We start from the raw sequence: 288358 nt of genomic DNA on the forward strand, positions 1-288358 counted from the left end.
CAAACTAAAAATATATTAAGACATTATTTTTTATCTACCATAACAGCAAAAATCCAGCTGTTTGCTAACATCTGTGTCATTGAGGTTTTAGGTAAACCTTCTTTCATAAGCAGGTACTGTCATAAATTGTAGGAGGTGTATTGGTACCTTCCACCTATGGACAGCAATATAGCTTTCACAGTTGTAAATGTGTAGAATCTTTGACCCAACAGTGTCGTTCAGGGGAATTTATTCTACAGGTACATATTTACATACATGGGAAATGACATATGCACAAGATTCAGAAACAACCCAATGCCCATTGATAGCAGACTGGTTAATTAAAAGATGGTACATTCATCCAGAGGAATACTAAGCAGCTGCTAAGAAAATGAGAAAATTATCAAGTATTATGGGAAGACTGCCAAGAAATATTAAGTTGAAAAACAAAGTGAAGAAACAGTATGTCTATAATGCCACTCTGGGTAAAAATGAGAAAATAAGGTTTTACATTTGTGCAGGCATATACTGCAGAGATATTGCACGTGTGGTTCCAGGATACTGCAATCAAGTGAGTAAAACAAATTTTTTAGTTTCCCAGTGCATATTAAAGTTATGTTTACACTATACTGTAGGCTTTGAAGTGTGCAGTAGTCTTACGTCTGAACCAATGTACATACCTTACTTAAAATGTGGCACAGAGATACAAAGTGAGAAAGCGCTGTTGGAAAATGGCACTGATAGACTTGCTTGAAGCAAGGTTGTCACAAACCTTCAACTTATCAAAAATACAGTATCTGTGAAGCACAGTAAAGCAAAGCACAGTAAAACAAGATATGCCTGTATTTGCTTGTACATGCCTCAAAAAGCCCATTTGGGATGAGAAACCCAGAACAGTGGTTATGGCAGTAGTGCGAGGCAGGAGGAGGGGTGGTTAGGGTGGGGCAAGGATGGGGGGAAGACTCTGCACTGTATAACTGTTTATATTGTTTAGTTTTTGAACCATGGGAATGTATTACCTAGTCAAAAATTTAAATAAAAATAAGTATATTTAAAAAGTTTTATGACTCAATACAAAAGAGAAGATACTAAAAGTCCTCAATTTTTAGTTGAATGGTAATAGGATAACTTATAAAATTGCACAAATATACCACGTTCTGAGAAAAGGTTTTGGACTTAGACTTCCTGGTTTCAAATTCTAGCTCCACAACATAAAATTTGTGATCATGCACAAGTTATTTAGCTTCTCATCTCCTCCACTGTCTTATTTCTAAAACAGAGAAGTAACAGTAGCTACCTGCTAGTGTGGCTGTGAAGATTAGATGTTGTGTGGATAGCTCCTTTAAAAGTGCTCATAAACACTTGCTGTTATGATTAGAAGAAACAACCTCAGACCTCTTGTGAATATATTTTCTCCCCTCCCACATATTATAAGAAAACCCTCACTTCATAAAAGGAAACAAGAGGGGAGAAAAAGCAAGAAGGAAAAATTTGCAGAAACAATTACTTTAATTCACATTTTCTAGAATCTCGTGGTTGTACAACAGCAAATTTCTGGAATTCCGCTCAGAGTCAAAGCTGCATCTATAAAGATTATTTAAATTGGAGTGCACATGAATTTGTGTTTTGTTTTACCAAACAATTTCCATGATATCATGCACCCACACCTAATCTGTGTATTTTGGTGAATAGCTATGATTTCTGCAGGTACTTCAGTTTGCAAACTGCTGAGGTTTTTTGTGAACTGTTCCCAGATTTCCAGGTGAAGGCAATGCTGATGAAGATCATAATAGCTGTCCTTTCTTAGATACAATGGCACCTAGGCAAAGTTGGAAAATATGTCACAGTGTTTCACATACATACAGAATATTCAGTAATTCACAATGTTAGAATGTCAAAATAAAATGTTCTGACTTATCAGACTTCAAAACTGAAATCTGTTACTCTTCTTTCTGACCCACCTCATAAACTAAGAATCAAAACTGGTGAAACATTCAAAGATTACCAATTTTAATATATAGTTTTTCTAATGTACATACATGCTATTTAAGAAAAAATAAACTCATTATCATTGAAGGAAGGAATATTTTCCTTTCCTTCATTTTCCTTACTACATCAGCTGGTACAATCATTTCTGTCAGTTATATTATCAAGTGTTGGATTTTTAAATTGGTGATGAAAGAAAGACAAAATGCCAAGAGACATTTGCCACCCAAGCATTTCACAATACCATCAGTACTCTGTTTTGCTTTACAAGAAAAGGTATGTGAATTGGAAAAACAGCTTACATCAAAAGGTCCATAAAATATCATCAGGCTCACAAACAAAGATTCCTACAGTGTACACAATCATTTAAGAAATACACAATTTTTCCTTAATTTGAAACAAATCATAGTTATTTTTAAAAAGCAATAAATGGAAATATCCAAGAATTTTCTCGGGTAAATAAGTTTAAATAATAGTCTTTATCTTTAACAGAGGGAAAGGCGAAGTAACCTACCAAAAAGATATTTAAATTTACAGTAATAATAGAAGACAAAGTGCAAAACTTTCACATTTTCTTAAACTGAATGCTAAGGAATAAATCATTACGTTTATCAACAAGATTATATAGCTATTCACTTTTTAGACAAGTTGCCTTAAGGGCCTCCTCCCTACTATACAATATTTGCACCCCTTAAAAAGAAAAAAGTGGGGGAGTCTTCAATCAAGTCAGCCTTTTTATTCAACAGTCAAAAAATACCACCCACACCACCATCAACAAAAACCCGAGTTTATGAAAGTTAGAAATGAGGTGAGAACAGGACTACTGATTCCTTACTCCCCAACCATATCCCAATAAGGGGTGGCTAAATATTTTTTAAAGAGGGATGAACAAACTAAATAGAATTTAAAATAACTTACTCATTAAATAATTAATGAACACTTTCAGACTTTGGCAGGATAAGATATGGGTTTAAGAGCACTTATTATTTACTTTGTAAAAGACTGCAGAGACCTTATTTTGTACCCGCATTATGTCTACACAGATGCAACCTTCCAAATTAATCACATTATATTTATTGACACCTTTAAAAAAATCAGTATTTTAAATATTGTTTAAGGATATTTAAATCCCAGGTTTAGAAAATGAGAGTTTAGTATTCATGAGTCATCTCTTGGTACAAGTCATACAAAGTACTATTTACATACAAGAACTTATAAAAAAAAATGGGGAGAGGAGGTTAAAGGAAACTTGAATTAATCTACCTGCTTAAATATCCTCCCAAAGAAAATAAAATCGAGAGTTAGAAGATTGCATAGATTGTATTTTAAAATAAAATCCTTAAAAATGCTTGCTTACTTTAATTTAAAATAGTGGTTTGTGTATATGTTTTTAATTGGTGTTATAAATCCATATAATAGCATTCAATTTTTTTTTCAAGAAGTAATCTGCTAAATAGGTATTTATGCAACTTTTTTTTGTGTTTGTTTTCTTAAAGTAAATGAAAATTTATAAACTTGGGGCAGGGTCAAAGAAAGGCAAAATCAAAAGAAACTGATTTGTAGGTTGTAAGAGTACTCTTGAGCCAGCACACTACATATACCTAAAATCGGGCTGGGTAGCAAAGGACAGAATACTATTCACCTTTATCAAGACAGATCCTTTACAGCAAAACAAAACAGCAACAACAGCAACTAAAAATCTTAAATAAAAACCAACGAAACTGAAGTCCTGGAGATTCCCGAGGAACTTCTGCAATTATACATTTAAAGGGCCATACATCATATTGACAGTTCCATATTATCTAAGGTGACACACAGAGAGCTAGGCAAGGTTAAAAACACTTTAAAAATCACTGATAAAATTTTATCACAATACCAGTCCTAAGCAACATTTGTTCCCAAGTTCTCCTTTCTCCTTTTCCACAGAAGATTGTTAACATTATTAGGATGGACACAGTCACTTAAAAGTTTGACAAATGGAAATAAAGGACACTAGAATAAGAACAAAGCCAATTCTAAACAAATGGAATAACAGAATGTTCAACAGATGAAATTAAACAGAATTAGTATAATTTACATGTTTTAAAAGTATACTTCATTTATAAATATATCTAATTGATAATCTATTAGGATCATAAATATTCAAGTGAACATTTGAATTTTCTCCAAAAGTTCAGAATTCTTGAAGTCTTAGAAGATTAGTCTCTTTCTGCTGAATGTCCAAGACTAAAAGGCTTCACAAACTTTATGTCTCTAATTAAGCATGTAAAAGCCTGTATTACCTACTGTGCTGTAGTAATACTTTAAAATTCTGTAACTCTTTTATACTTGTAGAAAGCCTGTAAGAGAAAAAAAAGCATATTAGTACATCTAATATGACACATCTTTCAAATTATTGATATTTATACATGGGTTAGAATCTGAAAGCAAAATCTAAATAAAAAGCTATAAGGCAGCATAAAACATTGAAACATCATTTTTAAATGAGTATTGCTGTACTATTTTTATTAAAGACTGACAAAACAGAGCTATGATTCTTCAGTCTTCATTTAGAAAAGGAAAAGGAAGCTAGTCACTTGTCAACAGAGCTGTGATTTTTTTGATCCTGGCTTAGAATGGGCAAAGGAAGCCAGCTACTTCTTATTAGCAATAGTTCTAGATTAATGATGGAAGCAGTGATATGAATAATTTCATAACAATAAATCTCAAATCATTTACATGTGGTCTTATAGATTCATTTTGCACATTCCCCTCCAGATTACCACTCTTTTTTTCTTGCTCCCTAAACACATTTTTTTAAATATTATTAGCTCCAGGAGGTTAAAATTTCAGTTTGTGAATTAGAAAAACAGCTTACATCACAAGGACCTTAAAATATCATCAGGCTCACAAACAAAGATTCCTACAGTGTACACAGTATTTGTGGTGTTCAGTAAATGATTATGGGATGAATAATGACTGCTTCTGAGCCCAGGTCCAGAAGTAAACCACTAGAATGGAAAATTTATACAATTTAGGTTGGAGATAATAAAAATCCAATGTTCCTCTTTCCTATAATTTAGGATGATATGATATGCAGTATTAAATTTTCTTCTCTCTAAGTACTTGAAGTACGAAAAGTTACCATTTACTGAGCACTTAGGATATGTCAGGGAATGTTCTGAACACATCACATAGATTAATCCTACAAGGACTATCCTACGAGGTAGATATAATTAACTCCAATTTTATGTTTTAGGAAAATCAAGTAATTTTTCTGGCAAAATAATAGTTCAACAAAATAGAACAGATAGGACAAGAAACAGACCTTGAAAAATAAGATCTTTATGTACTAAAGGAAGCTTCATGAATCAATATGGATAGATTATTTGCTAGAACTGTGGAAATGACTACAAAAATTCAAGTTAGTTCCTCAGTTAAAAGCATATATTACACACAACATGGAAAAATTCATTTGGATTTAAGTTAAATCTAAACAATATTTTTTAAGGAATAAAAAGTTGAGATGAATAAACTTTAGATGAATAAGGACAAAACATTCCTAGTAATCAAAGATATTGTGATGGTTTGAAGTTGTACGTATCCCAGAAAGATGCTCTTAAATGAAATCCATTCCTGTGGGTGTGGGCCCGCAGCAGGATCTGTCGATGATCTACCTCAGTTAAGGTGTGAATGGGTCTTATTCCTCTTACTGGAGTCCTTTATAAATGGGAGGAAGAGAGAGAGAGAAAGCCACGGACACGAGAAGCTGAAAGTAAAACCCGGAAGAGAAGGGAAAGACTAGCAGATGCTGCCACATGCTTTACCATGTCGCAGAGGAGTCAAGGATCACCGGCAACTCATCTTGGGGAAGAAAGCATCATCTTGATTTGGACATTCTCAGGGCCTCCAATTGTAAGCTAAAAAATTCCCATTGTTAAAAGCCAACCCCATTCACGGTATCTGTTTTGAGCAGCTTAGGTAATAAAATATAAATGAACAATATTAGATGCTGCTTTTCAACTATTCTAATTGGCAAATATTTAAAAAGATGATACTCAGTGATGGTTAGGAATTCTGTAGCAAGGGAATGCCTTTATGGAGCAACACAGGATAAACAAGTATAATTCTGTACCACAGTCCGGCACCCCTTATCAAGAAGATAACAAAACCTTGCAGATGTGGACAATAAAAATCTAGAATCTATCTTAAAAATCAGTCAGATGTTTGGATAAAGATACATGAACAACACTGTGCAACCTAGCATTAAAAATATGCAAAAAATAAGTAACAATAGAAATGTCTAATAACAAGGGAATGGCTAAATCAACTGTGGTATGTCCATATAATAGAATAATGGCAAATACTAAAAATACTCATGAAAAAATTTTATAATATTGGGAATGATTACAATATACTGTTAAGTAATAATGGATAACAGAATATACAAAATGTATGATCTCAACTCTCTCTATACACACACACACAAAAAAAACATGTATTTTTTTTAACTAATTTATATATAGAGAGAGGGAAAATACACATTTAAAAAGACATCAGGGGTACATAGGTTATTCATTGGTAGAAAGCTCCGGACCCAGGTTTGGTTCCTGTCACATGCACCCCCCCCCCAAAAATAAAAACAGTCCAAGCTTTAGAGATTGGGTATTTGTGTTTTTAATTTTATGTTCATATATTTTTCTACATCTTCTACAATGCCTGAAGATCACTTTTATGATTAGAAAAAAAAGAGATGAATATTTTAAAAGAATTTTTAAAAGCAGATGGAAAACTATTTGGTTCTCCCTGGGATAGGAAAATGAAGATTAAATGAAGCTGCTCCCTATTTGTGTAATCATTCAGTTACCCCCCCCCAACTCCACACTGAGAGTCATTACCCTTAAGAAAGTTTTCTCAAACCTAATTAAGTCAGAAAAAAATATAAGGCAATTCTTTAAAGTACTGAAAAATAAGAGTACTAAACAAGAAGAGTACCACACCTCTTGCCCTTATAATTTACGTAGCATATTGTAGTTTAAAAAGGGCTATCATACATACTGGGTCATTTTTTATGTTCATATTAACGCTATCAAAAAGGTTTTCATCACCTTCATTTTACAGAGAGTAAAGAAATAATCTAAGAGAAAGAAGTGATCTATGCTCACATGACTAGTAAATGGCAGAGCCGGGATTCTAGAATTCTAGGACTCCTGAACTTGAGTCCAGTACTGTCCAGAAAACAATAAAAGGCAGTATAAGAAGACTACAGAACTAAGACTAGAAGTGTTACATTTATGAATATTCTTTATGAGACCCAGGGAAATACAGAGGAAGTTAATATTTGCATTTTCTCAATTTAATTTTAAAATAGATTTAAATTGTTTAAATTATTTTTCATATAAATTTCATTCTTAAATAGCTTAAATTTAATCCATTCTTTCCTATTTTATTTTACTATCGGCTTCATGAGTGGGTAGACTGAATTTTTCATGAAATATTAATTAATGTTAGTCATTGTATGGCTATTTTGTTTTTGAAATGTCAACCTACACAGTCATCTTTAAATACATGGGAGCAACAGGTGAAAATTTTGCCTTTAAGGTAAGGAAGGGGAAGTTAATATATCCTTAATTTAACTGCTTCTTTTTAATTTAAAATGTGGGTTAAGAAAGCATAAAGAATCATCTCTGGACCACTTGGATCCACTATTTTTAAAGCAAATTTTTCCCCTGACTTGACACTTTTGTCTTTTTTTCCCTGGGACGACACAACATTTATTTCTCTTATTTTCTATGATTCTTTCCTTCTGTTCTGTTGTATTCCTCAGTTAGTTGGTATTGCATGCTATCTATGTAGGCCTACTCAAATTATCTTTGAACGTTAAGTGTGGTATAAACAAAGAAGAAAACTGTATGTCCAAAAATAGAAAAAACCAAGGTGGAATGAATAAAAGAAAAATTCTTCCTCAGCTTAAGAAATAAAAGAGCAATTGAAGGATTTCATCTTTCTTTTTTCCTACTACTTTTTAAACCAAGCTTTTCTTACTCCTGGTATTTGTACTTGAACATATCATAACGTAGCTAAAGAATATACTATTAGGTTATTTTCCCTACAAAAACTGAGGAAGTAAATTGAGAAATATTCGAGTCTGGAGCTATTAATTTTTCCAGTGACCTGTAGCGAACCTGACTTGTCAACATTAAGGACACTCTAAGTCAAGTGAGTACAGTTATGACAATATATGATATTTTATCTCTTTGTACACAAAACAAAACAAAAATCTAGTTTAGCAGAGAAACTGATCTCTGCAGTTTGTTAACCAACAGCGGAGTCAAAGTCTTCACTGTGAAAATGGTTCTTACCTTCCAAAAGCATTTAAAAGAGCAACTATTTCCTGTCGAGTGAGTTGGAAGCCTTTAGATGGGCTATTCTCTGGAAGCTTTTGAATTTCTTTTTCAGAGAATAGTATCTTCAGGGCAGTTCCTAAACCCTGAGTCTAAAGAAAATAGCAATAAAGTTACAATTAAATTTATATAATTGCTATAACAGTTAAACAATGTCACTGTGGTGACAATCAGAAAATACACACAAGCTGAACTTTTCATCAAAATGTTAAACTATGTAAAATATCCTGTAAAAAGTAAAAGAAAGCTTGAACAGTTCAAATTTAATTGGTTTCTTTTTTTTCTTGCATGGGCAGGCACCAAGAATCGAACCCAGGAATCGGGTCTCTGACATGGAAGGCAAGATTCCATGTCAGAGTGTGGCTCTGCCTGCTGAGCCACTGTGGCCTGCCCCCACCGTGGCCCGCCCCAAATTTAATTTTAAAAATAAAAAGCATGGATTACCAAAGAGGAGTAACTCAGGCATAACAGCTTCTACTTCTCACAGATTACACATATAATAAATTTATCTAAGCTGTTAAGGAAACCTGAATAGTTTAAAACTGCTGGACACATACCATACTATTCCAAATCACCAAAATATATTTTTTTAACACAGAAAATACCCATTAGGATTACAATATTCTTTTTGTAACATTAAAACCATTTTGTATAACTGCCAACAATCAAACTGAGACTATCAGTGATACCTACACTTAATAATGTCTCATATAAAAAGAAAAAAATGTTGTCAGTGTTGCCTCCATTAAAATAACTCTGTCTCTTGACTTTCTATGACCTATTATCATCTTTGTAAGAAAATAAGAGATAAACTATCAAATATTCTTTTTTACACTGAATATACAGGGTAACAGACCTATCTGGCAGAGCTTTCCTTTTTAGTGACTATGTTGCCTTCTTTTGATCATTGAAACAATTTCAACAAGGAAAATTTGATAGTTAAGACTTTTATATAATTATATTTTACCTTTTATCTAAGTATATAAAATATGAATATATTTATAACCACAAACTTTAGAAGTGAATCTGAGATTATACCAATAGAAACGTAGATATGATAAAACCAAAATCATTAACACAAGATAATATGAAAAACATCCTTATACATATGCCATAACATATGGGACTTAATATTTTTTACATTAATAAAATGGAAAAACTACACCTTGGATGTGCCTATTTCTAAACTCTAGTTCAGTGAGCAATGAAGATATGGTAATAAAAACTTTTGGAAAAATTTAAGGTTAGCAATTGTTTTAAAGCAGAAGACAATACACATACCTGTAATTTCCCCCATAACCTGCATTTGTCACATCCAACACAGTCCATTATACGGGAGATATTCTTGAAATGTAACCGGAATTCCTCCTAACATGCAGAAAATATTTTCATTCTAATTAGAGTTTTAAAATTAAACTGCATTTGGCTGAACTATAAGAAATGAAAGTATTGAAGTATATTAATGAATGAGCTGTGTTCTTCTATAATGAATAACAAAATATTTGAATTTGTATAGCATAATGGTATAAAGAACTAACATTAATGGAAATGTATAACATTCATCCCATATATTCAATAAATTTTTTATTGGGAGACTACTCTATACAAAACACCAAGATATGCACCATGGGGGACACAAAAGTAAGTAATGCATGGTCTTTTCTTTTAAGGAACTTAACCTGTGGCATCCATTGATACTTGTATGTAACCAATGGTAAATATATCTTTTTATATTATTTTTGCTGTTTTTGCTTGTGTGAACATATGTCAGAAATCTAGCTCTAGAATAATTATCAATTTTTATATCTATCCTTAGTACCACACTATGTTTTAAATGAGTGCTTAATCAAAATTGATGATCACAAGGCTATATAAGCTGTATGGCCTTAGTTTCCCACGTTTGCTAATGCAGATTCCACTGTGATGCTTAATTGGATCCCTGTATTTTGCTATAATCATTTTCCTGCTTGAGGGAGACTCTTCTGCCTGTGAGCATCTGTGCGTGGTTTCTTATGACTGTCAGGTGAGTCTCCACCTTACCTGAGGATAATACTGGTTAAGACAAAGTTTCCGGTTCTTTTTCACATCATAGAAAACACAGAAAATAAAAATCACTTTACTGCACTGAGGCAAATATTTTATTGCATGAAGCTGGAGGAAAATAGCCTGTAAACTCTGTTTACCATAAGCCCTGCCCACCTACCCAGAGAGTTGATAGGACTTGATGATACCTTTGCTAAAAGAAAGACAAAATAAATGGAACACTAAAACTCCTTTGCTCTCCATTCTTAAATAATTCATGCTTTCTGGAGCAGATGGAAAAATAGACTTAGGTTCTCCTTTATTATATATCCTTGAAAAATAGCAAAAAAAAAAAAAATTTCAGCAATATGTAGTTTGAAGGCAAGTTGTAAGACCTTGGGCCTTTCTCAGTCTCACTTTCCTCATCTATAAAAATATAAATAATTATAGTTGCCCTATCTATTATACAGGGACATTCTGAAGATTCAAAGTATAAAGTTTGTATACATGCTCAGAAGACAGGAAGCATTATAAAAATGGATTAACATTATATTAAATACCATAATAGCATATTGTCTCTAAAACAAATATAAAACAAGAAGCTAAAATATACTTATTTCATTTCAGAAATATCAAGAAACTCAGCAATGTAGCATGTCAGTATTAATTTGTTAGTTCTTATAGTATACCCACATTTGAAACATCATGGGGCCAAATATTTCAGAATTCAGTATTTTTCAGTCTTTAGAAAGAAAATACAGTACATACACTATATATTATAAAATACCCCATCTTTGTGTGCATGTGTGTGGCAATGCCCTTTAATTAATATGTTTCTGCAGCAAAATATAAAAATATTCATACAAGGCAGAATTTTTTTAAAAGTCTATACATATTCTCATATCACAGTGCAAGTCAGATTTTGCTAACAAGTTAATTTGCACCAAGAATTTTAAAAAAAATCAGTTTGGGGAGCTTTTTAGATTTCCACATTATATATAAGATTGTTGACCTGTACTAGAATAGTATTTGCCAGTCAATTTTAAATACTTTTTTAAACGTGTCTCCCTATGTATTTGTATTTCTGTATCTATATATACACACAGTGGCAGATATGCATATCATAGGAAATTTTGTTCACAACCTGAAAATTTTTTTTAATTTTAAATACTTTTATGAACATTTTAAAGTTATAATTTATTCCTTAATGCTAACAAGTTAAAGAACCCTTAATGTGAAGTTTTATAATGTTCCTAAAATATATTGTCCTTTTGATATCATAGGATAACAGGTATTTTGTCTTTTATTTTCATCCATAAGGACAAAGTCATAATAGTCTAAAAAATTTTAACATTATATAATAAAAATTTTAGGAAAATGTACTATTATTGTCCTCTAAGTGGCTAACAGCTGATAATTTTATGAAAGATGCATCAAAGCTACAATAAATACTTTGATTTTAAATCAAACATTTTAGGAAGCTAAAATGCTCTAAGTACTTTCTCACAGGATAATCTGTTACCTTTTAGAAAGACATTTACAAAAGGATCATACTTCCTGGACCTAGTAATGACAGAGGACTCACTGAACAGTTGGACAAACTACAAAGGAGAAAGAAATTCAAAAGGAAGTACAGAGAGGGCTTTTTATTATAGTAAAGTCCATTCAGACCAATTTCAACAAGTTGGGAACTGGAAAAAAAAGAGTTTAGATGAACAAGATTAACACACAATCAATAAACAGCTCTCCACCTTGTTCCCCAATCAAGAACTTTTTACCTTTAATGATTTGGCTCCCTTTTTGTCACCTGCAAACATGGATTTCTCATCAAAGTGCATGGGAAAGGACCTGATAAAATGACAATATTATAATAAGTTATAAATGAAAATTCCAAGGGCTATGTATTAGAGCTCTGGTAGAATTTTCTATTCTACAATCAGTTATTTCATTATTTACTCTTGTGTAGGGTTTAGTAATGAAGGAATGTAACAAACAGTTCACAAATAAACTCCTCAATAAAAGACTAAAGCAACTTACAGATAGCTTTGTAATTCATAAGATTAGTGTTTTAAAGAAATTATATGATAAAAATTTCAAAAATTATTTACTAAAAACAATTTATGTGAAAAATTTGTAACACTCCCTTAACATTCTTTTAAAATTTAAGGAATAACTTATTCCAACTATTCTCCATATTGAAATGTACGTTTTACAGACCACACATTAACAACAATAAAAAGGTTATACTGTAGAGGATAAGAATAATGTTCCTCTCGGTATTTATCCTAATGCTAACATACGTACAATACCATCTGAATTTAAATGACTGGAGGAATACAAAATTAGAAAGAGCAATAAAAATAGATTACATTTTAAAAATAACCTATCCTCAGATGTTAAAGTTTCTGCAGCAAAGCTTTATAGATGCTATTATGTCTCTGCCGAACTTTTAGGGATCAGTTTTGTTTTATGTCTAGAGCTACCTCATTAAAATATAGAGTGAAACATTTCAGATTACTGGTACTCAAATCTTACTTTGTATCTTGAAAGATATTCAGTAGAAGGTTTTTTGTGTCAGCATCTTCTTCTACATTTCCAGTGTAAAGATCAACGATTGAACGCTCAAAATATGGGGCCACCTTTGATAAAGCTCGAAGCTCAATCAAATATAAAAAGTACAGATTCTTTAGCCTTCTTGGACCTTCTCCTTTGGTTTCCACAGGGTCAAAGCGGCGTTTAAATTCTTTAATATTAGGTCCCCAACTAGGTTTACCCCAGGTTTCTAAAGAAAAGAGAAATATTATACATTTTTTTTTTTAGTAAATAGGCATTTTTTTTAATTCTATGGAGACTATGTATTCCCCCACCCTGCCAACAAAAATCAAAATCTCCAATTACCTTCCAAAAGATAATTTGAGCATAGATGTAAATTGATACTAGCGTGAAGTCCTGATATAAGCTTATAGAAGACTCTTTTCTCCAAACACAAACCTATTCAAAAAAATATTGAAAAAGAAATCACACTCATTTAGATAACAGAAATGGTGAATCAAGGAGATTCAATAAACAAGGCTTTATTTTTAAAGTTAAGATTCAAGGGCATTATAAATAAATCAAGGAATAATTTTAAAAAACAACTACATTAAGATTCTCTCACTAGAAGATAAAATAAGATTCTAGCTTCAGAATGAAGTTAACTGAGTAGGATGAGAACTTAATGCAGAATAAGAAAGAAGAGTTGGGCTATTGTAGGTCTAAACACTATGAACAGGAGTTGGCAATTTCCCATGTTGCTCAAAAGGCAGCAGCACAGATTTTTCTTGGTTTAGGCTATAAACTTACTAAAGCAAATGTAATTGTAAAGTCATTGCTTTGGTTTAACGATTTAAAAGTCACTGCCTCTGTCCTTCTCTATGTATGTTCTTTATTTGATCCTACTTAACAGTAGGGGTAGAAGAGCCTGAATTCTGTTTATCTCCTTCCTCTAAATCAGCTCTGAAGTTTCTTAATTCTATTTAACTGCTATGTTTCACTTATAATGAACCAAATTTGAAAGTGTCATGAAGGATTTTCAATTAATAAAAAAAGTAATTTGACTATTATGTGAGTAGACTCTTATCAGATCTAGAGTTCAGAAATATGAAAAATTATTTTACAGAGCTTTCTTAACCCACAGTCTTTGCTAAAAACTTATGACAGAGGGCAGTGTAATACCACTATCCTACCCTATCTCTGATTCCATTTTAAAAGGCTTTCTCTTTTTTATAAAAGTAATACATAATCTTCATAGAAAAACTTTAAACCAAAGAAAAATGCAGAAAAGTAAATTTTAAGAATTCACAAGCTGCAAAGGAAATGAGCTTTTTATCTCCCTCATCATACAACAGTTTTTTGTTTAACACTCTCTACAAAGGGAGAATGAGCCTTTCATGATAGAAAATAAGAAATAATCTCATTTATATGCTGAGAAAATCTAAAAAGTGTAAGAGTACTTATGTGGCTTACTTTGTATCTTTTCAAAATCTTTTAGATCTTCAATTTACTTTATGTCCTACCATAGATGGCCCTGAAGCAACTTACTTCTAATAGGAAAAAAAAAATTATTTTTTAGATCTCATTCCTAATTGAGAATTCTTGTTAAAATATTCTAAATGTCATGGCTGAAGACCAAAAAGTAGAAATTAAATTCTATTTTACAGTTTCCTCCAAAAATTATATGGCCAGTTTTGAATATTATTGATAACAAGGGACACAAAGATAATATAAATAAATTTAACAAAACACTAAGTACTAACTTTTCCCCTACTAAAAGTTTTAATCAGGGCAGGCCATGGTGGCTCAGTAGGTCTGCCATGCCGGAGACCAGGGTTCAATTCGAGGTGCTGCCCAGGCGAAAAAAAAAAAAAAAGACTTTTAATCAAATGTGCTATTAAGTAGCAAAATGATCAAATTTGAAGTTCACTTTCTTTTCCTTCCAATCTATTTCTCTAAGCAGTGCTTATGTCTGCTAAAATAGCTAAAGAAAGACCACAGAAAGGACAAGAGGCAAAGCAAAGCCAATGAAAATTCATATGCTTAAAAATCAGGACCTGAAAACTGGGAGGCAATTCTAATTTGCAAAGCCCACAAAGCCCATTAATTGAAATGGGGATGGGTGGTAAGTGAAAAAGGAGGGGTAAAAATGTACTTCCAACTAGGTAACTTCAGGTAAAATGGTAACAATAAAAGATGTGCAAACTGAATGCAACAACAGGATACACTACATGCTTAGCAGTAAATTGCTGGAGCACTTCTCCCCAACTGCAGTCTGCTGTTAGTGCCTGATGCTGTCTCTGCTTACTGAGGTCCAGGACAAAACCCCTCCCAGCCATAATCTTAAGTAACATCTGCAAAATGTGATGTACAAAGGCCTGATTCACCAACTTGTATTTCTAGTCAAACAGAGCAAAATGAACTACCCAATTCAGAAAGTGGTTCTTCCTTTTCCTCTTTTGGATTTCATTTCACTCAAATTCATTTCAACAAATGAATTATAAAACACTGATATATAATTGTTTTTTCTCATAAAAGGGCTAGATTTAATAGCATTATTTGGCATTTGAATATTGTTTAATAGTTTTCAAAGGACTTTTCAAAAGTATCATCTACATACACAGTGTAGGTAAGTAGGACGACTACTGCCACACGCATACCTCACTGAGGAAACAATCTCAGAAAAGGCTGAATGAGCTGTCTATTAATAGAAGTGCTCTCTAGAACTATGTTATCAATATTCAGGGACTACTGAATATTGGATACCAGGAGAGTGACTGGTACAGAATACCCTAGAATCCAATTATTACCCCTAAAGTTCATTCTCATCCTCCATTATAATATTCTAAATCTCTGACTACCTCTTTTAACCTAACTGCTACTTTTTACATTTTGTATCTTTTAGAGTAGAACTAATTAAACAATCTAAGCATCTTCTTCCCTACAGGCTATTTATCAACATAACTTCTAACAGTATTTGCACATCAATAATGGCCAACATATATACATAATTCATTTAAAAGGAGAAAGTATGTTAAGATACTATGACTGATTAACAAACATTTAAAATATATAATTAAGTACTTAGTTTAACTCTAGATTTCTTATAATGCCATGGCTATGAAATATCAGTTTTCCTATATCATTCAATTTCTTATCTTTCATCAACATATTTTAATTTTTGGTTTCATAAACTAAAGGCAATTTGGTAAAGTTAAAATTTTAAAAGCTTTATAGATCTAGTTATTAACCAAAAAGCATCATATATCTAGTTATTTAACAACGTTGTAAAATCCCAGAATGTTTCAGCCTTCCATTAATAATATTTTATATGTTCAACTCTGGAAAACACGAGAATGCAAAAGAATCTAATACACTGTGATTTACAATTGCTTTATCCTTTAATTAAACAAGCTTAGACTATGGTTAAGTGCAGACATGTTTAAAAACGTCTGAACTCAAATTTACTTTCCCTCAATTTTATATATAATAAAGTACTTCCTACTAAAAGGACTGTATCTACTTTAAACATAGATTTGTATACTATAGACCACTATTGAAAAGTAGTCTGAATAAGTATTACATATAGAATGGAAATAAGACTGGAGAAGACTGATGACAGTATTTGGCCTGTATATTTTTATGAACATTGGGAAGCCAAAACCCAATACTTATCAAAGATCAGTATCTTCAAAATTTTTAAATTTTACTTCCCCCAAATAACCTTAAAACACACATTAGTTTCTTCTAACCATACTGTCAAAATTAGTTGCCTATTTAATGAAATTCCAAAACTTACAAAAATGTAAGTTTTAATAAATTTTAACTACATTAAATTAAAATGTATTTAATACATACATTTTTTAGAAGCTAATAAATTTAAATCAGAGACATTAAGTTTACCTTCTAGCCATGTGTAAAATGATTCTCCTAAAAAACAAAGAAATTGGATTAAAATATTAAAATTGCCATTTATTCATTTATGCCCTAGAATAAATTATGCCTGTAAAATATTTATTAGGACACAATATCTCTAGAAATGTCTACTGCTTTATGTTGAAGTGAAAAATACACACATCGTTCTGGAAAATACAGTAATTCAAGAAACTTTGGAACAACTGTTATAAACGACACTGACTACTGACATTTTTTGGAAGATATTAAATTTCAATCAAAATATTATATAAATCTTATCCATCAAAATGCTTAAATATCCCAAAGCATGGGGGGAAACAGTTTAACAATCTTAAATTTGTTTTTGTTGATGATAACTGTAACATGTTTTGTACAATTCCAGAAAAAAAACTGTGAATTATAATTAATAAAATAAACAATTATTAATGATTCCATTTTTCCTGAGACAATAAAAGTAGGGGTATATTTTCTCAATTATCTAAGACTAAGTTCGGAGACTTGGGTTTGATTCCCGGAGCCTGCCCATGAAAAAAAAAAAAAAAGACTAAGTTAAAAGGACTAATAAAAAATCCCTTAATCATCATGACAATTCTTCAGAAAAGTTCATTAATAAAATTACCGATTCATATCTGTATTAATGTGAAAAGAACAATTCCTGGCCCAACACTGTTCTAAGTTTTTTTTTAAAAAAAACAGGATGGCAGTCAATAAAGGATCAAAATTCCACGTTGTTCCTAAATTACCTATAGATTATCTTTTTTTTTTTTAATTGAGAAAAGCATGAAAATAAAAACCTAACTCAGTTGAGCTGAACAAGGAGTCTAAGGGAATAAATTAGATGATAGAGAATTACTTCACCTCCTGAGAAGTTTCACACTTTACAAAACAACACAAACATCTTCCCAAGGAGTCATTCACTCAACATACACTTTCCCAGGATCATTCATCATTATTTCTGTTTTGCTTAGTCAAAAAACCTCAACTGCCAACGTGATAAATCTAGCTCTTAAGGTCATCAATAATGTGGCCTCTATCTATCTTCTAATCTAAACCACCACTATATAAAGTCTTTCCTACCGCTAAAGGGTCTGCTTAATGTCCTCCCAAACATGTTGACTTTCCCTTTCTCAACTACTCCTAGGTTCATGCTATTTTCTCCAACTGGCACATCCATTTCTGCTGACCTCAATCTGTCCCACTATTCAAAATCCATCTCAAATACTACCTCCTATATTAAGCCTTCCCAGATCATTCCAGTAAGATATTATTTCTTATATAAGAAATATATAAGAACAACATCACCTACTGTTAGAACTAGGTATATAGTACTTTACTCCATTACTGTTATTTATGAAGAGTGGTTATCATTCCTGCTATACACTGTCAGCTCCTAGAGGGTAAGCCTCGTGTTTTATACTACGTTTTCTCTTTCACAATGCTGATCACAGTGCCCTTGATAAATAAACATCATATTTTATGAAATAATTATTTTGGCTCTTTTGGGGACACCTTATGACCCACATTCATTCTGTAACCTGGAATAACCAATTGTTGATAAACTACTATTTATCAGATTAAGTATTATATCGATAACTAAGGTTATAAATTTCAAAGTCCATAAGAAAATAGAGGTCACAGAGAAAATTATCTCGTAAACCTATCTTAACTTCTTTCCATTTCTAAGAACATATCAAGGAGACTGTAGTGACCAGAAAATGGGAGAACCTAGAAGGTGAATCTGGTTTCTATATTAAATATTTACATAAAATGGTCTTTGTATATTTTTCTAACATAGGATAAATTTATATTATAAAAATATTGTCCTTTTTTTAGTTGGCACCATTCATTGGTAGCTATTTTCTGAGAAATTAGGATATACACTTTTGAATTTTGAAAATCAAATTTTGATTGTTAAAAAAATTTCCTCTACATGTGAGGAAATAAACACAAGAGTTTTAACTCACCATCATCTTCTCCTGAAAGAAAAAATAAGAGATAAGATTTTAGAAAATGTCTTATATAGTTCAGATTCCAATTCTACTTATTTTAACATGGAACTAAAATGTACCATTTGTTACATTTTACCATAAACCTACATTGGTATGTAGCCATTCTGCAAATGGGGCTTCTTATTAAAAGCACAGGCCAAAGAGTACAAAATGTTCATGTTTTATACAACAAGAAATAAACCCTGAGCAACCAAAAAGTCATAAAGACCACTAGAGTCAATAGTTAACTGACAAATACACAAAGTCACCCCTTTTAATCATTATTTACACAACCATCTATGAACAGTTCCCATGCTGGAATACTTTTTTTTTTAATTGCTACTTTTTGGTATATATACACCTTAATAAGAGTACTTTCCAAACTGTGATCTGTGAAAACTTTACTATGGTGCTTCAGGACTGCCAAACGGACAGGAAGAAGCCAGAAGGTTAGGCTCTAAGATTCCACAGCAGCTCTGCCTTTCTCAGCTTAATATGTAGGTGTCTATAAAATGCCATTTTTGGGGAAAAAAAAAAACAAATAAAAACCAATCCATTTCTGGTATATTACATCTTGGCAGCATTAGCAAACCGAAAAGTAAACAATCAATGGCTCACAGTATCATCATAGTTTGTGCATTCACCACCACAATCAAATTTAGAACATTTTAATTACTCCAAAAACAGAAATAAAAATTAAAAATAAATAAAAAAGAAACCCCAAAAATTCCATACTCCCTTCCCCCTATTATTATTATTGTTGTTTTCATCTTTATTTTATTACTGATCTACCCATACATTGGATAAAGGGAGTGTCAGTCACAAGGTTTTTACAATTACATGGTCACACGATAAAAGCTATATTGTTATATAATCATCAAAGAGCAAGACTATCTGATTACAGGTCGTTCCTTCTAGTTATTCTAACACACTAGGAACTAAAAAGAAACAATATATAATAAGTCACTAGTCTTAATCATTTGTTAAATCTTAATTTCTCAGTTACAACTCCTCCCTCGTATGCTCTCAATCTTCAGGAAGTATCTCAGCAATAACCATTTTATCTTTTTCATGCTAGAAAGGGGTGTTGACCTTATGGGGTAGAGGAATGAAACTGGGTTGACAGTCTTGGAGAGACCAGTATCTCTGGGTCTCAGGCTTATATGGCACAGAAACAATCTGGAGTCCTTAAGTTTCTAAAAAATAAACTTACTAAGTAAAACATTTATAGACTCTTACATAGAGCCAAGAGTATTCTTTAGGGTTTTCAGGAATACTGCTAGTTGGGACTTGGCATACTTTATGTCTAGCTGTTCTGACTCAGGAATAGTGTAAAAGAAACAGATAAGAAGATTAAGGACTAAATTGACAATTAACAGTTTCAATGGAGACAGCAAGAGCTGTTACATCCTGGACTACTCAAGTATCAGCTAGGACCCATCCTCTCTCCCTTACATGATTTTTGTCTTCTTCTTTCATTTTTCTTTCTTTCTCTTCTTTTCTCCTCTCCCTTCCCTTTATCACTTTCTATATAGGGCTCTCATTAATTGCCTCATCTTTCCAGTAGTGTCAAGTCTCTAGTTTATAATATGGAAGCAAAGTATTTCTTAAGACTTGTTGGTATTATTGAGTTAACAATTGTATTTTCCACTTTAAAAGTAAATGATCATAAATTGTAGGCAAGATGGCTGTTTAGTGAGGTATGATTTTAGTTCATCCTCCAGAATAGCTAGTAAATAGCCAGGAATGGTACCAGAACAACTGCTGGGGAACATCAGTGACTGGACACATAGCTTATACCAGTCTGGACAAGGTGGAACACCTGAGAAACCACCCCCCCCCCACAGAAGTGTAAGTCCCCCAAGCCAAGGAGGCAGGCGTCCCTCCCCCATGGGCACCAAAGGCTGGCTCCCTGAGGGGAAAGAAAACAGACTCTACTAGCAACAAGGGCTTAGCTCAACCAAGCTCCAACTGCAGAATTAATTAACAAATTCAGACTATTGAAAACAGGCCCCGTACAGATAAACCTGGAATAAGCACTAAAGGGTACTAGGAATTTTTGCCCTAGCAGAGAGGGCCACAGCTGCTAGAAAAAAAAAAAAACACCAGAGGCTTTTGAGTCAGACAGGACAAAATACTGGAAAAGGGCTGGACCCCCAAAAAAGGGGCACACACAGCCTGGAGATACACAGAGTCACGTATCAATTTATGCTCCTGACTGACAAATCCAAGGAGCAGGTGCCCGGCTCTGAAAAGGCTTTTTTGGCTTTTTTTCCTACTCCTTAATAGCTCATTAGATAGAACTGGAAACACTCTCAGGCTCTAGCACTGCCTCAGCTGAGGGCGGAATTAAGCTTGTCTGAGAGACAAACTAACTAGTTAAATGAAAGGAGTTAATTCCCTAAAGGGTGTATCTTCCTCAAGAGAAAGGTGCAGCCCAGCTCAAGTGGAATCCCTTCTTCAAGGAATTCAAGGGACTCAAAAACTGAAGCAATTAATGCTAACCTACAACCTCACCTCTGTCTCAAACACGCCCCACAGGGAGAGTCTGTTGAAGATAAAGGCACCACATCACTTTAAACTGGTGGGAAACAATAGGTAGACAAGTGTAACACGCTGGGCAAGGTAGGAAACGCACTGAGTCTAGAGGTGTTCTAGTTTGCTAGCTTCCTCTCCAGGCCTCTTACTTCATGAAGCTCCAGGGTAGGCATTTTCCTCCTTCATCTCCAAAGGTCTGTGGTTCCCTCTTCCTTCTGTCATGGTTCTGTGGCTCTCTCCTTGTTCTCAAAGGGAACTCTCTTCAAAATGTCTCCTCTTTTATAGGATTCCAGTCTACTAATCAATACCCATGTAGAATGGGTGGAGACATGTCTTCATCTAATCAAGTTTAATACCCAAACAACTGATCGAGTCATATCTCTGTGGAGATAACCTAATCAAGTTGCCATCCTATAGTATTGAATAGGGATTAGAAAAAACCATCATTCTCACAAGACTGATTAGTATTAAAACATGGCTTTTCTAGGGTACATAAACCCTTTCAAACTGGCAGAAGGGGCCTCATAGGAAAGTCTGTCAACCTGTTGGGTCTCACCCTCAGGGAAAACTACACGGGCTACTCTGATCCTGAGATGAGGGCCTGTCTGGAAAATCTGACTGGAGTCTAGAATATCTGAGAACCTCCTTAAAAAAAAAAAAGAAGACTCCATATAGGCAGCGCAAGAAACAGAAAAACAGGAACTGAAAAATTCTCATCAGTTAAACAGAACCTATGTAAGAGGTCTAGAATAAGTTGAATTAAATGTGAAAGAAAAGATACAGAACAAAGCCATACAGCAAGAAAAACCTAGGTAAAAGAGTAAAAATAACCTCCAAGATAAACTAATTAAGGAAATCATATGCCTAGACACCAGCAAAAAATAAGTCATACTAGGAAAATTGAAGATATGGCCTAAAGGAACAAACACTTCAAATGAGATACAGGAATTGAAACAACTAATTCAAGATGTTCAAACAGACATGGAAAATCTCATCAAAAATCAAATCAATGAGGTGAGGGAGGATATAAAGAAGACATTGCATGAACAAAAAGAACTCAAAAGTCTGAAAAAACAAATCACAGAACTTATGGGAATGAAAAGCACAATAGAAGAGATTGGAAAAAGAACAACGGAAACCTACAACAATAGATTTGAAGAGACAGAAGAAAGGATTAGTGAACTAGAGGACTGGACATCTGAAATCCAACACAGAGGAAAATATAGGGAAAAGAACAGAAAAATGTGAGCAGGGTCTCAAGGAATTGAATGACAACATGAAGCACAAGAATATACGTGTTGTGGGTGTTGCAGAACAGAAGGGGAAAAGAGGTGTGGAAGATAGGTTCAGGAAATCAACTTGGCCAAGTCATGGTGCCTAGATCTGTTGCTGTGAACTTGAATAGTTAGCATGTGAAACTCATTTATGGCTGATTACATCTGCTGTCAGTAAAGGGACATGCCTTTTCAAAGAGTGATGTTTAATTTAATTAGCAGGAGGCTTTTAAAGAGAGGTTAGAAAGTGCAATGCAGCACAGCCCAAGCAGCTCAGCATACCTCATCTCACACTCGCAGCTCAGCCCAGATTGAAGTTGCAGAAAGGAATCATTTTGGGGAAAGCTGCTGGAACCTAGAAGTTGGGAGAGAAGGCCAACAAACATGGCACTGTGCTTTCATGTAAAAGAGAACCTCAGATGAAAGTTAGCTGCATTTCCTCTGTACAGCTGTAGGTTTTTAACTACATAAATCTCCTTTTATTAAAAGCCAATCTATCCCTCATGTGTTGCATTCCGGCAGTTTTGAAAGAATAAAACAGGAGGAGAAAGACTAATGGAGGAAATGATCACTGAAAATTTCCCATCTTTTATGAAAGACACAAAATTACAGATCCAAGAAGTGCAGCATACTGCAAACAGAACAGATCCAAATAGACATACTCCAAGACACTTACTAATCAGAATGTCAAATGTCAAAGAGAAAGAGAGAATTTTGAAACCAGAAAGAGACAAGCAATCCATCACATAAATAAAGTGAAGCACAATAAAACTATGTGTGGATTTCTCAACAGAAACCATGGAGTGAGAAGGCTGTAGTTTGATTCTAAAAGAGAAAAATTGCCAACCAAGAATTCTATATCGAGCAAAACTGTCCTTCAAAAATGAGAGAGAGATTCAAATATTTTCAGACAAACAATCACTAAGTGAATTTGTGACTAAAAAGACCAGCTCTGCAAGAAATACTTAAGGGGCACTACAGGCAGAGAGTAAGAGGCAGGAGTGAGAGGTTTGGAGAAGCATACAGAAATGAAGACTATCAGTAAAAAAAAAGAAAACAAATTGGTTATGACACATAAAATCCAAAAGACAAAATGGTAGAAGAAAGTACTGCCTTAATAGTAAAAACATTAAATGTTACTGGATTAAACTCCCCAATCAAAAGACAGACTGGCAAAATGGATTAAAAAACAGGATCCATTTTTATGCTGTCTACAGGACTCATCTTAGACCCAAGGATAAAAATAGGTTGAAAGTGAAAGGTTGAGAAAAGATATTTCAGGTAAACAGCAATCATAAAAGAGTACCAGTAGCTATACTAATATCTGACAAATTAGACTTCAAGTGTAAAACAATTAAAAGAGACAAAGGACACTATGTATTTAATAAAAGGAACAATTCATCAAAAAGACACAATCAAATATTTATGCACCAAGCCAGAGTGCTCCAAAGTACATGAGATAAACACTGACAACACTGAAGGGAGAAAGAGAAACCTCTATCATAGGAGTTGGAGATTTCAATTCCCCACTGTCATTGATGGTTAGAACATCTAGACAGAGGGTCAATAAAGACACATGAATTTAAATAAAATGATAAATGAATTAGGCTTAACAGACATTCACATAACATTAAATCCCACAACAGCAGCATATACATTTTTCTCAAGTGCTTATGGATCATTCTCAAGGATCATTCTCAAGACAACATGCTGGGTCATGAAGCAAATCTCAATAAATTTTAAAAGACTGAAATCATACAAAAAACTTTTTCAGATCATAACAGAATGAAGTTGGAAATCTGTAACAGGCAGAGGGCCAGAAAATTCACAAATAAATGGAGGCTAAACAACACACTTTTAAACAACCAGTAGGTCAAGGGAGAAATTACAAGAGAAATCAGTATACAACACGAGGCAAATGAAACTGAAAACACAACATATCAAAACTTATGGGGGAAAAAAAAACTTAGGGGATGCAGCAAAGGCAGTGCTGAGAGGGAAATATAATGCCAATATTAAAAAAGAAGAAAAAGAGCAAAAATCGAGGAACCAACTGTTCACTTGGAAGAATTAGAGGAATAACAGCAAACTAACCCCAATGCAAACAAAAGGGTAGAAATAACAAAGATTAGAGCAGAAAAAAATGAAATAAAGAACATGAAAACAATCGAGAAAATCAAGAAAACCAGAAATTGGTTATTTGAGAAAATCAGTAAAATCAATGTACCCTTAGCTAGGGTGAGAGAGAGAGAGAAAGAGAGAGAGGATGCAAATAAAATCAGAAATTGAAGAAGAGACATAGCCACTGACCCCACAGAAATGAAGGAGGTAATGAGAGGATAGAGGGAGAAGGGCTGGGGCAACATATGAAACCAAAAGGAAAGGTAGAGGATAAAGACTAAGACTGTGTAATTTAGGAATGCCTTAAGTGTACAATGATGGTGATTAAATATAAAAATACAAAACACGTTTTTGCATGAGGGAGAAAAATGAATGTCAACACTGCAGAATGTTGAAAATAGATGGTATACAGAAAAGGTACAATCAACACAAGCTAGAGTCTATAGTCAACAGTAACACTGTAATATTCTTCAACCGAATGTAACAAAGACATTATGCCAAAACTAAATGTCAACTGGTAGTGGCATAGGGGAGGGGCATGGATTATTTGTGGAAGAAAAGGAAATGTCTCCATATACACTTAGGTTGGATTGTATGATGTGGGAATAAAACTGTAAAAAGGAAGAGAGAGAAATAAGTGCTAGACAAAATGTTGAATGAATGTCAGGAACAAAAAGACAAATATTATCAGGCCTCAATCATATGGACTAACTATAATATAAAAACTTGGTGAAGTTGAGAACATGGGTTATCGGGCTGGGGCCTAGTGTAAAGGGTCCTAGATTGTAAGCTCTTACAGCATTCACATATATTCAGGAGTTCTAACTGTTATTTCTAAATTCTGAGATACTGAGCTGTTTGTTTATAACCTGGTCGTTCCCAGTAACTTTGATATTTATGTGCCATCTGAGTTAGAGTTAGAGCGCTGAAGCTATGAAAGTCAGCAGGACCCCATTAAGGAACTGTTTAAAAAGTTGAAAAAGGGACCAGTCTTCGACTAGAGATATGAATGAAGCTGATCAGGATATGACTGGCATAAATCAGAATACAGGATAAAGGATGATATCATCCATATTTTAAAACTTCAACTTCCATGTAAGACCAAAGGAAGAGATGTTTATTTAGTGCAAAACATATTTTGGGTAGTACATTTACTAATAACTTGTATGGTCAGTTAGCTGAACACTGTAAGTACATGGACTCTTGAATAGGGCATGAGACTGTTGGTTTGTCCAGGTTAGTGTCATGCCCCAATATACCCCAGAGTAATTTGAGCACTGAATAAAGAAGTATTTGCAAAGTCCTCTTGGGGGACTGGGGAGAAAGGAAGAAATATTCAACTTCTCCATTTGGAGAATTTCTGAGTTATTGCAAACGGTGGGGACAACCAAATCAACAGGCTGAGCCCTCAATCTTGGAGTTCACCCCTATGAAACTTATCCCTGCAAAGATAGGCTAAGCCTACTTACAATTATGCCTAAGAGCCAGCCGCAGAGAACCTCTTTTGTTGCTCAGATGTGGCTTCTCTAAGTCAACTGGGCAGGGAAACTCACTGCCCTCCCTCTCCTACATGGGACATGACACTCAGGGATGTAAATCTCCCTGGCAACATGGGACAGAAATCCTGGGATGAGCCAGGGCCCAGCATCAAGGGAATGAGAAAGCCTTCTTGACCAAAAGGGAGAAGAAAGAAATGTGACAAAAGTTTCAGTGGCTGAGAGATTTTAAACAAAGTAGAGAGGTTATCCTGGAGGTTATTCTTATGCATTATATAGGTATCCCTTTTTAGTTTATGGTATATTGGAGTGGCTGGAGGGAAGTACCTGAAATTGCTGAGCTGTGTTCCAGCAGCCTTGATTCTTGAAGTTGAATGCACAAAGATATAACTTTTACAATGTGACTGTGTGATTGTGAAAACCCTATGTCTGATGCTCCTTTAATCCAGGGTATGGACAGATATGTAAAAACATATGGATGAAAAATAAATAATAGGGGGAGACAAAGGGTAAAATAAATTGGATAGATAGAAATACTAGCGTCAATGAGAGGTAGGAGTAAGGTGTATGGCATATATGAGTTTTTTCTTTTTATTTCTTTTTCTGGAGTGATGTAACTGTTCTAAAAAATGATCATGGTGATGAATACACAACTATGTGATGATATTCTGAGCCACTGATTGTACACCATGTATGGAATGTATGTATGTGAAGATTTCTCAATAAAAATATTTTTTAAAAATATGGATAAAGAAAATAATAGGGGGGACAAACGATAAAATAAATTGAGTAGATGGAAATACTAGCAGTCAATGAGAGCGAGGAGTAAGGAGTGAGGGGTATGGTATATAAGAGCTTTTTCTTTTTATTTCCTTTTCTGGAGTGATGCAAATCCTCTAAAAAATGATCATGGTGATGCATACACAATATCATACACAATATGATATTGTGAGCCACTGATTGAACACCATGTATGGAATGCATGTGTGTGAAGACTTATCAATAAAAATATTTTTTTAAAAAGTAAATGATCATACATGCTCTCAGGAAGATGGCAGAATAGGATAGGCAGAGTTCACCCTGCTCCAAGGAACAGGCAGAGAAGAGACAGAAAATGACCGGCACAGCAATTTCAGGGTGTAAGTCACCTGAGAGGGTCTTCTGCATCACATAGGGAGGACCTGGTTGCAAAAGTTGAAGAACAGAGACGCAAAGAATCGTAGACCATCCAGCTAGTGCAAATAACCTAAAGTGCCCCTTTCCAAATGGAGGCCTGGAGCACTCAGGAATGCAGGGACAGGGAGATGGGCACTAGGAAGTCAGCAAAACTGTATTCCTTAAACACACCTCAACCATGGATGCTGCCCACCCCACCTGCAACCATGGAAGGATTAACACTTCCTGATTTCAAAGCTTATCATAAAGCCACAGTGGTCAAAACAGCATGGTAGTGGCACAAAGATAGAAGTATTGACCAATGGAATTGAATCACAAGCACAGAAATAGACCACCAAATCTCTGGTCAACTGATCTTTGACAAGGCCCCCAAATCCACTGAACTGGGACAAAATAGTCTTTTCAATAAATAGGCATGGGAGAACTGGATATCAATAGCCAAAAGAATGAAGGAAGATCCTTACCTTAATACCCTATACAAAAATTAAGCCAAAGTCGACCAAATACCTAAATATAAGAACTAGTTCTATAAAACTCCTAGAAGAAAATGTGGAGAAACATCTTCAAGACCTAGTAATAGGAGGTAGCTTCCTAAACTTTACACCCAAAATACAACAAAAGAAAAAACTGATAATGGTAACTCCTCAAAATCAAATGTGCTTGTGCTTCAAAAGAGTTTCTGAAAAAGTTGAAGAGGCAGTTAACTCAATGGGAGAAAATATTTGGAAATCACACACTGGAAAAAGGTTTGATATCCTGTATACATAAAGAAATCATACAACTTAACAACAAAAGAACAACCTAATTATAAATGGGCTGAAGATATAAATAGGTATTTTTCTGAAGAGCAAATACAAATGGCTAAAAAGCACATGAAGAGAGATGCTCATTTTCATCAGCTATAATGGAAATGCAGATCAAGACTACAATGAGATACCACCTCACACCTGTAAGAATGGCTGCTATTAAACAAATGGGAAACTACAAATGTTGGAGAAGATATGGAGAAACTGGAGTACTTATGCACTGCTTGGGAATATATAAGCTACTATGGAAGACAGGTAGTTCCTCAGAAAACTAAATATCAAGTTGCCCTATGACCTGGAAATACCACTACTCAGTATATACCCAGAAGAGCTGAAAGAAGTGACACAAACAGACATTTGCACAGTGATGTTTAGGGCAGTATTCATAATTGCCAAAGATGGAAACAATCCAAGTGCCCATCAACCGACAAGTGGATTAACAAAATGTGATATATATAAAATGGAATATTATGCAGCAGTAATATGAAATGACATCCTGAAGCACATGACCAGATTGAGCCTTGATGACATAATGGTGAGTGAAATAAGCCAGACACAAAAGGACAGATACTGGATGATTTCACTTTTATGACCATGTAAAATCAGAGGCTTATAATGCAGAATATAGGGGACTAGAGATACACTGAAGCTAGAGGTAGACGAACTGTTAGCTAATGACAATGAACTCAAATGAACAGATAGAAGTGAAGGCAGTTCATTAGTGTGTTTATAAGTAATATTGCCATATTGAAGGTGAACATGATTGAAAGGGATTGTATAGACCCATGTGTCACACCAATTAACATTACAAATATAAGTTCTTGCATGAACTACTGCAAAAGTATGAATGTTGTATATAATATCAGGGCATAGGGAGAAAACTGCTATTGCATGCTATGGGCTATGTTTAACAGGAAAACATCAGCAGTACCACAGCAACACCAGGAATGAATAATGGAGGGAGGGACAACAGCTAAGGGAAGGTTTGTATTTTCTATTTAGTGAGGGTATGTTTATCAGTTATTTTTCTCTTGGGAATAATGAATAGTCTAAAACTGAGAGTGTGATGGACTGCTAACTTTGGACATAAGACATGATGCTCAATGGATGGAGGAGGCTGAAGAATGCACTGACTGAGAAGTAGAATGGCAAATGGTGGTGTATACATATGATCAAATATTGTGCTGTTACAGTAAGGAATGAAGCCGTGAGGCATGCAATGTTGTGAATGAAACTGTGGGACATTTGGTGAGGCAAAATAAGCCAGAAACAAAAGAGCAAATATTGTATGGTCTCATTTAGAATACGCTTATAAGAAAACTTGGGCCGAGATTTTAAGTTCTTATAGCAGTCACAATTAGTCTGGAGAGGTAACTGTCATTCCTAGATTTGAGAAGCTGAGCTACATATGAATAACCTGGTATTCAGAGAGAAGAACAAAGACAATCAGGTCAGGATTAAGGTCATTCAAAATACAGGAGTAAGGAAGACATTGCATTTTAGAACTTCACCTACTCTATGAGACAAAAGGAAGAAAGGTTAACTTTGTCCAGAACCTAAATTTTCTGTAGCACATAATCTCACTCAACCTGTCTAGATAGATCATTTAAATAACCCAAACACAGGGAGCCCAGAATAGGAATGAGGGCCTGTAATCCGGTATACCTTAACGTAATACCTGGATACATCCCAGAGTATGTTAAGCAGATAATAAAAAAGTATTGGTAAAGTCCCTTGAGAGATGGGAGAAAAAATATGGAATTATTAAACTTTACCACCAGGGCAACTAAACATTAGGGACTCTCAAGTCATTAGGTCAAGCCCTTGATCTTTTTTTTTTGCCTGGGCAGGCACCAGGTATCGAACCCAGGTCTCCGACATGGCAGGCGAGAACTTTGCCTGCTGAGCCACCATGGCCTGCCCAAAGCCCTTGATCTTGAGGCTTGCTCTTGTGAAGCTTATTTGTGGAGCGGAGAAGCTCAGCTTACCTATAGTTATGCCTAAGAGTTACTTTCAGAGGACCTCTTTTGTTACTCAGATGTGGCCTCTCTCTCTAAGCTCAACCCTCCAAGTAAAATCACTACCCTTCCCTCTATGTGGGACATGATATCCAAGGGTGAAAGTCTCCCAGGCAATGTGGGAGATGACTCCCAGGGATGAGCCTGGCCCTGGCACTGTGTGATCAACAACACCATCCTGACCAAAAAGGGGAAAAGAGGCATAACAAATAAGGTATCAGTAATTGAGAGAGTTCAAACAGAGTCAAGAGGCTACTCTGGAGGCTACTCTTAAGCAAGCTTCAGCTAGACATTGCTACCCATAATAGTTTGCAAAACCCCAACCAAAGCCATTCCTGCCAACCCCAAAGAACACTTTTTATGAGATTCTATAAAGGTTCCATGCATTAAGCTTAATTTCTAGAAACTTAGAAGCTAGAGATGGGTGAACTGTTAGCTAATGATGATGAACTCAAACGTAAGGGAACAGATAGAAGTGAAGGCAGTTCATTAGTGTGCTTATAAGTAACACTGCTGTGCTGGTTTAAAAGGATGTATGCCCCCTAAAAAAGCCATGTTTTAATCCAAATCCCATTTCATAAAGGCAGAATAATCCCTACTCAATACTGTATGTTTGAAACTGTAATCAAATAAGCTCCCTGGAGATATGATTTAATCAAAAGTGGTTGTTAAACCGGATTAGGTGACAACATGTCTCCACCCATTTGGGTGGGTCTTGATAAGTTTCTGGAGTTCTATAAAAGAAGAAACATTTTGGAGAATGAGGAGTTTCAGACAGAGCCAGAGCAGAATGGCATAGCCCATGAGAAGCAGAGTCCACCAGCCAGCGACCTTTGGAGATGAAGAAGGAAAATGTCTCCCGGGGAGCTTCAAGAAACAGGAAGCCAGGAGAAGAAGCTGGCAGATGACGCCTTGTTCACCATGTGCCCTTCCAGATGAGAGAGGAACCTTGACCATGTTCACCATGTGCCTTTCCAGATGAGAGAGAAACTGTGACTATGTTCACCATGTGCCCTTCCAGACGAGAGAGGAACCTTGACCATGTTCACCATGTGCCTTTCCAGATGAGAGAGAAACTGTGACTATGTTCACCATGTGCCCTTCCACTTGAGAGAGAAATCCTGAACTTCATCGGCCTTCTTGAACCAAGGTATCTTTCACTGGATGCCTTTGATTGGGCATTTCTATAGACTTGTTGTAATTGGGACATTTTCTCCGCCTTAGAACTGTAAACTAGCAACTCATTAAATTCCCCTTTTTAAAAGCCATTCCGTTTCTGGTATATTGCATTCTAGCAGCTAGCAAACTAGAACAATTGCCATATTGAAGGTGAACATGATTGAAAGGGATTGTATAGACCCATGTGACCCTAGAACATCAACTAGTTCCATGCCCTATCCCATATTATCAACAGCCCCTTCCAACGTGAAAAAGTTAGAATGGGCATAGCCCAAATAATCCTAATGTGGGAGAAACATCAAAGAAGATGGTGGAGTTATACACAGAAGATAGAGTTTAAGAAATGAGTATGACTGCTGAATCATTATATTGATATTTAATCTCCAGTGTCTTGGAGCAGCTAGTAGTAAAAACCTAATCTTGTGGAATTGTAACCTATACCAAACTCTGAAATCTGTTCTACAACTAATTGTTGTGGTGTGCTTTGAAATATATTGTGGGCGGGCCATGGTGGTTCAGTGGCAGAGTTCTCGCCTGCCATGCTGGAGACTTGAGTTCGATTCTTCGTGCCTACCCAAGAAAAAATAAAATTAAAAAAAAAAAAAGAAATACATTATTTTTTGTATATGTTATTTTTCATAAAAATGAAAAAAAATTGACTGTGATGATGAATGCACAGCCATATGATACTGTGAACCATGGATTGTACACTTTGGGGTTTATATGGTATATGAATACATAATATATAACAATAAAATTGCATTAAAAAGAAGAAACGGTCATAGAAAAGGTCTGGAATACCTTCCAAAGCCCATACTCTAGGAAGAGAAAGCATGTGGAGACAGAGTAGAGAAGGGAGCAAGGGGCTTTCCTTTTTACATTATATAATTTCCTTATTGCTTCCATTTTTATAAAATTTTTTATAATTAAAATATTTAAGTTGAAAATAGATGATCTACATATAGTGAAATGTAGTGACACTACATCTAATATTTCATTAGACAAAAGAGCAGGCTGAAGAACAATATAACCCCATTTATATAAAATACAGTATACACATAAAACATAGACACACACAAATTTGGAAGAGTAAACAATAAACTGCCAACAATGGACTTATCATTATATGCAAACTCTATTTCATTTTTTTAAATAAGAATAATATATTATTTTGAAAACAAAGAGACCTCACAAAGATGAAACTGAACATTTAAATTAGTTTCATTTTTTACTTATCTGTCACATTCCATTTTTTTCCTTTGTGTTAATGGCTCAGTATAGGAAATAAAAGATTTCCTAATACTGTTTTATATGAGGGGAACAACACAGGCTCTCTCTTTTCATAACAGGCTCAACAAAAACATTTATAAGCACAACAAGTTGAGATGAGGATACATGTGAGCAAAGATAAAACTACACGGCAGTTTATCCCAATACACTTCACAATTTGGAACAATCTAAATGTTCAACAATAGGCCTTTGCTTAAAGAAATTATGATACATCCATATGATGGATTATCATAAGGCCACTGAAAAGCATGCTGGGAAGAATATTTTATGACCTGGAAAATGGAAACAAAATATTATATGGTATGAAAAAGATAACAAAAACTTGTGTTTCTATTATTGTAAGAAAAATCTTGTCATTATTTTTTACACACACACATACTCCCACACACCCTCCTGAATGGAACAAGATGATGTCATTGTGATAAGTGAAAAGATGTGCATAAAAATATTCTAAATTTTATTTTTTTTCTTGCAAGAACTTATTTATATTTGTAGTGTTAATCAGTAGGACACATCGGTCTATACAACGCCTTTCAATTAAGGTTCACCTTCAATATGGTAATATTACTAACAGACTCACTAGAGAACCAGCTTCACTTCTATCTATTCCCTTACATTTGAGTGCAACCTCATTAGCTAACTGTTCACCCAGTAAATATGAGATAAAAGTATTAAAAGAGACAAAGGATAAGAAACAATGCACACCTTTTCCAACCATTGGAGAAAGAATATTTTGTGGTATTGTTATAGGTAAGCATCCAAGTCTATTTGGTTCTGGAAAAGGTGTAACGGTATATACATCTACACCTGGACATTAAATGTCTTAAATCAATCCTGCTCTAAGGAAAACACTGGAATAGCAGGTCAATTCCAGGGTTGGTACTAGGGTTTGGTTCCTAACTGAGACTAGAATGAGGATGTGCCCAATCATTTTATAGTGAATAGCCAACAATTATCTACTGCAATGCCACCCAATAGAAATAAATGAGTCACATATGTAATTTCAAATGTTCTAATGGCCACATTTTAAAAAGTAAAAAGTATACACACACTACAATAGTATTATTGTTTAAGTGATGCAAATGTGAGCAGTAAAATGTAGTCCTACCAAAATAATAAAGTTCTGTTTAATGAAAAAAAAGCATTACACTGCTTCATTTTTAAATTTAAATGAAAAAAAATTCAGTTTTACACTAGCCAGATTTCATGTGTTTATTAGGCCCACATGGCACTGTCTATCTATTGGACAGTTCAAGTTTTGAGCAGTACAGTAGGCAATCAACTTTTTGAAATTTCTCCACATGTTCACCACTCCAAGTGTGGTACATGGGTTAGCACCCCGGGCATTGTCTAGGGGCTTGTTAGAAACTTGGGTCCTACCCAAGACCTACAGAATCAGAATCTGTTTTTAAACAAGGTCCTAAGTGATTTATATACATACCGAAGTATGAGGAACACTGCTATAAGCCAGGTGTACTCAAACTGGGCTGCATATTGGAATCATCTGAGGAGTTAAAAAATACTGATGTCTGGGTCCTATCCCCAGAGATCCTAATTTAGTTGGTCCTATTCCCAGAGATCCTGATTTAATTTAATTGGGTTAGGGCCTGGGCATCCAGATTTTTAAGAATGCCCCAGGAAACCTCTTATATATTTGGATTACTCACATATTCTAATTTATTTTACATAAAGCTCCTAGTTTAGGGTCTGGCAAATAGCAGGCACTCAATAAACGATACTAATATAAAATGTTCAGAGATCTTAAGACTTAGCTATGAACTAATCTTATGCTTTTGATAGTTCAAATTAAGCAAAATATAAAATAGTTGAAAAATATTCAAAATGAAATTTAATTAAAAGGCATTCTGTAAACATTTTGAAAACATGAAAAACTCACCTCGGCTGGGTGCCAGAGGATTTAAAGGACGATAAACAGATCGCGGCCTGAAAAACAAAACAAAAACCTGAACACAAAATGGTTTGACTTTTATATGTAATTTTCTACCAGTTGAAAAAAATACTCCCTCTCCCACACCCTCTCCATAGAATTCCACCTCCTTCCCTAAACCCCTTTAGTTACTTGAAACAGTTTTCTTCATAGATGCTATTCCACACTCTCCATGCAGAGGGCCCTTTATATCCAGTGTAACGCTCGGGGTTCAGCAACAGGTCTACATATTGAGCAGCAGGAGATCTCTCATCTAAACAAGAAACAATTCATAAAAACTACCCACATTTCACCATTTATTTAAAATTTAGTATTATTAGATAAACAGGACTATCAAAGATTTTTAAAATAACCTCCAACTTAAATGGTACAGTAGTTGGCACACTTGTGACTTTACTTGATCTAGGAATTATAAAAACTTGGAAAAATTACTTAGGGAAGAGAAAAGAAACTCCTCCTTTTCCTTTGGATACTCAGTTCTCTTTTAATGTAACAATCCTAACCTTAGTAGAGGCATTAATCATGTCCCAAGTTTTAACCACCCAGGATTTAAAGGACCTAAGAGAATCATAACCTGGTTTGATATTTTATACAATTTCTTCTGTAAGTATAAACCTACCTGAACACAAGCTTAGGCACACTTATTTTGTTAACATATATAAAAAATAGATCTTTTCCTGCTATTCTTTACATGAACTAAAATTCACTGACTCAGTAACTTTATGATTCAAATCTGATTCTTCATAGAGCTATACAGTGCTCTATTGTTTTAAAAAACATGTTACTAATTCATTTTATGAATATTAATATACTGAAGTGCTTTCCCCCTCAAGCCAATACACAGTAAGCACAACTTTTAAAAACTTTTAAAAACATTTAAAATTAAATAACCATTTTCCATGTGGAAACCCAAATGAGTATTTATTAGGTCCTGACTATTTGGACAATATGATAATAGAGATCTTTGAGAGAGAACAAGATAAAAGAAAAATGGTCTAAATTATTATAGATCAGGACTATCTATTATCATAAGGAAAAAATACAAACCTGATACATGCCTTCTAATAATTATCTGGTATTTTCATGATGTGGGAAGAGTACAAAGGTAACTATAATTTATTATTAAATGGATTTGTATATAGTTTATCAACAATGGAAACACAATTTTGCAGACTGTAGGAAGAATAGTGGCTCTATTTCCAGCGTCTAATATTTAATGAAGGCACAGAAAACAGTTAATTTACAGACAGACAGAAACTGTCTAAGAAAAGGACAATGGTTGACTTCAGACAAAAATAATAATTTAATTAAAAAATAACAATTGAAATTACCATTGTAAGGAAACAATGGCTTTTAGTAAAAGCCAACAAAAAGTTTTAAAATTCATTGTTTAATTTCTAAGTTACATGTTTTTAATTTATTTGAGCTGTTCCTTCTTGAATAAATTCATTTTCAAAATTGATTCAATTATGTATATAAACTTTACAAATATTATTAAACTCAAATATATATTCACTGACACACTTATGTTTGTACACATGTATAAAGAATTTGTAAGTGTATGTGTAAGTCTACACATATGAACAGTTCTCTATGAATGTACAGACTGGACTAGCAGCAACCTTTTCTTTCAACAAAACCAAGTAACCTACCAATAAAGGGGGAAAAAACTGATTCGGATATTAAATTATAATGATTTAAAATAAATTTTAAGGGAGATGAAAAATCATAAAAGTAAAATCAATTGTATCAATTTTGAATAACTATTTTCTTAAAACCTATACTCTCAATGTTTTAATGTTTATTCCCTTAATTCAATCAAAAGTCTTTTTGTATTTAAAAAATCTTACTATTTTTCTCAATTCATGAAAATTATTGTTTTTTTTACTCTATACAAAGAGTCACTAAACTAAATTTCATGAGCCAAGTCTAGCCCATTACCTGTTTTATTACTAACGTTTTACTGGAATACAGCCATGTTCGTTTGTTTTTGGGCTACTTTCATTCTATAGTGGCAGAGTTGAGTAGTTGTGACAGACACTCTGTGGTCCACAAAGCCGAAATATTTATGATCTGTCCCTTTACAGAAAAAGTCTGTCAATTTCTGACCCATACTACAAGAATTTCAGGACACCCCAAATGAGGAAATACTACTCACAAAAATAGACTGCATTCCTCCTATAAACACACCAGTGGTGGTGCCCATCACTACCCACGTGCCACCTGATACGCAGCCAGGTTTAGAAACTATTGTTCTAGACAACACTGTTATTAATGAATAGATTTTAAGGGAAAAAAAGAGAGTAAAAATCTATTGTACCTTTAAGGGTATTTATGAACCAACCATGTCCAGGCACTGTTCCGAGCACTAGGGATACAGCAGTAAACCATAAAGATAAAGCCCTTGCCCTTAAGGAGCTCACAATCTAGTTGGAGAAGACAGACAATAAAACAGATAAGCCAAAACCACGTCCCACACTATCAGGTAGTGAGGGCTTTGGGCAGGTGGAGCTGAGGAGGAGAGACAGCAGTGCGAAAGGAAGAGTGCTACTGGCTGTTATTATTACACAGGTGAGAGGGAGGGGAGAGCGGGCTTCTCCAAGGATGTGACATTGGAGCAGAAACCTGAAGGAAGGGAAGAAGCAAGCCATGCATAAGGGCAATAACAAAAAATAAAAGAGTGAGGTGGGGAGGACAGCTGAGCTTAAAGAATACTCACAGGTTTACATTATTTAAGAACCTACTATTTGATCTACAGGAACAATATTCCTTTCAAATAAAGACAACACAGCAATGAAACAGAGAAAGCAGGCATATGTGGATATATTCGCTTACAAACCAGGGTGAATATTCTTTAGATTTTTTTTAATCCACCAAATTTAGAAAATAGAAATAGCTAAACAATGACTATAAAGCTATCGTGGCAGTAATAAAAATACATAGGTATAAATCATTGGACATGTATGAACATTACTTAGCAGAGTGATGATAATTGATAGCATGGCTACATGCATATAGGAAGACATGCAATGTATAACTTACTAATTATTTTAATTATATAACCCTAAAAATCCTAAAGGATGGTTTTATATAAATTCTTACAGGACATCTCTTCCATTGTACAATTCATTTCAAAATATTAAAGTAGTTAATAGATGACAGGAAACAGAGCACATCAATTTTCTTTATACCAAGTGATCCCTTACAAATGAGTAATATTCTTTATTAAATACCTATTTACTATGAATAATATACATTCACAGAAATGATTTTTCAATCTGAAAAGTTGTTAAACAGAAGTACTGGAAAATTTTTATTTTAATAAAAGAATAGATTAAATGAGAAGCTGGAAAGAAATGACTGTGTTAAACACTCAAATATAATTAGAATGATAACCAAAAATCAAATTAAAATGTCAGCAATGATTTACTTAGGTACAATGGTTGTCTTTGATATAGCTTTGCCAGTTCCAAATATCATATTGGGAATATTTTATTAACTGAACGTTATTAAATTCAGATACTCAAAGAAACTATACTCAGATTTCTTAAAAATTTCCTTGCTGAAACCATAAAAAACATGGTAATAACACTGTATCTTCTAGCATTCTTTCAATTTACCATACTATAGCTGAAGCTCATTGTAACTTACTCCGCTATAGTCTAGATTAATAGCACAATTCTACATTTAAATCTTAAATGTTTAGAAAGCAATATCACCCTAGATGCTTTAAGAGTTCAAAAGAACTTCTGTGCCTGTTTCCAACCATGTATGCTTGAATCCCAAATTATTTACACCACCAAAAACATAACCCTACTGAACTAAAAGGTGAAGGATTTAAGTCTACTCAGTACAATTCTTTGGGAAGATTCTCCCATAGATAAAAATTTTGAGCCACTGTGAATATCTTCTGTTAAGAGATGTGATAGTTATTCTCCTGAACTGTGCCCTGTCTTTGCATTTTCCTAGGAGACTCTTGGAAAGATAGCAGAGGAAAAGCCAAATTAGAGTCCTCTTCAAAACTGGAAGACATTTTTACATTAGTTCGTTGACTCAGCAAATTCCAGTGAGAACATTTTTTTATGCTATGCTCACAATCCTATAACTGAGTGGCTTGAATTGAAGGTACATAGGAAATGGAGTGTCCATAAAAGTTTTAGATTCAGTCAGATCTGAGATTGAGTCCTAGCTCAGTATCTTAGTACTATGTAATATTGGGCAAGTTATTTAGTCTTTTTGAGATTCAGTTTCTTCAGACTTACAATAATACAAACCTATTAAGGTAGCTCTAAAAATTAGAAACAATGTATTTAAAGTGCCTAGCAAAGAACCTAAAACAAAGGCTCTCAATAAATGCCATTATGAATAATAAGATTCACACAGCAAAATCCATTGTAGTAAAGGTATAAATCAGATTATATTTTCACTAATTAAAGCGCTAAAGTTAAAAATAATTTAATTACAATAGTTTATTTTATTACCATCAAGTTCACAAAAGTGATCCTGTGAATCATCATATCTTGCCCAGTCAATGAAAGCTTCTTTGCTTTGATTACTATGGGAAGGAGGAATAAAAAAGAAAAATGATTAAATTTGGAGTAAAAAATTTTGACATCAATTGTAGTGCCAAAGCTAAAAAGATAATCTGAGGTCACTACTTTATTAATTAGATGGTATTACAAACAATTTTTAGTGAATACATGAAGGAATTGATGACAAGTTATAAGAAAAACATAGAAACAAACTTCTATGAGTGATTTTTCTTAAATACATTAAAATAATTATTCCTAGTTCAATAATAATTACCTTGACCAGAAAATTAGTTTCCAAATACATATAACATATAAATATAAAAATCAAACTGGCCTTCTAAACTGACTTAAAATTTTTAGTAAATATTTTTTTTTTTCTGAAATGGGGATAAAATTTACTTTCAGGCTTATTTTAACTTAAACTGCTTCTATATTTATAGGACCCCCAATACTCAGAACTGCATTTCTATGATCTTCCATCTAAAGTGGTATTCACTGGCCATACCAATGCCACTTTTATTATGGTTTACTTTCAATTTATATACCAATATCTCATATTTAACAAAATATGTGATTAAAATTTTTAACCTGGAGAACTGATAAGGAACAACTACATTTGCTTAAATAAACTTTGACCTGTATCACTTTTACTATCTACACTCAACCTTCTCTGTCTTGAATACATGGTGGCAGCATCTATCATAGAAGTATCATTTTGTTACCCTTCTTTATTCACTAGACCAAAGGAAAAAACAAGGTTAAAAAAAAGATGCTTATGTACCAATTTTTTAAAAAAAAATAACAAACACAAACATTCTTAACTTATGATTATTCCATTCCACATATATAATCAATAATTCACAATATTGTCACATAGTTGCATATTCATCATCATGATCATTTCTTAGAACATTTGCATCAATTCAGAAAAAGAAATAAGACAACAGAGAAAAATTCATACATACCATATCCTTTACCCCTCCCTTTCACTGATCACTAGCATTTCAATCTATATTTATTTTAACATTTGTTCCCCCTATTATTTATTTTTATTCCATATGTTTTACTTGTCTGTTGATAAGGTAGATAAAAGCGGCATCAGACACAAGGTTTTCACAATCACACAGTAACGTTTTGAAAGCTGTATCATTATACAATCATCTTCAAGAAACATGGCGACTGGAACACAGCTCTACATTTTCAGGCAGTTTCGTCTAGCCTCTCCATTACATCTTAACTAACAAGGTGATATCTATTTAATGTGTAAGAATAACATCCCAGATAACCTCTCCACTCTGGAATCTCTCAGCCATTGACACTTTATTTGGTCTCATTTCCCTCTTCCCCCTTTTGGTTGAGAAGGTTTTCTCAAACCCTTCATGCTGAGTCTCAGCTCATTCTAGGACTTCTGTCCCACATTGCCAGGAAGGTCCACACCCCTGGGAGTCATGTCCCACGTAGACAGGGGGAGGGCACTGAGTTTGCTTGTGGTGTTGGCTGGAGAGAGAGGCCACAACTGAGCAACGAAAGAGGTTCTCTTGGGGGTGACTCTTAGGCCTAATTTTAAGTAGGCTTGACCTATCCTTTGTGGGGTTAAGTTTCATATGAACAAACCCCAAGATTGGCAGCTCAGCCTATTGCTTTGGTTGTCCCCACTGATTGTGAGAATATCGAGAATTCCACTTGAGGAAGTTGAATTTTCCCCCTTGATCATTATTCCCCAAAGGGAACTTGCAAATTTTTTTTATTCACTACTCAAATCACTCTGGGATTTATCAGGGCATCACTCTGGACAAACCAACAAAATCTCATGCCCTACTCAAGGTTTCATGTACTTATGGTGTTTAAGCTGTCTACATATTGTATTATATTAGGAAATGCACTAGTTAAAATATAAATTTTGTACCAAATAAACATTTTTTTGCTTTAGTCTTACATATAAGTTAAAATTTTTAAATATTAATTACCATCTATTTTCAACACCCTGCAGTAAAGACATTCTTTTGTTCTTCCTCAAGCAAAAACATTGCTTAAATTTCTACATTGAGTCACTATCATTATACACTCTAGGCATTCCTAGACGATACCATCTTAGTCTTTATCGTCTATTTTTCTTTCTGATTTCATTTATGCCCCCAGCCCTCCTCCCTTTATCATTCTCACATGCAGCTTCATTCAGTGTTTTAACATAATTGTATTACAGTTTGGTAGTATTGTACTATCCATTTCTGAGTTTTTGTATTCAGTCCTGTTGCACAATCTGTATCCCTTCAGCTCCAATTACCCAATATCTTACCCTATTTCTATCTCCTGATGGTCCCTGTGACCAATGAAATTCTCCAAGTTTATTCACTAATGTCAGTTCATATCAGTGAGACCATACAGTATTTGCTCTTTTGTTTCTGGCTAATCTCACTCAGCATAATGTCCTTAAGGTCCATCCATGTTGTTACATACTTCATAACTTTATTCTGTCTTACAGCTGCATAATATTCCATCGTATGCATATACCACAGTTTGTTTAGCCACTCATCTGTTGATGGACATTTTGGCTGTTTCCATCTCAATTGTAAATAATGCTGCTATAAACACTGGTGTGCAAATATCTGTTTGTGTCCTTGCCCTCATGTCCTCTGAGTAGATACCTAACAATGGTATTGCTGGGTCATATGGCAATTTTATATTTAGCTTCCTGAGGAACCGCCAAACTGCCTTCCTCAGCAGTTGTACCATTTGACATTCCCACCGACAGTGGATAAGTGTGCCTCTTTCTCCACCTCCTCTCCAGCACTTGTCTTTTCTGTTTTTTAGGTAATGGCCATTCTGGTGGGTGTGAGATGATAGCTCATTGTGGTTTTGACTGGCATTTCCCTAACAGCCAGGGAGTTGAGCATCTTTTCAAGTGCCTTTTGGCAATTTGTACTTACTCTTCTGAGAAGTGTCTGTTCAAGTCTTTTGCCCATTTTGTAATTGGGTTGTCTGTCTTTTAGTTGTTGAGTTGAACAATCTCTTTATACATTCTGGATACTAGACCTTTATCTGATATATCATTTCCAAATATTGTCTCCAATTGTGTAGGCTGTCTTTTTACTTTCTTGACCAAGTTCTTTGATGCACAAAAGTGTTTAATTTTGAGGAGTTCCTATTTATTTATTTATTTATTCATTCATTCATTCATTCAATGCTCTTGCTTTGGGTGTAAGGTATAGAAAACAGCCTCCTAGTATAAGATTTATAAGATATCTCCCTACATTTTCTTCTAACAGTTTTATAGTCTTAGATCTAATGTTTAGGTCTTTGATCCATTTTGAGTTAATTTTTGAATAGGGTGTGAGATATGGATCCTCTTTCATTCTTTTGCATGTGGATATCCAGTTCTCTAAGCACCATTTATTGAAGAGACTGTTCTGTCCCAGGTGAGTTGGCTTGACAGCCTTATCAAACATCAATTGTCCATAGATGAAAGGGTCTACATCTGAACACTTATTTCATTCCATTGGTCAGTATGTCTGTCTGTATGCCAGTATCATGCTGTTTTGACCACTGTAGATTCATAATATGCCTTAAAGTCAGGTAGTGTGAGATCTCCAACTTCATTTTTTTTTCCTCAGGATACTTTCAGCTATTCGGGGCACTGTGCCCTTCTGGAAAATTTGGTTATTGGTTTTTCTATTTCTGAAAAGTAAGTTTTTGGGATTTTAATTGGTATTGCATTGAATGTGTAAATCAATTTAGGTAGAATTGACATCTTAACTATATTTAGTCTTCCAATCCATGAACATGGTATGCCCTCCCATCTATTTAGGTCTTCTGTGATTTCTTTGAACAATTTCTTGTAGTTTTCTTTGTATAGGTTTTTTGTCTCTTTAGTTAAATTTATTCCTGATTATTGTATTCTTTTGGTTGCAATTGTAAATGAAATTCGTTTCTTGATTTCCCCCTCAGATTGTTCATTCCTAGTGTATAGAAACACTACAGATTTTTGAGTGTTGATCTTATAACCTGCCACTTTGCTGTACTCATTTATTAGCTCTAGTAGTTTTGCTGTGGATTTTTTTGGGCTTTCGACATATATCACCTGCAAACAGTGAGAGTTTTACCTCTTCCTTTCCAATTTTGATGTCCTGTATTTCTTTTTATTGTCTAATTGCTCTGGCTAGAACTTCGAACACAACGTTGAATAACAGTGGTGATAGTGAACATCCTTGTCTTGTTCCTGATCTTAGGGGGAAAGTATTTAGCTTTTTCTCATTGAGGATGATGTTAGCTGTGGGTTTTTCATATATTCCCTTTATCATGTTGAGGAAGTTCCCTTCTATTCCTATCCTTTGAAATGTTTTCAACAGGAAATGTTGAATGTTGTCAAATGCCTTTTATGCATCAATCGAGATGATCATGTGGTTTTTCTGCTTTGGTTTGTTGATGTGGTGTATTACATTAACTGATTTTCTTATGTTGAACCATCCTTGCATACCTGGGATGAATCCTACTTGGTCATGATGTATAATTCTTTTAATGTGCTGCTGGATTCGATTTGCTAGAATTTTGTTGATGATTTTTGCATCTATATTAATTAGAGAGATTGGTCTGCAGTTTTCTTTTTTTTTTTTGTAATATCTTTGTCTGGCTTTGGTATGAGGGTGAAGTTGGCTTCGTAGAAAGAGTTAGGTAGGTTTCACTTCTCTTCAGTATTTTTGAAGAGTTTTAGCAGGATTGGTACTAATTCTTTCTGGAATGTTTGGTAGAATTCACATGTGAAGCCCTGGTTCTGGTCTATTCTTTTGGGGGGCTTCTTAATGACTGACTCAATTTCTTTACTTCTGATTGGTTTGTTGAGGTCATCTATTTCTTCTCGAGTCAAAGTTGGTTGTTCATGCCTTCTAGAAAGTTGACCATTTCATCTACATTGTCAAATTTATTAGCATAAAGTTGTTCATAGTATCCTCTCATTATTTCCTTTATTTCTGTGGTGTCAGTGGTTATGTCTCCTCTTCCATTTCTGATTTTATTTATTTGCAACCCTTCTTCTTCTTTTTGTCCACCTCACTAAGGGTCCATCAATCTTATGATTTTCTCATAGAACCAACGTCAGATTTTGGTGATTTTCTCAATTGCTTTCAAGTTCTCAAATTCAATTTTTTCTGCTCTAATCTTCATTATTTCTTCTTTTTGCTTGCTTTGGGATTAGTTTGCTGTTCTTTCTCTAGTTCTTCCAAGTGGACAGTTAATTCCTTGACTTTGCCCTTTCTTCTTTTTAGATATAGTCATTTAGGGCAATAAATTTCCCTCTTAGCACTGCCTTTGCCACATCACATAAATTTAGATATGTTGTGTTTTCATTTTCATTTGCCTCGAGATACTTATTGATTTCTCTTGTAATTTCTTCCTTGAACCACTGGTTGTTTAAGAGTGTGTTGTTGAGCCTTCACATATTTGTGAATTTTCTGGCACTCTGCCTATTATTGATTCCAACATCATTCCTTTATGATCTGAGAAAGTGTTTTGTATGATTTCAATCTTTCTAAATTTACTGAGACTTGCTTAGTGACCCAGCATATGGTCTATCCTTGAGAATAATCCATGAGCACTTGAGAAAAAGGTGGATCCTGCTTTTGTGGGGTATAATGTTCTATAAATGTCTGTTAAGTCTAGCTCATTTATGGTAGTATTCAAATTCTCTGTTTCTTTATTAATCCTCTGTCTAGATGCTCTGTCCATTGGTGAGAGTGTGGAATTGAAGTCTCCAACTACTATGGTAGATGTGTCTGTATCTCTTTTCAGTATTTTCAGTGTTTGCCTCATGTATTTTGGAGTATTATGGCTTGGTGCATAAATACTTATGACTGTTTGAATTGTTTCTTTTATTAATACATAGTGTCCTTCTTTGTCTCTTTTAACTGTTTTACATTTGAAGTCTAATTTGTTGGATATTAGTATAGCTACTCCTGCTCTTTTCTGATTGTTATTTGCATGAAATATCTTTTCCTCTCACTTTCAACCTGTGTTTATCCTTGGGTCTAAGATGTGTTTCCTGTAGATAGCATATAGATGGATTCTGTTTTTTAATCCATTCTGCTAGTCTATGTCTTTTAATTGGGGAGTTGAATCCATTAACATTTAGTGTTATTACTCTATAGGTAGTACTTTGTTCTACCATTTTGCCTTTGCATTTTATATGTCATATCTAATTTTTCTTCTTTTTACCTTTACTGATAGTCTTCATTTCTACACTATTCTCCACACCTCTCTCTCCTGTCTTTCGGCTCTGCCTCTAGTGCTCCCTTTAGTATTTCTTGCAGAGCCGGTCTCTTAGTCACAAATTCTCTCAGTGATTTTTGTCTGAAAATATTTTAATTTCTCCCCCATTTTTGAAGGACAATTTTACTGGATATAGAATTCTTGGTTGGCAGTTTTTCTCTTTTAGTAATTTAAATATATCATCACATTGTCTTCTCACCTCCATGGTTTCTGCTGAGAAATCTATGCATAGTCTTATTGGGTTTTCCTTGTATGTACTGGATTGCTTTTATCTTGCTGCTTTCAAGATTCTCTCTTTCTCACTGACATCTGACATTCTGATTAGTAAGTGTCTTGGAGTATGTCTATCTGGATCTATTCTGTTTGGGGTAATGTTGCACTTCTTGGATCTGTAATTTTAATTCTTTCATAACAGTTGGGAAATTTTCAGTGATAATTTCCTCCATTATTTTTTCTCCTCCTTTTCCCTTCTTCTCTTCTCCTTCTGGGACACCCAGAATACGTATATTTGTGTGCTTCATGTTGTCATTCAATTCCCTGAGTCCCTGCTCATATTTTTCCATTCTTTTCCCTATATTTCTTTTGCTTGTCTGTCAGATTTCAGATGTTCCGTCCTCCAGTTCATTAATCCTATCATCTGCCTCTCCAAATCTGATATTGTAGGTTCCCATTGTTTTCTTCATCTCTTCTACTGTGCCTTTCATTCCTATAAGTTCTGTGATTTGTTTTTTCAGACTTTCCAGTTCTTCTTTTTGTTCATTCCTTGCCTTCTTTATATCCTCCCTCAATTCACTGATTTGATTTTTGATGAGGTTTTCCATGTCTGTTCAAATATTCTGAATTAATTGCTTCAACTCCTGGATCTCATTTGAATTGTTAGTTTGTTCCTTTGACTGGGCCATATCTTCAATTCTCCTAGTGTGATTCATTATTTTTTGCTGGCATCTAGGCATTTAATTACCTTAATTAGTTTATTCTGGAGATTGTTTCACTTCTTTCACTTAGGATTTTCTTGTTGAATGACTCTGTTGTCTATTTGTTCTTTGATGTCCAGTTCAGCTTATTCTGGACCACTAGGTTAGGTTTTGTTTAACAGAGCAAACTTTTTCAGTTCTTGTTTTCTTGTTTCATGACCTGTCTGCATGGTGCCTTCCCCCCCGCATCCTTAGGAGGGTAAATACTTAGGTATTTATAGACCCCAGTCAGATTTTCCCAGACCAAACTGGCCTTCTCTCAGGAGGAAAGAATTACCTGTGTCAGTTTTCCCTGAGCATGAGACTTAGCAAGTTGCAAGACTTTACTGTGAAGTCTCTGGACTCTGTGTTTTTCCTATTCTGCCCAGTATGTGGTGCTTGTCTGCCTGCAGGTTCCACCAGCATAGAGTGATGTGGTACCTTTGACTTTTGGCAGACTCTCCCTGCTAGGGGCATGGTGGAGACAGAGGAGAGGTTGTAGGCTGGCTTTAATTGCTTCAAATTTCCAAACCCTGGGGTCTGAATTCCATGAGGGAGGGAATCCATCTGGGTTGGGCCCCACCTCTCGCCAGGGGAAGGCACAGGCTCCAGACAGGCTCTCAAACAAGCTTGTTTCTGCCTATGCCTGGAACAGCTGCAGCCTGAGAAGGCCTGCCACTTTATCCAAAGATAGTCAAACCTCTGTAGAAACACAGCCACAAAAATTAAAGAGAAAAATTCTTCTCAGAGCAGGACCCCCATTCCTCGGGTTTGCCAATCAAGAGCACAAGTCGGTATGTTGCTTTGTGTACCTTCAGATCCTATGTGCCCCCTCCTTTCCTTCAGGGCCCAGACCCCTTCAAGTATTATGTGCTATCTGATCCAAACAACCTTTGCTTCTTTTTTTCTTTTCTTTTTTGGTCAGCCCTGCCCCCCTTGGCGCCAGGGCCAAAATCAGCAACCTCCGCTTTGACGAGGTTCAGCTGAGCTGGGGGCCTGTTATAGTAGTCAGAATTTGTGAATTAATTCAACAATTGAAGTTCAGTTGCACTCAGCCCCTGCTGCCAGTAAAGTCCTTTTCCTTTCCCCTCTGGGAAGCAGACTGTGGGGGAGGGCTGCCGGCCACCATGGCTTGGGGAACTTACAGTTCTGGGGGGGTTTGCAGCTGGTCCAGACTGGGGTATGCTGTGTGTCCAGTCACTGACGTGGTCCCAGCAGTTGTTTTGTACTGTTCCTGGCTATTTAGTAGCTGTTCTAGAGGACGAACTAAATCCCACACCTCACTAAGCTGCCATCTTGGCCCCTTCCACTATGTACCAATTTTAAGTCTGTTAATTTCTAAATGTGGTACTGTCACAGCCAGCAATTTGTTTTGTATTTGACAAACTACTATGAAACATTATTATTAGAAGAAGTTTATAATGCTGGTTGTTCTACATCAACTTTATCAATAACCTTTTCCAATTCTATTTACAGTGGGATTGTTTACTCCTGTGGGAACATATAATTAACTCTAAAAAGTTAATGGGCAGGAATTGGGCAACTGATGATTAAGGAGTACAGAATGTTCAATAAGGTTCATTGTAAATGTTCTTAGATTGTAAGCTCTAACAGTAGTTCATTTTTTCCTGAACTATAACTGTTATTTCCAAGTTCTGAGATGCCGTGCTCTTTGTGTGTAATCTGGAAGAGTTTCCTGAAACTTTAGGATATCTGTGAGACTCAGAGTTAAGAGTTCTGCAGCTCTAAAAGTCAGCATTACTCCATACAGCAACCGTTAAAGAAGTTAAAAAAGAGATCAGACTTGCATTAGAGATATGAATGAAGTGGATTGGTTAGGACTAAGGTAAACCAGAATACAGGGTAAAGAATGATATTGTCTATATTTTAAAACTCCAAATTCTGTGTGAGACCAAAGGAAGAGATATTTATTTTGTCCAAACTTTAAATTTTCTGCAGCACAATATCTAATTTAACCTCTCTAGTCACTGTATTTAAACAAGTTAAGTATATGGAACCTAGAATAGGGAATCTTGTTATTCTGTACAGGTTAATATAATTCTCTGATACGTTCCTGAGTCTTCATGGGAAGAAAATAAGAAAGTATTTGCAAAGCCTTCTTGACAGATTGGAGGAGGAAAAAAAAGTTTAACTATTAAACTTTCCCACCAGGGAAATTTCTGTAGCTCTCTCAAGCAACAGGGACTCCAAATTTAATAAGCCAAGCCCTCAGTCTTGTGGTTTGCCTATATGAAACCTATTTCTGCAATGGTGAAGCTAAGCCTTCTTATAATTATGCCTAAGAGTCAACCCCAGAAAATTTCTTTTGTTGCTCAGACACAGCTTCTCTGCTTAAACCAACTCTGCATATAAACTCACTACCTTCCCCACTATGTGGGACATAAATCCCAGGGGTATAAGTCTCCCTGGCAAGTGGAACATGATTCCCAGGGATGAGCATGGCCCTCACATCATGGAATTGAGATTGACTTCTTGACCAAAAGGGGAAAAGATATGAAACAAAATAAAGTTTCAGTGGCCAAGAGATTTCAAATAGAGTTAAATGGTCATTCTGGAAGTTACTTTAATGCAAACTTCAACCAGATATTGCAAATCTGGTATGCCAAGCCCAACAATATTCCTGAAAAACTCCTGGGCTCTAAGACTAAAGTTTTTCTTAGTAAGTTTATTTTTTCAGAAACTTAAGGCCTCCAGATTGTTCCTATAGGAGACAAATCCTGAAACCCAGAGGCACCAGTCTTTATAAGAATATCAATAGAATATTCAATGAGAATATAATTCCTCTATTCCATAAGGTTGACAACCCTTTCCAGCACCAAGAAGATAAAATAGTCATTGCCCAGATATCCCTGAAGACCGAGAGCACAATCAAATGCAAGGGAGGAAGTGTAACTCAGAAATAAGGATTAAAAAATGATTATGACTACTGACTCATTATATAGATATTTCTTTTTAGTTTCTAGTATATCAAAATAGCCAGAAGGAAATACAAGAAATTATTGAACTGTAACCCAGCAGCCTTGACTTCTGAAAATGACTGCATAACTATATAGCTTTTATCATGTGACCATGTGATTGTAGAAATCATGTGACAGACACTCCCTTTACCTAGTGTATGCATAGATAAGTAATAAAGACATGCATGAAAAAGAAAATAGGCCAGGAATATGGGGGGAAATGCCCCTATGTAAACTATGGAAAATAGTTATAGTACTACTTTAATAATCTTTCATCAATTGAAAAAATGTAATACTGTTAAAAAATAGAATTACAAAAAAATGTTATCAACTGTAACAAATTTTCCACACAAAGCAAGTGTAGTTGGTGGGGTGGTTTGCAGGAATCCTGTATCTTATGCATGATTGCTGTATAAACATACAACTTCTTTACTAAAAAATTTTTTAATAGAAAAAGTTTTTTTACATAATTGACTCAGTTTAAATATATGGTGCCACAAAACAAGAATGGTTAAGTTCTAGTTACAGCTAAAATGATAATCATAGTTATATTTAATCAGATAAATCATATTAAAAAAGAGAAGACTAAATAATGACTTAAATATCTATTTTCTTGTTAGCAATATGACTGACTTATAGAAACCTTTCTTTTAGCAGCCCTACTTGATGAGGCTTTGCTGACTGGTTTAATTCCTACCTAAAACCAAGGTAGCTGAAAAGATATCTACTGCTAATTTAAGGCTAATAAAGCTGTCACATTTTGCTTTACAAATGAATTAAGAAGGGACTTTAGAGGTCATCCCAGTCCAGCCTTTTTCAAAAGTCAATTTGAGGATGGATGCCAAGCTACTAACACAAGAAATTTCATGGGGAATGCAGTACTTCCTCTCAAGATGGTGCTGTGAGTTAATAAAACAGCCTTCAAATACAAACTACATAAATACTTTCCAAGAGTATGCAGACACAAAAATTTTAATGGTATCAGTTTCCAGATCCTAAATTTCTATTTGCACTGTTTGATAATATTAAATAGGTTCTCTTTTTCCCCCCTTTCACAAAAGCCTTTCACTCACTTAACAAAAGAAAACAAAACTTTCACCCAACCTGAATCTCACTATGATGAATTGCTCTGGATTTGTAAGAACTTGGCTGGCCATCACAGAAAGCAATAATTTTAGAACTGCTTTGTGGAAGCCTCCTTTACTGCTTAATCTAGGTACCATACATCCTCTTTCAGTCTTTCCCACTCTTACATACACACACACACAGTTTCCTATATTCTTCAATTAGAGGTAAAATATGACTTTAGATATTAATTATTTTGGCCCTTGTTAGAATATTCTGAAATTATATATTACATAGCATAGCTAGTGGATGTGATGACAACTTTAATGGTTTTTAGAAAACAATGTATTTGTCTTCACAAAGATAAATATACATAATGGTAATAACTTTCTTCACATATTTAAATGTGAATGATCCTTTTCAGTTATTCTCAATATTTGGTCTTAGAAAAATAAAAATTACAGAGCGAATGGAAAATCAATTTTAAATATTTCAGCAAGATCCTTAAGGAGAGACATATGTAGTCAAAATGGCCTAGTAACTTCATTTCTTTTACCTTCTCCTTACATGTGATAATTTGTTACTGCTGCAAGAGAAAATACAGGCGCAAGCAGAAAACAGCAAATAATTAAGAAAATTTACAACTGAGAATCCTCACTAAAAGAAGTATAATAATACATAGTCTGGTAAGAAGAAAAGTGAACTCAATTATGAGATGTAAGAAAAAAAGTAAGCTAATAAATTAATAAAATGCCAGCAACTTTATTATATACTGCCTATAAAAACTAAATTTTAAGGTAGAACTAAAATACTGGATTCAATCCAAAAGGTGAGGAAATGTTGAGGCAAGAAAGCATCTAAGTGCAAAAATTCTCAACAAAATACTAGCAAACAGAATCCCACAACACATTAAATGAATTATACACTATGACCAAGTGGGGTTTATACCAGGAACGCAAGGATGGTTCAACATAAGAAAATAAGTTAATAATACACAACACATTAACAAATCAAAAGGGAAAAATCACATGATCATCTCAATTGATGCTGAAAAAGCATCCAACATTCTTTTCTGATAAAAACACTACAAAAGGAAGGAATCAAAGGTAACTTCCTCAGTATAGAAAAGGACATATATGAAAAACCTATAGCCAGTATTATACTCAAAGGAGAGAGACTGAATGCTTTACCACTAAAATCGGGAACAAGACAAGGACGTCCTCTGTCACCACAATTATTCAACACTGTACTAGAAGTTCTAGTAAGAGCAATTAGGCAGAAAAAAGAAATAAAAGACATCCAAATTGGAAAGGAAGAAGTACAATTTTCATTATTTGCAGATGACATAATACCATACTTGGAAAATCCTGAGAAATCTACAACAAAGTTACTTGAGCTAATAAATAAATTCAGCAAGGTGGTGGGATATAAAATTAACATGCAAAAATCAGTAATATTTCTTATCACAAGCAATGACCTAACTGGGGAGTCAGTTAAGGAGAAAATTCCATTCAAAATAGCAACTAAAACAACCAAGTACTTAGGAATGAACTTAACTAGGGATGTAAAAGACCTGTACACAGAAAACTACATAATTGCTAAAAGAAATCAAAGAAGATCTAAATAGGTGGAAAGACATTCTCTGCTCATGGATAGGAAGGCTAATTATGCTTAAGATGTCAATTCTCCCCAAATTGATCTACAGATTCAACACAGTACCAATTAAAATTCCAACAATTGACTTTGAAGATTTGGAAAAGCTAGTTAACAAATTCATTTGGAAGGGAAAGAGACCCCAAATAGCTAAAACATCCTAAAAAAAGAAGAATGTAGTGGGAGGATTAACACTCTCTGACATTAAAACCTATAATAAAGACACAGCGGTCAAAACATGGTACTGGCACAAAGATAAAAGAACTGACCAATGGAATAGAATTGAGAGTGCAGAAACAGACCACCAAATCTATGGTCAACTGATTTTTGACAAGGCCCCCAAATCCTCTGAACTGGGACAAAATAGTCTTTTCAATAAATGGGCCTGGAAGAACTGGATATCAATAGCCAAAAGAATGAAAGAGGACCCCTATCTTACACTCTATACAAAAATTAACTCAAAGTGGATCAAACACCTAAATATAAGGACCAGCACCATAAATCTGTTAAAAGAAATGTAGGGAAACACCTTCAAGATCTAGTAATAGGAGGTAGCTTCCTAAACTTTACACCCAAAGTACAAGCAGCAGAAGAAAACAGATAAATGGAAACGCCTCAAAATCAAATGGTTCTACACCTCAAAAGACTTTGTGAAAAAAGGTGAAGAGGCAGCCAACTCAATAGGAGAAAATATTTGGAAATCACATATCAGATAAAAGTTTGATATCCTGTATAAACAAAGAAATCATACAACTCAACAACAAAAGAACAAATGACCTAATTATAAAATGGGCTAAAGATATGAACAGCCATTTTTCTGAAAAGCAAATACAGATGGCTCCAAAACACATGAAGAGGTGTTCATTTTCACTGGCTATAAGGGAAATGCAGATCAAGACTACAGTGAGATACCACCTCATACCTGCAAGAATGGTTGCAATTAAACAAACAGGAAACTACACATGTCGGAGAGGATGTGGAGAAATTGGGACACTGCTGGTGGGAATATATAATGATGCAGCCACTATGGAAGACTGTTTGGTGGTTGCTTAGGAAATGAAATATCGAATTGCCCTATGACCCAGCAACAGCACTACTTGGTATATACCCAGAAGAGCTGAAAGCAATGACACAAACAGACATCTGCACACTAATGTTCATAGCAGCATTATACACAATCACCAAAAGATGGAAACAAACCAAATGCCCATCAACAGACAAGTGGATCAACAAAATGGGGTATATACATACGATGGAATATTATGCAGTGGTAAGATGAAATGACAAGATGGATGAGCCTTGAGGACACGCTGAGTGAAATAAGTCAGACACAAAAGGAGACACTGTATGATTCCACTTTCACGACCATGGTAAAGGTAAAATGAGCAGCTTATAATACAGAATATAGGAGACTTACAGATGCATAGAAGCTAGAGATGGGTGAACAGATAGCTAATGAGATTGAACTCCAATGTAAGGAAATAGAAGTGACGTTCTCTAGTGCGTCTATAAGTAATATTACCATATTGAAGATGAACAAGGTTGAAAGGGGTTGTATAGACCTACATGTCCCACTGATTAACACTAGTAATATAAATTAGTTCTTGCAAGAACTACTTCAAAGGTATGATTCACGAACAAAAGTGTTTAAGTCCAGGGTACAAGGGGAAAACTGCTCTTGTATGCTATGGGCTATGTTTAAAAGGAAAACATTAACACTACCACAGAAACAACAAAGGTAACTAATGGGGGGAGGGACAAGACTTAAGAGGAGGTTTAGATTTCCTATTTGGCAGGGGTATGTTTACTGCTTTTCTTTCTCTTGGGAACAATGAAATTATCTAAAATTGAGAGTGTTAATGGACTGTGGACTTTGGGAAGTATACATGATCCCTGATATGCAGGTGATTGAAAGATGCACTGACTGAGAAGTAGATTGGTGAACAATGGTGTATACTTATGAACTAACGTTGTGCTGCTACAAAAATGGGATGAAGTTGTGAGGCAAGCAATGATGTGAATGAACATGTGGGACATTTGGTGAGGCTAAATAAGCCAGAAACAAAAGAACAACAACGGTATAGTCTCCTTTAGAAAATGCTTACAAAAAAACAGGGGCCTAGATTGTAAGTTTTTATAGAAGACCAGAATGGTGATTATTATTTCTGGATGTTGTGAGGCTGTTTTATATACATATGTATTCATATTTAGAGATAAGAATGAAGTCGATCAGGTTGGGGGTAAAGTAATTCAGAACACAGGGGTAAGGAAGATAATGTCTATATTTTAGAAACACACATACTCTTTGAGACCAAAGGAAGAAAGGTTTATTTGGTCTGAAAACTAAATTTTCTGTAGCACATAATCTAACTCAACGTGTCTGGATAGTGCATATGAACAATTTAAACACATGGAGCCCAGAATAAGAAAGAGGTCCTTTAATCCTGTACAGCCTAATGTAATGCCTGGATACATCCTAGAGTATACTAAGCAGATAATCAAAAGGTATTGGCAAAGTCCCTTGAGGGATGGGAGAAAAAAAATGCAACTATTAAACTTTACCACCAGGAAATCTCCTGATACTATGTCAAACTTTAGGGACACCCAAATCAGTAGGCCCTTGATCTTGAGGCTTACTCGTGAAGCTTATGTAGGTAGCAGAGAAGTTTAGCCTACCTATATGTATGCCTAACAGTTAGTTCTGGAGGACCTCTTTTGTTGCTCAGATGTGGCCTCACTCTCTCTAAGCCCAATTCTGCAAGTGAAATCATTGCCCTCCCCACTACATGGGACATAACATGCAGGGGTGAAAGTCTCCCTGGTGACAAGGGAGATGACTCCCAGGGATGAATCTGGCCCTGGCACCGTGGGAGCAACGATTCCATACTGACCAAAAGGGGGAAAAGACGTGCAACTAAAAGTATCAGTGGCAGAGAGAGTTCAAACAGTGTAGAGAGGCTACTCTGGAGACTGCTCTTTCACAAGCTTCAGTTAGACACTGCTACCTATCATAACCTGATAAACTCCACCCAGGACCATTCCAGCCAATCCTAAAGAACACCTAGGGCAATGTATAAGATTTCTCAAGGGTTCCATGCACTAGTGTAACTTTCCAGAGGTTTACAACCTCCAGATGGGTCCCTGGACCGGACGGTTCCTGAAACCTAGAAGGCCTAGCCTCTCCAGAATATTGGATAGTTCCATCTTCCTACCCCATATTGGTGACATCCAATACGAGACAATATGAGGAAGTTGGAATGGCCATGGGTCCCTGGACCGGACGGTTCCTGAAACCTAGAAGGCCTAGCCTCTCCAGAATATTGGATAGTTCCATCTTCCTACCCCATATTGGTGACATCCAATACGAGACAATATGAGGAAGTTGGAATGGCCATGGCCCAAACACCCCTATGGAGAGGGATAGAAAGATCAAAGCTGATGGTGGAGTTACACAGAGAAGATAGGATTTAACAAATGAATATGTCTGCTGGATCATTAAATTGATATCTCTTTTAGTCTCCAATGTCTTACAGCAGCTAGAAGTAAAAACCTAAAACTGTGGAATTGTAATCTATGTCAAAGTCTGAAATATATTCGGCAACTAATTGTGGTGCTATGCTTTGAAATTTGTTGCTTTTTTGTACATGTTATTCTTCACAAAAAAGAAAGAAAAAAAGTCCATTGTGGTGATAAAAAAATATTTAAGTCTTCCAGCCTCCTATATTCTGGAGCAGCTAGAAGGAAAAATCTGAGAGGATCGTATGGTAACCTGTGACAAACTCTGGGATCTGTCCTGTAACTACTTGTTGAAGAGTGCTTTGAAAACTACTGCTTTTTTCTTACTTTGCTTTGCATATATGTTATACTACACAATTAAAAAGTTAGAAAAAAAAAAAAAACCAACACCTAGGGCATTATATAAGATTCTGCAAAGGCTTCATGCACTAGGGTAACTTTCCAGGAACTTACAACCTTCAGATGGGTCACTGGACCAGATAAGTCCTGAAATGCAGAGGGCACAGCCTCTCCAGAACATCAACTAGGTCCATCCTCCTATCTCATATTTTAGATAGCCCATTCCAACATGGAAAAGTTAGAATGCACATAGTCCAAATACCCCTAAAGAGTGGGAGAGAAATCAAAGGGGATGGCGGAGTTATACAGAGAAGGTAGGGTTTAAGAAATAAGTATGATTGCTGAATCATTATATTATCTCTTTTAGTCTCCAGTATCTTAGACCAGCTAGAAGTAAAAACCTAAAATGGTGGAATTGTAACTCATACCAAACTCCAAAATCTGTCCTACAATTAATTGTTGTGATATGCTTGAAATTTATTGCTTTTTTGTATACATGTCATTTTTCACAAAAAAGAATAAAAAAGAATTGTGTTTTGTGGGATGTTGGCTTGAACTGATTTCAAGATCTTTCATGGTAACTTATATATGTATGGAATGCACGAATTGTTTTAGTTGAGGAAAAAGAGAGTACTTCTTCCCCTAAAGAAAAAATGATTGTTGCAGAATGAGAAATAGGCATGTGTAGGAAAAATGGATGGATACAGAAAGTTGTAGAAGTCTTGCTGGAAGTGAATTTTATTGGTTGTGGTTAAGGTTGGCTAAGATTTTATAGTTTTATAAGATTTTTAATGGTTGCATTGTAAGATACATCTTCATACAAAAGAAGAATCTGGTTTCTACTCTGTTAAAATGACAATGTTCTTTTGGGATTATTTGCTCTTAGTGAAAAGCTATAAAAGGTTTTTAACCATCTGAGTAATCTGCCTAGATGACAAAAAGTCTATGTTTTATCAGACCAATATACTTATTGGTATGTATGCTGACCATCTCCTTCCTTGTTATTTTAGACAATGCCTCCTCACTGTAAAAAAAAATTGTCTTTTTAAAATCATGTTAATTCCTCTATGTACTTTCAAATTTTTATGTCACCTTGATTAAACAGAGAACCAAAAGAAAAAAAAGAGAGCGAGAGAGCATCTAAGAATGTGAAGACCTGTGTCATGTTGGAAATAATAGAAACAACAACAACAAAATTAAACAACAACAAAAAAACACAAGAACTAAAGACTTCACTAGAACATTTTCTAATTAGAGTTCATATTTAAAATGTAAAGGAAACCAATAAAAGAACAGAAATAAAACATACAGTTTCCAAAACAAAATGTAGGGAGTGAGCAGAAGGAAAGGGAGTGGGGAAATAGGATAATAAGGGAATATTTATTAATGCATCAAAAGATTGAACCAAAAAGTATAGAGGCTCCTCTTCTGGTCAAGATGGAGTAACAGAGACTGGATTTATTCTACTGCCTGATGCAAGAATAGACAAAATATATGGAACAATGATTTGCATGACACAGATATCAAGAAACAATGGACAGCGATCCCTGAGAGATGGGAAATCAATGAGGTGAGCCCTAGGATTGTCCCAGCTTACTCCCTTAGAGAGTTTACAATCCATAGCACAGAGAAGGGGAGCCCAGGCAGAACCAGTTATCTCCCTAAATTTAGAAGACAGAGCTGGGATTAATAAAATCTGTACTATTACTGAAAACTATAAAAGATTGCTGAAAGAAATTAAAGAAAACCTAAGTAAATAGAGATATATACCATGTTAATGGGTTGAAAGTCCATAACATATCCCATAATATAGTTGAGATGTCAGTTCTTCTCAAATGATCTACAGATTCAATCCAATCCCAATCAAACTCTCTACAGGCTTTTTTGTAGAAATTTACAAATTTATACAATAATGCATATGAAAACATCAATATTCTAGAATAGCCAAAGAAAATTCCAAAGAGAAAAACAAAGTTGGAAGAGATACATTACCTGATTCCAAGACTTATTATAAAGCTACAGTAATCAAAATAGTGGTTAATATAATTATTAAGATGTACTATCATCGATTGTAACAAATGTTTCATGCTCATGCAAGGTATTAATAATAGGTATACAGGATTGATTCTGTAAACCCACAACTTCTCTAATAAAGAAAAAAGAAAACTTAAAAAAAAAAAAGGGCCAAGCAATTTAGTGGAGAAAGGATAATCTTTTCAACAAATGGTGCTGCATCAAATGAATATCAATATGAAAAAATAGAAATGATTTGGATGCATACCCTGCACCATGTACAAAAATCAGCTCTAAATGAATCATATATCCATATGTCAAACCTAAAACTATAAAATTTCTGGAAGAAACTATAGAAAAGCTCTGTGAATTCTTAGATATACCAAAAGCACAATCCATTTAAAGCCAAAATGAAAAACTGGATTTCATCAAAATTAAAAATTTATCTTAATTAAGATACTTCTAAGAGAATGAAAAGATAAGCTCCAGATATGGAGAAAATATTTATAAATCATATATGTAAACCAATATACATAGAACTCTCAAAACAGTAATAAGAAAACAAATAACCCAATTTTTTTTAAATGGGCAAAAAATTTTAATAGATATCACCAATGAAAGATACATAGCCAACAAATAAATACATGAAAAGATGTTCAACCTCATTAGTCATTACAGCAATGCAAATTAAAAGCACAATGAAATACCACTATAATTATTAGAACAGATAAAATTGAAGACTGAATATACCAAGCGTTGGCAAAGATGTGGAAAAAGTGGAATTCCTCATACACAGTTAGTGGGACTGTCAAATGGTACAATGAATTTGGAAGACAGTTTGACAATTTCTTATAAGATAATATATACCACATAGAAGTATTAAACCTTACCATCAGGAATCCCCTGATACTGTGTCAAACTTTAGGGATACCCAAATCAATAGGCCATCCCCTTGATTCTGAAGCTTACTCTTAGGAAGCTTATCTAGGTAGTGGAGAAGCTTAGACTACCTATAGGCATGCCAAAGAGTTACTTCTGGAGGAACTCTTTTGTTGCTCAGGTGTGGCCTCACTCTCTCTAAGCCCAACTCTGCAAGTGAAATCATTGCCCTCCCCACTACATGGGACATGACATGCAGGGGTGAAAGTCTCACTGGCAACATGGGAGAGGACTTCCAGGGATGAATACAGCCCTGATACCATGGGATCAACAATTCCATTCTGAGCAAAAGGGGGAAAAGAAGTGTAACTAATAAGGTATCAGTGGCTGACAGAGTTCAAATAGAGTCGATAGGCTACTCTGGAGGTTGCTCTTATGCAAGCTTCAGGTAGACCTCGCTACCTATCATAACCTGCCAACCCCCAACCAGGACCATTCCAGCCAATCCTAAAGAACACCTATGGCAATGTGTAAGATTCCATGCACTAGAGTAACTTTCCAGAAACTACAACCTCGAGATGGGTCCTTGGTCCAGATAAGTCCTGAAACTTAGCCTAGCCTCTCCAGAACAACAGATAGTTCCATCTCCCTACCCCATACTAGTGACAGACCTTTCCAATATGAAAAATTTAGAACTGCCATAGCCCAAACATCCCTAAAGAGAGGGATGATGATGGTGGAGTTATACAGAGAAGATAGGATTTAACAAATGAATATGAATGCTGAATCATTAAATAGATAGATATCTCTTTTAGTCTCCAGCATTTTAGAGCACCTAGAAATAAAAACCTAAAACTGTGGAATTGTAACCCATGCCAAACTCTGAAATATGTTCTACAACTAATTGTGGTGCTGCTCTTTGAAATTTACAACTTTTTTCTAGATATGTTGTTTTTCACACACACACACACACAAAAAAAAAAAAAGAAGGAAAAAAGTAGACTGTGATGATAAAAAAATATTTAAGCCTTTTAGCCTCCTACATTCTGGGGCAGCTAAAAGGAAAAATTTGAGAGGATCATATGAAAGTCCATGAGAAAGTCTGGGGTCTGTCTGTAACTATTTGTTGAAGAGTGCTTTGAAAACTATTGCTTTTTATCTCTTTGCTTTGTATATATGCTATACTATACAATAAAAATAAGTTAAAAAAAAGGGGGGGGGGTATGCCACCTTCCCAGAGAGATCCAAAATACACTCAGGAAATATTTTTCCAGGTTAGCACTCACAGAAAACAACTATGAAAAATTTTAATTATTTGTAGAATTCAAGTTTTGTGTTCCCTTCCTGAGAGTTCAAAAGCTCCATATAATAGTGAAGTGACACACACTGCTTAGCCAAATTCTTTTCCATAAAATATAAGCCTAGAACTCTGTTAGGTAAAAAGTTAAAGTAAGTGTTCAGTATTTTGAATTTTGTGCTTCTATGAAAATAAGATGAGCATATCTGTAATGAATATAAATGTAATTAACAAATAAAATAAGAATGAATTATTAGGATTTAAAAAAAGATAATATATACTCATATGATTCAGTCATTCCAATCACAGAAGAGAAATGTCCATACAAAGACACATACATGAATATTCTTAGCAGCTTTATTTGTATAATAGTCCCAAACTGGAAATAACTCAAATGTCCGTCAATAGTTGAATGGAAAAGAAACTGTGGTATATTTCTTCAATGGAATACTACTTAACTATGAACTACTGATATATGCTACATCATGGATGAATCTCAAAATATCTTATGCAATAACAAGTCAGACAAAAGAAAAAAATTATACTAGAAGATTTCATTTATACAAAATTCTAGAAAATGCAAATTAATCTAAAGTGACAAAAGTTAAAGATCAGTAGTTGCCTGGGGACAGGGGAAGAAAAAACATGGGAAGGATGGAAAAATTGCAAGAGCCTGAGGATGCTTGAGGGGTAACTGATATGATCATCATGTTGATGGCGATGTTAGTTTCACAGGTACACATATATGTCAAAACACCAAATTGTATACTCTAAATATGTGCAGTCTATTGTGTGTCGATTTTACCTCAACAATGTTGTTTTGAAAATTACCATACAAGTTGTTGGTCACAAGCAACTCTCATTCATTGCTACTGACAATGTAATTTGGTACATCTTATTTTGGAAAACGACTTGGAAGTATCTAATTCCATTCCTAGATATATCCCTATTAGAACTGCAAGCATATATCCACCAAAATATTATGTAAAATGGCCCCAAAGTGGAAAACACCCAGCTATCAACAATAGGATGGAAATGGGGCATATTTTTGCTATGGAATACTATATACCAGAGAAAAAGAACTAAATGCTACCATACTCAAGAACAAGAACATGAATGAATCCCACAGACCATAACGTTGAACAAAAGTTGCCACATACAAAAAAATAATTCTGTATTATTATGTTTAAATAAGCAGGCAAAACTAATCTCTGCCAATATAACTCAAAATCAAAGTTAACTTCAAAGAATGGTAAAGACTAGGAGAATACACATAGTAATATTCTTAGTTAAGTGTATGTTCTGGATGGTGATTATACAAATGGGTTCACTTTATAAAATTAAAAATCAATTGATTTGGGGTGCACGAATAGTTCAGTGGTAGAATTTTTGCCTGCCTTGCAGGAGACCCACGTTGAAGTGCGCTGGCCTGCGCACTTCAAAAAAAAAAAAAAATTCAACAAACGGTGCTGCATTAACAGGATACTCACATGGGAAAAGAATGAAATATGATCCCCACCATATAGCACACACAAAAAATCAATTGATCTTTATACTTCGGATTTGTATACTTTACTGTACAAGTATTATCCTTAAATTAAAAAGTTTAAAAATTACTGTTCAACAAAAGAAACTATAAGCAAAATTAAAATACAAGCTCTAATAATCCATACAACCAATAAAGGATTATTATCAGCTTATATAAAGAATACCTACAAACCAATAATAATTAGAAAAGCCAACTCCCCAGTGGAGAAACAATGGAAAAGAATATGAACACACAATTTACCTCTAAACCTTGTAATGACTAAGTCCAGCCTCTGGATCACCTCTCTATATACACTCACTCCTTGGTGATCTCATTCAGATTTATGCTTTTTAAGTACAATCTGTTCACTGACTGACTTCCACATTTTATGTTCTGCCCATATCTCTCCCTTCAGCTTTAGACTTACATATCCAACCACTTACTCATCATCTCCAGTTGGATGTCTTATAAGTAACACAAACTTAAATCCAAAGTTGAACTCCAATTTTCCATCAAACTTATTCCTGCAGGTGTCACTAGCTCAGTAAGTGGCAACTTCATTTTTCTAGTTCCTTAGGCATAAATCCTACAGTCTTCCATAGTTCCTTTCTTTATCATACCCACATCTAATCTTCCAGCAAATCCTGTCAAATCTATCTTCAAAATATATCCAGAATCATATTACTTTTGATCACTTCCACTGATACCAACCTGTTCTAAATCATCATCATGCCTCATTTGGATTACTACAACCACTTAACCAGGTTTCCAGAACTTAATACCAGGCTCCCTCAACATAGTCCCTTACTCCTGTGCTCAAAATCCTCCAGTGACCTTTCATTTCACTCAATTAAAAACAATACTCATGATAATTGGCCTTCAAGACTTAATACAATTTCCACCCACCCCCATCTGCATCTGCAACATCTTTTAACTTTATCTTCTACTGCTTTGCCCTGATCAGTGTACTCCAACTGTACTGACCTAGTTATGGTTTCCTCCAATACTCTAGGCATGCTCCTCTCTCACTAACAGTTACATGTGCCAGGAATACTCATTCCCCAGATAGCCCATATGACTCACAGCTTTATCTCATTCAGCTTTCTGCTCAAAAATCCTATTATCATTGACCACAATGCTGCTACCACCATCACCACTCTGAGCCTTCTCTCTCCCTCTTGTTTTATTTTCCCCCCTAGAGCACATTATCATTTTTCTTATTTCTCATTTACTTTACTCACCTACTGTGTATCTCCCCCAACTAGGAATAAGATACATAAGACAGGAATTTTTATCATGTAAACTGCTATATTCCTGGTACTCTAGAACAGTGCTTGGCATATTGAAAGCATTCATTTGTTGAATGAATATGAAACCCAAATGTCTGATAAACAAATGGAAAAATGCTCAAACTCAGTATTGATCAACAAAATACCAACAAAAGCACAATACTATTTCACAAATATTACTGACTTTTAGCAAGACTATGAAGAGCAAGTACTCTAAGTGCTGGAGGCAGTATACATTCACATGGACACTTTGGAGAGCCATTAGGCGATATCTAGAATAGTTACCGATAGGCAACCCTAAGATCCAGCAATCTTATTTCTAGTATACACTAAAAAACCTATTCAAGGGTTTGGAAAAGTGAAAAATTGCAAACAATCTAAACTAAAGTAGGAGGATAGGTAAAAATATGGTATATTTACATGATGAAAATTTCATCACTAAAAGAATGAGACATCTATGTTTCAACATCGATAGATCTGGAAAGTAAAGTATGTAGTGAAAAAATGAAGTTGTAGAAAACTGACTACAGTGTGATATAATTTATATAATGAAAAAAATAAAATCATGAACACAAAGTAAGACTATATATTGTTTATAAATGTACATATGCAGCAAAAGAGAAAAAAAAACATGGACTGAATACTTGATAGTAGATGTTTCTGGGGAATAAGGGAAGAAAATTGGACTGGGGATTAGACCATGAAGGACTTCATTTTTATCTGTGATAATTCTCATTCATTTCTTAAAAACATGGTAAAAATTTTTAACATTTATTCATTTGGAGGAGAAAGCACATGGGTGTTTATTTTTTTTATGTCATCCTTTGTACTTTTTTTCTACATTAACATTTTTCATCAACAAATAAGACTGCTAACTCTATTATAAACCTTCACCAATTATAATACATAAATACAAACCTAAAACAGGGAAACTGAAAAAAATTTCTGCAGCATTTCTTCTGTTCCCCTCTCTACTGTTCATTCAGTCATTTTGCACTACATAATCTGAGGTCACTTATAAATTACTCATTTTGAGCTTCAAAAGCAGGTTGCTGCTGAGTGAAAGTAAGGAAAAACCACCAACAACAATAATCTATGAAACTTGATTATGTTAATAGACAACTTTTTTCACTCAAAATGAAATATATAGCTTGAACCATAATTTATAAAAGACTTATAGGTCCAAGCCCCTTTTATGGGAAAAAAAGATGAACACATAAATCCTGCTAGCTGAACAACCTTCTAAAGTCTACTTTTCAACAGATTCACTACTGAAAGTACATTCTAGAAATGTAAGGACAAATCAGTCAAGAGGAAACAAATCTATTATGGAATTTAGGATGAAGAATAATAGTTTTCTCTTTAAAAAATTTCATCATTGAAACTTAATGGTTAGTAAAACTGCTAAATCAAAATCATAACAAAAATACATTTTTGATACACATAAACTAAATGAGAGAATATTTTCTTATTACCACTCAAAACTTGCCTTAATGTGCTGTTAATTGCTCCCAGTTTATTAGCTTGTTCACAATCTTCTAATTCTTTAGTATTGTTTGCCACTTTCAAATACTGCAAGGAAGTTCATAATATAAGTAAATTTAGTAATAATAATATTTATTTTGGGTTCTGTTGATAAAATAATCTGTTATTGAGAATATGCTAAATATAAGCACATCCTGTTATCAAAATTCCTAACATATATGAGCAATGCAAATTAAAATGAGGTATAAATTTTCACCTAGTAAATAAGCAAAGACACTAAAAATATAACAATTAGTCTTGGTATGTTGGTAATAACGTAAACTGAGAAAATTCTCATGAGAAACTAGTTTGATATACATTTAAAGCTATAAAACCATAAACCCTTTAACTAGCAACGCCACTACTGAGACTATATCCCAAGGCAGTGATTTTTTTAAAAAGAGGTACAACCATTTTAGAAAGTGAGTGGTATTTTCTCAATGTTGATATGCACACCCTAATGATCCAGCAATCTTACTTCTAGATGCAGACCTAGAGAAACTCTTATAGGTGTGCATAAGGACACAAAAGAAAAGATATCTACACAACGTTATTTGTGATACCAAAAAAATTAGAAACGATTGAAACAGTTATCAATAGAGGGTTGACTAACCCACGATAAAGTCATACAATTCAATAATATACAGCTGTTAAGATGAAAGAACAAGATCTATATATATCAACAGTGATTAAAAATTTAAAAGCACAGCACTGAGTAAAAACACAAACTGAAAAAAATATTTTAACCTGAAGAAGCACAAAAATACACTATCATTTAAATTTTAAAAAGAAACTTTCATGAAATAATATATAGATTATATGTGGGAACACATGCAATAAAAGTTATAAAACCGTAAGATACATATCCACTTCAGAAAAGTGGCTAGATCTGGGGAGGGAGTTAGAATGGGACTGGAAAGGGGTTCTGAAGAGGTTTTAGCTTTCTATATACTGTTTTATTTACTTATTATAAATCTGAAACAAAAACAGAAGAGAGTGAATACAAATAAAAGGCCACACAAGGGAGATAGCAAGAAGAAAATGGAGAAAGGACGTGCAAGGAGGAAGCACAGAGAAAAAGAGAAAATAATGATCTCTATTACATATATATAGTAGTGAAAAAATAGAAGTAAATTGTTAAAAATTAAAAAAATATCCATGGAACTACAAAACACAGTGAACCCTAAATTTAACCATGGACAATTGTAAAAACAAAAACATGAATGGTAAAGTAAATTATGGCACGCTCATTAGAGAAAAAGGGTAATCTTTAATTAAGGAATATTTCAATACCATTTGAAAGTACTCTGCTCAAAATACCCTGATAATTGTTTACTATCTATAGAATATAATCCTGGCTATGACAGGTTGACTCATTAAAACAGAAGACTAAAAATACCTGTGTGACAAAACACCTGTTGAGTAAGTGATCTGACATTGTAATTACACTTTATATTCTTCTAGAGGTTCCAAAACCAAAACTGAGATAATTTCAAAGATGCTATATAATTTAATTATAAGTGAGCAAGAATGTACAACCTCTCTGCTTGTTGCAAGGATTAGGGATTTGGGATTCTGAGGCAAAATGCCTCCATTTCCAACTAACATATTATGGTACTCTATTAAAACCACTGTCAAGTATTATGTAAATGCAAAAATATTGAAGAAAGAAAAGTGACTCACCTTATTAGAACTTCCAGCTTTAATTCCGACTGGGATTTTGCTCTTAAACGAACAACAACAAAAATTTAAGTGATCTTTATATTTTGTTGAGATTTCTTCACAAATTAGTAATGCTACTGTCCAATTCACAAGGCATTTTATTCCATGGAGAGCAAATATACATTCATTCAAATTCGGTTCAACAAAAATTTAAAAGTGATCTTTATAAGATTTCTTCACAAAGTAGTAATGCTACTGCCCAATTCACAAGGCATTTTATTCCATGGAGAGAAAATATACATTCATTCAAATTCGATTTTTATACTCTCTCTTGTTTTTGTAAAAGGTCGAATTATCCCAACTTATACACTTAGAAAGCACAGTACAGACAACTGAATGATGTATAAAAGTTAGGGAGTCAAAATCAGTCTTAACTCTCAATGCAGTATTTAAAAAATAGTTTATATCATTTTTACGTTAAAAAACTGACTAAATCACTTTTTTCCATTAACTTTCTCACCACAGAGAAGGAAGCTTTTAAAAGGTCAAAATTAAAAAAAATATGTTATACTTGATTTTAATTACTGCTCTAAGATGACATGTGAAGTTCAGACAATCTTGGATTAATTTTAGAAGGCGAGAGTCAGTTTTATGGCCCATGCAAAGAAGTAGTTAGGGGTGAAAAATTATCATGTCTGTAACTTACACTTAAATGGTTTAGAAAATAATAATAATATATAAATATACATAGAAATAAAATAATAAAGCAAATATTGCAAACATTAACATTTAGGGAATCTGGATGAAAAGCACATGGGAATTCTTTGTATTATTCTTGTAACATTTCTGTAAGTTTGAAATTATTTCAGAACAAAAAATTTAAAAATATATATATTTTTGCTAATTTATTATTAAAGGAAAATCAAGAACAACTTTTTCTTTTTTTTTTTTATTTCTCTTTAGGAACTTGGTCCAGACTGTCTTTTCCTATCTTTAAGAACAACAAAATAAGACTAACTGAAGAGGAATGAAAATCGAAAGTGAAATAGAAATCATACCCTCTAACTAATTACTGTTGAAGGTGAGGAGTAATAATTACGTCCGACATCAAAGATCAAAGTTTGTGTAGTATTCTCTTGGCAGTAAGTATAAGCCATTTTTTAAAATGTTAACTAGATCAAGTGAAGACCTAATTCCAGACCTGAAATACATTTGAAATTTGGAGTCCTGTATTTTCTTGGTCTATGAAATACAATGCAGATTCAATAAAGCATGAAATAAGAGTTAGCCAACTATAAATCCAGTCCTAGTACAGGCCTCTGATTTTCCATCCATTTAAGAATCAGACCATATTTTTGCATTCAATTACCAAAGACACTGGATATGAGTGTCCTCAAACCATTTCGGTGGGAAATAAAGAACAAATCTTTAATAATCTGGTTTAAAAGGAGAGAATAGAGAGCATGTGAATTTGCTGTGATTTAGACAACTCTAAATTCATCACCCCAAAAAAAGAGTTGATGCTTATCTAACAGTCCCAGAGAAAATAATTTTCACAAAAAACTTGAGCACTTTTTCCTATTATTTTAGTTATTTATTTTACCTCAGGGCAGGGTTCCACATGACAGTCTTTTATTGAACAATGACCATCTTCTGCCCAGAAAGGACATGGTCGCTTCAGATTAACCTTGAGAGACAGAAAAATTAATTAATATTTGTAAACATGTGTTATACTTGTTTATTAATTCCAAGTGCCACTGTGCTAGGAACTAGTGTCCTGATGGTGAATAAAAAGAAAAAGGCTTCCTGTTCTTTTGGAACCTCTATAGTTCAGAATTTAAAATGACTGCAGTTTTTCAGACACCCAAATGTAATGTCATTAAATAAATATGATTTTTAGTACTCTGACATTCTATAAAAGGAATGAAGCTTAAGTACACTTAAAAGTAACTGGCTATATATTCTCCATAGGTATACTTCAGAAAAAGTCAAGTTCTACAGAAAAAGAGAATACAATTTAAAAACCATACCTAAAAACATAAATCCTTCATATTCAAATATGTACATAAAAACATTAATACAGTAAAATTTTATAGCCAGGCTATATTATTCTAGGGCTTTTTAAATAATGAATTTATCTCTTTTTTTTACCTCTAAAAGGCCCTGACAACCATTTTACATTCAAAAAAAGGTCATTTCAGAACCATGTTTAACTTAATCAGAGGCCATTTTCCTGCTAGATGATTGCATAGCTTATCTTAACAACACTGGAAAGCATTTAGGACCCTTTAATGTCTTCCAGCCCCTTAACATTACTCAGTGAACAGGATTCTCTCCTTCATTCACTCATTTAACAAATATATACTGAGCGTCTACTGCATGTCAGACACTGTTAAACTCTAGGGAAAAAGAGGAAAAAAAAAAAGCGCTTTCCTGCATGAAACTTGTATACTGGAGGAAAGAGAAAATTACATATTTGTGCTTACTTAGTTACAAGTTGTAGTAAGTCCTACAAAGGAAAATCCAGGATTTTGTGATGGAAAATAATGGAAATGGTGGATGGAGGGTTCTGAGACTTAATATTTAGACTGAAAAAGAATGGGTGAAATTTGGAGAAAGCAATTTTTTTTTTTTTTTTTTTGGATAAGGCAACAAAGGACTCAGTTCTGGGAACTGAAAAATACCCATTTAGCTGACTGCACCAGTTTGAAAGTATAATGCAACCCAGAAAAGCCATGTTTTAATCCTGATTCAATCTTGTGGGGGCATCTGTTACTTTTAATTCAGATTCAATATTGTAGGTGGAAACTTTTTATTAGATTATCTCCATGGAGATGTGGCATGCTCAATTGTGGGTGTGACCTTTAATTAGATGGAGATGTGACTCCACCCATTCCAGGTGGGCTCTGATTAGTTTACTGGATTCCTTTAAAAAAGGAAACATTTTGGAAGCTCTGATAGAGAGAGCAGATGTAGATGCCTGGAAAACAGTTGCTTCAGAGAACAGAGACATGGATGTTTGGAAATTCTTGAAAGTGCTTGGAGCCCAGCAGACACCACCATGACATGCTAAGCAAGGCAGAACCTAAGAGAGCCAAGGGAAGCCAAGAGATGAAAGCCAGCTCAAGAGAAGCAAAATGAGGAACCCTCACAGGAACAGAGGCTGAAAGCAACAGAGCCCAAGAGCAAGGGACCAGCAGATGACAGTTGATACAGGTGGTTCCAGACCTATCGGTCTTTGTTGAGTGAAGGAAACCTCTTGCTGGTGCCTTAATTTGGACACTTTTACTTCCTTACAACTGTAAACTTATAACTTATTAAATTTCCTTTTCAAAAACCATTTCATTTCTGGTATATTGCATTCTGGCAGCATTTAGCAAACTAATGTACTGATGATTAGTAGGCAAGGGTAGGATGACAGGGAATGAGAGTAGAGGCAGTGCAAAGGACAGATGATATGGGGCATTTTAACTATGGTCAAAAACTCTGGATTTTCATATTCTAAAGATAATAGTAAGTAGGTAATTCAATAGGACTTCTACATGAATTGCCCAAGCCAAAAATCTAGGTTTGTTCTTTTCCATCCTTTACTTCATCCCCTTCAAGCTAGTCACAACCTCCACTATCACCACTTATCTCTTGCCTAGACTATTGCAACAGTCTCCCCGCTTTTCATTCGACCTACTCTCCACATAGCAGAGTTACCTCTTTGAATCATAAATCAAATCACATCAATCCCTGCTTAAAACCTTCCTGTGGCTTCTGTTCTAGTTTGCTAGCTGCCAGAATGCAATATACCTGGAATGGTTTTTAAAAACAGGAATTTAATAAGTTGCAAGTTTACAGTTCTAAGGCCAAGAAAATGTCCCAATTAAAACAAGTCTATAGACATGTCCAACCAAAGGCATCCAGCGAAAGATACCTTGGTTCAAAAAGGCCAATGAAGTTCAGGGTTTCTCTCTCAAGTGGAAGGGCACATGGCGAACACAGTCAGAGTTTCTCTCTCATCTGGAAAGGCACATGATAAACACAGCATCATCTGCCAGCTTCTTCTCCTGGCTTCCTGTTTCATGTAGCTCCCTGGGAGGCATGTTCCCTCTTCAGCTCCAAAGGTCTCTGGCTGGCGGACTCTGCTTCTTGTGGCTATGCCATTCTACTCTGCTTCCTCTGAATCTCTCTCATTCTCCAAAATGTTTCTTCCTCTACAAGACTCCAGAAACTTGTCAAGATCCTCACCCAAATGGGCGGAGACATGTTGTCACCCAATCCAGCTTAACAACCACTCTTGATCAAATCACATTTCCAGGAAGATGATCTGACCACAGTTTCAAACATACAGTACTGAACAGGGATTATTCTGCCCTTATGAAATGGGATTTAGATTAAAACATGGCTTTTCTAGGGGACATACATCCCTTCAAACCAGCACAACTTCCCATCACATTTGCTTGGAGTAAATCCAAACTCCTCAGCAAGCACCACAAGGCCCTCCATAATCTGGCTTTGTGCACACCTCTGACCTCACCTCCTATCACCCTTTACAGCTATGCTGGCCTTGCTGTAAACACACCAAGCCTTTAAACTAACTGTTCTCTCTCTGGCTGTACTATGGTTTCTCCAGATCTTCTTATTGCTTCTTTACATTATTCAGGTCTCTGCTCAATATCACCTCAGTAAGAAGACCTCCCCTGACCACCTCTATAAAGTAGTGCTCAATATACACCCATACTATATATATTCTTTTATAACACTTATCACTACCTGAAATTATTATTTGTTTTTTTATTGTCTGCATCCCCACTGTAAGGATTGGGATTTTGCCTTATTATTTTATTCCCAGTGCCTAGAACAGTGCTTGGGATACATAATAGGCACCTCACTAAATATCTGAGTTAAGTGAACATTACAGAAGAACAGGCAAAAACAGGTAGGCAGACTAGCAATGCTAAGAAGTTAAGAAGACTTCTGCAGTAGTTAGGTTCAGGTGTCAACTTGGCCAGGTGAAGGTACCTAGTTCTATTGCTGTGGACACGAGCCAGTGGCATGTGAACCTCATCTGTTGCAGATTACATCTGCAGTCGGTTAGGAGGTGTACCTGCTGCAATGAATGATGTTTGATTTAATTGGCTGGAAGCTTAAATGAGAGAAGTCAACTAGCACAGCCTAAGCAGCTCAGCATTCCTCATCTCAGCACTCACAGCTCAGCCCAGGCCTTTGGAGATGCAGAAAGGAATCACCCCGGGGAAAGTTGTTGGAACCCAGAGGCCTGGAGAGAAGGCCAGCAGAGATTACCCTGTGCCTTCCTGCGTAAGAAAGGACCTCAGTTGAAAGTTAGCTGTCTATCCTCTGAAGAACTAATGAAATAAATCCCCTTTTATTAAAAGTCAATCCATCTCTGGTGTGCTGCATTCCGGCAGCTAGCAAACTAGAACAACTTCCTTCAGTTAACTTATAAAACTTCTCTAGGAAGAGAAGTTTTCTAGAAAAGAGATTTCTAGGAAGAGAGGTCAGGATGTCTAAAGACACCAAAGTTCAAAAGAGGAAAGTCCATTTGGGGAACTAACTGCAAGTTCTCAGCTGACATTCCCTTGAGCTCCTGACTTGTTTGCACATCCAACCGCCTCCCTGAAATCTCTGTAAGACATTCATAGGCACCACAAACTTAACATATTCAAAACTGTGCTCCTCTTTCTAGTGATCCTTGCTATATCAGCAAATAACTCAATTTAGTTCCTCAGGCCAAAATCTTGGCATCATCCTTGATTCCTCTCTTTCACACCTCAAATGAAATAACTCTGAAAATCTGGTCAGTTCTACAGTCAGCATGTATCCAGAGTTCAATATTTCTCACTACTTTCTTTGTTATCACTGTGGTCCAAGCCGCCATCTTCTCACTCTTGGATCATTACAGCTGCCTTCAAATGGTCTTCTTGCCCAGCCCTTGTATCCATACTGGCTTATTTACAAAATAATAACCATAATGCTCAAAACCCTCCAATCCACTTCACTTGGATTAAAAATCAAAGTCCCTATAATGGCCCGTAATACCTTACATGGTCTGGTCTACTCTCCTCCCTCTGTTGTTCCTCAAATACAAGAGGCGCACTATGGTGTCAGAGATTTTGCTCCTGCTGTTTACCTCTCCCTAGAATGCTTACCCCAGATATCCACATGGCATACTTTCCCACCCCCTTTAGGTCTTTTTCAAATACCACATTCTCAGTTTATGTCCTTGCTCATGTTATCTGATCCTTATACCCTCCCTTTCCTTCCCTTTCATAAGTTGTTGATCCCAAAAGCAGTCCCTAATTAACCTCCTACATATTAACCTTTTAGTAGGATCCTCTTCCAGGGAAATTAACTTGTGGCAACTTGCCTAGTTCCAGAAAAAAAAAATCATTGATAATTTTATTGGGATCACATTAAATTTATATATTAACTTGAGGAGAATTAACATCTTTACGCTACAAAAGACATCTTTCTATTTGTTTAAGCCTATTTTTGTGTCTTTAAGCAGTGTTTTAAAGCTTTTCTCCTTTAGGTTTTGCCCATTTCTTGACACACTTACTTCTATATGTATTTTATTCCATTATACTTTCCAACTGGCTACTGTTTATAAAGATATTTTTGTATATTAAGTTAACAGCCTATCTTAAATTTTAATAGTTTTTGTTCACTTTATTATTTTGAGTTTTCTAGGTATACTCATCTATAAATAAAGACATTTTAACCTATTATTTAAAAGTTTTTATAACACAGGGTGTTTTTTTCTCATTTGACTCCACTGGTTATCTATTACCTCTAACAGGAGTAGAAATAGTGGGTACCTTTGTTTGGGTTTATGACTTAAGTGAGAATTCCTCTAGTGTTTCCTCATAAGTAAGATGCAGGCTATGCTAATGCTAGGATTGTAATCATGGTGTTAAAGAAGTCATTCTTATTTTACTGAATATTTTTAAAAATCAAGAATGGGTGCTAAAATTTTGGAAGAGTCATAAATACATTATGACTAATCGTATTTTATTCCAAGTGTATTTTTATGCTTAATACATAATACATATACATGTATAATTCTTAATACACAATACATATATATGTATAATTCATAATACATAATAAATATATTTTTAGGCATCATCCTTGACTTCACTTCTGCCTTTGTCACATTCAATCCATCAGAAAAGCTCATTTATGTTATCTTTTATATACAACCCTAATTTGATCATTTCTCACCTCTTCTAACTCCACCACCCCATTCCAAATCAGTACCTTCTTTCATCTGGATTACTGCACTAACGTTCTAAATTGTTTCTCTATGTCCTCTCTTGCACCCTCTTACAGTAGTCTAGTTGCACAAAAATCCCATTCAATAGCTTCTTAACCCACTTAGAACAAAATCCAACATCCTTATATGGCGAACAAGGCCATAGTTTTTATCTAGCCCCTACCTAATTCTGCTTTCCCTCTCATTTCATTTTCTCCAGCTATACAGGCCTTCTCCCTACTCTCCAAACACACTAAGCTTATTCCTATGTTAAGACTTTTATACTTGCTGTTCAACTCCCCTTCTCTGGAATGCTCAATACCCAGACATTCTCATGGCTTATTCTTTCCTGTTAGGTAGGTCTTTGATCAAATGTCACATTAGCATAAATACCTTCCCTTCTTGACTACTTTCTCTAAAATAGGGCTACTTACCCCACTCCCTTTTACAAGTTACTCAAAGGACTCCAGAAAACTAATCAAGACCCAGGTAGAATGGGTGGAGTCACAACTCCATCTAATCAAAACGTTACACCCACAATTGGGTATGCCACACCCCACAGTAATCTACTCAAAAGTTTCTCCCATACAGTACTGAATCAGGATTAAAAGAAACTGCTGCCTCCACAGGATTGAATCAGGATTAAAACATGGCTTTTCTGGGGTACATATTATTTTCAAACTGGCACAAAGATGACTCAAAATTTTTTCCTTTTTTTTAAAGTACAGACTACTCTTTGAAATAAGCCCATGGAATTGTTAAAGAATGTATGCATTCTTAAAAAATTCTGTATAAAGGTAAAACATTCACCTTTTTTGGTATTCTTGGCACTGTTGGAAATGGGGGCTGGGTTCCCAAATCTTTAATTTTCTAATATATCTTTCTGCCTGACTTAAAACAACTGAAATACAGGATTTTTTAATCTTCAAGAATATTTTAAGGACTAAGATAGCCTACACAGAATCAGAATGACAAGAAAACCAAGCTCAATTTTTAGAATAAATTAAAAATGAAAATCAAAGAAATTACAAACCCAAGGGTTTGATGGAGTTGCTCTCATACCATCTTTTAATTTTTTTTAATTCAAAATATTGTTGTTTTGAATATTGCCTGTTGAAAAAGAAATGACTGTGGCCACCATTAAGCTATCATTAATTATTTGTAATGCTTTAGAGTAGACTATTATTTAAAAAAACAACTCTATAGTATTACTATGGATGGTGTTCCGCTTACTCAGTCAGCTTTACCAGTCCTCTCAGTGAGCTTACACAATAAATACTTGCTGTTGTGGTACTCTGAACTGCTAACAATGCCAGTGCATAACACAGCACACTCCAAAAGTCTGGGTAGGTGTATCTAGATGGAAGAACCTAAGTTACAATGAAGACTGAAAACTAAGTCCCTGTATTTTTAACTTATATAATGGAAAGAGTCTCAGTGTGAAAGATAAGGAATTCCCCAAACATAGAAAATCGATTCAGATTTCTTACTGTTCAAAACAGACAGGAAGTGGTATGGGAGCCATGGCAAGGTATTAAGCAGAGGGAGAAGTAGGATCTAACTCAGTGTTATAAAAGGATCCCTCTGGACTTTTCTGGTCAATCAATATGGCAGTGTAGGAAACTCCAAAGTGCCATTCCCCCACAGAATCTTTGAACAACTAGCCAAATTTGGCAGAGCTATCTTCCTCAAAATTCCAGAATACAAATTAAAGGGTTGCAATAACTGGGAAGTGCCAAATCAAGAAAACGCAGCTTTAAACACAGCAGGACAAGCATGTAGTGCTCTTCCTGGTCCCTTCCCAGTCCCCTTCTTCACACTCTGAGGAAACATCCTGAGCTCCAGTTGTAGGACCCTGGCCATTTTCTGGAGAGAGCAGCATAACTCCTATGTACATACTGAGGTGCTTGTATACCGGTACCAGTCTATTGTGTGGAAGCATGAATGGGTGAACTACAACACTGATCACTGGATCATATCCTGAGAATCTGCCCTGAAGGCAGAAGGAGCTTGCTGACAGCTAAAGCACTGTAAGAAACATTTAAGACAAAATGGCCTAGGGCCAAATATTAACTTTTTTAAGAATATAATAAAGTACACTGAATGGGGGGGAGTGTATTATGGTTGGGTTCATGTGTCAATTCGGCCAAGTGATGGTGTCCAGTTGTCTGGTCAAGCAAGCACTGGCCTGTTACTGCAAGGACATTTTGTGACTGGTTAACAAATCATAAGGCTGGTTTATTAAATCATCAGTACATTCACTGCAAACATGGCTGATTAGATCTGCCATGAGACAAGGCAGAAAGTAGTGGCATTTCATCTAAACAGCTGAAGGCTTTAAAAAAAAGTGAGAAGAGAAAATTTCTCTCTCTGCTTCAGTTAGCCAGCCTTTCCTATCAGATTCATTGAAGACCTTCATCAGCTTGCAGCCTGCCCTATGGAATTTGGACTTGTGTATCCCCATAGTTGTCTGAGACACTTTTTATAAAATCTCATACTGAAAGATATCTCCTGTTTGTTCTGTTTCTCTAGGGACCCTTGACTAATACAGCTTGGTACCAGGAGTGGTTCTTGAGAAACAAAATCTTAAAAATGAGTTTTTGCAATTGCTTTACTACTCTGATCGAGTCATTTCCAATGATCAAGATGGCACTGACAGTTCATACTGAGTTGGCAATAGAGATATGCAAAATATCATCATTTCATTGTGCTAACTGCATGTTTATTTGAGGCAAGGCTCTGGGTGACAGTGCTTTTGACATCTTAACAGAGTTTTGTGGAGACAGGCACAATGATATTGGCTGGTTGTTCTTAGATATGCTAGATGAAGTTATTGAGAGAAAGAGATAAGATGAAGGCTTCAAATTTGCAACTTAAATGCTGTATAAAAGATATAAAAGTCCTATGTATGCTCTGAAAGAAAATCCTATTTCCTGAGGTCACAGACTTGAGAGCTCAGAAAATCAGACCCAGAGTCTCATTGTCCAAAAAGCAGATTTACAACATAACCTAAAATCTAAACCTTGCAGGGTACGTGCTGTTAAAGTAAGGCATTGATTGGAAAAGAATGGGATCCTGAAACATGAAATGGGGACATGTGGGTTGATAATGATGGCAGGGGGGTTCTTGGAATCCTAGATTCTGTGAAGTCTCTGCTAGATAAACCTCTAATAGTCTATCCTGAGGAAACAGTACCCCCGTTCTAGTTTCCTAGCTGCCAGAATGCAATATACTAGAAATGGAAAATGGCTCTTAAAAAGGGGAATTTAATAACTTGCAAGTTAACAGTTTTCAGACCATGGAAATGTCCCAATTAAAGCAAGTCTCTATAAAAATGTCCAATCCAAGGCATCCAGGGAAAGATACCTTGATTCAAGAAGGCTGATGAAGTTCAGGGTTTCTCTCTTAAATGGAAACACACAGTGAACACGGTCAGCGTTCTCTCTCATCTGGAAAGGCACGTGGCAAATACGGTGCCATCTGCTAGCTTTCTCTCCTGGCTTTCTGTTTCATGAAGCTCCTTGGGAGGTGTTTTCCTTCATCTCCAAAGGTCGCTGGGTGGACTCTCTGCTTCTCGTGGCTATGTTGTTCTGCAATGTTCTGCAGTCCTTCTCTACTCTCTCTCAATCTCTCTCATTCACCAAAATATTTCCTCTTTTGTAGGATTCCAGTAAACTAATCAAGACCCACACGAATGGGTGGAGACACATTTCTACCTAATCCAGCTTAACAACCACTCTTGACTGAGTCACATCTCCAGGGAGATGATCTAATTACAGTTTGAAACATACACTGAATAGAGACTAGAAGAAATGGCTGCCTTTACAAAATGGGATTAGGATTAAAACATGGCTTTTCTAGGGTATGTACATCCATTCAAACCAGCACCTTCCATCCCTCTGGACGCTGAAAAAGACATGTTTTTCCCATATATAAAATATATTAATTCCATCACAGTATCAGAAATCCTTAAACCATTTCAGTAGCAATACAAATGAAATACAAAGTTAAAAACAGTATAAACACCTATTAAAGTTAGTTACAGGCATGGTCTGTTCAAAGACAAAATTTTCTTCAGGCTCTGAACCTGTAAAACTCAAACAAGCTATTTACGACCAATATACGAAGGAGAAAGTCATAGGATACGTATAACCATTTCCATAGGGAGGAAGGAACACAGGGGTCACAGAACCCATATAGTTTCGAACACCCGCAGGGCAAAGTCCATTAGAATTCAAAGTCTGAGAGTCATTTATCTTCGGGGTTTATAGAAAGTGATAGTCTCACCCTTTCCAGGGGCCTATGCTGAGGCCTGTGTCTCTCTGAACACAACCTTGGAGGACATCGGCGAGACCACCTTTTTCTCAGCTCCACCGTCTCCAAGTATCAGGGCTGCATCCGGGCTCTCTGCCATCTCCAGGGCCACATGCTCAATCCCTTCATGTAGTGGCAGCCAGGCTCTCCTCAAACCTCAAAGAACATGCTTCACCCTCTCCAAGGCCTGAGGTGGCATGACTCTTCCACTGCAACGAGGTGGAAGGCCCACACTCTGCCTTCGGGGCAAACCCACCCTTCCACATACTCGGGTAGATCAGCTCTCCTGGCCTGAGGCTTCTTGACTTCAGACCCCAGCCTCACACACACACCCAGCCTGCCGGGAAGAAAGAGGTATCCAATCTCCAGCCTGCCCTGAGGGGACAAACACAACCTCAAGCCTGCCTTGAGGAAACAGGTTCCAGACCTCAAGCCTGCCCTGAAGAGTCTGTCATTCAATCTATATGTAAAGAGATTAGCCTTTCAGTTCCTGCTAACCTTATAACCACCTCCCCTGGGGAAATAATTGTCACTCCTCTGTCTGGAGAGATTACTCCTGTTTCACCAGATGAAACTGCAATGGAATGCCCTCAGGTAATTGACTTGAGGGATATTTCTAATTCTTTTCATGAGGCACCCTAACTACCCCTCTTTTCTTCAAGAACTATAACTAAAGTCCTAACAGGCCCTAAAAGGTGAAATATAAAGCATGACCCATGAGTAAGTACGCTATACTCCAAAAAAAAAGCATGAGTTTTCTAGTTTACATAGACAGAAGTCAGGGGAATATGTGTGGTAATGGATATTAAGGGTGTAGGATAATGGTGGAAGGAATATAAAACTGGATCAGGGTGAATTTACTGAGATCAGCCCACTAACTAGAGACTCTCAATTCACTCTCCATGTTCCAGCTCGAGGGGTTAGAAAGGCATCAATAGTTTGTTTGGGTGGTTTTCTGAAACATCAATCAAAAGATGGCTGACATTGCCTGAAGTCTAAATGCCAGAACTACCCTGGTAAAATGTACATGAGGGGATCCAAATGCTTAGAGAAACTGGAACATTACAGCGGATTTATCATGGAAGACCTATTCACAAAGCCCAGGAATGTTTAGAGGAAACACTGTTTACCAAGACTGTAAGGAATAAATTTGTGAGACGAGCACAATCATCCTGAAGAGCTTTGCAGTTGCCCTCCTCTGCAGGCCAGATATTACTGTGGGAACTGCTGTCACTGAGCTGAAATCCTTCAACACACTGGGGATGATCAAATCAAAGTTGGCAGAAGCCACGTGGCAGCACTTAAATCACCACAGACAAGGTAGGCGTGGCTACCATAATGGACAGCAGGCTCAAAACAGCAGTCAAAATAATCTGACTCACAGAGATTCTGGCACAGAGATCATGGGATTAAGGGTATAAAATAATGGTGGAAGGAATATAACATAGAAAAATAGATGGGATATCTACTAAATTCTTTTTTGAGCTGTATAAGCAGAAGAGTTCAAGGTCAAGTGAACAAAAGCCTAACTTGAATTACAAAAAAACAAAAACAAAAACGGAGAGTTACGGGCCCTTAATCAGTTGTCAGACTTGAGACAGTTTACAGACCCAGAGCCGCTTGAATGGGGAAGGCCAAGACCAAGGACGCTGCCACACTGCCAAAAATTAATACTGTTAATGTTCCTCCCAGCCTTCCCCAAGGAGACCTATGGACTTTTACCGGGGTAACTATGCATCGGGAAAAAGCAAATGATCAGATAGTTCAGGGATTATTAGACACTGGCTCAAAAGACATTATTTCCACAAGACCCAAAATGTCATTCTGGTCCACCAGTCAGAGTGTAGGCTTGTGGAGGTCAGGTGATTGATGGAGTTTAATCTCAGGTCTGTCTCACAATGGGTCCAGTGGGCCCCTGGGCCCATTCTGTAGTTATCTCCCCAGTTCTGGAATGCGTAATTGGAATAGACACACTCAGCAACTAGCGGAATCCATACATTGGCTCCTAGACTCATGGAGTGAGGGCTATTATGGTAAGAAAAGCTAAGTAGAAGTCAAAATAGTAAATTCACTATCTTAGCAAAATAGTAAATCAGAAGCAATGCTGGATTCCTGGATGGACTGCAGAGACTATTACCACTCTTAAAGACTTGAAGGATACAGGGGTGGTTATTTACACCACACCCCCATTCAACTCTCTCATTTGTCCTGTGAAGAAAACAGATGGGTCTTGGAGGATGACAGTAGATTATTGTAAACTTAACCAGGTGTTGATTTGAATTGCAGCTGCTGTTCCAGATGTAGCACCACCGCTTGAGCAAATCAGCACATTGCCTGGGACCTGGTATGCAGCTATTGATCTGACAAATACTTTTATCTCAATAGCTGTTAGAAGGGACTGCAGAAACAGTTTGCTTTCAGCTAGCAAGGCCAGCAGTATAAGTTCACTTTCATACTACAGGAGTATATCAATTCTCCAGCCCTATGTCATAATCTTGTCTGCAGAGACCTGGATCATTTCTTCCTCCCACAAGATATCACACTGGTCCATTTTATTGATATATCATGTTGACTGGACCTAGTGAGCAAGAGTTGCAACTACTCTAGACTTATTGGTAAGGCATTTGTGTATCAGAAGATGGGAGATAAATCCAACAAAATACAGGGGCCTTCCACCTCAGGGAAATTTCTAGGTGACCACTGGCGTGGGCATGTCAAGATATCACTTCCAAAGTGAAGAATAATCTGTTGCATCTGGCCCCTCTGATGACCACAAAGGAGACACAATGCCTAGTTGGCCTCTGGATTTTAGAGACAACATAAACCTGATTTGGGAGTGCTACTTCATCCCATTTACTCAGCAACAAGAAAAGCTTTTAGTTTTGAGTGGGGACCAAAACAAGAGAAGGCTCTTCAACAGGTTCAGGCTGCTGTGCAAGCTGCTCTGCCACTTGGGCCATAAGATCCAGCAGATCCAATGGTGCTGGAAGTGTTAGTCTAAAACACAGATGCCATCTAGAGCCTCGGGCTGGCCCCTATAGGAAAACCACAAAGCAGGCCCAGAGACTGAACGCTTAACCATGGACCACTAAGTTACCATGAGACATGAGCTGGCTTTTGTCTGATCCACCAAGCCATTAAGCCTGGCATGCACAGCACTCCATCATAAAATGGAAATGGCATACAAGAGATAGATCTCGCACAAAATCCTGAAGGCATAAGTCAGTTACATGAGGAAGTGGCCCAAATGCCTGACACTTACCTTCTTTTTCCCCTCCCAGACCTATGGCTTCTTGGGGAGCTGCTACAGTTGACTGAGGAAGAGAAAACTTGGTTCAAGTTTACGGATGTTTCTGCATGATATGCATGTACCATGTGAAAGTGGACAGCTGCAGTGCTGCAGCCACTTTCTGGGATGTTTCCTAAGGACAGTGGTAATAAGCCTCTGAGTGACAGAAACTCAAACGTGCACCTGGTTGTTTATTTTGCTTGGAAGGACAACTGGCAAGAGGTGCATTTGTATACTGACTCATGTGCTATTGCTAATGGTTGGCTGGATAGTCAGCGACTTGGAAGGAACATGATTGGAAAACACGCAACAAAGAGGTGGGAAGAGATATGTCGACAGATCTTTCTATGTGAGTGAAAAACATGAAGATATTTGTGTCCCATGAAAATGGTCACCGGTATGTGATTTTCTCAGAGGAAGGTTTTAATAACCAAATGGATAAGATGTCCCATTCTATGGATACTAGTCAGCCTCTTTCTCCAGCCACTCTTGTCATTGCCTAATAGGCTCATGAACAAAGTGGGCATGGTGGTAGGAATGGAGGTTATGCACAGGCTCAGGAAGATGGACTTCCACTCACCAAGGCCAACATGGCTATGGCCACTGCTGAGTACCCACTGTACTAGCAGCGGAGACCCACACTCAGTCCCCAATATGGCACTATTCCTTGAGGTAATCAGCCTGATACCTGGTGGCAGGTTGATTCCATTGGACCACAACCATCATGGAAGTAGCAGTGATTTGTTCTCCCTGGACTAGACTCGGGATATGGGTTTGCCTTCCCTGCATGCAATGCTTCTGCCAAAACTACCATCTGTGGACTTACAGAATGCCTTACCCAACATCATGGTATTCCACACAGCACTGCTTCTGATTAAGGAACCCAGCTCACAGACAATATGAAGTGCAGGAATGGACACAGGTTCATGGAATTCTCTGATCTTACCATGTTGCCCTTCATCCAGAGGCAGCTGGGTTGATAGAATGTCAAATGGCCTTTTGAAGACTCAGTTATGGAGCCAACTAGGTGGCAATACCTTGTAGGGCTGGGGCAATGCTCTCCAGGAGGCTGTGTATGCTCTGATTCTACATCACCATATAATGCTATTTCTCCCATAGCCAGCATTCACAGATCCAGGAATCAAGGGGTGGAAATAGGAGTGGAACCACTCATTAAGCTGTGCTGGCCTAGTTACGAAAGGAGGAGACACAACAATGAATCCACTGAACTAGAAGTTAAGACTGCCACCTGGCCACACTGGGCTTCTCATGCCTCTGAGTCAACAAGCAAGTAAAGGGATTATTGTACTGGCTGGGGTGAATGATCCTGGCTATCAAGGGTAAATAAGACTGCAACTATATAATGAAGGTAAAAAAGAGTTTGCCAGAATACAGGAGATCCTCCAGGGTGCCTCTTAGTACTTCCATGCCCAGGGATTAAAGTCAACAGAAAACTACAACAACCCAATACAGGCAGGCCTACCAATGGTCCAGAAACTTCAAGAATGAAGGTCTGGGTTACCCTACCAGGGCAAAGAACCATGGCCAGCTGAGGTGCCTGCTGAGGGTAAAGGGAACATGGAACAGGTAGTGGAAGAAGGTAGTGATAAATATGAACTACAGTCACGTGAGTACAGACAAAAGGACTATGGTCGCATGAATATTTCCTCGTTTTGTTATGAGTATGTTTCTACTTGTATGAAAAGCAAATATCTTTGTTTTCTTCTCTATCCTATCCCCTTATCATATGACGTAAGTTGTATTGTTCATGTCACAGTATTTAAGTTATAGAATATCTAGTTTAAGAGTGAATGTTACCCAAGGACTTGGATGTACCCTATCCTGAAGAGATTTAATGTGCTTCCTGTTGTATGCAGGACAGTTCAGTATTGTCAGTAAAAATACATTTGTTATTTTTTTCTACTTAGAGATAAAGAATGTTTAAAGTGCCAAATTGACAGAGGATAGACTGTTATGCTTGGGTTCATGTGTCAACTTAGGCAGGTGATGGTGCCCAGTTGTCTGGTCAAAGAAGCACTGGCTTAAGCCCCAATGTAAGAACATTTCACGGCTGGTTAATAAACCAGTCTAAACCAAAAGACAGGTTTATTAAATTATAAGCACACTAATTGCATTCTTGACTGATCAGATCTGCAGTCAGACAAGGGGAATATCTTCCATAATTAGTGACATTTAATCTAATTAGCTGAAGATTTTAAAGGAAAAGTTGGAACAGAGAATCTCTCTGTTTCAGATAGCCAGCCTCTCCTGAGGATTCACTGAAGATCTTCATCGGAACTGTCAGTTTGTGGCCTGCCCAATGGAATCTGGACTTGTGCATCCCAATAGTTGTGTGAGACACTTTGATAAAATGTCATATATATTTTTTTCTCTGGTTGGCTCTCTTCCCTTAGAGAACCCTGACTGATACAGGGGTAAAGTTTATTTCATAGGGAGTAAACAAGTTATTTGGATTACTGTACCTAAAGCCACAAGTGAGCACAATCTCAAGAGAAGACACAGGCTCAGAAAAGATAAAGTAGACCCTGTACTATACTTTTACCTTTGGCTGACGTGCTTAAAAGGAGGGCTAAACTCTGAAGCAGAGCACCAGCCAACTCACATCCAATTTGCAAAGATTGTGCAATGTGTTTTTTGCTTTAGTTTGCTTTACTTTTGTTAGCCCCGAGCACTCAATGAAATCTCTGTAAAATAATTAGCTGGATAAAAACAAAAGGAACAGACAACTCAGGGACTTAATCCCAAAGTTAACAGTTTACAATATTAAAATGCACAATGTGCAACAAAAGGTTCCAAGACAAACAAAAGAGAAGGAAATGACACCCATCCAAAAAAAAGAAGATAAAAAATCAAGAAATGATCGAAGAAGAAGACCAGACTTAGGATATACTGGAAGAAGATGTATAAAAAATAATCTTCACAACTCTGATAAGATGGTCAACTAGAGTAGCTTGAGATGAGCCCTGCTCGACATAAAAGTTAGAGAAGGGATAGGAGGGCAACTGAGGTGGCAATTCGGGAGTGCGGCTGATGTGGGAGAGCCTTCTGCACAAGATGTGGCTGCAGAGGCTGAGGAACTGAGAGAATGGCGTGGAGGTACGAAGTCACAGAGCCTGCAGGAGTGCATGGACAGAAACATGGGACAAGGAAGTAAGGCAGGCCACGTTTCTTGGGTGCACTACCCTCATCAGCACAGCCCCATGACTGGCTATTTACCCCACACCCCACACACCTGAACCCCATCACCTGCTCCCATTCCCCACACTGCAGGCACCCCCACACCACCAGCCCCCAATGCACTTACTTGGCCCACACACCGATCCCATGTGCAGTCCAACCCACCTCTCCTGTACCCCCACCCCCAAGCACTACTTCCCCCTCCCTGTTCCCTGCAGGCTGCTGCCAGCACATAAAGGTTGCAGGCACTAACCTCCACATGTAAGCTACCCCCGCTCCCTGCCCATAGTGTCGTACAGCCACACCCCGCCCTCCCTGAGCTCAGTACATGGGTTTATGGCACTCCCAGGCCCACGCATGTGTGCAGGCCCCCAATCACATCATTCAGCTCTGGGAACTGCACTTTACAGCAGTTCTAGAACTGCACAGGCACACAGCTCTCAGCCTCACTTCCCATCTCTGAGAAAGTGCCGACCTGTGCGGCCGGGTCACATTTGCCCCCAATCAATGAAGGTGTAACACCAATCTGCCACCACAGCTCTATGTATGCACACAAAGGGCCCTGTGCCTTAGACCACCACCAACCTGGGTTACATCCCCCAGAGACTGGTGCACCCGCACAGCTACATCCTCCCTGGCCGCTGGGCACCCACACTCAAATGCATCAGCGTACCCAACCTATGTCCATACATGCCCTGAAACAAATCACTGTGCTGAGTGCTCCACCCCATGCCCTTCTCCCTGCTGTACAACCATACCATAAACACAAGGCCTTAGACTACTGAAAGAAATCAACTCCCAAAGTAAATCAATCAAGATATTTACATGAGATGAAGACAGCAGAAGATCACAAAGCATATCACAATGCAGACAGATATAGCCCTGCCTAATGACCAAATTAAAACACCAAAGGAGATACAGGGGTTGGAACAACTAATCAAAGATGTTCATACAACTCATACTCAATAAAACAAGTGAGATAGCACATGCCATAAGGAGATCAAGAAGACAATAGAAGAGCACAAAGAGGAATTTAGAAGAATAAACAGAAAAATAGTGGAAATCACAGAGATTAAAGATTCTGTTGACCAAATAAAAAGCATACAAGAGGCACACAACATCAGATTTGAAGAGACAAAGAAAGAATAAATGATGTAGAGGACAGGATAATTGACTTCAAAGACTGAGAACACCAAATGGTAAAAAAGATGGGAAAAATTGAATGGGAACTCAGGGAAATGAAAGGCAAAAGTGTACAAATATGAGAATCATTGGCATCCTGGAAGGAGAACAGAGGAGTAAAGGGCTAGGAAGAGGAGCTGAAGATATAATGGGGAAAAACTTCCCAACCCTCATAAAGGACATAATTATACAAGTCAAAGAAACCAAAAGAACTCCAAACAGAATAAATCCAAATAGGCCTTCCCCAAGGCACATACTAATTAGTCTGTCAAATGTTGAAGAGAAGCAGAAAATCCTGAAAGCAGCAACTCTATTACATACAAGGAAAATTAAATAAGACTGAGTTCAGACTACTCAACTAGCACCCTGGAGGCGAGAAGGCAGTGGTATGATATATTCAAGATCCTGAAAGAGAAAGACTTCCAGCCAAGAATTCTGTACCCAGCCAAACTGTCCTTCAAAATTGAGATTAAATTGAGATTAAAGTTTTCACAGACAAAGAAGTCCTGAAAGAATTTGTCAACAAGAGACTAGCCCTATAAGAAATGCTAAAAGGAGTTCTGATGGTTGAAAAAAAAAAAAAGAGACAGGAGAGGGAGGTCTGGAGGAGGACACAGAATTGAAGAGTACTACTCTTTTAGTTTGCTAGCTGGGAATGCAATATACCAGAAACAGAATGGCTTTTAAAAACGGGAATTTAATAAGTTGCTAGTTAACAGTTCTAAGGCCGAGAAAATGTCCCAATTACAACAAGTCTATAGAAATATCCAATCAAAGGCATCCATCCAGGAAAAGATAACTTGATTCTAGAAGGTTGATGAAGTTCAGGGTTTCTCTCTCAAGTGAGAAGGCACATGGTGAACACAGTAAGGACTTCTCTCTCAGCTGGAAGGGCACATGGCAAACATGGCGTCATCTGCTAGCTTTCGCTCCTGGCTTCCAGTTTCAGGAAGCTCCCGGGAAGCGTTTTCCTTCTTCATCTCCAAAGGTCGCTGGCTCGTGGACTCTCTGCTTTGTCTTGCTGCAGCGTTCTCTGCTCTCTCCAAATCTCTCATTCTCCAAAATGTTTCTTCTTTTATAGGACTCCAGAAACTTACCGAGACCCACCCAAATGGGTGGAGACATGTCGTCACCTAATCCAGTTTAACAACCACTTTTGATTAAATCACATCGCCAGGGAGATGATCTGATTACAGTTTCAAACAACAGTATTGAATAGGGATTATTCTGCCTTTACAAAATGGGATTTTGATTAAAACATGGCTTTTCTAGAGGACATACATCATTTTAAACCAGCACAACCACTAAAGGTAATTAAAAGAATTCAAAGAGAAAGAGGGAAAAGAATATATAGATCTGACAAATAAAATAAAAAAGATAAGATGGTGGAATCAAGAAGGACTATTCAGTAATAACTTTGAATGTTAACGGACTAAATTTACCAATTAAAAGATACAAATTGGCAGAATGGATTAAGAAACATAATCCATCTGTATGATGCTTACAAGAGACTCATTTTAGACACAAGGATACAAATAGATTGAAAGTAAAAGGATGGAAAAAGATTTTCCACGCAAGTTGTATCCAAAAGAAAGCAGGAGTAGCTATAATAATATCGGGCAAAATAGACTTGCACTGTAAAGACAACATAAGAGACAAAGAAGGACACTATATACTAATTATAGGGTTAATTCACCAAGAAGACATAACAATCATAAAGGTTTATGCTTCCAATCAAGGGGATCCATAATACATGAGACAGACATTAGCAAAACAGAAGGGAATGACAGATATTTCAACAATAATAGCAGGAGACTTCAATACACCACTCTCATCTACAGCTAGAACAACCAGACAGAAGATCAACAAGGAAGTAGAGAAGTTAAATAACTTGACAAATGAATTAGACCTAAGAGACACATATAGGTCATTGCACCCCAAAGTACAAGGTTAAACATTCTTCTCTACTGCTCACGGAACATTCTCCAGGATAGATCATATGCTGGGGTACAACACAGGGCTTTATAAATTTAAAAATATTTAAAATATTCAAAGTACTTTCTCTGATCATAATGGATGAAGCTGGATCTCAATAACCACCAAAGAACAAGAACATTCACAAATACATGGAGATTAAATAACATACTCTTAAATTACCAGTGGGTCAAAAAAGAAATTGCTAGAGAAATCAGTAGCTATCTGAAGATGAATGAAAATGAGAATATAACTTATCAGAACGTATGGGATGCGGCAAAGGCAGTGCTGAGAGGGAAATTAGTTGCCCTAATTGCCTATACTAAAAAAACAAGAAAGAGCAAAAATCAGGACTTAACTGCTTACCTGGAGGAACTTGAGAAAAAACAGTAAACTAACCCCAAAGCAAACAAAAGAAGAAAAATAACAGATTAAAGCAGAGTTAAATGAATGTGAGAATAAAAAAAAAAACAATAGAAAGAATCTAGAAACCAAAAGGTGGTTCTTTGAGAAAATCAATAAAATTGATGGGCCAGTAGCAAGACAGACAAAGAAAAAAAAGAGAGAGGATGCAAATAAACAAAATCAGAAATGAGAAGGGGTGTGTTACCACAGACCCTGAAGAAATAAAAGAAATCATAATAGGATACTATGAACAACTAAATACCAACAAACTAGACAACTTAGATGAAATGGACAAATTGCTTGAGACATACAAATAAGGTACACTGACTCAGAAAGAAATAGAAGATCTCAACAAACCAATCACAAGTAAAGAGATTCAATCAGTTATCAAAAATCTTCCTGCAAAGAAAAGCCCAGGCCACATGGCTTCACAAGGGAATTTTATCAAATATTTCAGAAAGAACTAACACCAATCCTGCTCAAACTTTTCCAAAAATTTGAGGAAAAAGGAACTCTACCTAACTCATTTTATGAGGCCAATATCATTTTAATACCAAAACTGGGTAAAGAGGATCTAAGAAAGGAAAACTACAGGTCAAGCTCCCTAATGAACACAGATGCAAATATTCTCAATAAAATATTAGCAAATCGAATCCAACAGCACATTAGAAGAATTACACACCATGACTAAGTAGGGTTTATACCAGGAACACAAGGATGGTTCAACACAACAAAATCAATTAATATAATACAGCATATTAACAAATCAAAAGGGAAAAAATCACATGATCATCTCAATTGTTGCTGAAAAAGCATTCAACAAATTTTCTGATGAAAACACTCCAAAAGATAGGAATCAAAGGTAACTACCTCAATATGATAAGGGGAATATATGAAAAACCGATAGCCAGCATCATACTCAATGGAGAGAGACTGAAAGCCTTCTCCCTAAGATCAGGAACAAAACAAGAATGCCCACTGTCACCACTACTATTCAACATTGTGCTAGAAGTTTTAGTTAGACCTATCAGGCAGGATAAAGAAATAAAAGGTTTCCAACTTGAAAAGGAAGAAGTAAAACTCTCATTATTTGCAGATGATATGATACTATACTTAGAAGATCCCAAAAAATCTACAGCAAAGTTACTTGAGCTAATAAATAAATTCAGCAAAGTGGCAGGTATAAAATTAATGTGCAAAAATCAGAAACATTTCTATACACAAGCAATATATATATACACAATGGAATATATATACACAAAAGGACAGGTACTGTATGATTCCACTTTTATGACCAGCATAAAGGTATTATCAGAGGCTTATAATAAATATGGAATACAGGGGACTTAGAGATACATAGAAGCTAGAGATGGGTTAACCATTAGCTAATGAGGTTGAACTCCAATATAAGGGAATAGATAGGAGTGAAGGTGATTCTCTAGTGGGTCTAGAAGTAATATTACCATATCGAAGATAAACAAAATTGAATGGGGTTGTATAGACCTACGTGTCCCACTGACAACACAATAGAAATTTGAATGAGTTCTCCCAAAAAATCATATCTTTACTGCAAAGATATGATTCTTGTATAAAGAGGGCTTAAGTCCAGGGTATAGGGGGAAAACTGCTGTTGCATGCTATGAGCTGCATTCAAAAGGAAACCATCAGCAGTACCACAGTAACAACAGAGGTAAATAATGGGGTGAAAGACAAGAGTTAAGAGGAGGTTTAGATTTCCTAATTGGTGAGGGTGTATTTATTGGTTTTCCATCTCTTGGGAACAACGAAATCACCTAAAATTGAGAATGTTGATCCACTGTGAACTTTGGGCCTTCTACATGATGCCCGATGAATGCAGTGCTGAAGGATGCACTGACGGAGAAGTAGATTGGCAAACAATGGCGTGTACTTATGAATGAAGGTTGTGTTGCTACAAAAACAAACAATGTTGCGAGGTATGCAACGATGTGAATGAACATGTGGATGAACACGTGGGACATCTGGTGAGACAAAATAAGTCAGAAACAAAACAACTGTAGTATGGTCACTTTTAGAAAATGCTTATAAGAAAACAGGCGCATAGATTGTAAGTTTTTAGAACAGACACATTAAGTCTGGAGTGGTGATTATTATTTCTGGATTATGAGAGGCTGTTTTATATGTATAATCTGATATTTAGAGGAAGAAAGAAGACGAACAGGTTAGGGTTAAAGTAATTCAGAACATAGGGGTAAGGAAGACAGTGTCTATATTTTAGAACCACACATACTCTTTGAGACTAATGGAAGAAAGTTTATTTGATCTGGAACTGAAATTTTCTGTAGTGCATAATCTAATTCAACCTATCTGTATAGGTCACTTTAACAACTGAAATACAGGAAGCACAGAATAAGAAAGAAGCCCTTTAATCCTGTATAGATTATTGTAATGCCTGGAAACATCCTAGAGTACATTAAGCACATAATCAAAAAGTAGTGGCAAAGTCCCCTGAGGGAGGGGAAAAAGACTATGGAACTATTAATTAAACTTTACCATCAGGGAAACCCCTCATACTGTGTCAAACCTTAGGGATACCAAAATCAATAGGCCATGCCCTAGATCATGAGGCTTTCTCTTATGAAGCTTATGTAGGTAGTGGAGAAGCTTAGACTACCTATAGGCATGCCAAAGAGTTATTTCTGGAGGACCTCTGTTGTTGGTCAGATGTGGCCTCAGTTTGTCTAAGCCCAACTCTGCAAGTGTAACCATTGCTCTCCCTTCTACATGGGACATAATATCCAGGGGTGAAAGTCTCCCTGGCAACATGGGAGAGGACTCCCAAGGATGAATCCAGACCTGGTACCGTGGGATCAACAACGACACCCTGACCAAAAGGAGGAAAAAAGTGTAATTAATAAGTATCAGTGGCAGAGAGAGTTCAAATAGAGTCAACCGACTACACTGGAGGTTGCTCCTATGGAAGTTTCAGGTAGACCCTGCTACCTGTCATAATGTACCAACCCCCAACCAGGACCATTTTAGCCAATTCTAAAGAACACCTAGGGCAATATATAAGATTCCACAAGGGTTCCAGGCACTAGAGTAACTTTCCAGAAAGCTACAACATCCAGATGGGTCCCTGGTCCAGAAAAGTCCTGAAACCTAGTCCAGACTCTCTAGAACATCAGATAGTTCCATCTTCCTATCCCATGTCAGTGACAGACCAGTACAAAAAATTTAGAATTGCCATAGCCCAAACAATCCCAAAAAGACATACAAAAAGATCAAAAGTGATGGTGGAATTATACATAGAAGATAGGACAAATAAATATGAATGCTGAATCATTAAATTGATATTTCTTTTAGTCTCCAGTATTTTAGAGCAGCTAAAAGTAAAAACCTAAAATTGTGAAAATGTAATCCATGCCAAACGCTGAAATATGCTCTACAACCAATTGGGGTGCTGTGCTTTGAAATTTATGGCTTTTTGTATATATGTTATTGTTCACAAAAAAAGAAGGAAATAAAAGTCGATTGTGATGATAAAAAAGTATTTAAGTCCTCTAACTTCCTATATCCTGGAGCAGCTAGAAGGAAAATTAGGAGAGGATCTTATGGTAGCCTATGACAAACTCTGGGTTCTATCCTGTAACCATTTTTCGAAGAGTACTTTGAAAATTATTGCTTTTTTAGTTCTTGGCTTTATATGTATGTTATAGTATACAATAAAAAAAGTGAAAAGAAGAAGATCTTCAGTATGCTCAAGGAGATAAAGAAAAACTCAGTAAAATAACTAAAGGTTATCAGGAAAATAATGAATGAGTAATATGAGAATCTCAATAAAGAGAAATTTTAAAAAGAAACGAAGTAGAAATAATGGAGTTGAAGACTACAATAACTAAAACAAAAAATTCCTTAGAGAGATTCAGTAGCAGACTGGAGCTGGCAAAAGAAAAGAATCAGTGATCTCAAAGACAAGACAAAGTGATTCAGACTAAGGAATAGAAAGAAAAACAAATGAACAAATTGAGCAGAGCCTAAGAGTCCTGCAGGATACCACCAAGAGTATCATTATGGCCTAGGAGAAAAGAGAAAGGGGCAAAAGAATATTCAAAGAAAATTTCCCACATTTAGCAAATGATATGAATACACACATTCAAAAAAATAGAATGATCCCCAAATAAGATAAACTCTAAGATAACCATACCCAGACACATAGTAGGCAAACTGCTAAATGGCAAGAAAAAGGACAGAGTTCTGGAATCTGTAAGGGAAAAGTACTGAGTTATGTACAAGGGAATCCCAGTAGGATTAATTTCCGATTTCTCATCAAAAATGAAAGAGGCAAGAAACATTGGGACAAAATATTTAAAGTGCTGATAGAAAGCAATTGCCAATCAAGAGTTTCATATCTAAGCAGACTTTCTTTCAAAAATGAGGGCAAGAATACAACATTTCCATATAAAGTTGAGAGACTTCATCACCATTAGACCTTCCCTACAAGCAGTGATACAGAGAGCTCTTCAAAGTGAAAGAAAAGGATACTAGATAGTGGATCAAAGCAGCATTTAAAAAAAAAAAAGATATCCAGTAAAGGTATCCATATGGGTACTTATAAATGTTAGTACTACTTTATTGTATTTTCAGTATGTAAGTCCACTTTTTACTTACTACCAGTTCTAAAATGCAGATGCATAAAGAAGTAACGCTAAATCTACGGTACTGGACATACAATGTACAGAGATATAATCTCTAGCACAAACCAACAAAAGGTGGGAGCACAGAGAGTACAGGCACAACATATGTGTATGCTATTGAAGTTAAGTTAGTATCAAATCAAACATGTTATAGATTCAGGATGTGAAATTTAAGCCCAATAGTAATCATAAAGAAAATATATAAAGAAACAAATGAGAAAGGATTCAAAATGGTACAATACAAAAAAATTAATAAATATAAAAGTAGGCATTAATAAAAAGTTGAGGGACAAAATGGTATAAGACTTACAAAGACCAATGGCAAATTGGCATAAAAAAAAGTCCTGAATTATCATTAGTGATTTTTAATGTAAAAGGATTAAACTTCCCAGTCAAAAGGACAGACTTACAGGATAGATTAAAAAACATGACCCAACTTATGCCAATTACTAGAGATTCACCTTAAATTCAAAGACAAGTAGGTTGAAAGTAAAAGGATTGGAAAAAAATATGTACCAGGCCATAGTAATCAAAAGAGAGCTGGGGCAGCTAACTAATATCAGATAAAACAAACTTTAAAGTGAAAAATGCTTAAGAGGGATAAAGAAGGTCACTATATACAAATAAATGGGATCTGTTCTAGAAGATGACAAATTATTTTAAATATATATGCACTTAATGGCAGAACCCCAAAATATATGAAACAAATACTGAAAAATCTGAAGGAAAAAATAGACTTTTTTACATTAATACTAGGAGACTTCAATACACTACTTTCAACAATGGATAGAAAATCTAGACTGTAGATCAATCAGGAAAGAGACAAACTGAATGATACTGTTTTAGTTTCCTGGCTGCTAAAACATATACTGAACAAATGGGTTGGCTTAACAACAGGAATTTATTGGCTCACAGTTTCAGAGGTTAGAAGCCATGCTTCCTCCTGGAGTCGATACTTCTGGCTCTCCAGCAATCACTGGGGTTCTTGGTTTTTCTGTCACATGGCAAGGCACATGGTGGCATCATCTCCTTTGTCTTCCAGGTTCCACTGACTTCTAACTTTTCCCACAGCTTCTCTTCTGTGCCCACCTTCTTTTCCTCATAAAGACTTTCACCATATTGGATTAAAGCGAACTCTCAATCTGTATGAGCACATCTTAACTAACAATATCTTCAAACGTCATATTTACAGATGAGTTCACACCCACAGGACCACGGGATGGGAAATGAACATGCCTTTTGTAGAGACATGATTCAATCTCTAAGAGACACTATTAACCAGCTAGCCCTAACAGACATTTGTAGGACACTTCATCCAACAGCAGTAAAATATACATTCCTTTCTAGTGCAAATGAGTCATTCTCCAAGATAGACCATAATTTGGATTACAAAACAAGTCTTGATAAATTTTAAAATATTGAAACCATACAACATATCTTCCCCAATCACCATGGATTGAAGCTAAAATTCAGTAACAGAGGAAGAATTTAAAAACACATTCTTAAATAACCAACTGGTCAAAGAAGAAATTAAAGGGGAAATTAAGAATTATCTTGAGGTGAATTAAAATAAAAATATAATATACCCAAAACTTACTAGATGAGGCAAAGCAGTGTGAACAGGGAAATTTATAGCTCTAAATGCTTATATCAAAAAAGAAAGATCTCAAATCACAGACCTAACCTCACAACTGGAGGATGAAGAAAAAGAAAAGCAAATTAAGCCCAAAGCTATCAGAAAAAAGAAAATAAAAACTACAGCAGATATCAATTATATGGAAAATTAAAAATAAGAGAGAATAAACAAAACCAAAAGCTGGTTCTTCGAAAAAAGAGATCAGTAAGATTGACAAACCTATATATATATATAGCTAGACTGATGAAGACCAAAAAAAAAAAAATGAGGATACAAATAAATAAAATCAGAAATGAAAGGTGGGACATTACAACCAAACCCCCAAATTCAGAAGGATTATAAAAGGATACTGTGAACAACTATACATCAAAAAATTAGAAAACCTAGATTAAATGGGAAAATAACTAGAAACACATCACCTACCTGCATCGACTCAAGAAGAAATAGACAATCTCAAAGTACCAATAACAACAGATTGAATCAGTAATCAAAAACCTCTGAAAAAAGAAAAGCCAAGTGTACGGGTTTGAAAGGATGTATGTCCCCTAGAAAAGCCATGTTTTAATCAAAATCCCATTTCATAAATGTAGAATAATCCCTACTCAATACAGTATGTTTGAAACTGTAATCAGATCATCTCCCTGGATGATGATCATGAGTGGTTGTTAAAGTGGATTAGGTGACGACATGTCTTCACCCATTTGGGTGGGTCTTGATTGGTTTTTTGGAGTCCTATAAAAGAGGAAACGTTTTGGAGAATGGGAGATTCAGAGAGAGCAGAGAATGCTGCAGCACCACAAAGCAGAAAGTCCACCTGCCAGTGCGACCTTTGGAGATGAAGAAGGAAAACGCCTCCTGGGGAGTTCCATGAAACCAGAAGCCAGGAGAGAAAGCTAGCAGATGACGCCTGTTTGCCATGTGCCCTTTCAGCTGAGAGAGAAATACTGACTGTGTTCACCATGTGCCTTCTCATTTGAGAGAGAAACCCTGAACTTCATCGGCCTTCTTGAACCAAGGTATCTTTCCCTGGATGGATGCCTTAGATTGGACATTTCTATAGACTTATTTTAATTGGGACATTTTCTCGGCCTTAGAACTGTAAACTAGAAACATTAAATTCCCACTTTTAAAAGCCATTCCATTTCTAGTATATTGAATTCTGGCAGCTAGCAAACTAGAACAGATTTTGGTACCAGAGAGTGGGGTGCTGCTGCAATTTGCAAATACCAAACATGTTAGAACGGCTTTTTAAGTGGATAAGAGGAAGATTCTGGAGAAGGTGTGAGAAGCTTGAGAGAGAAGGCCTAGAATGTTTTGAAGAGACTGTTGGCAGAAATGTAGACTCTGAAGATACCCCTGACAAGGCCTTAGACAGAAATGAAGCACGTGTTACTGCAAACTGGAAGGAAGGCGATCCTTGTTTTAAAATGGCAATAATCTGGCAAAATTGACTAGTGGCTTTGGCTGGAAGGCAGATTTTAAGAGCCACGAACTTGGCTATATAGCAGAAGAGATATCCAAATCAAATGTCAAAAGTGCAGCCTTGTTTCTCCTCACAGTTCATAGTGAAATGCAACAGGAGAGAGATAAGCTGAAAACTGAACTCTTGAGTACAAAGAAACCAGAAATTGACGTCCTGGAAAATTCTGGACCTCCAGAAATGGAGACCCCAGAGAATAGTGTGCCATGTGAGGCTCTGACCAGATGTGGAACCAGTCAGCCATCTCAGAGAAAGCCAGGATTGGACATGGAGTTATCCAGGAAGGATTTGTGGAAACTCCTTATGTCTGACGGGCATGATCTGAAGCTACTGCATAGAAAGCCAACGAGAGTGCTGTGGGATCTGTATAAATAGAGCTGCTGCCAGTCTGGACTGGGGGGTTCAGAGAAGGGACACTTTGGAGGAAAAATAACTTCAGAGGCAAAACCATGGAGACTGAGATCTGAAGTCAAGAAGCCTCCGGCCAGGAGAGCAGACCCACCAAGCCCGTGGAGAGGGTGAGTTTGCCCCAAAGGCAGAGAACGAGCCTTCCACCTGGTTGCAGTAGAAGCGTCATGCCGCCCCAGGTCTCGGAGAGGGTGAAGCACATTCCTTGGGGTTGGGAGACAGCCTGGCTGCCACCACATGGAGGGGTTGAGCGTGTGCCCCAGAGATGGCAGAGAGCCCAGGTACACCAGCCAGCGACCTTTGGAGATGAAGAAGGAAAATGCTTCCCAGGGAGTTTCATGAAACCGGAAGCCAGGAGAGAAAGCTAGCAGATGACACCGTGTTCGCTATGTGCCCTTCCGGCTGAGAGAGAAGCCCTGACTGTTTCCCACGTGTCTTCTCATTTGAGAGAGAAACGCTGAACTTCATCAGCCTTCTTGAACCAAGGTATCTTTCCCTGGATGGATGCCTTAGATTGGACATTTCTATAGACTTGTTTTAATTGGGACATTTTCTCAGCCTTAGACCTGTAAACCAGCAACTCATTAAATTCCCCCTTTTAAAAGCCATTCCGTTTCTAGTATATTGAATTCTGGCAGCTAGCAAACTAGAACACCAAGAAACAGATGGCTTCACTGGGAATGTTAACAGATATTGCAAGAAACTTGAACACCAATCCTGTCAAATTCTTCCCAAAAAACGGAAGGAGGGAATACTACCTAATTCATTCTATGAGGTCAACATCAGCCTAATATCAAAGCCAGGAAAGATACCACAAGAAAAGAAAATCACAGACAAACACCCCAACAAATACAGATACAAAACTCAACAAAATATTAGCACACTGACTGTGAGAGTACATTAAAGTAATTATACACAATGAGCAAGTGGGATTTATCCTGGGTATGCAAGAGTGGTTCAACGCAAAAAAAAATAAATTAATGCAATAAACCACGTTAACAGAAGAAAGGAAGAAAAGGCACTTGATAACATCAATTAATGCAGAAAAGGCATTTGATGAAATCCAGCACCTCTTCTTGATTAAAACATTTGGAAAACTAGAAAAAAGAAGGAAATCTCTGCATCATGATAAAGAGCATATATGAAAAACTAACAGCTAAAGTCATATTAATAATAAAAGACTAGTTAAAAGCTTTCCATCTAAGATCACAAACAAGACAAGGATGCTGAATGTCACCATTGCTATTCAACATTGTACTGGAAGTTTTAGCCATCAAATAGGCAAGAAAAACAAAAGGCATCCATGTTGGAAAGGAAGAATAAAACTTTCACTATTTGCAGATGATATGGTCCTATATACAGAAAATCATGAAAAACCCACAACAAAGCTTCTAGAACTAACAAATTCAGCAAAGCTTGGGGACAAGATCAAAACACAAATATTGGTGGTGTGTCTATACATTAGTAACAATCAGAAGAAGAAATAAAGAAAAAATTTCAGTTTATTATAGCAACTAAAAAAATCAAGTAACTAAGAATGAATTTAACCAAGTATATACTACTATATGGAAACCAATAAAACATTGCTAAAAGAAGCCAGAGAAGACCTAAATAAAAGGAAAGACATCCCATGCTTGAAATCTGGAAGACTAAATATCACAAGATGTTAATTCTACTAACATGATTTACAGATTCAATAAAATCCAATCAAAATTCTAACATCCTTCTTTATAGAAATAGAAAAACCAATAATCAAATTTATATGGAAGGGGAAAAAATTTATATGGTAGGGTAAAGGTCCCCAAATATGTAAAACCACCTGGAAAAAGTGGGGAGGCTCAAACTTTCCAATCTTAAAACTTATTATAATGCAACAGTAATCAAAACACCATGTGTTCCAGTTTGCTAGCTGCCAGAACGCAATATACCAGAAACAGAATGGCTTTTAAAAGGGGAATTTAAAGTGTTGCTAGTTTACAGTTCTAAGGCCAAGATAATGCCCCAATTACAAGTCTATAGAAATGTCCAATCAAAGGTATCCAGGGAAAGATACCTTGGTTCAAGAAGGCCGATGAAGTTTACAGTCTCTCTCGTATCCGAGAAGGCACACAGTGAACACAGTTATGGTTTCTCTCTCAGCTGGAAGGGCACATGGCGAGCATGACATCATCTGCTACCTTACTCTCCTGGCTTCCTGTTTCATGAGGCTCCCTAGGAGGTGTTTTCCTTTTTCATCTCCAAAGTGCTGGCTAGTATACTCTCTGCTCCGTGGTGCTGCAGCATTCTCTGCTCTCTCTGAATCTCTTTGCTTCTCCAAAATGTTACCTTTTTTTATAGGACTCCAGAAACTTATCAAGACCCACCCAAATGGGTGGAGACCTGTCATCACCCAATCCAGCTTAATGACCACTCTTGATTAAATCACATCTCTAGGGAGATGATCTGATTACAGTTTCAAATATACCGTATTGAATAGGGATTATTCTGCCTTTATGAAATAGGAAATAGATTAAAACATGGCTTTCCTAGGGGACACACATCCCTTCAAACCAGCACAGCATGGTACTAACATAAGAACAGAAATACAGACCAATGGAATCAAACAGAGTTCAGAAAAAACCTCATGTCTATGGATGAGGTTTGAAAGTATTTTGTACTCTAGAGAAGGCATGTTTTAATCCTGATCCAATCTTGTAGGAGCAGCCGTTTCTTTTATACCTGATTCAATAATGTAGCTGGAATCCTTTGATTAATTTATCTCTATGAAAATGTGGCTCACTCAACTATGGGTATTAGCTTTTAATGAGATGGAGATGTGACTCCACTCATTTCTGGTGGATCTAGAGTAGTTTACTGGAATCCTTTAGCAGTGGAAACATTTTGGAGAGAGTCAGAAACAACAGAAGTCTCAGAGCTGACACAGGTGTGGACACATGGAGAACAGAAACACAGATGTTTGGAGATGCTTGGAGCCCAGCAAATGTTGCTATGAGATGTTAAGCAAGCCAGAACCTGGAGAGAGCCAAGGAAAACCAAGAGATGAAAGCCAACAGAAGAGAAGCAAAATGAGGAACTCCCACAGAAACAGAGGCTGAAAATAATAGAGCCCAGGAACAAAAGATGAGCAGATGCCAGCCATGTGACTTCCCAGCTGACAGAGGTGTTCTAGATCCATCGGTTTTAATTGAGCGCAAGTAACCTCTTACTGGTGCCTTAATTTGGACACTTCCACTTCCTTAGAACTGAAAATCTGTAACTTATTAAATTTCCCTTTTTAAAACCTGTTTCAGTTCTGGCGTATCACATTCCGGCAGCTTGCAAACTAACACAATGACCAAATGAATTTTGACAAGAGGGTCTAGTTCATTCAATGAGGAAAGCACAGTCTGCCACAAACGGTGCTTAGAAAACTGGATATCCATTTGCAAAAGAATGAAGGTGGTCACCTATCTCACACCATATACAAAAATCAACTAAAAATGGATCAAAGGCCTAAATATAAGAACCAAAACTATTAAACTCCTAGAAGAAAGCATAGGGAAGTATCTTCAGGACCTCATGTTAAGCAATGGCTGCTTAGACTTTATGCCCAAAGCACAAGCAACAGAAGAAAAAAATTGACAAATGGGATCTCATCAAAATTAAAAATTGGGGGGCATTAAAGTACCTCATCTAGAAAGTAAAAAGGTAACCTACAAATGGTAGAAAATATTTGGAACCACATACCTAATAAGGATTTAATATCCAGAATATATAAGTAACTCATCAAAAGTCAAACAACCCAATGAAAAGATAAACAAAAGACTTAGACATCTCTCCAAAGAAGATAAACAAATGGCCTGAAAACATATGCAAAGATGCTTAATATCATTTGCTGTCAGAGAAACACAAATCAAAACTGCAATGAGGTGCCAAGATGGCGGCTTAGCAAGGTGTGGGATTTAGTTCATCCTCCTGAACAGCTGATAAATAGCCACAAACAGTACAGAACAACTGCTGGGGCCACATCAGTGACCAGATACACAGCGTACACCAGTCTGGCCCAGCCGAACCAGCTGCGAGCCCAACCAGAACTGTGAGTCCCCCAAACCACAGCAGCTGGCACCCCTTTCCCACAGGCTGCTTTCCAAAAGGGAAAGGAAAGAGAGTTTACCAGCAACAAGGGCTGAGCACAACCAAACTCCAATTGTGGAATAATTTAACAAATTCTGACTACTAAAAATAGGCCCCCAGCTCAGCTGAACCTTGAGTAAAAGCAGAGATTGCTGTTTTTTACCCCTGTACAGAGGGGGCAGGGCTGACAGAAAAAGAAAAAAGGTTTCTTTGGATCTGAAAAGGTCTGGGCCCTAAAGGAAAGGAGGGGGCACACAGGGTTTGGAGATACACAGAGCAACGTACCAACTTATGCTCTTGATTGACAAACCCAAGGAATGGGGGTCCTGCTCCGAAAAGGATTTTTCCCTTTCGTTTTTGGTGGCTGTTTCTACAGCTGGACTGCTCTTTGGATATAGCTGCAAGGCTTCTCGGGCTCTACTGCCCCAGGGATAGGCAGAATTAAGCTTGTTTGAGTGTTTGTCTGGAGCCTGTGCCTTCCCCAGGAGAGGGGTGGAGCCCAGCTCAGGTGGAATCCCTCCCTCCAGGAGGGATTTCCAGGGTCTGGAAAAGTGAAGTGATTAAACCTCTCCTCTATCTCCAACACATCCCCAGCAGGGAGCGTCTGCTGAAGTTAAAGGTACCACATCACCCTATGCTGGTGGGACTGCAGGCCAACAAGTGCCACATACTGGGCAGGACAGGAAACATGGAGAGCCCAGAGGCTTCATAGGAAAGCCTTTCAATCTGCTGGGTCTCACCCTCAGGGAAAACTGACGCAGGTGACTCTTTCCTCCTGAGAGGAGGACAGTTCTGCTGGGAAAATCTGGCTGGGGTATATAACACCTAAGAAGACCCTCCTAAGGTGGGGGGTGGGGGAAGGCACCACACAGCAGGGCAAGAAACAAGAACTGAAAAATTCTGATCTGTTAAACAAAACCTTAGCTAGAGGTCCAGAATAAGCTGAACTGAATGTCAAAGAACAGATAGATAACAAAGTCATCCAGCAAGAAAATCCAAGGTAAAAAAAGTGAAAACAATCTCCAGAATAAACTAATTAAGGTAACTAAATGCCTAGACAACAGCAAAAAATAGAGAATCATGCTAGGAAAACTGAAGATATGGCCCAGTCAAAGGAACAAACCAACAAAAATGAAAAACAGGAGTTAATATAATTAATTCAGAATGTTTGAATAGACATGGAAAACCTCATCAAAAATCAAATCAGTGAATTGAGGGAGGATAAAGAAGGCAAGAGATGAACAAAAAGGAATCGAAAGTCTAAGAAAACAAATCACAGAACTCATGGGAATGAAAGGCACAGTAGAAGAGATGAAAAAAACAATGGAAACCTACAATGTTAGATTTCAAGAGGCAGAAGATAGGATTAGTGAACTGGAGGATGGGATATCTGAAATCCAATAAGCAAAAGAAAATATAGGGAAAAGAATATTTTCCCTATTCTTTTCTCTTCAAGGACTCAGGGAACTGCATTATCAAAATGAAGCACGCAAGTTTTGTGTTGTGGGGGTCCCAAAAGGAGAAGAGAAGGAAAAAGGAGGAGAAAAACTAATGGAGGAAATTATCAATGAAAATTTCCCAAATCTTATGAAAGACTTAAAATTACAAACCTAAGAAATGCAGTGTAACCCAAACAGAATAGATCCAAATAGATATACTCCAACACACTTACTAATCAGAATGTCAGAGGTCAAAGACAAAGAGAGAATCTTGAAATCAGAGAGAGAAAGCAATCCACCACATACAAGGGAAGCTCAATAAGACTATGCATAGATTTCTCAGCAGAAAACATGGAGGCAAGAAGACAGTGGGATGATATATTTAAATTACTAAAAGAGAAAAACTGCCAACCAAGAATTCTATATGCAGCAAAACTGTTCTTCAGAAATAAGGGAGAAATTAAAACATTTTCAGACAAAAAATCACTAAGAGAATTTGTGACCAAGAGACCGGCTCTGTAAGAAATACTAAAGGGAGCACTAGAAGCAGATATGAAAAACAGGAGAGAGAGGTGGGGAGAAGAGCATAGAAATGAAGGCTATCAGTAAAGGTAAAAAGAAGAAAAATGAGATATGACATATAAAATCCAAAAGGGAAAATGGTAGAAGAAAGTACTGCCCGTACAGTACTAACACTAAATGTTAATGGATTAAACTCCCCAATCAAAAGACAGACTGGCAGAATGGATTAAAAAACAGGACCCATCTATATACTATCTACAGGAAACACATTTTATACCCAAGGATAAATACAGGTTGAAAGTGAAAGGGTGGGAAAAGATATTCCATGCAAATAACAATTAGAAAACAGCAGGAGTAGCTACACTAATATCCAACAAATTAGACTTCAAATATAAAACAGTTAAAAGAGACAAAGAAGGACACTATGTATTACTAAAAGGAACAATTCAACAAGAAGACATAACAATCATAAATATTTATGCACCAAGCCAGAATGTTCCAAAATACATGGGGCAAACACTGAAAAGAGAAATAGACACATTACCATAATATAGTTGGAGACTTCAATTCCCCACTCTCATCAATGGACAGAACATCTAGACAGAGGATCAGTAAAGAAACAGAGAATTTGAATGATACAATAAATGAGCTAGACTTAACATTTATAGAACATTACACCCCACAGCAGCAGGATATACCTTTTTCTCAAGGTATATCCTTCTTTTGCTCATGGATTATTCTCAAGGATAGACCATATGCTGGGTCACAAAGCAAGTCCCAATAAATTTAAAAAGATGGAAATCATACAAAACACTTTCTCAGATCATAAAGGAATGAAGTTGGAAATCAATAATAGGCAGAGTGACAGAAAATTCACAAATATATAGAGGTTCAACAACACACTTCAAAACAACCAGCGGGTCAAGGAAGAAATTGCAACAGAAATCAGTAAATACTTCAAGGCAAATGAAAATGAAAACACAGCATATCAAAATTTATGGGATGCAGCAAATGCAGTGCTAAGAGGGAAAATTATTGCCCTAAATGACTATATCAAAAAAGAAGAAAGGGCAAAAATCGAGGAATTAACTGTCCACTTGAAAGAACTAGAGAAAGCAAATTAACCCCAAGCAAGTAAAAGGAAAGAAATAATGAAGATTAGAGCAGAAAGAATTGATATTGAGAACATGAAAACAATCAAGAAAATCAACAAAACCAGAAGTTGTTTCTATAAGAAAAATCAATAAGATATGAGGACCCTTAGCGATGTTGACAAAAAAGAAGAGAGAGAATGGAAATAAATAAAATCAGAAATGGAAGAGGAGACATAACCACTGACACCACAAAAATAAAGGAAATAATGAGAGGATACTATGAACAACTTTATGCTAATAAACTCGACAATGTAGATGAAATGGACAACTTCCTAGAAAGGCATGAAAACCCAACATTGACTCGAGAAAAAATAGATGACCTCAACAAACCAATCACAAGTAAAGAAACTGAATTAGTCATAAAGAAGCTCCCCAAAAGAAAAATCAAGGATCAGATGGCTTCACTTGTGAATTTTACCAAACATTCAAGAAAGAATTAGTACCAATCATGCTCAAACTCTTCAAAAAAATTGAAGAGAAGGGAAAGCTACCTAACTCATTCTAAAAAGCCAACATCACCCTCATACCAAAGCCAGACGAAGATATGACAAAAAAGAAAACTACAGACCAATCTCTCTTACAATTATAAATGCAAAAATCCTCCACAAAATTCTTGCAAATCAAATCCAGCAGCACATTAAAAGAATTATACACCATGACCAAGTAGCATTCCTCCCAGATATGCAAGGATGATTCAACATAAGAAAATCAAATAATGTACTACACCATAACAATAAATCAAAGCAGAAAAACCACATAATCATCTCAATTGATGCTTAAAAGGCATTTGACAAAATTCAACATCCTTTCCCGTTGAAAACACTTCAAAGGATAGGAATAGAAGGGAACTTCCTCAGCATGATAAAGGGAATATATGAAAAACCCACAGCTAATATCATCCTCAATGGGGAAAAACTGAAAACTTTACCCCTAAGATCAGGAACAAGACAGGGATATTTACTATCACTACTGTTATTTAATACTGTGTTGGAAGTTCTAGCCAGAGCAATTAGACAAGGAGAAGACATACAAGGTGCTCTAGTTTGCTAGCTGCCGGAATGTAATATACCAGAAACGGAATGGCTTTTAAAAAGCAGAATTTAATAAGTTGCTAGTTGACAGTTCTAAGGCCGAGAAAATGTCCCAGTTAAAACAAGTCTATAGAAATGTCTAATCAAAGGCATCCAGAGAAAGATACCCTGATTCAAGAAGGCAGATAAAGTTCAGGGTTTCTCTCTCAAGTGGAAGGGCACATGGAGAACACAGGCAGAGTTTTTCTCTCATCTGGACAGGCACATGGTGAACACAGTCGGGTTTCTCTCTTGTCTGGAAGGGCACATGGAGAACACGGCATCATCTGCTAGCTTCTTCTCCTGGCTTCCTGTTTCATGAAGCTCCCTGAGAGGCATTTTCCTTCTTCATCTCCAAAGGTCACTGGCTGGTGGACTCCGCTTCTTGTGGCTATGTCGTTCTGCTCTGCTCTCTTTGAATCTCTTTCTCAAAAATATTTCCTCTTTTATAGGACTTCAGAAACTAATCAAGACCCACCAAAATGGGTGGAGACACACCTTTACCTAATCCAACTTTAAAAACCACTCTTGATTAAATCACATCTCCAGGGAGATTATCTAATTACAATTTCAAGCATACAATACTGAATAGGGATTAGAAGAAACGGCTGCCTTTACAAAATGGGATAAGGATTAAAACATGGCTTTTCTAGGGTACATACATCATTTCAAACCAGCACACAAGGCATCAAAATTGGAAAGGAAGAAGTAAAACTCTCACTGTTTGCAGGTGATATGATATTGTATGTCAAAAACCCTGAAAAACTCACAGCAAAACTACTAGAGCTAATAAAGGAGTATAGCAAAGAGGTAGGTTACAAAGTCAATACTTAAAAATCTGTAGTGTTTCTATAAACTAGTAATGAAAAATCTGAGGGGGAAATCATAAAAAAAAATCCATTTACAATTGCAACCAAAAAAAAATATTTAGGAATAAATTTAACTAAAGAGACAAGAGACCTATACAGAGAAAACTATAAGAAATTGCTTAAAGATATCACCGAAGACCTAAATAAATGGAAGGGCATACCACGTTCATGGATTGGAAGACTAAATATAGTTAAGATGTCAATTCTACCTAAATTGATTTATAGATCCAATGTAATACCAATTAAAATTCCAACAACTTACTTTTCAGAAACAGAAAAACCAAACACCAAATTTATCTGGAATGGCAGGGTGCCCCAAATAGCTAAAAGTATCTTGAGAAAGAAAAATGAAGTCAGAGGTCTCACGCTACCTGACTTTAAGGCGTATTATGAAACCACACTGGTCAAAACGGCATGGTACTGGCATAAAGATAGATACACTGACCATGGAATTGAAGAGTGTTCAGATATAGACCCTCTCATCTATGGACAATTGACGTTTGATAAGGCAGTCAAGCCAACTCACCTGGGAGAGAACAGTCTCTTCAATAAATGGTGCCTAGAGAACTGGATATCCATATGCAAAAGAATGAAAGAAGATCCATATCTCACACCCTATGCAAAAATTAACTCAAAATGGATCAAAGACCTAAACATTAGATCTAAGACCATAAAACTATTAGAAGAAAATGTAGGGAAATATCTTATAAATCTTACAATAGGAAGCGGTTTCCTAGACCTTATACCCAAAGCACAAGTACTGAAGAAAGAAATATAACTGGGAACTCCTCAAAATTAAACACTTTTGTGCATCAAAGAACTTCATCAAGAAAGCAAAAAGACAGCCTAAACAATGGGAGACCACATTTGGAAATATATCAGATAAGGGTCTAGTATCCAGAATATATAAAGACATTGTTCAACTCAACAAGAAAAAGACAAGCAACCCAATTACAAAAAGGGCAAAAGACTTGAACAGACGCTTCTCAGAAGAGGAAATACAAATGACCAAAAGGCACATGAAAAGATGCTCAACTTCTCTGGCTATTAGGGAAATGCAAATCAAGACCACAATGAGATATCCTCTCACACCCACCAGAATGGCCATTACCAATAAGACAGAAAATGACAAGTGCTGGAGGGGATGTGGAGAAAGGGCACACTTATCCACTGTTGGTGGGAACGTAAAATGGTACAACTGCTGTGGAAGGCAGTTTTGTGGTTCCTCAGGAAGCTAAGTATAGAATTGCCATATGACCCGGCAATACCATTGCTGGGAATCTACTCAAAGGACATAAGGGCAAAGACACAAACGGACATTTGCACACCAATGTTTATAGCAGCATTATTTACAATTGCCAAGAGATGGAAACAGCCCAAATGTCCATCAATAGATGAGTGGCTAAACAAACTGTGGTATATACACACGATGGAATATTATGTAGCTGTAAGACAGAATAAGATTACGAAGTATGTAACGACATGGATGGACCTTAAGCACATTATGCTGAGAGAGATTAGCCAAACCAAAAGGACAAATACCGTATGGTCTCACAGATATGAACTAACATTAATGAATGAACTTGGATAATTTCAGTTAAGAACAAAGGTCATCAGGAGGTAGAAATAGGGTAGACATTGGGTAATTGCAGCTGAAGGGATACAGATTGTGCAACAGGGACTATGGTAAAAATTCAGAAATGGATAGCACAATACTACCTAACTGTAATACAATAATGTTAGAACACTGAATGAAGCTGAATGTGAGAATGATAGAGGGAGCAGGCCTGAGGGCAAAAATGAAATCAGAAGGAAAGATATATGATAAAGACTGAGATGGTAGCATCTAGGAATGCCTAGAGTGTATAATGAAAGTGACTAAATGTACAAATTTAAAAATGTTTTGCATGATGAAGAACAAAAGAATGTCAATAATGCAGGGTGTTGAAAGCAGATGGTAATTCATATTTTAAAACTTTATGTGTGAGACTAAAGCAAAAAATGTTTATTTGGTACAAAATTTATATTTTAACTACTGCATTTCCTAATATAACTTATGTGGACAGCTTAACTGAACATCATAAGTACATGGAACCTTGAGTAGGGCATGAGATTTTGTAGGTTTGTCCAGAGTGATGCCTCGATAAATCCCAGAAGAGTTTGAACAGTGAACAAAAAAGTATTTGCAACATCCTCTTGGGGGAATGGTGAGAGGGGGGAAAAATTAAACTTCCTCATGTGGAGAATTCTTGATATTCTCAGAAGCAGTGGGGACAACCAAAGCAATACACTGAGCCCCCAATCTTGGGGTGTGTTCACATGAAACTTAACCCTGCAAAGGATAGGCTAAGCCTACCTAAAACTAGACCTAAGAGGCACCCCTAAGAGAACCTCTTTTGTTGCTCAGATGTGGCCTCTCTCTCTCAGCCAACATGACAAGCAAACTCACTGCCCTCCCCCTCTCTACGTGGAACATGACTCCCAGGTGCGTGGACCTTTCTGGCAACATGAGACAGAAATCCTAGAATGAGCTGGGACTTAGCACCAACGGATTGAGAGAACCTTCTCAACCGGAAGGGGGAAGAGGGAAATGAGACAAAATAAAGTGTCAATGGCTGAGAGATTCCAAACAGAGTGGAGAGGTTATCCTAGAAGTTATTCTTATGCATGAAATAGATATCACCTTTTTAGTTAAGGCCTAACAGAGAGGCTGGAGGGAACTGCCTGAAAATGTAGAACCGTGTTCCAGGAGCCATGTTTCTTGAAGATGATTGTATAATGATATAGCTTTCACAATGTGACTGTGTGATTGTGAAAACCTTGTGTCTGATGCTTCTTTTATCTACCTTACGGACAGATGAGTAAAACATATGGATTAAAAATAAATAAATAATACAGGGAACAAATGTTAAAATAAATTAGTAGATTGAAATGCTAGTGATCAATAAAAGGGAGGGGTAAAGGGTATAGTATGTACGAATTTTTTTCTTTTTTTGAATTGATGCAAATGTTCTAAGAAATGATCATGATGATGAATATACTACTATGTGATGAAGTAAAAAAGAATGTTCAAAAAAAAAAAAACCTGCAATGAGTGCTCTTGCGGAAGATGGTGGAATAGGATAGGTCTAGTTCACCCCTGCTTCAGGTAACAGCTAGAAAAGGGATGAGAAGGCAACTGGGACAGCGATTCCAGGATGGAAGTGATCGGAGAGAGTCTTCTACACCACATAGTGAAACCCCAGTTACAAAAGCTGAAGAATTGTGACACAGAGAACCAGAGACTGTCCAACTAGTACAAAGAGCCTAACACACCCCTTTCGAAACAGAAGCCCAGAACCCTCAGGAGTACATGGACAGGGAGACAGGGACTAGAAAATAGGCCAAGCCACATTCCTTGAACACGCTACCCTGACGTGTGTCAACTCTGCCCCATGACTCCACCCCCACCCAACACACCTGAACTCCATCGCCCAGATGCCCCCAACCTATGCATCCCCACCTCATGCAAATGCCTGGCCCAGCCTACCACTCCCACACAAGAGTAGAGTCTCACCCTGCCCCTCCCATGACCCATTCACTGGTGCCCAGACCCTCGACCCGCGCTTCCCCCTTACTGCCCCTTGCAGTCACCTGCACATACAGGCTGCGGGAACTCATCTTTATACCCAGGTCATTCTCGCTCCCAGCTCATACAGGAGTGCAACCCTGCCCCATCCCCTGAGCTCTGTGCATATGTACATCAGTGTAAGGGCCACCCAGATATGTGCACACGCATGCCCCCACCATGCCCCTGGACTCTGGGCATGTGCTGACTTGCACATCTAGGCCACACCCATCTCCTAGCCCATGCAGGCGCAGCCACAGCCCACTGCCTGGGTTCTGCACACGTGCACACCAGGGCTCCATACCACCGACCCACACATGTGCATAGCCACATTCTTTCCACTGGTCACCCATGCATCTGTGCACCGACCCCTTGATCCCTACACCCCAACCCCTGCCCTGCACACATGTACAACTTTGCCCCACCCACACCCAGCATATGAGTCCTGTTCACACACCTGGCAGGTGCTCACATGTGCATCTGTGCTTTACAGTCTCCCCCTGCATACACATGCACCCCAGCTTCAACCAGACCCTGTACCTGTGCGCCCGTGCCAGGGCCCAGGTCAACAGACATCACCCTCCAACCCACGTTTCACAAATCCCACAACCTGTGCCCCACCTCTACACTCATGCATCTGCATCCCTGAACCCCCTGGACCTCTCCTCCATGTGCAAGGACACACCTTGGCCAGCCCTCCCTGTGCCCCAGCCTCTTTGTCCCATGCCCCACACTGATACTCACGACTCCCACGTTCCATGTGTCCACCCACATGCTGCATGTACCACAGCCCCCATGCATCTGCTGAACTCCCCCAAATCTGCCTCCTGCTGCATCCTACCTCTGTGTCACCTACACTGCATTCTGGTCCTGTGCTCCAAGGTCTGAATGAGCTGCACCACACCACCAAAACCCCACACCACACCTCTAAAACCCCACACTCTGCACTTCCAGGCTCACAGGTACCAGCACAGCATCCCTGACCCATGTCTGTACCTGTGCTGCAACCTGTCACTACACTGCTATGCCCTACATCTTGTTTCAAATCCATCCCACAAATACAAAGCTTTAGACTACTGAAAGAAATCAACTTCCAAAGTAACCCTATCAAGATATTTATACGCCTCAAAGGCAAGAGAAGATCACTAAGCATATCAACATGCAGACAGATCTAGACTGGCCTAATGACCAAATGAAAACAGCGGAGGAGACACAGACTTTGGAACAACTTATCAAAGACGTTCATGTAACTCTACTGCATAAAATCAGTGGGAAGGCTAATGACATAAAGGAAATCAAGACACTAGAAGAGCATAATGAGGAATTTGAAAGAATAAGTAGAAAAATAGATAGCACAGTGATTAAAGATGCTGTAGACCAAATAATAATATAACAGAGACAGACAAGAGCAGATCCGAAGAGGTAGAAGAAAGAATAAGAGAATAGAGGACAGGGCAACTGACTTCAAATGCAGAGAAGAGAAAACAGCAAAAAAGATGGAAAAAATTGAACTGGATCTCAAGGAAATGAAAGATAAAACAAAGCACACAAATATAAGACTCATCAATGTTCCAAAAGGAAAAGGGTAAATACTAAAAGGCCTAGGAAGATTAGGTGAGGATATGATGGGAGAAAACATCCCAACCCATATAAAGGACAAAAATGTACAAATCAAAGAAGCCAAACAAACTCCAAATAAAATAAATCCAAATAGGTCTTTGCCAAGAAACATACTAATCAGTCTGTCAGATGCTGAAGAAAAGCAGAAAATCCTGAAAGCAGCAAGAGAAAAACAATCTACTACATACAAGGGAAACCACATAAGACTGAGTTCCAGCTGCTCAATTAAGCACTATAGAGTTGAGAAGGCAGCAGTATGATATATTTAAAATATTCAAAGAGAAAGATTTGCAGCCAAGAATTCTCTACCCAGCCAAACTGCCCTTCAAAACTGAGTGAGAGATTTTCACAGACAAACAAATCCTGAAAGAATATGTCAAGAAGACACTGGCCCTATGAGAAATTCTAAAAGGAGATCTGCTGGCTGGAAAAAACAGACAGGAAAGGGAGGTCTGGAGGAGGGCACGAACTTGAACAGTAGCAGTAAGGGTAATTTAAAGGATAAAAAGAAAAAGAGGAAAAAGAATATATAACCTGACAAACAAAATCCTAAGGATAAGATGGTGGATTCAAACAACACCTTTGCAGTAATAACCTTGAATGTTAATGAGTTAAACTCACCAATTAAAAGATACAGATCAGCAGAATGGGTTAAGGAATATAATATAGCTGTATGATGTTTACAAGAGAACCATCTCAAACACAAGGATAAAAATAGATTGAAAGTGAAAGGATGGAAAAAGAAGTTCCATGCAAGTTGTAATCAAAGAAAGAAAGCAAGAGCAGCTATACTAATATCAGACAAAATGGACTAAATTTAAAGACAGCACAAGAGACAAAGAAGGACACTATATATTCATAAAAGGGACAATTCACCCAGAAGAAATGACAATCATAAATCTTTATGCTCCCAATCAAGGAGCTCCACAGTACATGAGACAAACACTGGCAAAATTTAAGGGAGGGATAGATGTTTCAACAATAATAGGAGACTTCAATACAGCACTCTCCTCTATAGACACAACAACCAGACAAAGGATAAACAAGGAAATAGAGGAGTTAAACAATTTTATAAGTGAATGAGACCTAACAGACATATACAGGTTGTTACACCCAAAACATCAGGATACACATTCTTCTAGTGCACATGGAACATTCTCCAGGATAGTTCATAAGCTGGGACAAAAAACAGGTCTACATGAATTTAAAAGGAATGAAATTATTCAAACCACTTCTCTGATCATAATGGAATGAAGCTGGAAACCAACAGCCACCAAAGAAAGAAAACATTCACAAATATGTAGAGAGTAAATAACATACTCTTAAGCAACCAATGGGTCAAAGAAGAAATTGCTAGAGAAAACAGTAACTATCTGGAGAAGAATGAAAATGAGAATACAAGCTCTCACAACTGATGGGATGTGGCAAAGGCTGTGCTGAGAGGGAAATTTATTGCCCTAAATACCAATATTAAAAAAGAAGAAAGAGCAAACACTGAGGACTTAACTGCTCACCTGGAGGAACCTGAAAAAGAAGAGCAAACTAACCCCAAAGCAAATAGAAGGAGAGAAATAACAAAAACGAAAGCAGAGTTAAATGAATGGGAGAACAAAAGAACAATAGAAAGAACAAAACCAAAAGTTGGTTCTTCAGGAAAATCAATAAAATCGATGGTCCACAAGCAAGTGTGACAAAGAAAAAGAGAGAGAGGATGCAAATAAACAAAATCAGAATTGAGAAAGGGTGCATTACTACAGACCCTGAAAAATACAAAATATTATGAGAGGATACTATGACCAACTATATGACAATAAACTAGAAAACTTAGATGAAATGGACAAATTCCTAGAAACACACGAACAAGCTATACCAACTCAAGACGAAATAGAAGATCTCAACAAACTAATCACAAGTAAAGAGATTCAATCAGTTACCAAAATCTTCCTACAAAGAAAAGCCCAGGGCCACCAGATGGCTTCACTGGGGAATTTTATCAAGCATTCCAAAAATAATGAACACCAATCCTGCTCAAACAGTTCCAAAAATTTGGGGTGAAAGGAACACTACCTAACTCATTTTATGAAGCTATTATCACTTTAATACCAAAACAGGGTAAAGATGTTACAAGAAAGGAAAATTACAGACCAAGCTCCCTGATGAACACAGATGCAAAAATTCTCAACAAAATATTGGCAGATTGAATCCAACAGCACATTAAAAGAAATATTCGCTTTCTCTGCCGGCCCGCCGCGCGGCGCCCACGCCCCGCAGCAGCTGACCCGCCCGCCCTCCTTCTCCCCTCTTCCCCCTCCTGCTCCGGCGGCTCTCCAACCACCACGGTGCCCTCTTCCCCCGTCTTCACCGGCTCCTCCGCCACCAGCCTCAACAGCCTTGCCGCCCTCACCTTTCCTCCTCCAGAACAGCTACTGGGGGAGTGGAGACAATACAGAGCAGCTCCCGGAGCCACGAAGGAGATCAAAGGGACAGCGTACCCCATTCTGGAACGGCTGACTGTCTGGGAGAACCAGCTCCGGTGAGAACACCGAGGGACGCGGGCTTTCCTGGGCGGGACGGCAAGTGGCCGGAATCCCTCCCTTCCTCCTTCCCAGGCCAGCTGGCAGAATTGGGCAGGCAATCCCCTCAGGCCGCGGTGGCTGGCGTCCCCACCACGTGAGGCCCCCCGGGCCAACTGAAAGAGTTGGGTCAGAAATCCCCAGACTGCGGAGAACGGTGACCAGGGGGTCCCTTCCAAACACGTGACTCCCCGGTCCGCCTGGGAACAGTGCACTCTCCCGGGCTGCGACAGCTGGCGCCTTTCCGCCACACTTGGCACCCCGGGCCGACTAGGAAATTTGGCGGCTGGCGACCCTCCCCGCGTTCGGACCCCCGGGCCGGCTGGCACTCTTCCAAGACGCTTCGGCTGCCAAACCTCCCCTACGGCGAGAGTTTTCGAGTTAAAGGACCCACAGCAACTTTTACTGGTGGATCCCGTAGACAAACGTGTGCCACGAGCGCCACCTACTGAGCAGGATAAGAAAAACAGAACCCAAAGATTTCACAGAAAAATCTTACAACCTGTGGGGTCTAACACTCAGGGAAATCTGACTAAAGGCCCAGATGCCAGCAGAAGATAGCAGGTCACGCTCAGAAAATTGAAAATATGGCCCAGTCAAAGGAACAAACCAATAGTTCAAATGAGATATAGGAGCTGAAACAACTAAGGCTGAATATACGAATAGAAATGGAAAACCTCTTCAAAAACGAAATCGATAAATTGAGGGAGGACATGAAGAAGGCATGGGCTGAACATAAAGAAGAAATAGAAAAACTGAAAAAACAAATCACAGAGCTTATGGAAGTGAAGGATAAAGTAGAAAAGATGGAAAAAACAATGGATACCTACAACGATAGATTTAAAGAGAAAGAAGATAGAATTAGTGATTTGGAGGATACAACATCTGAATTCCAAAAAGAAACAGAAACTATCGGGAAAAGAATGGAAAAATTCGAACAGGGTATCAGGGAACTCAAGGACAATATGAACCGCACAAATATACGTGTTGTGGGTGTCCCAGAAGGAGAAGAGAAGGGAAAAGGAGGAGAAAAACTAATGGAAGAAATTATCACTGAAAATTTCCCAACTCTTATGAAAGACCTAAAATTACAGATCCAAGAAGTACAGCGCACCCCAAAGAGATTAGACCCAAATAGACGTTCCCCAAGACACTTATTAGTTAGAATATCAGAGGTCAAAGAGAAAGAGAGGATCTTGAAAGCAGCGAGAGAGAAGCAATCCATCACATACTAGGGAAACCCAATAAGACTATGTGTAGATTTCTCAGCAGAAACCATGGAAGCTAGAAGACAGTGGGATGATATATTTAAGTTACTAAAAGAGAACAACTGCCAACCAAGACTCCTATATCCAGCAAAACTGTCCTTCAAAAATGAGGGAGAAATTAAAACATTCTCAGACAAAAAGTCACTGAGAGAATTTGTGACCAAGAGACCAGCTCTGCAAGAAATACTAAAGGGAGCACTAGAGTCAGATACAAAAAGACAGAAGAGAGAGATATGGAGAAGAGTGTAGAAAGAAGGAAAGTTAGATATGATATATATAATACAAAAGACAAAATGGTAGAGGAAAATATTATCCAAACAGTAATAACTCTAAATGTTAATGGACTGAATTCCCCAATCAAAAGACATAGACTGGCAGAATGGATTAAAAAACAGGATCCTTCTATATGCTGTCTACAGGAAACGCATCTTAGACCCAAAGATAAATATAGGTTTAAAGTGAGAGGTTGGGAAAAGATATTTCATGCAAATAACAACCAGAAAAGAGCAGGAGTGGCTATACTAATATCCAACAAATTAGACTTCAAATGTAAAACAGTTAAAAGAGACAAAGAAGGACACTATATACTAATAAAAGGGACAATTAAACAAGAAGGCATAACAATCATAAATATTTATGGACCGAACCAGAATGCCCCAAAATACATGAGGAATACACTGCAAACACTGAAAAGGGAAATAGACACATATACCATAATAGTTGGAGACTTCAATTCACCACTCTCATCAATGGACAGAACATCTAGACAGAGGATCAATAAAGAAATAGAGAATCTGAATATTATTATAAATGAGCTAGACTTAACAGACATCTATAGGACATTACATCCCACAACAGCAGGATACACCTTTTTTTCAAGTGCTCATGGATCATTCTCAAAGATAGACCATATGCTGGGTCACAAAGCAAGTCTTAAAAAATTTTAAAAGATTGAAATCATACACAACACTTTCTCGGATCATAAAGGAATGAAGTTGGAAATCAATAATAGGCCGAGTGCCAGAAAATTCACAAATACGTGGAGGCTCAACAACACACTCTTAAACAACGAGTGGGTCAAAGAAGAAATTGCAAGAGAAATTAGTAAATACCTCGAGGCGAATGAAAATGAAAACACAACATATCAAAACTTATGGGACGCAGCAAAGGCAGTGCTAAGAGGGAAATTTATTGCCCTAAATGCCTTTATCAGAAAAGAAGAAAAGGCAAAAATTCAGGAATTAACTGTCTACTTGGAAGAACTGGAGAAAGATCAGCAAACTAATCCCAAAGCAAGCAAAATGAAAGAAATAACAAAGATTAGAGCAGAAATAAATGAAATTGAAAACATGAAAACAATAGAGAAAATCAATAAGACCAGAAGTTGGTTCTATGAGAAAATCAATAAGATTGATGGGCCCTTAGCAAGATTGACAAAAAGAAGAAGAGAGAGGATGCAAATAAATAAGATCAGAAATGGAAGAGGAGACATAACTACTGACCTCACAGAAATAAAGGAGGTAATAACAGGATACTATGAACAACTTTACGCTAATAAATACAACAATTTAGAGGAAATGGACGGGTTCCTGGAAAGACATGAACAACCAACTTTGACTCAAGAAGAAATAGATGACCTCAACAAACCAATCACAAGTAAAGAGATTGAATTAGTCATTCAATAGCTTCCTAAAAAGAAAAGTCCAGGACCAGACGGCTTCACATGTGAATTCTATCAAACATTCCAGAAGGAATTAGTACCAACTCTCCTCAAACTCTTCAAAATAATCGAAGTGGAGGGAAAACTACCTAATTCATTCTATGAAGCCAACATCACCCTCATACCAAAACCAGGCAAAGATATTACAAAAAAAGAAAACTACAGACCAATCTCTCTAATGAATATAGATGCAAAAATCCTCAATAAAATTCTCGCAAATTGTATCCAACAACACATTAAAAGAATTATACATCATGACCAAGTAGGATTCATCCCAGGTATGCAAGGATGGTTCAAGATAAGAAAATCAATTAATGTAATACACCACATCAACAAATCAAAGCATAAAAATCACATGATCATCTCAATTGATGCAGAGAAGGCATTTGACAAGATTCAACATCCTTTCCTGTTGAAAACACTTCAAAAGATAGGAATACAAGGGAACTTCCTTAAAATGATAGAGGGAATATATGAAAAACCCACAGCTAATATCATCCTCAATGGGGAAAAATTGAAAACTTTCCCCCTAAGATCAGGAACAAGATAGGATGTCCACTATCACCACTATTATTCAACATTGTGTTAGAAGTTCTAGCCAAAGCAATTAGACAAGAAAAAGAAATACAAGGCATCAAAATTGGAAAGGAAGAAGTAAAACTATCACTGTTTGCAGACGATATGATACTATATGTCGAAAATCCGGAAAAAACCACAACAAAACTACTAGAGCTAATAAATGAGTACAGCAAAGTAGCAGGCTACAAGATCAACATTCAAAAATCTGTAGCTTTTCTATACACTAGTAATGAACAAGCTGAGGGGGAAATCAAGAAACGAATCCCATTTACAATCGCAACTAAAAGAATAAAATACCTAGGAATAAATTTAACTAAAGAGACAAAAAACCTATATAAAGAAAACTACAAAAAACTGCTAAAAGAAATCACAGAAGACCTAAATAGATGGAAGGGCATACCGTGTTCATGGATTGGAAGACTAAATATAATTAAGATGTCAATCCTACCTAAACTGATCTACAGATTCAATGCAATACCAATCAAAATCCCAACAACTTATTTTTCAGAATTAGAAAAACCAATAAGCAAATTTATCCGGAAGGGCAGGGTGCCCCGTATTGCTAAAAACATCTTGAGGAAAAAAAACGAAGCTGGAGTTCCCACGATGCCGGACTTTAAGGCATATTATGAAGCCACAGTGGTCAAAACAGCATGGTATTGGCATAAAGATAGATATATCGACCAATGGAATCGAATAGAGTGCTCAGATATAGACCCTCTCATCTATGGACATTTGATCTTTGATAAGGCAGTCAAGCCAACTCACCTGGGACAGAACAGTCTCTTCAATAAATGGTGCCTAGAGAACTGGATATCCATATGTAAAAGAATGAAAGAAGACCCGCATCTCACACCTTATACAAAAGTTAACTCAAAATGGATCAAAGACCTAAACATTAGGTCTAAGACCATAAAACAGTTAGAGGAAAATGTAGGCAGATATCTTATGAATCTTACAACTGGAGGTGGTTTTATGGACCTTAAACCTAAAGCAAGAGCACTGAAGAAAGAAAGAAATAAATGGGAGCTCCTCAAAATTAAACACTTTTGTGCATCAAAGAACTTCACCAAGAAAGTAGAAAGACAGCCTACACAATGGGAGATAATATTTGGAAATGACATATCAGATAAAGGGCTAGTATCCAGAATATATAAAGAGATTGTTCAACTCAACAACAAAAAGACAGCCAACCCAATTACAAAATGGGAAAAAGACTTGAACAGACACCTACCAGAAGAGGAAATACGGATGGCCAAGAGGCACATGAAGAAATGCTCAATGTCCCTGGCCATTAGAGAAATGCAAATCAAAACCACAATGAGATATCATCTCACACCCACCAAAATGGCCATTATCAACAAAACAGAAAATGACAAGTGCTGGAGAGGATGCGGAGAAAGAGGCACACTTATCCACTGTTGGTGGGAATGTCAAATGGTGCAACCACTGTGGAAGGCAGTTTGGCGGTTCCTCAAAAAGCTGAATATAGAATTGCCATACGACCCAGCAATACCATTGCTAGGTATCTACTCAAAGGACTTAAGGGCAAAGACACAAACGGACATTTGCACACCAATGTTTATAGCAGCGTTATTTACAATTGCAAAGAGATGGAAACAGCCAAAATGTCCATCAACAGACGAGTGGCTAAACAAACTGTGGTATATACATACGATGGAATATTATGCAGCTTTAAGACAAGATAAACTTATGAAACATGTAATAACATGGATGGACCTAGAGAATATTATGCTGAGTGAGTCCAGCCAAAAACTAAAGGACAAATACTGTATGGTCCCACTGATGTGAACGGACATTCGAGAATAAACTTGGAATATGTCATTGGTAACAGAGTCCAGCAGAAGTTAGAAACAGGGTAAGACAATGGGTAATTGAAGCTGAAGGGATACAGACTGTGCAACAGGACTAGATACAAAAACTCAAAAATGGACAGCACAATAATACCTAATTGTAAAATAATCATGTTAAAACACTGAATGAAGCTGCATCTGAGCTATAGGGGTTTTTTTGTTGTTGTTTTTTACTATCATTACTACTTTTATTTCTTTTCTCTATATTAACATTTTATATCTTCTTCTGTTGTGTTGCTAGTTCCTCTAAACCGATGCAAATGTACTAAGAAACGATGATCATGGATCTATGTGATGATGTTAAGAATTACTGAGTGCATATGTAGAACGGTATGATTTCTAAATGTTGTGTTAATTTCTTTTTTTATTTATTTTTCTTTTTTTCTTTCTTTCCGTTAATAAAAAAATTAAAAAATAAACCAAAAAAAAAAAAAAAAAAGAAATATTCACCACAACCAGTGGAGTTTATACCATGAATGCAAGGATGGTTCAACACAAGAAATATCAATAATGTAATACAGCACATTAATAAAACAAAAAAGGGAAAATCACATGATCATCTCAATTGATGGTGAAAAAAGCATTCAACAAAATTCAACATCCTTTTCTGATAAAACACTTCAAAAGTTAAGAATCGAAGGTAACTTTTTCAATATGATAAAGGACATATATGAAAAACCCATAGCCAGCATCGTATTCCATAGACAAAGACTGAACACTTTCCCCCTAAGATAAGGAATGAGAGTCTGTCACCATTATTATTCAACATTGTACTACAAGTTTTAGCAAGAGCACTTAGGCAGTACAAACAAATAAAAGGCATCCAAAGTGGAAAGGAAGAAGTAAAACCTACATTATTTGCAGATGACATGATACTATGCTTGGAAAATTCAGAGAAATCTACCACAAAGTTACTTGAGCTAATGAAAACAAATTCAGCAAGATGGGGGCAAGATATAAATTAATGTGCAAGAATCAGTAATGTTTCTATACACAAGCAATGACCTAACTGAGGAGTCAATTAAGGAACAAATTCCATTCAAAATAGCAACTAAAAGAGTCAAATATCTAGGGATACTTAAATATGGATATAAAGGACTTGTATGCAGAAAACTACATAACATTGCTAAAAGACATCAAAGAAGATCTAAACATATCAAAAGACATTCCCTGCCCATGGATAGCAAGGTTAAATAGTTAAGATGTCAATTCTACCCAAATTGATCTACAGATTCAATGTAGTACCAATAAAAATTCCAGAAACTTAATTTGAAGACTTGGAAAAGCTAGTTACCAAATTCATCTGGAAGGGAATGAGACCCTAAATAGCTAAAAGCATCCTTACAAAGAAGAACAAAGTGGAAGGATTAACACATCCTGATTTTAAAACTTATTATAAAGCCACAGTGGTCAAAACAGCCTGGTACTGGCACAAGGTAGAAGTATTTACTAATGGAATCAAATTGAGAATGCAGAAATAGACCACCAAATCTATGGTCAACTGATCCTCAACAAGGTCCCCAAATCCACTGAACTGGGACAAAATAGTCTTTTCAATAAATGGGCATGGAAAAACTGGATATCAATAGACAAAAGAATGAAAGAGGACCCTTACCTTACATCCTATACAAAAATTAACTCATAGTGGATCAAACACCTAAATATAAGAACCAGTAACATAAAGCTCCTAGAAGAAAATGTACGGAAACATCTCCAAGACCTAGTAATAGGAGGTAGCTTCCTAAATTACACCAAAAACATAGGCAACAAAAGAAAAAAACAGATAAATGGGAACCCCTCAAAATCAAATGCTTCTGCATCTCAAAAGACTTTGTCAAAAAGGTGAAGAGGTAGCCAACTCAATGAGAGAAAATATTTGGAAATCATACATCAGATAAAGGTTTGATATCCTGTATACATAAAGAAATTATACAACTCAACAACCAAAGAAAAAACAATCCAATCATAAAATGGGCTAACGATATGAACAGGCATTTTTCTGAAGAATAAACACAGATGGCTAAAAAGCACATAAAGAGATGTTCATTTTCATTTGCTATAAGGGAAATGCAGATCAAGACTACAATGAGATACCACCTCACACCTATAAGAATGGCTGCTATTAAACAAACAGGAGACTACAAATGCTGGAGAAGATGTGGAGAAATTGGGACACTTATGCACTGCTGGTGGGAATGTACAATGGGATAGCTGCTATGAAAGACAGTTTGGTGGTTCTTTAGGAAACTAAATATCGAGTTGCCTTATGACCCAGCAATACCACTATTTGGTATATAACCAGAAGAGCTGAAAGCAGTGACACAAACAGACATTTGTACACCAAGGTTCACTGCAGCCTTATTCACAATTGCCAAAAGATTCAAACAACCCAAGTGCCCATTAACATATGAGTGGATTAACAAAATGTGGTATATATATACAACAGGATATTATGAAGTAGTAAGATAAAATGATATCCTGAAGGACATGACAAGATGGATAAGCCTTGAGGACATATGTTAAGTGAAATAAGCCAAACACAAAAGTATAGATTCTATATGACTTCACTTTAATGACCATGGTAAAGGTAAAATCAGCAGCTTATAACACAGACTATAGAAGACTCACAGATACATGGAAGCTAGAGAGGGGTGAATGGTTAGCTAATGAGGTTGGACTCAAACAAAAGGGAACAGATCGAAGTTAGTGTTTCACTAGTGGGTCTATAAGTAATATTACCATACTGAAAGTGAACATGATTGAAGGGGATTGCATAGAGCCATGTGTTTCAATGATTAACACTACAAATATAAATAAGTTATTGTATGAACTACTGCAAATGTATGAATCTTTACAAAGAGTGTATAAGTTCAGAGTATAGGGGGAAAACTGCTATTGCATACAGGAACACATCAACAGTACCACAGCAACACCAGGGGTAAATAATGGGGGGAGATTTGGACTTTCTATTTAGTGAGGGTGCATATATTGGTCATCCTTCCCTTGGGAACAATGAAGTTATCTAAAACTGAGAGTGCTCATAGACTGTTGACTTTGGACATTATGCATGGTGCCCAATGAGTGAAGGTAGCTGAAGGATGCACTGAATGAGAAATTCGTGAATGATGGTATACACATATGATCGAATATTGTGCTGCTACAAAAAGGAACGAAGTTGTGAGGCATGCTATATTGTAAATGAACCTGTGGGACATTAGGTGAGGCAAAATAAGCCAAAAAACAGAAGAGAAATTATCACATGGTCTTATTAAGTAAATACTTATAAGAAAACAGGGGCCTAGATTGTAAGTTCTTATAGCAGTCACGTTTAGCCCAGAGCGGTAATTATTATTTCTGGATTTTGAGAGGCTGTTTCATATACGTACAACCTGGTACTTAGAGTTAAGAATGAAGCCAATAATTCAGAAATGAGGGGTAAGAAAAACATTGTCTATATTTTAGAATCTCATCTACTCTTTGAGACAAAAGGAAGATGGGTTTATTATGTCCAGAATCTAAATTTTCTGTAACACATAATCTAACTCAACCTGTCTGGATAGATCATTTAAACAAGCCAAACTCAGGGAGGTCAGAATAAGAATGAAGGCCTTTAATCCTTAATGTAATGCCTGGATATATCCTAGAGTACGTTAAGCAGGTAATCAAAAAGTATTGGCAAAGTTCCTTGAGGGATAGGAGGAAAAATATGGAATATTAAACTTTACCATCAGGGAATCCCCTGATACTGTGTCAAACTTTAGAGACAACTTAATCAATAAGCCAAGCCTTTGATCATGAGATTTATTCTTGTGAAGCTTATGTAAGTAGCAAAGAAGCTTAGCTTACCTATAGATATGTCTAAGAGTTAACTTCTGGAGGACTTCTTTTGTTGCTCGGATGTGGCCTTACTCTCTCTGCAAGTGAAATCATTGCCCTCCCCACTATGTGGGACATGACATTTAGGGGTGAAAGTCTCACTGGCGGGTTGGGGGAGATGACTCCCAGGGATAGGTCTGGCCTTGGCACCGTAGGCTCAACAATTCCATCCTGACCAAAAGGGGGAAAAGAAGTGTAACTAATAAGGTATCAGTGGCTAAGAGAGTTCGAATAGAGTCAAGAGGCTACTCTGCAGGTTGCTCTTACACAAGCTTCAGTTAGATGTTGCTACCTATCATAACTTGCCAAACTTGCAACCAGGACCATTCCAGCTAATACAGAAAAACAGCTAGGGCAATATATAAGATTTCACAACGGTTCCATGCACTTGAGTAGCTTTCCAGAAACCTATAACCTCCAGATGGATCCCTGGACCAGATAAGTCCTGAAACCTAGAGGGCCCAGCCTCTCCAGAACATCAAATAGTTCTATCTCCCTATCCCATATAGTTCCAATACAAAAAAGTTAGAATGGTCATAGCCCAAATACCCCTAAAGAGTGAGAGAAAGTTCAAAGGTGATAGTGGAGTTATACAAAAAAGGTAGGATTTTAAGAAATGAGTATGATTGCTGAATTATTATATTGAAATTTCTTTTAGATTCCAGTACTTTATAGCAGCTAGAAGTAAAAACCTAAAATGGTAGAATTGTAACCCAGAACAAACTCTGAAATCTGTTCTACAATTAATTGTTGCAACGTGCTTTGAAAGTTATTGCTTTTTACTATATATATGTTAGCTTTCACAAAAAAGAAAAAAAAATGATTTCTTTTAGCCTCCAGTGTTTTGGAGCAGTTAGAAGGAAAAATCTGAAATAGTGGAATGGTAACCCATAACATATTGTGAAATCTGTTCTGTATCGACTTACTGAAGTGTTCTTTGAAAATCATTGCTTTTTCTTTTCTTTGTATATATCTTATATTTAACAATAAAAATGTTTTTTTTTAAAAAACAACAATGAAATGCTATTTCACACCCACTAAATAGCTGTGATTTTTAAAATGGGAAATAAGTATTGGTGAGGATGTAGAGAAAGAGGAATACTCACTGCTGGTGACAACGTGAAATGATACAGCTGCTGGTGTTTATAATACAGACTATAGAAGCTAAGTATAGAACTACATGTGACCTGGCAATTCTACTTCTAGGTATATATCCAAAAGATTTGAAAACAGGGACTCAAACAGATAATTGCATATCAATGTTCACAGCAGCATTATTACAAATTGTCAAAGGATGGAAGCAACCTAACTGCCCGTTAACTGGTGAATGGATAATATGGTATATATGTACAATATTATTCAAAATTGCTGTAAAAAGGAATGAAGTCCTGACACATGGAACAACATGGATGCACCTTGAAGAAATCACGTTGACTGATATAAGCCACACACAAAAGAACACGTATTGTATGATCTCACTGATTTGGAATAATTAAAATAAGCAAAGACATAGTATCAAAATCTAGAATATAGGTTACCAGGGGACAAGGTGGAAATAGGGAATGGAAAGTTAAGACTTAAAATGTACAGGGCTCCTATTTGGAATGACGGAAATGTTTTGTTAATGGATGGTGGTGATAGGAGGACAACACTGTAAATGTAATTAACAACACTAAAATATACACCTGAATGTGATTAAAAAGGGAAATGTTGGATTGTATATATGGTAACAGAACAAAAAATTTTTTAAAAAATCCATGAAACTACACTACATAGTGAACCCTAAGTTAAACCATGGACTATAGTTAATGGTAAAATTATAAAAATTGTGTTTTTGTCAATTTTAACAAATGTTCCACATCAATACAAACTGTTAATAATAGGGTGGAATACAGGAATCCTATATTTTAGGCATGATTGCTCTGTAAACCCACAATTTCTCTAATAAAGAAAAATATATATAATCTTACCTTATAATAACGGAAATAGTCTCGCTCCTGCAATCTTTTTATTTTGGGGAAGATTTTGTAGGTGTTGAAGTTATCAATGCTGACAATATCACACAAGCAATCATCTAGGACTCCACTGACCTGGAAAAATATATATATAACTTAAAATATGTAAACCACAGATGTTCCAACCTGAACTACTATATAAAAAGACACCAGATTCATTTAAGTTAGCCAATATTTAATGACTAAGGTACATAATATTAAGGTAGTCATCTTTTTTACTATGGTTAATTAAATAAGAAACAACAGAAAATTATATATAGCCATTCCGAATAACTAAATATTGGCTAGCAGACAAAAAGAAAAATACTGGACACTCCTTTTGCATAAAACATATATAAAATCCAAACAGCTATTCAAATGCTATGGTAATCTCTTACCAGAGTAACACAGATGTCACAGATTGTAAAACCACTGCTGTAGTAACTTATGTCTCTCGTTTAGGCTGCCATTTATTGAATGCTTATGTGACAGGCACTGTGGTAAGAACTTTTTATGTCATCTACCCTTTAACAGCACCCTCTGAAATAGGTATCACTATCCCCATTTTACAGGAAATTAAGGTTTAGCAAATTTAAAATACTTTTCCATTGTAGAAATGAACTTATTCCTAAGCCTATTAGATTTTAAAATCTATGCTCTTATCTGCTACCGAAAGTATTCATCAATCTAAGAAGAGAGATGGATATTTCCAAAGTGAATTCAGGGTCCAAAAATCTCATAAAACATTCTTCTGCTGAATTACAAAATGGAACTCACTGACACACACAACCTGGATGAATCTTCCGGGAATAATGCTGATAAAAAAAAAAGTCAATCCTAAAAGGTTACATATATTACAATTCCATTTATATAAAATTTTGAAATGAAAACATTTTAGAAATGGAGAACAGAATGTTTGCCAAGTTTTAAGGATAGTGGTGGGTGGGTGTGGTTATAAAAGGACAACATGAGTGATACTTGCGGTGATTAAACTATTCAGTCTCTTGACTGTGGTGGTGGATACATAAACCTATTCATGTTATAAAATTGTACAGAATTAAATCACACACACACACACACAAACATAGGCAAATGAAGACAAACAGAACTGGGGAAACCTGAATAAAATCAGCGGATTACACCAATATAACATCCTGGTTATAAAATTGCACTACACGTTTATAAGATGTTACCATTAAAAACTGGTTAAAGAGTAATGGGATTTCTCTGTATTATTTCTTACAACTATATATGTACCTATAATTTAAAATGAAAGCAAAGTGAAGTTTCACCTGTTAAAGGCATTCATAGGAGTAAGTGCAAATAATGATCAGAGAATGGGAACCAATCCTTGCCAACTGTATGCTTCTCATTCTTTCTCCCTAAGAATGTGAATGTGTCCCAAAGTTCCCTAAAACATAAGAGAGTTTAGAGCTATATTATCTTAAGATAAAAAACAAGAGATCCTTATCAAGAATTTTAGCTCTGGAACGCTACAAGCTTCGCCACCCAGCTTACTAGGATCACTAACGCTACTGAATTTCATCCCATTGCTCTAGCTTACAACTTACAAGAGATCAAACCCTAGCTCTCTAAACAACGAGAGAGAAACAAATACAAACCAAGAAACTTCCTAGTTTTTAAAAACATATTATTTGGTGATTATTCTTTCTTATGAACTTTTCTTAAATTGTTGATTTTTATTTTGCCAACCACCATATTTTATTACATTTCTTTGAAATACTTTAATTGTGATAGGGGCTAGGGCAAGGTATACAATATTACCATGTATATACTTTTGTAACTTTTAAAGACTCTAATAAAATAAAACCTTGTGTATCAAAGCTTTAAGAAACAGAAATGGAATATAGCCAGCAGTCTACAAATCCTTCCTTAATTATATTCATGTCCCTTCCCTTACAGGTAAAAATAAATCTTATTTTTGTTGGTAAAAATAAATATTATTTCTGTTACTGATTTCTTTACTTTCCTTTGTAATTTCTTCACATATATCCAATCCTAAACAATACTTAGCTGTTTTTTGTTTTTTTAAACTTTAATATTAATGGATTCTATGTGGAAATTCTTCTGTGCTTCTTTTGTCAACATTTTATTTTGGTGTCTATCTGGGCTGATGAATTTTGTAGTAGCTAGCTCTTTTTCCCTGTTATACGGTGATTCATTATATGAAAATATCACATTTTATTCTATTGCTGATCCACATGGTAGGAAGAATAGCCCCCTAAAGTTGTCTATACTGTAATCCTCAAAACCTGTGAATATACTACTTTATATGGCAAAAGGGACTCTGTAGATGTAATCTCAAGAGTTCTCAGAAGAGGGAAACAGGAGGCATGGGTAAGAAGAGATAGAGTCCAAGATTGAAAGAGGTTACACTGCTGGCTTTGAAGACGGAGGAAGGAGTCACCTGCCAAGGGACACAGTAGTCTCTAGAAGCTGGAAAGGACAAGCAATGAATTCTCCCTTTGAGCCTCCAGAAAAAATACAGCCTTGCTGATACCTTAAATTTTAATCCTGTAAGGCCCATTTTCAAATTTTTGGCACAAAGAACTATAAGGCAATAAACATATAATGTTTTAAGCCACCAAGTTCGCAGTAATTTGTTACGGCAAAATAAGAAATGAATATAATATGTATCTAGGTTGTTTCCAGATCTGGCTAAATAACAATACTACAACAAACATTTTTTACATGCTTCTTGGTACACATGAGCAAGAATTTCTCCAGGTTATATATTCAGGAGTGGAACTGCTATAAGTACATGTTTACTTTATTTCAGAATGGCAGGATGGTTTCCAAAACAGTTATGCCAATTTACACTCCTACCAACAGGTGACAGATGTTACTACTGAGCCATATTGTCATGGTCAGGTTCATGCGTCAACTTGGCCAAGTGATGGTACCTGTTTGTCTGGTTGGGCAAGTGCTGGCCTGTCTGTTGCAATGAGGACATTTCATAGAATTAGATCATGATCACGTCAACTGCATCCACAGCTGATTCTATTTGTAATCAGCCAAAGGGGAGTATCTTCTGTAATGAGTGATGCTTAATCTAATCACGGGAAGCCTTTTAAGGAGGATTCAGAAGAGACAGGCTCTACTCCTGCTTCGGCTGGTGAGCCTCTCCTGCGGAGTTTGTCCAGACCTTCCATCAGAGTCATTGGTTTCACAGCCCGCCCTGCAGATTTTGGACTCTGTTTTCCCACAGTCATGTGAGACACTTTTATAAATTTTATATTTGCAAGTGTTCCTACTGATTCTGTTTCCCTAGAGACCCCTAACTAATACACATACATTCACCAATATTTTATATTAATTTATATTTTAATTTTTGCCAATCTATTAAGCATGAAAGGGTATCTCATTTTTTAAAATTTGCATTAATGAGGTACAATGTTATGTTTTATAACACATTTGTATTTCGCCTTGTATGAAATGTCTCTTCATGTCTTTTGTTCATTTGCCTATAGGGTTGCCTTTTTCATATTGATATGATGGAATCAATACTACTTCTTTTCTATTTTCTCTATTATCTTTTTCTGGAACTCCAATTAGACATGTTAGACCTTCTTATCCTACTCTCCATGTCTTTTAAGCACTCTTTATTATTTACTAACCTACTGTCTCTCTGAGCTTCATTCTAAATAATTTATTTGCATCTATTTTTTATTCATGTTTTCATTCAAGATATTTATTGAGGGACTCACATAAGCTGTGCACTAAGTGCTGGGGATATAAAATTAGAAGTAAAAAAAAAACATGAAAAAAAATCTCTGCCCTCATGAAGCTTATGTTCTCATAGGAGGAGAGAGAGAGAATAAAAATGAATGTGGAATTTGGTTCCTGACACAAGTTTGCAATACTTATTAATTATCTAAGTAGAGATGTTGATCAACAGCTGAGAATCCTTGACTAGAGATTTTAATTTGAGAGTCAGCTGGATAGATGGAATTTAAAGCAAGAGACTGAATGAAATAGCCAAGGTAGAGAGAGGAAAAAGTTCAAGACTTGAATCCTGAGGTCCAAATGATCAGATGTCAGAGGTGGAAGAGGAACAAGCAAACAATACTGTGGAAGACTGGTCAGGGAGATAGGAAAAAAAATAAAAATATATAGTATCCTGGAAACCAAAAGAAGAACATATTTCAAAGAGAGTGAGTGACAAGCGTGAAAAAAATGCTGTATTAGGCAAAGCTGAAGTTTAAGAACTAACCATAGGAACAATGGCAGGGCAAGATGGTGGCACAGGGAGTTGTGGTTAGTCCTCTGGAGCAGCTAGTAAATAGCCAGGAACTGAATGGAACAAGTGTTTGGGGACATCTGCAACCAGACACACATCATACACAAGTCTGGAATGGGTGGAAGGGCCAAGATCTCAGCAGAGAACTTAAGTTAAAGCCCCAACCTGTGAAGACTGACACTCCACCCCATGGGCATTGCAGGCTGTTGGAAAAAGTTCCCTGTGGGAAAAAGAAGCATTCTCTACTAGAACAAGGGATGGTAGCTCAACCAAGCTCCAAGTGCAGTTATAATCAACAAATCTGACTGATAAGTACAAGCTCGGACCACAGATAAACCCAAAGAAAGCAAGAAAGTAACCTCAAGGTCTCTCCCAGCAGAGAGAAGGAACTGACAAAGAAAAACAAAAATTTTTTAAATGGAGGCTTTTTGAGTCAGCTGAGCTTAAAGTAATGGAAAGGGGTTGTACCCCAAGAAAAGGGGCACATAGAGCCAAATATCAACTCTGGCTCTTGACTGTCAAATCTGGGGGGACAGGGACTGGCTCTGAAAGGGATTTTATTTTATTTTATGTTTTCTCTTTCTTTTTTCCTTCTTTTTTTTAGTATTCTAAGTAACTCATTAGAGAAGGCCTCAGACATTTTCAATTGTAAGCACTGACCAAGGAAAGAATGCAGTTAAGATAAATCTGAGAGACAAAATAAGTCAAGCAAAAGAGATAATTTCCTAAAGTGGATACATTCCCCCAAGAGATGGCAGGGCAGGACCCAGCTGAAGTAGCAGTCCTCATTCTGAGACTTTAGACCCAGCTTAAGCTTGCCTTCCACCTCAGCCTCTGTCTCAACCATGCATGTGGCAGCCTGAGAATTCAAGGATCCACACCACTTTACCCAGTAGGGAGCTGTGAGCTGACAAGCACCACCTCCTGGTCAGGATAAGAAAAGCACAGTCTAGAGGCTCCATAGGACCTGCTAGGTCTCATGCTCAGGGAAACTTGATACTGATTACACCCTCCTGAAAACGGGCATGCCTTGTCTAGGAAATCTGATTAGGGTAGAACATAACTGGGGAGACCCTCCTCAAAAAAGGTTTCATATAGGCAGTGAAAGAATCAGAAAATGAAGAGCTAAAAAATTCTGATCAGTTAAACAGAAGCTATACTAGAGGTCTAGAATGAGTTGAACTAAATGCCAAAGAACAAACAGAGAACAAAACTAACCAACAAGAAAACTCTAGGTAAAAGACTAAAAATGACCTCAGAATAAATTAATCACGGAAACCAGATGTCCAGCAAAAAAATCACAATTAAAAAACATAGATATGGCCCACTCAAAGGAACAAACTAGCACTTTAAATGAGATATAGGAGATGAAATAACTAATTAAATATGTTCAAACAAGCCTGCTAAATCAATTTAAAAATCAGATCAATGAATTGAGGAAATATATGGCAAAAAAGATGAAGGGTATAAAGAAGACATTGGGCAACCATAAAGAAGAACCTGAAAGCTTGAAAAGTCAAATGGCAGAACTTATGGGAATGAGAGGGACAACTGAAGAGATGAAAAACACAATAGAAACTTACAACAGCAAATTTGAAGAGGCAGAAGAAAGAATTACTGACTAGAGGATAGGATACCTGAAATCCTGCATGCAAAATTTTGTAAGAGACAGGGAAAACAATGGAAAAAGATGATCAGGGTCTCTGGGAATTGAATGACAACTTGAAGCATGCAAATGTAAGTGTTATGAGTGTCCCAGAAGTAGAAGAGAAGGGAAAAGGGGCAGAAAGACTAATGGAGGAAAAAAATCACCAAAAATCTCCCATCTCTTACTAAAGACATCAAATTACAGATCCAAGAAGCTCAGCATACCCCAAACAGAATAGATTCACATAAACTCATCCCAAGACACTTACTAATCAAATTGTCAAAGACTAAGAATTCAGAAAGTAGCAAGAGAAAAGTGATCCACCACATACAAGAGATGCTCAATACAACTATATGCAGGTTTCTCAGCAGAAACCATGGAGGCAAGAAGGCAGTGGTATGCTGTATTTAAGATACCAAAAAAGAAAAACTGCCAACCAAGAATTCTCTATATGGCAAAACCATCCTTCAAAAATGAGGGAGACCAAGGGCACATAAGTGGTTTGGTGGTAGAATGCTTGCCTTTCATGTTGGAAACCTGGGTTCAATTCCCAGACCATGTACCCCCCAAAAAGGAAGACCAGGAATGAATCTGGCCCTGGTACTATAGGATCAACAAAGCCATCCTGACCAAAAGGGAGAAAAGATGTGTAACTAATAAGGTATCAGTGGCTGACAGAGTTCAAATAGAGTCAAGAGGCTACACTGGAGCCTTACACAAACTTCAGTTAGACATTGCTACCTATCATAACTTGCCAAACCCCAACCAAAACCATTCCAACTGTACTGGTTTGAAAGGAAGTATGCCACCTAAGAAAAACCATGTTTTAATATAAATCCCATTTCATAAAGGTAGAATAATCTCTATTCAATTCTGTATATTTGAAACTGTAATCAGATCATCTCCCTGGATGATGGGATTTAGTCAAGAGTGGCTGTTAAACTGGACTAGGGGACGACATGTCTCCACCCATTTGGGTGGATCTGGATTGGTTTGTTGGAGTCCTATAAAAGAGGAAATATTTTGGAGAATGAGAGATTCAGAGAGAGCAGAACGACATAGCCAAAAGAAGCAGAGTCCACCAGCCAGCAACCTTTGGAGATGAAGAAGGAAAAAATGCCTCCCGGGGAGCTTCATGAAACAGGCAGCCAGGAGAAGACGCTAGCAAATGATGCCGTGTTCGCCATGTGCCCTTCCAGCCGAAAGAGAAGCCCTGACTGTGTTCACCATGTGCCTTCTCACTTGAGAGAGAAACCCTGAACTCCATTGGCCTTCTTGAACCAAGGTATTTTTCCCTGGATGCCTCTGATTGGACATTTCTATAGACTTGTTTTAATTGGGACATTTTCTCGGCCTTAAAACTGTAAACTAGCAACTTATTAAATTCCCCTTTTAAAAAGCCATTCCTTTTCTGGTATATTGCATTCCAGCAGCTAGCAAACTAGAACACCAACCAATCCTAAAAATCAACTAGGGCAGTATATAAGATTCTACAAATGTTCCATGCAGTAGGGTATCTTTCCAGAAACTTATAACCTCCATATGGGTCCCTGGACCAGATAAGTCCTGAAACCTAGAGGGCCCATCCTCTCCAGAACATCAGCTAGTTCCATCCCCCTACCCCATATTATCAACAGCTCCTTTCAACACGAAAAAGTTAGAATGGACATAGCCCAAATACCCCTAAAGACTGGGAGAAAAATCAAAGGTGATGGTGGAGTTATTCAGAGGAGACAGTGTTTAACATATGGTATGACTGCTAAAACATTATATGGATATTTCTTTTAGTCCCCAATATCATATAGCAGCTAGAAGTAAAAACCTAAAATGGTAGAATTGTAACACATACCAAACTCTGAAATCTGTTCTACAACTAATTGTTGCAATGTGCTTGATGATAAAAAAAATATGTATTCCTTCTAGTCTCCAATGTTCTAGAGCAGCTAGAAGGAAAAATATGTAATGACAGTATGGTAGCCCATGACAAACTCTGGGATCTGTCCTATAACTACTTGTTGAAGAATGCTTTGAAAACTAAAAAATAAAAAGGTGCTTTTTTTTCTTTGCTTTGCATATTTGTCACATTATACAATAAAAAAAGTTTTAAGAAATTGAGGGAGAGTTTAAAATATTTTTAGACAGACAGACACTGAGAGAATTTGTGCACAAGAGACCGGCCCTACAAGAAATATTGAAGGGAGCACTACAGGCAGATAGGAAAAGGCAGGAGAGAGAGTCTGGAGAAAAATGCAGAAATGAAGACAATCAGTAAGGGTAAAACAGAAAAAATAAAATATACCAGAATAAAGTCATGATGCATGCAACAAGTGGATGGAACTTGAGGACATTATGTTGAGTGAAATTAGCCAGAAATAAAAGGGCAAATACTGTACAGTCTCAATAAAATAACATTAATAAGCAAACTCTGAGAGTTAAAGTTGAGAACACAGGTTATCAGAAGAAAGACAGAGGGCAGAAAGTGGACATTTGATGCTGAAAAAGTACAGAATGTTCAACAGATTGACTGTAAAGATACAGAAAGGGACAGTACAACAGTACCTAATGGTAGCACAATACTGTAAATACACTGAAAAAAGCTGAGTATAATTGTAAGAGGAAGGGTAGGGCAATGCATGACACAAGAAGGAAAAACAGAAAATAAAGACTGGGAGTGTTTAACCTGGCAAAACATCGAGTGGACAATGATGGTGAGTAAATGCACAAATACAAGAATGTTTTTACATGAGGGAAGACAAATCAATGTCAAAAACACAGGTGTTGAAATGGGATGGGACATGGAAAAAATACAATCAAGGCAAACTGTGGTCTATAGTTAACAGTAACACTGTAATATGCTTCTATTAAACATAACGAAGCTAAACGTCAACAAGAGGGGGATATAAAGGAGGGGCAGGGGATTTTTGGTGTTTGTGCTGGTTTGAAATAGTTATGTGCCCCAAAGTCATGGTTTTTCCTTAATTCAATCTTGTGGGAGCAGACCTATAGTTTAAGGTGGAAATTTTGGTTAAATTGTCTCCATGGAGATGTGGCACACCCAACTGTGGGTGTGACCTTTCAATTAAATTACTTCCATGGAGATGCAACAGTCAATTGTAGGGGTGGCTTTGATTAGTAGTGATGTGACACCACCCACTCAAGGTGTGTCTTAATTTAGTTTATAGGAGTTCCTTAAAAGGGGAGATATTTTGGAGAAAACACAGTTGCTTCAAAGCTGACAGAAACACAGACATTTGAAGATACTTGTCATGCCAACAGAAAGAGCGGATGCCTAGACACAGATGTTTGGAGGTTGAGAGCCCAGTAGACATTGCAATATGCCTTCCCATGAGATGCTAAGCAAGCCAGAACCCAGAGTTGTGTCCCAGAAGAGCCAAGTCAAGGCCTACAGACAAAGAGGAAACCACTGGGATCAGAGGCTGGAAGCAATGGTACTGGGAACAAAGATGCAAGCCACGTGCCTTCCCAGGTGACAGACATTGGCCTTCCAAGAGTCAAAGTATCTTTCTCTGGATACCTCAGTTTGGACATTTTTATGTCCTTAGAACTATAAACTTGTAAGTTAATAAATTCCCTTTGTAAAAGCCATCCCATTTCTGATATATTGCATTCCAGCAGCATTAACAAACCAAAACAGTGTTGTTGCTTTTTTATTTTTATCTCTTATTCATGCTTTTTCCTCTTCTTTATTTGCAGAAGAAATAGAAATATCATAAAGATTGTGGTAGTGAATTCATAACTATGCAATTACACTGGGAACCACTGATTGTTTACTTAGGACAGATTGCATGGTATATGAATAAAACTGTTTTAAAAATAAGCAGAAAAGGGGGTGCAAGGATAGTTCAGTGGCAGAATTCTTGCCTGCCATGAGGGATACCCAGGTTTGATTCCCAGCCCATGAACTTCCCAAACAAACAAAAACCCATTGTGCTGGCTTGAAAGGATGTATGTCCCCTAGAAAAGCCATGTTCTAATCTAAATTCCATTTCATAAAGGCAGAATAATTCCTATTCAACACTGTATGTTTGAAACTGTAATCCGATGTAATCCTGGAGATGTGATTTAATCATGAGTGGCTGTTGAACTGGATTAGGTGATGACATGTCTCCACCCTTTTGGGTGGGTCTTGATAAGTTTCTGGAGTCCTATAAAAGAAGAAACATTCTGGAGAATGAAAGACATTCAGAGAGAGCAGAGCAGAACGACACAGCCATGAAAAGCAGAGTCCACCAGCCAGCAACCTTTGGAGATGAAGAAGGAAAATGCCTCCCGGGGAGCTTCATGAAACAGGAAATCAGGAGAAGAGGCTAGCAGATGATGCTGTGTTCACCATGTGCCCTTCCAGATGAGAGAGGAACCCTGTGTTCACCATGTGCCTTTCCAGATGAGTGAGAATCTATGACTGTGTTTACCATGTGCCCTTCCACTTGAGAGAGAAACCATGAACTTCATCAGCCTTCTTGAACCAAGGTATCTTTCCCTGGATGCCTTACATTTCTGTAGACTTGTTTTAATTGGACATTTTCTCGGCCTTAGAACTGTAAACTAGCAACTCATTAAATTCCTCTTTTTAAAAGCCATTCCGTTTCTGGTATATTGCATTCCGGCAGATAGCAAACTAGAACACCAAACAACAACAAAAAAATTCAACAAATGGTGCTGTAATAATGGGATACTCACATGGAAAAAGAATGAAATGTGACCCCTGCCATACAGCATACAAAAAATAGATAAGCAAACAGAAAGAGAAGGTAATGTGGCAGCAGGAGTGGAAACCATGGGCATTTGTGCCACTTCTTCATGTAACTTACTTGTGCCTTCAGGACCTCCTCTGGCCCTATCTCGTATATACCATTTCCATTTTACAATAGAGTGATGCTGCACATGCCCAACTTTATGGCTTGGTGGGTCAGACAACACCCAACTCATGATAGGCAACTCAGGTCTCATGGTAACTTGGTGGCCCATGGTTAAGCGTTCAGTCTCTACTAAGGCCCAATAGCAGGCCAAAAGCTGTTTCTCAAAAGGAGAGTAGTTATCTGCAGCAGATGGTAAGGCTTTGCTCCAAAATCCTAAGGATCTGCATTGTGATTCTCCTATCGGGGCCTGCCAAAGCCTCCAAACAGCATCTCTGTTTGGAACTGACACTTCCAGCACCATTGGATCTGCTGGATCATACGGCCCAAGTGGCAGAGCAGCTTGTACAGCAGCCTGCAGGGAAAGCAAACCCATATCCAGAGTATGTGTCTGGATACATACTTTCCAGAGTATATGTCTGGATACATACTGTCGTAGAGCCTCCTCTTGTTCAGGTCCCCCTCAAAATTAGCAACTTTTCTGATCACTCAATAAATGGGCTGGAGTAGCACACCCAAATGCGGAATATGTTGTCGCCAAAATCCAAAAAGACCAACTAGGCGTTGTGCCTCTTTTTTGGTTGTGGGAGGGGCCAGATGCAGCAATTTATCCTTCACCTTAGAAGAGATATCTCGACATGCCCCACACCACTGGACACCTAGAAATTTTACTGAGGTGGAAGGCCCCTGTATTTTTGTTGGATTTATCTCCCATCCTCTGACACACAAATGCCTTACCAGTAAGTCTAGAGTAGTTGCTATTTCTTGCTCACTAGGTCCAATCAACATGATATCATCAATATAATGGACCAGTGTGATGTCCTGTGGGAGGCAGAAACGATCAGGGTCTCTGCGAACAAGATTATGACATAGGGCTGGAGAGTTGATATACCCCTGAGGTAGGACAGTGAAAGTATATTGCTGACCTTGCCAGCTGAAAGCAAACTGTTTCTGGTGGTCCTTACCAATAGCTATTGAGAAAAAAGCATTTGCCAGATCAATAGCTGCATACCAGGTACCAGGGGATGTACTGATTTGCTCAAGCAATGATACTACATCTGGAACAGCAGCTGCAATTGGAGTTACCACCTGGTTGAGCTTAGGATAATCCACTGTCATTCTCCAAGACCCATCTGTTTTCTGCACAGGCCAAATAGGAGAGTTGAATGGGGATGTGGTGGGAATCACCACCCCTGCATCTTTCAAGTCCTTAAGAGTGGCAGTTATCTCTGCAATCCCTCCAGGAATATGGTATTGCTTCTGATTTACTATTTTGCTTGGTAGGGGCAGTTCTAGTGGCTTCCACTTGGCCTTTCCCACCATAATAGCCCTCACTGCACGAGTAAGAGAACCAACGTGGGTATTCTGCCAGTTGCTCAGTATGTCTATGCCAATTATACATTCCGGAACTGGGGAAATTACAGGATGGGTCCAAGGGCCCACTGGACCCACTGTGAGATGGACCTGAGCTAAAACTCCATTGATCACCTGGCCTCCATAAGCCCCCACTCTGATTTGTGGTCCAGAGTGATGTTTTGGGTCCCCTGGAATTAATGTCACTTCTGAACCAGTGTCTAATAATCCCCGAAAATCTGATCATTTCCTTTTCCCCAATGCACAGTTACCCTGGTAAAAGGCCATTGGTCTCCTTGGGGAAGACTTAGAGGAAGATTAACAGTATAAATTTGTGGCAGTGTAACAGGTTTCTCCCCCATAGGGACCTGGCCTCCCCTTCATTCAAGGGGCTCAGGGTCTGTAAACTGTTTCAAGTCTGGAAATTGATTAAGGGGCCGTGACTCTGTGTTTTTGTAATTCAGGTTAGACTTCTGTTCCCTTGACCGAGAACTCTTTTGTTTATACAGCTCCAACAAGAATTTAGTAGACTGCCCTTCTATTGTATTTCTAGGCACCCCATGATTTACTAGCCAATGCCACAAATCTCTGCGTGTCATATAATTTTGATGCCTCCTTTGAACTTGTTGTCTATTATAATAGCCGCGTCTACCCTGTCTTTGGTGATTAAGTGCTGCCACCTGGCTTCTGCCAACTCGGGATCCTGTCATCCCCATTGTGTTTAAGGATTCCAGCTCAGTGACAGCAGTTCCTACAGTAATATCTGACCTACAGAGAAGTGCAACCACAGAGCTCTTGAGGGATGATGGTGCTAGTCTCACAAACTTATTTCTCACTGTTCTGGTAAAAGGTGCATCCTCTGGACATTCCTGGGTGTAGGAGCAGGCTTTGCATGATAAATCCATTCTAACATTCCAATTTCTCTAAGCCCCTGGATCCCCTCATCTACATTATACCAGGGCAGTTCTGGCATTTCAACCTCAGGTAATGTTGGCCACCTTTTGATCCAGGTTTCAACCAACCACCCAAACAAGCTGTTAACACCTTTTCTAACCACTCGAGCTATAACACTGAATGCAGAATCTCTGCTTAGTGGGCCCATATCAATAAATTCGGCCTGATCCAGCCTTATATTCCTCCCACCATTATCCCACACTCTTAAAATCCATTGCCACACATATTCCCCTGATTTCTGTCTATATAAATTGGAAAACTCACACAGTTCTTTTGGAGTATAACGTACCTCCTCATGTGTGAGACTTTGTACCTCACCTTTAGGGGCCTGTTGGGACTTTAGTCTAGTTATAGGTCTAGAAGAAATGAGGGGTGGTGGGGGTGAGTCATGAAAAGAATTAGAAATATCTTCCAAGCCATTTGCTTCAGGGCCTTCATATGCAGTTTCATCTGGTGAAACAGGATTAATAACTCTAGGGCTAATCCCTTCAGGAGGAGGTTGGGTGGCCAATTCCTCAAGGCAGGCCGGAGGTGGGGCGGCTATGTCCTCAGGGCAGACTATTACAGGGTTATCTAGAGAAAGCTCACCATGGCCTAGGGTTTCAACCTCACCCCCAACATCATTATCAATCCATATGTCACCATCCCATTTTTCAGGGTCCCACTCCTTTCCAATCAATGCCCTCACTTTAACAGCAGACACCATGCAAGATTGAGATTTCAGTTTACGTTGTAAAGTTGCTACTCTAACAATAAGATTCTGAGTCTGATTTTCAGAGATCTCAAGTCTATGGCTACAGGAAATAAGATTTTCCTTCAGGATACTCATAGAAACATCTACATCTTTCAGACAGTGCTTAAGCTTCTCGTTTGAAGCCTTAAGCCCATCCCTTTCACCCCTTAATGTAGACAGTGTATCTAACAACAACCAACCAACATCTCTGTAACTCTTATTTCTACAAAACTCTGTAAAGGTGTCAAAAACATTATCCCCCAGAGTCTGGCTTCATACAAGCGAAGCATTAGGAGAACCGAATGATGATATTTTGACTATCTCCTTTGCCAACTCAGTCCATGGATTGGGAGTGTCATTCTGATTACGGGAATCAGAGTCCTTAGTGTCTCTGAGCCCAGTCAGAGTAGAAAACCATTCATAAAAACCCATTTTTAAGATTCTGTTCCTTAAGACCCCACTCCTGGTACCAAGATGTATTAGTTAGGGTTCTCTAGAGAAACAGAATCAACAGGGAACACTTGCAAATATAAAATTTATGAAAGTGTCTCATGTGACCGTAGAAATGCAGAGTCCAAAATCCACAGGGCAGGCTGCGAAGCCAATGACTCCAATGGATGGCCTGGATAAACTCCACAGGAGAGGCTCACCAGCCAAAGCAGGAATGCAACCTGTCTCCTCTGAGTCCTCCTTAAAAGGCTTCCCATGATTAGATTTAGCATCACGAATTGCAGAAGACACTCCCCTTTGGCTGATTACAAACGGAATCAGCTGTGGATGCAACTGACGTGCTCATGACCTAATCCTGTGAAATGTCCTCATTGCAACAGACAGGCCAGCGCTTGCCCAATCAGATGAACAGGTACCACAACTTGGCCAAGTTGACACCTGTCCCTAACCATGACAATATCCTTGAGGGGCTGGAGAAAAATGTGGAAATATTAAACTTCCCCATCTGGGGAAGACCTGATATTTTCACTAGCATTAGGGACTACCAATTTATTAGGCCAAGCCCTCAATCTTGGAGTTTGCCCTTATGAAACATTCCTACAAAAGAGAAGCCAAGACTATTTATAATTATGGCTAAGTGTCACCCCCAGAGGACCTCTTCTGCTGCTGAGATGTGGCTTTTTCTTTCTGTAAGCCAACTCTGAAAGTAAACTAACTGCCTTTATCCCCTATATGGGACATGACTCCAAGGGGTGTAAATCCCCCAGGCAATGTGGGACGTGACAGAAACACTTCTTGACCAGAAGAGGGAAGAGAAATGAAACAAAATAAAGTTTGGCTGAGAGATTTCAAATAAAGCTGAGAGGTTATTTTGGAGGTTCTTATGCATTACATAGATATCCGTTTTCAGTTTTTGGTATATTGGAGCAGCTAGAGAGAAATACCTGAAATGGTTGAACTTTAAACCAGTAACTTAAATTCCTGAAGGTGATTGTATAACTATATAGCTTTTATGGTATAACTGTGTGATTGTGAAAATCTTGTGACTGAGACTCCCTTTATCTAGTGTATGGACAAATGAGTGAGAAAATAAAGACAAAAGCTAAATGGGGAAATAGGAGGGTATGCAATGTTCTAGGTGTTCATTTTTACTTTTATTTTTATTATTTTTGTAGTAAAAATGGGTCTGCCTGACATACACAGTAGCCTAGACTTTAACCTACAAGTCACCTACACCTCATTCCACCATTTTCTTACACAGCTTCTGTGACTAAGCATGTAATCAATTTGCCCATGCTCAATAATTAGACCACCTCTAATTACATCATCTGGGGCCACTGTGCTCATTATCCTAAATCCTGCCCATCCTTTTCTCTAATGTTCAAAAATCGATGGTAATGATGAATATGCAACTATATGATGGATGATACTGTGAAACACTGATAGTACACTTCAAATAGTTATATGGTATGTGAATATACTATAACCCAGAAATCAGGATTTAAGGGATAATTTTGATTACATGAGTCATTACATAGATATTCCTTTTTTTCTCGTATATTGGAGTAGACAGAGGGAAAGTCCTGAAATCTGTAAATTATAATCCAGCTGCTCTGGTCTCTGATAATGATTTTATAGCCCTTATCTTCTGCCCCTATGACTGTAAAAACCTTTATTTGTACCTAATTAGCCAGTTTTCAACTTTAGAGTCTGGTAATCACTAAAGACAGCCCCTGATGTTTATTAATGAAGAGTCTTGGGTCAGCCCAGACCTAACTTACCCAGGTCCAAGTTATCTGGACAACCAAAACTGGATCTAACAAAAATGGGTCTGCCTGACATGCACAGTAGCCTAGACTTTAACCGCAAGTCACCTACACATCATTCCATTTTCTTACATAGCTTCTGTGACTAAGCATGTAATGAGCATATGCTCATTATCCTAAATCCTGCCCATTCTTTTCTCTAATAAAAAGATCAGAATTACTATAGTTCTTGGAAACAGATTTTGGGCAGACAGGCTGTCTGCTCTCTTACTACACACCTAGTAATATATTATTATTTTCTCTTTGAAACCCAAGTGTCTCCAGAATTGGTTACTGAGCATGTCAGGGCAAAGAATCCACAGCCTTTGTCAGGTGAATAATTTGGTGACCAGATGGGACAAATGCCTGAGACTCTGGAGCCCCAGCAGAACAGGTAAGCCAAATGACGAAGCCTTTTGTGGCAGCTGGACTGAATCTAGTCTAGAGTCTCAGCAAACGGGATCCTCTCTTCTCCCAGCATTCCAGAGACTTTGGCACCTTAAAAAGCTTCAAAGAGAGAAACCGTTTTCAGTTCCATGTCCAGGATCTGACTAGTGAGTGGGTCATCAGAGTAAAAGTGGATCAGGAAGTAAATACGGTGATTCAAGTCCCCTTGACCTAGGCCTGGGTCACGCTTCTAGAATGATCCCCTTTGCTCTGACCTCTACACCTGCTTTCTGGATACTACGCTGTACGGGGTTTGGAGCCCTGAACTAAATTTGTCTGTTGAACATACTCTTAAAAAAAAAATGAGTAATTCAATAATTGGTATTTAAGGAAATTAAGGAGGCCTGTTTAAGTGCTAGTGGGTGTGTTATAGCAAGAGTTAACGTATAATTGTTAATTGGTGTTAAGCATTTAATGCCTGATTGTTAGTTGGTGTAGTCAATCTAGTTATTAATTGGTAAGTGCTGGGTGGGCCACAGTGGCTCAATGGCAGAGCTCTCGCCTGCCATGCTGGAGAGCTGGGTTCGATTCCTGTGACTGCCCATACAAAAAAAAACACAATTATCCCATTTCAAAAAGAAAAAAAAAGAGCAGGCAACAGTGGCTCGGTGGCAAGAGTTCTTGCCTGCTATGCCGGAGACCTGGGTTTGATTCCAGAGCCTGCCCATTTCAAAAAATAATAATAATAAATAAGTGTTAAGTATCAGTTTAAATTTGTTGAATGGTAGGTTCTTGCATTTGTATTGGTCAACAGTTCCTAACTGGCTAGTGGTTGCGCCAATCCTTTAAGAGAACCTTTGGGCTATACTGAAAACTGGAAAGATTTTAGTTATGAGTTTATAAAAAGGGTTTATTTCTGTAACATAATCTGGCCTCAAAATGATTAAAAATAAAAATACTACCATTACAGTTAAAGATATTACAGTTAAGATTGTCTGGAAAAGGGTAAAAATGGGATAAGATAGTATATTCAATCCTTTATTTGTCCCTGTCAAAAGTATTTCTGTGTTTGTCTTCCCTGTGAAACTAACTTTATAGCTGTGTCTATCTGCCTGTTCAATGTATATGCTCATACCTCCAGACAGTAATAACAAAGTAACAAAAATTATTTTAAAAGCTCTATTAGAATTGCTTAATAGATGGTTTTACATAAATTTTATATAAATTGTTACCTCTGACGTAACAGAGTAAAAAAAGAAAAAACTCTGAACAGCAAGATTCAAAATCTTAGTTTTGTTATTACTGTAAACAAACCTGGACATTATAAAGAAACTGCCCCTGGAAGTCCCCTAAGGCAGCAGAAAACTGCCACAGGGCTGCTTCTGGAAAAAGCAAAGACCTTTTCCAATGGTCCTGTTTACAGCTTTTAGAAAAATAAATCTAATAATTGGAAATAGTAAAAGAAGGGCATAGGAACTCTCAAAATTCCACAAGCCAGGATTCATTTTGTCTGTACAACCTATTCGTGCTCCAAGGCCTAACCATCTAAAGCAGTTATGGGGGGAGGACTAGGCACAGACAAATATGGTGTGGCATGGTCTAGAATTCTTTTTCAACTGGGTCTGGTGATTAGAAGTGGCAAGCATAAGTAAATACTACAGAATAGGCCATGTTTGTTAATATCATTTTTTCCAATAATATCTTTGTAATTGTAAATATACTAATCGATTATTATTAAAATATAAAGAGCCTTGGAATAGGAATAACTGAATATAATTTAATTACCAAATTTCAGTTAGCAAAATGAAATATCTTTGAGAGATATGGAACAGTTTTCCTGGATTTAGGCTTAGAACAAATTAAATAATTGCAGTGTATTTTCAAGAACTTGACAGTCAATCAACTTTTAAAATTGTTTGTAATTTTAAGATATTATGAAGACAGATTTTTTCTAAACTCCAATAAACAGAATTTTAAGATAAATTTTGAATTGAACAAATGCAATTTTATTCTGCTTGGGTATGTTCTTCCTAAATTTATATAAGCTTAATGATAAAATAAGATTAATAAGTTAAGTTACATAAACTGAGCAATGTACCTGGCAATAATACTTACATAAAGTATAATAAAATCCACGGTGGCTCAGCAGGTAAGAGTGCTTGCCTGCCATGCCCGAGGATCCGGGTTCAATTCCCGGTGCCTGCCCATGTAAAAAAAAAGAATATGCTGATGCCTCAAATATAACCTATTTAAGAAATCACTTAAGTTTTATAAGAAATATAAATAGATATTTTTTATAACCTTGATTATCTGGATTTCAAAGCCTCTGGCTTTTTCTTACCTGGTCATTTGCTACCTCAGTATGTGGAAGAATTTAAATTTGTAGTGATTTTCTTAATGTCAATCAGTATATTGTTGTTAGTAAATGCTGTCACAAACAGAGAAGACATAATTTTTAAATTCAGAGAGTTTATATTCTATTTAGAATATTCATGTAGTAGGGCACAGTGTAAAACAGTCGTAATAAAGTAATAAAAATGCTGGAAGAATTTAAAAAGCAGATAGATAAAGAATGACCTAAGATCATCTCATAGAAGAGATGTGACAAAGCAGCATTTAAATAAATAGAGTTCTGAACTAGTTCTTCTTAGATGCCATAACTTAATTTATAAACTAACATTTTTCTGGTATTATTTAGCACTTGGGAATAATGTTGAGAAAACTTTACATCTTTTTCAAGATATAAATTCTTTAAATTGAAAAGCTGATTATATTTCAAACTTGGGACTTTTCTGACCTTTGAAGGTAGTGCTGAATTCAACTGAGAGATTTCAGGCATATTATAAAGTAATCATTTGTGTGTTCTGAGTATAAAATACATAAATGTTTGGCTGTGTTCCAAATCCAAGCATAAATTTCTTCCTTCTTCCATGATTTTGTAGCATTTCTGTCTCTTTCACCCCTTCATAAATAATGCTATTGGAAGGAAAGATGCAGGTTCAAAAGCTTTGCAAATTTATTATCAAATTTATTTCTGATTATGTGCAGTCTGGATAAATAAAAACTATAGGTGGAATGGGTATGGAAGGTAATAGGAAATTCAACGAAATGGAGTTCATTTTAGTCATTGTTGGCTATAAGCTCTGAACAAATGTAGAGTTGTGAAAAAGATGTTTATGAAAGTGAATTCTGTCTGTCATAGTCAGTGTTGACCAAAATTTAATGTCTATCACATATTTCAAAAAAAGAAAGCTTTTGTGTCAAACTGGGTATTCACACAAAACTAAAATTTAGTTTTCTACCTGTTAAAACAACATGGATTGTTAGTCTGCTCTGAATGTAAAGTTTTTAAGTTTTTAAAAAGTTTTTCTTCATCATCTGAGTACTCTGTTTAGAAAACAAAGATTTTATATCAGAATAATATCTTTGCTAACGTTTATGTTGGCATTTTTCATCCTTTATTTCAGAAAATAAGTCTTCTGTTTTCTTCTGGAAAAACTGTTACAAACAATTTTTTCCTCAACCTTGTGTAAGTAAGGTGCTAAAATAGTTTAACCTATTGCATAAGAGGTGTTTAGGAAGTATAGTAGTGGTTAAATGGGATTTTCTATCCCATCGTTGGTTAAATTTGTACAGGTAAAATATTATTCATATATTCAGAGATTATATAAAATTCCTAAAAATTTGACAATGTTCTCACTGTCCATGTTATATCCTGATACTAATCTGTATAATGATAAACAGTGGTATGGTTTTGTTAGTTGTAGTTTTAGTTATTCTTAAAAAGCTATAGATCATAAAAAAAGCCAAACTGTCAGAAGTACTGCTTTGCACTAATAGTTCTCTAAAAATATATGTGGTCAGCTATAGGTCAGAACTCCAACTGTAACAAGAAAAAACTTTAAACGAAGTGCAGGACAAATAAATAAATAATATTTTTATCTGTTAATTAACATAACTCTGATAAATGCATAAAAGTGAAACATAAAATCTCTGCTATGGTTTATTAATATAAAACAACTGTAAAGTTATTTCTAAAAGTAGCTTCATATTAAAAAGTTTATAAAATTATAGCTTAGATTGTAACCTTTAACTGTTATCTTTGAATTCTGAAATGTTTTTTTCTTCTTATAATCTAGCAGTTCCTTGGAACTTTAAGTATCTGTGTGACACATGTCAACTATGTGATGATATTGTGAGCCACTGATTGCACACGAAGTACGGAATGCTCATATGTTAAGAATGTTCGTATTTTATGTTAATTGATTTTATTAATAAAAATTTTAAAGAAAAAAGATTAAGAGATAATTATTAATTGAGAGAGTGGAATTGTAACAGAGAAATCAGGACTTAAGGGATGGTTTTGATTACTGAATCATTATATAGATATTCTTTTTTGCTTTCTGGTATACTGGAGTAGACAGAGGGAAATTCCTGAAATCTCTAAATTATAATCCAGTTGTCTTGATATTCAACAATCTTCTAATGATTGTATAGCTTTTATCTTCCACCCCCGTGACTGTAAAAACCTTGTGACTAACCTTTATTTGTACCTTATTATCCAATTTTTCAACTTTAGCATCTGGTAATCACTAAAGACAGCCACTAATGTTTATTAATAAAGAGTTTTGGGTCAGCCCAGATGTAACCTATCCCAGGTCCAAATTCTCTTGACAACCAAGACTGGATCTAACAAAAATGGGTCTACCTGACATGCACAGGAGTCTGGACTTTTACGTACAAGTCAGCTACACCTCATTCCATAATATTCATGGGAGGTCCCATACGACCTGACTTTAAAGCACATTACAAAGCTACACTGGTCAAAACAACATGGTACTGGCATAAATTCCATACTGACCAATGGAATCGAATAATGTCTTCAGAAATAGACCCTCTCACATATGGACAATTGATCTTTGATAAGATGGTCAAGCCAACCCACCTGAAACAGAGCAGCCTCTTCAATTAATGAATGGTGCTTGGCAAATTGGATATCCATATGCAAAAGAAAGAAGATGCTCAATATCTCACACCCCATAAAAAAATTAGCTCAAAATCGATAAAAGACCTAAACATTAGAGTTAAGACCATAAAACTTTTAGAAGAAAATGTACAGAAATATTTTATAAATTTTGTATTAGGAGGCAGTTTCTTACACCTTACACCCAGAGTACGAGCATTGAAAAAAGAAATTGATAAATGGGAACTCCTCAAAATTAAACACTTTTGTATATCAAAGAACTTTGGTAAGAAAGTAAAAAGGCAGCCTCTGCAATGGGAGTCAAAATGTGGAAACCACATATCAGTAAGGGCTTGGTATGCAGAATATATAAAGAGATTCTTCAACTCAACAACAAAAAGACAAACAACCCAATTAAAAGATGGGCAAAAGACATGAACAGACATACAGAAGAAGAAATACAAATGGCTAAAAGGCATATTGGAAGATGCTGAACATCACTGGCTATTAAGGAAATGCAAATCAAAAACTGCAGTGAGATATCATCTGACACTACTAGAATGGCCATTATCAAAAGAACAGAAAATGACAAGTGCTGCAGAGGATTTGGAGAAAGAGGCATACTCATCCACTGTTGGTGGGAATGTAACATGATACAATCACTCTGGTACACTGCTTGCTGGTTCCTCAGGAAGCTAAGTATAGAACTGCCATATGATCCAGCAATTCCATTACTCGGTATATATTCAGAGGACCTGAGGGCAAGGACACAAAAGACACTTGCACACTATGTTTATAGCAGCATTATTTGTAATTGCCAAGAGACAGAAACAGCCCAAATGTCCATCAATGGATGAGTAGCTAAACAAGCTATGGTACATACATATGATGGAATATTACATAGCTGTAAGACAGAATAAAGTCATGAAGCATGTAACAAAGTGGATGGAACTTGAGGACATTATGCTGAGTGAAATTAGCCACAAACAAAAGGGTAAATATTGTATGGTCTCACTAATATGAACTAATATTAATGAGTGAACTTTGAGAATTGAAGTTAAGAATACAGATAATGAGAAAATAGAAATATTGCAGAGACTGGGCAACTGGTTCTGAAGGAATACAGATTGGGCAACAGGCCTGATTGTAAAAATTCAGAAATGGATAGCATAATGCTACCTGATTATAGCACAATAATATAAGTATCTGAATGAAGTTGAATGTGAGTATGATTGAGGGACAAAGGCTGGGGGCACATATGAAACCAGAAGGAAAGGCAGAGGATAAAGACTGAGACAATAAAATTTAGGAATGCCTAGAGTAGGCAATGATGATGATTAAATGGACAAATAAAATAATGTTTTTACATGAGAGAGAACAAATGAATGTCAACATTGCATGGTGTTAAAAATAAATGGTATACAGAAAAATGTACAACCAATGCAAGCTAGGGTCTATAGTCAACAGTATCACTGTAATATGCTTCCACTGAATGTAACAAAGGCATTATTCCAAAACTATGTCAACAGGTAGGGGGCATGGGAGAGGGGTATGGATTCTTTGTGGAAGAAAAGGAAATGCCTTCATATAGATTATGATGGTGAAGGCAGAAAATATATATTTAATGATGAAAGACAAAAAGCTTTCCCTTTAAGATCAAGAACAAAATAAGGATGCCCACTGTCATCACTGTTATTCAACACTGCACTGGAAGTTCTAGCCAGAGCAATTAGGGAAGAAAAAGAAATAAAAGGCATTCAAATTAGAAAGGAAGAAATAAAACTTTCCCTAATTGCAGATGACATAATCCCATATTCAGAAAATCCTGAAAAATCCACAATACAGCTCCTAGAGTTCAAACTGAGTACAGCAAAGTGGCAGGATACAAGAACACCCAAAACACCAGCAATCTGAAGAAGAAAATTTTTAAAAGTCCATTTACAGCAGCAACATAAGGAAACAAATATCTATGAATAATTCTAACCAAGATGTAAAGTACTTGTACAAGGAAAACTTTAAAACATTGCTTTAAAACAATTAAAGAAAACCTAAATAAATAGAAGGACTTTCTGTATACATGGGTTGGAAGACTAAATTTTATTAAGATATCAATTCTTCCCAAAGCAATATATAGATTCAGTTCAATCCCAATCAAAATTCCAAAAACCTTCTTTGCAGAAAGCAAAAATCCAGTCATTAAATTTAAATGGAAGGGTGTAGATCCCTGAATAGTTAAAGCCATCTTGAAAAAGTCGAATAAAGTTGGAGGAATCATACTTCCCTATCTTAAAAGTGATTACAAAGCTTCAGTAATCAAAAGACAGCATGGTATTGGCACAAAGACAGCTATACAGACAAATGGAATTGAATTCAAAGTTCAGAAAACAACTCTCAGATATGGCCAACTAATTTTTTATAATAGGGAAAAACCCACTCGATTGAGAAACAACAGTCAGGCAACAAATGGTGCTGGGAAAATTGATCTCCATGTGCAAAAGAATGAAGGTGGATTCTGCCCTCACACCCAATGCAAAATCAACTCAGAATGAGTTAAAGATCTAAATATAAGAACTAGAACTATAAAATTCCTAGTAGAAAATGTAGGGAAGCATCTTCAGGACCTTCTATTAAGCAACGGTTTCTTAGACTTTATACCCAAAGCACAAGCAACAAAAGAAAAAAATGGATGAGACCTCATGAAAATTTAAAACTTTTGGGCATTAAGGATTTTATCATGAAAGTAAAAAGACAACCTACACCATTGGGTAAAATCTTTTGAAACTACCTATTCAATAAGGGTATCATATCCATAACAGATAAAGAAATTCTTCAATTCAACCTCAAAAATAGGAACACCACACAAAAAAATTGGGCAAAAGGCTTGAAGAGACATTTCTCCAAAGAAAATATACAAATGGTCAAAAGACACATGATGTTGAATATCATTAGTCATTAGGGAAATGCAAATCAAACCCACTATGAAATATCATTTCAGACCCATTAGAATGGCTACTAATAAAAAAAAAAGGAAAATTATAAATATAGGTAAGACTGGGGAGAAATACAAGCACTCATTCATTGCTGATAGGAATGTAAAATAGTACAGCCACTGTGTGGAAACCGTTTGGTACTTAAAACAATCCCACTTCTGGGTATATATCCCAAAGCACTGAAAGCAGGGACTTGAACAGTTATTCACACACTGATGTTCATAGTGGCTAAGCATAATTGCCAAAAGATGGAAGCAACCCAAGTGCCCATCAATTGATGAACTGATAAACAAAATATGGTACATACTCACAACAGAAATTTTGTTCAGTCATAAAATGGAATTAAGTTCTGATACATAAAATAATGTGGATGAACCTTGAAGAAATCATATTGAGTGAAATAAGCTAGACACAAAAGGACAAACATTGCATGATCTCACTGATTTGAAATAATTAGAATAAGCAAACTTAGAGGGTCAGAATATAGGGTATAGGTTACCATGGATGGAGTGGGAATAGGTGGTATGGAGTTAAGGCTTAAGATATACAGACTTTCTGTTTAGGACAATGGAAAAGTTTTAGTAATGAGTGGTGGTGATGTAACTAACAGCACTGAATTGTCTGTGTGCATGTGGTCAAAGGGGAAAATATTAGGTTACAAGTATGTTACTAGAAAAGAATTTTTTTGAAATCTGTGGAACAGCGCCACACAAACAGTTGAACCCTAAGTGAGACCATGGACTATAATTAATGGTAAAATTATAAAAATCTGCCTTCATCAATTGTAACAAATGTACCAACATAAGGTGTTAATAATAGAGTGGTATATGGAAACCCTGAATTTTATGCATGATCTTTCTGTAAACTGATAACTTCTCTAATGAAAAAAAGGAAATAAAAATACAGTAAATGAAATTCAAAGCTCAATAGATGGATTAAATAACTGATGATACCCAGTAAGACCTGGTTACTGAATTAAGTAACAATTTCATGTATTTTTCTTCCTACTTAATCCTCCAACACCTCCTTTTCCATCCTCACCCTGTCAGCTTCCATACTTCACTAACAAAACTGAGGGCAGCTTCTACAGAGGAATCTAATTTATCCACCCAAAGCTTGTGCTCTTATCAAAGGCCAGTTTCTCCACTTGTCTATGAGGTATCATTCTTCCTCCGCCCCCCCGCCCCGACTCAAGCACATGGCTCTAACAAACTTTCCTTTCTCCCCTTCTCTCTCTCATCAATCTTCCCTTCTCTTTTGGATCTTACTAGCATAACTAGCTATTAGTTCTACTGTCTTAAACTTCTCTCTTGACCCATAAATCCTTTTCTGGTGTCTGCCCCATTTTTCTATTCCTTTCTATACAAACACTCCTCAAGAGCGTTATCCATACTGTATCTCTCCTATTCTCTCTTCAACCCATTCTAATCAGACTTTTGCCTCTACCACTGCTCTGACACTGTTCTTGTTGAGGTCACTAATATCTTCTAAGTTGTTAAAGCCAATGGTTAGTTCTTTTATTTTTATTATTATTAGAGAAGTGGTACATTTACAGAAAAATTGTACACAAAATTCAGTGCTCCCATATGCGCCACAGTAGCCAAGGTTCTCTAGGGAAATCGAACCAAAGGAGATATCTGTAAAAAGTATGAGATTTTATAAAAGTGTCTCACATAACTGTGGGGATGCACAAGTCCAAATTCTGTAAGGAGGCTGCAAACTTGCAATTATAATGGTCTTCAATGAACTCCTCAAGAGAGGCTAACTGGCTGAAGTGGAGAGAGTCTCTCTTCTGACTTCTCCTTTAAAGCCTTCAACTGATTAGATTAAGCATCACTCACTGCAGAGAACACTCCCCTTAGCGGACTGCAGATATAATCAACCACAGATGCAATAAACAAGATGACTTAGGTCCACAAAATGTCCTCACAGCAACAGATAGGCCAGTGCATGCTTGACCAGACAACTGGGCACTACCACCTGGCAAAGGTGACACATGAACCCAACCATAACACTCCATGCCTTGTCTGCTTGGTAGCTATACACATGACCTTAAGCCATACTTTATCTCTAAATAGAAAATAATAATAGACATATTGTTCACATAGCAATACTCAACTGTCATGCATACAACCAGAAACATACTAAATCTTTCCAGAATAGGGTCTAAGTCCTCAGGTAGTATTCACTTTTAAACTTGATTATCTATAACTTAAATACTGTAACATGAACAACACAACTTATGTCATACGATAAAGGAAAAAGAAAGGAAAACAAAGAAATGTGATTTATGTATAAATATAAACACACTCATAACAAAACAAGAATAAAATATTCATACCATTAGACTCCTCATTTCTATAACTGATTACGGGGACATAGTTCATATTAATCACTACCTTCTTACACTACCCATTCAATATTCCCTTTACTCTCGGCAAGCAGCTCAGTTGGCTATGGTTCTTTGCCTAGTGGAGTGACCCAAACCTTCATTCTTGAAGTTTCTGGGCTATCAGTAGTCTTGCCTGAATTGAGTTGTTTTTGCAGTTTTCCACTGACTTGAATCAGGGGGCATGGTAGTACTAAGAGAGGCCCTAGGGGATCTCCTGTATTTCAAGACAACGATTCTTTACCTCCACTGTATAGTTGCAGATCTATTTCTCTTGAGGGTCAAAATTAATTACCCTGCCAGTACAGCAATTCCCTTCTTGGCTTAGTGATTCAGAGACATGATAAACCCAATGGCTGGGTGGCAGTCTTAACTTCTGGCTCAATGGAATCATTGTTTTTTTTCTTGGTGAAAGCACTCCACTTTTGGAAATAAGATCTATAGACCAGCAGAATTTAAAGTTTCAGGGACAGGAAGTAAAAATCTTCCTATTAGATCACTAGGGTCAATAGTGAGTGGGTACCACTCCTATTTTCATGCCTTGATGCCTAGACCCATAAATCCTGGCTATGGGAGAAATAGCAGCATAGAGAAGATGCCAGTTCAGACACACATAGCCTCCTGCAGAAGTTGGTGCCATAAATGGGTCTTCAAAAAGTCATTTCACCATTCTATCAATCAAGCTGCTTCAGGATGATGGGGAACATAAGACTAGAGAATTCCATGAGTGCATGTGTCCATACCAACACTTCATTTGCTGTGAATTGGGTTCTTGATCACAAGCAATGCTGTGTGAAATACCATGACAGTGGATAAGGCATTCTGTAAGTCCACAGATGATAGTTTTGGCTGAAGCACTGCATGCAGAGAAGGGAAACCAATATCCAAACTATGAGTCTACTCCAGTGAGAACAAATCGCTGCTCCTTACATGATAGAAGTGGTCCAATGGAATCAACCTGCCACCAGGTGGCTGATGAACTGGAAGAATGGTACCATATCTATTATTTTAACGCTTCGCTGGTATGAAGCCAGGCTCTGGGGGATAATGTTTTTGACATCTTTACGGAGTTTTGTGGAAATAGGAAGTATAGAGATGTTGTTTGGTTGTTGTTAGACACACTGTATACATTAATGAGTGAAAGGGATGACCTTAAGGCTTCAAATAAGAACCTTAAGTGCCATCTGACAGATGTAGATGTTTCTGTGAGTGTCCTGAAGGAAAATCTTATATCCTGTGGCTGTAGACTTGAGATCTCCGAAAATCAGACTCACAGTCTTATTGTTAGAGTAGCAACTTTACAATGTAAACTGAAATCTTAATCTTAGACGGTGTCTGCCATTAAAGTGAAGGCATTTATTGGAAAGGAGTGGGACCCTGCAAACTGGGATGGCAACATATGGATGGATAATGATGTCAGTGGCAAGGTTGAAATTTTAGGTAACACTGAGTCTTCTCTAGATAACCCTGTAATAGTCTGCCCTGAGGACGTAGCTGCCCCACCTCCAGCCTGCCTTGAGGAGTTGGCCACCTAAACTCCACCTGAAGGGATGAGCCCTAGAGTGATTAATCCTGTTTCACCAGATGAAACTGCAAATGAATGCCCTGAAGCAAATGGCTTGGAAGAGACTTTTAATTCTTTTCATGACCCACCCTTACCACCCCTATAACTAGATAAAAGTCCCAACAGGTCCCTAAAGGTGAGGTACAAAGTATCACACATGAGGAGGTACATTATACTCCAAAAGAACTGTGTGAGTTCTCCAATTTATATAGACAGAAATCGGGGAACATGTGTGGCAATGGGTGTGGGATAATGGTGGGAGGAATATAAATCTGGATCAGGCTGAATTAATTGATATGGGCCCACTAAGCAGAGATTCTGCATTCAATGTTATAGCTCCAGGGGTCAGAAAAGGCATCAACAGTTTGTTTGGTCAGTTGGCTGAAACATGGATCAAAAGGTGGCCAACGTTACCTGAGGTTGAAATGCCAGAACTGCACTGGTATAATGTAGATGAGGGGATCCAGAGGCTTAGAGAAATTGGAATGTTAGAGTGGATTTGTCATGCAAAGCCTGCTCTTACACCCCAGAAATGTCCAGAGGATGCATCTTTTACCAGAACAATGAGAAATAAATTTGTGAGACTAGTGCCATCATCCCTAAAGAGCTCTGTAGTTGCACTTCTCTGTAAGTCAGATATTACTGTGGGAACTGCTGTCACTGAGCTAGAATCCTTAAATATAATGGGGATAACTGGAACCCAAGTTGGCAGAAGCTAGGTGGCAGAACTTAATTGCCAAAGACAGGGTGGACATGGCTCTGATAATAGACAGCAAACTCAAAGCAGAAATCAAAGTAATCTGACTCGCAGAGATTTGTGGCTTGGCTAGTAAATCGTGGGGTACCTAGATATACAACAGATGGGCAGTCTACCAAATTCTTGTTTGAGCTGAATAAACAAAATAGTTCTAGGCCAAGTGAACAGAAGTCAAACTGAATTACAAAAACACAGAGTCACAGCCCTTTAATCAATTTCCAGACTTGAGACAGTTTACAGACCCAGAACCGCCTGAATGAAGGGGAGGCCAGGTCCCATTGGGGAGAACCCTGTTACACGGTCACAATCTATACTGTTAATCTTCCTCCAAGCCTTCCCCAAGGAGACCAACAGCCTTTTATCAGGGTAACTGTGCATTGGGGAAATGAAAATGATCCAATATTTGGGGGATTATTAGACACTGGTTCAGAAGTGACATTAATTCCAAGGGACCCAAAATGTAACTCTGGTCCACCAGTCAGAGTGGGGGATTATGGAGGCCAGGTGATCAAGGAAATTTTAGCTCAGGTCGGTCTCACAGTGGGTTCAGCGGGCCCCCAGACCCATTCTTTAGTTATTTTCCCACGTCCAGAACGTATAATTGAAATAGACATACTGACCAACTGGCAGAATCCCCACACTGGCTCTCTAACTCATGCAGTGAGGGCTATTATGGTAGGAAAGGCCAAATGGAAGGCACTAGAACTGCCCCTACCTAGCAAAATAGTAAATCAGAAGCAATACTGGATTCCTGGAGGGATTGCAGAGATTACTGCCACTCTTAAGGACTTCAAGGATACAGGGGTGGTGATTCCTACCACATCACCATTCAACTTTCCTATTTGGCCTGTGCAGAAAACAGATGGGTCTTGGGGGATGACAGTGGATTATCCTAAGCTCAACCAGGTGGTAACTCCAATTGCAGCTGCTGTTCCGGATGTGGTATCATTGCTTGAGCAAATCAATACATCCCCTAGTACCTGGTATGCAGTTACTGATCTGGCAAGTGCTTTTTTCTCATAGCTATTAGTAAGGACCACCAGAAACAGTTCACTTTCAGCTGGCAAGGTCAGCAATATACTTTCACTGTCCTACCTCAGGGGTATATCAACTCTCCAGCCCTATGTCATAATCTTGTCCAAAGGGACCTTAATCATTTCTCTCTCTCACAAGACATCACACTGGTCCATTATATTGATGATATCATGTTGGCTGGACGTAGTGAGCAAGAAATAGCAACTACTCTAGACTTACTGGTAAGGTATTTGCATGTCAAAGGATGGGAGATAAACCCAATAAAAATACAGGGGTCTTTTACCTCAATGAAATTTCTAGGTGTCCAGCAATGCGGCGCATGTGGAGATATCCCTTCTAAGATGAAGGATAAGTTGCTGCATCTGGCCCCTCCTATGACCTAAAAAGAGGCACAACGCCTAGTTGGACTCTCTGGATTTTGGCAACAACATATTCCTCACTTGAGTGTGCTTACTCCAGCCCATTAATCAAGTTACCTGAAAAGCTGCTAATTTTGAGCGGGGACCTAAACAAGTGGAGGCTCTGCAACAGGTCCAAGCTGCTGTACAGGCTGCTTTGCCACTTGGACCATATGATCCAGCAGATCCAATGGTGCTGGAAGTGTCAGTTGCAAACAGAGATGCTGTTTGGAGTCTTTGGCAGGCGCCAATAGGAGAATCACAATGCAGACCCTTAGGATTTTGGAGCAAAGCCTTACCATCTGCTGCAGATAACTACTCTCCTTTTGAGAAACAGCTTTTGGCCTGCTACTGGGCCTTAATAGGGACTGAATGCTTAACCATGGGCCAACAAGTTACCATGAGACCTGAGGTGTCTATCATGAGCTGGGTGTCATCTGACCCACCAAGTCATAAAATTGGGCATGCGCAGCAGCACCCTATTGTAAAATGGAAATGGTATGAGATAGGGCCAGAGCAGGTCCTGAAGGCACAAGTAAGTTACATGAAGAAGTGGCCCAAATGCCCATGGTCTCCACTCCTGCCACATTACATTCTGTTTCCCAGACAAGAGCTATGGCCTCTTGGGGGAGTTCCTTATGGTGAACTGACTGAGGAAGAGAAAACTTGGGCCTCATCTACAGGTGATTCAGCACGATATGCAGGCACTACCCGAAAGTGGACAGCTACAGCACTATAACCCCTTTCTGGGATGTCCTTGAAGGACAATGGTGAGGGGAAATCCTCCCATTGAATAGAACTTCAAGCAGTGCACCTGGTTGTTCATTTTGCTTGGAAGGAGAACTGGCCAGAGGTGTGTTTGTATACTGATTCATGGGCTGTTGCTAATGGTTCGGCTGGATGGTCAGGGACTCGGAAATACAAAATAAGTGACAAAGAGGTCTGGGGAAGAGGTATGTGGATAGACCTTTCTGAGTTGGCTAAAATCATGAATATATTTGTGTCCTATGTGAATGCGCACCAGAGGGTGACTTCAGCAGAGGAAGGTTTTAATAACCAAGTGGATAAGATGACCCGTTCAGTGGATACCAGTCAGCCTCTTTTCCCAGCAACTCCTGTCATCGCCCAATGGGTTCATGAACAAAGTGGTCATGGTGGTAGGGATGGAGGTTATGCATGGGCTCAAGAACATGGACTTCCATTCACCAAGACTGACCTGGCTACAGCCACTGCTGAGTGCCCAATTTGCCAGCAGCAAAGACCTACACTCAGCCTCCAATAGGGTACCATTCTCCGAGGTGACTAGCCAGCTACATGGTGGCAGGTTGATTACACTGGACCACTCCCTTCATGGAAGGGGCAGTGATTTGTTCTCATTGGAATAGATACATACTCTGGATATGGGTTTGCTTTCCCTGCACCCAATGCTTCTGTCAAAACTACCATCCGTGGGCTTACAGAATGCCTTATCCATCATCATGGTATTCCACATAGCATTGCTTCTGATCAGGGAACACACTTCACAGCAAATGAAGTGTGGGAATGGATGCATGCTCATGGAATTCTCTGGTCTTACCATGTTCCCATTATCTAGAAGCAGCTGGATTGATACAACAGTGGAATGGCCTGTTAAAAACTCAATTATGGTGCCAACTAGGTGGCAATACCTTGAAGGGCTGGGGTAATGTTCTCCAGGAAACTGTGTATGCTCTGAATCAGCATCCACTGTGTGGTGCTGTTTCTCCCATAGCCAGGATCCATGGTGTCCAGGAACCAAGAGGTGGAAATGGGAATGGCACCACTCACTATTACCCCTAGCGATCCACTAGGGGTAATTTTTGCTTCCTGTCCCTGCGACCCTGAGCTCTGCTGGTCTACATGTTTTAATTCCAAAAGGGGGAGTGCTTCCACCAGGAGAAACAACAATGATTCCACTGAACTGGAATCTGACTGCCTCCCGGTCACTTTGGGCTATTCATGCCTCTGGATCAACAAGCCAAGAAGGGGATTACATTACTGGCTGGGGTGCCTGACCTCGACTATCAGGAAGAAGCAGGACTGCAACTACACAGTGGAGGTAAAGAAGAGTTTTCCTGGAACATAGGGGATCCCCTACAGCATCTTTTAGTACTACCATGCCCTGTTATTAAAATCAATGGAAAATTACAACAACCCAATCCTGGCAGGACTACCAAAGGCTCTGAAACTTCAGGAATGAAGGTTTGGGTCACCCGACCAGGCAAAGAACCACGGCCAGCTAAAGTGCCTGCTGAGGGTAAAGGGAACATGGAATGAGTAGTGGAAGAAGGTAGTGATAAATATGAACTATGAACACGTGATCAGTTACAGAAACAAGGACTGTAATGCTGTTTTGTTCATGTTATTCTATTTAAGTTATAAGATATCAAGTTTAAGAATGAATATTACCCAAGGACTTGCACCCTGTTCTGAGAGATTTAATGTGTTCCCAGTTATATGCAGGACAGTTGAGTGTTGTTAGGTGAAAAAAAAAATGTGTCTTATAGTTTTCTATTTAGAAATTAGGTATGGTTTGAGGTGATGAGTATAGCTGCCAAGTTGACAAAGGGTGGACTGCATTGGTCAGGTTCATGTGTCAACTTGGTCAGGTGGTGGTACCTGTTTTGTCTGGCTGGGCAAGTGCTGGCCTCTCTTTTGTTATGAGGACATGTCATAAAATTAAATCATGATCACATAGGCTACATCCATTTGTAATCAGACAAGGGAAGTGTCTTATTTAATGAATGATGCTTAATCTAATCACTGGAAGCCTTTTAATGAGGATTCAGAAGAGACAGGCTTTCTTTTTGCTTCGGCTGGCAAGCCTCTCCTGCGGAGTTTGTCCAGACCCTTCACTGGAATCGTCAGCTTCACAGCCTACCCTACAGATTCTGGACTCTATGTTCCCACGGTTATGTGAGACACTTTTACAAATTTTATGTTTATGACTATTTTCTGTTGATTCTGTTTCTCTAGAGAACCCTAACTAATACACCCAACAAACTCCAAATTAAATAAATCCAAATAGGCCTTCACCAAGACACATACTAATTAGTCTATCAAATGTTGAAGAGAAACAAAAAATCCTAAAGTGAAGAGAGAAAAATAATCTACTGTATGCAAGGGAAACCATATAAGACTGTGTTCAGACTATGAAGGGGAGAAGGCAGTGGTATGATATATTTAAAATTCAGAAAGAGAGAGACCTCCAACCAAGAATCATGTACCCAGCCAAACGGTATTTCAAAACTGAGGGAGAGATTAAAATATTCACAGACAAAACCTGAAACAATTTGTGAACAGACCGGCCCTACAAGAAGTACTAAAGGAAGTTCTGCCAGTTGAGAAAAAAAGACAGGAGAGGGAGGTCTGGAGGAAGACAGGAAATTGAAGAGTACCAGTAAGGGTAACTTAAAGGATGAAAAGAGATAGAGGGAAAAGAATATGCAGATCCGACAAATAAAATCCTAAGGATAAGATGGTGGATTCAAGTAATGCCTTTTTAGTAATAACTTTGAATGTAAATGGACCTAACTCACCAATTAAAAGATACAATGGCAGAATGGATTAAGAAAAATAATCCAAATATATGATGCTTACAAGAGACTTATCTTAGACACAAGGATACAAATTTAAAGTGAAAGGATGGAAAAAGACCTTTCACACAAGTTGTAACCAAAACGAAACAGGAGTAGCTATACTAATATCAGACAAAATAGACTTTAAATGAAAAGACAGCATAAGAGACAAAGAAGAACACTATATATTAATAAGAGGGACAATTCACCAAGAAGAAATAACAGTCATAAATGTTTATGCTTCCAAACAAGGAGTTTCAAAGTACATAAGACAGACATTGCCAAACATGAAAGGAACAATAGAGATTTCAACAACAGTAGTAGGAGACTTCAATCATCACTCTCCTGTATAGATACAGCAACCGAACAGAGGATCAACAAAGAAAGAGAGAAGTTAAACAACTTGATAAATTAATTAGACCTAACTGACATATATAGGCCATTACACCCTAAAACACCAGGATATACATTCTTCTCTAGTGCTCATAGGACATTCTCCAGGATAGCTCATATACTGGGGCACAAAACACGTCTTTATAAATTTAAAAATATCAAAATTACTCAAAGCACTTTCTCTGATGACAATGGAATGAAGCTAGATCTCAATAACCACCAAAAAATGAGGACTTTCATAAATATATGGAGATTATATAACACAGACTCAAACAACCAGTGGGTCAAAAAGAAATTGCTAGAAAAATCAGTAGCTATCTGGAAACAAATGAAAATGAGAATACAATATATCAGAACTTATGAGATGTGGCAAAGGCTGTGCTGAGAGGGAAATATATTGCCCTAAATGCCTATACTAAAAAACAAGAAAGAACAAAAAACAAGGACTTAAGTGCTTACCTGGAGGAACTTGAGAAAGAATACCAAACTAACCCCAAAGCAAACAAAAGAAGAAAAATTACAAAGACTAAAGCAGAGTTAAATGAATGGGAGAATAAAATAACAATAGAAAGAATCCATAAAACCAAAAGTTGGTTCTTTGAGAAAATCAATAAAATTGATGGGCCACTAGGAAGACTGACAAAGAAAAAAAAGAGAAAGGATGCAAATAAACAAAATCAGAAATGAGATGAGGTGCATTACCACACACTTTGAAGAGATAAAAGAATTCATAAGAAGATACTACGAATAAACTAGACAACTTTGATGAAACTGACAAATTGCTTGAGACACACAAACAAGGTACACTGACTCAGAAAGAAACAGAAGATCTCAACAAACCAATTACAAGTAAAGAGGTTCAATCAGTTATCAAAAATCTTCCTACAGAGAAAAGCTCAGGGCCACCAGACGGCTTCAGAGAGAAATTTCATCAAACATTCCAAAAAGAACTAACACCAATCCTGCTCAAACTTTTCCAAAAAAATGAGGAAAAGGAACACTACCTAACTCATTTTATGATGCTAAACTCATTTTAATACCAAAACTGGGTAAAGATACTATAAGAAAGGAAAACCACAGGCCAATCTCCCTAATGAACACAGATGAAAAATTCTCAACAAAATACCAACAAATCAAATCTAACAACACATTGAAAGAATTACACAACACAAATACATGGAGTTTCTACCAAGGATACAAGGATGGTTCAACACAAGGAAATCAATTAATGTAATACAGCACATTAACAAATTGAAAGGGAAAAATGATATGATCATCTTGACTGATGCTGAAAAACCATTTGACAAAATTCAATATCCTTTTCTGATAAAAACACTTCAAAAAGATAGGACTCAAAGGTAACTTCCTCAATATGATAAAGGGCATATATGAAAAATCCATAGCCAGTATCATACTCAATGGAGAAAGACTAAAAGCTTTCCCCCTATGATCAGGAATGATATAAGGATGCCCACTGTCACCACTATTACTTAACATTGTGCTAGAAGTTCTAGCTAGAGCAATCAGGCAGGACACAGAAATAGGCATCCAAATTAGAAAGGAAGAAGTTAAACTTACATTATCTACAGATGACATGATATTATACTCGGAAAAATCTGAGAAATCTACAGCAAACTTATTTGAGCTAATAAGCAAATTTAGCAAGGTGGCAGGATATAAAATTAATGTGCAAAAATCAGTAATGTTTCTACATACAAGCAATGACCTAACTGAAGATTCAGTTAAGGAAAAAGTTCCATTCAAAATAGTACTAAAATAATCAAGTACTTACGAATGAACTTAACTAGGGACGTAAAGGACTTGTACAGAGAAAACTACGTAACATTGTTAAAAGAAATCAGAGAAGATCTAAATAGGTGAAAAGACAAGACATTTCTGCTCATGGACAGCAAGGTTAAATATAGTTAAGATGTTGGACTTCCGGGGAAGATGGCGGCTTAGTAAGACGCATGGGTCTTAGTTCCTCCTCCAGAACAGCTACTAGGGGAGTAGAAACGATACAGAACAGCTCCCGGAGCCACAACAGAGATCAAGAAGACAGCATACCCCATTCTAGAATGGCTGACTGGCTGGGAGAACCCGCTCTGGTGAGATCGCTGAGGGGCGTGGGCTTCCCCGGGCCGGGGTGGCAGGTGGCCGGAGTCCCTCCCTCCCTCCTTCCCGGGCCGGCTGGGAGAATTGGACAGGCAGTCCCCTCAAGCCACGGTGGCTGGGGCCACCCCACACGCAGTCCCCCGGACCAACTGGGAGAACTGGATTGGAGATCTCCAGGCCGCGGAGAACGGTGACTGGGGTCCCTTCCAAACACGTGGCTTCCTGGTCTGGCTGGGAACGGTGCACTCCCCGGGGCCGCGGCGGCTGGTGCCCTCCCACCACGCTTGGCACCCCGGGCCGGCTAGGAGATTTGGACGGGCACTCTTCCGGGCTACGGCGGCTGGCGATCCTCCCCGTGTTCGGATCCCCAGGCCAGCTGGGAGATTCGGATTGGCACTCTTCCAAGCCGCTTCGGCTGGCGAACCTCCCCCATGGTGAGAGGTTTCCAAAGTTAAAGGACCCACAACACCTTTTACTGATGGGAACCACAGACAAATGAGTGCCACAAGCGCCACCTACTGGGCAGGACAAGAAAAGCAGAACTCAGAGATTTCACAGAAAAATCTTTCAACCTCTTGGGTCCAACACCTACGGAAATCTGACCAAATGCCCAGACACCAGCAGAAGATAACGAATCATGCTCAAAAAACTGAATATATGGCCCAGCCAAAGGAACAAACCAATAGTTCAAATGAGATACAGGAGCTGAGACAACTAATGCTGAATATACGAACAGAAATGGAAAACCTCTTCAAAAATGAAATCGATAAATTGAGGGAGGACACGAAGAAGACATGGGCTGAACAAAAAGAAGAAACAGAACAACTGAAAAAATAAATCACAGAACTTATGGAAGTGAAGCACAAAGTAGAAAAGATAGAAAAAACAATGGATACATACAATGATAGATTTAAAGAGACAGAAGATAGAATTAGTGATTTGGACGATGGAACATCTTAATTCCAAAAAGAAACAGAAACCATAGGGAAAAGAATGGAAAAATTTGAACAGGGGATCAGGGAACTCAAGGACAATATGAACTGCACAAATATACGTGTTGTGGGTATCCCAGAAGGAGAAGAGAAGGGAAGAGGAGGAGAAAAACTAATGGAAGAAATTATCACTGAAAATTTCCCAACTCTTATGAAAGACCTAAAATTACAGATCCAAGAAGTGCAGCACACCCCAAAGAGAATAGACCCAAATAGGCGTTCTCCAAGATACATACTAGTTAGAATGTCAGAGGTCAAAGAAAAAGAGAGGATCTTGAAAGCAGCAAGAGAAAAACAATCCATCACCTACTAGGGAAACCCAATAAGACTATGTGTAGATTTCTCAGTAGAAACCATGGAAACTAGAAGACAGTGGGATGATATATTTAAATTACTAAAAGAGAAAAACTGCCAACCAAGACTCCTATATCCAGCAAAATTGTCCTTCAAAAATGAGGGAGAAATTAAAACATTCTCAGACAAAAAGTCACTGAGAGAATGTGTGACCAAGAGACCAGCTCTGCAAGAAATACTAAGGGAGCACTAGAGTCAGATATGAAAAGACAGAAGAGAGAGGTACGGAGAAGAGTGTAGAAAGAAGGAAAGTTAGATATGATATATACAATATAAAAGGCAAAATGGTAGAGGAAAGTATTACCCAAACAGTAATAAGACTAAATATTAATGGATTGAATTCCCCAATCAAAAGACATAGACTGGCAGAATGGATTAAAAAACAGGATCCTTCTATATGCTGTCTACAGGAAACACATCTTAGACCCAAAGATAAACACAGGTTGAAAGTGAAAGGTTGGGAAAAGATATTTCATGCAAATAACAACCAGAAAAGAGCAGGAGTGGCTATACTAATATCCAACAAATTAGACTTCAAATGTAAAACAGTTAAAAGAGACAAAGAAGGACACTATCTACTAATAAAAGGGACAATTAAACAAGAAGACATAACAATCACAAATATTTACGCACCGAACCGGAATGCCCCTAAATATGTGAGGAATACACTGCAAACACTGAAAAGGGAAATAGACACATATACCACAATAGTTGGAGACTCCAATTCACCACTCTCATCAATGGACAGAACATCTAGACAGAGGATCAATAAAGAAATAGAGAATCTGAATATTACTATAAATGAGTTAGACTTAACAGACATTTATAGGACATTACATCCCACAACAGCAGGATACACCTTTTTCTCAAGTGCTCATGGATCATTCTCAAAGATAGGCCATATGCTGGGTCACAAAGCAAGTCTTAACAAATTTAAAAAGATTGAAATCATACACAACACTTTCTCAGATCATAAAGGAATGAAGTTGGAAATCAATAATAGGCGGAGTGCCAGAAAATTCACACATACGTGGAGGCTCAACAACACACTCTTAAACAACGAGTGGGTCAAAGAAGAAATTGCAAGAGAAATTAGTAAATACCTCGAGGCGAATGAAAACGAAAACACAACATATCAAAACTTATGGGACGCAGCAAAGGCAGTGCTAAGAGGGAAATTTATTGCCCTAAATGCCTATATCAGAAAAGAAGAAAAGGCAAAAATTCAGGAATTAACTGTCCACTTGGAAGAACTGGAGAAAGATCAGCAAACTAATCCCAAAGCAAGCAAAATGAAAGAAATCACAAAGATTAGAGCAGAAATAAATGAAATTGAAAACATGAAAACAATAGAGAAAATCAATAAGACCAGAAGTTGGTTCTATGAGAAAATCAATAAGATTGATGGGCCCTTAGCAAGATTGACAAAAAGAAGAAGAGAGAGGATGCAAATAAATAAGATCAGAAATGGAAGAGGAGACATAACTACTGACCTCACAGAAATAAAGGAGGTAATAACAGGATACTATGAACAACTTTACGCTAATAAATACAACAATTTAGATGAAATGGACGGGTTCCTGGAAAGACATGAACAACCAACTTTGACTCAAGAAGAAATAGATGACCTCAACAAACCAATCACAAGTAAAGAAATTGAATTAGTCATTCAAAAGCTTCCTAAAAAGAAAAGTCCAGGACCAGACGGCTTCACATGTGAATTCTATCAAACATTCCAGAAGGAATTAGTACCAACTCTCCTCAAACTCTTCAAAATAATCGAAGTGGAGGGAAAACTACCTAATTCATTCTATGAAGCCAACATCACCCTCATACCAAAACCAGGCAAAGATATTACAAAAAAAGAAAACTACAGACCAATCTCTCTAATGAATATAGATGCAAAAATCCTCAATAAAATTCTCGCAAATTGTATCCAACAACACATTAAAAGAATTATACATCATGACCAAGTAGGATTCATCCCAGGTATGCAAGGATGGTTCAACATAAGAAAATCAATTAATGTAATACACCATATCAACAAATCAAAGCAGAAAAATCACATGATCATCTCAATTGATGCAGAGAAGGCATTTGACAAGATTCAACATCCTTTCCTGTTGAAAACACTTCAAAAGATAGGAATACAAGGGAACTTCCTTAACATGATAGAGGGAATATATGAAAAACCCACAGCTAATATCATCCTCAATGGGGAAAAATTGAAAACTTTCCCCCTAAGATCAGGAACAAGACAAGGATGTCCACTATCACCACTATTATTCAACATTGTGTTGGAGGTTCTAGCCAGAGCAATTAGACAAGAAAAAGAAATACAAGGCATCAAAATTGGAAAGGAAGAAGTAAAACTATCACTGTTTGCAGACGATATGATACTATACGTCGAAAACCCGCAAAAAACCACAACAAAACTACTAGAGCTAATAAATGAGTACAGCAAAGTAGCAGGCTACAAGATCAACATTCAAAAATCTGTAGCATTTCTATACACTAGTAATGAACAAGCTGAGGGGGAAATCAAGAAACGAATCCCATTTACAATCGCAACTAAAAGAATAAAATACCTAGGAATAAATTTAACTAAAGAGACAAAAAACCTATATAAAGAAAACTACAAAAAACTGCTAAAAGAAATCACAGAAGACCTAAATAGATGGAAGGGCATACCGTATTCATGGATTGGAAGACTAAATATAATTAAGATGTCAATCCTACCTAAATTGATCTACAGATTCAATGCAATACCAATGAAAATCCCAACAACTTATTTTTCAGAAATAGAAAAACCAATAAGCAAATCTACCTGGAAGGGGAGTGTGCCCCGAATTGCTAAAAACATCTTGAGGAAAAAAAACGAAGCTGGAGGTCTCGCACTGCCTGACCTTAATAAGGCATATTATGAAGCCACAGTGGTCAAAACAGCATGGTATTGGCATAAAGATAGATATATCGACCAATGGAATCGAATAGAGTGCTCAGATATAGACCCTCTCATCTATGGACATTTGATCTTTGATAAGGCAGTCAAGCCAACTCACCTGGGACAGAACAGTCTCTTCAATAAATGGTGCCTAGAGAACTGGATATCCATATGCAAAAGAATGAAAGAAGACCCATATCTCACACCTTATACAAAAATTAACTCAAAATGGATCAAACATCTAAACATTAGGTCTAAGACCATAAAACAGTTAGAGGAAAATGTAGGGAGATATCTTATGAAACTTACAATTGGAAGCGGTTTTATGGACCTTAAACCTAAAGCAAGAGCACTGAAGACAGAAATAAATAAATGGGAGCTCCTCAAAATTAAACACTTTTGTGCATCAAAGAACTTCATCAAGAAAGTAGAAAGACAGCCTACACAATGGGAGATAATATTTGGAAATGACATATCAGATAAAGGGCTAGTATCCAGAATTTATAAAGAGATTGTCCAACTCAACAACAAAAAGACAGCCAACCCAATTACAAAATGGGAAAAAGACTTGAACAGACACCTCTCAGAAGAGGAAATACAAATGGCCAAAAGGCACATGAAGAGATGCTCAATGTCCCTGGCCATTAGAGAAATGCAAATCAAAACCACAATGAGATATCATCTCACACCCACCAGAATGGCCATTATCAACAAAACAGAAAATGACAAGTGCTGGAGAGGATGCGGAGAAAGAGGCACACTTATCCACTGTTGGTGGGAATGTCAAATGGTGCAACCACTGTGGAAGGCAGTTTGGCGGTTCCTCAAAAAGCTGAATATAGAATTGCCATACGACCCAGCAATACCATTGCTAGGTATCTACTCAAAGGACTTAAGGGCAAAGACACAAACGGACATTTGCACACCAATGTTTATAGCAGCGTTATTTACAATTGCAAAGAGATGGAAACAGCCAAAATGTCCATCAACAGACGAGTGGCTAAACAAACTGTGGTATATACATACAATGGAATATTATGCAGCTTTAAGACAAGATAAACTTATGAAGCATGTAATAACATGGATGGACCTAGAGAACATTATGCTGAGTGAGTCCAGCCAAAAACTAAAGGACAAATACTGTATGGTCCCACTGATGTGAACGGACATTCGAGAACAAACTTGGAATATGTCACTGGTAACAGAGTCCAGCAGGAGTTAGAAACAGGGTAAGATAATGGGTAACTGAAGCTGAAGGGATACAGACTGTGCAACAGGACTAGATACAAAAACTCAAAAATGGACAGCACAATAACACCTAATTGTAAAGTAATCATGTTAAAACACTGAATGAAGCTGCATCTGAGCTATAGGTTTTTTTTGTTTTGTTTTGTTTGTTTGTTTTTTACTATTATTATTTTTATTCTTTTCTCTATATTAACATTCTATATCTGTTTCTGTTGTGTTGCTAGTTCCTCTAAACTGATGCAAATGTACTAAGAAACGATGATCATGCATCTATGTGATGATGTTAAGAATTACTGATTACATATGTAGAATGGTATGATTTCTAAATGTTGGGTTAATTTCTTTTTTCCGTTAATTAATAAAAAAAAAAAAAAACCACATATCAATGGTGGAAAATTCCCACAATATAATGTTAACCTGGGTAAACAAAAACAGGGTAAGATTCAAAGTTTCATGTACAGTTTGATTCCAAGGGTATCAAAATATGGTTCTTCATGAAGAATACAGGAATTAATGAGATTACAGATTATTTTAATTTTCTTTTAAAAAATAAATTTCCAAATTTCTAATGAATGCATTTTTTATTAATTTTTAAGTTTTTTTAAATACCAAAGAACACCAAATGCAAACATTCTTAACTTTTAATCATTCCGTTCTACATATATAATGAGCCATTCACAATATCATCACATAGTTGCATATTCATCATCATGTCTAATGAATGTCTTATATTAGCTTTGCTGTCATGTTTCTAACAGTAAACTATTTAAATGGAAAAAAAAAAGAGACAAAAAACCTATATAAAGAAAACTACAAAAAACTGTTAAAAGAAATCACAGAAGACCTAAATAGATGGAAGAGCATACCGTGTTCATGGATTGGAAGACTAAATATAGTTAAGGTGTCAATCCTACCTAAATTGATTTACAGATTCAATGCAATACCAATGAAAATCCCAACAACTTATTTTTCAGAAATAGAAAAACGAATAAGCAAATCTACCTGGAAGGGCAGGGTGCCCCGAATTGCTAAAAACATCTTGAGGAAAAAAAACGAAGCTGGAGGTCTCGCACTGCCTGACCTTAATAAGGCATATTATGAAGCCACAGTGGTCAAAACAGCATGGTATTGGCATAAAGATAGATATATTGACCAATGGAATCGAATAGAGTGCTCAGATATAGACCCTCTCATCTATGGACATTTGATCTTTGATAAGGCAGTCAAGCCAACTCACCTGGGACAGAACAGTCTCTTCAATAAATGGTGCCTAGAGAACTGGATATCCATATGCAAAAGAATGAAAGAAGACCCATATCTCACACCCTACACAAAAGTTAACTCAAAATGGATCAAACATCTAAACATTAGGTCTAAGACCATAAAACAGTTAGAGGAAAATGTAGGGAGATATCTTATGAAACTTACAATTGGAGGCGGTTTTATGGACCTTAAACCTAAAGCAAGAGCACTGAAGAAGGAAATAAATAAATGGGAGCTCCTCAAAATTAAACACTTTTGTGCATCAAAGAACTTCATCAAGAAAGTAGAAAGACAGCCTACACAATGGGAGACATATTTGGAAATGACATATCTGATAAAGGGCTAGTATCCAGAATTTATAAAGAGATTGTCCAACTCAACAACAAAAAGACAGCCAACCCAATTACAAAATGGGAAAAAGACTTGAACAGACACCTCTCAGAAGAGGAAATACAAATGGCCAAAAGGCACATGAAGAGATGCTCAATGTCCCTGGCCATTAGAGAAATGCAAATCAAAACCACAATGAGATATCATCTCACACCCACCAGAATGGCCATTATCAACAAAACAGAAAATGACAAGTGCTGGAGAGGATGCGGAGAAAGAGGCACACTTATCCACTGTTGGTGGGAATGTCAAATGGTGCAACCACTGTGGAAGGCAGTTTGGCGGTTCCTCAAAAAGCTGAATATAGAATTGCCATACGACCCAGCAATACCATTGCTAGGTATCTACTCAAAGGACTTAAGGGCAAAGACACAAACGGACATTTGCACACCAATGTTTATAGCAGCGTTATTTACAATTGCAAAGAGATGGAAACAGCCAAAATGTCCATCAACAGACGAGTGGCTAAACAAACTGTGGTATATACATACGATGGAATATTATGCAGCTTTAAGACAGAATAAACTTGTGAAGCATGTAATAACATGGATGGACCTAGAGAACATTATGCTGAGTGAGTCTAGCCAAAAACTAAAGGACAAATACTGTATGGTCCCACTGATGTGAACGGACATTCGAGAACAAACTTGGAATATGTCATTGGTAACAGAGTCCAGCAGGAGTTAGAAACAGGGTAAGATAATGGGTAACTGAAGCTGAAGGGATACAGACTGTGCAACAGGACTAGATACAAAAACTCAAAAATGGACAGCACAATAATACCTAATTGTAAAGTAATCATGTTAAAACACTGAATGAAGCTGCATCTGAGGTATAGGTTTTTTTGTCTGTCTGTTTGTTTGTTTGTCTTTTTTTCTTTTCCGTTTTCTTTTTTTTTTAACTATTATTATTATTTTTATTTTTTCTCTATATTAACATTCTATATCTTTTTCTGTTGTTTTGCTAGTTCTTTTCCTAAATCGATGCAAATGTACTAAGAAATGATGATCACGCATCTATGTGATGATGTTAAGAATTACTGATTACATATGTAGAATGGAATGATTTCTAAATGTTGTGTTACTTTCTTTTTTTTCTTTAATTAATAAAAAATATATATATATAGTTATGATGTTGATTCTACCCAAATTGATCTACAGATTCAACACAGTACCAATCAAAATCTCAAGAACCTATTTGAAGACTTGGAAAAGCTAGTTACCAAATTCATATGGAAGGGAAAGAGACACCCAATAGATAAAAGCATCCTAAAATAAGAAGAATGAAGTGGGAGGATCAATAACTCCTGATTTTTAAATTTATTATAAAGCCACAGTGGTCAAAACAGTATGATACTGGCACAAAGATAGAAGTATTGACCAACGGAATTGAACTGAGAGTGCAGACATAGACCATCAAACTATGGTCAACTGATTTTTGACAAGGCCCCCAAATTCACTGAACTGGGACAATAAAACTTTTCAATAAATGGTCATGGGAAAACTGGATATCAATAGCCAAACGAATGAAAGAGGACCTCTATCTTACACCCTATACAAATATTAATTCAAAGTGGATCAAACACCTAAATATAAGAACCAGTACCATAAAGCTCCTAGAAGAAAATGTAGGGAAATATCTTCAAGACCTAGTAATAGGAGGCAGCTCCCTAAACTTTACACCCAAAGTACAAGCAACAAAAGAAAAAAAAACAGATAAATAGGAACCCTTCAAAACCAAATGCTTTTGCGCCTCAAAAGACTTTGTGAAAAAGATGAAGCGACAGTCAACTCAATAGGAGAAAATACTTGGAAATCACATCAGATAAAGGTTTAACATCCTGTATACATAAAGAAATCATACAACTTAACAACCAAAGAACAAAAAGAATCCAATCATAAAATGGGCTAATGATATGAATAGGCATTTTTCTAAGAGGAAACATAAATGGCTAAAAGCATATGAAGAGAGGCTCATTTTCATTTGCAATAAGGGAAATGCAGATCTACAATGAGATACCACCTCACACCTATAAGGTGGTGTTAAACAAACTGAAAACTACAAATGTCAGAGAGGATGTGGAGAAATTGGGACACTTATCCACTGCTGGTGGGAGTATATAATGGTATAGCCGCTACAGAAGACAGTTTGGCAGTTTCTTAGGAAACTAAATATCTAGTTGCCCTATGACCCAGTAACACCACTACTCAGTATATACCTAGAAGAGCTGAAAGCAGTGACACAAACAGACATTTTCAAACCAATGCTCATAGCAGCATTATCCACAATCTTCAAAAGATGGAAACAATCCAAGCACCCATCAACAGACAAAGAGGATTAACAAAATGTGGTATATACATATGATGTAATATTATATAGCAGTAAGACAAAATGATGTCCTGAAGCACGTGAGAAGATAGATAAGCCTTGAGGACAAAATGCTGAGTGAAACAAGCCAGACAACAAAAGTATAGATACTGTACGACTCCACTTTCATAACATGGTAAAGGTAAAATCAGAGGCTTATAATATAGAATATAAGGGATTTAGAGATACATAGAAGCTAGAGACGGGTGAATGGTTAGCTAATAAGGTTGAACACAAATATAAGGGAATAGACAGAAGTGAAGGTGGTTTACTACTGGGTTTATAAGTAATATTACCATACTGAAGGTGAACATGATTGAAAGGGGTGTATAGACCTATGGGTCCCATTGATTAACACTACAAATATAAATAAGTTCTTGCATGAACTACTTCAAAGGTATGATTCTTGTACAAAGAGTATTTAAGTTCAGAGTATAGGGGAAAAGCTGCTATGGCATGCTATGGGATATGTTTAACAGGAAAACATCAGTAGTACCACAGCAACACCCGGGGTAAATAACGGGGCGGGGGGGGGGGGGGGGAAGACAAGAGTTAAGGGGAAATTTAGATTTCCTATTTGGTGAAGGTGTGTTTACTGGTTATCTTTCTCTTAGGAACAATGAAATTATCTAAAATTGAGAGTGTTGATGGACTGTGGACTTTGGACATTATACATGATGCCTAATGAATGCAGGTGGCTAAAGGATGCACTAAGAAGTAGATTGGCAAATGATAGTGTATACATATGATCGAATATTGTGCTGCTACAAAAAGGAACAAAGTTGTGAGGCATGCAACATTGTAAATGAACCTGTGGCATATCTGGTGAGGCAAAATAAGCTAGAAACAAAACTGCAACTATTGTATGGTCTCATTCACAAGAAAACAGAGGCCTAGATTATAAGATCTTTTAGCAGTCACATTTTGTCCAGAGTGATAATTATTATTTCTGGATTTTTAGAGGCTGTTTTACATATGTTTAACCTGGTATTCAGAGATAAAAATGAAGGCCATCAGGTCAGGATTAAGGTAATTCAGAACACAGGAGTAAGAAAGACATTGTATATATTTTAGAACCTCACCTACTCTTCAAGACCAAAGGAAGAAAGGTTTATTTTGTCCAGAACCTAAATTTTCTGTAGCACATACTCTAACTCAACCTGTCTAGATAGCTCATATAAACCATTGAAATACAGGGAGTTCAGAGTAACAATTGAGGGCCTTTAATCCCATATAGCTTAATGTAATGCCTGGATATATCCCAGAATATACTAAGCAGATAATCAAAAAAGTATTGGCAAAGTTCCTTGATGGATGGGAGAAAATATATGGAACTATTAAACTTTACCACCAGGGAAACACCTGATAGTATGTCAAACATTAGGGACATCCAAATCAATAGGCCACGCCCTTGATCTTGAGCTTGCTCTTATGAAGTTTATGCATGTAGTGGGAAAGCTTAGCCTACCTATAGGTATGCCTAAGAGTTACTTCTGGAGGACCTCTTGTATTCTTCAGATGGGGGCTCACTCTCTCTAAGCCCAACTTTGCAAGTGAAAACATTGCCCTCCCCTCTATGTGGAAACTGACATCTGGGGTGAAAGTCTCCCTGGCAGCGTGGGAGATGACACCCAGGGATGTGTCTGGCCCTGGCACCATAGGATCGACAATGCCATCCTGACCAAAACAGGTAAAAGAAGCGTAACAAATAAAGTATCAGTGGCTGAGAGTTCAAATAGAGTTGAGAGGCTACACTGGAGGTTGCTCTTATGTAAACTTCAGTTAGACATTGCCACCTATCATAATTTGCCAACCCCCAACCAAAACCATTCCGGCCAATTCCAAAGAACACCTAGGGCAATATATAAGATTCTACAAAGGTTCCATGCACTAGGGTAACATTCCAGAAACCTACAACCTCCAAAAGGGTCCCTGGAGCAGATAAGCCCTGAAATCTAGAGGGCCAGCCATCCCAAAACATCAGCTAGTTCCATCTCCCTACCCCTTATTATTGACAGCCCCTTATATCCCTCCACAGTGAGAAAGATGAAAGATAATAGTGGAGTTTTACAGAGAAGGTAGGGTTTAACAAATGAGTATGATTGCTGAATCATTAAACTGATATTTCTCTTAGTCTACAGCATCTTAGAGCAGCTAGAAGTAAAAACCTAAAAAGTGCACGGGTGGTTCAGTGGTAGAATGCTTGCCTTTCATGCAGGAGACCCGGGTTCGATTCCCAGACCATGCACCCCCCCCAAAAAAAATAGAAAAAGCTAAAATGGCGGAATTGTAACCCATACCAAATTCTGAAATTTGTTCCACAATTAACTGCTGTTCTGTGCTTTGAAATCTACTGCTTTTCTGTATATATGTTATTTTTCACAAATAAGGGGAAAAAAGTCAATTGTGATGATAAAAAAATATTTATTCCTTTTAGCCTCCAATGTTCTGGAACAGCAAGAAGGAAAAATCTGAGATGACTGTATGGTAGCCATGACAAACTTTGGAATCTATCCTGTAACTACTTGTTGAAAAGTGTTTTGAAAACTATTGTTTCCTTTTTTTTTCTTTGCTTTGTATATATGTTATATTATACAATAAAAAAAGTTGGAAAAGAAAAAAAAAGAGTAGTTATTTATAGAGGATGGCAAGGCCTTACTCTAAAATCCTAAGGGCTTTCATTGTGATTCTCCTACTGCAGCCTACCAAAGGCTCCAAATAGCATCTTTATTTGCTACTGACACTTTCAGCACCTTTGGATTTGCTGGATCATATGACCCAAGAGACAGAGCAGCCTGCACAGCAGCCTGGACCTGTCATAAAGCCTCCTCTTGTTCTGATCCCCACTCAAAACTAGCAGCTTTACTGGTCACTCAGTAAATGGGCCAGAGTAGCACATACAAAACACGTACCAAATGAGGTATGTATTGTTTCCAAAATCCAATGAAGTCAACTAGGTGTTGTGTCTCTTCTTAGCAATAGGAGGGACTAGACACAACAGCTTAACCTTCACCTTAAAAGGGATATCTCAACCTACCCAACACTGCTGGTCACCTAGAAATTTCACTGACACAGACAGCCCCTGTATTTTGTTGAATTTATCTCCCATTCTCTAACACGCAAATGCCTTACCAATATGTCTAGAGTTTTTGCAACTTCTTGCTCACTGGGTTCAGTCAATATAATATCATCAATATAAGGGACCAGTGTGCAGTATCACAGGAGGGAGAAATGATCAAGACCCCTGAGGACAAGATTATAACATAGGGCTGGAAAGTTGATATATCCCTGAAGTAGGACGTTGAAGGTATACTGCTGGCCTTGACAGCTGAAAGCAAACTATTTCTGGTGGTCCTTACTAATAGCTATTGAGATAAAACTATTTGCCAGGTCAACAGCTGCATACCAGGTACCAAGGAATGTGCTGATTTGCTCAAGCAATGGTACCACATCTGCAACAGTAGTTGTAGCTAGATAATCCACTGTTATACTCCAAGACCAATTTGTTTTCTGCACAGGCCAAATAAGAGAGTTGTCTGGAATATGGTGTGACTCACCACCCCAGCATCCTTCAAGTCCTTAAGAGTGGCACTAATCTCTGCAATCCATCTAGGAACCTGGTATTGCTTCTGATTTACTATTTTGCTAGGGAGAGGCAGTTCTAGTGGCTTCTGCTTAGCCTTTCCTACCATAATAGCCCTCATTTCATGAGTTTTGGGAGCCAACATATGGATTCTGCCAGCTGCTCAGCATGTTTATTCCAATTGTGGATTCCAGAACTGGGGAAATAACTACAGAAATGGGTTCAGGGACCCACTGGACCCACTGTAAGACAGACCTGAGCTAAAATTCCATCAATCACTTGACCTCCATAAGAACCCACTCTGACTGGTGACCAGAATGACATTTTGGGTCTTATGGAGTTAATGTCACTTCTGAGCCAATGTCTACCCCCTGAAATATGATCAATTCCTTTTTCCCAGTGCACAGTTACCCTGGTAAAAGCCTGTAGGTCTCCCTGGGGGAGGCGGGGAGGAACATTAACAGTATTAATTTTGGTAGTGTAACAGAGTCCTTCCCCAAAGGGACCTGACCTTCCCCTCATTCCGGAGGCTCTGGGTGTGTAAACTATTTCAAGTCTGAGAACTGATTAAGGGGCCATGACTCTCTGTTTTTGTAATTCAAGTTAGATTTTTCACTCCACCTTGAACTTTTTTGCTTATACAGCTCAAACAAGAATTTAGTATACTGTTCACCTATTTTACTTTGAGGAACCCATATTCTACTTGCCAACACCATAAATCTCTGAGACTATTTTGACTGCTGCTTGGAGTCTGCTGTCCATTATGATAGCCACTCCCACCTTGCCTTTGGTGATTAAGTGCCACCACCTGGCTTCTGTTAACCTGGGATCCAATAACCCCTAGTGTGTTCAAGGATTCTGCTAGTGACAGAAGTTCCCACAGTAATATGGGACTTACAGAGAAGGGCGACTACAGAGCTCTTCAGGGATGATGGAGCTAGTCTCACAAATTTATTCCTCAGTCTTGGTAATGGGTTGGTCCTCTGGACATACCTGGGCCATGTGAGCAGGTCTTCCACTCTAACTTTCCAATCTCTTTAAACCTCTAAATTCCCTCACTTTCATTATACCATGGCATGGACTCTCAACCTCAGGTAATATCAGCCACCTTTTGATCAATGCTTCAGACAACCACCCAAATAAACTGTTAATGCCCTTTCTAACCCCTCGAGCTATAACACTGAATCCAAAATTGTTGCTTAGTGGGCCCATATCAATAAATTCAGTCTGTTCCAGCTTTATATTTCTTCCACCATTATCCTACAATCTTAATATCAGTTCTCACACATATACCCCTGATTTCTGTCTAGATAAACTTGAAACTCATGGAATTCTTTCAGAGTATTGCGTACCTCCTTATGGGTCACACGTTGTACCTCCTCTTTCGGGGCCTAATGAGACTTTAGCCTAGTTATAGGTCTTGAAGAAAAGTGAGGTGGTGGAGGTGGGTCATGAAAAGAATTAGATGTGTACTTCAAGCCAATTACCTCGGGCATTCCATTGCAGTTTCATCTGGTGAAACAGGATTAATCTCTCCAGACAGAGGAGTGGAGGCTATTTTCCCAGAGGAGGTGGTTACAGGGAGCAGGCAGGCACTGAAGGGTTGGTCTTCACAGGTATAGGTTGGATAGCAGACTCTAGCACAGACTGGGGGGTCTGGAACTTGACACCTCACAGCAGGTTGGGCATCCTAGGTAGCTGTCCCCTCAGGGCAAGGTGGAGATTGGGTGGCTGTTTCCTTACAGCAGGCTGGAAATGGAGAGGCTGTTTCCTCAGGGCAGACTATTACAGCTTTATCTAGCAAAAGACTCCACAGAATCTAGGATGTCAATGTCCCCACTGCCATCATTATCAACCATATGTCCCAATTTCAATTTTCAGGACCCCACTCCCTTTCCAATCGATGTCTTCACTTCAACAGTAGACGTCTTGCAAGGTTGAGACTTCAGATTATACTGTAAATCTGCTGCTCGAACAATGGGACTTTGGGTCTGGTTTTCTGAGATCTCAAGTTTGCAGCCACAAGAAATAAGATTTTCTTTCATACAGCACTTAAGCTGCCAATTTGAAGCCTTCAGCTCATCCTTTTCTTTCATAACTCTATCTAGCATATCTAGGAACAACCAGCCAACATTGTTATAACTCCACAAAACTCTGTTAAAAATGTCAAAAATACTGTCACACCAAACCTTCTCTTGTATAAGTATACAATTAGCAAAATTAAATGGTGATAATTTGCATATATTGAAAACCCACCCCACAGACTGTAAGTGCCATCTTGATTACTAGCAACAGAACCAATGTGCCTTTGAGTCTAATCAGAGTAGAAAACCAATTGCAAAAACCCATTTTTAAAATTCTGTTTCTCAGGAGCCATTCCTGGTACCAAAACTGTAGTAGTTAGGGTTCTCTAGAGAAACAGAACCAACAGGAGATCGGCAAATATGAAATTTTAAAGTGCCTCACGCAACTTTGGGGATGCATGAGTCCAAATTCCACAGGGTTGACCACAAACTGCCAACTCTGAGGAAGGTCTTAAATGAATTCACCAGGAGAGTCTGGCTGGCTGAAGTTAAGAGAGAGATTCTCTCTTAAAGCCTTCAATTGATTAGATTAAATATCACTCATTGCCAAAAACACTCCCCTTATCCAACTGCAGATGCAATCAGCCATAGATACAATCAATATGCTGTTGATTCAAGTCCATGAAATGTCTTCCCAGCAACAGAAAGACCAGTGATTGCTTGACCAGACAACTGGGCACCATCACCTGGACACACGAACCTAACCATCTCACCACCTTGTTATTAATATTTTGCATTAGCATGGTACATTTGTTACAATTGATGAAGGAACATGTTTATAATTATACAATTAAGTATAGCCAACCGTTTACAATAAAGTACACTGTATTTTTTCTAGTAACAAACAACCTATAATTTCCCCCTTTAACCACATTCACATAGATAATTCATGTTGCTAATTATATTCTCAATATGGTAGTTAACAATACCACCATTCATTTCCAAAACTTTATGATCAACCCAAATACAATTTAAGCATTAACTCCCTGCTAGTGCCAGTTTGAAAATGTTGTGTACTCCAAAAAAGCTATGTTCTTTAATCCTGATTCAATACTGTAGGGTGGGAGCTCTTAATTAGGCGTGATCTTTTAATTAGATTATTTCCATGGAGATGTGATGCACTCAATTGCAGGTGTGAAAATTTGATTAGATGGAGATATGGTTATGCCCATTCAATGTGGGTCTTGGTTAGTTTACCGAAGTCCTCAAAAGAGCTCATACAGAGAGAGATAAGTCTGAGCCTACAGAGACGCAGAAATTTAGAGGTACTTAGAATTCAACAGTGCTAAGCAAGGACTCACAGAAAGAGCCAGGACCAGAAGAGAAGAAATTTTCAGACTAAGGAGATACTAAACTAAGAGATGAAACCCAGAGTTTTGCTCTGGAGCAGCTAAATCAGGACCCACAGATGCTTAGAGAGGAAGCCATTGGCATCAGAAGCTGGAAGCAACGGAACCTGTTACAAGGACCAGAAGATGCCAGCCACATGCCTTCCCATGTGACAGACATTGGCCTTTCCTGGGAGTCAAGATGTCTTTCTCTGGATGCTTTAATTTGGATATTTTAAGGTCTTATATCTGTAAACTTGAAACTTAATAAACCTTCTTTATAAAAGCCAATCCAGGGGGTGCGAGGGAGTTCAGTGGTAGAATTCTTGCCTACCATGCAGGAGACCCAGGTTCGATTCCTGTCCCATTCACTCCCCAAACAAACAAGCAAAGAAACAAACGAAAAACCACACAAAAATTCAACAAATGGTGCTGCAAACAGGGGATATTCACCTGGAAAAAGAATCAAATGTAAGAGTTTCGGGTCAAGGTGGTGGCTTAACAATGTGCGCATTTTAGTTTGTCCTCCAGAACAACTATTAAATAACCAGAAACAGTACAGAACAGCTCCTGGGGCCACTTCAGTGACCAGACACACAGCATACCCCAGTCTGGACCAGCTAGACCGGCTGTGAACCCCCGCAGAACCGTGAGTTCCCAATGTTGCGGCAGCCGGCACCCCTCCCCCACAGGCAGTTTCCCAGAGGGGAAAGGAAAGGAACTTTACCAGCAGCAGGGACTGAGCACAATCAAATGCCAATTGTGGAATTAATTAACAAATTCTGACTACTAACATAGGTCCCCAGCTTAGGTGAACCTGGTCAAAGCAGAGGTTGCTTAGCACCAAGGGGGCAGGGCTGATGGAAAAAGGGAAAAAAAAAAGAAGGAAACAGAGGTTTTTATGGCTGTGTTTCTACAAAGGCTTGACTGCCTTTTGATATAGTAGCAGGACTTCTCAGGCTGCAACTGCCCCAGGCATAGGCAGAAGCGGGCTCTTTTGGGGGCTTGTCTGGAGCTTGTGCTTTCCCCAGGGGAGGGGTGAAGCCCAACTCAGGTGGAATCCCTCCCTCAAGGAATTCAGACACCAGGACTTGGTAATTTGAAGCCATTAAAACCAGCCTACAACCTCTCTGTCTCCACCATGCCCCCAGCAGGGAGAGTCCACTAAAGTTAAAGGTACCACAGCATTTAACGCTGGTGGGACCTGCAGGCAGATAAGCGCCACATACTGGGCAGGATAAGAAAAACAAAGTCCAGAGACTTCACAGGGAAGTCTTTCAACCTGTTGGGTCTCACCCTCAGGGAAAACTGATGCAGGTGACTCTTTCTTCCTGATAGGAGGCCAATTTGGTCTGGGAAAATCTGGCTGGGGACTATAATACCTAAGTAGACCACCCTAAGGGGGGGGGGGGTGGAGGCACCATACAAGCAGGGCAAGAAACAAGAAAATAAGAGCTGAAAAATTCTCCTCTGTTAAACAAAACTTAAGCTAGAGGTCCAGATAAAGCTGAACTGAATGTCAAAGAACAGATAGACAACAAATTCATCCAGCAAGAAAACCCTAGGTAAAAGAAGTGAAAGCAATCTCAATAATAAACTAATTAAGGTAATTAAATGCCTAGACACCAGCAAAAAATCCAACTAGAAAAACTGAAAATATGGCCCAGTCAAAGGAACAAACCAACAATTCAGATGAGCTACAGGAGCTGAAACAACTAATTCATAATATACGAACAGACATGAAAAACCTCATCAAAAATCAAATCAGTGAATTGAGGGAGGATATAAAGAAGGCAAGGAATGAACAAAAAGAAGAACTGGAAAGGCTGAAAAAACAAATCATAGAACTTATGGGAATGAAAGTCAAGGTAGGAGAGATGAAAAAAATAATGGAAACCTACAATGGTACATTTCGAGAGACAGAACATAGGATTAGTGAACTAGAGGACAGAACATCTGAAATCATGCAAGAAAAAGAAAATATAGGGAAAAAAACAGAAAAACATGAGCAGGGACTCAGGGAATTGAAAGACAATATGAAGCGCACGAATATACGTGTTGTGGGTGTCCCAGAAGGAGAAGTGAAGGGAAGAGGAGGAGAAAAACTAATGGAGGAAATTATCACTGAAAATTTCCCAACTCTTATGAAAGACTTAAATTACAGATCCAATAAGTGCAGTGAACCCCAAAGAGAATAGATCCAAATAGACATACTCCAAGACATTTACTAATCAGAATGTCAGAGGTCAAAGACAAAGAGAGAATCTTGAAAGTAGCAAGAGAAAAGCAATCCATCACATACAAGGGAAGCCCAATAAGATTATGCATAGATCTCTCAGCAGAAACCATGGAGGCAAGAAGACAGAGGGATAATATATTTAAATTACTAAAAGAGAAAAATTGCCAACCAAGAATTCTATATCTAGCAAAATTGTCCTTCAAAAATGAGGGAGAAATTAAAACATTTTCAGACAAAAAAATCACTGAGAGAATTTGTGACCAAGAGACCAGCTCTGCAGGAAATACTAAAGGGAGCACTAGAGTCCGATATGAAAAGACAGAAGAGAGAGGTATGGAGAAGAGTGTAGAAAGGAAGACTATGAATAAAGGTAAAAAGATGAAAAATTAGATATGACATATAAAATCCAGAAGGCAAAGTAGTAGAAGAAAGTACTACCCATGCAGTAATAACAGTGAATGTTAATAGATTAAACTCTCCAATCAACAGTCTGGCAGAATGGATTAAAAAACAGGACCCATCTATATGCTGTCTCTACTCAAAGGACATGAGGGCAAGGACACAAATGGACATTTGCACACCAATGTTTATAGCAGCATTATTTACAATTACCAAGAGATGGAAACAGCCAAAATGTCCATCAACAGACGGGTGGCTAAACAAACTGTGGCATTTACATAAGATGGAATATTATGCAGCTGTAAGACAGAATAAAGTTATGAAGTATGTAACAACATGGATGGACCTTAAGGACATTATGCTGAGTGTGATTAGCCAGAAACAAAAGGTCAAATACTGTATGGTCTCACTGATATGAACTGACATTAGTGAATAAATTTGGAATATTTGTTGGTAACAGAGATCAGGAGATAGAAACAGGGTAAGATACTGGGTAACTGGAGCTGAAGCGATACAGATTGTGCAACAGGACTGAATACAAAAACTCAGAAATGGACAGCACAATGTTACCTAACTGTAATACAATTATGTTAAAACACTGAATGAAGCTGAATGTGAGAATGATAGAGAGAGGGGGGCTGGGGCATAATGAAATCAGAAAGAAAGATAGATGATAAAGATTGAGATGGTATAATCTAGGAATGCCTAGAGTATATAATGATAGTGACTAAATGTACAAATTTAAAAAATGTTTTTGCATGAAGAAGAACAAAAGAATGTCATCACTGCAGTGTGCTGAAAACAGATGGTAATTAATATTTTAAAATTTCAACTTATGTGTGAGACTAAAGCAAAAAATGTTTATTTGGTACAAATTTAAATTCTGACTAGTGCATCTCCTAATATAACTTATAAGGTGTTTAACACCTTATGGTTGAACATGGAACTTTGGGTAGGACATGAGATTTTGTTGGCTTGTCCAGGTGATGCCCTGATGAATCCCAGAGTGATTTGATCAGTGAGTGGAAAAGAATTTGCAAAGTCCCTTTTGGGGAATGGTGAGAACAGGGGAAAACTCAACTTCCCCAAGTTGAATTCTTGATATTCTCACAAGCAGTGTGGGCAACCAAAGCTACAGGCTGAGCCCCCAGCCTTGGGGTTTGCTCATATGAAACTTAATCCCACAGGGGATAGGTCAAGCCTACTTAAAATTAGGCCTAAAAGTCACCCCCAGGAGAACCTCTTTTGTTGTTCACATGTGGCCTCTCTCTCCAGCAAACACAGCAAGCAAATTCACCACTCTCCCCCTGTCTAAGTGGGACATGACTCCCAGGGGTGTGGATCTTCCTGGCAACATGGGACAGAAATCCCAGAATGAGCTGAGATTCAGAACCAAGGGATTGAGAAAAACCCTAGAATAAGCTGAGACCCAACATCAAGGGATTGAGAAAACCTTCTCAACCAAAAGGGGGAAGAGTGAAATGAGACAAAGTGTCAATGGCTGAGAGATTCCAAACAGAGTCGAGAGGTTATCCTGGAGGTTATTCTTACACATGAAGCAGATATCACCTTGTTTTCCAAGATGTAATGGAGAGGCTGGAGGGAACTGCCTCAAAATGTAGAGCTGTGTTCCAGTAGCCATGTTTCTTGATGATGATTGTATAACAATATAGCTTTCACAATGTGACTGTGTGAATGTGAAAACCTTGTGTCTGATGCTCCTTTTATCTACCATATCAACAGATGAGTAGAACATATGGAATAAAAATAAACAATAGGGGGAACAAATGTTAAAATTAAAAAAAAAAGAATGAAATGTGACCCCCACCATACAGTAAACAAAGAGAGAGAGAAAAAAAAAGCCAATCCATTTCTAGTATTTTGCACTCCAGCAGCATTAGCAAACTGCAACACTCCCCATATCCTATCCCCATCCTGTCCCTGGAAACCTGTAAGATTCTGATTCTGAGTTTGCCAATTCTAATTTTTACATTACAGTGAGGTCATACAATATTTGTCCTTTTGTGTTTGGTTTATTTCACACAACATGGTATCATCAAGTTTCATGCATTGTTTTGGTCTGCTACATGCTGCCAGAATGCAAAATACCAGGGATGGAATGGCTTTTAAAAAGGGAATTTATTAAGTTATAAGTTTACAGTTCAAAGGCCATAAAAATGCCCAAAGTAAGGCATCCAGACAAAGATACCTTGACTCAAGAAAGGCCAACATCTGTCACATGGAAGGCAAATAGCTGGCGTCTGCTGGTCCTTGTTCCTGGTTCTATTGCTTCCAGCTTCCGATGCCAGCGGTTTCCTCTCTAAGAATGTGTGGGCCTTCACTTGGCTCCTCTGGGACACAACTCTGGATTCTGACTTGCTTAGCATCTCACAGGAAGGCATAAGGCGACGTCTGACGTGCTCTGTATCTCTAAAGGTCCATATCTAGGCATTTACTCTCTCTGTTGGCACCCTAAGAATCTCCAAATGTCTGTATTTCTGTTGGCTCTCTAACACTGTTCTGCAAGTATCTGAATTTAAGGCTTCTGCAAAATGTTTCCCTTTCTAAAGTACTACATTCACCTTGAATGAGTGGAGGCACATCTCCATTTAATCAAAAGGTCACTACTACAATTGAGTGGGTCAATCTCCATGGAAACAATCTAATCCAAATTTCCATCCTAAACTATAGGTCTGGTCCCACACGATTGGATGAGGAAAAGGATATGGCTTTTCTGGGGTACCTAACAGCCTCAAACTAGCACATCCAGGTTGTCACACGTATCAGTACTTCATTCCTTTTTATGGCTGAATAATATTCCATTGTGTATATACACCACATTTTATTTATCCATTTATCAGTTAATGGATACTTGGATTGTTTCTATCTTCTGGCAATTATGAATAATGCCACTACAAAAATTAATGTGCAAATATCTGTTCAAGTCCGTGCTTTCAAATCTTTTGGGTATATACTAGAAGTAGAATGGCTGGGTCATATAGTTATTCTATACTTAACTTTCTGAGGAACTGCCAACTATAAACATTAATGTGCAAATATCTGTTCAAGTCCCTGTTTTCAAATCCTTTGGGTCTATACTAGAAGTAGAAAGGCTGAGTCATACAGTAATTCTATACTTAACTTTCTGAGGAACTGCAGCTGCACCATTTTACATATACCAACAATGAATGAGTGTTGTTCTTTCTCTGCATCCTCCCCAACACTTGCCTGTTTTTCTAATGGTAGCCATTCTAGTGGGTAAGAAATGGTATTTCACTGTGGTTTTGGTTCCTATTTCCCTAATAACTAGTGATGTTGAACATCTTCATGGGCTTTTTAGCCATTTGTATATCTTCTTTGGAGAAATGTCCCTTCAAATCTTTTGCCCATTTTTTAAATGGTTTGATGTTTATTTTCCAGTTGTAGTATTTCTTAGTATTTTCTGGATATTAAACCCTTATCAGAAGTGTGGTTTCCAAATATTTTATCCTATTGAGTAGGTTGTTTACTTTCATGATTAAGTCCTAATGCACAAGTTTCAATTCTGATGAGGTCCCATTTAACGATTTTTGTTGTTGTTGCTTGTGCTTTGAGTATAGTCTAAGGAACCACTGCCTAACACAAACTTCTGAAGATGCTTCCCTACATTTCCTTATAGAAATTTATAGTTGTTTTTTTATATATAAGTCTTTGATCCATTTTGAGTTGATTTTTGTATTAGGTGTGAGATCAGGATCCAGTTTTCCCTGCACCGTTTGTTGAAAAGACTCTTCTTTGTCATTTAAAGACTCTAATTGGTCTCTAATTGGGAACCTGGTACATACCATTGGTTTTCTCTTGCTGCTTTCAGAATGCTTTCCTTTTCCTTTGCACTTCACAGCATGATCGGTATGTGACAGGGCCTATTTTTCTTCACGTTTATCCTGTCTGGTGTTCTCTGGGCTTCTTAGACGTGCATATTCACTTCTTTAGCTAAGTTTGGGAAGTTTTCAGTCATTGTTTCTTTGAATATTCCTTCTGCCCCTTTCTCCTTTTCGTCTTCTGTGAATCCCATAACATTTATATTGGTATACTTAATGGTGCCCCACAGGTCTCTGAGACTATTTTCACTTTATATAATTTTTTTTTCTTTCTGCTTCTCAGCCTGACTCATTTTAATTTTGTTTTTGAGTTTGCTGATCCTTTCTTCTGCCATCTCCACTGCGCTGTTGAAATTCTCCTATAATTTTTTCATTTCAGTTACTGTGGCCTTCAGTTCAGCAATTCTGTTTAGTTCCTTTTTTTTAATTTCTACCTCTTTACTGAGATTATCATATTGTTCATTCATTGTTTTCCTTATATCTGTTAGTTTTTCCTTTGTATTTTCCTTCACTTTTTAAAAGTCTTTGCCCAGCATGTACACAATCTGATCTTCATGGACGTTACCTGAATTTTCGCTTTTTCTTTTGAATGGGGTAGCATTTCCTGTTTCTCTGTCTTGCAATCCTTTGTTGTACAATTTACAGTTTAATACGTTAAAATGCTATCTTGGAGACTTATTCCCTGAAATGTGTGTTTCTTGAGTTAATAAACAACTGGTGATATCACAGATTTTCTCAAGCATCAAGAGTCAATAACAACAACAAGGAAACATAACCAAAAATCACCTTTCACCATCTTTGCAAACTGGCTTTTCTTTGGCTGGTGCTCTCTGCCTTCTATTAGGAAGGTCAACCCAAGGCAAATGCAAATACCAGGTCATTCCTATCTCTTCTGGGTTTGTGTTTGTCCTGGGCTTGTGTTTGCTAGCCTTAGGAATTTCCCTTTTTACAGGAGTTTGAATTCCCCATTGCTTCCCACAAAACAGACCTTGTTCCTCTGCTGGACTGAAGGCAGGTAAAGCTGCGCCCTAGGCCTCCTGCCTCAACTGTTTCTCACTTTACTTTATTGTCTCAAGCTGCTTTAGCCTGGAGGGCAAACTCTGGGAGGGGAACACACACTGAAGAGTTTCCCAAATCAGTCTCTCTCAGCTGGAACAAGGCCAGGGACTCTCAAAGAGAGTACCAGCCGGCTCCAAACTGCCCAGCGGAGGTGATGAGAAAGGGCCCAAAATGGCACCAGGGCTTCTTCTATGGCTACCTAAAGTTGCACTTTACTGACTCAGCCTCTGCCCAGAAAATGCAGCACTTCAACTCTCCTCTGCCACCTTTGTCTAGGGCAGAGTGGAACAATGGTCAACTCAAAGCGCCGCCTCCCATGATCTGAAGCAGCTAATCAAAAACCATAGCGAGTATATCATCTCACACCCACCAGAATGGCCATTATCAACAAAACAGAAAATGACAAGTGCTGGAGAGGATGTGGAGAAAGAGGCACACTTATCCACTATTGGTGGGAATGTCAAATGGTGCAACCACTGTGGAAGGCAGTTTGGCGGTTCCTCAAAAAGCTGAATATAGAATTGCCATACGACCCAGCAATACCATTGCTAGGTATCTACTCAAAGGACTTAAGGGCAAAGACACAAATGGACATTTGCACACCAATGTTTATAGCAGCGTTATTTACAATTGCAAAGAGATGGAAACAGCCAAAATGTCCATCAACAGACGAGTGGCTAAACAAACTGTGGTATATACATACGATGGAATATTATGCAGCTTTAAGACAAGATAAACTTATGAAACATGTAATAACATGGATGGACCTAGAGAATATTATGCTGAGTGAGTCCAGCCAAAAACTAAAGGACAAATACTGTATGGTCCCACTGATGTGAACTGACATTCGAGAATAAACTTGGAATATGTCATTGGTAACAGAGTCCAGCAGGAGTTAGAAACAGGGTAAGATAATGGGTAACTGAAGCTGAAGGGATACAGACTGTGCAACAGGACTAGATACAAAAACTCAAAAATGGACAGCACAATAATACCTAATTGTAAAGTAATCATGTTAAAACACTGAATGAAGCTGCATCTGAGCTATAGGGTTTTTTTTGCTTTTTGTTTGTTTGTTTGTTTGTTTTTTTACTATTATTACTACTTTTATTTCTTTTCTCTATATTAACATTTTATATCTTTTTCTGTTGTGTTGCTAGTTCCTCTAAACCGATGCAAATGTACTAAGAAACGATGATCATGCATCTATGTGATGATGTTAAGAATTACTGAGTGCATATGTAGAATGGTATGATTTCTAAATGTTGTGTTAATTTCTTTTTTTTTTCTTTCCGTTAATAAAAAAAAAAAGACTTCATGTAAAAACTTTGTAAAACAGGGTATACACAGCAAATAAGACAACATGTAAAAGTTTAATAAATTTGGGTGGTAGGTACATGGGTGTTCATTATACTATTTGTCAGACTTTCCTGTACATACCTGAAATAGTACCTAATAAAAATCTGAGAAATAAACATTTGGGTCTTAAAAAAAAAAAAAAAAAAAAAAAGCCATAGTGAGTAACTCACCCCCTGGATCTTGGGCGGGATTGTTATGTTTCTCTCTGGCATCAGCAATCTACACCACGGGCCAAACCCCTCTTCTGTCTGCCACCAGAGTGAGAGCTGGACAGTGGCAACTTCCATGCAGAGAGAGCAATCTACTGGAATCTACTAGCCTCTTTCTCCTGCTCTTCCCTGGATACTGTACAATGTTCTACTGGTCTGTAGAGTTTTGAAAAAGTTGATTCAGCAGTTCTTGCCAATTTAATAGTCATTCTGGTGGAAGGAATGATTCCTGGAGCTTTCCATTCCAACATCTTCCCATCCATTCCTAATTCATTAATTTAAAACTGGTCATTTTTACATCTCTTACTCCTTTTTCATACTTTGAAGTTTCTCTTTTTTTATTTTAGTACATGAAACATAATTTTAAATTATCGGTCTAATAATTCCAGAACCTAAGGTCATTGCAGATCTGCTTCTGTTATTTGTATTTGTACTGTCTTATTCACAGTGCTTTGTTTCCTTGTATATTTTGTGATTTTTTTTTAATTGTTAGCTCTTTGTTCTTTTTTGGCCCAGGTTGAAAATTTCTCCAGAAGGAATGCTTATTTGCTTTTACCAGTAGCCTTGCCGCATTCAAGCCTGAGACTATAGATTTTCCATCATGGGTAGCATGAATTTGACCTGCAAACATGTGTAAGGGGGGGGCTCATGGTTACATATTCTGAAGGAAGAGTTTTTCCCCCCTCTATCCAGCAAATTTCTTTACTTTCCCCTTGCTCATGGTGGGATTCATTTCTCATTTATGCTTACGCCAAGGATGTAACCCTCTGGGGTTCCAGCTTTACTATGGGCACCCCTACGCTTTATTTCTTCTCTACTTCACTCCATGCAGCTGTTACAGTAAAAGCTCAACATCTCCAGGATTTGGGAGAAGCCCTAAGGGTAATGTACTAAGATGGTACTGTTTGACTCCCAAGGGTCTGGCTTTCCATTTGTTTGGGAGCTCAGTCTATTTCTTGATTTCATGACGCCTCAGAAATGCATTTAAAAGGATTAAACAAATAATAATTTCTTTAACAAAAGATTAACTTGTTATAACACTTGTACTCACTATATTTAGTTCATAATGTCTTGCCATACTTCAAAGCATTAGTTTATAGAAAATGGAGCATGAGATACACAAAAGTATATCATTTTATGTGCTCAAAAATAATTTCCTCCTTTTATTGCAAGAGATATATTTAAAATATCTCAAATGACTTTGGTTTCTTGTGAAAACAGGTATTTTTCAAAACATCAGATTATTTCCTTCATACTTTGTTTTTCCTTCCAATTTACCATATGGAAGAGAAGGCAAAGAGCCTCATTACACGTTCTGATTTTCCTGTTTTCCCTCTGAAGCAAAACAAATGTACTGGAATATACTAATGTAGACTAGAGATAGGTCTGCACTAGGGCTCTAGTTTAATCCCACTCAGTTAAGAAGTGTGATAATAGTCAGATAAATTGTTTGAACTGCAGTTACCTCAGCGGTCCCACTTCTGAGAGATGTATCAAATAAAATGAGATAATGTATATTTAAGAATGTTACAGACTAAAGTACTGTCCAAAATGTGATCAAACACTATATTAGAAAGTACCACTGAAAACAAAAACCAAAATTATTCACTTTTGAAGATGACACAACGCTACTTTCAATATGCACAAATCTTCAACTGTTGAATTTCATATTTATTTGAATATAATAACATTAAAAGTACACGTGCCCTTATAAAACGTTGATATACATAATTAGGGGTATGTGAAGAAACCTAAAATGAAACATCTAGATTGGTGACACAGAATATAATTAGTAAAGTATACAATTAAAATACTCCATATAAAAAAGAGAAAAATCACTCTCTAAATGTAATCTCTACTCAAAACTAACACCAAACTAGTATCTAAAAGTCTAGAAAACAGTTTTGCCAAAGAAACTTGGAAAACATACTTTTCATAAGACTGGTAGGTATGCCAAGATTTCCACTATTTCAGTGTTTCTCCAAGTGTGATCCAAAAGGTTTTTTGTAGGATAATTGTATTAGTTTTCCTGCAAGGCTTGTTTAAAATGCAGATTCCAGGGTCACATCACAGATTCAAAGAATCAGAATGTTTGGAGGTGGAGCAGAGTCTACGTTTTAAACATGCTCCTTAATAGCATAACCTAGTTTTTTCTTTTTTCTGTTTTTACCATTTATTTAAAAAGTACTCAATTATGGACTAACTGAATGTTCAAGCAGTCTCGGATTTAGTGCAGAATATCATAAAACCACGACATAAGTAACTAAATAAAGACAGAAAAACATGTTTACATGGTAACTTTCACAGTTACCTTAGCTTTTTCATAGCAATGAGAATTAATTGCTTCAAATGACATCGCTCCTCATTACTGGGCCACCTGAGACTTTTGTTTTCTCTTAAGCCGTTTTGCCATTTTGCAGCAGGTGCAGACAAGACACAGCAGTACCTGGCAGTCTATTCAAAACCTACTAAATAAAAAAGAAACAAACACCTTCTTAAGCAAAGGGCTAGAACGGCGAAAGGCAAAAGGCTGCGGTCGGCTAACCCTCAGATTTCCAGCATATTGAGAACAACTTTTGTATCACTGGCTTCCACACCGACAAACCCCATACTCGAATTCACAGCCATCCGAAAGAGATGGAGTCGCCATCCACCAGCAACCGACCAGAATCAGACCACCCGGCTAGTGCTTGGGTTTACTTGGGTTTACAGCAGTTTGAGTAAAAAATAAAGCAGCCTTGAGCAAATGAACATGCTTGAGCAAGGGTAAAAACACGAGGGAATCTTTAGTCCAAAAGTTCTAAGTTGTTTTATCCCACTTCAATTCCACCCCCCACCCCCGCCCCGGTTTTTGCACGGCCTCGGGGGTCTGTAATGTACTCTCAACGTCTCCGCCCTCCTAAACTCTTGAAGGGGAGGGCTTTTACCATTTCTATCCGTGCTCTCCTCGCAAAAGGCAGCCAGTGTTTTCATTCCCGTCCCATCTCCCGCCACACTTTTAGCCGCCTAAAAAAATCAGTACAAGAAAAAAGAAAACACCTCAGGGGACCGTCACCGTCTTCCTCTTTTCTACTGCCATTACCCACCCCATAAGCGTCGCCATCCCTGGACACCGCAAGCTCTTGGCAGACGTTTCCTGGACTTGACTATCACGTCTGTTCCCCCTCGGCTTTTCCGCTCACAAGAAATTAACTCGGGGTCCGGCCCCGGCCCTCTGCGCGCCAGAGCCGTGGCGAGTCCGCCGCTGCGGCGAGCGGTCGGTTGAAGGTCCCGCCGCGCCATCCCGGTGCTTACCTGGGCCTCGACGAGGCTCGCGGGGAAGCTCAGGGCGACCAGCAACAGCACTGCGACCGCCACCGCCCCCTGCCCTAAGCTGGCCCGGCTGACCCCCCGGTTCATGCTGAGCGTCCCCCCCGCCGCGGCCGAGCGGCCCCCTCCGGGCGGGGGAACGGCGGGAGGCCCGAGTGACGACCGAAGGAGACGTTTCCCGGAGGCTGACTGACTCCAGGGTCAAGAGATCTGGACACCCGTCGGGTGGCGGGGGACTTTCTCCCGGCGCCCAACAGCCGTAATTGGAGGTTGGCTCGCTGGGCGCCCCCACTTCATCCCCTAGGCGACCCCGCCCCCGGCTTCCTCTCCTTCCTCGGCCACGCCCCCGGCGGAGCGCGTGGCCTTATGGGAGTTGTGGTCTCGCGCGGTTCTCTAGGACGCCTCCGGCCGGAAGGCGGGGCGGGCGGCGGAGCTAACCCGAGAGGAGCAGCAGCTGAGGCCGCTCCGCCTCTACCTGGACCTCTCGCTGCACTGCGGCCAATGAGCCGAGACCACGCGGGCCTCCAAAACAAGAGGAGGTGCTGGCGGCTGGAGCAGAGGGTCCTCCGGTCGGGAATGGGCCTGTCTTCGCGCCTGCTTCATGGCGTTTGCTCCTGTAATAGTCCGAGGAAACGAGACTGGGGGCCTCAGTGCGAGGGTTCCTACAGTCGCCAACCGCGTTGTTCAGTGACACTGCACAGCCGCGAAGCTGCAGGATTCGCCCAACAGGCCGACTTAGGTACGCAGATGAGCCATCTGCGACTTCTAGAGGTAGCTTTGGCACCTCTTTCATTGTGTCGGCCCCACAGGTGATTTTCACCCCCTGCTGGGTACTACCTCCCGCTCTTATATAGAAACATGCGACATAATGCGTGTTAAAGACTTAGGGCAAACCTAAAAGTTTATAGTAAAACATGGGATGAGAATAAAGGCACAAATTTGAGTGGCGTAGACGAGGGTCACACTACAACTCTAAACATACTAGTTAACTTTTGTTATGTTTTAAACAAGTTACTTAGCTCTGCGAGCCTGTTTGTTTCATCTATAAATTGAACACAATACCTACTTCAAATAATGTTTCTAAGATTACGTACAATAATATACAAAAGGAGCTTACTATAGTGCCTAGCACATAGGAAATGCTCAATAAATGATAGCTGCTATTCATTTAAGTAATACCTTTGATTTCTAGGAAGCTAGCAGTACCTCAGGTATTTATGTAGCATGTGTCAGTTTCCTATTGCTGCTGTAACATATTACCAGAAATTTAGTGGCTTAAAACAAAACAAAGTTATCTTAGAAATTTGGAAGTCAGAAGTACAAAATGGGTGGGCAAGGCAGTGTTCCTTCTGGAGGTTCTAGAGGAGAATCTGTAAAAAGGAATGCCCCAACTGTGATTTTTCAGCTCAGAAGCCTGACACACAACTTTTGGGGAAGGATGGTTGTTCTAGTTTGCTAGCTGCCAGAATGCAATATACCAGAAACAGAATGGCTTTTAACAAGGGGAATTTAATGAGTTGCTAGTTTGCAGTTCAAATGCCGAGAAAATGTCCCAATTAAAACAAGTCTATAGAAATGTCCAATCTAAGGCATCCATCCAGGGAAACATACCTTGATTCAAGAAGGCCGATGAAGTTCAGGGTTTCTCTCTCAGGTGAGAAGGCACATGGTGAACACAGTCAGGGCTTCTCTGTCAGCTGGAAGGGCACATGGCGAACACGGCATCATCTGCTAGCTTTCTCTCCTGGCTTCTGGTTTCATGAAGCTCCCTGGGAGTTGTTTTCCTTCTTCATCTCCAAAGGTCACTGGCTCGTGGACTCTCTGCTTTGTGGTGCTGCTCTTTCTGAATCTCCTAAATGTTTCCTCTTTTATAGGACTCCAATAAACCAATCAAGACCCACCCAAACGGGTGGAGACATGTCATCACCTAATCCAGTTTAACAACCACTCTTGACTAAATCACATCATCCAGGGAGATGATCTGATTACAGTTTCAAACATACAGTATTGAACAGGGACTACTCCACCTTTATGAAATGGGATTTTGATCAAAACATGGCTTTTCTAGGGGGCATACATCCTTTTAAACCAGCACAATGGGTGATCGAAATTAGAAATACCAGATATTTGTAAATATACATAGTGTACCAAAATTCATTTACGGCGACAGCTGTTGCAATTTTATTTTACTTAAGAGGGAATAACAATTCCCTTTGTAAACAGGCTTGATCTCCTCTTTATACTCTCACCTAAGCCTCTTTGCTTACCTTTCCTTCCTTAAAATCAAATAAACTGAAAACAGCATTTTGGGAGTTATCAGTGATGCACCCATACTTCTACAGAGTTCCACAGTGATAATCATCCCTAACACTATGGCTGGAAGTTGAATCAGGGGAAAGAAAGCACATACATTAATCCCCTTTGGTTTTATCCCACAGAAATCACCTCTATATAAATTTGTTTTAATGAAAATGATAAAATACATAGAATAGCTTATTATACTGGGATGGTTAGGTTCGGGTGTCAACTTGGCCAGGTGATGGTGCCCAGTTGTCTGGTCAAGCAAGCACTGGCCTAACCATTACTGCAAGGATATTTTGTGACTGGTTGATAAACCAGAAGGCTTGTTTATTATATCTCCAGCCAGTTGATTGCGTCTGTGGCTGATTACATTTAAGATCAACTAAAGGTGTGCCTTCCAGAATGAGAGAATCCAGTAGGTTGGATTTGATCCAATCAGTTGAAGACCTTTAAGGGAAAAGAGAGAATTTTCAATTCTGCATCCAGCCAGCCTCTCCTATAAAGTTCATTAAGAACCTTCATCAGAGTTGTCAGCCTTGTAGCCTGCCCTACGGATTTTGGACCCTTGCAACTCCATGGTTGCGTGAGCCTCTTTTATAAATCTCATATTTAAAGGTACCTCCTGTTGGTTTTGTTTCTCTAGAGAACCCTGACTAATACAAGTACTAAGGAAGATTTCACCACTCAATCCTCTGGAAAGGACAGGCCATCAGTACAGCACCAGGGAAGCTAAGGAGTAGGAACTAATGGGCAGTCTTTTCCAAGGTACTGCCATTAACTCAATTCCAGTTGTTTTCAGTTCCTTGTCCCTACCATCAAAATTCAAATTCCTTCCAGAATTTAGCTTGAGGGAAGGGGCTAATAACTTTGACTGAGAACTCTGCAGGACTACATGGAATGAGTAAAAGGTAGTTGCACAAATGAACAGCAAGTCCTATTACCATTAAAAGGGGGAAGAAATGTGGTTAGACAAAAAGAACAGATGCCCCCTTCAGGAAGTCACATTTTTATAGAGTACTCCATTAGCACTCACTTTCTTTACTTCAGCTTGTATCCATACATTTATTAAAATATCACATATTTCCTGAGATGTTATACCAAAAAAAGTACACAACAGTATGCTGGCCAATTAGAAATAACAACAATATGCCTATTGTTGTTATAGTGTATGTAATTTATGATTTATGAACATCACCTGGATTTGATTAGCCCAATTAACTGGAACTGAAGTGCAGAAAAAATGACCACATTTTTGAGTGGAAGAATTTATGAGACCTCCAGATCTATTAATCTTAGATGGGTCAGGGCCCACTAAGAAGTCAATTAGTACAACTCGAGCACTAGAAGCATTCATAAATTATCATTGATTTTATTGGGACAGATTATGAGAGAGAGTTAACCTAGAGGAACACTCTTGATACAGCTGGTGATTCCACTAGGAACAGCCATAACTACATATCCAAGCACATCAATTATGGATGACCTCAATGTGCATCACCTTTTAAAAGTAGATAGTGTTAAAATATACTTAATCAAGATTAATTAGTCATAGTCATATTTGACAGGTAGTCTCATCGGCACCATTCACATAAAATTATATTTATTGCAGATTCACTCTGTTTTGCTCTCAAATGCAAAAAATTCCCTCCATACCTCTTGCCACTTTGTTTCCCCTCCCTTGCTTTCCTTTCCATGTCCACCTCTTGTCTGGCTGGATTATCTCATCCCTGCAGTCTAAAGTGAGTCACCTGCATTCCCATGGCAGTTTCTACCCCCTCATTCATTCAGCACTAGCAATCTCTTGCTCTGTAATAGCAATTATCTTTACATGTATTTGTACGTAGTGTATTATAGCCTACTTAGTGTGTAAAGTTTTATAAGTGATGCACCCATCAGTTATATACCAAATTCTCTTTCATGGCTAGCTCAATTCTTAAAAATAGTAGCCAAGTAATTGACTGGTTGATGTTCTTTATGATCTCAGCGTACCTTAGAAGACATTGATCTCAGTACCAATCCTGGAAGTGGCGCCCCTGAACGTTACCCATGGAGACTGGAAAGTAGCTTGATCAGAACATTCCTAGAAAAGTCAGTAAGATGAAACTGGCAGTTTTTCATTAAAGCAAGAGATTATAGTCCCTTAAACCTAAGTGTATTGGGGGACTGTCAAAAAGACTGAAGAGTGTCAGAACTGTCAGACTGGTTGAGGCCAATTAGTGGAAATCTATTAGTTTAAGAGGTTTTTCTTAAACACTATTTGAAATGGCTATGGTTAACAGTTTTTGAAGCAAAGTCTTGAGGATCGTCTTGAACAAATTACTGTAATGCTCAAGAGACTTTGGGACTTAATAAAATTGCACAAAGCATTTGTGTTTTCAAGATATCATCAATTGCATTGTTTTTCTTTGATTAATTTATGGGCTGGTTAGCATGTACCTTCTAATGACAGAAGAAATAATTGATGACTGATTCCAAATAAAAGTCAAGGTAATGGGGTGGAAATTTAATAACACCAGTAATTTTTAATGCTGATGGCAAGCTGAACTATGATTAATGAACTTACTGAGTAATGGCAATCTGTTGTATTTAAACAACTGTGTTTGTAGATGGTACTGGTGTGTTAACAATGGGTCGTGTAATTTTTTTTAACGGGATTTCTACCTGTGATTTAATTATAAAGGGAATTTTTGTTTGGTGATAGGATTTATGGATTTTACTGAGGGGATTTCTCCCCTTTTCTTTTGACAAGTGATAGGGATTAAAAGTAATCAAAATGAAAGAATTTGTCTGGCCTATGCATTGTTATTAGTTGTTCCACCTAAAGTATTCAGTGCTTTTCTTTAATATTTACTCAGCTGTGACATTCTCAAGTGTTTTTCACTAAACAGCATTAATGCTGATAAGCTTGAATAGGTTAGAATTATTTTCATTTCTAAAGAAGTTTACACAGTGATATATACAGTTTGGAAAAACCCTCTTTTATATAACAAACATATTAAGGTACTACACTAGAAGTTAATATATGATATGATTAGGGAGGAAGGTCTTTTAAATCCAAATAATTGGGAAAACTAGAATCATAATTCTGCCAATTTAGTTTGCCTACTGATTTCTATAATGCAAAAGAGAATTCACATAGTCACAAAGGTCTACATAACTACCTGCACATTAGGACTACTTTACTAGTATCTACTCCAGTCCACTCTGCATAGGGCCCATGACAAATCACAGTAAGAATTAAGACCTCAAATGTTTTTACAATGTGAAAATGAGCATCAGGGCAGTGGCTAGGGACAAGGTCATGGGAGGTGCTGACTGCAGGTGAAGAAGGTCAAAAGAGGCTGTCTGCACTGCCATGGTGGCCACAGGTAACTAGTAGAGGTGATTCTGTTGAGTTCTTCCAGCCTCCTGTCACTCTGTACCCCAAGTTATTGGAAACCTCAAGTAATTTAGTTTCTTCTACTTCAATTCCATCTTCCTGAGTTCAACCAAGTGGTATATTGATTCCAGTCAGTTGCTTCATCCTTTTTTGTGCTGCTGCTGCTTCTCCAAAGGTCACATTCACTTTCCTCCCTGCTTATTACCCCAACCCCACGTAGAAAGTCTAGTTTTTATTGTGCAGCCCCAGAGTTGGGAAGGATCCTGACCTCCTGTGTGCCATTCTCTACCATCTCCCAACATCTTGACTTGGATTTGGATTCCTTTTGGCTTTAACAGAATCACATACCTGCTGATTTCCATTTTGTATCATTTCCTTTGTTCCATTTTTATCATCTCTCATAGATACAGATTCTTCAAGGGTCGTCCTTCTGCTTGAGAAGGACAACCATTTTCCATTTAGAATGGTACCTAAAAACCTTGTGCTCTTTTCTGGATAAAAAAAATAAGCATAGCACACAATTTATAAAGCATTGAAAGTACCTTTTACCTAATACCTCTTATGGTTGGGATCCCAGTGGAATTTTCATTGTTTGTGAGTGTCCATTATCATCCACAGACAGAAGCAGGATGAGCCATTCATAGTAAACTACATTCTTGGGAATATTCTAGCCCCTCAAGAATGAAAGAGGCTATGTATGCCATTCCTTTGTCCCATGATCTCACGGATTCACTTTCTATTCGTTTATCTAATAAAATCAACTGGCTGTTTTTTAGAAAATTTCACCTTGTTTTTAACAGTCTGCATTGCCATTAGGTTGCAAAACATAGAGAAAATATACAATTATTTCAGAGATTGCTTTACAATTAATTAAGATTCTTTTCTCCCAATTTTCAGGTTCTATTTTAAAAGTATGTTTTAAAGCTTATACTTCTGATCTGTGGTGCTTTTTCAGGCATCCCTGGATTTATAATTCCACTAAATTAGAGTTATTCTTCACTGTACAAAATAATTTACCAAAGTCCTCTTATCAAATGCCTTTCATTGCTGTGCATAAAATTTACTAATTTGCAAATCTACTAATTTACCCAAAATGGTTCCAAGATTTTTTAAATAATTTTTTCTAAGATTTTAATAATGACAAAAAGAGCACTTCAGAAATTATAAGTTGTGCTTATTCAAAAACTTATGTTTATGGAGTGACATCATCAGCATGGTGATGTAAGATATCCTGTGGGAAAAAAATCTCCCTAGGAATTCAGAGTACTAAAGGATAAACGGCAATTGCTTAGAACTCTGAAGATGATAAAGACTGGAGAATGACTCCACAAATGTTCCACAGAATCTAAGAGAGTTCACCAACAAAAGACTAGACCTATAAGAATTATTAAAGGGAGTTCTTTATTAAAGGAGAGAGTGGCTCAGTGTAGTGTGAAGGTAAATACACAACCCGATAGTCCTGTATCCTCAACATACAATTCTACATTTTAAAGTTTTTTATTTTTTTATTATTATTTTTGCAACTCTACTCTTTAATTCCTATAAGAGTCAAAATACAATTGAACAACAGAAAGGCATATTTTCCGATAAAAAATATAGAATGGCAAAATAAAGAATGGCAAAGTGGGACCAAATCAATATAAAGAGGGGAAACAGAGTGATATAGGAGCGGAGAATGTGTATGTTATTGAAGCTAAGTTGGTAATTTTGCAAATTAGTAGATTATAGATGTAGGTTGTATAATATAAACCCCAGGGTATTTTATAAAAATACAGAAACAGAAGTGAGAGGGATCCATTAGCTACATCAGAAAGCAATTTGCAATACAGAAAGGAATTTGCAATAAAGGAAAAGAGAGGCAAAAAATAAAGATATGGCATATAAAAACCAAAGGTCAATATGGCTGAACTATGTACTGCCTTATAGTACTGACTGTTAATGGGCTAAACTCCTCAATCAAAAGACACAGATTTGCAGACTGGATAAAAAAGCACGATCCAACTATATGTTGTTTACAAGACTCAACTTAGATCCAAAGACACAAATAAGTTGAAAGTGAAAGTGAGACAAAATATCAGACAAAAGAGACTTTAAGTTAAAAGTCTCTTTGTGAAGGACACTATTTATTAATAAAAGGGGCAATCCACTAAGAAGAAATAACAGCCATAAATATTTACGCAACTATACATGGTGCCCCAGATACATGAGGCAAACACTGTAAAAACTGTAGGAAGAAATAGATACCTCTACAATAATAGTTGGAGACTTCAATAAACCACTCAATATACAGTCCATCTAGAAAGAAGATCAATAAGGAAATGGAGAACCTGATTAAATATGATAAGTGAGCTAGACCTAACAGACATATGTAGAACATTGCACCCCATAACAGCAGGATATACATTATTCTCAAGTGCTCATGCATCATTCTCCAGGATAGACCACATGTTGAATCACAAAACAGGTCTAGTAAATTTTAAGATATTGAAATTATACAAAGTATCTTCTCTGAGCATAATGGAATGAAGCTAGAAATCAATAACAGGTGAAGGACTGTAGAATTCACAAATACATGGAAGTTAAATAATAAACTCTTCAACAACCAGGGGGTCAAAGAATAAATGTCAAGGGAAACCAGTAAATATCTTGAAAAAAAATGAAAATGAGAACACAACATATCAAAACATATGGGATGCAGTGAAGACAGTATGAGAGGGAAATTTATAGCCTTAAATGCTTACATTAATAAAGAAACAAAAAATACATAATAAAAAACAAATGAACAAAAAATAAGGAAAATAAAAACTACAAATGAAAAAAACAAAAAACAGAAAAAAAAACTAAAAGAAAAAATAAAGAGCTAAAAGTAAAGACCTAACTGCACATCTGAAGGAACTAGGAAAAGGACAGCAACTTAATCCCAAAGCAAGCAGAAGGAAAGAAATAACAAAGATCAGAGCAAAAATAGCAAACTTCAGAATAAAAAGCAATAGAGACAGGGTGCAAGGGTAGTTCAGTGGTAGAATTCTCACTTGCCAAGTAGGAGACCCAGGTTTGATTCCCAGCTCATACACTTCCCAAAACAAATAAAAAATTCAACAAAGGGTGTTGTAATAACAGGATACTCACATGGAAAAAGAATGAAATGTGACCCACCATGCAGCACGCAAATAAATAAATAAAAGCAATAGAATAACACCAAAAAAAAAGTTGGTTCTTTGAGAAGATCAATAAACTTAATGAACCCTTAACTAGACTGACAAAGAAAAAAAGAGAAAAGATGCAAAATAAATGAGCGAGGAATGAGAGAAATGAGAGGGGAGACATTACTACTGACCCCACAGAAATAAGAAGGATCATAACAGGATGCTCAGAAAAACAGTATACCAAAAATCAAACAACCTAGATGAACTGGACAAACTCCTAGAAACACACAAACAACATGCACTAACTCTAGAATAAATAGAAGAACTGAAAACACCAATTACAGGTAAAGAGATTGAATCATTCATCTAAGATCTCCCAACAAAGAAAAGCCCAGGAACAGATAGCTTCAGAAGTGAATTCTACCAGTCATTCCAAGAAGAATTAATGCCAATCTTGTGCAAACTCTTCCAAAAAATTGAAGGAGAGGGAACACTACCAAACTCATTCTAGGAGGCCAACATCACTCTTGTACCAAAGCCAGAGAAAGATACTACAAAAAAAAAAAATTACAGAGCAATTTGTCTTATGAATATAGAAGCAAAAATCTTCACCAAATCCTAGAGCACATTAAAATAATTATACACCATGATCAAGTGGGATTTATCTTGGGTATATGAGGGTGATTCAACATAAGAAAATAAATTCACATAATATACCTCCATTATCAGAACAAAGGAATAATAATGGCATGATCATCTCTATTGATGTAGTAAAAGCATTTGACAAAATTCAGCATCCTTTCTTGATAAAAGCACATAGAAAAATAGGAATAAAAGGAAACTTCCTCAACATGATAAAGGGCTTATATGAAAAATCCACAACCGGGGGTGCAAGGGTAGTTCAGTGGTAGAATTATCACCTGCCATATGGGGGACCCGGTTCAATTCTTGGCATATGCACTTCCCTCCCCCCAAATTTTTTTGTCAACAAACAGTGCTGCAATAACAGGGTATCACATGAAAAAAGAATGAAATGTCCACTATACATCAAACAAAGAAAAAAAAAAAAACCTCAGCTAATGTAGTACACAATGGTGAAAGACTGAAAGCTTTCCCTCTAAAGTCTGGACAAGATAAGGATGCCCACTGTCACCACTGTTATTCAGTATTGTACTGGGAGTTCTAACCAGAGCAGTTAGGCAAGAAAAAGAGATTAAAAAGCATCTAAATCATAAAGGGAGAAGTAAAACTTTCTCTATTTGCAGATGACATTATCCTATATATAGGAAGTCCTAAAAAATCTACAACAAATTTGCTGGAACTAATAGACAAGTTTAGCAAAGTGCAGGGTATAAGATCAACATATAAAAATCAGTAATGTTTTTTCTCCCCTCTCTTTCTCCGCCGGCCCGCCCCGCGGCGCCCACGCCCCGCAGCAGCCGAGCCGCCCGCCCTCCTTCTCCCCTCTCTTTCTCCGCCGGCCCGCCGCGCGGCGCCCACGCCCCGCAGCAGCCGAGCCGCCCGCCCTCCTTCTCCCCTCTCTTTCTCCGCCGGCCCGCCGCGCGGCACCCACGCCCCGCAGCAGCCGAGCCGCCCGCCCTCCTTCTCCCCCCTCCTCCCCCTCCTGCTCCGGCTGCTCTCCAACCACCACGGTGCCCTCTTCCCCCGCCTTCACCGTGCTCCTCCGCCACCAGCCTCGACAGCCTTGCCGCCCTCACCTTTCCTCCTCCAGAACAGCTACTGGGGGAGTGGAGATAATACAGAGCAGCTCCCGGAGCCACGAGGGAGATCAAAGGGACAGCGTACCCCATCCTGGAAAGGCTGACTATCTGGGAGAACCAGCTCCGGTGAGATCACCAAGGGGCACGGGCTTTCCTGGGTGGGACGGCAAGCGACCGGAGTCCCTCCCTTCCACCTTCCCAGGCCAGCTGGTAGAATTGGACAGGCGGTCCCCTTAGGCCGCGGCGGCTGGTGCCCCCACCACACGAGGCCCCCTGGAACAACTGAGATAGTTGGGTCGGAAATCCCCAGACTGCGGAGAACAGTGACCGGGGGATCCCTTCCAAACACGTGACTCCCCCGTCGGCTGGGAACAGTGCACTCTCCCGGGCTGCGACAGCCGGCGCCCTCCCGCCACGCTTGGTGCCCCGGGCCGACTAGCTAATTTGGCCGGACGCTCTCCTGTGCTGCGACGGCCGGTGACCCTCCCCGCATTCGGAACCCCAGGCCGGCTGGCATTCTTCCAAGACGCTTCGGCTGCCGAACCTCCCCTACGGCGAGAATTTTCCAGAGTTAAAGGACCCACAGCAACTTTCACTGGTGGAACCCACAGACAAACGTGTGCCACGAGCGCCACCTACTGGGCAGGATAAGAAAAACAGAACCCAGAGATTGTACAGAAAAATCTTTCAACCTGTGGGGTCGAACACCCGGGGAAATCTGACTAAACGCCCAGACGCCAGCAGAAGATAACGGATCACGCTCAGAAAATTGAACATATGGCCCAGTCAAACGAAGAAACCAATAGTTCAAATGAGATACAGGAGCTGAAACAACTAATGCTGAATATACGAACAGAAATGGAAAACCTCTTCAAAAACGAAATCGATAAATTGAGGGAGGACATGAAGAAGACATGGGCTGAACATAAAGAAGAAATAGAAAAACTGAAAAAACAAATCACAGAACTTATGGAAGTGAAAGATAAAGTAGAAAAGATGTAAAAAACAATGGATACCTACAATGACAGATTTAAAGAAACAGAAGATAGAATTAGTGATTTGGAGGATGAAACATCTGAATTCCAAAAAGAAACAGAAACTATCCGGAAAAGAATGGAAAAATTTGAACAAGGTATCAGGGAACTCAAGGACAATGTGAACCGTACAAATATACGTGTAGTGGGTACCCCAGAAGGAGAAGAGAAGGGAAAAGGAGGAGAAAAACTAATGGAAGAAATTATCACTGAAAATTTCCCAACTCTTATGAAAGACCTAAAATTACAGATCCAAGAAGTGCAGTGCACCCCAAAGAGATTAGACACAAATAGGCGTTCCCCAAGACACTTACTAGTTAGAATGTCAGAGGTCAAAGAGAAAGAGAGGATCTTGAAGGCAGCGAGAGAAAAACAATCCGTCACATACAAGGGAAACCCAATAAGACTATGTGTAGATTTCTCAGCAGAAACCATGGAAGCTAGAAGACAGTGGGATGATATATTTAAGTTACTAAAAGAGAAAAACTGCCAGCCAAGACTCCTATATCCAGCAAAATTGTCCTTCAAAAATGAGGGAGAAATTAAAACACTCTCAGACAAAAACTCACTAAGAGAATTTGTGACCAAGAGACCAGCTCTGCAAGAAATACTAAAGGAAGCACTAGAGTCAGATACAAAAAGACAGAAGAGAGAGACATGGAGAAAAGTGTAGAAAGAAGGAAAGTCAGATATGATATATGTAATACAAAAGGCAAAATGGTAGAGGAAAATATTATCCAAACAGTAATAACTCTAAATGTCAATGGACTGAATTCCCCAATTAAAAGACATAGACTGGCAGAATGGATTAAAAAACAGGATCCTTCTATATGCTGTCTACAGGAAACACATCTTAGACCCAAAGATAAATATAGGTTGAAAGTGAAAGGTTGGGAAAAGATATTTCATGCAAACAACAACCAGAAAAGACCAGGAGTGGCTAAACTAATATCCAACAAATTAGACTTCAAATGTAAAACAGTTAAAAGAGACAAAGAAGGACACTATATACTATTAAAAGGAACAATTAAGCAAGAAGACATAACAATCATAAATATTTACGCACCGAACCAGAATGCCCCAAAATACGTGAGGAATACACTGCAAACACTGAAAAGGGAAATAGACACATATACCATAATAGTTGGAGACTTCAATTCACCACTCTCATCAATGGACAGAACATCTACACAGAGGATCAATAAAGAAATAGAGAACCTGAATATTACTATAAATGAACTTGACTTAACAGACATTTATAGGACATTACATCCCACAACAGCAGGAAACACCTTTTTTTCAAGTGCTCATGGATCATTCTCAAAGATAGACCATATGCTGGGTCACAAAGCAAGTCTTAACAAATTTAAAAATATTGAAATCATACACAACACTTTCTCGGATCATAAAGGAATGAAGTTGGAAATCAATAATAGGCGGAGTGCCAGAAAATTCATAAATACATGGAGGCTCAACAACACACTCTTAAACAACAAGTGGGTCAAAGAAGAAATTGCAAGAGAAATTAGTAAATACCTCGAGGCGAATGAAAACGAAAACACAACATATCAAAACTTATGGGACGCAGCAAAGGCAGTGCTAAGAGGGAAATTTATTGCCCTAAATGCCTTTATCAGAAAAGAAGAAAAGGCAAAAATGCAGGAATTAACTATCCATTTGGAAGAACTGGAGAAAGAACAGCAAACTAATCCCAAAGCAAGCAAAAGGAAAGAAATAACAAAGATTAGAGCAGAAATAAATGAAATTGAAAACATGAAAACAATAGAGAAAATCAATAAGACCAGAAGTTGGTTCTATGAGAAAATCAATAAGATTGATGGGCCCTTAGCAAGATTGACAAAAAGAAGAAGAGAGAGGATGCAAATAAATAAGATTAGAAATGAAAGAGGAGACATAACTACTGACCTCATAGAAATAAAGGAGGTAATAACAGGATACTATGAACAACTTTACGCTAATAAATACAACAATTTAGAAGAAATGGACAGGTTCCTGGAAAGACATGAACAACCAACTTTGACTCAAGAAGAAATAGACGACCTCAACAAACCAATCACAAGTAAAGAGATTGAATTAGTTATTCAAAAGCTCCCTAAAAAGAAAAGTCCAGGACCAGACGGCTTCACATGTGAATTCTATCAAACATTCCAGAAAGAATTAGTACCTACTCTCCTCAAACTCTTCAACATAATCGAAGTGGAGGGAAAACTACCTAATTCATTCTATGGAGCCAACATCACCCTCATACCAAAACCAGGCAAAGATATTACAAAAAAAGAAAACTACAGACCAATCTCTCTAATGAATACAGATGCAAAAATCCTCAATAAAATTCTAGCAAATCGTATCCAACAACACATTAAAAGAATTATACATCATGACCAAGTAGGATTCATCCCAGGTATGCAAGGATGGTTCAACATAAGAAAATCAATTAATGTAATACACCATATCAACAAATCAAAGCAGAAAAATCACATGATCATCTCAATTGATGCAAAGAAGGCATTTGACAAGATTCAACATCCTTTCCTGCTGAAAACACTTCAAAAGATAGGAATACAAGGGAACTTCCTTAAAATGATAGAGGGAATATATGAAAAACCCACAGCTAATATCATCCTCAATGGGGAAAAATTGAAAACTTTCCCCCTAAGATCAGGAACAAGACAAGGATGTCCACTATCACCACTATTATTCAACATTGTGTTGGAAGTTCTAGCCAGAGCAATTAGGCAAGAAAAAGAAATACAAGGCATCAAAATTGGAAAGGAAGAAGTAAAACTATCACTGTTTGCAGACGATATGATACTATATGTAGAAAACCCAGAAAAATCCACAACAAAATTACTAGAGCTAATAAATGAGTACAGCAAAGTAGCAGTTTACAAGATCAACATTCAAAAATCTGTAGCTTTTCTATACACTAGTAATGAACAAGCTGAGGCGGAAATCAAGAAACGAATCCCATTTACAATCACAACTAAAAGAATAAAATACCTAGGAATAAATTTAACCAAAGAGACAAAAAACCTATATAAAGAAAACTACAAAAAACTGCTAAAAGAAATCACAGAAGACCTAAATAGATGGAAGGGCATACCGTGTTCATGGATTGGAAGACTAAATATAGTTAAGATGTCAATCCTACCTAAATTGATTTACAGATTCAATGCAATACCAATCAAAATCCCAACAACTTATTTTTCAGAAATAGAAAAACCAATAAGCAAATCTACCTGGAAGGGCAGGGTGCCCCGAATTGCTAAAAACATCTTGAGGAAAAAAAACGAAGCTGGAGGTCTCGCGCTGCCTGACTTTAAGGCATATTATGAAGCCACAGTGGTCAAAACAGCATGGTATTGGCATAAAGATAGATATATCGACCAATGGAATCGAATAGAGTGCTCAGATATAGACCCTCTCATCTATGGACATTTGATCTTTGATAAGGCAGTCAAGCCAACTCACCTGGGACAGAACAGTCTCTTCAATAAATGGTGCCTAGAGAACTGGATATCCATATGCAAAAGAATGAAAGAAGACCCATCTCTCACACCCTATACAAAAGTTAACTCAAAATGGATCAAAGATCTAAACATTAGGTCTAAGACCATAAAACAGTTAGAGGAAAATGTTGGGAGATATCTTATGGATCTTACAACTGGAGGTGGTTTTATGGACCTTAAACCTAAAGCAAGAACACTGAAGAAGGAAATAAATAAATGGGAGCTCCTCAAAATTAAACACTTTTGTGCATCAGAGAACTTCATCAAGAAAGTAGAAAGACAGCCTACACAATGGGAGACAATATTTGGAAACGACATATCAGATAAAGGTCTAGTATCCAGAATTTATAAAGAGATTGTTCAACTCAACAACAAAAAGACAGCCAACCCAATTACAAAATGGGAAAAAGACTTAAACAGACACCTACCAGAAGAAGAAATACGGATGGCCAAGAGGCACATGAAGAGATGCTCAATGTCCCTGGCCATTAGAGAAATGCAAATCAAAACCACAATGAGATATCATCTCACACCCACCAGAATGGCCATTATCAACAAAACAGAAAATGACAAGTGCTGGAGAGGATGCGGAGAAAGAGGCATACTTATCCACTGTTGGTGGGAATGTCAAAGGGTGCAACCACTGTGGAAGGCAGTTTGGCGGTTCCTCAAAAAGCTGAATATAGAATTGCCATACGACCCAGCAATACCATTGCTAGGTATCTACTCAAAGGACTTAAGGGCAAAGACACAAACGGACATTTGCACACCAATGTTTATAGCAGCGTTATTTACAATTGCAAAGAGATGGAAACAGCCAAAATCTCCATCAACAGAAGAGTGGCTAAACAAACTGTGGTATATACATACGATGGAATATTATGCAGCTTTAAGACAAGATAAACTTATGAACCATGTAATAACATGGATGGACCTAGAGAATATTATGCTGAGCGAATCCAGCCAAAAACTAAAGGACAAATACTGTATGGTCCCACTGATGTGAACGGACATTCGAGAATAAACTTGAAATATGTCATTGGTAACAGAGTTCAGCAGGAGTTAGAAACAGGGTAAGACAATGGGTAATTGAAGCTGAAGGGATACAAACTGTGCAACAGGACTAGATACAAAAACTCAAAAATGGACAGCACAATAATACCTAATTGTAAAGTAATCATGTTAAAATACTGAATGAAGCTGCATCTGAGCTATAGGGTTTTTTTTGTTTTTGTTTGCTTGTTGGTTTGTTTGTTGTTGTTGTTTTTTACTATTACTACTACTTTTATTTCTTTTCTTTATATTAACATTTTATATCTTTTTCTGTTGTGTTGCTAGTTCCTCTAAACCGATGCAAATGTACTAAGAAACAATGATCATGCATCTATGTGATGATGTTAAGAATTACTGAGTGCACATGTAGAGTGGTATGATTTCTAAATGTTGTGTTAATTTCTTTTTTTTCTTTCCGTTAATAAAAAAATAAAAAAATAAAAAAAAATAAAAAATCAGTAATGTTTCTATACACTTGTAACAAACAGCCTGAAGAGGAAATCAAGAAAAAAATTCCATTTACAATAGCAACTAAACAAATCAAATAGCTAAAAATAAATTTAACCAAGGATAGAAAGGAAAACTACAAACGTTACTAAAACAAATCAATGAAGACCTAAACAAACGGAAGGACATTCTGTCTTCATGGATTGGAAGGCTAAATATCATTAAAATGTCAATTCTACCCAAAATATTTATAGATTCAATGCAATCTGAAGCAAAATTCCAACAGCCTAATTCTAGAAAGAGAAAAGCCAATTATAAAATTTCTTTAGAAGGATAAAGGGCCCTGAATAGTCAAAAACATCTTGAAAAAGAAGAACCAAGTGGGAAGGCCCACACTTTCTGACTTTAAACATATTACAAAGTCACAGTGGTCAAGTCAGCATGGTATTGACTTGAGAATAGATATATTGACCAATGGAATTGAATTGAAAGTTCAGAAATAGACCCTCACATATCTGGCCAATTGATTTTTGGAAGACTGCCAAGTCCATTCAATTGAAAAGAATAGTATCTTCAAGAAATGGTTCTATGAGAGCTGGATATCCATGTGCAAAGGAATGAAAAAATACTACTAGTTCACATCATATACAAATATTAAACAAAAATGGATCAAAGGCCTAAATATAAGAACGAGGACTATAAAACTTTGGAAGAAATTGTAGGGAAGCATATCCAGGATCTTGTTAGACAATGGTTGCTTTGATTTTACACCCAAAGCACAAATAGTAAAAGAAAAAATAGAAAAATGGGACCTCCTCAAAACTAAAAACTTTTGTGCATCAAAAGGCCACAAAATTGAAAAGACAACCTATTCAATAGGACAAATATTTGGAAACCACATAGCTGATAAGGGTTTAATATCCAGAATATATAAAGAAATCCTAAAATTCAACAATAAAAGGTTAAAAAAAAAAAAAGAGGCCCAACTAATTTTAAACCACGCAAAAGCCTAAATAGACATTTCTGCAAAGAGGATTTACAGATGACTAAAAGCCCATGCAAAGATGCTCAACATCACCACTAGGTATTAGGGAAATGCAAATTGAAACCATAATGAGATATCATTTCACACACCTCTAGAATGACTACTACTTAAAAAACATAAAACTACAAGTGTTGGAGAGGATGTAGAGAAATAGAAACACTCATGTATTGCTGGTGGGATTATAGAATGGTGCAGCCACTGTGGAAGATAGTTTAGCAGTTCAACAGTTTCTCAGGAAGCAGTATGTAGAAGTACCATATTACCCAGCAATCCTACAACCAGGTATACACCCAGAAGAATTGAAAGCAGGGACTCAAACAGATATTTGCACATCAATGTTCTTAGGAGCATTATAATTGCCAAAAGATGAAAACGACCCAAGTGTCCATTAGCTAATGAATGAATAAACAAAATACGGTATATATATATACAATGGAATATTATTCAATCATACAAAGGAATGAAGTCCTAATGCATGCAACAACATGGATGAACCTTGAGGACACTATGTTGAGTGAAATAAGCCAGACACAAAAGGACAAATATTGTATGATCTCACTAATATGAACTAATTATAGTAAGCAAATTCACAGAGTTAGAATCTGGAATGTAGGTTACCAGAGGATAGACTGAGGTTAGAGAATGGGGAATTGGTACTTAATTTGTACAGAATTTCTATTTAGGTTGATTGTAAATGTTTGGAAACATTGGTGGTGATGGTAGCACATTATTGTGAGTATAATTAAGAACATTGAATTATGTTTGTGGTTAAAAGGGGAAAGTTTAGGTCATATCTCTTACTAGAAAAAAGGATTAAATGATAAAACATAAGACTATATAACAGAGCGAAACTTGTTATGGATGATGGACTATAGTTAATAGTACAAGTATAAGAATGCTCTTTCATGAATTATAACAAATGTACACGTGTGCTGGTTTGAAAGGATTATGCGCCCTAGAAAAGCCATGTTTAATTCTGATCCATCTTGTGGAGGCAGTATTTCTTTTAATCCCTATTCAGCACTGTAGGTTGGAGATTTGATTAGATTATCTCCACGGAGATGTGGCTCGCCCAATTGTGGGTACTAACCTTTGATTAGAGGGAGATGTGACTCCACCCATTCCAGGTGGGTCTTGATTAGTTTACTGGGATCCTTTAAAAGAGGAAACATTTTGGACAGAGCAAGAGAGCCTTGAGAACCATGAGAGCCCACACAGTCAGAGACGTTTGGGGATGAAGAAGGAAAATGCCCCTGGGGGAGCTTCATGAACAAGAAGCCTAGAGAGAAAGCTAGCAGTCATCACCATGTTCACATGTGCCTTTCCATTTGAGAGAGAAACCCTGAACATCATCAGCCTTCTTGAGCCAAGGTATCTTTCCCTGGATGCCTTAGATTGGACATTTCTATAGGCTTGCTTTAATTTGGATATCATCACAGGCTTGGAACTGTAAGATTGCAACTTAATAAATTCCCCCTTTTAAAAGCCATTCTGTTTCTGGTATATCGCATTCTGTCAGCTAGCAAACTGGAACAACATGCTAATACAAGGTGTTAATAATAGGGTGGTATATGGGAAAAATACATCTAATGTAAACTATGGATGATACTTAACAGTACTATTTTAATAATCTTTCATCAATTTTAACAAAGGTAATTACTGTTAAAAACATAGTACAATTTTAAAAAGTGCTATCACCAATTGTAACAAATGTACCACACTAATGCAAGGTGTTGGTGGTGGGATGATATATGGAATCCTGTATTTTATGCATGATTGTTTCGTAAACCCACAACTTTCTAATAAAAAAGTTTTAAAAATTATATTTTAATATATCACAAAAACCTTATATTTATGCCTGAAAGCTTTGTAAGATGATTTTTAAATAAACTTTCCTACCTTGAGGTTTAGGTCACAAATGGAAAAGTTATATCAGCTGGAATTAATTCTAATCATATAGATTAAAACAAATTCATCTATCTGAAATGATTTCTCTCCACTTCTGATTATATACTGATAAGAGGAGAAAGTGATGCATAGTGTGTCCAGCTATCTTATTTACCATTAATGATTTTCTAGTCAATCTTCTGACCAAAATTATGACCAGGAGGATGGTATTTTAAATCTTGCAGCAATTCAGTTACCTTGATCTAAATGAGAGACAAAAAAAAAAAAAAAAAAAAACTGTGTCACACTACAAAGCCTATGGAAGAAAATTAAGCCACAGTGGCCTTCTTTAGGTACCTTTGGGATAGTACACTACAGTTCAGACTTCCCACATCATTCTGGGATCTCACCCATGAGGCAGCTAGTGTCTCAGACCTGAATTACTTGGAATTCTCTGCACCCAAACCTGCTGTACAAGGTATTAATGCCACTTGCATTTCCTTACTTTGTATTTATGTAAAAAGCAGAGCTCTGATCTAATTTTTTGTGGCAATTGAAAAGTCTCTTAACTATCCTCAAACATTAGATACAATTCATAATAGTTTTTTATGGAAACCTACTAATGTGTTACTTGTTTGCTGATTTCTGATATGGAGGTTATTTCATTTTCAAGAAGTATATACAAACCAACGGTGATACAGCTCCCTCCACCACATCTACCAACCTGCCTGCCTCTATGTACACATCCTTTGTCTTTCCTCTTTTTGCCAACTATTCCCTTTGGTCAACTGAAGGGCATTGTGCCAGTAATTTTCTCATCTCTCCTGCATGATTGATTTCCCTCTCTACAGACCCATTCCGTCAGTATATAAAACATTTGTAATCACTTCCATCTTTAAAAAATACTTTCTGGTCAGGCCATAGTGGTTCAGCAGGCAGAGTTCTCGCCTGCCATGACAGAAACCCATGTTCAGTTCCCCGTGCCTGCCCAGGCCAAAAAAAAAAACTTTCTTCATCCTATTTTTCCATGCCTTACTTTTCACAGAATACAACTTGAAATAGTGATATATATATATTTGCTGTATTAAATTCTCCTCCACCTATTCTTTCACTAATCCCCCCCAATTAAGTTTTTGCCCTCACCATTCTACCAAAACTGCTCTTATCAGAGGGTACCACTGACTTCCAGGTTGCTAAATCCAAACGCCAATACTCAGTTTTCATCTACTTGACCTACACAGCATTTAACACAGGTGATCCCTCTCTCCTTGAAACACTTTATTCTTTCGACTTCCAGAATACTACCCATCTAATTTTCCTACTACCTCATAGGTTCTGCCGTTTCAATCTCCTTTGCTGATTCCTTCTCACCTCTGTGACCTCTAAATATGGTCTTCTTTTGCATATTTACTTTCACTCCCTCAGTGATCACATCCATTACGTTTAAATGTCATCTGTATGTTAGTGACTCCCATAAATCTATCTTTAGCCTAGACCTCTCCACTCAACTCTAAACTCACACCCACCTGCCTATTCACTTTGATGGCTAACAAGCATCCCAACATGCTCCTTTTGTTGTCTTTCCCATTTAGGTAAAAGGTAACTCTCTTCTCACAGATGCTCAGGCCAAAGTCTTGGGTATTTTGCTGTCTTTTCTCTTTCTCTCTCACCCCAATCTGATCCAATAGCAAATCCTACTCATTCTTTCTTCAAAAAATCTCCAGAATCTTATCACTTTTCACCATTTCTACTTTTACTACCCTGGTTCATGCCACCACCATCTCCCATTTAGTTTACTGCAACAGCCTGCTTGCTGGTCTTCCTACCTCTCCTTCTCCATTTTTTTTTTTGTTACCTCTATTCAGCCTTTTCTTAATAAAACAACCAGAGTACTCTTGTGAAAACATACATCAGATCCTGCCATGACTCTGATCATCATCCTCTAGTGGCCTCCTTCTCACTCAGAGTAAAAGCCCAAGTTCTTAGAATGCCTTCTAGGCCCTATGCAGTTTCACTCCATCATCTCCCTAACCTTATCTCCACTACTTTCTCCCTGGCTCATTCAACTTCAGTCATATTTGTTCTCTTTTTGTTCTTCAAACACACTGAACAAGATCCCACCCCTGGGCCTTTGCAACCTGTGTTCTCCACCTGGCATCCTCTTCCTCCAAATTTCTACATGGTTCACTCCTTCACCTTCTACATATATTCACTCAAAATTCACCTTCTCAGTCAGGCCTTTCACATCTAAGATGTGACCCCTTTCGTACCAACAGTTCCTCTCTCCTTTCTTTACTTTAGTTTCTCCTTAATACTATTTAAGCACTCTGTGAATTTTATTTATCTTTTGAATTGTTTTTTTCAACTATAATAGAGGCTTCTTGCAAGTGAGGATATTTATCTCATTTGTGCACAGCTATATCCTCAGCACGTAGAATAACACATGACATAGCAGGCACTCAATGACTACTTACTGATGAAAGAATAACAGTGTAGACTTCGTGTCAAGTGCCTTCTTATCCATTATGCATAAATATTCCGCAATACTTCATTGCAAAAATAATCTTATGAGTAGTTAGGATAATACAATTGCTTTGACTGAGGATAAGAACAAGATTCCTGTTTAGATGGGGGTGGAAGAAGGAGTATAGCATGTATGGGGTTTTCTTTTTTCTTTTTATTTCTTTTTCTGGAGTAATGTAAATGTTCTGAGATTGATCAGTCGTGGTGATGAATACACAGCCATGTGATGATACTATGAACCACTGATTGTATACTTTGGATGGATTGTATGTAGTATGAATATATCTCAATAAAATATACACAGTTACTACAAGCCTGGTAGGAAATAAATGAGTGGTGGTTATGACCCATAAGTGCTCGGAGAGCTACAGATGTAGGAACTTGTCAGTTAGAATACCCTTCTGACACTGTGTGAAACAACATATGGGTTTTCCATGAACAAAGAATTCTGTTCTTTCTGCCCTCTCTTGGCAGAAATTCAACTGTATGAAAATTTAAATCTCATCTTTAAATAAAATTTTTAAGTGATAAAAAAAAAAAAGATTCCTGTTTAGAACAGCTGGAACAATGTACCAGAGACGAATAATAATGCAACCCATAGCTGACTTTTCTGGGCTGCAGGGTAGGTATAGCAGGAGTGTGGTGAGGGAAAGAGGTCTCCAAGATATTTATACCATTGCTGGCTCGGACTCAAGAAGTGAAAAATAACGTCATTACATAATTATAATTAACCTGAAGTTGTGTAATTAATTATCTAATAAACAATTAATGATTCCTTATTGCACTGCTCTAGTTTCTGTCAGAATAGGGATGTATTTGGTGGGCATACAAATGGAGAAAGACAAAAAAGGAACACTTGCAAAGGTCACATTGACCCATAAAGTATAGTGACTTTCGCCAAAATTATTAAGCTTACTAATGGCTTTCAGAAAGCCCACAGTTAATCCAGAAAAAAAATGTTTCTAGTTTTAATCATCATTTTAGCCTTTACCAAACAGAAAATTACTTCCTAAAGCATGCTTACTGTACTAGTCAGGGTTCTCTAGCAAAACAGAACCAAAAGGAGATATCTGTAAAAGTATGCGATTTTATAAAAGTATCTTACACAACCGTGGGGATGCACAAGTCCAAATTCCAAAGGGCAGGCTGCAAGGTAGCACACCGATGAAGGTCTTTGATGAATTCCCCAGGGGAGGCCAGCTGACTGAAGTAGAGATGAAAGTTCTCTCTTCTGACTGCTGAAGTCATTACCTCTCCCTTAAAAGCCTTCAACTGATTGGATTAACTTTCTCTCCTTGTGGGAGATGCTCCCCTTAGTTAATTGTAGATATAATCAACCATAGATGCAATCAACTGACTGATGATTTAAGTCCACAAAGTGTCCTCATAGTAACAGATAAGCCAGTGCTTGCTTGACCAGACAACTGGGTACCATCACCTAGCCGAGTTGACACATGAAACCAACCATCACAATCCACCACTTGTCAACTTGACAGCTATACACATCATCTTAAATCATGCTTAATCTCCAAATAAAAAACAATAACAGATATATTTTTCACCTAACAATATTCAACTGTCCTTCATACAACCAGAGTGCACTAAATTTCTCCAGAATAGGGTACAAGTCCTTAGGTAATATTCACTCTTAAGCCTGATACCTATACTTCAACACTATGACATGAACAGTACAATTTATATCATATGATAAAGGGGTAGGATAGAGAAGCAAACAAGGATATTTGCTTTATGTACAAATACAAACATATTCAACACAAGAAAAAATATTGATACCATTACAGTCCTCTTTTCTATAATTGGTCATGTGGTGATAGTTCATATTTATCACTACTTTCTTCCACCACCCATTCCATGTCCCTTTACCCTCCACAACCACCTCAGCTGGCCATGGTTCTTTGCCTGGTGGGATGACCCAAACCTTCATTCCTGAAGTTTGTGGGCCATTGGTAGTCCTGCCTGGATTGGGTTGTTCTCCATTGACTAATCACAGGGCATGGTAGTAATAAGAGATGCCCTAGAGAATCTCCTGTATTCTAGGAAAATTTTTATCTCCATTGTGTAGTTGCAGTCTTATTTCCCTTGATAGGACCAATCATTCCAGCAAATATGGTAATTCCCTTCTTTTCCTATTGATTCAGAGGCATAGGAAACCCAAAGTGGCCAGATGGCAGTCTTAGCCTCCAGTTCAATGGAATCATTGTTGTGTCTCCTGATGGGAGCACTTCTCTCTTTGGAACTAAGACCTAAGGACCAGCAGAGCTTAAGGTTGCAAGGACAGGAAGCAAAAATTTCCTAATGGATCACTAGGGGTAATAGCGAGTGGTGCTACTCCTGTTTCCACCCCATGATGCCTGGACCCATGAATCCTGTCTATGGGAGAAACAGCACCATAGAGTGGACACTGATTCAGAACATACACAGCCTCCTGGAGAACACTGCCCCAGCACTGCAAGGTATTGCCACATAGTTGATGCCAAATTGAGTTTTCAAAAGGCCAATTCACCATTCTATCAGTCCAGCTCCCTCTGGATGATGAGGAACATGATAAGACCAGAGAACTCCACGAGCATGTGCCCATTCCCACACTTCATTTGCTGTGAACTGGGTTCTTGATCAGAAGCAATTCTGGGTAATACCATGATGATGGATAAGACATTCTGAAAGTCCACAGATGGTTGTTTTGGAAGAAGCATTGCATGCAGGGAAGTTAAGCCCATATCTAGAGTATGTATCTATTCCAGTTAGAATAAATCATGACCCCTACCTTGATGGAAATTCCCAATTCACCTCAGGGAATGGTGCCATATAGGGAACTGAGTGTGAATATCTGCCACTGGCAGATTGGGCACTCAGCAGTGGCTATAGCTAAGTCAGCCTTGGTGAGTGAAAGTCCATGTTGCTGAGCCCATCCATAACATCCATCCCTACCACCATGACCACTTTGCTCATGAGTCCTTTGGGCAATGACATGAGTGGCTGAGGAAAGAGGTTGCCTGGTATCCATAGAATGGGTTATCTTATCCACTTGATTATTAAAACCTTCCTCTGCTGAAGTCACCCTCTGGAGTAATACAAATATCTTCATGGTTTTTTGCCCACACAGAAAGGTCTATCCACACATCTCTTCCCCAGACCTCTTTGTCACCAATTTTCCAATCATGTTCCTTCTAACTCCCTGACCATCCAACCAAACCACAGGCAACAGCTCATGAGTCAGTATACAAATGCACCTCCTTCCAGTTCTCCTTCCAAGCAAAATGAACAACTCTCTGCATTGTTTGAAGTTCTACCCAGTGGGAGGATTCTCCCTCACTACTGTCCTTCTGGGACATCCCAGAGAAGGACTGCAGTGTTGCAGCTGTCCACTTTCAGGAGATACTTGCATATCATTCAGAACCATCTGTAAACCAGGCCAGAGTTTTCTCTTCCTTAGTCAATTAGCTGTAAGCAACTCTCCAAGAGCCCAGAGCTCTGGGCTGGGAACGAGAAGATAATGTGTCAGGAGTGGGAGCCATAGGCATTTGGATCACTTCCTCATGTAACTTACTTGTGCCTTCAGGACCTACTTGAGCCCTATCCTATTATACCATTTCCATTTAAAATGGTGTACATGCCCAAATTTATGGCTTGGTATGTAAGACAACACCCAGTTCATGATAGGCAACTCATGTCTCATGGTTACTTGGTGACCCATGGTTAAGCGTTCAGCCTCTACTAAGGCCCAGTAGCAGGCCAAAAGCTGTTTCTCAAAAGGAGAGTAATTATTTGCAGAGAATGACAAGACTTTACACCAGAATCCTAAGGGACTGTATGTGATTCTTCTATAGGGACCTGCCGAAGGCTCCAGACAGCATCTCTATTTGCCACTGACACTTCCAGTACCATTGGATCTGCTGAAGCATATGATCTAAGTGGCACAGCAGCTTGTACAGCAGCCTGGATATGTCATAATGCCTCCTCTTGTTCCAGTCCTGTCAAAACTAGCAGTTTTTCTGGTCACTTGGTAAATGGGCTGGAGCAGCATACCCAAATGAGGAATATGTTGTCTTCAAAACCCAAAGAGGCCAACTAAGTTTTGTCCTTTGTTTTGGTCAAAAGAAGGGTCAGATGCAACATCTTTTCTCCTAAGAAAGTCTGGACAACCTGGAGGAGCTAACTGAGAGTCTGAAAAACTGAGCTTTTTATAGCCTGATGCAGATAATGGAATAAAAATTGCAATCAGTGGCCTGATATAGAGTGGGGAGGCTTGAAAGTCCCCAGGCTTTCAGTTAGACCCCTAAGGAATATATTCTAGGAGAAAGAATAAAGTGAAGGGAGACCAAGCCTGGCAATGACTAAACCCCATATTTGAATGATCGTAATCCATGAAATTGAATTAAAATGATTTAGGAATCATAGTTCCTCTAGGCAGCCACAAAAGCAAATGTACGTATCTCTAAGGGAATATAACATCATTCTAGGCCTCAAATTATTTCTACAAGTGTCCATATACAATATCTGGCACTCAGTCAAAAACAAAACCTGAGTATTTGTGACAGTGTGATCAAACAGACCTAAAAGTAAAACAGACAGTAGGAAAAAAAACAAAGAGAATAGTGTTTCCAGTTACAGATTTTAAACTAACAGCTAATTATGTTCAGAGAAATAAAAGACAAGATTGAGAAATTTCACAGAATAGAGAACCAGAAACTCTTCTCAAAAAGGAAACTCTAAGATAATACAATAACAAAAAATTAAGAACTCAGTGGGTGGAATCAACACAAGTTTAGCTTCTACTGAAGAAATAATGCAATGACCTGGAAGACATGTTAGAAGAAAATAGTAAGAGAAACACAGAGAGCAAAAGAAAACTATTGCAGTTCTTCTCCTTGTACATGTTGTTTAAAAGTAACTATGTCAGAGGCCATAAGGCAAGTCACAATTTTTAAATAATTGGTATCAACATAGACCATATTCTATCACTGCAACACCATTAAATTAGAACTTACAAAATTAATAAGAATAAAGTACAGAAACTTAAAAACATAATTCAAATTCTTCATGGGCAAAGAAAAAAATAGAATTATTTTACAGATTTATTGATACAAAATTATAGTACAATAACCTGAACATATTTAAAGAGTACAATTTCATGAGTTTTAACAAATGCATCCACCTTTGAAACTACCACCACAGTCAAGGTTATGCATTTATTCTTCATTCCCTAATGATTCCACATACCCCTTGATAATCCATCCTCCCTGTTCCCACATTCCCTGACAACCACGGATGTGCTATCATTATAAATTAGTTCGCATTTCTTAGAATTTTATATAAAGGGAGTCATACAGTAGGTTCTCTTTTGACTGACTTCTTTCACTCAATTATTTTTGAATTCATGGGTTTTTGTGGGTTTGTTTGTTTTTGTGTGTGTTTTTTTTTTTTTTTTTTTTTTGACCTGGGCAGGCTCCAGGAATTGAACCCGGGTCTCTGGTGTGGCAGGTAAGAATTCTGCCACCGAGCCACCATTGCACCACCCTGGATTCATGTTTTGTATATCAACAATTTGTTCCCTTTTGTTGGTGAATAGTATTTCATTGTATGGATATTCCACAAATTGTTAATCTATTTACCTGCTGATGAATATTTGCATTATTTCCAGTTTTGGATATTACCAAAAAAAGTTGCTAATAATATTCAAGTGCAAGTCTTTGCATGGACATATGCTTTCATTTTTCTTGGGTAAAAATCTAGGAGTAGAATGGCTAGGTAATATGTAGGTATATGTTTAATTTTTTAAGAAACTGTCAGACTGTTTTCCAAAGTGATTTTAACATTTTACATTTCCATCTGCAGTGAATGAGTGTTCTAGTTGCTCCAAATCCTGCCAAGTTTGATACAGTCAGATTTGTGTGATTTTTTTAAAGAGATCTAATGGTTGTGTAGTGGTATCTCATTCTAGTTTTATTTGCATTTCCCTGATGATTAATAATGTTGATAATCTTTTCAAGTGTTTATTTGTTATTGCATATCTTCTTTAGTAAAGTCTCAGCTCAAATCTTTTGCCCATTTTTTAAAAATGTCTTTTGCCTTTCTTCTTATAGAATTGTAAGCATTCTTTATTTATACTAGGTACAAGCCCTTTGTTGGATATATATATATATATTGCAAATATATTTTGAAAATATTTTGACAAACCTATGGAGAAACAAATCAAGAAAACTATGGAAGATAAATAAATAATCAATATTAGAAATAATAAAAGGGGGCATAACTATATATCCTGGAGCAATTAAAAAGATGAGAGAATACTATGAAAACTTCATATCACTAAACTTGAAAACAGAGATGAAAAGAATAATTCCCTACAAAAATAAATTTTAACTCAAGAAAATCCAACTGGAATTTGGTTTTGGATTGCACTAGATTTATAGATTAATTTGGAGATAATTGATATTTTCTAATATAAAGGTTCCATCTCATGGGTTTTCCTTTCTTTTTTTCTTCAGATCATCTGCTATGTCCTTTATTGGATTTTCAAAGTTTTCTCCATAGAGCTCTTAAATATTCTTGGTAATTCCTAATGGCTTTATTTGCTTGTTTATACATTAATCTATGTGGACTCTCAAGCCTACATATTGTTTAAATATGGAAAGGAACATTGTGCCTTCTCCTGAGGGTAGAGATTATACAAAATAGAAAACTATTAATTGATGAATTTTATTAGAATTAAGGAAATCATTGGCTCTTCAAATCTTATAGGTAGTTAGTAGGCAGCAGTTTGGTTCAAGTCAAAGTAATTGCTAAATAGATTTCTGTTCATTGTTCATTTAGTTCTGGTTATAGGTCCTAGTGACTATTCTTTCTCTATTACTAGGTTACATAGTCCAATAATAAAGGATAAGATGAATGAATCTCCTTATAATTATTTATTTTTGGTCATGTAGTTAAAAGTTCTCTCTCAGGGACTAGATAGACAAAAATACTTAGGATCCTTAAATCAAATATTTCTTTCACCTGAATAGAAAATGGATAATGGGAAAGAGAAAAGAGAAAGGTTACATTTTATAATTCCAGCAAATATGATTCTGGCATTGGTTGTATGATCTGAGCGTGGTCCAAGAGTTCTGGAACTGTAGTACCTACAGCAGTCCTGAGTACAGACATACAGACAGTGAGAATGTTAGGATGGCATGCAAGATTTATTCAACCAAGAATTATGGTAATTTAAATGGTGTGCCAGTTTAAAAGTATTATGTACCCTACAAAAGCCATGTTTAATCCTGATCCAATCTTGTGGGAGTAGCATTTTCTTTTAATCCTGATTCAATAATGTAGATTGGAATCTTTGATTAGATTATATTCATGGAGGTATGATGCATCCAATTGTGGTATTAGCTTTTGATTAGATGGAGATGTAACTCCACCCATTCCTGGTGGGTCTTGATTAGTTTACTGGAATCCTTTAAAAGAGGAAACATTTTGGACAGAGTTAGAGACAACAGAAATGACAGAAGCCTTAGAGCCTAAAGAAATGTCACAGCAGAGTTGACACGGATGCGACAGGTGGACAACAGAGGCACGGATGTTTGGAGATGCTTGGAGCCCAGCAGATGTTATCATGAGATGTTAAGCAAGCCAGAACCTGGAGACAGCCAAGGGAAGCCAAGAGATGAAAGCCAGCCCTGGAAAAGTAAAGTGAGGAACCTCCCCAGGAACAGAGACTGAAAGCAACAGAGCCCAGGTGGGCTGATGCCAGCCACTGACTACCCACTCTGACTACACAGCTGACAGAGGTGCTCCTGATCCATCGGCCTTTCTTGAGTGAAGGTAACCTTATTAAATTTCCCTTTATAAAACCCATTCCTGTTCTGGTATATCACATTCTGGCAGCTTGTAAACTAACACAAATGGGAACACAGTAGGAAAACACTGTTAGTTTGAAGCCTTCTATTCCATCATCATTTACCTTTTTTTTGAAAAACGAGTTTATTTGTAATTTTAGTCAACACACAAAATTGACCTATAAACTTCAATAGAAGAAGATAAGTTTTAAAACCACTTTGAAGGCCACCTCTATGAAAGTGATTTTTTTTTTTTTTTTAAAGGAAAGACAGAGAGAAGGAAGGAAGGATAGAAGGAAGGAAGGAAGGAAGAAAGGGAAACATTTTTAAACATTTTCTTGTTTTTAATGTATTCTGTTTCTCCGTTTTTGTTACATGGGCTGGGGCCGGGAATCGAACCGAGGTCCTCCGGCATAGCAGGCAAGCACTTTGCCCGCTGAGCCACCGCGGCCCGCCCTATGAAAGTGATTTTAGTATAAAAAGTATACTAGATGTAACCTAACCTGACATCTTAATTTGCAAAAATTCAATAAGCTGGAGCTGTGTGCCCTTCTCCCACAGCAAGTTTACTCTAAGGGTTACTATAATACAAACTCCACAAGGAAAAGAACTTCGGTATTGTTTCCTCTTGGTAGAGGAGAAAAACTCAACCTAGCTATGAGACCAACCACAACACAATGAAAAACTGCACTAACTAGTTCAGATTATTAGTAACAGACGATGCTGGTGTGAAAAATTTGTATATTCTAGAGCCCTTATAAATAATAGTTAACATGTGGTAGAATGAGGACTTTTGCAAGGTACAATGTGGCATTGCATTTTCTCCCATGAAATCAAGCACAGTCTCCTTAGAAGAAAACCAACTGGACTCTAAAATTACACACACCTTAATAACAAGCCTCCCCACCACATGTGAATGTAAAGCATTTAATTTAAAAATGTTGATACTACAATATATAAAATAGCTATTATAAATGTGCATAATATATTCTATACCTACAGGTTTACTTTTTTTTTTAAAAGGAAATTGTAATTTACACTGTGGTTAAGTCTTGTATCTTCACCCTTGAAAAAGCTCACATCCTATCACAGTGACATATGGTCAGACTTAAGAGCCCCAATTGTTCAACACTTGGATCAAGTCATAACCAGTCTTATTGCAAAAGGACCCTGTACACATTTATCAATCCTAGTACCTTAATAGCTACACAACAAGTCATTAACATACAGAAACACGCATCATGAGAAGCAAGAAGCATCATCCACCCCTCCTGCCGGACAACAGCACTCACATCACAGAGATCTGTGGACAGTCACCGCACATTCAACGTGCGTGAAAGATGGAATGACTTAAGTACAAATGCAACATATTATAAACAATTTGTTTCCAAAAAAGTCACAAATTAAACCAAAATATTTTACAGAATTTACTACCAAACACCATAAAAACTGCCTTCTCTTAAGCTCTCTCTCTCCCTGTATCCTGCGAGCCAACTGGATGTCTTTGGGCATGATGGTGACTCTCTTGGCATGGATTACACACAGATTGGTGTCTTCAAATAAACCCACCAGGTGTGCTTCAGTAGCCTCCTCAAGTGTGCCAATGGCCGCACTCTGAAACCTCAAGTCAGTTTTGAGATCCTGGGCTATCTCCCTCATCAACATCTGGAAAGAGCTTCCAGATCAGAAGCTCCGTTGATTTCTGGTAGCAAAGAATCTCTTGAAGCACCACAGTCCAGGCCTGTAACGATGGGGCTTTTTCACTCCGCCGGTAGAGGGGGCGCTTTTCCAGGCAGGCCTGGTTGCCAGCTGTTTACAGGGGGCTTTCCCATCAGTGGATTTACGAGCAGTCTGCTTGGTTCGGGCCATTTTCCTCTACCCAAAGCCAAAGTCTTAACATGGCGTCTTTGACCCATGTGCCACTTTGGCTACTCCAATGAAGAGCCGCAGTCAACTAGCAAAGATACTCCAATGATCGACCAAACCGCTCTGCGCTCCATCATCATTTACTTTTGTTTTTCATAAGACCATATCTGAGATTTAGAAATGTTCTATTTGTCTTTTTGCCTAACCAATATTTTCTGAGGATTAACTCTTTTTTTTTTTATTAATTAAAAAAAATTAACTAACACAACATTAGAAATCAATCCATTCTACATATGCAATCAGTAATTCTTAATATCATCACATAGGTGTATGGTCATCATTTCTCAGTACATATGCATCGATTTAGAGAAAGAAATAGCACGACAACAGAAAAAGAAATAAAGTGATAACACAGAGAAAACACAAATAAAAATAAAAAGTACAAAAATATATAAGAGAAAGAAAAAAAAACAAAAAAAACTATAGATCAGATGCAGCTTCATTCAGCGTTTCAACGTAATTACATTACAGTTAGGTAATATTGTGCTGACCATTTTTTTTTTTTTTTTTTTTAGACATCATACCATTCTACATATGCAATCAGTAATTCTTAACATCATCACATAGATGCATGATCATCGTTTCTTAGTACATTTGCATCAGTTTAGAAGAACTAGCAGTATAACAGAAAAAAATATAGAATGTTAATATAGAGAAAAAAAATTAAAGTAATAATAATAAGAACAAAACAAACAAAACAAAACAAAACAAGAACCTATCGCTCGGATGCAGCTTCGTTCAGTATTTTAACATGATTACTTTACAATTAGGTATTATTGTGCTGTCCATTTTTGAGTTTTTGTATCTAGTCCTATTGCACAGTCTGTATTCCATCAGCTCCAATTACCCATTATCTTACCCTGTTTCTAACTCCTGCTGAACTCTGTTACCAATGACATATTCCAAGTTTATTCTCGAGTGTCGATTCACATCATTGGGACCATACAGTATTTGTCTTTTAGTTTTTGGCTAGACTCACTCAGCATAATGTTCTCTAGGTCCATCCATGTTATTACATGCTTCATAAGTTTATCCTGCCTTAAAGCTGCATAATATTCCATCGTATGCATATACCACAGTTTGTTTAGCCACTCGTCTGTTGATGGACATTTTGGCTGTTTCCATCTCTTTGCAATTGTAAATAACGCTGCTATAAACATTGGTGTGCAAATGTCTGTTTGAGTTTTTGCCCTTAATTCCTTTGAGTAGATTCCCAGCAATGGTATTGCTGGGTCGTATGGCAATTCTATATTCAGCTTTTTGAGGAACCGCTAAACTGTTTTCCACAGTGGTTGCACCATTTGGCATTCCCACCAACAGTGGATAAGTGTGCCTCTTTCACCGCATCCTCTCCAGCACTTGTCATTTTCTGTTTTGTTGATAATGGCCATTCTGGTGGGTGTGAGATGATATCTCATTGTGGTTTTGATTTGCATTTCTCTAATGGCCAGGGACATCGAGCATCTCTTCATGTGTCTTTTGGCCATTTGTATTTCCTCCTCTGAGAGGTGTCTATTCAAGTCTTTTTCCCATTTTGTAATTGGGTTGGCTATCTTTTTGTTGTTGAGTTGAACAATCTCATTATAAATTCTGGATACTAGATCTTTATCTGATATGTCGTTTCCAAATATTGATTTCCACTGTGTAGGCTGTCTTTCTACTTTCTTGATGAAGTTCTTTGATGCAAAAAAGTGTTTAATTTTGAGGAGTTCCCATTTATTTATTTCCTTCTTCAGTGCTCTTGCTTTAGGTGTAAGGTCCATAAAACCGCCTCCAATTGTAAGATTCATAAGATATCTCCCGACATTTTCCTCTAACTGTTCTATGGTCTTAGACCTAATGTTTAGATCTTTGATCCATTTTGAGTTAACTTTTGTGTAGGGTGTGAGATATGGGTCTTCTTTCATTCTTTTGCATATGGATATCCAGTTCTCTAGGCACCATTTATTGAAGAGACTGTTCCGTCCCAGGTGAGTTGGCTTGACTGCCTTATAAAAGATCAAATGTCCATAGATGAGAGGGTCTATATCTGAGTACTCTATTCGATTCCATTGGTCGATATATCTATCTTTATGCCAATACCATGCTGTTTTGACCACTGTGGCTTCATAATATGCCTTAAAGTCAGGCAGTGCAAGACCTCCAGCTTCGTTTTTTTCCCTCAAGATGTTTTTAGCAATTCGGGGCACCCTGCCCTTCCAGATAAATTTGCTTATTGGTTTTTCTATTTCTGAAAAATACGTTGTTGGGATTTTGATTGGTATTGCATTGAATCTGTAAATCAATTTAGGTAGGATTGACATCTTAACTATATTTAGTCTTCCAATCCATGAACACGGTATGCCCTTCCATCTGTTTAGGTCTTCTGTGATTTCTTTTAGCAGTTTTTTGTAGTTTTCTTTATATAGGTTTTTTTGTCTCTTTAGTTAAATTTATTCCTAGGTATTTTATTCTTTTAGTTGCAATTGTAAATGGGATTCGTTTCTTGATTTCTCCCTCCGCTTGTTCATTGCTAGTGTATAGAAATGCTACAGATTTTTGAATGTTGATCTTGTAACCTGCTACTTTGCTGTACTCATTTATTAGCTCTAGTAGTTTTGTTGTGGATTTTTCCGGGTTTTCGACATATATTATCATATCATCTGCAAACAGTGATAGTTTTACTTCTTCCTTTCCAATTTTGATGCCTTGTATTTCTTTTTCTTGTCTAATTGCTCTGGCTAGAACCTCCAACACAATGTTGAATAATAGTGGTGATAGTGGACATCCTTGTCTTGTTCCTGATCTTAGGGGGAACGTTTTCAATTTTTCCCCATTAAGGATGATATTAGCTGTGGGTTTTTCATATATTCCCTCTATCATTTTAAGGAAGTTCCCTTGTATTCCTATCCTTTGAAGTGTTTTCAACAGGAAAGGATGTTGAATCTTGTCAAATGCCTTCTCTGCATCAATTGAGATGATCATGTGACTTTTCTGCTTTGATTTGTTGATATGGTGTATTACATTAATTGATTTTCTTATGTTGAACCATCCTTGCATACCTGGGATGAATCCTACTTGGTCATGATGAATAATTCTTTTAATGTGTTGTTGGATACGATTTGCTAGAATTTTATTGAGGATTTTTGCATCTATATTCATTAGAGAGATTGGCCTGTAGTTTTCTTTTCTTGTAATATCTTTGCCTGGTTTTGGTATGAGGGTAATGTTGGCGTCATAGAATGAATTAGGTAGTTTTCCCTCCACTTCGATTTTTTTGAAGAGTTTGAGGAGAGTTGGTACTAATTCTTTCTGGAATGTTTGATAGAATTCACATGTGAAGCCGTCTGGTCCTGGACTTTTCTTTTTAGGAAGCTTTTGAATGACTGCTTCAATTTCTTTACTTGTGATTGGTTTGTTGAGGTCATCTATGTCTTCTTGAGTCAAAGTTGGTTGTTCATGTCTTTCCAGGAACCCGTCCATTTACTCTAAATTGTTGTATTTATTAGCGTAAAGTTGTTCATAGTATCCTGTTATTACCTCCTTTATTTCTGTGAGGTCAGTAGTTATGTCTCCTCTTCCATTTCTGATCTTATTAATTTGCATCCTCTCTCTTCTTCTTTTTGTCAATCTTGCTAAGGGCCCATCAATCTTATTGATTTTCTCATAGAACCAACTTCTGGCCTTATTGATTTTCTCTATTGTTTTCATGTTTTCAATTTCATTTATTTGTGCTCTAATCTTTGTTATTTCTTTCCTTTTGCTTGCTTTGGGGTTAGCTTGCTGTTCTTTCTCCAGTTCTTCCAAATGGATAGTTAATTCCTGAATTTTTGCCTTTTCTTCTTTTCTGATATAGGCATTTAGAGCAATAAATTTCCCTCTTAGCACTGCCTTTGCTGCGTCCCATAAGTTTTGATATGTTGTGTTTTCATTTTCATTCGCCTCGAGGTATTTGCTAATTTCTCTAGCAATTTCTTCTTTGACCCAGTCGTTGTTTAGGAGTGTGTTGTTGAGCCTCCACGTATTTGTGAATTTTCTGGCACTCTGCCTATTATTGATTTCCAACATCATTCCTTTATGGTCCGAGAAAGTGTTGTGTAAGATTTCAATCTTTTTAAATTTGTTAAGACTTGCTTTGTGACCCAGCATATGGTCTATCTTTGAGAATGATCCATGAGCACTTGAGAAAAAGGTGTATCCTGCTGTTGTGGGATGTAATGTCCTATAAATGTCTATTAAGTCTAGTTCATTTATAGTAATATTCAGATTCTCTATTTCTTTGTTGATCCTCTGTCTAGATGTTCTGTCCATTGATGAGAGTGGTGAGTTGAAGTCTCCAACTATTATGGTATATGAGTCTATTTCCCTTTTCAGTGTTTGCAGTATATTCCTCACGTATTTTGGGGCATTCTGATTCGGTGCGTAAATATTTATGATTGTTATGTCTTCTTGTTTAATTGTTCCTTTTATTAATATATAGTGTCCTTCTTTGTCTCTTTTAACTGTTTTACATTTGAAGTCTAATTTGTTGGATATTAGTATAGCCACTCCTGCTCTTTTCTGGTTGTTATTTGCATGAAATATCTTTTCCCAACCTTTCACTTTCAACCTATGTTTATCTTTGGGTCTAAGATGTGTTTCCTGTAGACAGCATATAGAAGGATCCTGTTTTTTAATCCATTCTGCCAATCTATGTCTTTTGATTGGGGAATTCAGTCCATTGACATTAGTGTTATTACTGTTTGGATAATATTTTCCTCTAACATTTTGCCTTTTGTATTATATATATCATATCTGATTTTCCTTCTTTCTACACTCTTTTCCATATCTCTCTCTTCTGTCTTTTTGTATCTGACTCTAGTGCTCCCTTTAGTATTTCTTGCAGAGCTGGTCTCTTGGTCACAAATTCTTTCAGTGACTTTTTGTCTGAGAATGTTTTAATTTCTCCCTCATTTTTGAAGGATAATTTTGCTGGATATAGGAGTCTTGGTTGGCAGTTTTTCTCTTTTAGTATTTTAAATATATCATCCCACTGTCTTCTAGCTTCCATGGTTTCTACTGAGAGATCTACACAAAGTCTTATTGGGTTTCCCTTGTATGTAATGGATTGTTTTTCTCTTGCTGCTTTCAAGATCTTCTCTTTCTCTTTGACCTCTGACATTCTAACTAGTAAGTGTCTTGGAGAACGCCTATTTGGGTCTAATCTCTTTGGGGTGCGCTGCACTTCTTGGATCTGTAATTTTAGGTCTTTCATAAGAGTTGGGAAATTTTCAGTGATAATTTCTTCCATTAGTTTTTCTCCTCCTTTTCCCTTCTCTTCTCCTTCTGGGACACCCACCACACGTATATTTGTGCGGTTCATATTGTCCTTGAGTTCCCTGATACCCTGTTCAAATTTTTCCATTCTTTTCCCTATAGTTTCTGTTTCTTTTTGGAATTCAGATGTTCCATCCTCCAATTCACTAATTCTATCTTCTGTCTCTTTAAATCTATCATTGTAGCTATCCATTATTTTTTCTATGTTTGCTACTTTATCCTTCACTTCCATAAGTTCTGCGATTTGTTTTTTCAGTTTTTCTATTTCTTCTTTATGTTCAGCCCATGTCCTCTTCATGTCCTCCCTCAATTTATCGATTTCATTTTTGAAGAGGTTTTCCATTTCTGTTCGTATATTCAGCATTAGTTGTCTCAGCTCTTTTGTCTCATTTGAGCTATTGGTTTGTTCCTTTGACTGAGCCATATTCTCAATCTTTTGAGCGTGGACAGTTATCTTCTGCTGCTGGCGTCTGGGCGTTTATTCAGATTTCTCTTGGTGTTGGACCCAGCAAGGTTGTAATATTTTTCTGTGAAATCTCTGGGATCTGTTTTTCTTATCTTGCCCAGTATGTGGCGCACGTGGCACACGTTTGTCTCAAGTGTTTGGAATGGGTCTCCCCCAGTCACCGATCTCCGTGGCCTGGGGATTTCGGATCCAATTCTCTCCGTTGGTTCAGGGGCCGCGCGTGGTGGGGGCGTCAGCTGCCGCGGCTTGAGGGGACCCTGTGGCTGGTTGCGGGCCGCAGCGGGCCTGGGGGATTCCCCACCGGACCAGGAAGCCTCCCGTGGGTGGGGGCTACCGCTGCTTGGATAGCCCTCCTATCCGAGACTCGTATCCGCGGACTCGAAGCAGAGACTCGAAGCCGCCCGCAAAAGAGGGGTGCCGCCTGCCTCGGCTTGGGAAACTTGCTTCTCCAATACTCTCAGCCGGCCCGGAAAGGAGGGAGGGAGTAGCTCGGACCACCGCAGCTGCCGCTGATCGGGAAATCACGCGCCACTCGGGGGTCTCACCGCAGCCAAGTCTCGCAGTCAGTCTAGCCAGCCCAGACTTTGGATAGCCCTCTGATCTGAGATTTGTAGCCGCGGACTCAAAGCCGAGACTCGAAGCCGCCCGCAGAAGAAGGGCGCCGCCTGCCTCGGCTTGGGAAACTTGCTTCTCCGATACTCTCAGCCGGCCCGGGAAGGAGGGAGGGATTAGCTCGGACCGCCGCAGCTGCGGCTGCTCGGCAAATCATGTGCTGCTCGGGGGTCTCGCCGCAGCCAAGTCTCGCAATCAGACTTGCCAGCCCAGACTTTGGATAGCCCTCTGATGCGAGACTCGTAGTCGCGGACTCGAAGCCGAGACTCGAAGCCGCCCGCACAAGTGTGGCGCCGGCCGCCTTGGCTGGGTAGCTTGTCTCTCCGCGTCCCTCAGCCAGCCCAGGAAGGAGGGAGGGATTAGCTTGGACCGCCGCAGCTGCGGCTGCTCGGGAAATCGCCCGTCGCTCGGGGATCTCACTCACCGTAGCCGAGTTTCGCAGTCAGACTAACCAGCCCAGACTGGGTTACGCTGTGTGTCCATTCCCTGCTGTAGCCCCGGGAGCTGTTCTGTACTGTTTCTGTTCACCTATTAGTTGATTTGGAGTCGGAGGAACTAAGACACATGTACCTTACTAAGACGCCATCTTGGATCTGAGGATTAACTCTTAATCTACAATGAAGTTCTTTATTAAAGGCATTGGTTCAATTTTTAAAATAATTATAATTCTTGCAGCAGACAAAAACTAATTTGATCACTATATTTGGGCAATACTCTATATTATTTAAGTAGCTGGTGTTAACTTATTTACACAGTTTTGAGAGAATTAGTTTTACCTAAGAATAATGGATCATCATTTTATTGTTGGGTTAAGTAGCATTGTATAGTGCTCAGTCCCTGGCACTACAAAAATATTTTTAATGCTTCAGACTCCAAATAAATAAATCAGATAATGTCACATTTAAAACATTATTTTAGAATGTCCATCTATTTTTATATGGATTACTCAAAATCATATTTACAAACTGTTTATTTTGTTAACAATGCTGGAAATACAATATACAGGAAATGCACTGGCTTTTATAAAGGGAATTTATTATTATAAGTTTGTAGTTCTAAGGTCATAAAAAATGTCCAAACTAAGGCATCCAGATAAAGATACCTTGACTCAAGAAAGGGCCAATGGGCTTTTCTGTGGGCTTGGAAGGTACATGGCAACATCTGCTAGCCTTCTCTCCTGGCTTCTCATTCCAAATGGCTTCTGTGGGGTGTTTCTGCATCTCCAAACATCTCTGTCAGTGTAGACTCTGAAGTTTTTTCCAAAATGGTTGTCTCTTAAAAGACTCCAGTAAGCCACACCACCTTGAATGGGTGGAGACACATCTCCATGGAAACCACCTAATCAAAAGTTGTGGGTCACATTTCCATGGAAATGACTTAATTAAAAAGATCCCACCCAACATTATTGAATCAGTATTAAAGAACGTGGCTTTTTTTTGAACAGTTTCAAACTGGCACACAAACCATCTATACAAGGTGATTTCTTCAGAAGAATTATTAGGCACCCTTGGTATCCCCAGAGAAGAGTCTCACTAATGGGAATACTGAAGAGAAGAGGATAAGAATTTGATATATGAACCTAGTAGAATCCTTCTTCCCATTTTCATACCTGTTTAATAGATGTGGAAATGGAGGTAATAGACACCATTGCAAGTGTCTACCATTGATTAGTGGCAGACTGAAGCAAAGGTAACCTAGCCCTCCAGGTTCTCCCCTTTCCCCTTTGAGCCTGCGGTGGCTAAGGAGGGAGGGTGATCTACTTCTAGGCTGGAGCTGTGCCAGGATTCAAGTTTCTGATACTCTCCTGGATTCTCACTTACCCTCCCCAAGACAATGTGTAAGGTAAGACAAAAGATACTCTATAAAGGGATGCATCTAGAAAGATAAGTCCATGATCTAAAATTATCAAAAACCCAGGGCAAGCTGCTACTATGATGAGAGAAAATAAAAGAAATAAGTTACTTGGGAGAAAACAGAGTTACAGAGCTAACAGATCAGGGTTTTAAATATTTTTAAAATCTCATTAACACCTTCAGAAATTTAGGAGAGAAGTTTTTGAGACGATGGCAGAGTAGGAAGTTCCAAGAATCAGTCCTTCCACAAAAACAACTATTGAACTGGCAGGAATTGTCTGGATCAACTATTTTAGACTTCTAGAGTCTAATGGAACACTTGCAACATCCAGAGAAGTACCAGATGGAGAAGCTGGTAAATTTTGATAAATATTGGTGAATTTCATCTTCCATGTAGCAGCTATCACCCACCCATCTCCCAACCTCATGGCAGGCAGGTGTGGGGACTGCAGTCCATATTCCTGGTGAGGCTTGCTAGTGCCAGAGTGAGAAATAAGGATGTTCAAAAATGAGGAGGGTGTCTGGTTGCTGATTGCTGCTTTTGATCACTGGAGGACTGGCACAGAGGGTGGCTATTGTTTTAATCCCCACAAGCCATGGAGAAGATTTAAAGAGATAGTACCTTTTTCTCCCTTTCCTACTAGGGAGTAAAAATACTTTGGAAAAATCATAAACTGACAGCCACAGCCCTCCATAAACAAAAATCAGCAATTCCTGAGGGGTGGGAGAATTTGGTTTCCAGAGGTACCACAACATAATACTCAGAATATAAGGTTTTCAATAAAAACTACAAAACATACAAAGAAACAGGAAAGTGTGGCCCATTCATAGGAAAAATAGAATTTGACATAAATCATCCCTGAGGAAACACATACATTAGAATTATTAGTCAAAGACATTAAGTCATCTACCTTAGATACATTCAAGGAAAACGTGGGCAAAGAACTAAAGGATTTCAGGAAAACATCATTTGAACAAAATTAAGAGATAGAAATTATAAAAAGGAACCAAACAGAAATTCTGGAACTGAAAGTTCAATAACTGAAATGAAAAACTCACTAGAAGCTTTCAACACAGATTTGAGAAGGCAGAAGGAAGGACCAGCAGAACCTTGAAGACAAAACAATTGAAATTATCCAGTCTGAGGAGCAGAATGAAAACAGAATGAAAAAAGGTGAGGAGAACCTGAGGGACCTGTGGGAGACCATCAAGCCTACCAACAAACACATCATAGGAGTCCCTGAGGGATAGACAGAGAGATAAAGGGACGAAAAAGCATTTGCATAAATAATGGCTGAAAACTTTCTGAATCAGAAGAAAGACGGGAATAAACACACTCAAGAAGCTCAATGAACTCCAAATAGGAGAAACTCAAAGAGATCCATACCAAAACACATTATATTTAATTGTCAAAATCCAAAGACAAAGAGAGAATTTTGACAGCAGCAAGAGAGATGCAACGCCTCATACACAAGGGATCCTCAAAAAGAATAACAGATGGGTGCATGGGTGGTTCAGTGGTAGAATGCTCGCCCTTCATGCCGGAGACCCATGTTCGATTCTCATACCATGCACCACCACCCCCCAAAAAGAAAAGATTTTTCACCAGAAACCATGGAGGCCAGAAGACAGGAGGATGACACATTTAAAGTCCTGAAATAAATTATCAACCAAGAATTCTATATTCGACTAAATTAACCTTCACAAATGAAGGAGAAATTATGACATTTACAGATAACCAAAAACTGAAGGAATTCATTACCAGAGACCTGAACTACAAGAAATGCTAAAGGGAGTCCTCGAAGTTGAACTAATAGGACACAAGACTGTAACCCAAAACCATAAGAAGATAAAAAGAACATTGGCAAAGGTAACTACACAGGTAAATATAAAACCTGTATTATTCTACTTTTGGAATGTAAGTCTTTTTTCTGTATGACTTAAAAGGCAAATGTGTAAAATAAGAATTAAAAATCTACAGGTGAGGGCAGTGCAATGGTGGCTCAGTGGCATAATTCTCACCTGCCATGCCAGAGACCTGGGTTCAATTCCTGGTGCCTGCCCATGCAAAGGAAAGAAAAAAAACCCTACGGGTGTGCAGGTGGTTTAGTGGTAGAATGCTCGTCTTCCACGTAGGGGACCTGGGTTTGATTTCCAGACCATGCATCCCCCCCCCCAAATTTTTTTAAATCTATGTTAATGGGCACACATATATTAAAATGTACTCTGAGGCAATAACATTACAAATGGGCAGGGATGGAGATGTATAGGAATACAGCATTTGTATATTACTGAAACTAAGCTGGTAGGGGTGAGGGGAATGGAGAGTTATTGCTTGATGGGTATCAACTTTAGGTTTGGGATGATGAAAATGTTCTGGAAATAGTGATGAGATTTGTACAATATTGTCAATGTACTTATTTAACTGAATTGTGCACTTGGAAATGGTTTAAGTGGTTTTATCTTTTGTATATTTTACTAAAATAAAAAATTAAGAGAAGGGAACATATACATGAAGGGCTATTATATATTTTTAAACTATTTAGGGATCTTGGAAATGAAATATAGAATTAAAAACTCATTTTGGATTATAAATGAGAATAAAAATAGCAGTTGATAAAGAAATGCACCCAAAATTAAGAAGCATGGTAGATACATCTCAAAGTTTTAATACCATGTTCTAGTTTGCTACCTGCCGGGATGCAACACACCAGAGATAGACTGGCTTTTAATAAAAGGGGATTTATTTCGTTAGTTCTTCAGAGGAAAGGCAGCTAACTTTCAACTGAGGTTCTTTCTTATGTGGAAAGGCACAGGGTGATCTCTACTGGCCTTTTCTCCAGGCCTTTGGCTTCCAACAACTTTCCCCGGGTTGATTCCTTTCTGCATCTCTAAAGGCCTGGGCTGAGCTGTGAGCACCAAGATGAGGTATGCTGAGCTGCCTGGGCTGTGCTATGTTAAACTTTCTCATTTAAGCACCAGCCAATTAAATCAAACATCATTCATTGCAGCAGGCACACCTCCTAGCTGACTGGAGATGTAATCCGCAACAGATGAGGTTCACACGCCATTGGCTCATGTCCACAGCAATAGATCTAGGCACCTTCACCTGGCCAAGTTGACAACTAACCACCACAATATCGGTTTACATACATTTCAGTGTCTTTACTGCTACCATTCCCCACCAACTTCACCAAAGAAATCACTTTAAATGGCTTAGTCCATTGCCAACCACCATAACGGGCCCAGCACTGGCTGCTTTCACCACCTAGACTTCCATCCTGGCCAACAATTTTGTCTACCTGTGCCTCTAGGTGCCTCAGAAAAGAGCCCCAAATAGCCAAGCAGTTCAGAGCATGGCACCCATCTGGAGGCAGATATGTGCACAGCTCATGCTGTCTCTTCTAGAGCACAGATCTCAGAAGATGACAGACTCCAGAATCAACATTTTTATCATTCAAAGGACCAAAAACTTCCTCTTCTGCTTCCAGCACCTCTAAGTAAAGGGTGAAAACCCAGGTGCCTTCCTTTCCTCATCAGTGTGGCCCTGACCTTGCCCTGCCCCTGCCTTCTCAGTCTTACCCCTCCAGAGCTGTGCCTTGTATTATGATAGTTTGTATCTTTTCTTGGCATCTCCAAGGACTCTCCAGCAATGAGAGGAAATGATCCTGGGGAGTAAGCAGAGGGAGTCCTCTCAGCCTCCAGGGGAGCATGTGACTGGGAGCACTCAAAGGGTGGGAACAAAGGGAGCCTCCAAAACAAAAGAAAGATGCAGGCTGAAGGAAACTCTTTGCTTGGGTTTTCTCCCTCAGCCTTCAAAAGAAGTTACAATATGTTAACCCAGATGTGCCCACTCGGTGGATTCATCCATCCACAGAGTCTAACCAGTACACTGAAATAGTCTAACTATTTGCCACCGTTATTGAAGGACTCTTCTTTAGGAAATAGAAGGGTCCCTGAGTGAAACTGTTTCAAGAGAAATTAAACCTAGCAAATCCCTGTAGGCCAGGGATTTTATTAATTTGATCTGATTTGGTGGTGGGGTTTGGGGGTGGGAAATGAACTGGATAGATCCTTCTACGTCAGCCCAATAATACAATGTTTTAATGATTTATTTGTTAAATGCTGCAATGTGGCAGTGCGGTTAAAGTGCCCTATGCTGGTAGTCAATAATCTCAGTGACAGCTAACATTTGAGTATTTGCCATATCCAAGTCTTATGGCAAATGCTTTTCATGGATCACATCCTCAGAACAACTGTGTGAGGCAAGTACTGCTACTTCCCTTATTTTCTAAATGAGGAAATTGAAGCTCAGCCATAGTTCATCATTTCTCAAAATAATAGAGAAAGGGGTAATATAGGATTTGGTTCCATGTGGGCTTATTCCAGCGTCATGATCCTAACCACTGACATATACAGACCTGAAGTCTAGGTTTAATTCTACCACCAACTCAATATGTGACCTTGTACACCTTATTTATAAAGTTTCCTTATCTGTAAATTATCAGTAGGCTTCTTCTGAGCTGTTGTTTTATGACTTATTTGAGCACCTGCTATTTATAAGGCCTTTGCTGATAACAGAAATGTTTAACTATTATAAATGTTTTTTATTGAACTTTTTGGTATAAAATAATTTTTTAGGGGCCCTTTAGTTTAGAAGGCATCTTTTGATCTCTAGGATTTAATGCCTCCTTCACTACTTAACACTGAATTGATTCTACCACACCACAAAACAATCACAAGTGATAACTTTTTTTTTCCTCTCTATTGTACTGGCTTGGAGCTATAGACCCCTCACTCTTAATCCATTCCTGTGGCTGTGAACCTATTGTAAATAGATCCTGTGGATCAGGTTACTTCAGTTAAGATTGGACTAGCTGAATCTAGATGAGTTTTAATACTGTTACTGGAGACCTTAATTAGCAGAATTAAATTCAGACACACAGAGAGAAAGCCACAGGAAGAAGCCAGAAGTCAATGAAACCCAGCAAAGCAAAGCTGGGTTTCTGGGGCTGACTGCTGGTGATCCATGGTCCTTCAATTTCTATGATATGGCAATGCTCATGATGATCAGTTATGCAACCTTCTAAGCTTTCTAAGCTCAATAAAGTGACTAAGTTTACACCAAGCTCTGCTTTGTTAATCTTCCTTTATTACCTTGATCCTGCTTTCTTCTTGAAAGAACTAAATCTTAATCATTTGGGAGTCTATTTGCCTAGAAGTATCTGTATGCGTTCCTATAATATAGTGCATCTGAATGCAACCAGGATTTGCAGAAAAACCTGGTTATGTATAAATCACAAACATTAAAGCAGTTGAACAAAGTGACAAGACTATGACAAAATTTGGAGATGGGAAAAAAGACCAGAATACTATATTTGGGATCAGAGAGACTGGAGCTCAAATCCTAACACTTACTTTTTTTTTCAGCAGTGTGACTTTGGACAAGTCAATTAGCTTCTTTGAGCCCATTTCCTCAAATTTCAAAGATAATATTTTGCCCCATAATAGCAAACACCTAGATGGTGCTTACCATATTCCAGGCATGATTCTAAGTATTAGCTTATTTAATCCTCATAGCAATTTAATGGGTAGGTATTTTATTATCTACATTTCACAGATCGGTTATGCAACTTTCTAAGCTTTCTAAGCTCAAAAAAGTGACCAAGTGGTGTGGTCAGAATTTGAACCCAGGCAGTTGGCTCCGGAGTTCATGCTCTTAATCTTTAATTGGCTTTGTAGTATATATAACACCAAGCCAAATTCCCTGCACTGACTTTCACACTTCAAGTTCCCAGTGATTTGTCATTGAGGAAGTCAAGTACTGATCAGCGTATGGAAGGAAAATGGAGTAAAGATTGAATATTTAATAACTTTTATGCTCTTAAATCCTGGCAGAAGTATCAGCAGCCTCCCTTCTGATTTTATTCATCTCAGAAGATTAACTTGTGACTCCTGGGAAAGGATGGGGCTTCTGTTCGTTCTAAAAATGTTGTTAGAGTTGAGCATTGACTTTGAAATTCATCTTCATAGAGGGAGCTGACCCAGATATCTCTTTGCACAAGAGATATTTCTTGTGCAAAGCTTAATAGTGGATACTCTACAAAGAACATAGGTGATAATTCCTTGTGCTGTTAGCTTTAGGTTCAGCTGAGAAGAAAGTAATTTTCATCCTCCAGAGTCTTCAGTTTCTTTGGGGAAATGTTCTATCCTTAGGGTTTCAAACTGGTGATCTGTGGGTCTCATATAGCCTGAAAATCTATCTTGTTTAGCTTGCAAAGTGTTGACCTACATATTTAAAAAAATTAAATTAGTTATCAATATTTATCAATCAAGAGAGTTCACATTTATATCCAAGTTGCTGGCTTATTGGAAATTCTGAAGGTCTGACGACAATCCCATATGTCAACAATCAGCTGGAGCTTAGCAGATTCTGCTGCCATTGCAGTGGGCATGTGCACCACTTCCCCACAGCCCACTCACACCCTACCTCCACCCCCTGCAGCGGCCCATTTCACTAATGTACACATGTTCTGGACTCCTAATAGCAACTAAAGTGATTGTCCCTATTCTAACTTTTACAGATTTTCCCTAACATCAGCGCCTTTAGGCTGCCCAGCACAGATGCCCAGCACTTCCCTAGTTGGAGGCTGTCTGCTTCAGTTACTTAGTGAAAGCCTATTTCCAAGATAAAAAGAAATCTTAGCCTCCCTAAAATGTAAACATCTTAGAGTCCTGTTTTAGTTTGCTAAGATGCCCAAAGCAGATACCATAAAATGGGTTGGCTTTTATCAATGGGAATGTATTAGCTTATAAACTTACAGTTTTGAGGCTATGCAAATGTCTAAATCAAGGCATCATCGATGTGGTGCTTTCTTCCCGAAGACTGGCTGCTGGTGATCTTGGACTTCTCTGCCACACAACAAGACACGTGGAGGCATCTGATGGTCTCTGTCTCCTTTTCTGGGTTTCACTGCTTTCAACTTTTTGCTTCCGTAGCTTTCTCTCAGTTTCAACTTTATTCTCTTATAAAGAACTCCAGTAAAAGGATTAAGGCTTATCCTCCAAGAGTGGGTCACACCTTAACTTAAGTAGCCTCATCAAAAGATCCTACTTACAATGGGTTCACACCCACAAGAATGGATTCTATTTAAGAACATACTTTTCTGGGGTACATAATCCAAATCACCACAAGGCTATTAACAGACAGGGTGTTAACAGCGATGATTTCAGGCATCCAGAAGACCCATTTTAACAAGCAGCCTTCTGGCAAGGCATGCTTGATAAGAAATTATCTTTTGAGCATAAAATATATGCCCATAAAGACTATAGCTTTTATTAAGTTTTCATTTCACAAATGACCTTTTGAGGAATGAATAAGCCAAATTGCCAGACTCATATAAATAATATGCTCTAAATGTTATGCGTGTAGACAGCTATAATAATGACCAGCTGATAGCTAACTTATCAAGGGACTATTTCTGGAAAACTCTAGAAATAATATTAACATAAATGAAAAAGATAGAACCCTTCAAAGAGAGAATTTTCTTCATAATAATTCTTCATGATAAAATTTTCAAATCTTCAAATTGGAATGTGATCTCAGTTTTGTTTTGTTTTGTTTTCTCTGTTTTGATACTTTCAAAGAGAATAGCTTGCTCTGGAATACTTTTAGATAAACTTCACAGCTCATTTTATTGACAGTAATTAATCCATAATAAATCAAGATCTCTTGAAAGCTCTAGAACTATAGTTTCATACATAGTGAAAGTCCATTCAGAATTGTATGGCTATGAATCAAGATAGAGCAGTGTCACCAAAGCCATAATTGAGAATATTGCCTCTCACATAGGATATAAATAATTAAAGAGCTATGTTACATTTAGTATATTTTAGTGCATGTACAATACAATATAAAAAGTGTCACAATTAATAATTTTTCAATTAGGAATGAAAACCATTACCAACAAGTAGGTATGCTATTTGGAAAGAACAAGTATACATAGTAGTTTGAAGTCTTATATTTTCACTCTGGGTCCTTAATGTTACCACACTTATAAAACAAGTAAAATTATTTTCTCTTCTTTCAAATATTTATGATACAACACATGGTCTTTGCTTACCTATAATTTCACAAAATACTTTAACCACAGTATGTCAGAACAAAAAAAGGGGTAGCCTCTACTTAACTTTATTGTATAGGGCATCCCAAGCTCTCTGCCCACCCAACATCACTACGCTTTTTCAATATCTGAAGTCACAACTGTGGTTTGGAAGGCACCCCACAAAACCTGTCCTCTCTCTCTTATCTTAATATAATTTCAGTTGATAACACCACAAGTCTCCAAGTCTACCTAGATTTGCAATCTCAGTTACCTCTAACTTTTTTCTCCCTAAAAGCATTTATTTATTTTTAAAAATTTGTTTCCTCCCCGTCTTTATCCCCCAATCCCCACCCCACACTCACCTCAGCTAGGATCCATGGAAGTTTACCAGCAAGAGAAAATAACTTTACGTTTTTTTTTTTTAACAAAAGAATATATTGAAATTACACTGAGAAATCCATAAATTCAAAGAAAGTGCTGGACCATAAAATTGTGGAAGGGAATTAAGGAAGCACTATGGTCCTCGGCAGCAGGAACTTCCCTGTGGGGTCCTGTTAATGGGTGACTGCTCCTGACACTAAGTCCTGTGTGTTTAACCACTCCAAATTAAAACTCCCAAGAGTGTATGCTATTGGCCCAACTTAGACTCACTGCCTCGTGGTGAAGGCGGGTAGTTCAGCAGGCTCTCTACCTCATCTTGCAGCCAGTGAGAATGCACCTCTCAGACCTCCACTGCAGGGGGCATAATGGACAGAGACCCTGGCTACTCAGTTCTGAAATCCATTACTATGTGTTCTGGTTTGCTAACTGCTGGAATGCAATACACTAGAGACAGATTGGCTTTTAATAAAAGGGGATTTATTTTCTTGGTTCTTCAGAGGAAAGGCAGCTAACTTTCCACTGAGGTTCTTTCTTGCATGGAAAGCACAGGATGGTCTCTGCTGGCCTTCTCTCCAGGCCTTTGGGTTCCAACAACTTTCCCCAGGGTGACTTCTTTCTGCATCTCCAAAGACCTGGGCTGAGCTGCGAGTGCTGAGATGAGGAATGCTGAGCTGCTTAGGCTGTGCTACGTTGCACTCTCTCATTTAAGCACCAGCCAATTAAGTCAAATGTCACTCACTGCAGTAGACACGCCTCCTAGCCGACTGCAGATGTAATTAGCAACAAATGAGATTCACGTACCATTGGCTCATGTCCACAGCAACAAAACTAGGTATGCTCACCTGGCCAAGTTGACAACTGAATCTAACTAACACACTATGCTAGCACAGAAGCCAGGCTCCTCCACAGGCTGCTCACTGTTTATGACTCAGCTCAGCAAGGACACTAGGCAGGCCCATTTCTGGGAGATATAGACTCCTCCAATGGAAGACTTCAGCTTGAGGACTCCCCAGAGAGACTTGCTGAACATTCCTTATAACTATGCTTCTGGCTAAGACACTTCCACTCCATCTTCCTTCCCATTTTCTCTCTCTTCTTCAGTCAGACTTGCACTGCAGTCTGACAGCTTTTCCGTCCTCTCCTTGCTCCTTCCCCCATTTTCTCTGGCAGCCATTTCCCTAAATAAGTTTCTTGTACCTTTAATCAACCTCATCTTGATATCTGCTTCTCAGAGGACCTGGGCTAATAGCCCAAGAAAACCAAAAGGAGTAGATGAGGACAGTTCTCGAAGTCATGGGTGCTGAGCAGAAAACACAGTTATATTCCAACAGAACTATATTCCAATATTTGACTTCTCAACACACATACACAGGCACAAACACACGTTACAAATCCTTCCTGAGGCCTTCCAAAATTGCTCCTAGCTAAGAGTGTGAAAATTTCCACACATAACTGTAAACATTCTCATCTTCTTGCCAACTGAAGACAAACTAAAGTAACGCCTATCTCTTACATCTAAAAGTAAAGACAGTCTATACTTTCTGTGTTTGTAATCTCCTAATCATGTCTATTGCACCTCTTATTCTACCTCAAAACTTGGTAAAATGAATTTAACTATCATCCAAACACCTGGTAGTAATGGGAGAAGTTAGGAGAAAGAGAAGTGAAAATTTAAAGATAATAATAAATGACAAGCAATTAATGACATGCAAACTGAGGTTAAGGTTGGTCAAAAGGACATATAGCAGCTGGTGCTTATGTCTTCCCTCCTCCATTGCTCCATCAGACCAGCACCTCTATGGTTAGGGATCTATGCTTGACAGTGTGGCTGAAACCTTCATTCCCCAGAGGTGTGAGTCCACAATCCTTCTGCCAATGTAAGGTAAGAACAGTTTTCATGCCCCTTTACTACTGGGAATAATAATTCAGGGAAGAATCTTAGGGTGTTCTGAGATTCTTACCATTCTCTTCTTGGTTCCATTTTTGTCACATTGTATCTCTTTGCGTATTATGGGCCAAAAAAAAAAAAAAAGTAGAAATCCCATTCAAAACCAAATAAAACAAAATGAGCTTTATTATCTCAGAACAGGAAATCCAAAGGTGGCTCAGTTTCCAGGAAGACTTTGATCAGAGCTCTTGCTCAATTTCTCGTCTTCTCTTTGCTCTGCCCTCCTCTGTGGGTCAGCTTGATCGATTCTACCACGTGTGACACAACACCCTGGGAATTTAGGCTGCTGCCTTTCAAAGGCAATGCATGCTTTGACTCAGTGACATATATAGTTTTATTTTTCCCATAGCATAATACACGGATCCAGAAATGAAGAGCAGAGTTGGGAACTGGAGAGAGACGAGGATTCTTCTCACAATTACAACCAATGAACACATTGCCTTTCTTCCCTGGGACCCCTGGCTCCGTAGGTCTGAAGGTTTTATTGAAGTGTCCTTCCCCAGAGACAGAGATAATTTTTTGCTGAAACAGAAGTTGACACTGCTGTCTATGTCTGACTGTGTCTGGCTTTATGTACAACCAGAAAGCCAGAAAGAAGGGGCTTAGGTTACAGTATTAGCAGCTCCAGTTGACCGCAAAGGAAAGAGCTCTGCTGAGCACTGTGGAGGCTCTTCCCTCGGTATCTATTCCTACCTCCCTCCCCATGTGAACCCCAATTTCCACCATTTATCCATTGGCCTCCCTCACAGTTCGAATGATTCAAGAGATGATAATTCCATTCCCAGCCACAGGGCTGGGTCCTGTCAAATATGTGGATATATTTAGTCTAAGTCAAATATGTTGATTCCATTGGCTTTATGAATAATAGTTTCAGAAACCTAAGTTAGAACCAGTCAATACACAACACCACCCTGGCAGCTAGTATTGGTTTAGGGGTGGGAATGTAACCAAAGTTGGTTTAATCGTGCTGATGAGTTGGGGTTTTATTCTATAATTGGGATAGAGGTCAGTGAAGAAGTGTCCTGTCTTACAAGCTACTGGCAGCCATCTTGTGATCTTGAAAGAAGGTCACCAGCAGCTTTGCAACTTTGTTTAAATATTTAATAGGCATTATTAGATCTTTGTCCTGCGTTTAAGCAATTCATTTCTAATGTATTTTAAAAGTACATGGCTCCAAACAGAATTCTTTTTCCAAATTACTAAAAAGAAACTTAAAAATTCCTTTACCTATTACTTAATGCTTCCACTCCTAATTGAACAGATTTTAAGCAATTTAAGATTGTTTGCAATTTCATAACATTCCTCTCTCTATAGGTGACCAAGTTTCAGATAAAAATCAGATGAAATGTTTTTAGCAGCTTTAGAATCTTTTAAAATCTTTTGCTCATTTTTTCTGTGTTTCACTGTGTTTTATAGTTCAAAACTATTTGTATTTCCATTGGTTTACTCTTGATTATTTCCTGTTGCAAAAGAGAATCCACAGATAATGATGCTGGCAGAGGCAGGGCAGACACAGGAAGCAAATCCTAATGCAAAATGTGTGTATTCTGGCGAAGGTCAAATCACTGCCCTTTCCATGAAGAGAGGAGTCCAATGTAACTGGCATCCACCTGGTTGCTGGGCAGGCACCTCAAGTGCCAGATTGGCGGTTCAGTGTCACTCATGGTGGCCAGAAAATTAGGCATATTAGGCACTCAGCAGTGGCAGCTTTGGTGATAGAAAGTACATACAATTGAGCCTTCACATAGCTCTAAGACTTGCCACCAAGGATGATTTATTCATGAGCACACTGAGTTGGCAAGGGAAAAAGGAGACTACCATTTAGACCTTAGGTTGTCTTGTCTAGTTGATTAAAAGCCTCTTCTCCAATGCAATGGGGTATAAATAATCATGTTTGCCCTATCAGGAACATAGTGAGGGAGTGCATCATAGTGGCATACATATGGCACAATTCCAGTATTTCCATCATTTCAAGTTTGGGATTCTTTCCTCTACATCGGAGTTTCTCAACCTTGGCACTATAGTTTTTAGGCAAGGTAGTTCTTGGTTGGTGGGGGGGGGGCTGTCCTGTTCAATGGAGACTGTTTAGCAGCCCCTCAGGTCTCAACCCTCTAGGGGTCTGTCGTGCCCTTCCAGTGGTGACAATCAAAACTGTCTGCTGACATTGCCAAGTTGTCTGAAAGCCACTGTACTGCATTATGCCAAGGATTCATTATCTTCTTATATTTTCTAACCTGGGTAATATCAGGTCCCAATTTACAAAAGCCAATCCAGCAAACTATGACAATTCTAACTGATTATTAGAGTCAGCATATTGAGTGCAGACTATGGTGATTATACTAATAACAATGCTGGATTCAGAATTGTAATCCTCTTCATTAAGTACCTTCAAAATAGTCCCCCAAATTTTGAGAAGTAAATTAGTAAATTTTTGCCGTTTCCTTTTTTTTCCATTCCTACTCTGCAGTTCTACAAACCCTGGCCATTCCAAGGCCATAATGAGATTGAAACTGGCAAGCAATCACTACAACTGCTGTCACTGCAGCTGCTACCAGCACTACCACCTGCCAGGCACTGTTCTTTTTGCTTTGTAGATATTAACATTTAATTCTCTCAACAACCCCATGGAGTTTATATTGAGATACCAAGAAGTTAAGAAAGTTCCCCAAAGTCAATAGCAAATTAGGCAATGCAGTGGGAGGGTGGAGGGGCATCATTAGCTTTCTCTAGTAAGGAAGGCAGAAATTCTGCTAACTCTAGTTAACAGTGAGGGTTGGGGTGTGAGGAGAAGTGTTGTAAGTCTGCTAGAAACCAGGCAGGAAGTCCTCAACTAGGGAGAAACGAGGAGGATTTCAGAGGCATTTGGCTGGGATGGTACAGGCAGAAATTTGTATAATTCTTTCCTGAATTCTTTAACTGGATTATTTTCTTTCTGGAGCCCTATATACTATTAGTTCCAATCCCAACTAATAAAATCATGACTGAAGTCTGAGACTGCAATTCTGTAATTAGCAGTTGTTAATGAAAACGATTATTGACCCCAGCTACTATTAGAAGATAAAATTCCGAGCACAGCTATTATTTAAAAGCTTCTCAACTAGAAGGCTGAGAATTTTATTCAAGACTTGGTGATACTATGATTATCAAACCTAATCCACACTGAAACATAGTCCTCAGTATGGGAGAGGGGGTCAACTTGAAAGCCTGTGGCCTGAAGGAGATTAAGGGTGGGGTGAAGTCCTGGAGTGGGGTGATATCACTAAGACCAGCTTTAGTTTTGCTATGGTTCTGGATTGGGCCAAGAGAATCAACCCTATATGTTTCACCTTTACAAAGGGGTATTGGCGAAATTATGCACAGATCAATGTATTTGAAATAGATTAACATCTAATCCAACCTACTAATGCAGCCTTCAACTTATTGCAGATGTTTGTTTTCCTCTAAAAGTTTTTTCTCCCTGTCCACTTCAATATTTGCTATCCCCTTCTCTCCATTCTTCTCTGATCTTTACCTCCCCCATTCCCTCAAATGCCACCTTCTGCCTGATGTTTGGCCAACTCACTACCAGAGGCCAAAGCAATCTCTTTCCTTTGAAATTCAATGACACTTATGGTCTATACCATTCATTTCACACTCAGCATTAACTGCTCTGAATTATGAGTTGTCTTTCGTGTGTGTATATTTGTATCATGGCCTATCCATATTGTAATATCCTTGAAGGGAAAATTCCTATCTTACACATGTAATGGATTTCTATTTATCATGGAACCTATATACAATTGCCAATAAACATTTTTTTATTGAATAATTGATATTGTTTCAAATTTCCAACTGATCACAGAGACTTTCTCAGATGACTATCCTAGAGTTGGTGCCTCTTGTGGAAAGAGAAAACTATGAACTCCCAACAGTTTGACTAAACCCTCATTAAATTCAAAGTAGAAACCATAGACCACAAGTAGGTGTAGTATTTCTTTGAGAGGATGAAAAGATCAATGATGCAAGCACCTTTGAAAAGGCAACACTCAGCTTGCCATTAACTCTCACAAGAGGAAAAGGAGAAGACTGAAAAATATTTACTTACAGTCACCATAACAACACAAAGAGAAAAGAACATTAGCCAAGTGGGGTAAATGTCTGAAAATATTCTGATCCTTAGAATATGAAGGTAAGTTTCTGGCTGACTTTTGTCTATGAAGGACAAAACAATCTCTTGTAATAATCGACTTTTTTTAAGTCAAAAATTTATTACTATGTCCTGTGGAAATTAATCCTAATTCTTGAGTTTAGAGCTGATTTACCCTAGCTTGGTTTACATATTTGTTATAGAGAAATAGAATTTTTGAATATATATTTGTTGTAGAAATTTAACTTACATAAGCTTTAATGTATATATCATTACTATGATGATTAGTTCGCCATCTATGACCTTAAAACTTTGTCCTATAACTTCACCAGTGTATATGTAGCATGAATTCACTTTCTTGGCAGAAAGCAGTAAAATGTTTTGGCCTGACATTTTTTCTTGGGCCTGTTTATGACTTTTAACAGAGTTATTTCTAAGTAACATGAAACTTGAAATGTGTTTCTTCAATATCCTATTTCCATTTTCTTTTTCTACTTCTTTTAATGACTTAAATGTAGCATTGCTGGAAAAGGCAGCAAAGATGGAAAGCACTCTTTTATTAACACCAAGAAAATTACAACTTCTTCTAAAAGAGAGTCAAAATATCTAAATGGTTTTCATACTTGTTGGAACCAATTAATGGAATTCTGTCAGTTCAAGGTTTTCTCTGACACACTATTTTAAATGGCTAATGGTATGTTTCATAACAAAGATGTCAGAGCTGTTTGTTAGATACTGTGTGAATTAAATTGCACTGAGTATTTGTATTTCCATGACGACAGTGAATGTATTGCCATTCCACCATGACTGTACTTTGGTTGACTTATCATTTTAATGAATGACGAAACAGTTGACGAATAGTTCTATTTTGGTACTCTAAAAGATGAATTGAGGCAATTTAAAAGTTTATTAGATTTTATATTGGCAACAATTTGTAAACTAGGCAGCACCAAACCAAAGGTGGTAAGGAACTCTGATGCTGTGGGAGTGGAAAGGGAAAGCTTATATAGGGGAAACACCAAAGAAAGAAAGGGTATCTTTTGATTGGATATTTAAGCTGCATTGTCTTATTTGGGCTGTTTTCAGTGGAAAGCTGCCATTTTAAGGTCTCTGTTTTTGATTGGCTGTTGTTATATTTTTTGTTTGCTTAGGTTTTTTTTGTTGTTGTTGTTTAATAAAGCCGGCCTTTATGGAAAAGGCAGTCTCTATCAAGTTTTGAGTTTGCTATTTGAGTTTGTTTCGGTCAAGGATGGCCCAAAGCCAGTCACCCCAACCTAATGGCCTCCAGAATTTTATTTAAAGAAATTTATTTTAATATTAAAATATTTCAATAAATAAGTATTGGGGTAATATGTAATAACATAATTTATATTTTAATAACAAGAAGAATCTATATTAATGAATTAGCTATATAGTGATGCTTAAAAATCCTATGTTATATATTCAAGGGTGATTTGCCTTCTGGAATCAGAAATTTATTCATGTAAGTAAATTTTTATGAATGAATTTTTGTTTAACGTTAAGCTTTCTGACCTTTTCTAGGAAATTTTTTTTTCTTTTGAAAAGTATTGGGATAAAAATTAATCAAAGTGGAGGATGCAAGAGTAGTTCAGTGGTAGAATTTTTGCCTACCATGCGAGAGACCTAGGTTCGATTCCTGGCCCATGCATTTCCCAAAACAAACAAGAAAACAAACAAAAATTCAACAGATGGTGCTGTGATAACGGGATACTCACATGGAAAAAGAATGAAATGTGACCTCTCCCATACAACATACGAAACAGAAATAATAACCAAAGTGAAGGAAAACATTTCTCCCCGAAATACTTCTTGAATAACACTTTCTTCCCTCTTCCATATAACCTAGAGAAATGTGTAATTTATTATCTCTCAGTTCTAGAGTTTGGAAGTCCAAAATGGGTCAGGCAGGGCTGCAATCCATCTGGAGGCTCTAGGGGAGAATCTATATTTTTACTTTTCCAGCTTTTATAGACAGCCCATATTCCTTGGCTCAGCCCCCCACTACTTCAAACTCTGTTTTTGTCATCATTTCACCTTCTCTCCTTCTGCTCATATTGTCACATAGCCTCTGACCCACCCAGATAATCCAGGATTATCTCCCCATCTCAAGATCCTTATCTCAATCACACCTGCAAAATTACTTTTGCCATGTAAGGTAACATAGTTAAGACTTCAGAGATTAGAATGTGGACATCTTTGGTAGAGGGTAGGAGTTAGCCTACTCACAGTAAGCTTATTCTCTTGAGAGAATCACCAGCCCATGGCTTAGGGATGGGGAACCCAGGAAGAGACAGCAGATTCCCTGAGTTGAAGAGATGGAGTCCAGAGTGCAGGAAACCAAGTCAGCTAGAATTTGTAGGAAAGAGAAGAGTCTGTCTGCATACAAAGACCTCAGGAGATCTGCACATGGTCCTTCTCACATATTCATTACATAATGCATGAGGAAACTACCCAAGGCCAGGGAAAGAACCACCTAAAGAGATCAGAAGATCAGTACCTGGCATGCACACAGAGGTGGGGGTAGTGCCTGTTCTTGATCGTGATGATGGTTCTAGCAGTGCATACATATGTCAAAATTTAACAAATTGCCAGCATGCCAATTAGCTAAGTCACATTTGTGGTTTCTAGATGTCCAATCCCAAGCCTCAACTCCTTTCTGAGGCATTCTCCCACCTTCTTCTGGCCTACCCTTTTCCATAGGCTCTTGAGAAACCCTTAGATTCTCACCTTTACCAAGTTAACCTATATTCATGAGTCTCTTTCCACATATTTTGATAAATCATCTTCCACATCTGGAATATCTAATCTCTTCCACCCTTTCACATCTTCCCAGTACTTATAAATTCCAAGGCAAAATTCTCTTTATCCAGACTACCTTCCACGAGTATTCCATATCTGTCCCTCTTCCCGTAATACAACACAAAGAGATCCATTGAAACTTCTGGGAGAATACAAATGTCAAATTATTTTAGATTACACATTTCATTTAAATGTATTCTATTATTCAATCTTGATATTCCAGATGTTATCATCTATGCATTTCATTACTCATGAAACTCTAGAGCTTATATTAATTCACCACATAGCATAATTATAATGTAAAGTCCTTGGTCTCTTCTAATAAGTGATCTTAACCTACCACCCAGCATACGCATCTCAAGCAGACTTTATTCTCTTTATCATTTCAGACATGTCTCATGGGGAAAGGTAAGTATTATCATAATATTAAAACTTTTGGGGCCTTGGGATATATTCCTTTTGAGAAATACAGCTTTAACTAGAATCAATATATTTTCTCTGAACAGGACTTCGCTTCTTGAAGAAAAAGGGTAAGTTTATTCAACTGGAACATAACTTAAGATGGATGACACTATATAATGCAGGCAGCTTTACAGTTGCCATGGTCTTAAGCACACATGGTGTTAAAGATAATCTTCTAATCCTAGATACCAGTTCCCGATTAAAATGCCTGTGAGCTAATACAGAACTTCATGGCAATTTTTATAAAAAATAAGTTTTCAAGAGTGTACATTTTGAGGCAATTAATTTTGTGCTCTGCTAATTTTACCATTTTGACAAGACTATTATTGTTATTATTATTATTATTATTATTATTATTATTATTATATGAGAGGGCTTCTAAATCAGACTTCCCAGTTCTCAATTTAAATTGGGACTTGTCTTAAATGGCTCACTTAGTAACTCCTCTCCCCTTGGGGAAATTTTTCCTGTCCCATTTTCCCAAGATATAACCTCAAAGTATATCCCAGGACTGAATGGGTAAGTGTCCACAGCTCTCTCTTCATCCTTCATTTCCTTCCAAAATAAGAACTTTGAAAAAAACATTTCCATTCAACCATTGAGTCAAGTATAGGGCAACCCCCGTCATTTCTCCTATTGCCGGATAAATTGAAAATCTTTTGAAAGAATAAAAGGATGTGTGCTTATATCAACACATAGTTCACTAATAGTTTTACTTTAAATTTTCTCAAATCAAAATTGAACCCTGATTCAAATAGCACAAAGTTTATGTATGTATCGGACAAGGTCTAGGAAGGGACCACAATCAAATAAAAAGTCTGATTCTTTTTAAAGAATACACATAAATTTTAAATCTTTGTTTAGAGTTCAGCTTGAATAATTATATTGTTATTTAGGAGATAAAAATATATAAAATTTAAAGTCCATGTTGATGCTGAAGGTCCATGGGTTATAAAAGAAAGGGAAGCACAGAAAAGGTTCTTGAAGCAGCAACCCCACAAGTCACATGACAACAGGTGCCCTAAGGAACACTGGTTTCAAAATGCTTGAATTCCACTGGGAGAACTAAGCTTCTTTGAATCCTGCAAAGGTTCTCTGGAGGAGAGTGGAAGGGGGATTAGCCACAAATCAGCCAGGATAGTAGATAGCGGTGTGGCTCACCAGTGACCTGGCAGACAGGAAAGAGCCCACACCTCACCTCTGCCCCCTGCAGAACAACTTTTGATTGCCTTTGTAACCTCACTGAAAAATAAGGAGAGTCATTCTTATCCTCCTTATACCTTAGGAGTACAAGGCACATAATAAGTATAAGGGTAAAGAGGTAAGAGACAAACAAGAAAAGTATTGGTTTTCTGATTATAACTGATGACATCTCGGTACCTTTAGCACAAACCCTTTCATGAAAATAATTAGTCCAGGTTTCACATTTTCCAATGGTGCAGAATATAGCACTTTCTGAAAAGAGAGTCGTACTCAGTGTTCTCAGAACTGATGAAGCAGGCTACGTGGGAAAACTGTTCAAATGTTCATGGGCATGGGCTAGTCTCACGGAAAATGAGCGGGTCTGTCTTGATCATAGCTTTATCCCCATCATCTAATACAGTATCTAGCACATAACTAAGGTTCAAAAAAATATTGGTTGCACTAATAAATGCATAAACACAGAGTTGGTTCCTATGATCATTTGAAAGAAGGGAAACCGACATTACGAAAGCTGTCTATGCTTAGGTCTCAAAGTGGTCGTCTTTATCTAATTCCAGAATCTCATGCTGAGGATCTGCTTCCTCGAACCTCTACTGCTATCAAATGCCCCGATTTGTTTTCTCTCGTTAGTAGACCTTGATACAAGGACCCAAGGGCAAGGAGTTTATTTGATAGGTGCTAGAAACACTGACAGAGGAATGTAGGTGTGATACAGGAAACATAAGGTAGGCAGTAAAGGGTGACTCAAGCTTAATGCAATGGGGAATCAGTACAAAACATGTGCCTCAGAGTTATTCCATCTAAGCTTTGAGGGCACTGGGTTAGTTATGCACCAACTCCTATCAGTTACTGGATGAAGACTGCCCCCAGTGGGTGTATATTAATATTCCCAGGCACTTCAGGACCTCGGGACTTACAGTGCATGCAGACAAAGCAGCCCTCCATGCTTCTGGAAAAGGTCCTCAGACCCAGAGCTTTGCATACTGGCAACTGGAAGTCATCTAAGCACAGAGAAATGGCAGGGCCTGAGGGATATGGAGGATGGGGAAAAAAAGAATGTATAAAACATTGTGTATAGAACACTATCTTTTTTGAGAAATAAGAATATGCTTGTAAAGGTCATTAACTGGATCATAATTCCATCACCCAGCAGTGCATGATCTCTACTAGCTCTGCTTCATTCTTCTTAACCCCATAGCTGTCGCTTTCTGGTAATCTTTGATTAGTTTTTTCTGTGCATACACAGCCTATCCCTTGCCAAGGATTTTGCAGAACCCCCAACTCAGATTTCTGCCTGCTAGGATTTTCAGCAAACTCCCTCACAAACTTCTGCCTTTCTTCTCTATGCCATTCCTGGTTTCCTGTCCTGCAGAATTCAACCACTTTTGTAGCCCCTACCTCAAACCTCTTCCTCATCAGCTCAGTGCTAACACCATGTTATGTTTGGGTCCCAGGTCCCTGAACTGCAATCAAAATGTTGGGGAAATTGGAGAACTCCTCTTGTGAATGTCCCTTTTATCAGAGATTGCAGTCTATGTCATTTTTGTCCAGTGCCAGGAAACTACTGCCTCATATATGTTATTGAATTCTAATGAATGTCTTCCTATCTGAAAGAGAAGAGGAAAATGGAAAGCTTTTTAAAAGGAAAATACTGTGTTCTAAAATCTTCATGAACTACGAGCCTGTCATATGCTATCTTAAAATAGGTCCATCACAATCATGGGGATATTATAAAAAAGAAAACATTAATTCATCTGAATTTGCAGTAATATAAACTAAAATTATAATATGCCAACCCTTTAGTCTAAGCTTGTATACACCATTTTCACATAATACTTTTTCATAAGACTAAATCTGAGCTTTGGAGAGCTCTTATGCCTTTAGCTACCTGCCCAGAGACTGCTAAGAAGTCCTACTTGAGAAGTATGGATAGACTGAAGCCAGTATGGCTATGTAAAAAACTTTTATGTGCACCCATTACCCCAGAGATCCAGGGCACTGATAGAATTTAAACTATTAATTGCATTTCACCAGTGTTAAGAGGTTCTTTTTCTTTTAAGGGTCAATGTTACAAAAGCTTTGATAAAATTTTCATTGCTAGTTTAAGCATCAGTTTGGAAATAGGAAGAAAGGATGTTATATGATTATCTGCAGCCTATTCTCATATTTGAAACATGATTTTAAAAAATTAGTCTTTATATATTTGACAAAACAAAGACTCTCTCTTTGCATAATGATTTTTGTAGAAATATTAATGCTTATTGTGTTAGTTTGGAAGCTGCCAGAATGCAATATACCAGAACGGGAACGGCTTTTAAAAAGGGGAATTTAATAAGTTACAAGTTTACAGTTCTAAGAAAGTGAAAGTGTCCAAATTAAGGCATCAGCAAGAGGTTATCTTCACTCAAGAAAGGCTAATGGGTCAGGAACCCCTCTGTCAACTGGGTAGTCACGTGGTGGCTGGCATCTGCTGGTCCCTTGCTCCTGGGCTCCCGTTGCTTTCAGCCTCTGTTCCTGTGGGGGTTCCTCACTTGGCTTCTCCAGGGCTGGCCTTCATCTCTTGGACTCCCTTGGCTCTCTCCAGGTTCCGGTTTGCTTAACATCTCATGGCAATATCTGCTGGGCTCCAAGCATCTCCAAACATCCGTGTCTCTGTTGTCCACGTGTCTGCAACTGTGTCAGCTCTGCTGTGAAGTTTCTGTCGGCTCTGGGGCTTCTGTCGTTTCTCTAGGCTCTGATTCCAGTAAACTAACCAAGACCCACCTGGAATGGGTGGAATCATAGCTCCATCTAATCAAAAGGTAATACCCACAAACTGGGCGTGTCACATCTCCATGGAGATAATCTTATATCAAAAGACTCCAACCTACATTATTGAATCAGTATTTAAAGAGAGGGCTGCTCCCGCAAGAGTAGACCAGGATTAAAACAGCCTATTCTAGTGTACATAATAATACTTTCAAACTGGCACTCTTATATTTTTCATGTTATTCTTTGGTATCCCAGAATATATGTCTGTTTACTTCTAAGATATGAAGGAAAGACAGGAAAAATTTAGTTTTGACATATCACATCATTCTATCATTACCACAATACAAAGATGAGGAAAATGCACCAGGAATGCTTCATGTCCTGTTTTGGGCTAGGCAGCAGCACAAGGAGGATTTGTTCTCAGAAGAGAGCTCATTCTACCCATCCCCTACCCCTAAAGTTATAGAGAGTAAAACAACAAGTTATCAGGGACTCTCAAGCTCAGATTTGTAAATAATTAGCAATTATAGCATTTGAGACAAACCATCATCATGAAAAAGAGAGAACAATCTCAATAAGAGTCTAATAAGAAAGTAGAAAGGGGTTCTAAAATAAATGTAGTTAATACTTTTGAAGGGCTAAGAGACAACACTTGCAGAAAGTAGACCAGATGTTAAGAAAAATACCCACTTAAAGGTCTTCCAAGAAAAAATGTAGTTTTTAACGTTAAATGATTCAACATATCGGCTGAATAGCCAAAATTATTCACTTGAAGAACAAATCAAAGAACTGAAATATCAAGCCAAGGACATCTCTGAGAATGTAACACACAGAGCATGAAAAGACAAGTTAAGAGACATGAAGGACCTAAATTTCCAACATCATTCCCAAAATGTTTTGCTTATGTGGATGCTATCTCCTTTCTACTTTTCTTCCTAATCCAAATTAAGTCAGCTCAGCCAGCCTTTTCCCTTCCCATTTTGAGGCACTGCACAGCCCACTATATAGGGACCAAGGACACAATGGTGGTTGATAAGTTATGACCACATGAATTTCAATACCAGAGGAGGTTTTGGCCTGGGCAGAAAACCATGGCAGCCTGGAGAGTGGACTCTTTTGTGTCCTCTTGATCTGTGGCAGTCCCTCCCCTCTGTGCCATTGTCAGCTGTTCCTCTTTCCTAAGCCAGGCCTGAAACCAAGGTTTGCTCAGAGAGCCTTCCCTGCATGGAGCCTCCACATTTTTCTAAAATTTAAACCATCCTGTGAACCAACACAGCCCATTCATTTGATCCAAACTTCCCAAAAACAGGAGGCAGAAGTGCATCTCCATATTTCTCTCTAACTTCATACCAACTGGGAATTCTTAGAAATTTCACCAGCAACTTCTAGCTCCTATACCATTTTAACTGACAGTCCATTTAGGGGCTTACAATTATCACCACTGTTTACACACACATATCAGCAATTAAATAAAAAAAAAAAAATCAGACAAACCGATGTGCAAGAGCCCTTTAGCAGCAGCACAGGTTTTGAGAAAGACAGAGTTGAAACACCACCAAAATCTGGATTCAGGAACCTGGGACCCTGAATCTTTGACGATTTCCACATTTACAAATACGAATGTGCCAAATTCTGAGTGACAGCATGCTAAATCTGAAAAAAATAAAAATCCATCAGGACTGAAAGAGAAAAAATCATCTCAGAATGAAAAACGAAAAAGCTGCCGTGCTGTTTAATAGGACTAGCAGAGAGAAAAACAGATGCAAAGTGAACAGGAAACACTGTCTCTCGTAAGGTCGTGTAGCAGCTGTAAGATACCTTACTGAGGGCGGGCCGCGGTGGCTCAGCGGGCAAAGTGCTTGCCTGCTATGCCGGAGGACCTCGGTTCGATTCCCGGCCCCAGCCCATGTAACAAAAACGGAGAAACAGAATACAAGAAAAATGTTTAAAGATGTTTCCCTTTCTTCCTTCCTTCCTTCCTTCTCTCTGTCTAAAAAAAAAAAAAAAAAAAAAAAAAAGATACCTTACTGACCCCTTCTTGGAGGGACTTCTGATTTCCTACCAGTGATCACTCCAGAGCAGCTTTGTTATTCCTGCCTATTACTGAGGATATTCAATTGCTAAGCTGCCGCCTCCTCATGACAGCACCCAACTCCTAGTTAATTCCTGCTTCTACTAATATCCCCTCAGAAATATTTTTAACTGTAGCTAACTTTTTAATGTAGCTACTCCTTTAATGGGAAACCAAACCTTGCAAAAAACACTTTCCTTCTCCCTCTTGTTGAGCAGCACCCTGTGGTTCCTGTGGAATGTTCTCCTTCATTGCATTAAATAATAAATCCGATTTTAACAGAACACAGCTTTGTCTATGCTGGTCTTTGGAAGATACGGCTTTAACACCTCTGAGAAAGTTCCCGATAGACTGGTTCATGAAGGATTAAACTATGCAGCTGAAGCCGGTTTTTCTACCTTCTAATCATGGATGCATAACGGAGACAAACCTCCCAGGTACTGACTGCTCACAGTGTTCACTGGCTTAGAAGTGGTTCATGTGATAACTCTGTTTTAATGAGCTCTTGACAAAAGAGCTGATAGGCAGTGGGTACTAAGTGCGCTCATCCATAATCTTAATATTAGTGAACATTTTTGGAGTTCTTATTGTGTTCCAAGCATTGTGGTAAATCACTGATAAGAATTAAAACTCAAAATAACCCTTTAGGGCAAGTACTATTATTCGTCCCATTTCAAGAATTATGTACAGGGTCAGAAAACAAAGCACAGCAAAGGAGAAAAATCAAGATTTGAATCCAGGCCATCTGATCTCAAAATTTATAGGCTTTAAAAAATTATAGCCTTAAATAATAAGTTATATATACCTGGTTCTAGTTTCAACTCTGCTGTTAACTTGCTGCAAAAACACTGGGTAAACTGTTAGTCTCTAAATTTCTACTTCTTTTTCTGCAAATGAGGGCTATTCTGGGACATATAACTCTCTGAGCTCTCCTGTGAACTCCGTACTTGCATACCCAACCACCTAACTGACTTTTTGTCAAGAACCATGAAGGATATGAGATTTTACCCTACCTGCAAATTAACAAGTTAGCCTGCAGCAGTTTCATGGATGCTGGCAGAAAACATGGATACCTAGGTCAGAAACAAAGATCTGTATTACTCATGGCACAGCACGTAGCGTGAGCTATGTGTTCACATCTGCTCCACTGAGTCACTGAGTTCCACGGGGTTACATGGAGCAGCCCAGGTGGATGCTGCACATGCAGTACATTTACATTACAGCTGAGGAGCCCTGAGCGTAGGGAACCCTAAGAGTTTCTAATAGACTGTAACCCTGCCTGGCCTTTCCCCAGGAGACATTTTCTTTATTTTACTGGACAGTAAATAAGCCTGCCCTCTGCTCTGGGAGGAGATATTAGTTCTATATTTCAAGGCTGTTCCTTATACAAATATCCTTTGAAAGATAGTCTGCAATAAAAGCTTTCAGTCCTTCTGCTCTGTATAAATGGAGAAACCTACGGAGAATTACTTCCCGACAACATCCGCTCCTCATTTACACACTGTCTTGGCTTCTAGTGAATTTTACCATAACTGTGCCACTCTGCCAGCCACTCTGACTACTAGGATCAAATCCACTCGTGTTGTCTCATGCAGCATTTAAGGCAACTATCAACAGGAGCCCAAGCAGCAAGATGAAGCCAATTTGAGATATTGACTTCAGCCATACTCTCCAGGTGAATGAATCTCATAAATCATCAGGATCTATCTTACGAAATGAGTTGGTGTTCTTCTAAGAAGGAAAGGTCTTTTAGTGACCTTTCCATTTTGCCTGAGGAAATAAGGTCAGATATAGCAGGTTGTATTCGTGATTGCACAGACTGTGCCTTGGCCCAGAAAGACGAAGTTTAAGGCAATTCTGTTAGCTTATAACGATACTGGCAATTGAACTGAGCCTGACCTGACTGCCTTCCAGGGCCATCATGGGGTCACTGATCATTTCAGCTGAAAACAGGGACAAATTCTATACCACCTTTTCTAAGTGGATGCCTCCCATTATAGGGAAAATTGCCTGCAATATGTGCATAAATAATGAATCAGTTATCCCTTTGGAAAGTTCCCCCAGGTAACCAGAAGTAGTCTAATTTTGGAAATTTTTCTGCAATCAGCTTAGGGCTACATGATCTCCTGGTGGTGTATTAAACACCTGAAGTTTTCTTAGGACCAACCCTCAGGTAAAAGTCACTGTTTTGGGAGGGACCAAATGAAATTCTGGTTTCCACACAAGTTCAGAGGCAGAGGTGCACATGGTAACCCAGGAACAAAAGTGGGACCCACATCAGTTGAAGGGGACAGGCTGACATTACCTCAGTGTAGCTCCCCAGCAGGCTGCTGAGCCTTAGACTCCCCAGTTCAGGTTGAGTAATTGACTCTAGCCTTTGTTTTTTGAGGGACTACTGCAATCAGTCCAGCTTCTCCTGTTCATCCACACCACCAATCGGGCAGCATTTGTCCACCAACCGGGCAGAATGACTGAGTAAACGCCTACAGGAATAGAGGTACAGAAGACACCTACAGCTGTTGACAAATGTTTGGCACGGGAAGTGTGGTTGCTGGGGCCATCCCCAATGTTTCCAGTGACCTTCTCAGTAAGGTTAAGGGAAAAGGCAATCAAACCCTGGTCAGAGCTGACTGGCCGGGGAAGGCAGACCCAGCAGTCAGTTAGTGCTTACCAGAGTTTGTGAGAGCTGCATGAAGGTGTTTTCCTTAGAGAGGAGTAGCAAATCAAGAATAAATTCTTTTGTTTTTTTTTTTCAGTAGTTCTGAAAGCAAAAGTTTATCAATGTCTTTCCTTCCCCGTATTCCCTGGGGTCTAATGTATTAACCCCACCCTCACTCCCAGAAGCCTGGTGTTACTCTTCCTCCACAGCCACAAAATCCGTGAGTCTCATTCCAGTCACCTTCTTTCCAGTCATCCCCTACTCACACCCAGACTTTTGTCTGGAAGTGTCACATGCAAGAGAGACAAGGGTATCACTATATATCATAGCGAGACCTATTATGGCTCACATGGGCTACTTTAGGGGACGCTGCAAGCAGTGCACTTAGCCATTGGGCCATCAACCATTGAAAGGCAGGGATTACAATAGAGCCAGGGACCAAGAAGGCAAAAATTAATAGGATCAGGATCATGGAGAACCAACCCTTTTTTTATCCTGATTTTGAATCCTCAGGTTTCAATTTCCAAAAAGCATGCCTCATTTTTGCACACTTCGGCCAGAAAAATTCTGTAGACATTTCCACCAACACCTCCTGGAATTGTGGTGTAGTACTATCTCAGAGAACGAAAGGGATATTGAATCAGGCAAACCCAACAAACGTCCATTACAGGAAGTCATGTTCCTGTCATAGTTCGCCATCACCACCCTCTTCATTCATCCAGTCTTTTGCAGTCACACATTTCATTAATTCTTTCATCAAATATGCAATGAGTGGCGAGCACTGGAAAAACAGTCTCTGGCAGAGACAGGCAGTGCAACAATTTGCCTTTTTAGGTTTAAAGTACGTGATTCCATGATTGAATCACTGCCACCACTTGACCTAATTAATTGAAATTAAAATGTAGCATAAATACCATCTTTTGAATGGGAGAATGTGTGAAATTACTTAGACTGGTGCTGTCTTCTGTCCAGCACTGTAGCCAGCACCCACATGTGGCTATTGTGCACTTGAAATGAGGCTAGGGCAAACTAAGATGTGCTGTAAGTATAAAATACACACTGACTTTCAAAGACTTAATACAAGTAAAAGAATATAAAATATATTACTGATACTTTTTAGCTTGATTACATGTTGGAATGGTCATTTTTTTAATATACTGAGTTAAATAAAATATATTATTAAAATTAATTTCACCTGCTTCTTTCACTTTTTTTAACGTGACTACTAGAAAACTTAAGATGACCTATTTGGCTTGCATTATATTTCTATCGGATAGTGTTGTTCTAGACTACAGGTGGCAGAAAATAAAGAGACCCAAAAGTCACATAGTACTGCAACTCCAATATTGCAAATATTGCAGATAATACACAACTGATAAGAGTGGGACTGAATATCGGAGTCACCCTGGAAGTCCACGACATCAGAAAAAGCATGGGGATGGAATGGTCAAGTTCATGTGTCAACTTTGCTACATTACAGTGTCCAGTTGTTTAGTCAAGCACACACTGGAATGACTGTTACTGTGAGGTAGAATTTATGGTGTTTATTGTGTCTTCCATTTATTGGGTTGCCCTGTATTTGGTTTCTCTTTTCATATATATATATTTAGTACTATGGAATTAAGGGGACAATCCTTTTCTTATAAATGTTAGTAGACTTATGGATGTTGTCTAGAATTTCAATTTTTTCTTGTAATATATTTCAGGTGGCTCTTTTGGAGGTAGTTCCCCTGAAAATTCCTTGGAGGGCTGGTTCATACCTTTTTGGTTCAGGAATTTTCTTAAAGAGGGCAGTAACATGAAAGGTACCCAAACTGGCAATCTTTCATTAAGAAAAAAGGATTACAATGCCTTAAATATAAGTATGTTTTTCAGCTGTCAAAAAGCCTAAGAAGCTGTCAGACACATTGTGGCAAAATAATAGAAAACTGTGGGTTGAGGGTTATCATCTTGAGCAGTAATGTGGAATTCCTCCAGTTCAAGACTCTCCTTCACAGAAGCTTGAAATGGCCTTAATTCGTTTACTGTAATGGTTGAACAACTGTGAAGATTAACAGAATTTCACTGGCACTTACATTTCCATGATACAATCAAGGACATTATTCTATGAAATTTTTTGTGGGTTCCTGATGAACAATTCTGTATCAGTGTCAGTGTAATGGGATAAAAATGTAATAAATGATTGATTTGTACTTCTGGGAATAAGTTGATTAATGAGCCAGCCAGGCACAGGTAACAACTTTATTTATGGCGTGCAATAGAGCTAATACAAGATGGGTAAAACTTCTGAAGAGGCTGATGATTTATTTATTTATGCCTTGATTTAAGCATAAATTGCAATTTTTGCTTGGTGATAAGATTTCTGTTTTTTACTGACATTTCCTTCTCCTTTCTTTGTCAAGTAAAAGGAACAGAAAGTAACTAGAATGAATCCATCACTCTTATTACTTAGAGAGCTATAAAACTCTCAAGTTTTCTTTAGTATACGGGATCAGACAAATTTGGAACAAAGTTAGAATTATTTGCATTTCTAAAAGAGGTTACAAAATGACAATATCAGTTTGAAGAAAGCTCATTTTTATAACCAACACATTGACTAGGGTAGAGTTAAATAAATGCTGCACTCAGTATGAAAAAAATCAATTCAAACACTGGTAAAGCATTTTTCGTAACTCTTCTCCTTTGCTCCACGGACCATCTTTGGCACAAAATACTTCACAGAATTGCAAAGTGTCAGAAAATAAGTTACAGAACTGGGGTGTTAGTTGCTTTTTACTCCAAACCACTCCTCACTGCATGTCCACCATGCTTGTACCTAACCCCACTCTTGGAATCTGCTCATCCCCCAAGAGTAAGAGAGACCACTTAGAACTTGCTCTTCTTCTATGATCTCACCATTTCAGGCTCACATCCTCTACTCTTACATCAGGCAAAACAACTTAGCCACTGCCAGATAATGACACCAAGTTTCCGCAGTCAGTACCCATCACCAGATTATAAAACAGTCAGAGGACAGAAAAAAAAAAAATAGAAATCTCCTGCCTCTTCTTCCACCACTCAAGTCAACGCCAGCCTTATGAGCTCACTAAGGAGAGCAAAGTCATTTTACAGATCTCACAATTTTAACCCTGAAGGTGTTTGGTGGGGTTACACAATGCCTTGAAAGACAGACTTGGAACAAGGCAATGAAAGAGAAAAAAGATGGTTTTCAGCTTAATGGGAACAGAGTCCATATCTATTTTGCCTCTAAAAACCAGGTTATAGCAAAGTGCCTGGCACAGAGTAAGTTCTCCATAACCGAGAGTTGTTGTTGTTTTTAATCACAATAGTAAATAATAAGTATGTTGGAAGTCATGAAAGAACAACTGAGTACCTTCTACAAAGGCTCCAAGGAACACAGTTGCCCCAGATTTCCCCATGTTCTGCTGCAGCAGGGTCTGTCGGATTTAATGCAATGAGGAATCATTCTGTTAGACCAAGGACTGTGAGACAACTTTACTACACCCAGCATTACAGCCATATTGTATTTTAGGGTTTGTGGGCTCACCAATGACTAGATACTTACTTCTCTTAAAACAGGAGCTCTTCAGTTTTCCAGGTATCAGTCTTCCTCAACAATTTGAACCTATGTTTGTAGTCTAGCACAGGCACTCCATTTATAATCATATCAAATGTATTAATATTACAAAAAACTCTCATCTAAAACAACTTACTTATTTTCCTTGATTAAAAATATAGTGCCTCTAAAAAAAAGTTTTCTCGTGCCCCTTTGTAATACTCTTCTCCCTCCCCCTGCAACCTGTCACTAATAAATTAGCTTATATTTTCTAGAATTTTATGTATATGGAATCATACACTATATATTCTTTGTTTGACTTCTTTTACTTTAGGATCCATCCATGTTGTTGCATGTATCAATAGTGCATTGCTTTTTATTGCTGAGTAGTTTACCGTTATTTGGATGTACACTATTCATTTATCCATTAACCAGTCACTGGACATTGAGATATTTCCAGCTTGGGACCATTATAAATAAAGCTGCTCTGAACATTCACACACAAAAAATATATATAGCCTCCTCCTTCTCACTCTTCATCTCATGCACACACACAAAATCAAAAACTAACAAAACATTCCCTATCTTACCTACTTTATAAAATCATCCTCTGTGTTCCCTCACCACACTCCTCCTATCTCGTCCCTACCACCTTTTATGGTTTCATAAAGACCATCAGTCAAGACTGAACTAGAACCAGAGCTGGAACTTTCTGCTGTACTTCACTCTGCAAATTTGTCATCAGCATGCTCTTCCCCATGCATCTACTCCCAAGGGATTGCTGGACTTCCTTTATGGATTCACTCTTCCATAGAAGTCTCCCACCATTCTACCCTTCTCAAGGAGAAAGGAACAGTAGCTACTTCTCTTCAATGGTTAGTAAACCTTGGCTTAATACAAAAATGACTGCTATGATGTTGTACCTTACATATTTGTGGTAGTTTCTGAACACATTTGGGCTGGTGCTGCCAGGAGACCACAGAACATACCAGGCACAGAAGTAGACATAGATGTATTAGGACTTACTAACCAGAGGGTTGGCGTACCACCAGGGACAAGGCAGGGGTGGTGATGGTGGTACAAGGAGTAATAGATGATTTTAGAACAAAGACGTTCCATATCATATAAGGACATTGGGTCTCTATAATCATTAAAGGGACCTAAAGCCTGATGTTTTACTAAGATTAGTGTTTAAGACTAAAATACAATCAATGTCATTTTTACATTTGTGGTTACATCTTCCCCATCTGGGGAGTTAGTTACTTTCTGGACCTTTGTCTTAGGCTAAAGCAGTTTTGTTATGGGCCATTTAGGAGGGGGCCTGGGCCCTGGGCCAGCACAATCCACCCCCACCCACCCACATAACAGGATGCATTGACCATAGGATAGGCATTGCACCCATATGCCACAACAACAATATAAAGGACAACAGAGTTAGTAATAATCCAACACGTAGGGAAGATAATCCTGCAAAGAAATGTCACAAGGCTGACTAAGAGAATTAAACCAAGTAGAAAGGGGGCCAGTAGTTAATTGATCACTACTGTTTGTATGTATGTGCTCTGGCATATGATCTAAAGCTTGTGAAATATTATATGAGTGATCAGGAATATATACAAAACATTGTATGTTTATATGGGCACAGGTTCCACCTTGGGCCGCAGCTAAAATGTCTAAAGCCATTCTGTTTTGTAAGACTACTTTCCATAACTGGGTGATTTTGTCATTTAACAATGATATTGCTAATTTAGATTCATTAAGTGCGTGAGCTGTATGGTTGGCTAAAGCTGTTATGTGCTTTTCAGTAACGAATGCAGCTCCCCCTGGGGCAAGAATAGCTAAAGGATAAAACCACCAGGGGATACACTTTAATTGATATCTAGATTCAAACAATTGCTTTGAGTGTGTGGTAAAGAGGTTGCCCCCATGTACAGCATCCTGTCCAAATGTAAGGTAAATAGACCATCCATATTGCCCACAGGTCCACAGCCACCCCGCAGGAGAGGCATATATTTCGAGTCTGCTGGAGGCACTTAGCTATTGAAAAAGGCTATCATTTTGTAGCTTAACAGTATAATTACGCACTTCTGAGGGTAACCACCTCATACTTCAGTTCTCATTAAGACCTTCCATGCAGACAGGGCAATACAGTCTAAGGTTACTGCTTCTACCGTCAGCCATCCTATCCCATTGTGTACAGCATACCCTAATATAGACCAGGACATATTTACTTGTTCCCTCACAAGAGAAAAAATATACACCTGAGCCTCATTATAAGACAGTAATTGGATTTCAGTTTTAAATGAGAAAGTCCCACTCTAGACTTGTTGGTGTGTCAAATTCTGCTTTGTCAACAGGGCATTCCACATAGTCCAGTTAGCAGGAGCTATGGCCCAGGGAAGGCTGGTTTCACCAAAAAATGGCAAGTTCGTGCAAACCTAACATTGGATTTGATTGTGGGCATGAGTCACTGCTGAAGTCCACTGTAGAAAGGTGTTTGCCAGGGCGCTATGGGTGAAAAGAAAGATGTTCATGGGTGTTTCAGCTAGGGTTCTCTAGAGAAACAGAATCAGCAGGGGATATCCATAGATACAAAGTGTATAAAAGTGTCTCACCCAACCATGGGAACATAGAGTCCAAGGTCTGTAGGGTGGGTGGCAAACTGGTAACTCCAATGAATTTCCTCAACAAACTCTCAGGAGAGGCTGGCTGGACTACCATAGGAATGGAAGAGTCCAAGATCCGTAGGGCAGGCTGTGAAGCTGACGACTCCAATGAAGGGAGTCTGGACAAACTTCTTGGGAGAGGATCACTGGCTGAAGCAGGAAGAGAAACTTTCTCTTCTGAATCCTCCTTAAAAGCCTTCCAGTGATTAGATTAAGTATCATTCATTGCAGAAGACACTCCCCTTAGCTGATTACAAATGCAATCAGCTATGGATGCAACCAACATAATCATAATTTAAGTCCATGAAATGTCTTCATAGCAACAGACAGGCCAGTGCTTGCCCAACCGGACAAACAGGTAGCCACCACCTGGCCAAGGTGACACATGAATCTGACTATGACAGTGGGGAACAATAAAGGGTAAATTTTGTTGATTTAATAATAAACATGCAACTCTGGGATTTGCCCTATAACTATTTGTTGAAGAGTGCTTTGAAAATATTGCTTTTTTCTTGCTTTGCTTTGTATATATATTATATAATTTAAAAAGTTAAAAATAAAAGTAATACAACCCCCCAAATACACATGTATATATTATTATCATAATACTATTTATTATTAAAAAAGAATTGATAGATGAAAAAAATAATAATATATATGCAAGAGTTCCACTGGGAGAAAATAAGGCACCAGGCAGAGGGACACTGTGTGGAGGTTTTAAATATTTTCCCCCTATAAATCTTGAGAGCCCGTCACCATGACAACTGTCATTAGTCTAGGCATAAAATTGGGACAGGGTTATACATAAGGTTCCCATGGAAATAGGAGGCCCCAGATTGGTCACAAAAATTTTAAGAAGCTTTTTTTTTCTAAATTGTATCTGCAATACAATGATTTAGGTGTCTTATATTCCTCGTGGGCTTAAGAATCCTAACCAGCTACACAGTCTAACACCAAGACCAAAGGATCTTATTTTACCCCATTTGTATGGTCTGAGGCATAGGCAATAATAAATTATTATAATTCCCCATTTTAGGCTGTAAAGTGGCTGGTCCTTTAATTTGGATCCTTAGTATTTGCATCAGCCCTGCCTTAGAGTTTCAATAGGATCTGCAGCCTATTGGTGTAGAGTTTAGGTAGGTTAAGGACTCACAAAGGCTTTTAGTCCACTTTCGTAGGGATTTCTTCTCAACTTTCAACTTCTTCTAAAGGCAATTTATTCTTTCTATAAGGCCTACATCTGCGGAGTTATAAGGTAAATGAAAAGCCCACATTACATCATAGTCTATAGCCTAAGCTTGGTTCATTTGTCTGGTGAAAGGGGTTCCCCGATAGCTGTCTATAGCTCACTGAATAGCTTTCCCCACCAGAAAAGCTAACAGAAGTCCTGTGACAGTACAAACTATGATAAATGTATACCTACCTTGTTCCTTCTGAGAGCAAAGGGAGCCAACAAAGTCCACTTGCCACTGGGTCACTAGAGCCTGTGATCAACCGATGTGTCCCATCTGGTGGGGCAACAGGTATAGTCATTGCAGGGAACACAAGAGGCACTCCCATGTGGTGTCTATATGTTGTTGGCATGTGATGGGTAGCTGGAACTTCTGGGCTAAATGCAATAGGGGTTGATACCCCTGGTGTCTGCTCTTTCCATGAAGCCACTCAGTTGCTTCTTGGGTTTCAGCAGTGTGGCTCCAGACTCAATGCCATTTTGGGTAGCATATTAGGAGTGTGGGCAGGGACATGATAGACAATTACCTTTTGTTGCTAGCAGGTGTTCCATGTGTCTTGCCTCATCTCTTTTCCCCATAGGAGGTAACCTATGACGGTCCATTTGTTCTTGTTTCCAGGTTGCCATCCAGGTCATGAGGCCTTTGTAAACAGCTGGGCTGTCAGTCCAGATAATTAGCACATCTCCTGGCTTATGCACTATTCCCAGCCACACAGCTCTTAATTCAGCCTATTGACTGCTTTGCATAGTGCCAGTCTCCCACCATATAGTGTCAGCACTTGGTTGTACTGCCAGGACTGTCCATGTGGGAGACTGCCCGCTAGCAGATCCATCGGTATATCAAGCAGATTAGGGAACTGTTCCTGTGCCCTCTGTAGTGGGCATCTCAACAGCCTTTTCAGGTGCAGCCGTTTTAGCTGTTGAATCTTCTACATATGACACCGTTCCTAAAATTTTTTGTGCATCTTGACACTAGGAGGGTTAATACTGATAATACTGCATTGCAATAAGTAACCCTTCCACTTTATTAAGGTACTTAATTTTGCACTGCCAGAGTGTGGCATATTGGCCATGTCCATAATCCACCCCTGTATAGAGAGGTAGTCCTCAAGGTGACAGGACATTTCTGCATCAGACCTTCCACTTGCAATAGGGCATTATATGCAACACACAGTTGCTTTTCTGAGAAGTTATATCTTAATTTTGCCCCTTTCCATAACTGTGACCAGAACCGTAGAGGTACTTACTTAGAATGTTGCCTTTGCCACAAACCCACCCAAAGCCAATGTTGATGCTAGCTACATCCATTCACAGGGTAAAGCAGGTTATACCCCCCACAGTGCTTGTGCCTATGCTATTGCCCTTTTTGCTTTTTCAAATACAGCCTGCTGGGGGTCATCCATTCCCAAGTATGATCTTTTCTAATTAACATATATAATGTTTTTACTATTTGAGTTAAACAGGAAATGAAAGGTCTCCAATATCGCAGTAGTCCTAGAAAGGCCATTGATTGCTTTCGTGTATGTGGCATAGGAAAACATTGTACCTTATCAGTTACTGCAGAAGGAATGTTTTTTCTTACCTGACCATGAAACACCCAAGAATTTGACAGAGCATCCAGGGCCTTATAGCTTGTCATGATTGCTTGCCCATCCCCGGCTCTCAAGATGGAATATTAATGTTTCTGACACCTTTTTTTAGCTCTGAAAGAGAGTCATCAGTTAACATAATATCATCAACATAATGAAATAAATTCACAAATTTGAGTTTCTCACAATTGGCCAAGTCTCTTGCTCTAGGCCATGGCAAATGGTTGGGCTATATAAGTAGCCTTGTGGGAACATGGCGAAAGCCCTTTGTCATTCTTCCTAGGTGAGGATGAAAGCAGGTTGACTTGCTTTATCTAAAGAAATACTGAAGTAAGCATTAGCTGAATCTAAAACAAAATGATAATGACATAAATGAATGCTAGTTTCTTGTAGTAAAGAGGTAACGTTTGGAGTCGCTGCATTAAAATGTGGTGTTACTTTATTTAATTCTCATTAATCCACTGACGTGCCAGGGTCTGTCAGATTTCCATACTAGCTACACAGGGTTATTAAAGGGGGCACGGGTTGGTATTAGTATTCCCACTTTTTCTAGTTCCTTAATGGTTGCAGAAATTTCTTGATGTCTACCCGGGAGCTTATATTGTTTGGTGGCTACAATCCTCCGAGGTTGCAGTACTTTCAAGGGGGACCATTTCACCTGCCCCTTTAAGACCGCTTTGACTACTCCACACTAGAGGTGGAATTTTTCTGTGGTAGTTTGTAATATGGAATTTAAGAGAAGATCAATTCCTAATATTTATTCAGGTATAGGAGAAATGTAAAGTGTATTCCTGGGGGGCTGAGGGTGGGCAGACAATCTCCCAATTTGCAAGATCAAATTATGCCATTTGGCTCTGATTGTCTTTCCCTCATAGCCATATATGGCCAGCACAGGTCCATTAAATTGGGCTTCATTTCCAGAAATTAAAGTACATTCAGTCGCAGTATATACTAGCACTAACACTCTTATTTGCTAATAGGGGCCAAATAAATAGTTAATACTACATGTGGCCTCTGATTCCCAGGGTCCTGGTTATGGCTTATACCCAGGAGTCTTAACCCCTCCCATGTGGGAGGGGAAAGGGAGCTTGGGAAGTCTCCTCCAGGGATGCAGAGCATTCTCATGTTTTGAAAGGGGGCTTCTTAGTTGGTTTATCTTCCCTTTCAGCTGCTCAGGGATTCCTTTCAGTAAATCTTTCGTCTTTGGGTAATTTGCACAATTTAACTAAAACAGCATTTGACTATTTATCTTTTCTAGTTCTGTCCCTGCAGCTACCAGATCGGTGCACATTTGCTTACATGAGACCCAATTAGGGCCATCATGTTCTTAGAGAGTTTTTCCCATGGCTCTTACTCCTCTTTTCTGGAGCTCTGACTCCCCAAGATCTGCTATGATTTCAGCAGCTCTCAAAATGGGCTGTCCCACTAGAAGACTCAAAATGGGCTGTCCCACTAGAAGACTCAAAATGGACACAAGGTGTGCCAGTTTCAAAGTGCTGTGTGTCCCAGAAACACCATGTCCTTTAATCCTGATTCAATATTGTAGGGTGAAAACACCTTTAATTAAATTATCTCCACAGAGATGTAGCGCTCCCAGTTGTGGGTGTGCATTTTGATGAAGTTATCTCCACAAAGATGTGGCAAAACCAATTGTGGGTGTGGCCTTTTGGTTAGATGGAGATGTGACTGCCCATTCAGAGTGGGTCTTAATTAGTTTACTGAAGTCCTTTAAAAGAGGAAACATTTTAGAAAAAGCTCAGAGCCAATGAAGACACATGGAAAACTGTTGCTTCAGAGCTGACAGAGACCTGGATGTTTGGAGATAACTGGAATGTCAACAGAGAGAACAGATGCCTACACACAGGCAGAGCCCAGCAGGTGTTGCCATGTGGATTCCCATGAGAAGCTAAGCAAGCTAGAACCCAGAGTTATGTCCTGGAGGAACTAATTGTATGCCCCCAGAAGTTCAGAGAGGAAACCATTGGCATTAGAAGCTGGAAGCAACAGAACCAGGAACAGGGACCAGCAGATGCCAGCCACATGCCTTCCCAGCTGAAGAGGTATTCTGTACAGCATCAGCCTTTCTTGAGTGAAGGTAACCTCTTGCTGGTTCCTTAATTTGGACATTTTCATGGCCTTAGAATTGCAAACTTGTAACTTATTAAATTCCTTTTATGAAAGTCATTCCATTTCTGTCTTCCAGCAGGACTAGCAAACTAATACATGAGGAATCCATAAAAATGATTAGGAGCGGTGTGCAGAATGGTATCTTTCGTCCCTGCTGTAAAAGTTTCATTGTTGGGGCCTGCAAAATTCTTAGAGCATATTGTATGTTTCATCCACAGACCCCACAAAACATCTTGCTGTTCTTCCATAGATTGAAAATGGGGAGTAGTGTGTGGAATATCTCCCAAATTGGGCCAGGCAGTCTTACATGCAGCTATTAGCCAGGCTAACAAAGATATCATATCTACATGATTTAGGGTGGCATACAGGCACTGGCAGAGGGATAGGAGCCTTGTAAAGGATGTTAGCTTATTCATTACATCCCAGCTAATATTGTGGCCTAGGCTCCTGTGTCCTATAATTATTAAAGCCAATATATTAATGACTCCCTGGTTTTATGCCTATAACACTGTGTGAGGTCACTTAATTCAGCAGCAATATAATCTCTCATGGTAATATGGAGTTTCTGCTCAGGAGGTTGTAAATTCTGAGAGTCCACCCCACAGGCCACTCCTGTATTGTTTTTAATTTTCTATAACACAGGGCATGCTTCCTAGGGGGCTCCTATTCCTCCGATTCTCATACTTCTCCCTCTTCCTCCTCTTCATTATCATATGGAGAATCTGTGGGATCCCAAGCTTTCAGGTCCAACCCCAGATTAGCAGTATTCTCTAGACTTGAATTTGGGGTAATGTATTAGTCAGAGTTCTCTAGAGAAACAGAACCAACAAGAGATATTTGTAAACATGAGATTTATAAAAGTGCCTCATATAACTGTGGGAATGGAGGAGTCCAAAATCTGTAGGGCAGGCTGTGAAGCTGGAAGCTCTGATGAAGGGTCTGGAAAAACTCCACAGGAGAGTCTTATTGTCTGAAGAAGCAGTGAAAAAGTCTCTCTTCTCCCTTAAAAGTATTTAACTGAATTGGATGATCTTGTTTGTGGGAGACATGCCTTAGTTGATGATAGTTGTAATCAGCCATAGCTGCAATCAACTGACTGATGATTTTATATACCAGCCTTCCAGTTTATCAACCAGGCACAAAATATCCTTGCAGTGCTTGCCTGTCTGGACAATTGGGCATCATCACCTGGCCAAGTTGATACCAAAATCTAACCATCACAATCCACCCCTTGTCAACTTGGCAGCTCTACACATCACCTTGAAACATGCTTAATTTCCAAATAGAACACAATCATAAATAAATGTTTTGCCTAACAATATTCAACTGTCCTATGTACAACCAGAAATGCAATACATCTCTCCAGAATAGGGTACAAGTTCTTAGATAATATTCACTCTTAACCTTTCTATCCTATAACTTAAACATTGTAACATGAACAATACAACTTATGCCATATGATAAGAGGAAAACAAAATATTTGTTTATGTACAAATGAAAACTCATAACAAAACAGGGAGTATATATCCATACAATCACAGTCCTTGCTTCTATAACTGGTCACATAGTCACAGTTCATATTTATCAGTACTTTCTTCTACCACCTGTTCTACTTTGCTAGCTGCCGGAATGCAATATACCAGAAACTCAATAACTTTAAAAAAAGGGAATTTAATAACTTGCAAGTCAACAGTTTTTAGGCTGTGGAAATGTCCCAATTAAAGCAAGTCTATAGAAATGTCCAATCTAAGGCATCTGGGGAAAGATATCTTGATTCAAGAAGGCCAATGAAGTTTAGGGTTTCTTTCTCAAGTAGAAAGGCACATGGTGAACATGGTTAGAGTTTTTGTTCTCATCTGGAAAGCCATGTGGCAAACACAGAATCATCTTCTAGCTTTCTCTCCTGGTTTCTTGTTTCATGCAGCTCCCCGGGAGGCATTTTCCTTCTCCATCTCCAAAAGTCACTGGCTGGTGGACTCTCTGCTTCTCGTGGCTATGTCATTCTGCTCTCTCAGAATCTCCCTCTTCCTCCAAAATGTTTCCTCTTTTATAGGATTCCAGTAAACTAATAAAGACCCACCCAAATGGGTAGAGACACGTCTCCCCCATTCCAGCTTAACAACCACTCATGATTGAATCACATCTCCAGGGAGATGATCTAATTACAGTTTCAAATATACAGTACTGAGTAGAGATTAGAAGAAATGGCTGCTTTTACAAAATTGGATTAGGATTAAAACATGGCTTTTCTAGGGTACATACATCCTTTCAAACCAGCACACACCCATTCCATGTTCCCTTTATCCTCAGCAAGCACTTCAGCTGGCCATGGTTCTTTGCAAGGTGGAATGACCCAAACCCTCATTCCTGAAGTTTCAGACCCATTGGTAGTCCTGCCTGGATTGGGTTGCTGCAGTATTTCATTGACTTTAATCACTCTTAAGGGATCTCCTTTCTCCTAAAGAAGAAAACTCTTCTTTATTTCCATTGTGTAGGTGCAGTCCAATTTCCTCTTGATAGTCAAGATCAATCACCACAGACAGAACAGTAATCACCTTTTGTGTCTGTTGATTCAGAGGCATGAGAAGCCCAAAGTGGCCAGGTGGCAGTCTTAACTTCTGGTTCAATTGAATCATTGTTGTGTCTCCTGGTAGGAGCAGTCCTAAGAACTAAGACCTGTAGAACAGCAGAGCTTAAAGTTTTAGGGACAGGAAGAAAATATTTTCCTAGTGTATCACTAGGGGTAACAGTGACTGGTGCCACTCCCATTTCCACCCCTTGATTCCTGGACCTGTGGATCCTGGCTATGGGAGAAACAGTACCATACAGTGGATGTTGATTCAGAGCATACACAGCCTCCTGGAGAACATTACCCCAACCCTGTGAGGTATTGCCACCTAGTTGGCACTGTATCCTAGTTTTGCTAGCTGCCAGAATGCACTATACCAGGAAAGGAATGGCTTTTTTAAACAGGAGAATTTAATAAGTTGATAGTTTACAGTTCTAAGGCCAAGAAAATGTCCAAATCAAAACAAGTCTATAAAAATGTCCAAATTAAGGCATCAATAAGAGGTTACCTTCACTCAAGAAAGGCCAATGAAGTTCAGGGTTTCTCTCTCAACTGGGAAGGCACATGGCAGATATGGCGATGTCTGCTAGCTTTCTCTCCAGGCATCTTGTTTCATGAAGCTCTCCCAGGGCCGTATTCCTTCTTCATCTTCAATGGTCTCTGGTTGCATGGGCTCTGGCTCTCATCATTCTGTCATAGCTATAAAGGGACTCTCTCCAAAATGTTTCCTCTTTTAAAGGATTCCAGTAAACTGATCAAGACCACCTGGAATGGGTGGAGTCACAACTCCATGGAAGCCATCTAATCAAAAGTTACCACCCACAATTGGGTGGGTCACATCTCCATGGGAACAATCAAAATGCTCCAAACCAGCAATATAGAATGAGGATTAAAGTAAATGACTTTTCTGAGAGTCCACCACAGATTCAAACTGGCACACACTGTAATCGAGTCTCTAAAAGACCATTCTCTCAACCCAGCTGCCTCTGGATGATAGGGAACATGGTAAGACCAGAGATTTCCATGAGCAGGTACCTATTCCCATACTTTATTTGCTGTGAAGTGGGTTCCTGATCAAAAGCAATGCTGTGTGGAATATCATGACAGTGTATAAGGCATTCTGTAAGTCCACAAACGGTAGTTTTGTTGGAAGCATTGTGTGCAGGAAAGACAAACTCATATCTGGAGGATGCGTCTATTTCAGGTAGACCAAATCACTGACTCTTCCATAATGGAAGTAGTCCAATGTAATCAACCTGCCACTAAATATCCTTGTAGCAACAGTCAGGCCAGTGCTTGCCTGAACAGACAACTGGGCATCATCCCTTGGCCAAGTTGACATCTGAACCTAAACATCACAGGTAATTTTTGACCATAGGCTCAAGCATATCTATAGGCTATTTCTGATTATTCACACAACACAAGCACTCAGTTAAGGCATCTTTAAGGTATGCCTGAGTAAGCCATGTATCCCCTTCTAACTTTAATTCCTCCTTTAGATGGTGGGCTGTTGTTTTGTCTTTGCCACCTGTTCTGTCTCTGTGGTCATATATAAGGCTCTTAAAAGAGGTATGGCTGCCACTAGTTGGCTTTCTTTTTTTTGCTAAGATTTGGTTGTCCTGCTACCTGTTGCAAAACAGTTGAAACAGCGCCAGAATTTTCAGTGTCCCCATATTCTCATGGCAGTCCCCATCCATCCAGGAAAGCAGCCACCTCTCCCCACATGGACAATGCAGGCCAACCCAGGATTTCCTCCACCAACCAAGTCTCCCTTCCCTGGACTCATGCCTACTGCTGATGGCAGTGTCTCAGTCTCCTAGCTGGCTTACCAGCTGTTCTGGCTCAGACCAAGCTCATGCAGAGCACAGGATAGTGTTGCCATGAGACCAAAAAACATACCAGGCACAGAAGCAGACATAAGTTTATTAGGACTTACCAACAGGAGAGATTCTCCTGTAGTGGCCATTCCAGAGGATTAGCACATTGCAAGAGATGGGGTGGGAGGGGTTACAAGGAGTAATATATGATTTCAGAACAAAGACATTCCATATAGTATGAGGACATTGGGTTTCTAGTATAATCATTAAAGGGGCCTAAAGTCTGACGTTTTACTAAGAGTAGTGTTTAAGACTAAAATACAACCCAATGCCATTTTTATATCCATGGTTACATTCTTCCCCCTCTGGGGAAATTGTTTACTTTGTCTTTGGCTAAAGCAGGTTTGTTACAGGTCATTTAGGATGAGGCCCAGGCAGGTCCTGGGTTGCCACAGATGGCCAATCCAATTAGTCTGAGAACCAAAGGACGTGGGTTCTGGATATGGATGAAACAAATGAACTCTAGCCCTGGGACATGTAACACCATCGCATGGTGGTAGAATTTAGACATTATGGACTTGCCTGAAGCCTCACATCAGGTTAGCAACAGAACAAGGAAGAGATTCCATATTTTCTGACTCCTGGGACATTAGTCCTTAACTTACATTATGGCACAATACTTCTTAGGCATCAAGACTGACACTTTTTCTCTTTTTCTTGAGTGTTTGGTTTTTAAATTTTATTTTAAAATTTCCAAAATTTATAAACACTCTGCACCCACAAAACAACAATTATCCCTTTCCCCCTCTCCTATGTCCTGAAAAATTAATGTACATTCTGTCTCTGTTAATTTGCTATTTCTATATATTTCATAAAAGGGAGATCATACAGTATTTGTCTTTATATGCCTTTCTTATTTCAGTTAGCATAATGAATGATCAGAATCAAAGTACACCCATGTTTCAGCATGTCTCAGAACTTCATGCCTTCTTTTTTTTTTTTTTTTTTATTAACGGAAAGAAAAAAAAAAAGAAATTAACACAACATTTAGAAATCATACCATTCTACATATGCACTCAGTGATTCTTAACATCATCACATAGATGCATGATCATTGTTTCTTAGTACATTTGCATCGGTTTAGAGGAACTAGCAACACAACAGAAAAAGATATAAAATGTTAATATAAAGAAAAGAAATAAAAGTAGTAATAATAGTAAAAAAACAAACAAACAAACAAAAAACAAAAAAACCCTATAGCTCAGATGCAGCTTCATTCAGTGTTTTAACATGATTACTTTACAATTAGGTATTATTGTGCTGTCCATTTTTGAGTTTTTGTATCTAGTCCTGTTGCACAGTCTGTATCCCTTCAGCTTCAATTACCCATTGTCTTACCCTGTTTCTAACTTCATGCCTTCTTATGGCCAAATAATATTCCATTGTGTGTATGAATCAAATTTTGTTTATTCATTCATCTGTGTATGGACACTCGGGTTGTTTCCTTCTTTTGGTTATTTTGAACAATGCAGCTATGAACATTGAGATCTGTTTGAGATACCTGTTTGATGCCTTGTTTTCAATTTCTTTGGGAATAAAACTAGGAGTGGAATTGCCAGACCCTATGGTAATTTTATATTTAACATTTTGAGGAACTGCCTGATTGCTTTCCAAAGTGGTTGTACCATTTTGCACTCCAAAAAACAATGTACTAGAATTCTAACTTCTCCACATTCTAACACTTGTTATTTTCCATATTTTAAATAATAGCCATCCCTGTGGGTATGAAATGAGAGCTCATGGTTTTGATTTTCATTTACATAATGGCTAATGAGGTTAAGCATTTTTTCATGTGCTTATTGGTCATCTGTATATCCTCTTTGTAAAAATATCTGTTCAAGTCCTTTGCCCATTTCTCAATTGGAAAGCTTATCTTTTTGTCTCCTTGATTCTATGTAGTACTTTGAACTTGGATAGATATTCACTTCTGAACCACCACTGGCTGGAAGCAATGGTTTGATGGTAGCCATAGAGGATTCCCAAATGTCTCTCCTTTAAGTTTATCCCTGGCTAAAACTCAAAACTGTAGAAGATGTAGTATTTTCTCTTTAGTCTCAACACTAACATCCTACTTGAACTTCAGAGGTATGCTTTTTATACCCACTCATCTATCACTCTCAAAATTTTAATCGGGCCACTCTAGAGTTCACTTCCTGTTCTTCCCTCACACTGTAAAAGCCTTTTTTTGGCTTTTTGAGAACTTGCACTGTTTTCAACACACTGTGATCCCTGCTTCTAAGAGTCTAACCTTTCTCTATATAGATGCCTCTTATACATCAGCCAAAGAAATCAGACTTTAGGAATGCTGAAATTGGATATCAGCAATGATTCAACTCAGTATCCTCAGCTATGACTTGATACAAAACCATCCAAGATAGATTTACAGAAAAGAAAAAAAAAAACTACAAACATGATTAAGATGCATTACATCAGTGATTTCTTGATAATCAAACCTAAATACCAGCTCCCTTTTGGAGTAGTTATTTCACCACCTCTTGCAGCTACCTCCACCTTCACTATCCCCACCACCTACCCATTTCAATGTAATCCTAGGACACCCTTATTTCCCAGCTCCTTCCAAGTCAACAAAAATTCATGATTCCATTCCTCGTGATTTATTTAAATTACGTCCCAAATCTGGTAATATCAATTTCATTTTCTTTCCCAAAAAATTCACCACTTCCTCAGAACCTCTTATGTTCCTCACGCCTACAAGCCAGTGGACAATTTACCTGAATCTCTGAGTAAATATTGGTGCCAAATTATCATACCACACTTGCTATATACTGCTCTGTTCTATTCTGTTTGTACTTGAGATAAAGGTCTCTGAAGATCCACTGCCTGTAGTAATATGTAATTTGCTGCAGGTGGATTTAATTACAGCCTTCTGCGCAAATATCTGAAGCAGTAAGTCACCTGACCAGTGAGTAAGCCCGGCAGACCACCTGGCATGCACACCTCCAGAGGCTTTAATCGTCCTCTTTTTAATACACACATTCACTCTGAACAGTCACATACTCCCTGAGGGAAAGGATGACATCTAAAATCAGAGTATAACCTCAGCCAGTTGCTGCTACATTGTACAGGTAGTATAAAGGTCACCCAGTCCTTGTCTTTAGTCAGTATTAAAAATCCTCCTATTCTATAAACTAGTTTCCTCTCAAAATGCTAAGTAATCAATTTAAAGGCAAATGGATAATTTTCTATATAACAAAAGTTCAAGGGCATGTACTTTGAAGCAAATTAATTTTGTACTTTATTGATTCTGCTCTTTTAATAGGATTATCTATAATATACCAGAGGCATTTAGAAAGCACTTTCCACTTACCAGTTTAAGTTCGAACTTGCTCTAAATTGGTCATTTATTCTACCATCCTCTCTCTCCATGGAATTTTTTTCATGTCCCACTTTCACATATTAATAATCTAACCTCAAAAGGAGTTCCATGCTGATATGAATTTCTTATAGCATTTTCCTCTTCCCCTCCCTGTTTTCCATAAATGAATTAATTCCTTATAATTCATTTAAATACTATAAATAATTTCAAGAATATTCATGTGCAAAGCAATGTGCTTTGATCTTTCTGCTCTTAGATTAACAAAAAGCATTTGAAAGAATAAAAAGAAGACAGCTGAAGTTATTGAACAGCTTTCAAATTTAAATCATAATTAAAACTACATAAACCATACACGTGCACGTGAAGGTTAGAAAGAAAATAGCAATTCCCTCAAACAAACATTTGATTTGTTTGCAGAATGTTAGGGGAACCCTTTTTTTTTTTTTCACATGGGCAGGCACCAGAAATCGAACCTGGGTCTCCTGCACAGCAGGCAAGAACTTTGTCACTTAGCCATCATTGCCCACTCCTGGGAACCTTTCATTTAATTTAGAGTTCCATTAATGTGGATAATAATGTAATAAAAATGTGAAATAAAAGTGTAATAAAAATCAGTGTTTCTGCTTATTATCTATGAGTTATGGAAAGATGGTAGCTTTGGGAGTAGTCTAGTTGGTTCTATTTCCAAACCCTTCTATGGTAGAATATAGTCTGTTTGGGGGTGAGACATCTTGAAAACATTTGTGCTTTTTTTTCATTCTAGCAAGTGAACTAACACATTTCTAGGATGGTGTCCTAAACTCAGACTTTCATAAATGTGTTAGTCTTCAGTAAAGACTATTATCATAGGTCACAAGATGAAATGGACCCTAAGGACAAAGTTTTAAAATTACTTGATCTTTATGGGAATACTTGAAGTTTTTCTACCCATGCAAGGGCAGGGCCTTGGAAGAGGGCTAGAAGGAGGACAATTAGCAGATCCAGAAGAGCAATGAATAGTGATGTCACTCATTCCATCTTCTCTGGCTAGAAGATTCTGATTAGGAAAACCTGAATTCTAGAACTGACTACCAACATCTAGGTTGTGGCAACATTAGACAAGACGTGCGATCTCTCTTCTTCTTAAAGATTCACTTAGAAATTGTGAGTAAAAACATTACCTGTCCTTAAATCACAGAAGGCTGCTTCAGGGGAAAAAGACATAAACACACATTGAAAAGATTAGCACTGTTATTGATGATGAAGTGAACTGAAATTGTGACTTTTTTGCTTACTTCCTTAATGAAAACAGTTTTGCCCATAACCATTTGCAATATATTGCATTTGCTGAAAACAAAACCATATTAGAGACATAAGAACTGCAAAACATGGAAAACCATCCAACTGAGCCTATAATTTCCATAAAAGTAGGGACTAGCTTGGTCTTTATCACAACTGTGTCATCACTACCTAACTCAGTTCCTGTCACTTAGCAAGTACCCAACAAACATTTGTTGTATGTATGACTGGATGAAAAAATGGAGATGGATGTGGTGTGATATATTCCGTACTGAGCCAAGTTGACACTGAAGATCAGAACTTAAGGCTCTGTGTTCTGCCTGAAATTGAGGCCATGCTAACATAGAGAAATCATGGTCATCATTTATATGTTCAGAATCTATAAACATTTTATCATAGAAGTCATAGAATGCCTACATATGAAAAGTAAACGCTATAGTTGACTTCACGAGGAATTAGTCAAACAGATTTATGCAGAATTAAAAACTTTGGCCCATCAAGCTTTTTAAGGTATTAGTGTTTCACATTTTGATTTGGGAACATTACTGTTTCCAATACAAACAATTCTGGGTTCTAGTGTCAATGTTTGTGCTCTTACTCTATTACTAATCTGTGACAAAAACAGTTCCAAGGTAAAACTTGAGCTAAATGAATCTCTCCACCCAGGTTTGAAAATTATTTTTTTTTAGGCTAAATTGCATTTTTCATGAACCAGTTAAAAGTACAAATTTTGCTGGTTAAGCTTTCTTGGGAAACGGAAAATCCAAAATGAAAGAATTAAATGTTGAAATAGGTAAAGTCTAGTTCCATCACTGTTCTGAGCTGAATCTGGCAGAGAATGGTAACTTTGGTACCTACCCTCTGTCGTAAAAGTAAATGCACAGATACCCAGAATACGGATGATGTTATGGAAATGAAAATACACATTAATCTGAATATGCAGTAATTCAAAATGGGAATGCAATACGCCAATCCAATTTCTTTAAAGCCTTTATATGCCATAATAATTGTTGTTTTTTCTTCACTCAAATTTAAACTTAATCCTTAGGATTGTTTTGTGTCCTCTGCTAACCTGTTCAAGAAATATGAAAATCATGGGCGGGCCGCGGTGGCTCAGCGGGCAAAGTGCTTGCCTGCTATGCCGGAGGACCTCGGTTCGATTCCCGGCCCCAGCCCATGTAACAAAAACGGAGAAACAGAATACAATAAAACAAGAAAATGTTTAAAAATGTTTCCCTTTCTTCCTTCCTTCCTTCCTTCTATCCTTCCTTCCTTCTCTCTGTCTAAAAAAAAAAAAGAAATATGAAAATCATACATATCTGTCAATGAAGTGCTCATATGCCAAGGATAGTGAGATCTCAAATATCTTGGTTAAAAAAACAAATATCAAATTCTGAGCTATACTCATTATAATAGGGGTACAGACACAGATACGAGTTAACCTAATAATCGCATTTAACACGTATTCCAGTTAACCTCAACAGAACCGTTAAAAGAATTCTTATATAGAATATGGATGATTCTGGGCAGGCCATGGTGGCTCAGCAGGCAAGAATGCTTGCCTGCCATGCCAGAGGACCCGGGTTCTATTCCTGTTGCCTGCCCATGTTAAAAAAAAAATGTGAAGAATATGGATGATTCTTGTATTTCTAGTTCAGGATGAATATGCAGTGCCTAACTTCACAAAGATAAAGTGTAAAAACACTAATTTCCAAATTATTACCTCCAACAAACTCATACTTAACATAACGTTTAAAAAACTCACTCATATTGCAACACAAAGAACATGTTTCATCATTGCTGTAACGAAGTTGTTATTGATAATGTTTTTTATTCATATTTGATAGTCCCAGGGAAGATGCTTGGTTCCCTTTTAGGTACTGAAAAAAGATACTAAAAAAATTGCGTGACGGCCTCCTAAGTCACCCTTTTCTATCAGCCCAGTTTATACATGAGGAGACAAATCCAAGTGTGCTTCCATCCCTCATGTGTTGCATACCTACAGGGACGGGACCCAGGGAAAGCTGAGAATAACTGGTTGAGACACTAGAATAGAAAGTCACCAAAACACCACTTTTCAGGAAGCAGAAAAGGGAGTCTCTGCTTCCAGGCGTGAGCAGTGACTATGAGAGCTTGGGTAAAAAATAAGCAAAATCTCAATATCAGGCTAGGGAGGAATAGAGACACACCACACAAACCACTAAGCCATTAAACTACAAACCCTACTTCTTCCTAATCACAGTAAAAAAAAAAAATCAGAATCCTGCAGTGCCTCTCTCTTCTCTGTCACCACCCTCCAAACCCATGTAAAGAGTAAGAAAAAAGACTAATGTAATTTCAAGTACAAAAATGAGACAGACCCAACAACCACAAACATTTGACGAAATCCTGAGGAATTAAAATCTGCATAGAATACTCAGAGAGAGAAGTACGAACATCTCATCATGAAACGAGATCAGGCAGTTATGAAAAGAATTTAAAAAGCTATTGAAATAAAAAGAAAAATAAACCTTCATGAGATGGGTTGAACAGCTGAATGGGCCCTGCTGTAAAACCAGAGAGCTGGAATATCAAACCAAGACAATCCAAGGGATAAAAAGATAAAAGCTATGAAAGGAAGCTAAAGAAATATGGGGAACAGATTAAAAAGTTTCAGCCTAGGTCCACAGACATTTCACTGACTTGGCAGTCTTCTTTCCCACTCATTTTCTCAAGCAAAAATAAATCACCTTAGCGGCTGGGCTTTTTCCCTTGGTCATTGCCGGCTTCCACCTGGTAGTTCTGATTTGGGATCTGGCGGGGCTGGTTTGGGGACCGGGAATCCCCCCGGCACTTCCCTATCGGTACGCCTAACTCCTGGGCCTCAGAGAGGCTCCCCAAGAAACTCAGGTCCACCAGCAGTGTGCTTCCCCTGCCAGCACTTGAGCAATGTTCTCAGACGGAGAATGATTCCAGGGATTAGCATATTCGACTCCTAAACGCGGCGGGAAAAACTCTTTTGAGCCCCTGGAAATCCACGTGAAAGCCGCCGCTCCGCGGAGCACCAACAACGGAGACATGGCGGCCCCGCCCCCCGCCCCTTCTCCCCGGCCACGCCCCGGGCAGAGCGCGAGGCCTTATGGGAGTTGTGGTCTCGCGGGGCTTTTGAGGGCGCCTCGGGCGGGCAGGCGGGGCAGACCAGAGCTGCAATAGCGGAGGCCGCTCCGCCTCTGCCGGGACCTCGGGCTCCACAGCAGCCAATGAGCCAGGACCACGCGGGCCTCCAAAACAAGACGAGGTGCCGGCGGGTGGAGCAGAGGGTCCTCCTCTAGGGAGCTTGCCCGGCCGCCACTCCTTGTCTTGGGGCCTTCCCAGCAGCCTTCAGAAAAAGTCCCCAAATGTAGTAATCCTCCCGCCCTGACCCTGCACTGCCTTGAGGCCCTGGGATTTGGTGCAGACTTTCGGAAAATAGTGGGCTCTCTTCCTGTGGTTATTCCTTCCACAGTCTCATCATACCCACCGGCAATTAGATGTTACACCCGTGATTTCTGGGTACCGCCTCTCACCACTCTAAAACCATTTTCAGGGTTGGTACTATCACCACCTGTTACACACGCAAGCATAAACAGTTACATTTTTAAATGTTTTAAAAGGCACTATAGCAAATAAAAGTAAGGCTAACCGTTTAGGGGGAAACCTAGTAGGATTCTGGCAGAAATAGAGGCTTTCAGAAACCCGGCACCCGGCATTTTTCACACGTGCAAACAGAAGAACGAGACCTACCTACAAGTTGCCTTGCTCGCAGGTACTGCCTTAAGAAGCTGCAATGCCTAAGCCTGTGTGGAAGGTGCCTGCCTCTTCACAGGTCTTTTTCTTGATGCAAGTCGTAGGAAAATTGAAGAATCCGAAGTGTATTAGTTAGGGTTCTCTAGAGAAACAGAATCAATAGGGGACAAGTATAAAATTTATGAAAGTGTCTCATGACCGTGGGAACACCGAGTGCAAAGTCTGCAGGGCAGGCTGTGAAGCCAACAATTCCGATGGAGGGTCTGGATGAACTCGGCAGGAGAGGCTCACCAGCCAAAGCAGGAAGGAAGAGAGCCTGTCTCTTCTGAATCCTCCTTAAAAGGCTTTGGATGATTAGATCAAGTATCACTCATTGCAGAGGACACACCCCTTGGCTGATTACAAATGGAATCAGCTGTGGATGCAGTTGACCTGCTCATGATTTAATTGTATGAAATGTCTTCATCTTAACAGACAGGCCAGCACTTGCCCAACCAAACAGGTGCCACCACTTGGCCAAGGTGACACATGAACCTGACCATGACAGTCCACCACTTGTCAACTTGGCAGCTGTACATATCACCTTAAACCATACCTAATTTCTGAGTTAAAAAAACAATAAGACACACATTTTTTCTCTCACCTAACAATACTCAACTGTCCTGCATATAACTGAAAACACATTAAATCTCTCCAGAATAGGGTGCAAGTCCTTGGGTAATATTAATTCTTAAACTCGATATCTTACCACTTAAATAGTATAACATGAACAAAACAGCATTACAATCCTTGTTTCTGTAACTGATCACGTGGTCGTAGTTCATATTTATCACTACCTTCTTCCACAACCCATTCCATGTTCCCTTTACCCTCAGCAAGCACTTCAGCTGGCCATGGTTCTTTGCCTGATGGGGTGACCCAAACCTTCATTCCTGAAGTTTCAGAGCCTTTGGTAGTCCTGCCTGGATTGGGTTGTTGCAGTTTTCCATTGATTTTAATCACAGGGCATGGTAGTACTAAAAGACGCCCTAGGGGATCAGCTATATTCCAAGAAAACTCTTCTTTACCTCCATTGTGTAGTTGCAGTCCTATTTCCCCCTGATGGTCAGGATCAACCACCCCAGCCAGTAATGTAATCCCCTTCTTGGTTTGTTGATCCAGGGAATGAGTAGCCAGGTGGCAGTTTTAGATTCCAATTCAATGGAATCATTGTTGTTTCTCCTGGTGGAAGTACTCTCCCTTTTGGAATTAAAACACATAGACCAGTAGAGCTCAGGGTGGCAGGGACAGGAAGCAAAAATTTTCCTAATGGATCACTAAGGATAATAGTGAGTGGTTGCCACACTCCCATTTCCACCCCTTGGTTCCTGGACCCATGGATCCTGGCTATGGGAGAAACAGCCCCGTGCAGTGGATGCTGATTCAGAGCATATACAGCTTCCTGGAGAACATTACCCCAGCCCTTCAAGGTTTTGCCACCTAGTTGGCACTGTAATTGAATTTTCAAAAGGCCATTCCACCTTCTGTCAATCCAGCTGCTTCTGGATGATGGGGAACACGGTAAGACCAGAGAATTCCATGAGCATGTGCCCATTCCTGCACTTCATTTGCTGTGAAGTGGGTTCCTTGATCAGAAGCAATGCTGTGTGGAATACCATGACGATGAATAAGGTATTCTGTAAGCCTATGGATAGTAGTTTTTGCAAAAGCATTGCATGCAGGGAAAGCAAGCCCATATCCAGAGTATATGTCTATTCCAGTTAGAACAAATCGCTGCCCCTTCCATGAAGGGAATTGTCCAATGTAATCAACCTGCCACCATGTAGCTGGCTGGTCACCTCGAGGAATGGTGCCATATTGGGGGCTGAGTGTGGATCTCTGCTGCTGGCAGATTGGGCCCTCAGCAGTGGCTGTAGCCAAGTCAGCCTTGGTGAGTGGAAGTCCATGTTGCTGAGTCCGTGCATAACCTCCATCCCTACCACCGTGACCACTTTGTTCATGAGCCTATTGGGCAATGATAGTAGTTTCTGGGGAAAGAGGCTGACTGGTATCCACAGAATGGGTCATCTTATCCACTTGATTATTAAAACCTTCCTCTGCTGAAGTCACCCTCTGGTGGCATTCACATGGGACACAAATATCTTCTTGTTTTTAGCCCACTCAGAAAGGTCTATCCACAAACTTCTTCCCCAGACCTCTTTGTCACCAATTTTCCAATTATGGTCTTTCCAAGTCCCTGACCATCCAGCCAAACCATTAGTGACAGCCCATGAGTCAGTATACAAACGCACCTCTGGCCAGTTTTCCTTCCAAGCAAAATGAACAACCAGGTGCATTGCTCGAAGTTCTGCCCACTGGATTTCCCCTCACCACTGTCCTTCAAGGACACCCCAGAAAGGGTTGTAGTGCTGCAGTTGTCCACTTTCGGGTGATACCTGCATATCGTGCTGAACCATCTGTAAACCAGTCCCAAGTTTTCTCTTCCTCAGTCAATTCACTATAAGAAACTCCCCAAGAGGTCATAGCTCTGGTCTGGGAAAGAGAAGGTAATGTGGCAGGAATGGGGACCATGGGCGTTTGGGCCACTTCTTCATGTAACTTACTTGTGCCTTCAGGACCTCCTCTGGCCCTATCTCGTATATACCATTTCCATTTTACAATAGAGTGATGCTGCACAGGCTCAACTTTATGGCTTGGTGGGTCAGACAACACCCAGCTCATGATAGGCAACTCAGGTCTCATGGTAAATTGGTGGCCCATGGTTAAGTGTTCAGTCTCTACTAAGGCCCAGTAGCAGGCCAAAAGCTGTTTCTCAAAAGGAGAGTAGTTATCTGCAGCAGATGGTAAGGCTTTGCTCCAAAATCCTAAGGGTCTGCGTTGTGATTCTCCTATAGGGGCCTGCCAAAGGCTCCAAACAGCATCTCGATTTGTGACTGACACTTCCAGCACCACTGGATCTGCTGGATCATACAGCCCAAGTGACAGAGCAGCTTGTACAGTAGCCTGGACCTGTTGCAGAGCCTCCTCTTGTTCAGGTCCCCACTCAAAATTAGCAGCTTTTCTAGTCACTCTATAAATGGGCCAGAGTAGCACACCCAAATGAGGAATATGTTGTTGCCAAAATCCAAAGAGACCAACTAGGTTGTGCCTCTTTTTTGGTTGTACAAGGGGCCAGATGCAGCAACTTATCCTTCACCTTACACCGGATATCTCAACATGCCCCACACCACTGGACACCTAGAAATTTCACTGAGGTGGAAGTCCCCTGTATTTTTGTTGGATTTATCTCCCATCCTCTGACACGCAAATGCTTTAGTTGCTACTTCTTGCTCACTGAAGTGAGCAAGGTTCAATCAACATGATATCATCAATATAATGGATCAGTGTGATGTCTTGTGGGAGGGAGAAACAATTGAGGTCCCCGTGGACAAGATTATGACATAGGGTTGGAGAGTTGATATACCCCTGAGGTAGGACAGTGAAAGTATATTGCTGCCCTTGCGAGCTGAAAGCAAAATGTTTCTGGTGGTCCTTAGTAATAGCTATTGAGAAAAAAGCACTTGCCAGATCAATAGCTGCATACCAGGTACCAGGGGATGTACTGATTTGCTCAAGCAATGATACCACATCTGGAACAGCAGCTGCAATTGGAGTTAACACCTGGTTGAGTTTACGATAATCCACTGTCATCCCCTAAGACCTGTCTGTTTTCTGCACAGGCCAAATAGGAAAGTTGAATGGGTACATGGTGGGAATCACCACTCCTGCATCCTTCAAGTCCTTAAGAGTGGCAGTAATCTCTGCAATCCCTCCAGGTATCCGGTATTGCTTCTGATTTACTATTTTGCTAGGTAGGAGCAGTTCTAGTGGCTTCCACTTGGCCTTTCCCACCACAATAGCCCTCACTGCATGAGTTAGAGAGCCAATGTGTGTATTCTACCAGTTGCTCAGTATGTCTATTCCAATTATACATTTTGGAAGTGGGGAAATAATGAAGAATGGATCCAGAGGCCGCTGGACCCACTGTGAGATGGACCTGAGCTAAAACTCCATGGATCACCTGGCCTCGGTGGACTCTCCAATCTGACTGGTGGACCAGAGTGACGTTTAGGGTCCCCTGGATTTAATGTCACTTCTGAACCAGTGTCTAATAATCCCTGAAATATCTGATCATTTCCATTTTCCCAATGCATAGTTACCCTGGTAAAAGGCCATCGGTCTCCTTGGGGAAGGCTTGGAGGAAGATCAACAGTACAAATTTGTGGCAGTGTAACAGGGTTCTTCCCCAAAGGGACCTGGCCTCCCCTTCATTCAAGGAGCTCTGAGTCTGTAAACTGTTTCAAGTCTGGAAATTGATTAAGTGGCCATGACTCTGTGTTTCTGTAATCAGGTTAACTTCTCTTCACTTGACCTAGAACTCTTTTGTTTATACAGCTCAAACAAGAATTTAGTAGACTACCCTTCTATTGTATTTCTAGGTACCCCATGATTTACTAGCCAATGCCACAAATCTCTGCAAGTCATATAATTTTGACGCCTGCTTTGAGTTTGCTATTATAATAGCCACATCTACCCAGTCTTTGGTGATTAAGTGCTGCCACCTGGTTTCTGCCAACTCAGGATCCGGTCATCCCCATTGTGTTTAAGAATTCCAGCTCAGTGACAGCAGTTCCTACAGTAATATCTGACCTACAGAGAAGTGCAACCACAGAGCTCTTCAGGGATGATGGCGCTAGTCTCACAAATTTATTTCTCACTGTTCTGGTAAAAGGTGCATCTTCTGGACATTCCTGGGGTGTAAGAGCAGGCTTTGCATGATAAATCTACTCTAACATTCCAATCTCTCTAAGCCTCTGGATCCCCTTATCTACATTATACCAGGGCAGTTCTGGCATTTCAATCTCAGGTAATGTCGGCCACCTTTTGATCCATGTTTCAACCAACCATCCAAACAAACTCTTAATACATTTTCTAACCCCTGGAGCTATAACATTGGATGCAGAATCTCTGCTTAGTGGGCCCATACCAATAAATTCAGCCTTATATTCCTCCCACCATTATCCCACACCCTTAAAATCCATTGCCACATATATTCCCCTGATTTCTATCTATATAAATTGGAAAACTCACACAGTTCTTGTGGAGTATAATGTACCTCCTCATGTGTGATACTTTGTACCTCACCTTTAAGGGCCTATTGGGACTTTAGTCATAGGTCTGGAAGAAATGAGGGGTGATGGGGGTAGGTCATGGAAAGAATTAGAAATATCTTCCAAGCCATTTGCTTCAGGGCCTTCATTTGCAGTTTCATCTGGTGAAACAGGATTAATCACTCTAGGGTTAATCCCTTCTGGAGGAGGTTGGGTGGCCAACTCCTCCAGGCAGGCTGGAGGTGGGGTGGCTATGTCCTCAGGGCAGACTATTACAGGGTTATCTAGAGAAGACCCAGCATGACCTAGGGTTTCAACCTCACCCCCGACATCATTATCAATCCATTTGTCACCATCCCATTTTTCAGGGCCCCACTCCTTTCCAATCAGTGCCCTCACTTTAATGGCAGACACCATCTAAGATTAAGATTTCAGTTTACATTGTAAAGTTGCTACTCTAAGAATAAGATTGTGAGTCTGATTTTCAGAGATCTCAAGTCTACAGCTACAGGAAATAAGATTTTCCTTCAGGATACTCATAGAAACTTCTACATCTGTCAGACAGCACTTAAGCTTCTTGTTTGAAGTCTTAAACACATCCCTTTCACTCCTTAATGTACCCAGTGTATCTAATAATAACCAACCAACATCTCTATACCTCTTATTTCCACAGAACTGCGTAAAGGTGTCAAAAACATTATCCCCCAGAGCCTGGCTTCATACAAGCGAAGCTTTAGGAGAGTGGAACGGTGATATTTTTTTTTTTTATTAATTAAAAAAAGAATTAACAAAACAATTAGAAATCATTCCATTCTACATGTACAATCAGTAATTCTTAATAACATCACATAGTTGCATATTCATCATTTCTTAGTACATTTGCATCGATTTAGAAAAAGAAATAAAAAGACAACAGAATAAGAATTAAAACATTAATAGAAAGAAAAAAAAAAACAAAAAACCTATACCTCACATGCAGCTTCATTCAGTGTTTTAACATAATTGCATTACAATTGGGTAGTATTGTGCTGTCCATTTCTGAGTTTTTATATCCAGTCCCGTTGTACAGTCTGTATCCCTTCACCTCCAATTACCCCTTCTCTTTTTTTTTTTTTAATTAATGGAAAAAAAGAAATTAACCCAACATTTAGAAATCATACCATTCTACATATGCAATCAGTAATTCTTAACATCATCACATAGATGCATGATCATCATTTCTTAGTACATTTGCATCAGTTTAGAAAAACTAGCAACATAACCAAAAAAGATATAGAATGTTAATATAGAGACAAAAATAAAAGTAATAATAGTAAAGTCAAAACAAAACAAAACAAAACAAAACAAAAACCTATAGCTCAGATGCAGCTTCATTCAGTGTTTTAACAAGATTACTTTACAATTAGGTATTATTGTGTTGTCCATTTTTGAGTTTTTGTATCTAGTCCTGTTGCACAGTCTGTATCCCTTCAACTCCAATTGCCCATTATCTTACCCTGTTTCTACCTCCTGCTGGACTCTGTTACCAATGACATATTCCAAATTTATTCTCGAATGTCGGTTCACATCAGTGGGACCATACAGTATTTGTCCTTTAGTTTTTGGCTAGACTCACTCAGCATAATGTTCTCTAGGTCCATCCATGTTATTACATGCTTCATAAGTTTATCCTGTCTTAAAGCTGCATAGTATTCCACCGTATGTATATACCACAGTTTGTTTAGCCACTCTTCTGTTGATGGAGATTTCGGCTGTTTCCATCTCTTTGCAATTGTAAATAACGCTGCTATAAACATTGGTGTGCAAATGTCCATTTGTGTCTTTGCCCTTAAGTCCTTTGAGTAGATACCTAGCAATGATATTGCTGGGTCGTATGGCAATTCTATATTCAGCTTTTTGAGGAACCGCCAAACTGCCTTCCACAGTGGTTGCACCATTTGACATTCCCACCAACAGTGGATAAGTGTGCCTCTTTCTCCGCATCCTCTCCAGCACTTGTCATTTTCTGTTTTGTTGATAATGGCCATTCTGGTGGGTGTGAGATGATATCTCATTGTGGTTTTGATTTGCATTTCTCTAATGGCCAGGGACATTGAGCATCTCTTCATGTGCCTTTTGGCCATTTGTATTTCCTCTTCTGATAGGTGTCTGTTCAAGTCTTTTTCCCATTTTGTAATTGGGTTGGCTGTCTTTTTGTTGTTGAGATGAACAATCTCTTTATAAATTCTGGATACTAGACCTTTATCTGATATATCATTTCCAAATATTGTCTCCCATTGTGTAGGCTGTCTTTCTACTTTCTTGATGAAGTTCTTTGATGCACAAAAGTGTTTAATTTTGAGGAGCTCCCATTTATTTATTTCCTTCTTCAGTGTTCTTGCTTTAGGTTTAAGGTCCATAAAACTGCCTCCAGTTGTAAGATCCATAAGATATCTCCCTACATTTTCCTCTAACTGTTTTATGGTCTTAGACCTAATGTTTAGATCTTTGATCCATTTTGAGTTAACTTTTGTATAGGGTGTGAGACATGGGTCTTCTTTCATTCTTTTGCATATGGATATCCAGTTCTCTAGGCACCATTTATGGAAGAGACTGTTCTGTCCCAGGTGAGTTGGCTTGACTGCCTTATCAAAGATCAAATGTCCATAGATGAGAGGGTCTATATCTGAGCACTCTATTCGATTCCATTGGCCAATATATCTATCTTGATGCCAATACCATGCTGTTTT

The 288358-nt window shown here is 38.1% G+C and overlaps 1 protein-coding gene and 1 pseudogene across 2 annotated transcripts; both read right to left on the reverse strand.

The window, feature by feature from the left end:
* Nucleotides 1-1469: 1469 nt before the first annotated feature.
* Nucleotides 1470-190257, reverse strand: ERO1B (endoplasmic reticulum oxidoreductase 1 beta). Of its 2 annotated transcripts, none has more exons than XM_077168419.1 (17): nt 189882-190257; nt 124218-124337; nt 67741-67824; nt 66159-66200; nt 64441-64523; nt 39133-39206; nt 34784-34904; nt 34601-34647; nt 18782-18793; nt 16806-16832; nt 13269-13361; nt 12906-13152; nt 12149-12218; nt 9630-9716; nt 8307-8440; nt 4248-4304; nt 1470-1798 (listed from the first exon to the last, which is right to left on the reverse strand). In XM_077168419.1, exons 1-17 carry the CDS (start codon nt 189984-189986, stop codon nt 1783-1785), a joined length of 1419 nt encoding a protein of 472 aa, XP_077024534.1. In that variant the 5' UTR covers nt 189987-190257; the 3' UTR covers nt 1470-1782. The 2 variants fall into 2 exon arrangements, with proteins under 2 accessions (XP_077024534.1, XP_077024535.1); XM_077168420.1 differs by lacking the exon at nt 189882-190257 and adding an exon at nt 188899-189289.
* A 30837-nt stretch (nt 190258-221094) lies between these two features.
* Nucleotides 221095-221675, reverse strand: LOC143690360 (histone H3.3A-like; annotated as a pseudogene).
* Between the last annotated feature and the right edge of the window lie 66683 nt (nt 221676-288358).

Source organism: Tamandua tetradactyla, chromosome 7 (genome assembly GCF_023851605.1).
Source record: "Tamandua tetradactyla isolate mTamTet1 chromosome 7, mTamTet1.pri, whole genome shotgun sequence".
NCBI classification, from domain to species: domain Eukaryota; kingdom Metazoa; phylum Chordata; class Mammalia; order Pilosa; family Myrmecophagidae; genus Tamandua; species Tamandua tetradactyla.

Bases quoted from the DNA above. Each gene is read 5' to 3' on its own strand.
- ERO1B (XM_077168419.1), bottom strand. From the start codon at position 189,986: ATGAACCGGGGGGTCAGCCGGGCCAGCTTAGGGCAGGGGGCGGTGGCG. The intron at 12,219-12,905 runs GTAAGATTTGAG...TCATTTTATCAG, and splicing joins AATATCTTTCAAGATACAAA to GTCCTTTCCCATGCACTTTG. The intron at 4,305-8,306 runs GTAAGAACCATT...TTTCTCTTACAG, and splicing joins CTTTTAAATGCTTTTGGAAG to GCTTTCTACAAGTATAAAAG.